This window comes from Carcharhinus amblyrhynchos, chromosome 30 (genome assembly GCF_965287045.1).
Source record: "Carcharhinus amblyrhynchos chromosome 30, sCarAmb.v2.hapA, whole genome shotgun sequence".
In the NCBI taxonomy this organism is placed as follows: domain Eukaryota; kingdom Metazoa; phylum Chordata; class Chondrichthyes; order Carcharhiniformes; family Carcharhinidae; genus Carcharhinus; species Carcharhinus amblyrhynchos.
The window spans coordinates 4,414,907-4,703,264 of NC_137353.1; positions in this window are offsets into that span (position 1 = coordinate 4,414,907).

Below are 288,358 nucleotides of genomic sequence, written 5' to 3' on the forward strand. Positions count from 1 at the left end.
GTGACTGATGCACAAGGCCACCAAGGTCTCGCTGAGTATCCCCCTCTCTCAATTTACACCCATTCAAGAAATAACCTGTCTTTCTATTATTGCTATCAAAGTGGATAATCTCACATTTATCTCAAAGGACCAGAATTCACTGTGTTAAACATATGACCAGATTCTCCAATCAAACTCTTTACCAAATTCTATCAATGATCAATATGCTTTTTATTTAAAACATTTGTTGAAGGTGCATCATATTCTAAAAGGAAATTTTGAAATCAAGTTAAATTCCACATAAATAGAAGATGACTCAGTGAGCGGGCAAGAACATGGCAGATGGAATGTCGTGTGGAAACATGTGAAGTTATCTGCATTGGAGGATCAGATGTGTAGAGTATTTCTTAAATGGTAAAAGATTAGAAAGTGTAGATTTACAAAGGGACCTGGGTGTCCTTGTTCAGAAGTCATTGAAAGCTAACATGCAGATACAGAAAGCAATCAGGAAGGTAAATGGTATGTTGGTCTTTATTATTGCAAGAGGATTTGAGTACAGGAGTGAAGATATCTTGCTGCAATTGGATAAAGCCTTGGTGAGATCACACCTGGAGTATTGTGTGTAGGTTTCGTCTCCTTCCTATTATTAAACTAGAAAGACAGCAGAAAAGATTTACTAGGATGCTACCGGGGCCAATGGTTTGAGTTATAAGAAGAGATTGGATAGACTGGGACTCTTTTCCTTGGAGCGTAGGAGGCTTAGGGGTGACCTTATAGAGGCCTGAAAAATAATAAGGGCCATAGATCAGATAGATAGTCAACATCTCTTCCCAAAAGTAGGGGAGTCTAAAACTAGAGAGCACAGGTTTAAGATGAGAGGAGAGAGATACAAAAGGGTCCAGAGGGGCACTTTTTCACAAGAGGGTAGTGAGTGTCTGCAACGAGCTGCCAAAGGCAATAATGGAAGTGGGTACAATTATATCTTTTAAAAAGCATTTAGACAGTTACATGGGTAAGAGTGGTATAGAGGGATGTGGGCCAAATGAGGGCAATTGGGACTAGCTTAGTGGTAAAACTGGACGGCATGAACAAGTTGGGCTGAAGTTTCCATACTGTAAGTCTCTGTGACCTCTATGACTCTCTGACCTAAAGATGTTCTAACCATAGAGGAAAGTTCCACCCAACTAATCCTGGATGACGGGATTGCCCTAGGAGGAGAGATTGAGGAGACTGAACCTGTATCCTCCAGAGTTTAGAAGAATGAGAGATGATCTCATTAAAGCATATAAATTCTTACAGAGCTTGATAAGGTGGATGCAGGAAGGATGGTTCTCCTGGCTGGAGGGACACATTCTCAGAATAAGAGGTAGGCAAATTGGTGAACCAGATGGGTTAAACGATGAAGACTAGATATTAGAGAATCTGACAGGTGATGCACAACAACAACTTATATTTATATAGAACCTTTAACACAATGAAATGTTTCCAAGGTGTTTCACAGGGACATTATAGACAAAATGTGACATTCAGCCACATCAGGACATATGTGGTCAGATGACAAAATGTTTGATCAATATGATAGGTTTGTTGAAGTGTTTTAAATTAGGAAAGTGAGGGATAAAGGTGTAAGGAAAGAATTCTTGAACTCGAGGCCTCAACAACTGAAAGCACGGCCACCGATGATGGAGATTGGGAATGCACAAGAGGCTAGAATTAGAGGAGCACAGATATCTTGGAGGGTTGTGGAGCTGGAGGAGATTACAGGGATAGGGAGAGTGAGGCCATGGGGGGATTTGAAAACAAAGCTAAGAATTTTAAAATCTGCTTGACCTGGATCAATGTAGGTCAATGAGCCGGGGGGGTGGGAGTGGGGAATGGGACTTCCTGTGAGGGTAAGGCACAGGCAACAGCTGTGGGTGACCTCAAGCTATGATGTGGAAGTTCTGGTGTTGGACTGGGATAAGCACAGTAAGAACTCTCACAACCAGGTTAAAGCCCAACAGGTTTATTTGATAGCAGAAGCTTTTGGAGTGTCGCTCCAAGCTGACTGATGTGGGACAGTAGCCAGGAGTATGTTGAATAGTCAGAATTGGAGGTGAGGGTTTCAATAACGAGTGAGCTGAAACAGGGCTGAAGCTGAGTGGTTTCACAGAGAACGTTGGTTTTAGAGAGGACATGAAGTTTAAAGCTCATCTTGGGATCAAATATCCAGGAAATGACCTTGAGCAATGGATATCAGAGAGTAGGGGCCTGGATATGTAGGCCCGGGCCTATATCATTGAGAGATATTGGTGGTAATAATATCCGAAAATGATTAGATTATGCAGATTTCCATTACTTAATATATATCCATGGATTACATGCCCATTAATATTAACTACCTTAAGATTACGATCTATAAAATGCCTCATAAATGGAGTCCAGTCTAACAGTTTCTGTAAAACACATTTTCAGGCAAAGTTTTTTTTTAATATATCGAGCTCTGGATTCGGAAAGAGAGAATTGATGTCTTTAAACATTGACTGATTGATCCAGACAGATACCAGGTAATTAATGACCTTATTGTATCTGATCCGGGTTTCCATTGCATCCGGCTTGAATATCGTTTAATGGAAATCAACTTTCCCTAATTGTCTTCATGATTTATGAAGAGAAAGGAGTCCAGTCGTAGCTGTTTGTACAGAATGGCCGCTGTCGATGTAATGCCAGTCCCTTGTCTCTGAGCCTCAAAGCTGTGGGTTCAAATCCCACTCCAGGACTTGAGAACAAAAATCGAGATTGACTCTCTAGTGCAGTGAGTGCTGCTTTATCAGAGGATAAACTGAGATCCTGTTTGTCTGCTCGCGTAGGTATCAAAGGTCTTGTGATACTATTTTGAAAAAGAGCAGGGAAGTCCCCCCTCAATGCCCCGGCCAATATTAATCCCTCAACCAACATCACAAAAAACAGGATTATCAGGACATAAGACCACGTGAAATAGGAACAGGAGGAGGCCATTCAGCCCCTCGATCCTGCTGCACCATTCAGTAGGATCCGACATTCCTGACAGCTACTTTCCTGTCCTTTCCCTGTAACCCTTGATTCCCTTATTGATCAAAAATCTACCTATTTCAGTGTTAAATATACACAAGGACTCTGACTCCGCAGCTCTCTGCAGCAAGGAGTTCCAAAGACGCATAACCCTCTGACAGAAGAAACTCCTCCTTCTGTCAGTCTTCAGTTGGCACCCCTTTATTCTGCAGCAATGCCCTCTGGTTCTACACTCTCCTGTGAGGGGGACACATTCTCTCAGCATTTACCCTGTCAGGCCCCTCAGGGATTCTATCTGTTTCAATGAGATCACCTCTCATTCTTCTAAATTCCAATGAGATTCAACCTGTTTAACCTTTCCCCCATAAGACAATCTCTCCACACATAGGAGCAGATGTAGGCCATTCAGCCCATCGAGCCTGTTCTGCCATTTAATGAGATCATGGCTTATCTGTGGTTTAACTCCATAAACCTGCCTTTGGCCTTTATCCCTGAATACCTTTGCTTAATAAAAAAATTATTTACCTCAGATTTAAAGATGGCGACTGATCTAACATCAGCTGCTCTTTGTGCAAGAGAGTTCCCAAACCTTTCTCACCCTTTGTGTGTAGAATTGCTTCCTAACGTCTCTCCTGAATGGTCTGGCCCTGAGGGATAAATATTGGCCAGGGCATTGAAAGAGCGCGATACAGAGCGCATCTGAGAGACCGGCGCAGGTCACTCCTCTTTTATAATGACATTTCTCCCCCCACCCCGACACAGGTCGCCCAATATCTTTACTTAAATAAGGGGAATAAATCTGCTCCCAGTGCTCCCAACGTGGTCTCACCAGGACCTTGTAAAGTTGCAGCAAGACTTCCCTACTCTTATACTCCAACCCCAGTCCATTCACTTTCCCTATTACCTGCTGCGTGCCAGCTTTCTGAATTCTGTGTACAAGTCCCCCCCCAAGTCCCTTTGTGTTGTGGCTTAAGAACATAAGAACTAGGAGCAGGAGTCGGCCCTCTGGCCCCTCGAGCCTGCTCCGCCATTCAATAAGATCACGGCTGATCTTTTTGTGGACTGAGCTCCACTTACCCACCCACTCACCATAACCCTTAATTCCTTTACTGTTCAAAACTATATCTATCCTTGCCTTAAAAACATGCAATGAGTTAGTCTCAACTGCTTCACTGGGCAGGGAATTCCACAACTTTCTGCAGTTTTTCTCGGTTTAAATAATGCTCTGTTGTTTTGACCTCCCTTCCCAAATGAACAACTTTAAAGTTTATTTATTAGTCACAAGTAAGGCTTACATTAACACTGAAAGAAGTTATTATGAAATTCCCCTTCACATTTACAAGTTCACATTTTCCCTCATTGTACTCCGTTTGCAACACTGCCCACTTACTGACCCTATCAATATCTCTTTGTGAGCTGTTTGTATCCCTCTCACAGCTTGCCTTTCTACTTATTTTTGTGTCATCTGCAAATCTGGTTCGAGTACATTCGCTTCCTTCCTCCAAATCGTTAATCTATATTGCAAACAGTTGTAATCCCAGCACTGATCCCTGTGGAATCCCACTGGTTACAGGTCGCCAACCTGAAAAAGAACCCTGTATCCACACTTGCTATTTCTTGCCCATTAGATAGTCCATATCCGTGCCAATAGACCACCTCCAACACCATGGGCTCTTATGACTTATGACTTAACCTTTTGTGAGGTATCTTGTTGAACGTCTTCTGGAAGTCCAAATACAACATCTACTGGTTGCCCTCGATCCACTCTGGTTGAGGCTTCCTTGAAAAACTCCAATAAATTAGTCAGACACGATTTCCCTTTCATGCTGACTCTGCTTGGTATTATCACATTATCGTTTGTGGGAGATTGCTGTGCATAAATTGGTGACTGCGCACTATAAATTATAACAAAGTTTGTATGTTATTGGCTGTAAAACATTTTGAGATCCAGTGGTGGTGAAAAGTGCTACAAAAATGCAAGTCTTTTTTAATTTTAGACCTTTACTGCCTATCGCAAAAACGTGTCCAAAGAAGTACAGGTTAGGTGGATTGACTATGCTAAATTACTCCCTCATGTCCCAAGATGTGTAGGTTAGATGGATTAGCCATGGTAAATATGTAGGGTTATGGGGATAGGATGGGGAAGAGTTCCTGGGTAAGATGCCCTGTCAGAGTCATTGCAGACTCAATGGATGGAATGGCCTCCTTCTGTATTGTAGGGATTCTAATATTCTATTTAATAGATCAATTGTGAACCCTTATGATTCTCTGATCTTCCTCCCAGTGGGTCTGTGGGGCGAAGGGAGGATGGTTGGTGAAGGAGGTGCTTCTGATGGGAAATCTGTTTGAAAGTTGGTGATTCTAGAGAGATCTGTCCTCTTACTCAGACTGTGTCAGATAGAAGAGGTTTGCTTTGAGGAAGCGAAACCTTTTTCTGTGGGGAATGTGGTGAAATCTGTACTCGTTTTGTTTGCTCTTTCACTTATGATAAATACACATTGTTCAGCAGGGACTAAAAGTGCAGCATTTGCTTATTCTTGTTAAAGCCAAACTGGCAACAGAAATGGTTCCATGAGGCATTGTACCCAGGCATCTAGCCAAGAACTGACAAAAGACATGGTGCTTATGGCAGAGGGATTTGTGTGTCACCCTTTGCTGGGACCTCACGTCCCACCACAATCGCATCTTATTTTATTCATTTTTATCCTTGTTCAGAAGCGGATTTTATGTTTTTCCACATGCGAGATGACACTCCTGGGACAGGAACACTTTTCATGTTTCGTCCTGTTGAAGAAGTCATGTATTCCCAGCTCAATTGTCACGCTGTTCACATTCTTACAGCAAATCGGCACAGAATCTTGTCGCTCGGAAGGAGGCTATTCAGTCCATCGTGCCCTTGCCAGCCCTTTGAACAAGCTTTCCAATTGGTCCCATTCCCCTTCTCTAAATAACGGGGATGTTTATCATTCACGTGCCGATGGCGGGTTTGTTTGGGTGAAGTTCCATTTCACTGGAGACTGGGAATTTACAGAGTGAAACAGCACGAAGGAGGTGACTGTGAGCAGTCATTATTTCTGGGTGTTTCTGAATTCTAGCCTTTATCTATTAATACTTTTGAATGAACTTACCTCGCATTAAGTTGATCTTTCTCTGCAGCCCAGCGATGACTGTAACACTACATTCTGCATTCTCTTGTTTCCTTTTCTATGAACGGTATGCGTGTATAGTGTGCAAGAAACAATACTTTTTAGTGTCTACTAATACATGTGACAATAATAAATCAAATCAAATCAAATAATTATTCACTCTGGAACTGCCAGGTTTATTATAAGGAAAGGGATCAGCTACCATTCGGGGTGAGATATTATCTTTCACCACGAGGGTGTTTGGTGATGGCTGAGATGACGTTCTCTTCACTTTATTATCCGTAACGGTCCTCTGTATTAATCAGGATTGGATATAATGCTTACAGCATCTTTCAAATCCGTGACCGCTGCCATCTAGAAGGACAAGAGCAGCAGACTCATGAGGACGCCATCACCTGCAAGTTCTCCTCCGAGCCACACACCAGCTTGACTTGGAAATATATCGCCATTCCTTTACTGTCAAAAACCTGCAAAAGATGTGTGGGTTAGGTGGATTGGCCATACTAAATTGCCCCTTACTAGCTAGGGTAAATGCATGGGGTTAAGGGAATAGGGCCTGGGTGATCTTGCTAATTTTCTTTCCATATATGTTAACTATATTCTTAATTAAACTTTGTTTGATAAAAGCTCCGAGTGGGTCTTTTGAATCATACTTGATATGAAACTTATCATGCTTATGCTAGCCAAATTCAAGGTGCAAAATTTATGATCCAGGTGGGTTTTATAAAACAGTTTGGAGTTTTTAACCTCAACCATAACACAATGGATAGAGTCTAACAGGTTTATTTGGTAGCACGAGCTTTCGGTGTGCCGCTCTTTCATCAGGTGAGTGCAGGATTTGATTCACAAACAGGGCAGATATAGACACAAACTCAATTACAAGATAATGGTTGAAATGCGAGTCTTAACAGGTAATCAAGTCTTTACAGGTGCAGGCAATGCGAGTGGAGAGAGGGTTAAGCACAGGTTAAAGAGATGTGTATTGTCTCTAGCCAGGACAGTTAGTGAGATTTTGCACGTGCAGGTAAGTCATGGGGGTTACAGATACTGTGACATGAACCCAAGATCCAGTTGAGGCCGTCCTCATGTGTGCGGAACTTGGCTATCAGTTTTTGCTCAGCGACTCTGCATTGTTGTGCGTCTTGAAAGCCACCGAGGAGAACTTTCAAGACAATGGCCTCAACGAGTTAGGCCGAAGAGCCTGTTTCCATGCTGTAAGCCTCAATGAGTCTTTTGTCATGAATGATGATGATTGCTTTGTTAATTGTCTTTCAAGTATAAACAACTTTATTTTACGGTGTTTCTGTGTTAACATGCTGGTATTGAGGGTTTTACAGGTGAATAATTGGAGTGTAGGCGTTCAATTTAGTGAGCAGCAGATGCCACTCATTCCGCCTCAGACGTGCTTCACCCACCTTTTGGTGGACGTTCCTCAATTGGCATCTAAGACAATGTCTGAAACATTGTGCAATCATTCGTGAACATCCCACTTAAGGTGGAAGGAAAGTCAGTGATGAAGCAACTGAAGATAGTTAGGCCCAGGAACTCTTGTATTGATGACCTGGAGATGACTGATCTCCAACAACAACAACCTTTGTGCTGGGTATCAAAGGGTATGGGGGACAGGGGCGAAATTAGAATATTGAATTCAGTGATCAGCCATGATCAAAATGACTGGTAGAGCAGGCTCGAAGGGCCGAATGGCCTACTCCTGATTCTAGTTTCTGTGTATGACTTCAACCAGCAGAGAGTTTCCCCTGATTCCCATTGACTCTGGATTTGCGAGGGTTTCTTGATATCAGATGTGCTGAGTCTTTCTGGCATTTTCTGTTTTTATTTCAGATCTCCAGCACCCACAGTATCTCGTTTCTGTGATCTGTCGAGACTGGACTGGAAGGAATGAGAATATTCTCACAGGAGCTGGAGAGTGAAATGGATGGAGATGTGTCAGATCAACCAGAGATTTCATTGCACCAGAACGAAAGGCAATTCTGTCATCTCGATAAACTCTGTACATGAGCCCAAACACCTGTACTGAGCCTTTAGCTCAGTCACCTGGTAACGATACAACTGGAATGTAACCCCAGTGAACAGTTGAACCCAGTGGAAGGGGTGTTACTCCCAAATTGCAATTCAATTTGCATGTAGTAAACTCTGATATATTTCTATAGGAAACGTGGGTCTATTGGGATTGTGAATCTGGCTCTGTATCTCCAGTTGCACTTTGGCATTTATCCCACACTGCCTCAGGTCAACCACATCGTCAAGAAAGGAACTATTAGGTTTCAAAGTTTGTTGGTTGGCTTGATTGTGCTGTTTTGTGTTTAACGTTTAGTCTTCATGATGTGGTGAGTATGAAAGACCTGGATCAGATAGGGCTGTAACTTTTTATTTGTTCCAAGCTGAACTTCGCCCTGAACTATTTCACCTGAACCACACAGTCAATGGAAATGGTTCCAGAGCAGCGAAACATATTTTCTATGTAAGCTACCTCTTGGTGCCACATCGGAGATGAGCTTCTGTCCACTTCATGCCATGAATGTGACCGCCTATTTCCACCCCGTTAACATTTCCTGACCTTCCCCTGTCCCACCTCAGCCACTGCTAATATCATCATCCATGTCTCCATTATCTCTGGACAGGACTAATTCAACACATTCTTGGCTTATCTCCCACCTTTGATAAATATAACTTGTACTGTGTAGGGCCAGGTTCCTGACTTTGGTGACTGTCCGTGTGGAGTTTGCACATTCTCCTCGTGTCTGCCTGGGTTTCCTCTGGGGTGCTCCGGTTTCCTCCCACAGTCTGAAGATGTGTGGACCAGGTTGATTGGCCGTGCTAAACTGCCACTTAGTGTCAGGGGGACAAGCAGGGTAAATACTCGGGGTTCCGGGAATAGGGCCTGGGTGGGATTGTGGTCGATGCTGACTCAATGAGGTGAATATTGTAGGGAATTCTAAACAAAAAGGGTGAGCGTGTGTCACTGAGAGTCAGATTTTTGTCCTTAAACTTCTCTGCTTCTCTCTCTGTCTCTCTCTCTCCACCACATCAAACCGACCTCTTGATGCAGTTTCTGGCTGTCCATCCACATATCTCTTTCTGCGGTTTAACGTTGGGTTCCGCTTGATTACGCTCCTGTGAAATGCTTCGGGATGTTTTACCACGTCAATGGCTACATAAATGCAAGTTGTTGTTGTAAATGCTCTGCAGAAATCGATTCTTTGTTCTGCGGGCTTCATTTACTTTTGCTGGGACATGGAGCAGGGAGCAACGAGATAGCCAGCGTGCCTTTGAATACAAATAGCAACAGGAAATTCGAAACATTTGCGCCTCTGATTCCCACCCCTTCTTTCCCGAAAGCGATGATTCATTTTCCCCCAAATTACACTTTATTCGTAAAATCTGTGAAATTACAGAGTTGTTCAAATTTGATATGACATCAACGCAGATCAATTTCTTTAACTGTAATAGAGGTCATTCAGTGTCCTTGCCATTGTAGGTTACATTCACAATGTTTATATTTCATATCAAACATGTTCATGTTGGAACATGATTCCACACACACCCATATTAAAGGAAATACCTGGAGCTCGTTTAGACAACACCTACAGGACAAAGTGAGAGAGAAAATTCACTCCGGAAAATAAAGATATTTCAGAATCAGCTTTTATTGTTGGCAAATAAGTTTGTACATTCTAATTTCGGTTCACCAACAGGAGCCAGGTAATAAAAACTCTTGTCCATCTAAAGCCTGGATATGGGATCCCCTGTAGAAATGTTTCCTCCCTGGGTGATGGTAGACTTATTCTGAATACCCAATGAAGTTTGTGTTTTGAATTCTTAAACTGGGTGAAATTAAATCATGTTTAAGATCAACAATTTTCCATTTGCCAAGGCACGTTTATCCATCAAAAATGGGGGCAGCATGGTGGCGTAGTGGTTAGCACTGCTGCTTCACAGGGTCAGGGATCTGGGTTCGATTCCCAGCTTCAGGTCACCGTCTGTGTGGAGTTTGCATGTTCTCCCCGTGTCTGTATGGGTTTCCTCCGGGTGCTCTGGTTTCCTCCCACAGTCTGAAAGACGTGCTGGTTAGGTGGACTGGCCATGCTAAATTCTCCCTTTGAGTGTGGCGACTAGGGGATTTTCACAGTAACAGCTGCAGTGTTAGTGTAAGCCTACTTGTGACATGATTAAATAAACTTTAAACCAATTGCACACCTGAACTACAGCGGTTCAAGAAGGTAGCTCGCCACCATCTTCTCAAGGGCAGTTAGGGATGGACAATAAATGCTTGTATAGCCAGCAATGCCCATATCCCATGAATAAATAAAATTATGTATCAATTTTCAATAATTAGACCAGAGTTTATGTCCAACAGATGTTTTCTCTTTTCTATTCACATAACCCTTTAACGTCCAAACTTCCTGTTGTTGTTGCACATCTAATACCCACACCAATACTTGGCAAATAATTGCTCCAATCTTTCTATATCTGTGATGGGCAACCTGCAGCCTGGGTCCCACCAGGTGGGTGAGTGTGGCCCATGAGACATTTTGTTGACAATTGCCCATGCGCAGAGTTGCCACATTCCGCTGGTTTCCATCCATGTAGCTGTTTTCCTACCAGTAAATGTCTCTGCCTTAAAGAAATGTATTTGTGTCATGTTTCTTCTGAAGGCACTGTTTTATATTTCAACTCTGATTACAGTACCGAATTGTCTATAACCGGCAGCTCACATGTTGAGTGTACAGGAGGTTAATTGCTCCAACATATTGGAATGTTTGTTTAAATCTGGGCTAATACAGTTTTGTTGTGTTAGGGTTATCCCCGGGGAATTTTCAGAGTAGGGTTTGATTGGCGAGAAGAAAATTGTGAGCGGGTGGAGCCAGGCTTAGAGGGAGAAAAAACAAGCAGGCAGTTTCAGTTTGAATTTGAAAAGGAACAGTAGCTCTTTCCTTCCCTCTCTGTCTATTTCTGGAAATTATAGTCTGGAACCTGCTAGAAATTACATATCTCTCTTCAGAGGTCTGTAAACATCAAGAGATGTTTTCTCCCTCTCTCGCTCATTGGAGTTCTGCTGTGTGAAGACAGGTTTTCCTTTGGAGGTTGTTGTCTTGGAGTCAAAAGACAAATGTCTCTCTAAATTTGTGTTCAAAGGGGCAAAAAGATTGGAGAACTGGGAACTCATGTAACCCTATGTGTTTTTGCTAATTCTAAACAGGAGTTTATGTCTATGGAGATATTGCTTAAATTGAAACTATAGAGATAGTGAGCAATGAAGAATTATATGTTATTGTGTAAAAGTTATGCCAATTATTTTTGTTATATTTTAACCATGTTGTGAAATAAAGTTTGTTTTAATAACAGCTTCCTTGTGGGTCAATCAAATCACACCCAGAGTGAAACACCTTATGCTCACACTAATGTCAAAATCAAAAATAGTTGGGGTCTAGTCTAATTTCACAATATACCTTGGAGTTTCTGATCTGGTCCCTAACATGTCACACGTGTAAAGCAAAAGTGAGTGAAATGAGGTGCGTGCTGATTTCTCACAACACTGACTGTGAGAGCTGTACGCTCCCCCTGTGTCCAAAGTGTCAATATTTCTTTTGTTTTTACCATTTGAAGTTGATGACAATGTCAACAATATATAAATAATTAAGCATTTTCTATAACTCGCTATTAAATATTTGGCTTATTTTTTGTCTAGTTAATCTTAATCATGGAGTCATGGTTAGTGAACAAGTTGGGTTTCAACCTTGCAGTCCACAGTGATGAAGGAGGGTCACTAATGCAGCCCACTCACTCACCCAGGCTGCCCATCGCTGGGCTAAATGGTACTTTTCAACGATTGAAGTTTGATGGTGAATTCATATCTTCACTCTTTGTTCTCACCGTGTCATTATTTTCTGATGAGATTTACATACCCCTCATAAAAAAGGATGGGGTTGGTCGATTGAAGTTTGCCATATAAATTCTAACACTGAAGTTAATCAGTGTAACGCAGGTGAATATATAAACATTGATGGATAATAGTTTATACTGATCCGTCTCCCCAAAGTGGTTGCGCAAGAAACACAGATGGTATTTGAAATGTATAAGGAGGATTCATAGACGGTCTCTTCAGTGCGATTCCTACATGGTTAATACGAATCAGATAGTGGCTGTAACCGAGTCTCATAGAATCATAGAATCCCTATCTCATAGATTCCCTAAGGTCAGAAGGAAACCATTTGGCCCATTGAGCCTGCACCAACAATTGCACCCCAGACTCTAACCCCATAACTCCGCCTATTTACCCCGCTTATCCCCCTGATGCTAAGGGTCAATTTACTCTGGCCAATCAACATAATCCACACATATTTGGAGTGTGGGAGGAAACAGAACACCCGGAGGAAACCCACGCAGACACGGGGAGTTGTACAAACTCCGTGAATGTCTGTATAAGCTGTGTATGTTTATTGATGTCTTTTTGTTTTACATCCACAGGTGATTTGGTCTGCCTTGTTGGCCAACAAGGGGCGTACACGCGGTGGGTCGTGCGAGGGCTGCTCTTGGATGTTGCTTGGAGAGTTGCCTAGTGCTTCACGTCGTTAGTGTACGCTTAAACTGGACCAACTGACGGGCAACACGACAGCTCAGTGACTATCACTGTTTGCTGCGCAGATCCAGGAACCCGGGTCGGATCTCCGACTTGGGTCGGTGTCAGTGGGAGGTTGCACATTCTCCCCGTGCTTGCGTGGGTTTTCTCCGGGTGCTCCGGTTTCCTCCCACACCCCAAAAACGTGCTTTTAGGCTGATTGGTGTTAACAAATTGTCCCTAAATTAGACCTCCCTCAATCTGGCACACATATAATTCTCTAAATTTGCACCCCTTTATTGTGGAGTCCAAGTCGTAGGTAGAAGGAGGATTGGAGTGAGGCACTCACTGAGTGTTAAAATGGGCAGCACGGGCTTGTAGGGCTGAGGGGCCTGTTTCCTGGGCTGTGTTGTTCTTTGTCCAAACAGACAGTCACCCGAGGGCGAGCCCCTGGCACTATGAGGCAGCAGTGCTAAACACTGTGCCACCGTGACTGCTTGAAGGCCCATTACTTCTGTCTCAGACAGTTGTGTTTTAAGCAGGAAAAATTTGAGCTTGCATTCCAGTTCAATACTGAGTTGCGCATTGTTGGAAGTACCAGCAATTGTATGGACTGTTTAACCTAGTTCTGTTCAAGCCATTTATCCAGATTTTAAAAACCCCCTTGTACTGATTGAAAAAGAGCGAGGCAGTTCTTCTGGAACTCAGAAAAGGGATGAGATTGTAAATGTGGGGAGCTGAGGAGGAGAGGGCTTCTGAGACAAACCTGAACAATAATAACAGGAAGAGTAGCCCCAAACCTGGACCCTTACCTCACAGACACAGGCTGAAATCTTACCACTGTTCACAACAGGGGGATTTTTGCAGTGAAAGAAGATTTGGTTGGCTGCCAAATTCTCCAATCTCACTGCAGCAGGAATGTGATGTGAACAGCCGGTAAGATTGCACTCACAGAGACACACACTTGGATCCGTGAAGAGATGAGGAGAAAGAAAACTCTTTGGAAGAAGCAGTCTTGAGAGTTGCTGCTCTCTGTGTCACAAGGTTCCATTAAAGCATCCCGATCGATAATGGGGATTTGGGCTAACATGATTTCTGTGCGTTAATCAAATCACGAGAGTAATGAAGATATGTGATTCATACAGAGCAACCTGATTTCAAAAAGTGAATATAGATACAACGAGTTATTCAAATGACCAGAAGAAAAACCAAAATCAATGTTATTAAAATTCTTGTGTCATTTTGCACATGGGAGGCCAGAGGGATAACGGGGGAGGGGGGGACTAATGTTTGGGACAGAACATGCAGATAACATTAAGTTTCCATTTTGAAAACAGACATTTTCTGCTTATTATTATCCAATATTTTATAGCGTTGGGCATAGTTAAATGACAAAATGGACAGCAAGTTGAAAAGTATAAAGCTTTACTTTGGTGGGCAAAAAAATGTGGCCTAACAAACACGGGAGTGAGAAGGCCTGAGTGTCGTGTCTGGTGAGTATTTGGGAGTTTGTCTGCAATCTCGGAGCAGGGAGACTCCAAACTATGGCGTGGGAATGCCACCATTTATGAGGGAGTTTGTAATTACAGCTTGACAACAGGGCAGTTGTCATTAGAAACGTAAAAAGTCTCAGGTACATTACCACTGCAATGAAGTTACTGTGAAATTCCCCTCATCGCCACTCTCCGGTCCCTGTTCGGGTACACTGAGGGAGAATTTAGCATGGCCAGTGCACCCTAACCAGCACTTCTTTCCAAAAGATTGTGGGAGGAAACTGCAGCACACGGAGGAAACCCACGTAGATAGGGGGAGAACGTGCAGACTCCGCGCAGGCAGTGAGCCAAGCTGGGAGTTGAACCTGGGTCCCTGGCACTGTGAGGCAACAGTGCTAACCACTGTGCCACCATGCCACTCCTGCAGCACAGGGCACCAGAAGAACACCTGTAGGCACAAGAATCTACAATGGGAAAAGTTGACAACCAGAAGCATGTTTTTTGCAGACAAGAAATTTGAGAGATTTTTAAAATTGCCGAAATCTGGAAGTCTTGTTATTGTCAGTAATGTTATTTTATTTAAACCCCATACACTTGGCAGGGTGCTTTTTTGAAGGGTCAGTGCAGGTTTGATGGGCTGAATGGCCTCCTTCTGCACTGCAGGGATTTTGTGGATTTTATTATTGATCAAATCAATCAGCTAAAATTTACAGAGAATTTAATACAATGAAAAAGTAGCTTGAAATAGTTCCCTGGGAACAATTGTCTTAATTCTTGGTTTTGGAATGAGATAAGTCTTGTCTTATTTGATGGCCTGCTTAAAGTGATATCAACTTTGATGCATTTACAAAAATAAGTTGAGGAAATAAATATAAAAGGATCCCAATAAAAATAACACGTCTGTCCGCACCATCGTTCAATGAAGGGAGAAGAACCAGGAATGTTCCAGGTTCCATCCCGGGTCTATGTTGAGTTGGTGACAGTAGAAATGTTCAGCTATGACTTTTGCAGCATTAATTAGGGGCAGCGAGGCTTGGGCACATGTTCCTGATTGGCATCTGATGCCCTGCGTTACAGGGATGTGTGTGTGGTGGTCATTCATTGAGGACAGGATTGGGATTATCAGTGATACCAGGGCTATCCGTAGTTCAAAGACTTGTGGTGGAGAATGATAGCTTGGTGAGGGAACAGGCTGTTTGGCTTCTAGAATCCCGACAGTGCACGAGGAGGCCGTTCGGCCCATCACACCTGCACTGACAACAATCCCATCCAGCTCCTATCCCCGTAACCCCTATGTAGTTATCCTGCTACAATCCGCTAACACTAAGGGGGCAATTTAGCATAGCCAATCAATCCCTGCCACTGTGCCACCGTGCTGCCCTGGGTCCCTGGCACTGTGAGGCAGCAGTGCTAACCCACTGTGCCACCCTGGGTCCCTGGCGCTGCGAGGCCACAGTGCTAACCCACTGTGCCACCCTGGGTCCCTGGTGCTGCGAGGCCGCAGTGCTAACCCACTGTGCCACCGCGCTGTCTTGTGCCACCCTTGCTATTGTTGTTCTATTGAATTGTGCAGCAAAAAAGATGCCAACACCTTTAGGTGAAGATTGGTGGAGAACAAAGACATTAAATTCAGTGTGAAACAGCCCAGCAGGTCCAGAACCAAAACGGAAAACCAACTACCTTAAAGAGGCTATCAGAGTTAAAGAATTTCCTTCCCACTGTTCAACCTTGCATTGGTATCTTACAGTAAGAAGTCTCACAACACCAGGTTAAAGTCCGACAGGTTTATTTGGTGACACAGGTGATGAGGGAGCGGCGCTCCGAAAGCTTGTGGCTTGTGATTCCAAATAAACCTGTTGGACTTTAACCTGGTGTTGTGAGATTTCTTACTGTGCCCCCCCAGTCCAATGCTGGCGTCTCCACCTCACTGATATCTCACAGTGTTTTCCTTCACTAGATGGCAGTGTTGGGCTATCCTGGTTTCTGCAGCATTAATGAGTTGTCGAAGATGAATATTTTGTCCTTGGCATGTTCAGACCTCAGAGGTCACACCTACTCTCCATGAGCTATCTCAGTGCTTCTCCCACTTGGAGCGGTTATGTAATAACTCCAGGCGATGAGATGTGGCAAACAGATAACTAAAAGGTTTATTGATAATAAGAACTTTGTGCATCAAGGATTCAACAGCACAACTAATAAAATTGACTCTAACAACACCCTGTTCCAACTGAAGCCCTCCACAGCCCCAGCACTGCTTGCCCTCGCTTCCGACTGGCCCAGGTTCGTGCTCCATTGGCTCAGGTCTTTGACGGATTGTCCCTTAAAGGGGCCACATGTCAGAACACCGACACCAAGAATACACTCCAATAACAAGATTTGCCAAGTGGAGAGGCACTTGTCTGCTGATTAGTTGTGAAACTCTCATTTCTCTGAGTATTGGGCAGGATGGTTTATTAACCACCCAACTAAGAATTGTAATCGAACTGTACAATTGTACCAATAAAGTCCTGATTAATCCTTGCAACTTCTATTACGGAGTGTGGGACAATATTTGAGCAATAAACCTTCAAAAGAAGAACCTTCAAAAGGGCCAGCACGATAGCACAGTGATTAGCATTGCTGCTTCACAGTGCCAGGGACCTGGGTTCGGCTCCCAGCTTTGCTCACTGTCTGTGTGGGGTCTGCATGTTCTCCCAGTGTCTGCATGGGTTTCCTCCGGTTTCCTCCCACAGTCTAAAAAAACGTGCTGTTCAGTTGCATTGCCCCAAACAGATGCTGGAGTGTGATGACTCAGGGAATTTCACAGTAACTGCATTGCAATGTTAATGTAAGCCTTACTTGTGACTAATAAGTAAACTTGAACTTTAAGTAAAATTAAAATGCTTGCATCGTGTGGCAAAGTCCTTATGTTAGGTCAACCCTAAAGTCTTGTTTCAAGCACACTCTGTTGCTTTTGCGTGATGTGTAGGCAATAGCCTTGCGCAGGTTCCCAGCGATACTGTGTGCAGTGGTAAGGAGATTGGTGAGTGCAGTGAAGAGTGAATCTTACTCATTGACTAATCGATGCCTTGTTTATACTGAGTTAAGCAGCTTTTCAGGTTTGTCTGGAGTCGATCAGAACTATGGATCTGCAGCCTTTCATTAAAACAAACGTGAAAGTGACAGTCAAAGGAATGGTTAATGAAGCTCATTGGAATTTGAACAATTATTTCGATTGCAAGTGTAAGGAATTTGATGTCATTTAAAAATTATCTGGATAATTATTTAACAGACTGTTTAAATCGATAAATTAGTCTTATTAAATAAATAGTAAAGACATCAGTACCAGTGATTTTTTTTCTGATGGAATAATTATAATTGATTGTTTGATGTAGAAATCTACAGAATATTTGTGTATGCACAGCTTTCTTGATAGATTGCCTGGATAAAAGTTATCGGAAATTCAAAACAGAATGTGTGTTTTCAGATACTGACAAACTGCAATGTTTAGGTCTGAGTACATTGGGATAGGTTCACTTATTACTTAAAATTTGTTTGCAGCATCACCATTTGCCAGAAACAAGTTTATTTATTTATTAGTCTCACAAATAGGCTTACATTAACACTGCAGTGAAGTTACTGTGAAAATCCCCTAGTTGCTACACTCCGGTGCCTGTTTGGATACACTGAGGGACAATTTAGCATGGCCAATCCACCTAACCAGCACATCTTAGTGTGCTTAAACTGGGCCATCTCGAGGGCAACATGACAGCTCAGAGACTATCTCTGTTGCTGTGCGGACACATGGATTTGGGCCTGTGTCTGTGGGAGTTTGCACGTTCTCCCCGTGGTTGCGTGGGTTTCCTCCGGGTGCTCCGGTTTCCTCCCACATCCCCAAAGATGTGCTTTTAGGCTGATTGATTGGGTACTAAATTGTCCCTAAATTGGACCTCCCTGATCCTCGCACATTAGGCGTAGACTAAAATCATGAATAGGACAGTGGGACGGCGGCGCGGGCTCGTTGGGCCGAGGGGCCTGTTTCCCGTGCTGTGTTGTTCTTTGTTCTTTGATCTTTTGGACTGTGGGAGGAAACCCACACAGACATGGGGAGAACATGCAAACTCCACACAAACAGTGAACCCCAGCCGGGAATTGAACCCTAGTCCCTGGCACTGTGAGACAGCAGTGCTGACCACCGTGCCACCAAGGGACTTCACACAGTGAATCAGAGTCGGGGTTAAGTACAAAGCCAACTCCTAAAATATCATCTAACACAAAATCCTCCAGATGCTACATAAGAAAGATCCACATTTGCAATAGCCACGTTTTCAGAGGCAGAATCTGTGCATCGGTGACTGGTGAGAACATTTCTGTTTCAGCATTAAATACCAAAACTGAAACAGCGATGGTGCAACATGAGGGAGAATGGCACCTAAATACTTTAGTGGTATCATTTACAGAGGTCACAATAAATCACACTGACAGGTTAACTCCAAAAACTAGATCAACTTTAATACCCTTTGAATCATCAGCTTCAATGGCATCAGAATCAGCATCGAAAATTCCAATTACCTCAAGTTTTCTCTAATATGTCAACGTCTGTCATGTTTTACAGAACTGAATGAGACAACGGCTCCCGCTGCAGCAACCTATCCCACAAATTCCAAACTAAAAGAGAAAATGTTTCCCACCGTTCTTTCAAGATTACTTTCGACGATGATAGCTTTGCAAACCGCACAGGCATCTGTCACACAATCTGAAGCCGGTCTATGGAGTGGGGTGGCCTCTGCAGGAGGTACACGCGATGGACGAGTAGGTTTGGCGTCGGTGGCAATAATGCACCAATGCCCATTTCCCTGTCACAAAGATTAACCTAATTGGCCAGAAAGCCTTCTCGCTCGCCGCAAATGTCACCCAAAGAATTAAACAAAATGACAATTGCAAAGCAGGCAATAAAGTCAGTGAAAATGTCAGCACATCAGACAAATTCTGAACTTTACACTGGTTCATCAAATCTAGTTCCTAAAACGGTGTCTTATCCATCACATAAATATCCAATGATAAAATCCCCATACGGTGGCTTTAACAACAGAACTTCCATTTGCCAGCATTAGCTAAAAGCATGAGGATAGGGAACAGCTTGATGGAAGGTTACTAATAAAAAAGGTGTCAACATCTATTGTGTGATCAACCTCATTGATTTTAGAAATGGCAAAAATGTTCTGAATTAACATGAACCAAACCACAAGTTCAATTAAAACTACAACCATGGAACTGAGTGGAATAATATCAATGAACAGATATCTAGTGATGTTACAATGACTAGAATCTGTATGACTTTTGGAGATAATGTAATGGCTCTATCATGGGGAATAACAATTAAAACAGGTATTTTTCTCAATGAGAAAGGTACAATGTATAACCGTCCTCTGAGAGTGGCATTTTCAAATGGTTTAAAAAAATTGGAAAGAAAATAAAGTTGATTTTAATGATGAAGAAACCCATTTTATCATCAATATCACTCGACATTCTGGTACCAATGATGTCTCAGTCTGTTTCGGTGTGGGGGGTAATTCCAGAAAATCATGCAATAAAGCTCCCATGAATTCCAGCAACACCTTCCAAGGTCAGAAATAAATGGTATTATTTCTCAATATCAAGATTGACAAAGAAATTAAAATAACGCATTTCGCAATCATCGCATATCCCAAAGGACTTTACAGCCAATGATGTAACCTTAATAAGTGTGGCCATTGTTGAAATGAAGGAAACTGGCAGCTAATTTGTGTCATCAGAAGTCTCACAACACCAGGTTAAAGTCCAACAGCTTTATTTGTAGCAAATGCCATGAGCTTTCGGAACTGGCTGTCCCTTCATCAGGTGGGTGGGAGCTCTGATCACCTGACGAAGGAACAGCCAGTTCCAAAAGCTAGTGGCATTTGCTACAAATAAACCTGTTGGACTTTAACTGGTGTTGTGAGACTTCTTACTGTGTTTATCCCAGTCCAATACCGGCATCTCCACATCATAGCTAATTTGAGCACAGAGAAATCCCACAAAGGGCATTGTGATCATGGCCAGGAAAAGGTCAGAATTACCTGCTCTCGTCGGCCCTGCTACTGCTGCCAGTGAGAATTTGGCGCTCGGCCAAATCTTCATTCACTGCAGCGGGAATGGATAATCCCAGCCAATCCCGTTTTAGTGACAACCGTTGAGAAAGGAATAGATATTGACAGGGACAAAGAGGATAACTTCCCTATTCGGAACAGTGCCGTGGATTTTTCTGTCAGAGGGATCTTTAGTCTAACATCCTATCCAAAAGATGGAACATCCTCTCCAAATCAACAGCAACAAAGCACGTGACGCAATTCATGGCGAGAGTGGAGTGAGTGCCTCCGTCACTGACTCATACAGTTCCACTGCTGTAAACGGTGACGGAGAGAGAAAGAGGATGGGCAGATGGAGAGAGAGAACGGTAAAATGGAGAGAGAGAATGGTGAAATGGAGAGAGAGAACGGTGAAATGGAGAGAGAGTGAACGGTGAAATGGAGAGAGAGTGAACGGTGAAATGGAGAGAGAGTGAACGGTGAAATGGAGAGAGAGTGAACGGTGAAATGGAGAGAGAGTGAACGGTGAAATGGAGAGAGAGTGAACGGTGAAATGGAGAGAGAGTGAATGGTGAAATGGAGAGAGAGTGAATGGTGAAATGGAGAGAGTGAATGGTGAAATGGAGAGAGAGTGAATGGTGAAATGGAGAGAGAGTGAATGGTGAAATGGAGAGAGAGTGAATGGTGAAATGGAGAGAGAGTGAATGGTGAAATGGAGAGAGTGAATGGTGAAATGGAGAGAGAGTGAATGGTGAAATGGAGAGAGAGTGAATGGTGAAATGGAGAGAGAGTGAATGGTGAAATGGAGAGAGAATGCTGTAAGTCACTGGAACACCATTTCCATTCCATCCATATTACGAATAACAAGCAAACTTTTTAACCGACACAAGGTTGGGCACATTTATAGGTTTCACTGAGTACTCACGGAAAAGGTTCCAAAACAAATAATCTAAAAGTAGTTGGATGAACAAGTTTAAACAACACAATGGAGTTTATAGATCAATAAGATAACAATTTTTTGATTTTGCTGTTTGAAAGAATATCCGACACTGAGTAAATTCTCATGGCGACAGTAATATAACAGCTGGATATAAACATCATCAGAAATACAGAGAACGATCAAACTAGACATTCAAGTTCCCAAGTCAGGAATCAGTGGGTGGGATTCCCTGCACCCCCCCAACCCCACCCCCCCCTCACCCCCACCCTGCCTCCCATGGTGTGTTTCTCAGTGCCAGGAGGCGGTTCACCTTTGGCCAGTAGTGGGATCCCCCAGTCCCACTGCCATCAAAGGGATTTCCCATTGAATCCATCCTTGGCCAATGGGAAACCTGCGGTGGGGGTGTACTGTCGGCGGGACTGGATGATCCCGCTAGCAGGAAGGGCAGGAAAATCCCGGCCAGTATCAGCGTCAAACCCACTCAGTCCCATTATCACAGGAAAACCATTTCCAATTATAAAGAGTTCATTTTATTAAATATATCGAAGTATAAGTTGATTGCCAAACTATGTACACTGGGACCAACAAATGTACCTTTAAACCAATGACTACAACATTACATTAACACTGCAATGGAATTACAGGACCTTGGTGAGACCACATTTGGAATATTGTGTGCAGTTCTGGTCACCTCACAAGAAGAAGGATGTGGAAGCATTGGAGAGAGTGCAGAGGAGATTTACCAGGATGCTGCCTGGTTTGGAGGGTAGGTCTTATGAGGAAAGGTTGAGGGAGCTGGGGCTTTTCCCTTTAGAGTGGAGGAGGATGAGAGGTGACCTAATAGAGGTTTATACGATGATGAGGAGGATAGATAGAGTGGACATTCAGACACTATTTCCTTGGGTGGATGCAGCTGTTACTCGGGGGCATAACTATAAGGTTCATGGTGGGAGAAATAGAAGGGATATCCAAGGTAGGTTCTTTACTCAGAGAGTGATTGGGGTGTGGAATGCACTGCCTGCTGTGATAGCGGAGTCGGACACTTTAGGAACTTTCAAGCAGTTATTGGATAGGCACATAGAGCGCACCAGAATGATAGGGAGTGGGATAGCTTGATCTTGGGTTCGGACACAGTTCGGCACAACATTGAGGGCCGAAGGGGCTGTACTGTGCTGTACTGTTCTATGTTCTATGACTCACACCAGCCGCTCATGTCCTGATGGCTCCATCTTGAGATTGTTTTCCATGGGATTCACAAATCTGCAATCCTGCTTCTCATTACTGACACATTTTCAACTCTTTCACAGATTGCTAACATCCCTAAACTCACACTGCTCCATGGGGTATTCATAGCTCTAGCCTGCCGGCTGCACCAAGCTATAAGTGGCTCCCAAGACTTCTTCTGAGCCCTGATCCTCACCAGCATGGAACCAATGATTCTCTACCACCATCTCAGCTCCTCAGGACTTTGCTGAGTTCCAAATGCCTACAGTCTGCTAACAGTTCTCAGGGATTTTTTGTGAACTGCAAACCATACAAGGTCCAAACTGCACCCAACTCCCTCCCTTAGCAAACACATTGATACACTGAAACCAGAGAACCTTTTTAAGTTCCACCCAGCTTCATGGGCGACATAGCCTTTCAGACTTCACTGAACTAATTTAGCTCTAATGCCCAAAACAAAATCTCTCTCTGGACTGCACTTTTTTGCAAGCAGTGTAGACATCCCAGGCGGGATTTTCCTCCCCCTTTGTGATGTGTTCCGTGATACGGGAGGTGGAACACTGCTTGCTAGCCACGGGATTTTATGTTCCTGCCATTGTCAAGAGGGTTTCATGTTGAACGTATGCCTCACTGCTGGGGAACCCACCGTAGGGGAATGCCATCGCGGGGACCGTAAGATCCTACTGGCATGAATGGCATCAAGATTCCGGTGTACGTCTGTCTCCCCTTCTCCAGCTAAGTAAGCCCACCTGCTGTTTAATGGCTTCATCTTTCTATTCTTGCTCTATTAAACGCACACGGACAACATTCTGAACTGCCATTGTCTTTTAGGTGCTCTGGTAATCTCTAAAGCTCAACATTTAATGACCTTACCCTCACAGCAATAACCTTCCCAGAGCAAAATATTAACTCTAAAATATTTACCTGGACTCGATATTTCTCACTGCCACCAAATAATGGAATCTACATTAGCAATCAGGACAAATTATTAATGGAATTTGGAAATATTATTAGTTGTCCTTTCTAAATCAAATTTAAAATGTTATCAAACTATTTTACAAGTTATGAAGTGCAGAAAACAACATTCCCAATGACAAATGTCATCACAACAGCAGAGTATGAAGAAAGACCATAAAATATTGACGTGGGAACAGGAAAAGGCCATTCAGCCTCTCCAGTACGTTACTTGAGCCTCACATCAAGAGTTTGACATCTTGCAACCCTGTGGCATCATTCACACTATTCTTGTTGCACGAGACACATTCAGAAATTGAAAGGCCTCTGCAATCCTTTCCAACAAACTGTTCCTTTTAAAGTATCAAGTCCAAGTGTTCAGTTAGACGGAGAGATGAGGAAAATGAAAAGATGCTATGCACTGGAAAAGAGTCTGAGCAGTGAACTCCGGAACTGCCCGCAGAGACAGATGGAAGCCTTGTAAAATTTACAACACATCAACAGCATCTGAAACTTTTCATTGAAGCTTACGACAGCAATAATTCGCCAAGACACCACATAGCTAAATATTAAATGTCGCAGCAAACACTTTGGTCTTGAAATTATGTTATGTGATGTTTCAGAGAGGAATTGTTAAAATAAGCGGGCTAACATTTTCTTTAAAATAGAGGAGTGTCGTCTGAAAAACAAAGAATTTGCATTCCAGACAGCAGAACCTCAAGGTCTTTGATGTTACCTCAGTAAATATTGGATTACATTTAAAAATATTCTGCAAACCTCCTGGAATGCGCAGCACTGTGACATGGTATTTATTGAGAAGATATTAATGATAAAAAGAACAGACAAAAGGTTGACATCACCTGAACAACTGAACATAATTAAACAAATCTATTTGTGCATTTCAGTGTGATTTTGGGTGTTATTGCTGGTGAGTGAAACTCTTCCCTTTGCTACCAATATTGGAATCAATTATTTAGAGGTACTCAGCACAGACAAAGGCCATTCAGCCCATCGAGCCTGTGCTACCATTCCATCTGATCAGGGCTGATCACCCACTCCAAGGCTTTTCCCTCCACACTCTCAGGGTGACACGGTGGCCCAGTGGTTAGCACTGCTGCTTCACAGCTCCGGGGACCTGGGTTCGGATCCCCGGCTCGGGTCACTGTCTGTGTGGAGTCTGCACATTCTCCTCGTGTCTGTGTGGGTTTCCTCCCAAAGATGTGTGGATTAGGTTGATTGGCCATGCTAAAATTGAGATCGTAGGTTAGCGGGTAAATATGTAGGGATATGGGGGTAGGGCCTGGGTGGGATTGTGGTCAGTACAGACTTGATGGGCCAAATGGCCTCTTTCTGCACTGTATGGTTTCTATGACTCTCCCCTGTATCTCACTGGCATTTAGAAATCTGTCGATCTCCACATTAAACACACCCAATGACTGAGATTCTACAGCCTCCTGAGCTTGAGAATTCCTCAACCCTCTGAGTAAAAAAGATTCTCTCTGTCTCAGTCCAAAGTAGCTTCCCCCTCATTTTGAAAATGTGCCCAGAATTTGTTGAATTCTCAGCTGTTTTGCACCAATTGTCGTCAGTTCGATTCACTAGTTTTTTTTACATAAATCACTGATGAACAGGAAGAGACAAAAGACAGGTAACAGCAGCAGCAGCAATGATGATTTTACCCATTACAAGACAGTTATTAAATTAAACATAGAAAAACTTTGAGGCTGATTAACCAGGAATGTCCATTCCATTCTGAATTACGGGGTTTAAATATAAAACAGAATATAGGAAGTGTAAAAATGTACCCATCACAAATAACTTACAAACAGAGATGGGGAAAGGCAGGTTGTCATGTGTTAATTAAATTATTAGCTCCACCTTTTATACAGAATAAAGGAAGGAGTCTGGTTTCATTGGTTCATGTGTGGAATGTATATTAGACCGATGTACAACTACTGAATCCATCTGGGATTCGAAGCAAACATTTTCCACATTCATATTCAAAAGTTGACCTGTTATCTCCCTCCCCAGCGGGGCAAATACGCCCCCCAGTGTACTGAAGTCAGGATTCTGAGCCTGCGTTGAGTGAGTTTGCCTCAGGCTAGTTGGTAAAAGAGGTGCTACAGTCAGTCTTCTTCGCGAGGTTATCCTCTCTGTACAGCTGCAGTATTAACTGACGTTTACTGGGAGGGAACTAAAAGTCATTTTGCCTAAATCCATTTATATTTGGATCAAGAGTTTTGTTTTGGATTGTGCAACGTTACAGCTTAGAAAACAGAACATTCACAAATGAAAATTCTTCCTTTCTCCACATCAGCCACATAGTTTAATCCCACGCAATGGCTTGTCCCCTGATAAGAACAGCTATCCAATTCACTTCCTATTTTGAAAGGCGCTGGGTTCCAGTTCAGTGATAATTCGGGGCAGAGGGATCCCACATGGATCCCACAACCTCAATGGAAAGAAACTAATTCCGAGTTTTCTCTCCATTCTTCATCTGATCATCCGGAATTTCCACCGGTCTTCAGCTTGCCAATCAGAGGGAATAAACTTTATTTTAACCCTACCCGAACTCGAAGACTTTGAGCAAATTGTTCAGAAGGTGGAGAGGGTTGCCAATGAAGATTGAAGAATGATGAGGCGGCATTTAATTCTGGAGGTGCAAAAGAGGCACAGACGGCATGGTGGCACAGTGGTTAGTGCTGCTGCCTCACAGCACCAGGGACCCGGGTTCAATTCCCGGCTTGGGTCACTGTCAGTGTGGAGTTTGCACATTCTCCCTGTGTCTGTGCGGGTTTCCTCCGGGTGCTCCGGTTTCCTCGCATAGTCCCAAAGACATTTAGATCAGGTGGATTGGCCTTGGTTGATTGCCCCTTAGAGTAGGGGGAATATTAGGCTAAATATGTGGAGTTACAGGAATAGGGTCTGGGAGGGATTGTTGTTGGTGTAGGCTCGATGGGCTGAATGGTCTCTTTCTGCCCTGTAGGGATTCTATTCTAAGACTGGCTCCCAATCATAGCCCCAGCTGACTGATTTTAATGAACAGGAGAATTGGGCAGGTTCCTTGCTGATTTGCTGAGATGTGTTTTGACTTTTTTAGTTTCACTCCCAATGTTTCCAAGTTTAAAAGCAGGCAAATAATTCTACATGGGAAAAATGGACAACCTTTTTACCAAGCCCAGCCAAGTAGTTTCTTCACATTCCCACATTTTACACCGCGCTGTATTCCCTCTTTTTTTGGTGGTGTACACGGAGTGAAGGAAGTTGCAGTGGTTTGGGCATGTGACCAGAATAGAGCTGGACTTAGTTCCTTGAAATTTCGAGTTTGGGGAATGGGTGCTGGATGGAGTAAAGATGCTGGTGTCATTATCAGGATCAACATCAGGCAGAACAATGTGAGGAGAAACATCAAAACCAGCGGAAAATCATTTCCGGAGGCTTCTTTCTTTTTCTCTGCAGGGTCTGTTATTCATTTTGTTACCACACACTTTCCTGCCAGCTTTTCCACATTGGAGTGACATGTGGCGCTTTACACAACCTGGCCACATGGTGTCAGTAAATCACCTCTCTCTCCAACTCCTTGTGTTGAGTTCCATTTGTTAAGTCAAGGGGAGTCTCTACTTCCCAAAATAATACGCCAGTCCGTGATTTCCCAGTATCCTCACTATATCCACATAATGGGAACTGGAATCATTCTAAACTGTCTCAAAGGTTGTCTTAAAAGTAACATCTCCATTTTATCTAACTATGTCCTGTGAATAAACATTATATTTTGAGATATTGCTGTGGAAGTTTAGTGTGTCTCAAACCATCAATGAGAATTCTATAGTTCTGCCTGTGGACCTTCCCCAGATGTAACGAGACAACCAGAGGCAGGTCGAGAAGATGAGCTAACTGGCAGAGTGTTGTAAACCTGTCTTTGCTGATCTGCATTTGCACTCAATAACAATTTGCATTGATTTAGTGATTTTTAATCCATCATTTCCCAGGAGTTTATCAAACCAAGATTTGAAATTGAGACACACGGCGAGATATTGGGACAGGTGACCAAGGAATTGGTCAAAGAGGTAGGTTTTAAGGAATGTTTTAAAGGAGGGGAGGTTTAGGGAGGGAATTCCAGAACCCAAGCAGCTGAAGCCATGGAAATCGTAAGAGCTCAGAATTGGAGGAGCGCAGATATTAAACATAAGAACATAAGAAATAGGAGCAGGAGTAGGCCATCTAGCCCTTCGAGCCTGCCCCGCCGTTCAATAAGATCATGGCTGATCTGAAGTGGATCAGTTCCACTTTCCCGCTTTCTCCCCATAACCCTTAATTCCCCTGTCTATCAGAAATTTATCTACCCGTGACTTAAATACATTCAACGAGGCAGCCTCCACCACTTCAACGGGCAGAGAATTCCAGAGATTCACCACCCTTTGAGTTCTAAACTGCCCCCTCCTTATTTTGAGGCTGTGCCCTCTAGTTCTGTTAATTGTGAGACTGGAGGAGGTTGTAGAGGCCATGGAGGGATTTGAAAACAAAGATGAGAATTTTGAGACTTTTTTTATTCATTCATTGGATGTGGGCGTTGCTGGCTGGGCCAGAATTTATTGTCCATCCCTGGACAATCCCATGAGGGCATTTAAGAGTCAACCTGTGGATTTGGTGTCACCTGGAGGCCAGACCAGGGAAGGACGGCAGATTTCCTTCTGCTAAAGGACATTAGTGAACCAGGTGGGCTTTTCTGACAATTGACTCATCATTAGGTGGCACGGTAGCACAGAGATTGGCACTGCAGCCTCACAGCACCCGGGACTGGGTTCAATTCCCAGCTTTGGTCATTGTCTGTGTGGAGTTTGCACATTTCCCCTGTATCTGCGTGGGTTCCCTCCGGGTGCTCCGATTTCCCCCCACAGTCCAAAAGATGTGCGGGTTAGGTTCATTGGCCATGCTAAATTGCCCCTGGTGTCAGGGGGATTAGCAGGGCAAATGTATGGGGATAGAGCCTGAGTGGGATTGTGGTCAGTACAGACTTGATGGGCCAAATGGCCTACTTTAATACCTCTAGAATTCTATGATTACATTTTTAATTCCTGATTTTTATTGCAGTCAAATTTCACCATCTGCTGTGGTGGGATTCGATCCAGCGTCCCCAGAACATTACCCTGGGTCTTGGGATTGTTAGTCCTGTGACAATACGACTACCCCACTGCTTCCCCCATTGTAGTGATGACATGGAGATGAAATATAATTTTCTCTTTTGTACGCGACTATTGGGAACTTTACGGATAATTATTGCAGTAAAATGCTCAACATCAAAACCCAGGAAGTTTCTGTCCATTGTGACTGGGATGTGGGGAATGGATGGGATTACGGAGTCGAAACTCATTGTACAGCATGGTGGGACAGGCTGGATGAGCCGTGTGATCGACTCCAGCTCCTCTGCCTTTCTTCTTATTTCACAAAGGAGCTGGGGAGTTGTCCCTGATATCCTGTCCAATAATTATCCCTCAATCAGCGTCACAAAAACAGATTATCTGATCATTTGTCACATTGCTGTCTGTGGGAGCTTGCTGTGCACAAAATGGCTGCCACATTTCCTACATTGCAACGGTGACTACACTTCAGGAAATACTTCATTGGCTGTAAAGTGCTTGGAGACAGTGGGTGGTTATGAAAAACGATATAAATGGCAGCCCTTTTCTTTTATGTTCTTTGAATATTCCAACAGAAGAATGCGGAAGAGAGAATGTCCGGCGTGCGTGGGGTCCTTGATTATGCTGGCTGCTTTGCCGAGATAGCGGAAAGTGTAGACAGAATCAATGGATGGGAGGCTGGTTTGTGTGATGGATTTGGTTACTTCACAACCTTTTATAGTTCATTGCGGTCTTGGGCAGAGCAGGAGCCCATACCAAGCTGTGATACAATCAGAAAGAATGCTTTCCATGGTGCATCTGTAAAAATTGGTGAGAGTCGTAGCTGACATGCCAAATTTCCTTTGTCTTCTGAGAAAGTAGAGATGTTGGTGAGCTTTCTAAACTATAGCATCAGCATGGGGGGACCAGGACAGGTTTTTGATGATCTGGACAACTAAAAACATGAAGTTCTCAACACTTTCTACTCTGTCCCCATTGATGTAGACAGGGGCATGTTCTCCTTTACGCTTTCTGTATTTGATGACAATCTCCTTCATTTTGTTGATATTGAGGGAGAGATTATTGTTGCCATTCCAGTTCACCCAGTTCTCTATCTCATTCCTGTACTCTGTCTCATCATTGTTTGAGGTCCGACCCACTACGGTGGTGCCGTCAACAAACTTGAAAATCAAATTGGAGAGGAATTTGGCCGCACAGTCGCAGGTGTATGAGGAGTATAGTAGGGGGCTGAGAGCCGGTAGCACCGGTGTTGAGGACGATCGTGGAGGGGGTGCTGTTGCCCATCCTTACTGATTGCGGTCTGTAAGTTAGGAAGTTCAGGATCATGTTCAGTTGCTACAATAAATCTACTGTTGTTACTTTGAATCTACATGTGCAAACCACAACTTTTTCATTTTTGTTTAAAACCCACAACCTCAAACGTAGTTATAACAAAAAGAAAATTGGCAACGAGTCAGGATTTTGTTTTATCAAGAACATTGGAAAAGAGCCTAAATAAAATGGGAATATTGGAAAGCTGGGGAAAATCAACAACATGATTAAAGATCGAGGTGCCAGTGATAGGAAACCAAGTCAGGAAAACAAAAGGAAAAAAAGTAATGTGTTTATTACCGGAAAGATAATTGGATAGATTTCTCTAAGCTACAGGGACTGCGCACGTGTTGCACTGTGTAGGGGCAGAGCAGGACACTCACTACACATTTGAAAAAGGGTGGACGCTCCCTGAGTGTATTTATAAGAGGGAGATTTTCCAATCAGACAAGAGTGAGATTCCAGGCAATATCCGGCATATTTGAAAAGAAGGGATACTTTGCTGTAAGGCAGGGGCCATTTGAAAGAAGAATACATCAACAGTCTCCAGGGTAACAATGGGGCATACTGGAAGGACGATAATATATATACACTGAGTTGCGAGTGCCTGCAAGAGGAATGGTGGGTCAATTAGGTGCCATGGGGACTTTCAATGAAGAAAATGAATCTTGGAGTTCCTATGCAGGGTGTTTTCAGTACTTTGTACAGGTGAGTGAAATTGCCAATGAGTTGTTCATACCAGCTTTTCTCAGTACAATAGGAAGTAAAATGTTTAGTTTGCTCCAGGTTCATTCAGCAAAACTAGCAACCAAAACTTGCGATGATTTGACAAAGATCCTTAAAGAGCTTTGTTCTCCAAAGCCTCTGATCATCACGGAACGGTTCCCATTCCACCAAAGGAATCAACTGGAAGGCAAAAGCATCGCTCAGTTTGTGACAACCTTAAAAAGGTTGGCACAGCATTGTGAGTTTGGTGAGTCGTGAGAAGATACTATTTGAGATCGTCTAGTTTGTGGACTTCAAAATGAGGCTATCCAGAAAGATTATTTACTGAACATACTTTGACGTTAAAGACAGCGATAGATATCATTGTGATGTAACTGGCTTTTAAAGAGGTTCCACAGGTTGGTGCAGGAATGAAGATTCACAAGTTGGGAACTGCCCAAAAGAATTCCAAATAGCAGAAAGCATGTTACAGATATTCCAAAATGGACCATTCAGTGAGTCAACACGGGAACAAGGATAGTCAATGCAAGAATCATGGCAAAATGGGTCAGATTATTTCATCAATGATCATTCCTCCATCAGAAGGTCAGAAGTGGGGATCAGTTCAAGGGGAGAACTGATAAATTAAATTTGTTGCAAAGATATCGTGTTTAGTCTGTTTGGTTTCCTCCTGGATAACTGACATGAAAACATAGCGGGCTGTGGAATATGTTAAGTAGTTTTATTTCTGTTACATTCTATCTGATAAATGTGTTGTTGTGTTTTGCTGTTGCTTTCCACTGGTGACCTTTATGTGTTGGTTCTTTGTAAACACAGAATTCTGAGTAACCAATAAAGGGTGAACCTTTCTCTCTCTCAGTAACCAAAAGAATTGAAATGGGCAGCACGGTGGCACAGTGATTAGCACTGCTGTCTCGCAGCACCAGGGACTGGGGATCGATTCCCAGCTTGGGTCACTGTCTGTCTGGCTTCTGCATACTCTCCCCGTGTCTGCGTGGGTTTCCTCCAGGTGCTCCGGTTTCCTCCCACACTCCAACAATGTATGGGTTAGGTGGATTGGCCGTGCTAAATTCTCCCTCCGTGTACCCGAACAGGCGCTGGAGTGTGGTGACTAGGGGATTTTCACAGTACAATCCCTACAATGCAGAAGGAAACCATTCGGCCCATCGGGTCTACAGTGACCACAATCCCTCCTAGGCCCTATCCCCATAATCCTACATATTTACCCTGCTAATCCCCCTGACACCAAGGTCAATTTAACATGGCCAATCAACCTAACCCACACATCTTTGGACTGTGGGAGGAAGCCAGAGCATCTGGAGGTAACTTCATTGCAGTGTTAATGTAAGCCTATTTGTGACACTAATAATAAATAAATCGAAATACTGTCCATTGAAACATGGAGCCCAAAATCTTCACGGCAGGAATGTAAACGTTATTAAAGGGAATGCTCACATTCTGGGGATAACTTTGTTGATGCCAGGTGCTGTCAGGTTGGAAGAGAGATAAGAGTTCTCCCAAACCATTGTCACCGACTTCCATCTGTATGAGGGGTGTACGAATGCTTCATAGAGAAATGGGGGCAACTTTAACTCCCTGTGTCTGGCACAAACAGATCGGTGGCTGGGTTTGGAACTTACATCGGTGACTGACCCTTCCATCTCAATCAGACAGGAGTCATTTTAACCCATGCACCTTGGGCCTTATGACAAGAATCAGATCCTCAGACAGGTTCGATGTGCTGTAGGACAGGGTGTGGATCTCACTGACTCGATGGAGAGATCTCGGAAAAGTAAATCTGAAGGTATTTATTGTGTGGGTGGGGAGGATAACAGGGCTAAGTCGGCCCTGGAATCAGAGCCCTCCCTAGCTATACCTTCAGTTTATTGGATCAGCCTTCAGTTTGTTTGATATTGAGCAGGTCCTGAAGCCAGTGAGTTGCAGTAAGAGGCTCGTATGGGGCCTCCAGCACAATGTCAGCAGCTTAATGAGACGCAGACCTTGAATTGTCAATGCCTCGTGCTAGAGAGATTGAGCAGCTGTTCCATTGTACCGTCTGTACTCACCGCACCGTCTGTACTCACCGCACCGTCTGTACTCACCGCACCATCTGTACTCACCGCACCGCCTGTACTCACCGCACCGCCTGTACTCACCGCACCGTCTGTACTCACCGCACCGTCTGTACTCACCGCACCGCCTGTACTCACCGCACTGCCTGTACTCGCCGCACTGCCTGTACTCACTGTACTGTTTGTACTCACCGCACCGCCTGTGCTCACTGCACCGCCTGTACTCACCACACCATTTGTACTCACTGCACTGCCTGTACTCACCGCACTGCCTGTACTCACTGTACTGTTTGTACTCACCGCACCACCTGTACTCACCACACCGTCTGCACTGACCGCACCGCCTGTGCTCACTGTACCGTCTGTGCTCACCTCACCGTCTGCACTCACCGCACTGTCTGTGCTCACCGCACCGCCTGCACTCACCGCACCGCCTGTACTCACTGCACTGCCTGTACTCACCGCACCGCCTGTTTTTGCTCTTCTAACCAATTAAATCACTGGATAAAACTGTAGCATTTTAAAAACTGCAACAGAAATGGAAAAACGGAAATGGAGGGAATTGAAAAACAAATGATTAAAGGAAAGTGATTCAATTCCTGAGGGAGAAAGGGCCAGAGAGAGCGGTGAGATGAAGAGTGGCTGGAGGCACCTGTGAGATCCACCGTCCAGTGTTCGACCGAATGGCCTGTTTCTGTTTTGTCAGGTTTTGTGTATTTCTGATGTGGATGGATGTTTGAAGGGATTTTTAATTTCTTCGTGAAAGTCCTGCATTCGCTGGAAAGTTAAATTAATGACACGAGTTGGTTCCAAAACGCAGAAATGTGGCAATTTGTGGTTGAGCGACAGAAAATAGGTGAGGAAATATCGAATTGTTTTCAGAGCCGGACTGGTTTGATCTCCTGATGTCCCAGAAACCACATCAGCCGATCCTGACACATTTACCCAACGACAACAGCAAAATACTGCAGACACTGCATACCAGAAATAAAATCAGAGGTGCTGGAAATACTTACAAAGTTCGACAGCATCAGCAGAGAGAGAAACACAGTTAATGTTGTGATGAACGTGATGATTCATATTGGACTTTCTGTCCACAGATTCTGTCAGATCTGGCTGGTATTTCCAAAATGTTCTGTTTTTTATTACCTGTCAGTAAGCATGGAGAATCACGGAATCTCTAGAGTGTATCAGAGGCCATTCAGCCCATCGAGTCTACGCTGACTCTCTGACAGAGTATCTTACCCAGTCCCCCTCTCCCACCCTATCCCCGTAAACCTACACATATCCCACGGCTAATTCATCCAACTTACACATCAATGGAAAACTAAGGGGCAATTTAGCATGGTCAATCCACCTAAGCTGCACATCTTTGGACTATGGGAGGAAACTGGAGTACCTGGAGGAAACCCACGCAGACATGGAGAGAACATGCAGACTCCACACAGACAGTGACCTGAGACTGGAATTGAACCTGGGTCCCTGAAGCTGTGAGGCAACAGTGCTAACCACTGTGCCACCGTGCTGCCCTAGACTAGGGAAAACTGGATCCCTAGTCTGCAAATCAGTCTGCAGTTAATTCAGAGAATGTCCATGGAGATGTTGTGGTATCTGCTGGAAGGGTATTATAACATAAGAACATAAGAAATAGGAGCAGGAGTAGGCCATCTGGCCCTTCGAGCCTGCCCCGCCATTCAATAAGATCATGGCTGATCTGTCGTGGCTCAGTTCCACTTTCCCGCCCTCTCCCCATAACCCTTAATCCCCTCGCTTATCAAAAACCCATCAACCCGCGTCTTAAAAATATTTAGCGAGGTAGCCTCCACCACCTCAACGGGCAGAGAATTCCAGAGGTTCACCACCCTTTGAGTGAAGAAGTTCCTCCTCAACTCCGTTCTAAACCGCCCCCCTTTTATCTTGAGGCTGTGCCCCCTAGTCCTACTGTCCTTTCTGAGCGGGAAGAGTCTCTCCACCTCTATCCTATCCATCCCATTCATCATCTTATATGTCTCAATGAGATCTCCCCTCATTCTTCTAAACTCTAATGAGTACAAGCCTAGTTTATTCAGCCTCTCCTCATAGCTCAACCCCCTCAACTCTGGTATCCCACGGGACAGCAATGTCAGTGAGAGTCAGAGACCCGTTCCTCCCCCCCCACCGCCCTCAACTCCTATTGTCTCTCTCTCTCCTCAAATGTTCAATTGAGTCGAATTTGTGTTTGGCGTCAATGTATTTCCCACAATTGTCAGTGTGAACCATACTTTCCGCTGAATAATAACTACGGTATGAATTGGCTGCTCATTGTACTTCCCAGTGTGGAAGAATTAGATGTTGGCGAGATCAGGGAATGAATCTGATGACCAGCCATGATCAAGATGAAGGGCCAAATGGCCTCGTCCTGCTTCTAGTTTCTACGTTGCCTTGCCACATTAACACAGGACTGGAAAATGCACCATTTCATCCCAGGGCTGTTACGAGATATTACTTTCAAGTCAGGCTGATGAGGAATTATTAGAGGTGGAAGATAGCTGTAGAGTTGAATCAATGGCCAAACGCTGCTACTTTCCTGTGTGTAGGAATTGGCCAGACTCGGTGCAAGAAAATAACAGTTTACTGATTTATAATTATTAATAACTCATTTTAACACTCACAAAAATAACCTTAATTCTGGGAGTGTGTGAAAATATTGCGGTGGGATTAATAGAACTGAGGGATAAATATGCTCCATGGATCCTCAACTTGGAACTGGTAGGTGTGAGTTATGTCAATGTAGAGCTTCCAGGGAATGCACAGATGGTAAAAAGAGATTATTAGATCAGATGAATGCTGCAATCTGTAATTTAAATAAAAATGTTAACATGACAGCCACATATTTACTGCAAAATAAGCAGATATATCATAAGGTGCTGCCTTGTGTGATTTCAAGAAGACATTAGATATCTCTCTTGGGGTTAAAGGGGTCACGGGATATCGGCCGGGGGGTGGGTGGAGGGGATCAGGATATTGAATTTGATAATCAGCCGTGATCAAAAGGACTAGCAGAGTGGCCTCGAAGGGCTGAATGGCCTTCTCTGATTCTAGTTTCTATTCCATACGGAGGGTGGATTTTAATGTGGGGGGGAGGTTGATGGGGAGGGGGGGAAGGTTGTACCCACTGGCTGGAGAACTGTAGAGATGCCCCACGTCACCTCATTTCGGGAAGGTCTCTAAATTGGCAGTGGCGGATCTAAGTCCCACCCGCTGAGAACTGTCAGCCAATTAGAGCTCCTCATTGCTGGGCAACATTGCCAACAACAGCCAACCCTCCTTGGTAACGTACCCAGGATCACCGGGGGACCAAGGCAACTGCTTAATGTTGGCAGATTGGGGGGGTGTGGGGTGGAGGGTGGTGCGGAATCACAGGGTTCGGGTTGCAGGGGAGAGGGAGAGTGGTTCAGCGGCGAGGGTAAGTGGATCGTTCCCATTTGGGCTCCTCTTCCTGATGCTGGGTCCTTTGATCAGGCTCCAGGTGCATCTGAAGGAGGGACTCCGTCTGGGAGCCTATAAACAACACCCAGAGAGTTTGTCCGGGCCTCCTGCAAGGTGAGACCCTCGAGTGGGCATTAATGTCTCTCTTATGGGCCTCAGTTGGCAACAGGACTGGAAGGCCATGCATAGCCCTCCCTGCCGTGGAATCGGGGAACAGGCAGGAAGGCCCCTTAGTGTCCCGGGATGCCTAGGTTAGAGGGATTAGTGGGTAAATATATGGGGATAGGGCCAAGGTGGGATTGAGGATGGTGCAGACTCGATGGGCTGAATGGCCTCTTTCTGCACTGTAGCATTCTACTTGACCTGGTGTTGTGAGTCTTCTATTTAAGCCCACCCCAGTCCAACGCTGACATCTTCACATTTAAGCTGTAATGAAATGTAGGCTTTAGAGTGTTGTAAAACCTTGCTAGCTGCAGTGTACACAGTGTTAGACTCTCTCTCTGGTTCCCTGTAGCCCGTTGATATTTGAGTCTCTCAGTTGCAGTCCAGTAAAGGAAATTCAAGTCCTGCTTCTTTATAAACTTCCTCTATTTTCCAATTCAACTTCAGACACACATCCCCAACACCCAGTGCCACCTGTAACCCATTTATATATCCTGGTGAGTGCTTATTAAATAATTAACATCCAAATTGGGTCTGAAGTGGGGGGTCCAGTTAACACATTCCTAACAGCTAAAAAAATCAACTCCTTGTGTTGTTTATTACAGCTTTATTACTGAGGACCCTCGTCTCACGCATCTTGGTGTAAAATTACAATGAGGATCTGGGTTTTTATATAGGGACATGAGAACAGGAGGCGCCCATTTAGCTACTTGTCTCTGCTCTGATCTTGGCTGATCTGTGATCTAACTCCATATGCCATCAGACCTCCTCTCCCCTTTGCTCCGTATCTCTCAACAGCTTTACTCAACAAAAATCCATCACTCTCCAAGTTAAAATTTATCTGCCCATCAAATACTATTAGCGGAAGGGAGTGCCAAACTTCTACCATGTCTCTGTGTAAGTGTTTCTCAATTTCACTCTTGGAAGATCTGGGTTGAACCTTTAGACTTTTGCCCCATGTCCTCAATTCCCCAATCAGGAGAAAAGAAACACTTGTATTTATCCGGCACTTTTCACAGCCACCAGGTATCTCAAAACACTTTACGATTAGTGAGAGGGGAATCTCGTAGAAATTTATAAAAATTTAACAGGATTAGACAGGGTAGATTCGAAAAGAATCTTCTCAATGGAGGGGAGCCCAGAACTAGGGGTCATAGTTTGAGGATAAGGGGATAAACCTTTTAGAACCGAGGTGAGGAGAAATTTCTTCACCCAGAGGGTGGTGAATGTGTGGAATTCACTAACACAGGGTGTAGTTGAGGCCAAAACATTGTCTGATTTCAGGAAGAAATTAGATATCGCTCTTGGGGCGAAAGGGATCAAGAGATATGGGGAGGGAGGAGGATCAGGATATTGAATTCAATGATCAGCCATGATCAAAATGAATGGTGGAGCAGGCTCGAAAGACCTGCTTCTAGTTTCTATGATTGAGTGCTTTTGAAGTGTTGTAATGTAATGTAGGAAACACGGCAGCCAACTTGTGCACAGCAAGTTCCCATAAACAGCAATCACCAGATCATCTGCAAAGGATAAATATTGGCCAGGACACTAGGGTTAAGTCCCCTGCTCATCTTCGAAAAAGTGCCATGGGATCTTTTAGGTTGATCCAGGAGGTTCATGAGGGCAGACAGGCCCTTAGTTTCAAATCTCATCCAAATGGAAGTGCCCCTGACAGTGGCGCACATTCTCGGCACTACGCTTTGGTGAGGATGTTTTGGATTGTGTCTCAATCTCAGAACCTCCCTCTGGTTTCAATCTCAGAACTCCTCTGAGGCAATAACGCCACCAGTTGATCATGTCCAAATATGTGCGGGTTAGTTTGATTGGCCATGGTAAAGTTGCCCCTTCGTTACCTCAGATGAGTAGGTTAGAGGGATTAGCGGGTAAATGTGTAGGGATATGGGGGGTAGGGCCTGGGCGGGATTGTGGTCGGTACAGACTCGATGGGCCAAATGGCCTCTTTCCGCACTGTAGGGTTTCTATGATTCTTTCTACTCTATCTGTTCTCTCTAAAAGCTTACAAACTTTGATCATGTCCCAGAGAATACAGCTTGAGTATGTGTAATATCTGCTCACAGTTTAACCTTTGGAGTCCAGGTAAGTAAGTGATTAGCCCATAGTTCCGAAAGAACAAGAGGCATCTCTCTCCATTAGAGAGGGAGAATTGGTTATATGCACCTTGAGGGGCACCACTCTGTAAGCATGGGGTAAAGTGGAGAGACAGCTCCTCATGAACAATCACTGCCAACATAGGGATTGAATCCACACTCTTGGCGGGTTCTGTCTGTATCTCCCTCGCTCTAATACACACTCTGTATCTCCCTCGAGCCATCGAGGTAATTAAACGAACTGTGCAGGTATCATTCAGGTAAGTCCTGGGCTAAAGTACTCTTCCTATGCTCACCTGCACACAGTTCTCCAGCTGTTGTCCAGCTAGGAGTTTGTATAGCCGTAGCTTGACTCTTCTTGTGTTCTGGACCTCCACAGAAAATGAAAACTTCACCTCTTAAGTACCAGGAATCAGTTGACTTTGTCACAAGTCAGGCTTTATGGTAAATGTGCGTGCAAGTAAAAACAACAAATGCAAGGAACACATCACAGATCACTGCAAACCCAGTGGGTTTGAATGATAATAGTTAATACACTTCTCACATTATTAGGGATGCTGGGGAAATTATTAAAGACCTCAATTACTGTATCTCTAACAGAGACTAATGCAGTACACGACAAGGCATAACCAAGAATTCTTATACCCTAAACTTTGGATAGAGGGGTCTCTTTCAGGATGGCAGCCGGTAACTAGTGATGTGCCTCAGGGATCAGTGCTGGGATCACAACTTTTCACAATATACATTAACGATCTGGAAGAAGAAATTGAAGGCACTGTTGCTAAGTTTGCAGATGATACAAATATATGTGGAGGGACAGGGAATATTGAGGAAGCAGGAACAGAAGGACTTGGACAGGGTTAGGAGAGTGGGCAAAGAAGTGGAATACAATGTGGAAAGTGTGAGGTTATGCACTTTGGAGGAGTGGAGGCAGAGACTGTTTTCTAAATGGGAAAATGCTTAGGGAAATCAGAAACACAAAGGGACTTGGGAGTCATTGATCAAAACTCTCTGAAGATTAATGTGCAGGTTCAGTTGGCAGTTAGGAAGGCAAATGCAATGCTCACATTCATGTCGAGGGCTAGAATACAAGAACAGGGATGTACTTCTGAGGCTGTATAAGGCTCTGGTTAGACCCCATTTGGAATATTGTGAGCAGTTTTGGGCTCCGTATCTAAGGAAGGGTGTGCCGGCCTTGGAAAGGGTCCAGAGGAGGTTCATACAAATGATCCCTGGAATGAAGAGCTTGCCGTATGAGGAACAGTTGAGGACTCTGGGTCTGTACTCGTTGGAGTTTAGAAGGATGAGGGGAGATCTTATTGAAACTTACAGGATACTGTGAAACCTGGATAGAATGGACGTGGAGAGGATGTTTCCACTAGCAGGAAAAACTAGAACCAGAGGACACAACCTCAGGCTAAAGGGACAATCCTTTAAAACAGAGATGAGGAGAAATTTCTTCAGCCAGAGAGTGGGGAATCTGTGGAACTCTTTGCCGCAGAAGGCTGTGGAGGCCGGATCATTGAGTTTCTTTAATACAGAGATAGATAGGTTCTGATTAATAAGGGGGTCAGGGGTTATGGAGAAAAGGCAGGAGAACGGGGATGAGAAAAATATCAGCCATGATTGGATAGCAGAGCAGACTCAATGGGCTGAGTGGCCTAATTCTGCTCCTACGTCTTATGGTCTAAACCTTTATTGAAGATAGTTCTCTATCTTGTGTCACTGCACCGTTAACCATTCAGCTTTCAACATGTACAAGACTTGATATTGATGCTGATCATCGTGGAAAACCGGAATCAAGTAATGAGCACAGTATCTGAGGAAATCATTCGGACCTTTGAGTATGAGTTGATTCTTTTGAAGAATAATACAATCAGTTCCATGCACCACTTCCCTCATATCTCTGCGTACTTTTCTCTTTCAAGTACAGACTTCACTGAAATATATTATTTTTCTTGTAATTTTATTTATTCATTGTAATGATGCAGATGGGAAATAGTTCTCAGTAGAAAGCCATTCATTATGTTTTTCCAAATCATTAATCCTTCATTTAAAGATGAACATCTTCACAACACTTTTGCTTTGTATTGTATGGCATCATATGTCGAAATGGTGGCTTGGAAGTAATAATATTAGACTACTAATCCAGTGGCCCAGACTAATTCTCTGGGCACATGGGTTCAAATCCCACCATGGCGGAAGTTAAATTTGAATTTAATTAGTAAATCTGGAATTTTCAATAAAATGTCCCATGAAACTAACATTGATTTAAACATATCTGGGTCACAGATGCCCTGCAGGGAAGGTTAACCATTGTGCGGCTGTGTGGCCTAGAAAGTCACTCAGATCAAGGGTAATTAGAAATGGGCAAGAAATTTTTGGCCTTGCTGGTGATACCTGCATCCCATGAAAGATTACTAAGTAAATAAAAGCTCTGAAGAAAAGTCAGACAGATGCGAAAACATTGGACGGAATTTTCTGGCCGTTCACATCGGCGAGTTTTCCAGTCCCGCTGCAGTGAACAGAAATGTGGCTGAGCACCCAATTCTCCATCTCACTTGCAGCAACTGCGAGGCGTGAATGGACGGAAAATCCTGGCTGTTAACTCTGTTTCTCTGTCCACAGATACTGTCAGACTTACTTAACCTTTCTAGCATTTTCTGTTTTTATTAAAGATGTTTACCTCATTTGACTCTTGTATTGGTCAACATGTTAGTCACTTTGGCTATGATCAAAGCCCTGAGCCTCAGGCCTCACACTGGGAGGAGAAACCTAGTTTCTGTACAGCACGTGGGCTAAGGCTAAGACTGTGTTTTGTGAAAAGTAAGTTGATGAGAATGAAAAGTGAATCATCTTGAATAGGTGGAGGAAGTTATTAACATTACCAAGGAAGATGGTTGTGCTAGTTGGAGGTCACCTCCACCCTCACGGCAGGAGTCCTTCAGAGTAGTGTCCTGGGCCCAACTGTCTTCATCCATGGCTTTCTCTCCATCGTAAGGTCAGAAATGGGGATAATCGAGCAATGTCCAGCAAGCCCTCCGACACTGAAGTAGTCCATGCCCATATGCAGTTAGACTTAATTCAAGAAGGCAGCTCACCAACACCTTCTCACGGGCAATTAGTGATGGACAATAAAGGTAGTGAACGAATATAAAAGGACATGAATGGAGAGGTTGGAGACAGAAGTAAGCAAGAGCAGGGAGGGCCTTGGGGAGTTCGCAGTTAATGCAGAACATGTTTTAGTTTAAATTGAGAATAATCTCAACCCAGGATCAGGATACTTGAATTTTTGGAAGTGAAGCGTGACTATGTGCTATCACAACCCATTGATGCACAATAGATTAATTTTTATGACATTCAGATGGATTTTAAGTGATAGCAAATGGCTTTCTCGGTTCAGTCATGAGTAAGCTTCTATTAAAACACAACAATTACTTGAAAAAGTCACCATCAGATGACTCCAGACTGGACAGTGACTGATAGAAATACGATGGCCACATGTGAAAAGTTTATGAAAGAGACTGTCAGAAGCGACTAAAAATAATGCAAAGCGAATCGTCACATAAACAAGTTCATAAAATAACAATCTCAGATTAATATCTGTAATAAAAGAGAAAGGAAAAATAGAGAGATAAGAACGGGAGGTAGAGAACAGAGAAACATCCGGGAATAAACGGAAGCATACCAAAAGAGTGAAGGAAGGGGAAACGTCTGATAAATTGCAGAAAAAGAGAGGGAGAATGAAAACAAGACAGCAGCAAGAAATAAATGAATGGAAGAAAGAGACTGAGAAGGTAATCAGGATAAATGGAGGGAGAGCAGCATGAAACAAGACAAATGTGATGGGATAAAACAGTTTTGGAAAAACATCTTTGCACGTTTGCCTGTGTGAAAATCAGGTGGAGAGTTTGTGTTCCATTTGTATCCAAGAAATTAGTAAGGAGAAAAAGATTCCAGGAAAATTCCAGGAAGAATCAGATTCAAGGAGCTGATCTCTGAAAGCTGGGTTGAAAAATGTCTGGCAAGAAATGGAATTGAATTTTCTCTATACTATAGCAGCATGGTTATCAACACAGGGACTTATTTAGTGCTGGAGTTTTAATATTGGAAGTAACAATTTGTACAGCGGAGAAACTGTTTAATAACAAGTCACAAAGCAAACCAAATCTATCAGTCAGACATTGCCTACAGTGGCATCAATAAGTAGCTGGTGATGAGAACAATGTTCAACAAATTCCTCTGACTTTTCTATTTCCTTCCCATTTTTTAAGATACTTTTTTTTAAATACACTTAACGGGGGACCCACAAGCTGCGTTTGAACAACAGGTACACTTGGAAACATTTTTAACATGTTTACGATAATGAGACAGTTTGCGACGCCTTAAATGTGACATTTCCACTTGATACACTGCATTGTAGTTAGTGAATAATGAGCTGTTAAAATGACCTATTTTAGATGAACAATTAACAGATTAACATTTTCAAGGATGTGAATAGGGCACAAATGACATGCTAAATATACTAACAAAACAGGGCTTTGATAGAAATTAATAAAGGGAAATAGTTGCTTTAAACTGGGTGTTCAATCAGTGAATTAACTCAAACTAAATCATCTTGCGGAATACAAACAAAATAGGATTTAAAATTATTAAGAAGTAATATTGGATAAATTACTAAACTTCCATAAATAATTTTGAAACATATTTTAATGATTAAAAGATTACATCTTCCTATTTTTAAGTGGTACCAACATGCTTTTTATAGTTTTTTGAAGAGTTGATTCCCATATGTTCTATAAAAGTCACTATTGTGTACGAGAGCTGGATTTTCCTCTGTTTTCATGTGGTTTATTTTATCACTCAGCCTATCGTTTGACCACCAAACTTATTACAAAGTGAAAACTTTCCTTTTTATCTTTTTTTTTGCATTCAAAGCAGCGGGAAACATGTGTCCCACATCTGGCTAAACGCTCCATGTGTTTTAAAGTTGAGTTTATTAATCTGTCACAGTTTTCCCCCCAAGATGCGTACAATAAATTAGCTTTGATATCATAGAGCAGTTTTTGTTTTGTTGATGAAATTAACTAAGATAGTGGTGCCATTGCCATGTTGCTCAAAACCTTCTTCAGCAGTGGAACAGATGTGTAAATCAATGTAATCCGGAATAAAACTATCAAGGAGACACATTTCTAATGTCTTGATCTTCAGGGGTTATGCCACAAGCAGCATCCTGAAAGCACTTCATTTTAATTTGCTGCAATCTTCACGAAGAAAAGGACAGTTTTCTTTTATTAGACCAGTTTTCCTTCCTTTTCCCTTTCTTCAGACACTGCCGCTCATTTCATAAATCTTCTCCAGGGTTACGTAAATGAGATACAGACTCCTTGGAGGTGGAGGACACAGGACGAATGGGGAGACAGGGAGCGGGGGGGTGGGGTGGGAGGAGAGATGGGGGAAGGGGATGTTGTTGGGAGATTGTCATCACGCGATTGGCCGACAGCCAAGTCCCGGCCTCCGAATGGTAGGACTGTGCGGAGCTGAAGTGGCAAAAGTGGGGTGGCACGGTGGTTAGCACTGCTACCTCACGGTGCCTCGGACCCAGGCTCAATTCCGGCCTTGGGTGGCAGTCTAAGTGGAGCCCGCACGTTCTCCCTGTGTCTGCATGGGTTTCCTACGGGTGCTCTGGTTTCCTCCTACACTCCAAAGATATGCAGGTTAGGTGGATCAGCCATGCTAAATTGCCCCATAGTGTCCAAAGCTGTGTAAGTTAGATAAATATGTTAGGTAAATATGTGTGGTGACAGAGATATGGCTGGGGAGAGGGCTTGGATAAAATACCCTGTCAGAGAGTTGGTGCAGACTCAATGGGCCAAATCTCTTCTGCAATATAGAGATTCTATAAGTAGGCCATTTGGCCCATCGAGTCTGCTCCACCATTCAATGAGACCGTGATTTGCACTCAGTTGTTGAATACATTAAAAAAAATTTGTCCACTGGTTTCCTCTGAAGGAAGTTCTGTATCCTCCTCCCTCTCCATAAGCCTAGCTTCACCTGTGTGGAATCCTCAATGTTCTTCAGACACTCTGATTGTAAGATCATTCCTGTGTTACATTTCCAAGCTTTCCAGGACAAATCTGCTGCTTTGCTCTGAGCTGTATCCTTACTCCTTCCCTAAGTTCAAAATTCGACTCAAACTAATTGCACGTATGTAGCGAATGCCCTGGCTGACTGTGTAACCATGAGTGAATTGGATCTTTAATACTATAAATATTTGTCTACAGATCGTGTGAAAGTTAATGGTAAACGTTGGCCATTCCAGCTGCTTTTTTTATTGAACACATTTCTTTCATTCATCAATGTCGCAATATTTGAGCTGTTCTCATTTGTTCTTGAGCACAAGCGAAGGAAGAGTGAGTTTAATAATTGATTGAGGAAGACACATGTATTGGGTTCCCCCGTGCTATCTTTATCCAGTGAATGATTCTGTGAGATGCCAGTGAGGGAGATCACTGGCTCTTTCATCCTCTTCCAGCTGACAGATTTGCAGGATGCTTTCCCCAATGAATGTGACATTTCATTAACTATTAGAATCTTCTCATTTAAAAGAGTATTGTGTTAAGAATCAGTGGGAACGATTCCTAAATTTTATATTGTTCAATCGATTGTTTTGCTGAAGTTACCAGTAGATTGTAATGTCTTTTTGTTGTGTGTGACTGTTGTAAATGGTTTAATCCTTTTGCTGCAATATTTGCCACTTAGACAGTCCCTACAGTACAGAAGGAGGCCATTCGGCCCATCGAGTCTGCACAGACCACGATCCCAACCAGGTCATATTCCCCTAACCCCACATATTTACCCTGCTAATCCCCTTGATACTGGGGTCAATTTAGCACGGCCAATCAACCTTACCTGCACATCTTTGGATTGTAGGAGGAAACCAGAGCACCCGGCGGAAACCCATGCAGACATGGGGAGAATGTGCAAACTCCACATAGACAGTGACCCGAGGCCAGGATCGAACGTTTTAAAGGTGAAGTGTGCAATGCGTGTGTAGAAACAAATTAATAAGGGACAGACTATACTGAACAATTTGAACCTCTCCACAGATGTAAAATGGTCCAAATGATGTCCAATTTTCCATAAGGATTTGGAGGCTTTGGAAAAAACTTACCAGGATGTTGCCTGGTATGGAGGGCATTAGCTATGAGGAGAGGTTAGAGAAACTTGGTTTGTTCTCACTGGAATGACGCAGGTTGAGGGGAGACCTGATAGACGTCTACAAGATTGTCACGGGCAAGGACACACTGGATAGTCAGAAGCTTTTTCCCAGAGTGGAAGAGTCAATGACTAGAGGTTTAAGGCTTGAGGGGCAAGATTTAAATGAGATGTACGAGGCAAGATTTTTTACACAGTGGGTGGAGGGTTCCTGGAACTCATTGCTGGCAGAGGGAGTGGAAGCAGTGACTTTTAAGGGGCATCTTGACAAATACATGAATAGGATGGTCCCCGGAAGGGTAGGGGGTTTTAGATCAGTCGGGCAGCATGGTCGGTGCAGGCTTGGAGGGCCGAAGGGCCTGTTCCTGTGCTGTAATTTCCTTTCTCCTTTGAAAAGTGTACTGCTGTAGTTTTCTCCATAAGAATTAAGAATTTTGCAATTATTAAGCTGCTAACGCCTGTCTATTCAGCATAAATATCATATTTTAAACTCTTTAATCAGCCATAGCTAATCTTAGTTTTCACCATGAAGTGCAGAATCTCCCAGCACAGTTGGAACTGAAGAAGTTAGGCAAAATAAGTTAATTTTCCATAACATTTTTAATTGCTGAAGAAACATGCAAAATATCCAGGACAAGTACCTGGTGCACGACATCCCACAGACAACTCACGACTATCTCTTCTTTCAATAATGCGAATAAGTTTTGATCTTTAGGCCTTTCCCAGGAGTGAAAATGTCCAATATTCTGCTGTTGTCGGTGGAACAGATGATGTACACGTGAGGATTCAGTCAAATCCTGAAGCTCCCTTCCTAATGCGGTGTGGGTGTACCTACAGACTGTAGCACTTTGAGAAGGCAGCTCACCACCACCTTCTCCAGGGCAATGAGGGATGGGTAACAAACGCTGGTAAAGCAACATTCCACAAACAAATTTTAAAATTCCAACAAATTTTTTCTCTTTCTCTACACCCTAGCTACGACTGTAACACTCGTTTCCTTCTCTATGAACGGTATGTTTTGTCTGCGCAGTGTGCAAGAAACAACACTTTTCACTGTACGTTAATACATGTGACAATAATAAATCAAATCAATAACTGCTCAACCTCCTCCTTTCTTCGAGTCCCCGCAGTGCAGGGAGAGACCATTTGACCAATCGAGCCTGCACCGACAACAGTCCTATCCAAGTCCCATCCCCAAAACCCCAGCTATTTACCCCGCTAATCCCCCTAACCTGCACATCCATGGAGGAAACCCACGCAGACATGAGGAGAATGTGCAAACTTCACACAGACAGTGATCCAAGGCTGGAATTGAACCCAGGTCCCTGACGCTGTGAGACAGCAGTGCTAACCACTGTGCTACCGTGAGATTACAAATATAAGATTTTCTCTAGTTTGAGAAGCTGCTAGACTTCGAACTTTCCCCGCTGCATTCTTCTGCTGACAGCGCAGCTTAAAATGGAATGTGAAAAATCTGAATATTTGCACTAAAACGCTTTGCTGCATCTAAATCAAGATGGGACAATTTATATTTTTAAAATGATAAACAAAGATCATTAAAACACTATCTCTGTATAAAAATGAAGGATTTGAGCAAACCTTCAGAGCATGTTTATTCCATTTGCATATTGCGTTAATCAAATGTTATTTAATTTTTCATACAGTTTGTGTAGGTCACCTGAAAAGTGCTTCAGCCTCTTTAGAATTCAATTGTCTCATTCAAAAAATAATGAAGCCCCACTATCATTATCCTTTTATTAATAACCAGCAGTCAAATTAGTGATGCTTCACTGAGATACAGAGAGGGACTTTTTAATCACTTCAGTGGTGAAATACAATTCAGTACATTTCTGAAATGTATTACAGGGAAAAGCAAAGCCAGTATTGTTTAAGTTTATGCCCCAGTTTATTCAAATCATAACAGGGGTGTATGTCATGCTGAACGGTAAACTAGGAATGTCAATTGACAGCACAAGTAATTACAGCCGTTTTCTGGAACTTTCCACATCGGGTTCAAACAGACTGTCCCACACTCACTGGGGTAGAAATGAATCTCGGCCTATTTCCGAGCCCTGAATCACGCAGAGGGTTGGGTCTGAGGTCACCCCAATGTTGGGTCGTGATCTAAATATTCCAGCACCTGGCACACTCCACCAAGAGCTCTTCTTTCTTCAGGACTGAATTCTGGATTATCTCGCAGACAGCAGCCCTCAGTTCGGTCGTAGGTGGGAGATTGTGTCATATAGGGGGTTACGGTGGCACAATAATTAGCACTGCTACCTCACGGTGCCAGGGACCCGGGTTCAGTTCTGGCCTTGGGTGTTTGCATGTTCTCCCCGGGTCTGCGTGGGTTTCCTCCGGGTGTTCCGGTTTCCTCCCAGAGTCCAAAGATGTGCAGGTTAGGTGGATTGGCCGTGCTAAATTGCCTCTTAGTGTGTGCCTGTCACCCTTACCTGGTGTGGATTACATGTGATTCCAGGCTCACAGCAATATCATTGAATCTTATCTCTTTCACTTAGCTCAATGACATGTAGGGCAATAAATGTTGGCCTTGCGAGTGATGCCAACGTCCAAAGAATTCATACAGTGCAGAAGGAGGCCATTTGGCCCATTGAGTCTGCACTGACCCTCCAAAAGAGCACTCGCCACTCCCCCGCCCTATCCCAGTAACCCTGCGCATTGACCATGGCCAATCCATTTAACTTGCTCACCTTTGGACACCAAGAGGCAATTTAGCACAGCCAATTCACATAAACTGAACACCTCATTAAAAAAAGTGAAAAATACAAGCATTGTTCTAAAATCTAAATTTTTTAACAGAAACTAAAAGAATAGGAGACTTTTGTGAATATTGTAACGACTAGTATTACCACTTACACTGCCTTAACTTGTTCTGATAACCTTAACCTCTCTGATCTCATCATGACATGTGAGCAGTTCTATCAGAGATCTCACCAGATAGAGTTGAGTTGGAAAGAGCAGGGACTGGGAATGATTATACATGCTGTTTTAGACCTTTCAAATAACCATTAGCCACATGTGTGAAAGTTTGAATGGGTTTTGTTTGTACAGAAGTGAATAATGAAGCGATTTCTGATGAATCATGCTCTGGTTTGCACAATTACATTACAAGCGACAAACCTACAACTAAACACTGCTCAAAGAGGACAATAATGACATTAACATGTGTAGCAGATCAGCCGAACGATGCCAATATTCACTCTCAGCAATCAACCATTGCAGCTTGATATACAGAGAGATCCCAAAAACATGAGAGACTTACTAATTTCACTTGGCTGAATGCTTCATCTGATCGAGACGCTCAGTGAAGAATTCTAGAGCACAAAAGCACATTGTCAGCGGGACGTGAATCTGTGTGTCCATGTTACTCACTGGGCAGCCAGTACCTGTGGCTCTGAATGTTCCATCGATTACCAACAAAACTGTGCACGAAGGATGTACAAGTTGCCATTGTCTAAACGAAGCAAGACTTGAATGACTTGACAAAATAGAGAATGTACGGCTCCTGCTCTATCCAAGACTGCAAGAAACTACAAAGTGTCATGAATGAAGTCCAGTCCTCCACGCAAACCAGCCTCCCATCCACTGACTCCATCTACACTTCCCACTGCCTCGGAAAAGCAGCCAGTGTAATCGAGGACCCCACACACCCCGGACATTCTTTCTTTCACCTTCTTCCTTTGGGAAAAAGATACCAAGGTCTGAGGTCACGTACTAGAACAGCTGCTTCCCTGCTGCTGTCAGACTTTTGAATGGACCTATCTTGCACTAAGTTGATCTTTCTCTACACCCTAGCTATGACTTTAACATTACATTCTGCACCCTCTTCTTTCCTTCTCTACGAATGGTGAAGTGTGAGGTAATTCACTTTGGTAGGAATAACAGATGTGTCGAGTATAGAGCTAACGGGAGGACTTTGAATAGTGTGGATGAGCAGAGGGATCTAGGTGTATGTGTACATAGATCCCTGAAAGTTGGGAATCAAGTAGATAAGGTTGTTAAGAAGGCATACGGTGTCTTGGCATTTATTGGTAGGGGGATTGAATTTAGGAGTCGCAGCGTTATGTTGCAACTGTACACAACTCTGGTGCGGCCGCACTTGGAGTACTGTGTGCAGTTCTGGTCCCCACATTACAGGAAGGATGTGGAGGCTTTGGAGAGGGTGCAGAGGAGGTTTACCAGGATGTTGCCTGGTATGGAGGGGAGGTCCTATGAGGAAAGGCTGAGGGATTTGGGGTTGTTTTCGCTGGAAAGAAGGCGGCTAAGAGGGGATCTTATTGAAACATATAAGATGATTAGAGGTTTAGATAGGGTGGACAGTGATAGCCTTTTTCCTCTGATGGAGAAATCTAGCACGAGGGGGCATGGCTTTAAATTAAGGGGGGGTAGTTATAGGACGGATGTCAGGGGTAGTTTCTTTACCCAGAGGGTGGTGAGGGATTGGAATGCCCTGCCTGCTGCAGTTGTAAATGCGCCTAGTTTGGGGGCGTTTAAGAGATCCGTGGATAGGTTTATGGACGAAAAGGGATTGGTTTAGGTTAGTGGGTCATTGTTTTGTAACTGGTCGGCGCAACATCGTGGGCCAAAGGGCCTGTTCTGTGCTGTAATGTTCTATGTTCTATGGTATGCTTGTCGGTATAGTGCACAAGAAACAATATTTTTCATTGTATGCCAATACATGTGACAATAATAAATTAAGCCAAATCAAAATGTAAAAAGCTACAATGAGAAATTGGGGGTAGAATTTATTATTTGTGTCAGTCCATTGAATATAAATGTGTTAATGTCTTGCTAAAAAGGGAGGACAGAAGAAAGTCGATGAATAATGTTGAATGCTTTTCTGCTAATATCCTGAACACTAATTTTCTACCTTTATATGGTGCCAAAACAAAATGAAGCATTCAACATTTGATTACTAATGAAATATAACTGAGAAACAAGGAATAGGAACCAGTGAGTGAGTAACACTGTCCAAACTGGCACCTGCAGTGGGAATCTGACATCCGCTAAACAAGGGGTCTCAGAACATTATAGTCTACAATTTGATTTGATTTGATTTATTATTGTCCCATGTATTCGTATACAATGAAAAGTATTGTTTCTTGCATGCCATACAGACAAAGCATACCATACATAGAGAAGGAAAGGAAAGGATGCAGAATGTAGTGTTACAGTCATCGCTAGGGTATAGAGAAAGGTCAACTTAATGTGAGGTAGATCTGATGGCAGCAGGGAAGAAGCTGAGTCGGTTGGTATGTGACCTCAGTCTTTTGTATCTGTTTCCTGATGGAAGAAGGTGGAAGGAGGCTTGCCCGGAGTGCTTGGGGGTCCCTGATTATGCTGGCTGCTTTTCCGAGGCTTGAACCTTATCAGGATTCTCTTTTGTTAATGTGAGTTGAATACTGGGTAACTATAACACAAAATGACAATGTTAAATAATGCAGCAGTCTCTCATTTACCCATAATGGATTCTTTATACCTTTACAGTTTACACTCATGTCATTTACAGTTACTGTAGCTTATTTGTGGCACAAAGTTGCACTGCACCAATATTGCGATTTAATTCGAGCACACGATGAGAACCTTGGTTTCTGCTCCAATCTTCACTCCACAGGAATGTTATTGGCTGGCCCATAAACAAAGAATTTCCTAAGCATTTTCAATTCTGCTTTAACTTTTTAAATTATGCAGTGACGTTCATTGCTGCCTCAGATTGCAGCAGGGTGTCGCAGAGACAGCTCCGTTACTTCCCCCGTTTTGCCAAATCAATGGCCTGGATTTGGCAGTGATATGGACAGTGAGATTGTCAGTGTTTGGTGTTGTTATGGCACTGAGACTGACAGCAACTTTGGAAGTCTGCACGCACACAGTTAAGTGTGGAAACATGTTGATGGTGATTCCATGCTTCTCCAGAGGGGGCACTGTTGAAGATCCCCTGAGTACAGCCAATAAGACATCAATTGCATTGTCAAGCTCTTGCAGTCAATAAAAACTCCTAAAATCTCCTGAAACCTTCACACCTTGAGCAACGAGATGTTTTTAATAGTGTATTAACTTTACAATTACTGAGAAACACCCTCATTTTTGTTTTATTCATTCACGGGACATGGGCATCGCTGGCAGGCCAGCATTTATTGCCCATCCCTAGTTGCCCTTGTATTGAGTGGCTTGCCAGGCCATTTCAGAGGGCAGTTGATTGAGACTCAACCATATTGCTGTGAATCTGGAGACACATGTAGGCCAGACCAGGTAAGATTTCTTTCCCCAAAGACCATTAGTGAGTCAGATAGCTTTTCCGACAATTGAAAATGGTTTCATGGTCATCAGCAGATCCTTAATTCCAAATATTTTTTACAGAGTTTGAATTCCACCATCTGCCGTGGTGGGATTTGAAACCAGGTCCCCAGAACATTAGCTGAGTCTCTGGATTAATAGTCTAGAGATAATACCACAAGGCCACTGCCTCCCCTCCCTGGCCCTGAATAGCTAATTTTATATTTCTGAAATACAAATTTCTTTGTAAGAAATTTGTTTTTCTTTATTTTAGTTTCTATCTTAATTCAATCACAATAGTTTATTTTGCTAGATTAAGATCAAAGCGAGGGATATTAAATGTGACAGAGCTGTGTACAGAACTGTGTAGAGTTCTGGTCATCCTGTTATAGAAAGGATATTACTAAATTAGAAAGAATGCAGAAGAGATTTACTAGGATACTACCGGGACTTGATGGTTTGAGTTTTAAGACGAGACTGGATAGACTGGGACATTTTTCTCTGGAATGTAGAAGTCTGAGGTTTGACCTTATAGAGATCTATAAAATAATGAGGGGCATAGATCTGCTAGATAGTCAAATCTTTTCCCAAAGATAGGGAGTCTAAAAGTAGAGGGCGTAGGTTTAAGGTGAGAGGGGAAGAGATGCAAAGGGGTCCAGAGGGGCAACTTTTTCACACAGAGAGTGGTGAGTGTGGGGAACAAGTTGCCAGAGGTAGTAGCAGAGACAGGTACAATTTTTCCTTTTAAAAAGCATTTAGACAGTTACATGGGTAAGATGGGTATAAAGGAATATGGACCAAATGCAGGCAGTTGGGACTAGCTTAGGGTTTAAAAAAAGGGGCAGCATGGAGAATTTGGGCTGAAGGGCCTGTTTCCATTCTGTAAACCTCTATGGCTCTATGAAATGCTTTTGAATTCCTGGTTTGCTGCCAGTGGGAATACATCCATGTGATTGGCTGCCTGTTTGCTTGTTGTTGTTACTACTGCTGAATGCCCAGACATCCCCTTGGACTCAGCACCATTCTGAAAGTGCCATTGAGAAAGTAGGAAACCGCAGCACTGAGAGTGTGAGGTCTATACAGGCAACTCTCTTTGAGGTCAACCGCTACTGACCGCAGAACTTGGGCCAATAAATTCAAGATGTTAAAGCTGGTAGATCAAAGAAAAGCATCGTGCCAAGGACTGTAAAATAATTGTAATAAAATCCAGCTTATGTTACATGAACTGTGAAATTGTGGAAACAGTACTTGCCAGTGTAGCTTTTGTTGAGTATCACTATTAAGTATTTAAATGGATGGATGCCTTCACAAATGACTATTGTTCAACTATTCATTAGACTTTCTTGATCTGTAAATTGTCACATTGCAGAGAATCGAATGACAGGAGCTTCAAGCTTCTGTTACGTACATAAAAACATTTCAAGTGGCATATTGCACTACTGCTGGTTTTGTTTCTTACAGTGGGACTCTTCTTAATGTCTACATGACACTAAGATGGTAACTCTGGGAGAAGAGACTCCATGACAACTCCACGTCAACGATGCACAATCAGATGGACACTAAAGTCATCAGAGGTATATGTTCAGTAAGTACACATCTGTCACGGGTTCAGGGGAAATATTGAATCGAATACTGCCAGAAATCAGTCACGTTCAGCCCTTGCATGTAAAGGTCAGGCTAACGTTAACCTGTTCTGTCGCTGCCTCATCTGAGATGCCAGAAGCAACTTAGCTGCCATTATCAAGATGCCTTTGTCATACTTTGTGTCTCAGGTGAGCAATGCTCTCATCGGCTGAGCCAGTCCTGATTCACAGATCAGTAGAGCAGCAACAAAAGATCAAATAAGTTTTGCATTAAACAGCAGGATGTCCGAATGCCAGAACTCCAGTATTTGCACCAATTTACGCAGAACAGAGAAAACAGGAAATATTTGAGGTTTTGATGCCGTTTGCAATTTTTGTTTTCTAATTCCATCTAATCCCATGGGTCCTGCTTCATCTCTGATGCCTGACAAGTGCAGGAATTAAGACATTTTGGGCTGTATTTTTGGATCTAATGGGTAGGTGCGGAGGTGGATATTGTGGAACGTCACACCGCTGGCTGGTGTGACAATTCCCCAGCTGGAATCTTACCACCATTTACACCGGCAGGATTTTCCCATCCCACCGCAGTGAATGGAGATTTGCCTGGCTGCCAAATTCTCCGACTTCACCGCAACGGGTGCGTGGTGTGAATGGCAGGTAAAATCCGACTCCAGCCTGCCCGAGGCTGGTGGGATTGAGGTGGGCAGGGCAGGGAATTTTCCAATTAGGTCCTGAGGTCAACTCCAGAAGGAAGCTTTCCAGGATTAGATCATTCTACCTCTTGACCCCAATACACCTGGGATTACTTTTGGACTGGTGAGACCGGCAACATTGACAATTTTAACAAATATCATTATCTACTATCAATGACTTTAAAGATGCCTCATTAGTGTCCAAGCAGAGGAAATAGAAAGGGAGGAATTTAGAGCAATCATCATCATGTGATAAGACGGCACAGTGGTTAGCACTACTGCCTCATAGCACCATGGACCCGGGTTCGATTCCCAGCTTGGATCGCTGTCTCTGTGGAGTTTGCACGTTCGCCTGCATCTGGGTGGGTTTTCTCCGGATGCTCAGGTTTCCTCGTACAGTCTGAAAGATGTGCTGGTTAGGTACATTGGCCATGCTAAATTCTTCCTCAGTGTACCTGAATGTGGCAACCAGTGGATTTTCACAGTAGCTTCAATACAGTGTTAATGTAAGCTGACTTGTGATCAATAAATAAGCTTTTACATTATAAGGGAGTTTGAGTCTTTTTGTTGAATTTTGCAGTCAAGTCCTCTTGAGACTCAGAGCAGTCTCAAGACAGCTTCCCCAAGCACCAGAGAGACTCTGATCCAGCCCCCAACAACGGCAGGTTTTTACCTTCAGATAAACAAGATCTTATCCTCAGCTAACCAACAGAATTTTCAAAGCACCAGGGAGAGAGGGAAAACAGTTCTTTTTAGCGTGCTGTCCCTTCTAAAACGCCAACTCCCAGAACTGAAACTGAAAATGAATTCCTGTCACCTGACCTTGCCACAGTTTTTTCTCCTCCCAACAATGACATCACCTCAGGGTGTGAGCATAAATTAAAGAAACACTCTTAAAGGGACACTGCCATCACAGAAGAATGAGAGCAGATCTAACTGAGTGTATAAAATGATAAGGGGGGAATTGACAAAGTAAATGTCAAGCTATCTCTTGTGGGGCAATCTAGAACAAACGGTCATAGTTCTAGGATAAGGGGATGGCGGATCTAAAATGGAGAAGAGGAGGAATGACCTCTCTCAAAGGGAGGTGAATCTGTGGAATTCCCTACCCCAGAGTGCAGTGGATGCTGGGACATTGACTAAGTTTGAGGAGGAGATAGACATGTTTTTAATTGGTAATGTGTTGAAGGGTTGTGGAAAATGGCAGGAAAATGGAGTTGAGGCCAAGACAAAGTCAGCCATGATTATATTGAATGGCGGAGCAGGCTCGAGAAACTGAATTGGCCACTCCTGCTCCCAGTTCTTATGTCCTTATGTTCAGGAAATTCCTGCCTATCCATTGGTCCTTCCTGTATGAAGCTATCACACCAATATCCAGAATTACATGTTAAATGTTATGCAGTAAATCAACCCTATAAGCTGCATTGCAATATATTTAATCCAATGCAGAAGCTGCCATCTCTTAAACAGGGCTGAGAAACCAGGGATTTAACATAAAATAGTATAAAAGACTATTGAAAAGTCTGCCCCATTTTCCTGCATTGTATAAATGATCAGTATGCATTCCATGGCAGCTAACTGACTTTGTTTCAATTCTGTAAAATAATATTCAGTCAGGATCGTGTATGACAAGATTGGGTACGGCTATGTCAATGTAAGCTATATGAAAAGTCCAACTTCTTTTGATAGGAAGTGGAAGTGATCTGTGACGGGGGCTGAAAATCAGCATTAAAACATGCAGTGACCATTTTGATCCCAAATTTATTTTACAATTTCCCAGTGTTTTTAGTAATGGACACTTTCACTATAATTATTAGAATTAATCAGGGCTGCTTCCAGCAAAAATAGTGGCACGGCAGCACTGCTGTCTCATAGCGACAGGGATCCAAGTTCTATTCCCGGCTTGGGTTACTGTCTGTGTGGAGTCTGCACGTTCTCCCTGTGTCTGCGTGGGTTTCCTCCGGGTGCTCTGGTTTCCTTCCATAGTCTGAAAGACGTGCTGGTTAGGGTGCATTGGCCGTGCTAAATTCTCCCTCCGTGTACCTGAACAGGCGCCAGAGTGTGGCGACAAGGGGATTTTCACAGTCACTTCATTGCAGTGTTAATGTAAGCCTATTTGTGATACTAATACATTATAAAAGGTTTGGACCGATTTTAATCCATGTACAGAATGTAAGCAAAAAACTGTGACATTTACGACCAAATGGCAAAAGAGGAAGAATTAATGCGAGTTGCGTTTTTATTTTAATCAAAAGTATTAACTTAGACAGGCAGTGAAATAAGAAACCCAAACAGGTCTCAAGAAAGAACTAAACTAATTCTCTTCAACAAGTGGGATTCAGGGCAAATAGCAATGCTTTGAGGATTGTCATGGATATGGGGTTTGAAAGTCAATATCCGACCTGAAGCTGTACCAACTTGCAGTTAACAAATTACTCCACAACCAGTTCTGGCCCAAAGTGGATTAGAATAAAGTATACTTGCGTGAATAACCTATAGTTTGTTCATATAAACATAGTTTACTGCATTTTCAGCCACGGAAGATTTGAAAGCCCTGTATAATCTATCAATCTATCCATTTTAACACATGGACAGCATCTTTCCCATGGCGCATGACTCTCCACAAAGTAAACACACGTGTGATCTGTATGATGCATCTTACAATGAGAGGGACGCATGTTGATGGTTTCATTGCATTTGACGATTTGCTGTACTGTATTTTTTTTTGCCTGTAAACGCAGAAACATACAGCTTTACAATTTCAGAAGAATTTTCCAGTCTCTATAGTCAGACCTGTATATAATATCGCACATTTAAATCAGTCCCTGGCTTTATACTGCCAACATTCAGAGTCAAATTCTTTCAATAACAGTTCACTGATAATAAGGCATGTCAAATGTTAACAATTAGATCTTAATCAAAGCCAGCTCACAAGTCAGCTCTTTCATCCTAGTACTTCATAGTCATGCAAACAATAAGGCACAAAACACTTCTCCACAGACACAAATGTGCAAGCCTGTCAGTTGAAAAAGAGAAATTATTCTCTAGACTGTTAATGCGACACTCCCTCTTGATTCTGTTAAAGCAGCAGCTCTCCCCTATTAGGGTTACAGTTGACAACCAAAGTGAAAAGCACCAAAGACTGATTCATTGTCCCAGGACCTGGGTCTTTTTAAACTTTATTCATTCATGGGGTGTGACTTATTGAGCCATGTCAGAGGGGACAGGTATGTGTCAACCACATTTGCTATGGGTCCAGAGTCACATGTAGGCCAGACCAGGTAAGGAAGGCAGATTTCCTTCCCTAGAGAACATTGGTGAACCAGATGGGCAATCCATTATAGCTTCAGGGTCACCCCTACTGAGGTTAGTTTTACTCCCAGGTTTTATTGACTGAATCTAAATTGCACTATCTGCCTCATCCACTGACATCGCTGTTCACACAGGTTTCTAAAGGAAGGGCTTGAGGATATTATAACTGCTATCAGCAACTTTAGATTGGAAAATTGCAAATATCACAGAACTATTTAAGAAAGGAGAAAGAGAGAAAGCTGGAAATTATAGACTTCTTTAGTTTAACAGCTATTGTGGAGGAATTATTGGAATTTATATTTAAGGACAGAGTTTCTGGGCACTGATTTTTTTGAGCCAGTAACTATAGTAGCGGACAGGGAAATGTCTGTACTTAATAATGACTTCCAGAGGGTATTCAATAAAGGGCCACCCACAAGACTGTCAGCTAAAATTAAAGCTCATGGAACTGAAATCAAATTATTGATTAGGTTAGCAGATTGGCCAAATGGTAAAAGAAACAACAGTGGGGTAAAGGGCGTGCACTCAAACAGTTCCTGTACCACTAAATGACCTGAACTAGTCGCTATGTTTATTAATGAGTTAGATAACACAATAAAGAGTCACGTACCAAGCTTGCTGAAAACACAAAGGTTAATAACACAAAACGTGGTGTGAATGTACACATATGTTGGAATTTTATCGCCTCGCCCACCTGAGGCTCATAAGATCCTGCCCGAGTCCAATGGAGAACACCACTCTGTGCCCCTCGCCTGCCCCGATTTTGGGGCGAACGTGCCGGTAAAATTCCAGTCGTAAAGTTACAAAGAGATTTAAAGTGTGTTTGAAAAACTATAAAAACCCATTGGCCGTGTTTTCCCAGCCCTGTCGCTGTTTAGGTTGGGGGTTGGGGTTGTGGGGGGTGGGGGTGGTGGGGGGGTGAGGGGAATTCTGCTGAAGGAAAGGTCTGGAAAATCCCGCCCATAGAATATAGGAACAGGAGTAGGCCATTTGCAGCGTCGAGCTTAGTCTGCCATTCAGTATGATCACGGCTGATCCTGTACCTCAATGCTCTGGCTCTCTCCCCATGACCCTTGACACCTTTCGAGTCTAGAAATCTTCCTATTTCCTCCTTAAATATATTCAGTGACTTGGCCGTCATATCCACAGGTTCACCACCCTCTGAGTGGAGAATTTTTTCTCCCTCTCTCTGACCTAAATCCTTCTCCTGAGACCTGACCATTTGGTCTTGTCCTCCAACGTGCACCAGCTAGAGGAAACCTCAGCTCTGCGTCCAATCTCTCCAGTCCTGACAGAATTGCATGTGTCAATGAGATCCCCCGTCATTCTTCTAAACTCCTGTGAATATGGGCCCAGTTGACCCAATCTCTCCTCATATGACAATCCCGTCATCCCAGGAATCAGTCTGTGAACATTCCCTCAGTAGCAGGTAAATGTGAGGTGAACCATTTTGGACCAAATATTGCTAAATGGTGAATAACTAGGAGCAATGGAAATCTAAAGAGATTTAGGAGTCCATGAATACAGATTACTAAAATGTAGCGGTCAGCTACAAAGAAAATCAAAAAGACTAATATGTTAACGTTTTTGTCTAGACAGCAAAAATATAAAGGGAAGAAAGTTTAGCTTCAGTGATTCAAAGCCATGGTCACACCACAAAAAAGCAGCAGATACTAGCTCAATAAATAAATCAAACCTGAGATAGGTAGATTTTTCTAGACATGGGTGTGAAATGATTGGGAGCCAAGGATCAAGTTAGGATGTGGATCAGCCATAGTCTCGCTGAGTGGGATCACAAGCTTGATCGGTTGATGGTTTCCATAGAATCTACAGTGCAGAAGGAGGCCACTTGGCCCATCGAGCCTGCGGCCACTTGGCCCATCGAGCCTGCGCCATCAACAACCCCAACTAGCTCCCATCCTCGTAACCCCACATATTTACAACCTGATAAAGATAAATTATCCCCCTGATACTAAGGGGGAATTTATCACGAACAATCCATCTAACCCGCACATCTTTGGACTGTCGGAGGAAACTGGAGCACCCGGAGGAAATCCATGCAGACATGGGGAGAATGTGCAAACTCCACACAGACACGTGAGACCGGAATTGAACCTGGGTTCCTGATGCTGTAAAGCAGCAGAGCTAACCACTGTGCCACCTTGCTGTTTATGCCTTTTCCCTGATCTTATCTATATATACAAAAGCAAAATGTCTGTCTGTTGGCAAACTCTTGGGCCAATCTCAAGCAAATTTGATGGGATGATACCTTGGACCAAAGGGACGTGTCATAGGGGACTTGACTTCTGACAACTGGGGTTCTTTGGATTCCAAGCAGGGGGTCCCGCAGTCCTGCCTTCACAATGTCACCACTGATAATGTAACTCAGGCAAATTTCAATCAACCTTAGCCACACTTTCCAAGAAATAATGTGACGAATTTACATCAAAGATCCCTGACTTCCCTTCATTTGTATTTTTGTGTCTTACCTCTCGGCTGGAATCCTCCACTTTGCCCGTGACCGGGATTCTCCAGTCCCGCTGCTATGAACGGAGCACCAAATTCTCCGTTTTCCTGCCAGTGATGGCAGGATGCACGAGACTGGAGAATTCCAGATCTTATTTGTTCAATGCAAGTTATAATTTGCGGTACTAGGAATTTCTTCAGCCAGAGAGTGGTAAACCTGTGGAAATCTTTGCCGCAGAAGGCTGTGGAGGCCAGGTCATTGAGTGTCTTGAAGACAGAGATAGGTTCTTGATCAATAAGAGGTACAAGGGTTATGTGGAGAAGGCAGGAAAATGGGAATAAGAATCATAGCAGCCATGAATGACTGGTGGAGCAGGCATGATGGGCCGAATGGCCTAATTCTGCTCCTATATCTTATGGTCTTATGGTCTATTACACTTGGTAAAACGGCAGGTAGAACTCAGGGCCAGGAAAGATAGAGAGCAAAAAGACAACAAAGCTGACAGAGAACATCTGAATGCAAGAAGAAGAAATCGAGAATGTTTAAGGAACCTTTCACCGATGAATGCCAACCTAATTTTGGGTCAGGCTTAGAATATGATTTTGCTGCAGATTTGAAGTTTGTTAATATTGTGGTTCAAAAAGGCAAGGAAAGAAAGAGCCACCTATAACATGTCACACAAATGGTGAGGTCCATTTGTCACCCTTATTTAAGAAATTAATATGGACCAGGATAAACAAAAGCTCGGCTAATCCAAAACAAAATTGGGAACAGGTTGTGTTTATAGAGGCTGGGACAAGGACCTAAGTTGAAATTTATCAGAATTTTACATAACATAGACTGCTTGGAAATCTTTCCACTCATAAATCTCACTCAGTAAAACATTAGTCCCAAGTGGTCGATTAGAGAGAAGCCCCAAGGCATGTGAAGACATGTACAAAGATGGAGTGTTTTATGTAGTAAAATATTTTAATTTAGAAGATTAGAATGGGATAGTAATAAATCAATTTATTAATTGTAAGCAATCTCTGAAAGAAAATGGTATGGCTCGAAAGTGATTTTTTTTTGAACCTTGCAGTAATTGAAGATGACTTAAAGATCACAGACACCGGGAGGTACAATGGCTCACCATTTAACATGGTGTGACCAAACTGGCTGCAATTGTGAGTGTGATGGCCTCATTAAAATCCAATGCCTAACTCACATCGTGATATCATAGAATCCCTACAGTACAGAAGGAGGCCATTCGGTCCATCAAGTCTGTGCCAACCACAATCCCACCTGGGCTCTATACCTCCATAACCTCACACATTTACTCTGCCAATGCCCCTGACACTAAGGATTTGGTTTAGATTTTGATTTGATTTGATTTAACATGCATTAACGTACAGTGAAAAGTATTGTTTCTTGCGCGCTATACAGGCAAAGCATACCGTACATAGAGAAGGAAATGAGAGAGTGCAGATTGTAGTGTTACAGTCAGGGTGTAGAGAAAGATCAACTTAATGCAAGGTAAGTCCATTCAAAAGTCTGACAGCAGCAGGGAAGATGCTGTTCTTGAGTCAACTGGTACATGACCTCAGCCTTTTGCAGCTTTTTCCTGATGGAAGAAGGTGGAAGGGAGAATGTCTGGGGTGCATGGGGTCCTTAATAATGCTGGCTGCTTTTTCGAGGCAGCGGGAAGCATAGATGGAATCAATGGATGGGAGGCTGGCTTGCTCAATGGATTGGGCTACATTCACGACTTTTTGTAGTTCCTTGCAATCTTGGGCAGGGCAGGAGCCCATACTAAGCTGTGATACAACCAGAGCGAATCTTTCAACGGGTCAATTTAGCATGGCCAATCAACCTAACCCGCACATATTTGGACTGTGGGAGGAAACCAGAGAACCTGGAAGAATTCCACACAGACACGGGGAGAAAGTACAAGCTCCACACAGACATTGACCCGAGGATGGAATTGAACCTGGGACCCTGGCGCTGTGAGGCAGCAGTGCTAACCACTGTGCCACCATGCTGCCCATAATACAGTTCCAGATTGAAGGGGCAGTAATCAGTGCAGTAGATCACAGGAGATCGAGGCGGGAGGCTGTAGTTCGGAGTCTGATCGAGGAGGTCCCCTAGCAGCATTCCTGCACCTCTATCACCCACAAGATTAACTCCACACACACCTCTCCTGGGCCGTTTCAGCATCCTTGTGTGATTTATCCCGACCTTAAAATAGCAGCTGGGGTCCGAGTTACATCATTAACAGGCAGAAAGAAAGACAAAACGCACCTGTTTTTTATACAGTGCTTTTCATGACCTCGGAACGTTCCAGAATGTTTAACAGATACTTAATTACAGTAAGTGTAGGCATTGTTGTAATGTAGGAAGTGCAGTCGGATAGCACACGCCAAGTGCTGGGAAAGATCAGAGGGGGCTGAGAATCTGGCTTTGTGGGGCCCACTGCCACTTTTCATATGTCAGCAAGTTAAACGATCAGCTGTAGCTCAGTGCATATTGTCACATATCAGATAGTCTAGACCTACAATAATTACTGATAAGCTGGTTCAAACAATGATTGATTTATTTCATACAACTAAACTATGTCCGGCTATCCATGACGAGGTGTTACACTGCTGAAGCCATGTATATTCTTCACTTCCTCTCCTTATCTTATCATTATGACTCACACACATTAACCCTTAAAACCCTAATACTACATCTCCCCCACCCCCCCACAAGTCTTCTGCAGCAACCCTACTGTTCCCGTTCCCTCCCCCCAGCCTAACTGTGTTCTTGTCATCCTCAGGGGATCAATCATAGAATCCTACAGTGCAGAAAGAGGCCATTCAGCCCATCAAGTCTACACCAACCACAATCCCACCAAGGCCCTATCCCCATACCATCACATATTTTACCCACTAATCCCGCTAACCTATGCATCCTGGGACGCTAAGGGCAATTTAGAATGGCCAATCAACCTAGCCCGCACATCTTTGGACTGTGGGAGGAAACCGGAGTACCCGGAGAAAACCCACACAGACACGAGGAGAATGTGCAAACTCCACATAGACAGTGACCCAAGCCAGGATTCGAACCCAGGTCCCTGGAGCTGTGAAGCAGCAGTGCTAACCACTGTGCCACCATGCCACCCACTCTCTTCAAACTCCTTTGAACTAACTGTAATCGTTTCTTTTGGTGTGCAGAGACAAAAAGATTGAGAAAATGAATGTAGGCCCCTTACAGTCAGAAACGGGGGAATTCATAATGGGGAATAAAGAAATGGCCAAGGAACTGAATTCATACTTTGCTTCAGTTTTCACAAAGGACAATATAAATAGTGTATCAGAAGTTCTGAGAAACACAAGTTTTAGTGAGAAGCTGAAGGAAATCATCATTAGTAGAGAAATGGTTTTGGAGAAATTGATGGGATTGAAGGTGGATAAATCTCCAGGTCCTGATAATCTTCATCCCAGGAAATTTAGGGAAGTGGCCCTGGAAATAGTAGATCCATTGGCAGCCATTTTCCAAAATTCCCTGGACTCTGGATTGGTTCCTACAGATTGGAGGGTAACTAATGTAAGTCCACTATTCAAAAAGGGAGGTAGAAAACGGGGAACTATAGGCCAGTGAACGTAACATCAGCGCTGGAGAAATTGCTGGAGTCTCTTAACAAGGATTTCACAACTCGGCATTTGAAAGGCAGTGGTACAATCAGACAAAGTCAGCACGGATTTACAGAAGAGAAATCAAGCTTGGTGAATCTATTGGAATTCTTTGAGGATGCAACTAGTAGGTTGACTAAGGAGAACCAGTGACTTTCTCTGTGGAACTTGCATGTTCTCCCTGTGTCTGTGTGGGTTTCCTCCGGTTGCTCTGGTTTCCTCCCACACTTCCTGTTAGGTGGATTAGCCTTGTTAAATGTACAGGGTTATGGGGATAGGGTGGGGGGTGTGAGGGGCAAGCGGATGGTGGTGGGGCCTGGGTTAGATCCTCTTTCGGAGAGTTGGTGCAGACTCAATGGGCTGAATGGCCTCCTATGGTTCTGTGACCAACCACCTGTTCAGAATGGCAGGAGGAAACCTTGGAAGAGAAGAAGCGCTTTCTATTTAATGTACTTTACACCATGACAAACATCCCCTTTAAAAAAACCGAATATTACCTTCGATTAAAGCTTTCCCTTGAACTGTCCATCAGGGCTGTGCAGGTGAATGTGGAACTGCAGTGTGGAACACTGGGATTTTCAAAATAATCTTTCTCAGGGCAATTACAGGAGATCAAAGTTCTTGTAATCCAATTCTCGGCTTTGCATCTCAGCAGCTTTCAGTAAGTGACACTCGGACATCACTTTCCATGTCTGTAGCTTAACTTCAACACTTAATACTGATATTCAGCAAAGTGGGGAAGATTCACATTTCCAATTGAATCTGAAATGTCTTCGAAAATAATGAAACTCAGCAGGAGAATTCCACATCAGCAATGTCAAGATTCAGGTTGTACCTGCAATGACTCATCATCTTTCAATGGTTTCTTTGGTTCCCTACCTCCCTCTCTTCCTCCTCCACAACATGTCTAATAATGCTACTTAGATAATTCTTATGTACTTGTTCATTGCTCTCCTGCCACTCACAACCCTTCCTCTTTATTAGTGTCAATAATACTGGGCCCGATACAATTTAAAGTGTTCCCCTTTCAATCTGCCCCCACATCGATACCTCAGTGAGAAGGACACATGCTTAGCAACTCCAACACAGTGAAGAAACTTCACACAAGCAAATATCAGCCTGGTGAGCAAGGATTGAGAGAATGTGTGAGAGGCTTTTGGAGATGTGGGGAGATGTAGAGGTGTTTAGTAAGAACAGGTTGTGATGGTTCCTGACTGTTTGAGAGAAGCACAGTAAGAAGTCTCACAACACCAGGTTAAAGTCCAATAGGACTATTGAGGTAGAGAGATTCTTCCCGCTTAGAAAGGATAGCAGGACTAGAGGGCACAGCCTCAAAATAAGGGGGGGTGGCAGTTTAGATCAGAGTTGAGGAGGAACTTCTTCACTCAAAGGGTGGTGAATCGCTGGAATTCTCTGCCCATTGAAGTGGTGGAGGCTACCTCGTTGAATATATTTAAGTCACGGGTAGATAGGTTTCTGATAGACAGGGGAATTAAGGGTTATGGGGAGAAAGCGGGAAAGTGGAACTGATCCACTTCAGATCAGCCATGATCTTATTGAATGGCGGGGCAGGCTCGAAGGGCTAGGTGGCCGACTCCTGCTCCTATTTCTTATGTTCTTATGTTCAGTAGGTTTACTTGGTAGCAAAAGTTTTTGATAAGCGAGGGGATTAAGGGTTATGGGGAGAGGGCAGGAATGTGGAACTGAGCCATGACAGATCAGCCATGATCTTATTGAATGGTGGGGCAGGCTCGAAGGGCTAGATGGCCTACTCCTGCTCCTATTTCTTATGTTCTTATGTAAAAGCCACTAGCTTTCCGAGCGCTCACTGCTCCTTCGTCAGGTAAGTGGGAGTTCTGTTCACAAACTGGGCATATAAAGACACAAACTCAATTTACAAAGTAATGGTTCGAATGCAAATCTTTACAGGTAATCAAGTCTTAAAGGCACAGACAATGTGAGTTGAGAGAGCGTTAAATACAGGTTAAAGAGATGTGTATTGTCCCCAGACAGGACAAGGAGGGCCAGAGGTACACACGAGCTCATATACAGAAGAGAAGGACAAGTTGAGACACTGTGCTGAGGTAAACGGAGATCAAAAAAGTCGGAGATGATAGGCAGAGCACAAGGCAAGATGTAGCATTCAGGATGAGCTGGAGTTTGGTCAGGTGGAACTCAGGAGCTCAGCAAGGAGGGGACGGGCGAAAGTGGGCTTGGATGTGAGAAAGGTGTGAGTGGGAGTTTCAAGAAAATGTGGAGGGAAGCAGGAAGTGAATGATATTTCAGAAAGGTGGGGGAAGTCATGGCGGTGCATTGAGTGAGGTTCAAAAGCGGATTTAGGGTCCAGATGGATCTGAAGACTGTGCAGCATTGAACTCAACCTGAACAAAAATGTGGCACGAAGCTGATTGGCTCATTATTGAGACCAGCCAAAGGACACCCTTGGCCTGTGGGTTCCTTTAGGTGGTATTACACAGCCTGGACTGACAATCAATGTTCCACACGAGCCTGGAGGCCATCGCTACCAGCCTGGGTGCAGGATCAGCCACCGGACACCTTCATTATAAAGGGCTCTCTCTCCCCCAATCCCAGTGGTTGCTGAATTTATTTCTTACCTGAGGCTTTGAAATGAATTGGGCAGAAGGTGCCTTCATCTTGAAGTGGAAGAGCTCTGAGTAAAGCCCACCCACCACCCTCAGGTCAAAGGTGAACCCCATGCCCCTTGTTATTAATTGGCCTTCCCGGGGAAAATCACGGGTGAGAGTTTCTCCCGGGGGCTGGGTGGGTTCGGTGCCTGGAAACCACCCCGGCCTCTGCTCCTTACTCCCAGTGGGGAAATGAAGCTGTTATAGTCAGTTTTATTGCTGTTATAAACAGGATTTTTGGGGTATTCCGATCTGGCATCAAGATCAGGTTCAGGAACAGAATATGAAAAACTGTAACAAATTCAGGGAGAATCAGTGAAAATTAATTTTTATTCAGAACATCGCTGAGCTGCAAGAAAACAAGCAAACGACTGATAACGTGCAGTTAAGGTAAATGACAACCTACAATTATCTACACAATTCAAACACATTACTTCTCTAGGCCTCAATCATAACCTTTTCTACCTCTGTGCGAACAATACTGACCTACAAAAGATCATATCTTCATAGAGACGGTCAGTTTAAGGTATTGTAAAGACTCCTGATAATCTATCTCCTCCGAAGTGAAACCCATTCTTTCAGTTTCAACCCCTTTCCCTCAGTCGAGATTGTTAGCTGCGCCCCTCCGATCGGCAATTCTGCCCGAATTTCAACGAGTGATGTTCAGAGAACACATTTGGCATCTTTACAGTGGCTAATGCGTTGGGGGAAAGATTGAATATGAAGTGGATGATGTTAAACTACTGTCAACTCATTAAGGGATTGACAGGAACATACGACCATAGGAGCAGGAGTAGGCCATTCGGCCCCTCAATCCTGCCATTCAATAAGATTGTGCCTTGTTTGTGTTCCAAATTCCCAACTCCCCCCATCAACCTCTGATTCCCTTGCCTAGCAGATTTCACCAGGAGTGGCACCATTTTCAGGAATGTGGGTGCCTCAGGACTTTATTCTGAGCTTGACAGCTGATTAACCAAATCAGAAATCAGTAGATTTCAGGTGGGAAATGGCGACAATTTCCAGAAATGAGCAAACCTGGATATCAGAAAAGATTCAGCCGTGTCAGTGAGTTAATCATTTGTGCTCACTTGTCATGACTAACAAATGCCAGGGTGGCACAGTGGTTAGCATTGCCGCCTCGCAGCGCTAGGGACCTGGGTTCGATTCCAGCCTCGAGTCGCTGTCTGTGCGGAGTTTGCATGTTCTCCCCATGTCTGCGTGGGTTTCCTCCGGGTGCTCCGATTTCCTCCCACAATTCTAAGGGTGCGGGTTAGGTTGATTGGCCATGTTAAATTGACCCTAGTGTCACGGGGATTAGCAGGGTAAATGTGTGGGGTTACTGGAATAGGGCCTGGTGGGATTGTGGTCAGTGCAGGCTCGATGGGCTCAATGGCCTCCTTCTGCACTGTAGAGATTCTATAATTCTATTCTATGACTAATCACCCCTACTGAAATAACATGGCCAGAAGCATCGAGAAATGAACTTATCGAAACTGATACGCCTCCAGAATGTGCTGCCCCAAACCACTTCCCACATGTGCTGTGCTGTGTCAGTTATGGTTCAGTTGTGAGTGCACTTATCTCTAAATCAGGAGGTTGTGTGTTCAAGTCCCACTCAGGAATTGAGCTAAAAATTCTCGGCTGAGACTGCGCTGCAGCGCTGAAGGTGTACTACACTCTCAGAGGTGTCCTCTCACAGGTGAGACTTTAACTGAGGTCCTGCCTCAGATGGATGTTAAAGAGAGGCACCAAAGAGAGCATGGAAATACCTCAGTGCCCTGAGCAATATTTCTCCCTCAATCAACATCACAGAAGCAGATGATCTGCTCATTTTGACATTGCTGTTTATGGGAGCTTGCTGTGTTTTCTAAGTCACAGCACTTCATTGACTGTAATACACTTTAGAGTAATGACTCAAAGGCTGAATTAGGGGGATGCAATGGCTTAGTCGTGTTATTGATACACTATTAATCCAGAACCACAGCAAATGCTGTGGGTCCTGGGTTCGAATCCTGCCACGGCACATGGCGAAATTTGAATTCAATAAAAATATCTGGAATTAAAAGTTTACTAATGACCATGAATCTATAATTGATTTGGTTCACTAATGCCCTTTAGGGAAGGAAATCTGCTGTCCTTACCTGGTCTCACCTACATGTCAGCAGTGGCATGGTGGTGTAGTAGTTAGCACTGCTGCCCCACAGCGCCAGGGACCTGGGTTTGATTCCTGGCTTGGGTCACTGTCTGTGTGGAGTGTGCACATTCTCCCCATGTCTGCGTGGGTTTCCTTCAGGTGCTCTGGTTTCCTCCCACATCCGAAAGACATGCTCGTTAGGTGGATTGGCCACGCTAAATTGCCCCTTAGTGTCAGGGGGACTAGCTAGGGAAATGCATGGGGATAGGGCCTGGGTGGGATTGTGGTTGGTGCAGACTCGATGGGCCAAATGACCTCCTGCTGCACTGTAGGATACGATGATTCTATGTGACTCCAGACCCACAACAATGTGGTTGAGTCTTAAATGCCCTCAAGGTTGGGCAATAAATACAGACACAGCCAACGATGCCCACACCCCATGAATGAATAAGAAAGTTGCTTATTGCATTTCCGAACTACCTGGACACAAACCTCTTGTGTTGATTTCGGTCTTGTTGAGATGTGGTTCAATATCTCTGAGTAAATGACCTTTCTTCCAGGAAGCAGATCTGCAGAAATTGACCCAAATCTCTGTGACGTAATGAATCTCAGGTTAACTTAAATAAACTTGTTTCAAAAAGGCAAAAAGAAACCACAAACAGGGTTTGTGTTTAATACAGAATGTGATGCCTGATCAGCACACTCTTGGTGATAAAAGCTTTCATTTACAGTAATAGAAATGTTTGCCTGGGGGTAACTACCTGGGCAGTGCGTACTGCAGGATACAAACTACGATGTATTTAATCCTTTTCTGTGAGAAATATTTTGAATCGAGCCTACTCAGAAGCAAGTCCATGTGTTCCCCAACCAGAAACTGTGGATGAACAGGAATACCCAGGTCTGAGGTGTTCAAGCCAGGAGATCCTGACCTACACAAGAAAGCCAGGTATGATCTAAGGAGATCCATCAAAGATGCCAAAAGACAGGAACCAGACCAAGCTAGAGTCCCAGGCTAGCCACACTGACTCCCACCGACTGTGGTAAGGTCTGAAAGACATAACAGACTGAAGGTATGTAAAATGGCCAGCTCCAATGCACCCCACCCTGATGAGCTCAATGCATTCTATGCCCGTTTTGAGCAAGAGGTCAGAGAGAGCATGCCCTCCACCCTGGAAATCTCGGATAAATCTGTAGGTTAAAAGGTCAACCCACAGTAAGTGACTGGCCAGGATGGGGTACCCGGACAAGCACTCAGATCCTGTGCGGATCAGCTGATGGGGGTATTCAGAGATACCTTCATCCTCTCTTTACAACAATCTGAGGTCCCCATCTGCTTCAAGATGATGACCATCATCCCAGTGTCTAAGAAAAACCAAGCAACATGCCTTAATGATTATCGGCCAGTGGCTCTGATATCCATCATTATGAAGTGCTTCGAAAGGTTAGTCATGGCACGAATCAATTCCAGCCTCTCGGATACCTGGATCCACTAAAGTTTGTCTACCACCGCAACAGGTCCACAGCAAATGCCACCTCCCTGGCCCTATACAGAACCCTGGAATATCTGAATAACAGAGACACCCATGTCAGACTCCTATTTATTGACTATAGCTCAGTCTTCAACACTATTATTCCAACGAAACTCATCTCCAAACTCCATGACCTGGGCATCGGCACCTCCCTCTGTGACTGGATCCTGAACTTCCTAACTCACAGACCACAATCAGTAAGAATAGGGAACAACACCACCTCCACGATCATTCTCAACACCGGTGCCCCACAAGGCTGTGTTCTCAGCCCCTACTATACTCCTTACACACCTATGACTGTGCGGCCAAATTCCCCTCCAACTCAATTTTCAAGTTTGCTGATGACACCACTGTAGTGGGTCAGATCTCAAACAATGATGAGACAGAGTACAGGAATGAGATAGAGAATCTGGTGAACTGGTGCGGCAACAACAATCTCTCCCTCAAAGTCAACAAAATGAAGGAGATTGTTATCGACTTCAGGAAACAAAGTTGGGGACATGCACCTGTCTACATCAATGGGGACGAAGTAGAAATGGTTGAGAGCTTCAACCTGTCTTGGTCCCTCCGTGCCGACACTATAGTTAAGAAAGCCCACTAATGCCTTTACTTTCTCAGAAGACTAAGGGAATTTGGCATGTCCACTACGACTCTCAAAAACTTTACAGAGGCATCATAGAAAGCATTCTTTCTGGTTGTATCACAGCTTGGCCTGCCTCCTGCTCTGCCCAAGACCACAAGAAACTACAAAAGGTGGTGAACAAAGCATAGTCCATCATTCAAACCAGCCTCCCACCATTGACACAGTTTACACTTCCAGCTGCCTCGGAAAAGCAGCTAGCATAATCAAGAACCCCAAACACTCCAGACATTCTCTCTTCCACCTTCTTCAGTTGGGGAAAAGATACAAAAGTCTGAGGTCAAGTACCAACTGACTGAGAACAGCTTCTTCCCTGCTGCCATCGGACTTTTGAATGGACCTACCTCACATTAAATTGATCTTTCTCTACACCCCCGCTATGACTGTAACACTGCATTCTGAACTCTCTCTTTTCCTTCTCTATGAACGGTATGCTTTGTCTGTATAGTGCGCAAGGGACAATATTTTTCACTGTATACTAATACATGTGACAATAATAAATCAAATCAAATTTATTTTCTTGCACTGTAGAAGTATCAGACCAAAGCACGGAGGAAATATTCTTCCCAAAACTAATAGATTAAATTGCATTTATGGCAAATCTTTAAGTCTCAGACTGGCAATTAAGTGCAAACACTTAACACCACATATATCTTTCTGATGCACTTTTAAAGGAAGTTTAAAATGAACCAGTTAATGCACATGTTAAAATAAACAGGCAGTAAGTTATTATGTGTAAATGTTAAGTATTTGTCGACTACTCCAATCATTTTTGGGCCAAATTTCCATATTTACAGACAATCATATATCATGTGCTCTTTTCCCAGTCACAACATCAGTCCATACATACTGACTGACCACAGCTGACCGAGGCAGACAACATTTATGGGTGGCACAGTGGTTAGCACTGCTGCCTCACAGCACCAGGGACCTGGTTCGATTCCCAGCTTGGGTCACTGTCTGTGTGGAGTCTGCATGCTCTCCCCGTGTCTGCGTGGGTTTCCTCTGGGTTCTCCTGTTTCCTCCCACAGCCCAAAGATGTGCGGGTTAGGTGGATTGGCCATGCTAAATCGCCCCTTCGTGTCAGAGAGATTAGCAGGGTAAATATGTGGGGTTACAGGGATAGGGCTTGGGTGGGATTGCGATTGTGCAGATCTGATGGGCTGAATGGCCTCCTTCTGCACTGTCGGGATTCTATGATTCCTACGGCAGTATCTAAAACACGGATTGAAAATCCACATTGGTTCCGGGTTTCTTCCCTGTGATCCTGTGTTTCCACTTGCTGCTGTTACCAGAGGCTATTGAACAGTATGTCACACTGTGGGCATTGTGAACTTGTTACAGCATTCCATGTATTTTTGATCTATTTTCCCTCAAGTGAATGAAGGAGTGTTGAGTGGATCTGCAACTCACTACCCTGAGCCCTGCCGCACTTTCAGTATTATCTGATTTTACAAGTCAAAGACTTGTATCCGGTTTTTGAGTGCCCAGCTGTATCAGCTCTTTGTTGGTTAGTTGGTTCTCTCGTTCAGGGGCAGTACAGTGGCACTGCTGCCTCACAGCACCGCGGACCTGGGTTCGATTCCCGGCTTGGGTCACTGTCTGTGTGGAGTCTGCACATTCTCCCCATATCTGCATGGGTTTCCTCCAGGTGCTATGGTTTCCTCCTACAATCTGAAAGGCGTGCTGGTTGAGTGCATTAGCCGTGCCAAATTCTCCCTCAGTGTACCTGACCAGGTGCCAGAGTGTGGCGACTAGGGGATTTTCACAGTAACTTCATTGCAGTGTTAATGTAAGCCTTACTTGTGACTAATAAATAAACTGTGTAAACTTTAACTTTAGTTCGCTGTGAATCAAAGTGGTTCAGGGAATTGTAGCCTTTATAGCTGGAAATCACCTTAGCAAAGGAATTAGCGCAATGGTGGAGATGTGGTCTCATAAATTGGCCAAATGTTCTAAAAATTTGGCAGAGTGTCGGTTCTGGAACTCTCCCGCTCCACTGGCCAACTTTCCCTTCTGATCTTCTCACTAAAATTGCCAAAAGAGAAGAGTAGTTGTGATCTGCGCTGTCACTCTGGCGAGGTGGGGACTCTTAGAGCCAGGAACCAGGGTGACCCTGATAACTAAAATTAATCTACCCCCTCCCCGTCCACCACAGAGGCATCTGTTGTCCTCTGCTACCCTCCATCCTCCACCGCCTATCATCACCAGCATTACCCCTCCTGCTCATCACTGGCATCTCCATCACTCGCAATGTCCGTTTCCCCCCTCACCACCACCCCCATCACAAACAAATGAATCCCCATCCGAGGTGTTCTATAGGGTCCACCTCTGCACTACCTCTTGGCACTGCCTGCCTGCCAATGCAACCCTGTACTGGGGCAGTGCCAGGGTGTATTGCTAGGATACTGCCTGACAATGTCCCACTGCCCTGGAGGCTATAGTGACCTTTGTGCCCCCTGGCAAAATCCGCATAACAGGTCACATTGGCGAGGTGTGAGAATCTAGTGATGGGTGGGGGAGAGGGGGTCATTAATGAGATTAAAATTTATTTAAATGAATACAAATTAGTTTCTCTCATCATGGGCAGGAACCTAATTACATGGCTGGAGAGCAGTGGTACAAATCAGAGATTGCAAACGTGCTGGTGGATCTTGAGCCCCCGATGGCGATCTCGTGGATGGAGCGTGTGGGTTCGAGATCCCACCCATTGGGCAGGATTCTCCGGCCCGCGTGCCCCAGGACCAAACATTCCCAGCCCAAGCTCAACAGACCTTTGATTGGTCTGCCGAATTTGCTGTCTCGCCCGCTACGATTCCCAGGAAATCTACTGCCATTGTCTTCCGAATTCCTCAGCGAGTTTACAAATTGCCACCTCACTTAAAGACCGAGCAGTTTGTGGCGAGGGTGAGTTCAGAGCAACTTTCTTTACTTCCGCTCTGCCAGGAGAGAATGCACGAAGAGCAGGATCCTGTTGAATGTACCCCTCGCTGGCAAACACATTTATCCGGAGAGAGCTCCCACTGAAGATCAGAATAATTCAATTTCAATGCAGCTGAAAACCCTTCAGAAAACTAGATCAGACGACAGGAGCCCGGAATGTCAAAGTGTTTCACGCAGAAAGCCAACAGCCATGTTGTATTATTGCTCATCAAAGGGGGAACAAGGTCACCCTCGCATAATAACTGCTTGAGGCAAGTCACAAAAGTAAGCCATTGCAAACATCTCTCAGTAAATCTCCACCTCTATAGCCTCATTTATAAAAGAGCAAGGTAGCAAGGTTACACTTTCTTCAATGAAGTCCAGCCAGTCACTGTTGGCTTGAGCCTCTCATTAGGATAACACTCTTTGATGATGAATATTAATTCCTCTCAATGGGGTGTAATTCATTATGTTGTGGCTTGGCTATGATATGACGGAGAACACTATATTGGATAAGGAATTAGAAAAGTAAGCATATCCCACCACATCGATTATCAGCTCATCAAGCTGTGATTAATTGCGGAACACTATTGATAAATGATAAAAGACCAAACTGACTTGTACAGTTCCTGTCTTATCCGCAATACGTCCCAAAGCACTTCATAACCAATTTGTTAATTTAAAGTTTATTTATTAGTGTTGGCTTACATTCACACTGCAATGAAGTTACTGTGAAAAGCCCCTAGTTGCCACACTCCGGCGCCTGTACGGGTTACGCTGAGGGAGAATTTAGCACGGCCAATGCACCAAACAAGCACGTCTTTCGGACTGTAGGAGGAAACTGGAGCACCCGGAGGAAACTCGTGCAGACATGGGGAGAATGTGCAAACTCCATACAGACAGTTGCCCAAGCTGGGAATTGAACCCAGGTCCCTGGCGCTGTGAAGCTGCAGTGCTAACGGTGCCACTGTGCCACTAATGGTGTTTTTGCAATTAATCACTATTGGTGGGGGTGGGGAGGGTGAGGGAAACACACAAACATATGATTTAGGAGCAGGAATAGGCCACTCAGTTTCTCGTGCCTGTTCCGCTATTCATGATCTGATTGTAACCTCAATCTCACATCCCCGCCTACCCCGGTAACCTTTCACCCTCTGGTTAATCGAGAATCTATCTAGCTCTGCCTTAAAAATCGTCTAAGACTTCGCTTCCACTGCCTTTTGAGAAAAAGAATTCCAGACACTCACCATTCTCTGAGAGGAATAAACACTCAAAAGTAAAGTTTATTTATTAGTGTCACAAGTAAGGCTTTCATTAACACTGCAATGAAGTTACTGTGAAAATCCCCTAGTCACCACACACTGGCGCCTGTTCCAGTCAATGCACCTCACCTCTGTCTTAGATTAGTGACGCCTCAGTTTAAAAACTGACCCCTCATTCTAGATTCTAGACAAGAGGAAGCATCCTCTCCACATCCAACCTGTCAAGACCCCTTAGGATCTTAAAAAGTTTTGATCAGAATGCCTCTTATTCTTCTCAACTTGAGTGGATACAAACCTAACCTCTCCAATCTTTCCCCATTAGACAACCCACCCGTTCCTGGGATTAGTCTAGTAAACCTTCTCTGAATTGTTTCTAAGGCATTTACATCTTTCTTTAAATAAGGAGACCAACACACTACTCAATACTCAGTATATAGTCTCACCAATGATCTGTACAACTGACGCATAACCTCCCTACTTTTGTTACCAATTCCCCTCACAATAAACAACAACATTCTATTAGCTTTTCTAATTGTTTGCCGTACCTGTACACTAGCCTTCTGTGATTCATGCACTAGGACACCCAGATCCTTCTATGCCTCAGAATTCTGCAATCTCTCACCATTTACATAATAAGCTTCTTTTTCACCATGCCAGACAAAATGAACAGTTTCAGGTTTGCCCACTCACCTAACCTATTATCTCTTTCTGCCCTCCCTACACCCTCTTCACAAGTTGCTTTCCTGTCCATCTTTGCGCTGTCAGCAAATTTAGCAACCATACTCTCAGTCTCTTCACCAAGTCATTTATATAAATGGTAAAACATTGAGGCCCCAGCACTGATCCCTAAGGCACATTCTGCCAACCAGAAAAAGACCCATTTATGCCAACTCTGTTTCCTGTTAGCTGCCAATCATTAATCCTTGCCAATACATTACCCCTACAGCATAAGCTTTTACTTTCCATGATAACCTTTGATGTGGCACCATGTCAAATGCCTTCTGGAAATCTAAGTACAATACATCCACTGGTTCCCCTTTATCCACAGCACATGTGACTCTATCAAAGAACTTCAATAAATTGATTAAACATGATTTCCCTTTCACAAAACCATGTTGACTCTGCCTGATTACCTTGAATTTTTCCAAGTGCCCTTCTGTGACATCTTTAACAATGGCTTCTAATTTTCCCTATTTCAGATGTGAGGCTCACTGGCCTTTAGTTTCCTGCTTTCAGTCACCCTTCCTTTTTGAATCAAGGAGTTACATTTACTATCTTCCAATCCTGGGAATTTTGGGAAATTAAAACCAATGCATCAACAACCTCATTATCCACTTCTTTCAAGACCTTAAGGTGAATACCATCCGGACCCGGGGATCTGTCAGCCCACAGCCCCAACAATTTGCTCAGTGCCCCTTCCCCCTGGTGATTGTAATTTTCCTGAGTTTCTCCCTCCCTTCCATTTCCTGATTTACAGCTATTTCCAGGATGTTACTTGTGTCTTCTACAACGAAGACCGATGAAAAATACCTATTCGATTCATTTGCAAAGGTGGTTAATTTGGACACAGCAAAGTTCCCCACACAGCAATAAGCAAAGCAACCTGTTTGAGTGATTTTTCTGGGTTAATGAGAACACATTGGGAAAAAACCCTTTGAAATTCTCAGATGGTTACCACCTCCAAGTTGATTGAGTTACCAAAATATAATTTTTTTTCATTCATTTGCGGGACATGGGCATCACTGGTTGGCTAGCATTTATTGCCCACCCCTGGTTTTTTTTGAAACTGGGTGGATTGTTAGGCCATTTCAGAGGGCAGTTGAGAGTCAAACACATTGCTGTGGTTCTGGAGTCACAAGTAGGCCAGCCCAGGGGAGAATGGCAGTTTTCCTTCCCTAAAGGACATTAGTGAACCAGATGGGTTCTTTCCGACAATCGACAATGGTTTCATGGTCATCAGTAGATTCTTAATTCCGGATGTTATTTATTGAATTCAAATTTCACCACCTGCTGTGGTGGGATTCGAACCCTGGTGCCCAGAACATTTGCTGAGTTTCTGTATTAATAGTCTAGCGATAATACCACTAGGCCATCGCCTCCCCATATACAGATTGCCTCCCCATAATATGGATAACACCAATTTAAAACCAAGAGGTTGCATGTACCTGGGGTGGACTGTGAAATTATGATATATTTCTATCCATGGAGATATTCTTTGGATAGAAATCTGTCTCTCCTGAAAGAATAAACAGATTGATAAAAGAAACTCTGGCAGAAACTCCCAGAACTAAAAATCTGAGGATTAGACGATGTCATGTTGTCCTGTGATTTGGGAAAAGAGAGTCAAGAAAAATTGAGGAAAAAGCCACAGTTTTGTGGAACATTTTCTTTATTCATTCGTGGGACATGGGCATTGCTGGCTGGGCCAGCATTTCTTGCCCATCCCTAGTTGCCCTTGTTCAGAGGGCAGTTAAGAGTCAACCACATTGCTGTGGCTCTAGAGTCACATATAGGCTGGACCGGGTAAGGATGGCAGATTTCCTTCCCTAAAGGAACCAGATAGGTTTTCCCAACATTGACAATTGTTTCATGGTCGTCATTAGATTCCTAATTCCTGATTTTTTTTCACTGAATTTGAATTTCACCATCTGCCGTGGCAGGATTCGAACCCAAAATATTAACTGAGTTCCTGGGTTAAATAGTTCAGGAATAATATTGCTGCTCTATTGCCTACATAATAACATAATCGATTAAGCACAAAATACCTAATTCTTGATAAAGTGAAGTTCATTTATTAGTCACAGGTAGGCTTACATTAACACTGCAATGAAGTTGCTATGAAAATCCCCTTGTCACCACACTCTGGCGCCTGTTCAGTTACACTGAGGGAGAATTTAGCATGGCCAATGCACCCTAACCTGCACATCTTTGGACTGTGGGAAGAAACCAGAGCACCTGGAGGAAACCCACGCAGACATGGGGAGAACATGCAAACTCCACACATACATTGACCCAAGCTGGGAATCAAACCCGGTCTCTTGTGCTGTGAGGCAGCAGTGCTAACCACTGTGCCACCGTGCCATCCTCGCAATCGACCTCTCTGAGATTTAGCCAATCTACGTAACCGTAGTTATCGCGACGCCTGCTGGATCAGACAGCAATGAATGAGAGAGTGTGCATTCAGGATGGGTTTCGATGCATGAGGAATCACTTTAAAACAAGGCAAAGCTGTTTCAAAACTCTGCAACATTAATGTTGTACAATCCTGTTAACCACACACCTTTGAGATCATAATTGTTTTTAGATTATAGTTATTGAAAAACATACAAACATGTAAGCTCAGCTGATAGCTGTCATTTCTCTTAGTTCAACAATGAAAGGATCTGAAAAGCCAAAGTGAAATGATGTTTAATTGCATGTTAACACTCTCAGGCAAAGCTTTTTCCATGGCCCAATACGAGAAAAACATTCTTCAACCTGGTCCAAAGTTGTAGAGATCAAATTTGATTCCTTGCTGCTACTGAGTTAACTGATCAGAGCTAAATTTAATTATTATTGTCACAAATAGGCTTACATTAACAATGCAATGAAGTTACTACAAAAATCCCTTAGTCGCCACACTCGGGTGCCTGTTCGGGTACACGGAGGGAGAATTTAGCACGGTCAATGCACCTGCCCAGCGTGTCTTTTAGACTGTGGAAGGAAACTGGAGCACAAGAAACCCACACAGACACAGGGAGAATGTGTAAACTCCACACAGACAGTGACCCAAGCTGGGAATTAAACTTGGATCCCTGGTGTTGTGAGGCAGCAGTGTTATCCACTGTGCCACCGCACTGCCTGGTTAATGAGACCATGATCACTTTAGAGATGTAAGTGTGATATCAGTAGTCTGATGACTCAGAGGCTCCAAGACAGCAAGTGCAGCAGAACAGCCTGACTCCACATACCATACGGTTACAATCACCAAAACCATCTGACCTCGCCCACGGCTGGGATTCTCCAGGGCCGCTGCAATGAGTGGAGTTTCAGCTGAGGCTTTACTGCCAATGATAAGTACGTACAGCGAAAGGTCAGGCTGAGCCAAGCGAGTAACTGAACAGCTCACCCCCTGGTTCCAGCTGCGACCTCCTCCATCAGGAAAGAACAAAGCACAAAGAAAATTACAGCACAGGAACAGGCCCTTCGGCCCTCCAAGCCTGCACCAACCATGCTGCCCGACTAAACTAAAACCCCCTACCCCTCCAGGGACCATATCCCTCTATTCCCATCCTGTTCATGTACTTGTCCAGATGCCCCTTAAAAGTCACTATTGTACCCGCTTCCACTACCTCCCCCGGCAGCAAGTTCCAGGCACCCACCACCCTCTGTGGAAAAAACTTGTCTCGTACATCTCCTTTTAATCTTGCCCTCGCATCTTAAACCTATTAATTGACTCTCCCACTCTGGGAAAAAGCTTCTGACTATCCACTCTATCCATGCCTCTCATAATCTTGTAGACTTCTCTCAGGTCTCCCCTCAACCTCCATAGTTCCAGTAAGAACAAACCAAGTTTGTCCAACTTCTCCTCATAGCTAATGCCGTCCATACCAGGGCAACATCCTGGTAAATCTCTTCTACACCCTCCCCAAAGCCTTCACATCCTTCTGGTAGTGTGGTGACCAGAATTGAACACTATATTCCAAGTACGGCCTAACTAAGGTTGTATAAATCCGCAACATGACTTGCCAATTTTTAAACTCAATGCCCTGGTCGATGAAGGCAAGCATTGCCGTATGCCTTCTTGACTACCTTCTCCACCTGCGTTGCCCCTTTCAGTGACCTGCGTGCCTGTACACCCAGATCCCTCTGCCTATCAATACTCTTCAGGGTTCTGGCGTTTACTGTATATTTCCTGCCTTTATTAGACCTCTTGAGTCCTGGGGTGAAGAGAAAAATCAGTTCAATGTAGGGTTGGTCCATTCAAAAGTCTGACGGTAGCAGGGAAGAAGCTGTTCTTGAGTCAGTTGATATGTGATCTGAGGCTTTCGTATCTTTTTCCTGATGGAAGAAGGTGGAAGAGAGAATGTCAGGGGTGCGTGGGGTCCTTAATTATGCTGGCTGCTTTGTCGAGGCAGCGGGAAGTGCAGACAGAGTCAACGGATGGGAGGCTGGTCTGCGTAAGGGCCTAGGTTATACTCACAACACTTTATAGTTTTTTGCGATGTTGGGCAGAGCAGGAGCCATGCCAAGCTGTGATACAACCAGAAATAAAGTAATGTAGCAACTTTGCACCTGGACATATTTCTAAAAGAAAATCTTCAAACCGAAATTGTTCCATAAAATTCAGTACAGCTTTTAAAATAAATACATCAATGCAAAATCGAGCTGCCGCTCAGAGATATAGTGCCTAAAATCAGCAGCAAACTGTACATCCTAAACCCAACCGTCATGACAATCATTGAAAATAATAATCCAAGCGCTTTTTAAGCATTTTAATCTTGGAGAATATTGTAAAAAAAAAACTCAATTTCAGTTAAATTCCAGTGTCCTCAGCAACACACTGAAGCAAATTATTTTCAGCTTCCAGAGTGAAAATTGCCAAAAATTTGCTCTTTTGTTTCCATTTATTATTTTCACTCCTGCCTCTGTCACATTGCCCATCGCTCCCTGTCATCTCCACCCTGGCCTCCCTCAGTAAGGAGAGAAGGATATTCCTCCTCAAAGCTGCTTTCAAAGATCCTTCTTGGGTTCATGGTACAGACACAGACCATTCTGCCCATTTATGTTACGCACAAGGCTTCATCCACCCTTTGTACAATCCTATCAGCATTTGCTTTTGTTTGTTTCTCCCTTGTGTGTTTGCCTAGTTTCTCCTTAACTGCTCTTATTTGCCTCAAATTCCTCTATATGGTAATGAGCTCTGTATTTTTACCACTCTTTGGGTAAAGATATCCACCTTAACTTCCTTGTTGGAGTTATTAGTCACCATCTTGTATTATTTGCCTCTCAGCGCCAGGTTCCTGGGTTCGATTCCGATTGGGGTCTGTTTGTGTGGGGTTTGCACATTCTCCCCATGTCTGTGTGGGGTTTCACTGGGTGTTCCACTCCCCTCCTACAGTTCAAGAGTGTGTGCGCGCACGCGCGTGCGTATGTGTATGTGCGTGCACGTGTGTGTGTGTGTGTGTGTGCACGTGTGTGTGTATGTGTGTGTGCGTGTGCATGTGTGCGTGAGTGCGTGTGTCTGCATGTGTGTGTGTGCGTGTGTATGTGCGCGCATGTGCATGTGAGTGTGTGCATGTGCGTGTATGCGTGTGTGTGTGTGCATGTGTGTGTATGTGCATGTGCGTGTGTGTGAGAGACACAGAGAGTGAATGTGTACTTGGTGTGGTGTGATGCCCCTCAAGCTATAAGCCCCTGGCAACAGACTGGCAACCTGTTCCAGGAATAGTAGCTACAGAAACAGATGAAAGACTGACCTACTCACCAGGTAAGGAAAGTTGAGAGAGAGAGAGATTATAGTCGGGATTATCCGACCGCACCCACCCCAAAGCTGGAAAATCCCGCCCAAGGTTAATGAACCTTCCCATAGTCTGCCCCTCGCCCGCTCTGATTCCCGTGGCGGAATGGGAAAATTCTCCCCCTTTGGGTTTGGGCGTCCACACAGACAGAAACAAACATCTCCCTACAACACCCTTATCATCTTAAAAACCAGCATCAGGGCAGTTTTCTCCTCCCAGAGGACGGCTGACAGGATGTAATCTGTTTTTGAAGAGGTGCGGCTTGTTCTCCTTTTCCTCCAAACCCAGGAGCGAACGTGGTGTTGCAATGAGCAACTCCCATTTTCAGACCCTAGCGGAGATATTTACACTGGCCGTGAAGATTGTGTGGATTGGGAATGCAGGTCAAACCTAGATCCAACCGCACTTCACTCAGCGAATACAAATTGAACATTTATTCCATTACTGCAGCCCAGAACCTGTGCTCTGAATGACATGGATCTTTGACAGTTTTGATTCTTGTCAAAGGTGAGCAGGAACTATACCTAATATAGCTGCTTCATGGAATGGGCCAGAGAAAGATTTACAGCTGATTAACTCAGAGTTGAGCTGCTGCTGCTACTGCCTGCCTTCTAAACTCTGCCCTCTAATCACTTAAATTGATTCTATCCTTGGGTCTTGACACCCTTCTGAATATCATAGTGTCAAGGCTGTATGTAATTATGCAAATCCGTGTATTATAAGACCCTGATGTGCAGTTTTTAGAAAGATAAAAAGCGTCTAAAAGCAGTTATAGCAGGAGAGGAAGCAAACGACACTTACCATTGTCATTATGTTACTGGATTAGTGATCTTCAACCCTACACTGTTACCCAGAAGAACATGAGTTCAAATCCCCGCCCGCCCCAAGATAGGTTAAGAATTCAGTTAACTAAAATCTGAAAATAAAACCTGTGAATGGTAAAAGTTGTAAACAAAGCCCCAGTTGGTTTATTAATATCCTGAATGTAGCTCCACATTGACTTACTTGGCTCTGAAGTGATGTAGAAATAGGTGCAGGAATAGGCCATTTGGCCCATCAAGCCTACTCCATCACTCAGAAACATGGCTGATCTCCAACATCATTTTCTTGCCATTTCTCCATTTCCCTTGATTCACTTAGCGTCCAAAATCTATCGATCTCGGACTTGAATAAACCAATAACTGATCTTCAACAATCCCCTGAGGTAAGGAATTCCACAAATCCTTTGGAGTAAACAAGCCAGTCAGTTGCATAAAACTATGGCCTCTGGACAATGAGGGAATGGACAGTAAATGCCAGACATGCCAATAACACCACATCCTGAGAATAAATTTTAAAAATAGCTGGGAATTGAGTGTGTCGATTCAATGATTTTGAAGAAATCTTGTCCCCTTCTCCTGAAGTTAGTAAATGGAACAAGGATATGCAGCTCTTGGGCTCAGAAGTTGAATATTACAGCGTTAGACCATTTCATTGCTGACCATTCCCTACCTGACCGTCCTATCTCTGACCAGCCTGATCAGAGTTCTAGTCTAAATTACTTACAGTTGACTTCAAGATTTTAGAAACATGACTGGCTGATCGTGAGTTTCCAAATAAACTGTCAAATATCACAGAATCCCTACAGTGCAGAAAGAGGCCATTCAGCCCATCGAGTCTGCACCCACCACAATCTCATCCAGGTCCTATTCCATAATCCCATGCACTTAACCTGCTAATCCCTCTGATACTTGGGTCAGTTTAGCATGGCCAATTAACCTAACCCACACATTTTTGGACTGTGGGAGGAAACTGGAGCACCCAGAGGAAATCCACACTGACACAGGGAGAATGTGTAAACTTCACACAGACAGTGACTTAAGCCGGGAATTGAACCAGGCTCCCTGGCATTGTGAGGCAGCAGTGCAAACCATTGTGCCACCGTGCTGCCCTGTGTAAGTTGTCTTGTTAAATATGCTTGTTTGAAAATCAGCATCTCAGAAATATTAATAGATTTTTTACTTCGTAAAAATGACTTTTTTTTTCAGGATTACCCATCTGGTTCACTAACGTCCTTTAGGGAAGGAAATCTGCCATCCTTACCTGGTCTGGTCCACATGTGACTCCAGAGTCACAGAAATGTGGTTGACTCTCAACTGCCCTCCAAGGGCAATAGGGATGGGCAATAAATGCTGACCCAGCCAGAGATGCCCATGTCCCACTAATTAATTAAAAAGAATGCAAATTGTTTTTAATTCAGCTAAAACATTCACATTTAATAAACTTACAGCTAAAACTCGAAGAAGAACAAAGAATGAAGACATTTTTAGCACAGGAAGAGGCCCTTTGGCCTTTTAAGCCTTCACCGACCCTACTGCCTGCCTGAACTAAAACCCCCTACCCTTCTGGGAACGCCTGCCAGAATAAGTGAAAACAATCAGAGTGTCAACTGGTTTTGAACCTTTATTGTCTCTCACAAAAAAACACCTTCTATTGAATTAAAATAAGAGTTAAAGTCTAAAGAAAATTTGAAATTGTTTGGACATATTATTAAGTGTCAGGAACAGTTGTTAATCACAAACTGTGTTTAAGTCTATAATATTTTTAATTATTAGTGTCAGCTGTAAAAGCTGTAAAAATCCAACTGGTTCATTAATGCCCTCTGTGCCCGATAATCATAGAATTCCTACAGTGCTGAATGAGGCCATTCAGCCCATGAACCTGTACTAACAACAGTCCCATCCAGGTCTTATCTCCTCATTTGTACCTGCTCAGCCCTCTTACACTAAGGGACAATTTATCCTGTGCAATCCACGAACCTGCATATTATTGGAGTCCATATTAATGCCCCCTGTGCCATATAATGTCAAAGAACAAAAAGCAAATAATAGTACAGCATCGGAACAGGCCCTTCGGCCCACCAAGCCTGTGCTGATCACGTTATCCTATCTAGAACAACCGCCTGTATCCCTCTATTCCCCGCCCATTCATGTGTCTATCCAGATAAGTCTTAAATGTTGCTAATCACCTCACTTGGCAGTGCATTCCAGGCGCCCATCACCCTCTGTGTAAAAAACTTCCCCCGCACATCTCAACTGAAACTTTTCCCCCCTTACCTTGAACTTCTTTGCCCTTGTAATTGTCATTTCTACCCTGGGAAAAAGCTTCCAACTGTTAACCTTATCTGTGCCTGTCATAAATTTCCACCAGGTCACCCTTCAGCCAATGTCTTTCCAGGGAGAACAATTCCAGTTTATTCACTCTCTCCTCATAGCTAATACCCTCCATACCAGGTAACATTCTGGTTAACCTTTTCTGTACTCTCTCCAAAGACTCCACATCCTTCTGGTAGTGTGGTGACCAGAACTGGACACAGTATTCCAATTGTGGCCTAACCAACATTTTATTTAACTGCAACGCAATTTGCCAACTTTTATACTCAATGCCCTTTCCGATGAAGGCAAGAATGCCATATGCCTTTTTCACCACCTTTCCCACTTTTAAGGATCTGTAGGTTTGTACTCGCAGATCTCTCTGTGTGTCTATGCTCTTGATGGTTCTGCCATTTATTTTACAGCTCCCACTTGAACTGGATCTACCAAAATGCATCACCTCACATTTGTCCGGATTAAATTCCATCCGCCCAATTTTCCAGTCTCTCTATATCCTGCTGTACTCTCTGACAATCTGCAACTCCAGCAATCTTAGTATCATCGGCAAACTTGCTAATCAGACCAACAATGTTTTCTTCCAAGTCATTTATATATAATCTTTTTTTTATTCATTCGAGGCGCATGTCCATTGCTGGCTGGCCAGCATTTATTTCCCATCCTGGGTTATCCTTCAAGTGCAGTTGAGAGTCAACCACATTGCTGTGGCTCTGGAGTCGCATGTATGAGATGGTAGATAGAGATGGTAGATTTCCTTCCCTAAAGGACATTAGTATATATTACAAACAGCAGAGGTCCCAGCACTGATCTTTGCAGAACACCACTCGTTACAGACCTCCATTTAGAAAAACACCCTTCCTTCTCTACCCTCTGTCTTTTATGGCCAAGCAGTTCTGAATCTATCTATCTAGTTTACACTATGCCCCATATTAATGCCTTCGCTACTTTATAAAGGCTGATATTAATGTCCTCTATGCCCTATAATGTCTTATATTAATGCCCTAAATGTGACTCCAACATCCTTGATGTGGAAGTGGCTGAGTATGAACAAGAAATAGGAGCAGGGATTGGCCATTGTGAAAGGTTAATCATTTTATGAGCTTAATTCCTGAGCGCTTTTTTCTTCTATTTTGTGATAAGCTTTTCTGTCCAATCATTAGGGTGAAACATGAGGAGTAACATCTTTTTAAGGTTTGTCCTCGGTTTAAATATTTGAAGGTCATATATAGCACAACACATGGGCTGGAAGTAAATCTCTCACCAAAAATGCTCCTTAGCTCACTCAAAAATGTTTCCCTGCTGTTTATATGCCATTTTATTCCATTTCCCGGCTACCTTTGTGGCCTTTCTGGCTTGGCTCACAATTTAATGCAAATTATTGTCAAATTATAGGCAATGTTGTGCAGGAGAATCACATCCAGAGGGAGCTGGGTTGGGAGGAACCACACTCATCCATCCAGGATTCTCGCAGCAATTGGAGAGGAACGGCTCTCGTTCCCATCTTTCACAGTTTGAGTCAAGCCAGGCCCCTGAAGTGAACACCCTACAATTTACAATCCAAACACAAGTGCGATTTGCAGCACCACTTTGTAATTTTGCATGTTGCACTTGTTTCTTTCCGACCCAGTTTCAGTTTTACTAACTTGCTCAGTTGGTGTGAACAGAAATATTAAACTGACGGCAAAAAAAATCATAAACAAACACAAGCGTAAAGCAAAGTCTGTTCTGCAGAGTTCTATCTCTCACACTGAAATCTTGGGCACTGCTTTAATCAAAATTCATTAAAGAAAAGTATTGACACATTGAGAAGTGACCTCTCATATTTCATGCTATTCAGTTGATTCTGTGTCCGAGTCACACATGGGCAATATGTAGCATCTCGATGCATAATGAAGTTATGCAGAAGCAATCAAGATGAACCTTGCTTTCTTCATGAAGGAATTAACAATTCAACTTAAATCAATATAGATGTGAAATTTTTTTTATAACATGCTTGGGTAATGTAATAATGTTTATGTCCCCATCTTCTGCTTGAAATTAAACTTGGGAAAGTTGAAGTTAAAGGTTGCAGAATGGAGATCAATTCTCGTGCTTGCTTTACTAATGACATTTTCACGTTGACATCGGAACCAAGACAGGAGCCGAAGGAAGACGCCAGGTCTTTCTACACACTCCAGCATTTTGCTATCCATGCTCAATCTTTATAATGTTTCCTGTCTATATTCCTTCATAGCAAAGAGGCCACCTCCCTTTTCGAACAACTCAACACATTTTGGTTCTTTCATCTCCTGGACGATGCAAGCCCTTAATTGTGTGATAAACCCTCAATTTCTTTTTAATCAGTTTAATTGCAATTTTAAACTTATGTTTCCCCTTGTGGATCATTCTGCGATTAGGAAGGTTTTCCCTCATCCACCTTTTCAATGCCCATTGTTAGACTAAACATCTCATCACAGTTGACTCGAGGTCCAAGAACAGCGTTCTAACCCGTAACCTGGGTCCCTGGAACCTACCAGTGAAGGATCTAAATTGGTATCCGGATCAGCAAACCCTGGATTTTAAAGTTCCCATCCTTTATCCCTCCATAGCCTTGCTGCTTCCTATCTCTGTAATCCCCTCCAGCCTCATAGTGCTTCAAGATATATTCTCCTCCAAATCTGGCCTTTTGTGACACCTTTGATGTTTCATTGCTCCAACACTGAGGGCAATGGTTTCCACCGCTAAGATCCTAATCTCTGGAATTCCTTCTCTAAACTGCTTTGCCTCTTTCTTCTACCTTAAGATGAACCTCCAAACCGATCACCTTGACCACCTTTTGGTAATCTCTCTTATGTCGCTCAGTGTCAAATTTGGATTATAATGTGAAGGTGCCGGTGTTGGACTGGGGTGGGCACAGTCTCACAACAGCAGGTTAAAGTCCAACAGGTTTATCTGGGGGTGCTGCTCCTTCATCAGGTGAGTGGATTTGGATTAAGTTGCTGTGACACACCTTGGACGTGTTACTATGTCAAAGGCGCTACATAAATACAAGTTAAGTTGATGCCCCTCAATTATTCTGTTTGATGCTCCTTGCCACGCTGCCAACCATTGAAAAATTTAGACCAAGAGTAGCAGTGCGTGTGAAATCAAATCACTTTTGTGTCAAATACTAGTTTTTTTGTGCGTCTTTTGTTTGTATCAAATTGCTATAAAAATGGTGAAAAATGCTGGCTACAGAGATTTGTAATTTGCTATTTTTAAGAAACCCTGTACACAGTAGAACATCTCTTGGCAAACATCTGTGGTTTGGAAGCATTCAGCAGTGCTATTTTCCTATTAGAACAGATGATTAACTCGGGCTATCTGTCATTTTACAGCAATTTCAGGAATACTAAAACACAATATAGAGAACCCAAATGCTCCAGTATTCAAGAGGTTAATTACTCTTTTTCAATATTCATACTTATAACTGTAGAAATAGTCAAGCAAAGAGAAAAAGGGGATTCTTTTTCTCTAGCTGCTTTTTAATTTTGACGTTTCGTGCAAAAAATTTTCAGGATTTTTAACATCAGACTGATAGCACGTATAATTATTAACTTTAAACCAAAATTATTCTTGACATGATTCACGCAGTAAATTAGAGCATTTCAGGGATTGAGAAATCACCCAGGAAAGGTCATTCGGGTAAAGGCCACACAACAGAGTGTAATTAATTTGAATATTACATATGATAACTAAAAACACGACAAATTACTTGGTTTAGCATGAAAGATATTCACTCACTTAAACAGACAGGAACGCCCACGTTCCTCACTAGCCTCTTTGTGATATTCTTTGGCAAATGCAAATTATGAGGGTCATTAAATAGCATCAAGATACATTCCCCTTTCACCTCTGAAATCTGGGGTCAAAGATGAATACCCTAGAAAACCTCTCCTCTCCTTTTCTCTGACGTCTGCAAGGGATTTATTTATCCTGTTTCAGAGCTCAGGATCCACAATCAGTGAAGCCTTACTCTTTTCTTACTTTAATTCTCCTTACTTTCTCTCTCTTAATAAACTTATACAATTCTAACAGAGTTAGACAGGGTAGATTCGGAAGGAATGTCCTCAAGGGTGGTAGACAGGGTAGGTTCTGTCCTCAAAAGGTGGGGGAGCCCAGAACCAGGGTCAGAGCTGGAGGATAAGGGGTAAATCTTTTCGAACAGAGGTGAGGAGAAATTTCTTCACCCAGAGGGTGGTGAGAATGTGTTAAATTCACTACCACAAAGTAGTTGAGGCCAAAACATTGGCTGATTTCAAAAAGAAATTAGCTCTTGTAACTAAAGGGATTAAGGGATATGGGGGGAAAAGGGGGAATCAGGATATTGAATTTGATGATCAGCCATGATCAAAATGGACAGCGGAGCAGGCTCGAAGGGCCGAATGGCCTACACCTGCCTCTAATTGCTATGTTTGTGGGGCGTGGGCAGGGTGGATGGGGAGCAGTTATTCCCCTCAGTTCAAGGGTCCGGTACGAGGGGACACGAGTTAAAAATGAGGGGTGGGAGGTTTCGGGGGTATTTGAGGAAAAACCTTTTTACCCAGAGGGTGGTGACAGTCTGGAATGCACTGCCTGGGAGCGGGGTGGAGGCGGGAGGGGGGTGGAGGCGGGAGGGGGGTGGGGGCGGGAGGGGGGTGGAGGCGGGAGGGGGGCGGGGGCGGGAGGGCGGTGGGGGCGGGAGGGGGGTGGAGGCCGGAGGGGGGCAGGGGCGGGAGGGGGGCGGGGGCGGGAGGGCGGGAGGGGGGTGGGGGCGGGAGGGGGCGGGGGGCGGGAGGGCGGGAGGGGGGTGGAGGCCAGAGGGGGGTGGGGGCGGGAGGGGGGTGGAGGCCGGAGGGGGGTGGGGGCGGGGGCGGGAGGGGGGTGGAGGAGGGAGGGGGGTGGGGGCGGGGGGGTGGGGGTGGGAGGGAGGTGGAGGCGGGAGGGGGGTGGAGGAGGGAGGGGGGTGGGGGCGGGGGGGTGGGGGTGGGAGGGGGGTGGGGGCGGGAGGGGGTGGAGGCGGGAGGGGGGTGGGGGCGGGAGGGGGGTGGGGGCGGGAGGGGGGTGGAGATGGGATGCCTCACATCCTTTAAGAAGTACCTGGATGAGTACTCGGCAGGCCGTAACATTCAAGGCTAGGGGCCAAGTGCTGACAAGTGGGATTAGGTGGGCAGGTCAGGGCATTTCTATGGGCTAAAGGGTCTCTTCTGCACTGTAGTATTCTGTGATCCTATTTCTATGTTAATCCTTTAATCTTTGAAATCTTGAGCATTTCAAATATTCCTTACATGCCTCTACAGGCATTTAGCAGCGCAAAGACTGATTAGGGACAGTCAGCATGGTTTTGTAAGTGGAAAATCATGTCTCATAAATTTGATTGAGTTTTTTGAAGGGGTAACCAAGAAGGTAGATGAGGGCAGTGCAGTTGATGTTGTCTACATGGACTTCAGTAAGGCCTTTGACAAGGTACTGCATGGTAGGTTGTTGCATGAGGTTAAATCTCACAGGATCCAGGGTGAGGGATCTAAATGGATACAAAATTGGCTTCTTGACAGAAGCCAGAGGGTGGTTGTAGAGAGTTGTTTTTCAAACTGAACGCCTGTGACCAGCGGTGTGCCTCAGGGATCAGTGCCGGGTCCACTGTAATTTGTCATTTATATTAATAATTTGGATGAGAATATCGGAGGCATGAGTAGTAAGTTTGCAGATGAGACCAAGATTGGTAGTGTAGTGGACAGTGAAGAAAGTTATCTCCAATTGCAATGGGAACTTGATCAATTGGGCCAGTGGGCTGACGAATGGCAGATGGAGTTAAATTTAGATAAATGCAAGATGATGTATTTTGGTAGATTGACTTACTCAGGACTTACTCAGTTAATGGTAGGGTGTTGGGGAGAGTTACAGAATAAAGAGATCTAGGGGTACATGTTCATAGCTCCTTGAAAGTGAGTCAGAGGTGGACAGAGTGATGAAGAAGGCATTCAACATGCTTGGTTTCATTGGTCAGAACATCAAATACAGGAGTTGGGACGTCTTGTTGAAGTTGTACAAGATATTGGTAAGGCCACACTTGGAATACTGTGTACAGTTCTGGTCACCCTATAATAGAAAGGATATTATTAAATAGAAACAATGCAGAAGGAATTTACTAGGGTGCTATTTGGACTTGATGGCTTGAGTTATAAGGAGAGGTTGGATAGACTAGGACGTTTTTTTTCTGGAGCGTAGGAGGCTGAGGGGTGATCTTACAGAGGTCTATAAAATAATGAGGGGCACACATCAGCTAGATAGTCAATATCTTGTCCCAAAGGTAGGGGAGTCTAAAACTAGAAGGTATAGGTTTAAGGTGAGAGGGGAGAGATACAAAAATGTCCAGAGGGGCAATTCTTTCATCTAGAGGGTGGTGAGTTTCTGGGACAAGCTGCCAGAGGCAGTAGTAGAGGCGGGTACAATTTTGTCTTTTAAAAAGCATTTAGACAGTTACGTAAGATGGGTGTTGAGGGACTTTGGCCAAATTTGGGCAATTAGGATTAGTTTTGGGCTTTAAAAAAAAGGCAGCATGGACAAGTTGGGCTGAAGGGCCTATTTCCATGCTGTAAACCTCTATGACTCCATGACTGAATTGTAAAAATCCATTTTCCACCACCCTACTCTGAACTCTTGATAGTTCCAAGTTATGTAGAATGCAGTTAAACTTATAACCATAGTTCATCTTCCTCAACAGCCCCGTGTATTTTGTCAACACAATTTGCAGAAATTCTCAGTGTGCATTCTGATCTTTTGGTTAGCTGATGAAATATTTATTTCAAATAAAGCCTGCCTCAGCCTCGATATCTCAGTGCTAAATATCAAAACACCAGCTGGAAATCAAAGCTTGTGGCAATAATATCTGACAGCGTTGAGTTTTCTCAGTTCTCAGCGAAGACAGCGGGTGAAATCGTCCCAGTATTTGCCAGCTGCAGGCTGAAAACTGGTATCTCTCCAGCTGTGAAGCTGGGTTTTCATTCCAGTTTGTCTGGCACTCGGTGCACAGGGAGTCTGGAGGGAGGTGGGGTGGAGTGGAGTGGGGGTAGGGTTTATGGTATCACTTTGGCAGGGCGGGGCTGATAGAGCCAGCGAGGCCAGCTCCACAGAAGCTGATAATCCAGCCCTTTCTCAGGAAGATGCCCTGGACATGGAGAGTAAACTTATTCTTGCTGAGGAGGTAATGGACCAGTTGGTTGAATGTATCCCTGAGTACCTGATCATTCATCACTTTGTGAGCTTGCTGAGAAGATGGACATTAAGAGTTAGGCAGTGGAATACGCAGGTACAAACCACTATCATCCAGTAACAGTGACCCCTTTTGTAAATGCATCCATTCAGTAACAGTAGTGATCAAAGATACAGTCAGATTAATCCAGAACTAGATTTAGAACCAAATCAGGCAGTGCCCACTCTGCCAGATCTTAGTGCCATACAAAACTGTCCAAAAGATCAGGCAAGAATAGGGAAGAAATGAAACAGGAAGACAGGAATAACCACACAAAATCCAATCACGAGATAGAAACATAGGCCAGGACTTGCTGGTCATCCACACTGGCGAGATGTTGTGGTTCTGCCAAGGGCACAGCTCCCCCCGCAGCCCCACAGGTTTCACAGCAGTAGGGGGTGCATTCGACGGGAAGCCCCACTGACAACGGTGGGACCAGAAGATGACACGAAGATGAGTGGAAAAGCGAATTGCGTGGAGGGTGTGGAAAGTCTGCAGAGGGATCTGGATAGGTTGAGCGAGTGGGCGAAGACCTGGCAGATGGAGTACAATGTTGGCAAGTGTGAAGTTATCCACTTTGGTAGAAATAATAGTAGGAGGGATTACTATTTAAAGGGTGAAAAGCTGCAGCATGCTACGGTGCAGAGGGACCTGGGGGTCCTTGTGCACGAAACGCAAAAACCCAGTCTGCAGGTGCAGCAGGTGATCAAGAAGGCGAATGGGATGCTGGCCTTTATAGCGAGGGGGATAGAATATAAAAGGAGGGAGGTCTTGCTGCAACTGTGCAGGGTGCTGGTGAGGCCGCAGCTGGAGTACTGTGTGCAGTTCTGCACTTGCGGAAGGATATATTGGCCTTGGAGGGAGTGCAGAGGAGGTTCACTAGGCTGATACCGGAGATGAGGGGGTTGGACTATGAAGAGAGACTAAATAGATTGGGTCTGTACTCCTTGGAGTTTAGAAGGGTGAGGGGGGATTTTATAGAGACGTATAAGATAATGAGGGGGATGGATAGGGTAGAGGTTGAGAGATTTTTCCCACTTAGAAAGGATAGCAGGACTAGAGGGCACAACCTCAAGATAAGGGGGGCAGTTTAGATCAGAGTTGAGGAGGAACTTCTTCACTCAAAGGGTGGTGAATCTCTGGAATTCTCTGCCCGTTGAAGTGGGGGAGGCTGCCTCGCTAAATATATTTAAGTCACGGGTAGATAGGTTTTTGATAGACGAGGGAATTAAGGGTTATGGGGAGAAAGCGGGAAAGTGGAACTGATCCACTTCAGATCAGCCATGATCTTATTGAATGGTGGGGCAGGCTCGAAGGGCTAGATGGCCGACTCCTGCTCCTATTTCTTATGTTCTTATGATCCCGCTGCCAACACAGTGGGTGAGCCACCTCTGCCACTGGGAATCCCACAGCGGGTTACGTGGAAAATCCTACCTGGAGAATCGAGAAAGGTACAAGGAAGGAGAAACGAAAATCTGCATTCAGACCAAGAATCAGAAATTGCAACTCTTACCAAAGACTGACCAAGTCAAAGCAAAGATGTCCAAAGGGAGGTACCAATCTTCCAAACCTGACAAAAACACAGTCAGGGAGTGGTGAAACCTCCAGGCCAATTGAATCTGTGGAATCAGAGACACGGGAGCAATGGGATAGTAGGTAAATGTAAATATAAAATGTAGCTGGACAAAGACTTGTGGTGAGATATATTTAAGGCTTCAACTTTTAAGAAGAAGAAGAATCCCTACAGTGCAGAAGGAGGCCATTCGGCCCATTGAGTTTGCATCAACAACAATCCCACCAGGCCCAATCCGTTAACCCTACATATTTACCCCACTAATCCTTCTAACCTATGCACCCCGTGACACTAAGGGGCAATTGATCATTGCAAATCAAACTAACACGGACATCTTTGGTGTCTTAATGTGATTAAAAGTCCTAACGTGAAACAGGAAGGCAGAAACATAGGCCAGGATTTACTGGCTAATCTCGCTGGTGGGACGTTCTGGTCCTGCCAAGGGCACTCGCCACCCCCTCCCCCACAGATTGCATTCAACAGGAAACCCCATTGACAACAGCAGGTCCAAAGGATCCTTAATGTTAATTAAAAATCTTAAATGTGGAAATGGAGAAACAGTACCGTCCAGATGAAAAGTCTGAAAAGACTTTAAAGTTTATTTATTATTCACAATTAAGGCTGACATTAACACTGCAATGAAGTTACTGTGAAAATCCCTGAGTCGCCACACTCTGGTGCCTGTTTAGGTCAATGCACCTAACCAGCACATCTTTCAGACTGTGGGAGGAAACCAGAGCATCTGGAGGAAACCCACGCAGACACAGAGAGAACGTGCAGACCCCACACAGGCAGTGACCCAAGCCGAGAACCCGGGTCCCTGGCGCTGTGAAGCAGCAGTGCTGCCCTATATAAGAGTCACATGAGCAAGAGTTAAGAGACAGAATGCTTGTGGTTTAGCTTGAGTAACACAGCCCTGTATATAGTTAAATTCACCCAATAAACCAATGATAGTTCAGATGGTTTTATTGAAGCATGTTTTATGTTGGGCTGTGACTGAATGTTTTACATATTTGAAAATGTGATACTAAAAATACAAGTTACACAATGGGGAGGAGTGCCAAACAGAATCGAAAGCTTTGGCTAGATTATAACAAGCTAAAGGTGTGTGTCATGATCTGTCTTTTCTCTTTCGAGATGCTGACTGATGTTTGTGTGTACTGCCAACATTTCCAGTTTTTATTTCAAAGGCCGATGGTTGTTGACAAGCTCGAAACAGATCAATAAACCTATCATTATAATGGTTAATTACAACCGAGACAATTCTTTACAAGCAGGAATTTCCTGCAGTTATCAAAGCGCAGATTTGCTTTGCTGAAACTTGTCCACAAAAGCATCTTTTGATAGTCATTTGCTAATGAAGCCACATTGTGATACTTGGAGAAAGTTTTATATTGTAAGGGTTAAGCAGTGGGTTCAACCTTCGCATTAGTCAAATTAGACGCTGTCGTTATTTTATAATAGAAACATAGAAAATGCGTAGGAATGCATAGGTTAGAGGGATTAGCGGGTGTAATATATGGGGGTGGGGCCTAGGTGGGTTTGTGGTCAGTGCAGACTCGATGGGCCAAAGGGCCTCTTTCTGCACTGTAGGATTCTATGATTCTATGAAAATACATGCAGGAGTAGACCATTTGGCCCTTCGAGACTGCAACACATTCAACTTGATCATGGCTGATCATGCACTTTCAGTACTCGCTTTCACTCCATACCCCTTGATCTCTTTAGCCTCAAGGGCCTGGTCCAGCTCCCTCTTGAACATATCTAACGAACCGGCCCCAACAGCTTTCTGTGGTAGAGAATTCCACGGATTCACAACTCTCTGAGTGAAGAAGTTCTTCCTCATCTCAGTCCTGAATGCACCTTCTTCTTAGACTGTGACCCCTAGTTCTGCACTTCTCCAACATCAGGAACATTCTTCCCACATCTGCTCTGGCCAGTCCCATCAGGGTTTTAGATGTTTCCATGAGATCCCCTTGCATTCTTCTAAACTCCAGTGAGCACAAGCCCAGTCTCTCTTCATATGTCAGTCCTGCCATTCTGGGAATCAGTCTGGTGAACCTTCACTGGACTCCCTCAACAGTAAGAATGTCCTTTGTCAGACTAGGACACCAAATCTGCACACTGCACTCATGGTGTGGCCTCAACAAGGTCCTGTATAACTGCAGCAAGATATCCCTTCTCCTCATAATCATCTTACCACTTATCCTTTCTCCCAAGATATCTCAAGCCTCAAGAAGATAGGTTAGTCTTTAACTCACGTGCCGACTGGGCCCCACACTAGAGGATGCTGGATGGTTTTATAAAGTGAGTCTCTACTCAGGGGCCTGGCAGAGATTGGCTACTTTGCTATTAGGGATGAATATTTGATGAGATCAAGTTTCAGATTTGGACCTTTCACAGATTTGGAGCTTAGTGGTTTTGTCCTCTTGTGTTGTAATCACGGAACCATTCATCAAAGTAGCTTCCAGTGTAGGTCTCCAGTCCCAGCTGAAAAGGTACGTTGGCTAAAATATCAATCTTAAACTGGGGTTAAAGTTCAGCACTGGTGGATGATGGTTCAGCGTCAATGAGAGAGGGCTGCATGGTCCTCAACGAAATGAGTTTGGGACAACCTAAACCCAGTCTACACGTGACACCAATGTGTCAGCAATTAGCATTAATCAGTCAGTCTCGCTCCAAGGAACTACAAGGATGGCCAATGTGGAAAGTGGAAGGATCTACCTGGTGCATTTGGGGTTGTTGTGAAGCTAGAACTCATTCTTTTTTTATTCATTCGTGGGACATGGTGATCGCTGACATTTATTGTCCATATGTAGTTGCCCTCGAACCGAATGGTTTGCTAGGCCATTTTATCGGGCAGTTAAGAGTCAACCACATCGCTGTGGCTCTGGAGTCACATGTAGGCCAGACCGGGTAAGGATGGCAGATTTCCTTCTTTAAAGGACATTAGTGAACCAGACGGGTTTTTCCGACAATCGACAATGATTTCATGGTCAATAGTATGTTCATAATTCCAGATATTTTTTATTGAATTCAAATTCCGCCATCTGCTGTGGCAGGATTCGAACCCGGGTCCCCAGAACACTAGCTGAGTTTCTGGATTACTGGGCTAGCCCATAATACCACAAGGCTATCGCCTCCCCTACTGTCCGCTGACTCAGGCTACAACAGAGCTCAGGCTTGCTTGAAAATGACCTTTGGTGCTGAAAGTGGGAATGTCTTTATTTGGCTTTATTAACATCATCCACCTTTGATGGAACAGATTTTACCAGAAAAGAAAAGAGAGACTATAACACCTAGTCGGACAGATGACCATGTCATCACCTCTTCAAAATACAGGCTGAAAACAATGCAAACTCAAACCAGACTGTTCAGGGAAATACTTATATTATTCCATCAAATTTCCTGAGTAAATCCCAAAAGTATTAACTGAGAAATCGGGGATAACTGCATTTGTTGCCTCAGTACTTGGTATGTATTATCTATCAGCCTATTTAATTAATACCAGATGATTCTTCCCTTTATCCACCCAGATTAAGAGTCTTTATTAATGCTCATTGGGTCTGTGTGTGTGTGTATTGTAATTTTGTTTCTAAAATGTTTTTCCAAAACGTCCATTTGAGGAGATTTCAAAAACCTGGGCAGTTAAATATGAATAAATATAAAAACACAATTCAACATGAGAACCAGATAATAGTGCAGGCAGAAGGAGGCCATTTGGGCCACTGAGTCTGTACTAGCTCTTTTGCAGAGCTATACGGTTAGTTGCTTGAACATTTTTCTCCTTCAAGTGTTTATCTAACTCCGTACCGAACGCAACTATTGATCCAGTATCCATTGCCCTATCGGGTTGTGAATTCCAAATCCCAACCATTTGTTGCATAAAAGGCTTTTCCTCATAGAGTCAAAGAGGTTTACAGCATGGAAACAGGCCCTTCAGCCCAACTTGTCCATGTCGCCCTTTTTTAATCACTAAACTAATCCCAATTGGCTGCATTTGGCCCATATCCTTCTATACCCATCTTACCCATGTAACTGTCTAAATGCTTTTTAAAAGACAAAATTGTACCCACTTCTATTACTACCTCTGGCAGCTTGTTCCAGACATTCACCACCTCTGAGTGAAAACATTGCCCCTCTAGACCCTTCTGAATCTCTCCCCTCTCACCTTAAACCTAGAACATAAGAACATAAGAAATAGGAGCAGGAATAGGCCATCTAGCCCTTCGAGCCTGCCCTGCCATTCAATAAGATCATGGCTGATCTGAAGTGGATCAGTTCCACTTTCCTGCTTTCTCCCCATAACCCTTAATTCCCCTATCAGAAATTGTGACTTAAATATATTCAGCGAGGTAGCCTCCACCACTTCAACGGGCAGAGAACCTGTGCCCTCTAGTTTTAGACTTCCCCACCTGTGGGAAAAAGTGTTGACTATCTAGCTGATCTATGGCTCTCATTATTTTATAGACTCTATCAGATCATCCCTAAGTCTCCTAATCTCCAGGGAAAATAGTCCCAGTCTATCCAGCCTTTTCTCATAACTCAAACCATCAGGTCTTGGTAGCGTCCAAGTAAATCTTTTCTGCATTCTTTCTAGATTAATAATATCCTTTCTATAATAGGTAACCAGAACTTTACACAGTATTCCAAGTGTGGCCTTACCAATGTCTTGTACAACTCCAACAAGACGTCCATACTCCTGTATTCAATGTTCTGACCAATGAAAGCAACATTGCCAAATGCCTTCGTCACCATTCTGTCCACCTGTGACTCCACTTTCAAGGAGCTATGAACCTGTATCCAGAAATCCCTTTGTTCTATAACCCTTCCCAGTGCCTTACCATTAACTGAGTAAGTCCTGCCCTGGTTTGATCTACAAAAATGCATCACCTCGCATTTGTCTAAATTAAACTCCATCTGCCATTCATCAGCCCACTGGCCCAATTGATCAAGATCAGGGAGGGGCTAAGGAGATATTGGCCTGATTCTTTTACCAATCACCTTACATCTGTGCCCTCTCATTGTCAGTCCATAAGCCAATAGGAACAGTTTCTCTTTGTGATTTTAAGCCCTCCTCAGTCCAATATCCCCTTAGCCCCTCCCTGACCTGCTGATGATATTTGAAACCCAAGTAGATAGTGCATGTGTTTAAGCAAACCACGCTTATGAAAGAATATTTTCATTGCTGTTAATGCTAAATTAAACATGGATAGAAACTATTATTCCGTTCCCCCCCCCACTCTACCCCCCCACTCTTTTTCAGCAGCAGCCAATCAGGGGTACATTGTTAAAAGTATCTTTTAAGAAGAAGAAATCCTTCATGTGGAATTGGAAGAGTGGGATTACTCCAGTGACCCCAGGAGTCACCCTCACTCCAGCCTCATGCCCCTCCAGCGCACTCTGACCCCTCCATTCTGGTGCCTCGGAAGGGCAGTCACTTGCGAGGCAGGAGGGCTGAAATTGAAGTCCACACTCATACAAGTTCCCTGTGAGTGCTGACGAGGGCCAGGCATCCATTCTCATCGATCCTTTGATCCCTCGCTCTGAGCGAATCTGTAAATTGCGTCCGGGCTAATTTCTAACCTTGCGCATTCAGTAAATGATGGTGATAACATTAAGAAATTATGCATGTTGGATATCCTTCACAGCTAACTGCATGCTCTGCAATTAACCAACACTTAGTCTTCAATTCCTTCTATTTGAGGAAGCCACCAAGAGGAGAAAGTTGGGTCAAACAATCTCAGCTCTTTCCAGAGTACGGGCATTCTTGAGCACTTTTCATCTACTTGGTTAATTATTCATTCACTATTTCCTGCCCATCGTAGTTCTATTCCATTCTCACATGGCGGAGATATTTATTTCTTTTGTGTCCAGTTGCCCAGCAGAAAATAGACTTTGGACGGACTAATTGAGGGGAGGATAGGATGCCAATCCTCTTGCCCCCTCCAAGAACTTAACTATGCCCAACCAGTGACCTGTATCGAGGCACATGATTGCGACTCATCCGTGTCTTGCATTGAGCTTGCATTTCCAGCAATCCTTGGGTCTTCATTTCTTGGGGACATAGCGTTGGCCCAGTTTTCAGCATGAGACCCATTCGATGACTGCAATGACGCCTTCCAAAGCTTTAACGAGAGTTTCAATCAAGAGGATTTAAAGTTCCGGGGACGGGGCATGGAGAGTTGCAGTTTTCCCTTTACATCTATCTTTAAATAAAGTGAAAACCGTAAAATTATTTCACAGCTAAATAAAAACCTCAATGGATGGAGTGGTTAAGAGTGGATTTGAATTAGTGTGGATGTGAGTTTGCTCTGTGTACTCCAGGGGTCTGATTGTAATCAGTGCAGAGTGAATGGAGTTGCTGTATCTTTAATAGGATACACAAAGGTAAAGCAGCCGCCTGCTGATTGGAATAAGGCCTCGGAATGACAGCCCTGCAATGTAATTATATTTAAAGCTACAAATAAAGACTCTAATTTGTTGCAGTAAAACAGGCATCGAATTGAGATAAAATATACTCATTATACCTCACATACGGGAATTGATAAGAATGCTTCAGAATACAACTTTTTCTGATGTAAAAAATAGTACCTTCATGATATGAATTGCATTTAGCACCCCTCTGTGATGCAAAGACTGTGTTGCTACTTGTAAAAGTACTTTTTCCCAATTTCTTTCATTCTTCAGGGGTGGCACGGTGGCACAGTGGTTAGCACTATGGTCTCACAGCACCAGGGGGCCCAGATTCAATTCTGACTTGAGCTCACTGTCTGGAAGGAGTTTGCACATTCTCCTCATGTCTGCGTGGGTTTCCTGCGGGTGCCCCAGTTTCCTCCTACAGTCCAAAGATGTGCGGGTTAGATTGATTGGCCATGCTTAGTTGCCCCTTAGCGTCAGGGGAAGTAATGGGGTAAATACGTGGGGTTACGGGAATAGGGCCTGGCTGGGATTGTCAGTGCAGGCTCGATGGGCCAAATGGCCTCCTTCCGCACTGTAGGAATTCTATGATTTTTAGCACAAAAATAAACAATTATTTACCAACTAATTCAGGGAGTTTGGCATTGCTGGTAACCATGTTTTAGTATCTGTCGGTGAAAGTGACTGCAACCAGGGAGTTTGATCCCTAGATGCGAGCAAGTGAGCGGTGAGACGCAAATCTTTGTCTTAAGATCTAAGTAACTTAAGAATTGGAGCAGGGGCAGACCATTCAGCCCCATAAGCCTGCAACGCCCCTTGTTCAGACTGTACCTAACCTGATTGTAGCCTCTTCCGCCTGTTCCCTGCAATGGTGCCAAGCATCCAGATATATTTCACAGCAACAAACCAGGGAGGGGGATAGTAGGAATAAATTTCACATGAATTCCTCACCCAGTAGCAAAATTCACAATTACCTCCCTAACTCACAAATTCCTCGCCTTGCAGCAACGCAGAAAGAAATGTAATGACCTCACCAGAACTGGAAAGGGAAGGTTCCTCTTTGGACAGCAGTCCTTCCCTCTCTGCCTCTTCTCCACTCACAATCCCTTCACTCTGTCTCCGTCAGCCTGCCCTCGCATACCCCCAGGACCCACTCCTGATCTCAAATCAACTCCTGCCTCTTTGCCACAATTTCTGATTCTGCCTCTTTGTGCACACTTAATGATGAACTGTCTCAAATCTTCAAAATCCTCCTCTGATGGGGCAGGCACCTTTCTTCCTGGTGGTGTTCTCCTCCTGTCCCACCCTGCTAGCTCCTATCCTAGAACATGCCTCGCTATCAGCACTGTGGGTGTGCCTACACCTCATGGAGTGCAGTGGCTCAAGAAGGCGTCTTGTCCCTGCCATCTCGAGGGTAATTATAGAACATTACAGTGCAGTACAGGCCCTTTGGCCCTCGATGTTGCGCCGACCAGTGGAACCAATCTAATGACCCTCGAACCGAAACTATTCCAATGTTATCCATATGCCTATCCACTGACCATTTGAACGCCCTTAAAGTTGGCGAGTCCACAACTGCTGCAGGCAGGGCATTCCACACCCTTACTACCCTCTGAGTAAAGAACCTACCTCTGACATCCGTCCTATAATTACCACCCCTTAATTTAGAGCTATGTCCCCATTGCTTCTGGGTAAGCAAGAGATGTGGACACTCAGAGACACAGAGACTCAGGGGCACCGAGACACAGAGACTCAGAGACATGGAGAAACATCGACACAGAGAATCAGAGACACAGAGATTCAGAGACTTGCCTGGGTTGCAAAATCTCACTAACTGTCCTGGCTGGAGACAATACACATCTCTTTAACCTGTGCTTAACCCTCTCTCCACTCACATTTAAGACTTGATTACCTGTAAAGACTCGCAGTCCAACCATTATTTTGTAAATTGAGTTTGTGTCTTTATATGCCCTGTTCGTGAACAGAATTCCCACTTACCTGTTGAAGGAGCAGTGCTCTGAAAGCTAGTGGCTTGTGCTACCAAATAAACCTGTTGGACTTTAACCTGGTGTTCTGAGACTTGTTACTGAGCAATAGATGGCAGGCTAGCTAGTGATGCCCACATCCTTTGAGAGAATGGAAAAACAATTACCATGCCAACTCCAGATGCCCCCATTTCAATGGCCTCCCCCTCTGCATTAGTGGGCAGCTCAGCCAGGTGAAATACCAGGATCCTGGTGTCTGTGATCCGGCATTCTGGCTGTGTGCGACGTTGAGTGTTCAGGCACAAATGAATTTAATTTCCAAGAATAATTTGGGCAAAGAAACAGTTTTATAAAATGGTGAGTGAACAATATTAAACCAGCTCCACCAGTATCAATAAAGTGTGCAATGCTCTTTATCATTAGTCAATTGCACACTGTGAGGCATAAATAACTTCGGATTGTTACAGTCATGGCTTAACTTCTGTCATAGTTCAGCAACATTCTGTTAAACATCAAAAATAACACCACACTTCCAGTTGCAAGTGTCTGTGAGGAACACCATGGGAGACTTTAATATAATTATAACTACACAATGCGCAGGAACATTGCCTCACGAAATTTGATGTTGAATGCGATGTTAAAAACCTCATTGCTTCCAGTCTGGAGGCAAAGCTGAGAAAAGGAAGTCTGAAATTTCTTTCATTAAATCAAAGTGACATTGTGCTGGCATTAAGTCCAATTGTATCAATTAATATTTTGAACAAGAAATTCTCCTCGTAATAATTGAGAGTCCAGCTGTTTCCGATATGAACAGAAATATTGCCCCCAGTTGCCCATTCAGAATTCTGGTGCTAACTGTAGCGACAGGGAGATAATAAAGCAATTGCCGTGAAATGTATGGAGTGGAAAGCCACTAAGTGTACAAAGGGTCATATGAAGTGGATATCAGCTCTCGCAGCAACACTTGTAAAGGGTCTATTAAAAAAAATCAATATACATTTTTAAACTATATGAGATCAGAAGTGAATGGAAACCTCTCAGTAGCAACAAGCTCTTTCAGTGGAGCAGTAATGAAATACAGAAACTGGGCAGCTTTGGAGTGGTAAGAGTGAAATGCTTTAGGATCCAGGGACATGGTTCAAGTCCCAAGGTTACCCGTCTGTCCAATCTTCAATTCTGAAAGCTTGATTATACTCTCGTCACACTGAATGATGTGCTTCGAGTGAGATGCATTAAACAATACCTCTCTCGGTTGTACCAGTCTGTATGCAGTGGTGGCTCCCTCTAGCTAAGAGCACTACCACACAGACACAGGCGCAATATAGAACTGCAACATGTTCCGTGCACGCTAGTGCTGGCACAGTGCTGCTCCAAAGAATTCAGCACCTTGGGACATTTCACTACCTTTTCGAGGTGCTACATGAATGCAAGTTGTCCTTGTTTCCAAAACCCAAAAGCGACTGTGAACTGTTCCAATTAGGGTGGTACATGTGGAATAAACAGGATTGGAACATTGCCACCACAGATTATGGACTGCTGCAGAAAGCCAAGTATTTTTCCGCTTTACGAGTGCCTTTCCAGCCATTTGAGCACCAAATACACTCTCAGTCTTTGTGCAATGTGTTATTGGCATCAGCAAAGTGTTAGTTTAAATTACACGTGGTGGATATTTTTATGCCATGAGCTAATTTTTGATGTTAAAAAAAAAAGCCTTTCGAGTCTGAGGACTTGGCGGAGGTGGTGCCAAATAGCTCTGGTGATGCGTGTGGTGTGTATTGAAGCTCGCTGTGTTGTGTGTGTGTGTGTGTCACAGCCACAGAGACTGGTCTGTGGTTTCATGGTAAAATGGATGAAATTGCAGAGTGCAGTCTCCAAGACAAACACTGGAGGTGATCTGAACCCTACCCACGTGGGAGAAATTGGACAAGTGGGCAGTTAAGATGCACCAGGTGATGTACCTGCCAATTTCGCACTTGCTGCATTGCCAACCCTAATTTAAACTTGCTGCCGTATGGCTTTATGATCTTATCTTACGATAGCAGGTTAAAATTAGGATTGGCACGGAGCAGGTGAGAAGCAGGTATGTTACCTAGTGCATCTTAACTGCTGATGATCTTATAGTCAGCAGCAATTAGAAAGAGAGGTAAAATTCTCATTGTGAAAAATCGTTTCCGTTTAGGATAATTTTGAGAGAAAAAGGTTATTCTAGTTCCTGTTAAACTGCCCCTACAGTTGAACAGTGCATTGTTCAACGAAGGGGCCTGATTGTGCTTTCAATCAAGTTAGTGTGACTTTGAGATTTTAAGGCTTTTTGAGAAATTTACTTTGTAGCGATCAAATGTTCCATGTGTGTTTGATTGCTTCAACTGAGTGTGGACTCAGGGAAAAGTGAAAGAAAACTGTGGAAGGAGCTGGAAGCCAGAGCTCGAAGCATGGAGTTGACATTTAGAATCAAAGAATCCCTACAGTGCAGAAGGAGGCCATTTGGCCCATCGAGCCTGCACTGGCAGAGCATCCCATCCAGGTCCTATCCCCAGTAGTCTCCCTAACCTAGATATCTTTGGACAATAAGGGGCAATTTAGCATGGCCAATCCACCCAAACTGCACGTCTTTGAGGAAATCGGAGCATCTGGAAGAAACCCACGCAGGCATGGGGAGAATGTGCAGACTCCACACAGACAGTGACCCAAGCTGGGAATTGAACCCAGGTCCCTGGAGCTGTGAAGCAGCAGTGCTAACCACTGTGCTACCACCCCGAAAATGTTAAAGTATTGTAAGCAGGTAAGAGCAAATATGCAAAGTAGTGTCTGATTACATCATCAGGGCCTGACTGCAATTTTAACTCGGATCGAAATGGAGGAAGACACTGTCATTTTCTGGCCAGTTTATAAAAGGAAAGGATGAGGAGGGGGAATTTAAGTGGAGCACCCATTCTAACGCACTCCATTCCAAATTTAATATGTCTGGCTTTTTTTAGGCTTATGAAATGCTTGCCTCAATCAAGTGACTCAATCAGGTTCCGATTAAGTCAGCAGGACTGCCAGTGCCATCTCAGCTCAGACAAACTCGAAGTGGTACAGTAGTTAGCACTGTTGCCTCACAGCGCTAGGGACCTGAGTTCAATTCCCGGCTTGGATCACTGTATGTGTGGAGTTTGCACGTGCACTGTGTGGGCTTCCTCTGGGTGCTCCTGTTTCCTCCCACAGTCCAAAGATGTGGGGGCTAGGTGCATTGGCTGTGCAAAACTGACCCTAATGTCAGGGGGACTAGCAGAGGACATGGGGATAGAGTCTGGGTGGGATTGTTGTCAGTGCAGGCTCAATGGGCTAAATTAAAATTTTTTAAAATATAGAAGTAATTTTATTTACCAATATTGGAGTTTAGCATTGTAAAATGTCATGGAATTTGTTATTTTGTCCCTGTGTGCTTTGTAAGCTGGCATCTTTGGAGATTGTAACAGGGTCTTCCAATACTCGTTACATTTGATTCCTCCTAGTAACGAGGGAGGGATCCTTTTGGAATGTCTGGATGTTACTGGGTCAGTGGAGAGCACTTCAAGGGTCAGCCAGTTGTCATTGCTGAGAGAGGGTCAGGAGAAGAAGTTTTATGCAGCTATAATTCTGCTCTTAACTCTGAGGAAGGCTGTTCCAGGTGGTGAGGGCTTTGGAGAAATTCTGGAGAGCTGTGAAAACAGCGGAAGTTCAGAGACTCCATGCTGCGGGCCGTTTGGAGCAGTGATGCTCTGTTTCCCGTGGCAGAAGAGCTGGAGTTGTGTCCACTGCTGGACTCGCTGAGTGTAGTTTCAGGAGATGAGACTGGAACCACAGGAAGTGAGCATTTGTTGAAGCAGATTGGGTCTCAGCGATGAAATCCAACGCCAGATCTTTGAAAGGGAAGAATGAAATTTTGTAATCGCTTATAAAGGAGACAGAGTTTTAACAAGATTGTACAACTTGCAGTGCCACTGGGTGCATTGCAGAGAAATCCATGGCATCTGTCTTGGTCGCATCTGCCATTAATTATGCAGAGTTTGACCACAGTTTGCCTGTTAATTCATATTTAACTCATGTTAATTCTTAATATTAGTGTATAAGCTAGGTGCTATAGATCGCTTTACTTTCTTGGATAGTGAAGTTTATTTTGTTTGCTCAAAAACTGTGGAATCTTTTGGAATTAGCAAATTCCTGCGATTTCAAACATTGCATACCTTCAACAAAAAAATTACTGGTCCTTTAAACATATTGTAACGTACATTTGGGGCCTGGTTCAGAATCACAACACAAATTGGGATGAGCAGTTGTTGAGACAATCTGAGTCAGAGGAAACTCAGAGGCTAGATCTCAAAGGTGAAGGTTGGAAACCCTTCATTAGGGAGACAGTTTGAGTGAGACTGGGGGACTCACAGTGAACACTAACATCTGCGTGAAGTACTAAGAAGTTAATTTTTTTTAAAATGTGTTCGTGAGACATGGGCATCGCTGGCTGGCCAGGATTTATTACCAATCCCTAGTTGCTTGTGGAGGGCAGTTGGAGGACAACCACATTGCTGTGGCTCTGGAGTCACTTGTAGGCCAGACCAGGTAAGGACGGCAGATTTCCTTCCTTAAAGGACATTAGTGAATCAGATGGGTTTTTCTGACAATCAACGATGGTTTCATGGTCATCAAGTAGATTCTTAATTCCAGATATTTTTGTTGAATTCAAATTCCACCATCTACCATGGTGGGATTCGAACCTGGGTCCCCAGAACATTTCGCTGAGTTTCCTCGATTAATAGCAATAATACCATAAGCCATTGCCTCCCCATAATGTATTTAAAATAATGTAAAATAATTCAATTCACAGGGTATAATGATTTAATTTTTGTTCTGATGAGAAAGGCCTTGCGGACTTTAACTATAGCGTTTGAATTGGTTTTGATGGGGAAAATCTGCTTTGCTGAAAGCCATTCCACTTGAAGTTGCACTTTGCAGAAACGCAGCAACAACTTTGAGTGAGGATTTACTGTATTTGTGGTGACATTGAGTGACAGGTTTACCTCCAAGTTCCATCAATGTGTCAGGTCAATAATTAAGTTGCCTTAGAGCATAGTGTGTGTCCACCTGGAGAAGTTTGACAAACGCTGGAATGACTGAAACTGCCAGACTCTTCCGTCATCTTGGAACAACCCAACCCCAAAAGGGACTTCCAGAGTCCTGCAGCAACTGTTGCTTGTCAACTCGTCACGGTGAAGTAGATACCAAACCCATGGAGAGAAAGGCATACTTTCCCACATCCAGCCTCTACTTAATGCCTTCCAGTTAATGTCATTGGCATGCAGTAATTGTGAGGCCGTGATTGACAAGCTAATACTGGGAGCTACATGGATAGCAAAGCGATTACTTTTGATTCAGTTCAGAAAACTTTCCGTTTTATTAACACAGTAACAAAATGGACTTGAATCATGGTTTTTGCAGAAGCTATTTATTTTGGTGAGCACTATTGATTTCAGGAAAAATAATTGCAAGGAAAAACAGCTTTAAATAATCTGAGATGGCAAAAAAAAACTCCAACAGTGCTAATTAACCAAGAAACAATGGAAAAAGAAAGAATGTGAGGGTTAGGAATGGGAGGGATCAGGGTTGAAATTACCTTCAGTTTGGATCCCACCCCCCACCCCCCTCAACCAAAAGAAAATTGTCCATGCACTTAGGGAAATGAGGTAAAATTGTACTATACAGACCTGACCCCTGTCAAATCAAAGGCAATCCATTTATCCAGTGGTCTGTAGTTGCCACTGGGTTTGTTCTGCAATAATTTCCATTGATTTTTTTTTTCACAGAACCTTTTACAAATATTGCTTTACATATTGATTAATTTATCAGGCTGGAACAGCTATTGTTCACGGTCTTTGTAACAACTGTTATAGATAGCAGTGTAGACAACTGACCACTTGATCACTTGGATTCATATATTAAGTGGTCATATATTTGGCTGGAGTCCTCACTCAAAATGGAGCAATTGTATCAGTCACACGGTCACGGTGAACGAAAAGAATTGTTCTCACAAAGAGTCCAAAGTTAGAATTATAATTTATGCAATTATCATGAAAGGTGGAAGAGATTGTTCGATCAAAGGAGCTTTCAAAGTCTGTTGGTCCTCAAAATTGAAAAATTAGTTTTCCGAGGAGATGGGAGGGCCTCACTGGATTTGGACAACTCATGGTGACATTAATTGCAGATGTTGCCTTCTGCATAACTGGTTCCTTTTACTAACAATTGTGAATGTCCAGGACATTTCACTTTGTTTTGTTGGGCGGTTATGCGTAGAGTTGTTGGAGACAGAATTGGGGTTGTTTTAATGGGGATTCTGTGTAATAGAATCAGGGAACTATAGAACATTACAACACAGGCCTTTTGGGCCCTCTTGGCTGTGCCGAACCATTTTCCTGCCTCGTCCCACTGTCCCTGCTGACCTGAACATGTTCATTATTGTTAAAGTGACAAAAATAAATGCAAATTTTCAAATGCACCGTGGTTAGCACTGCTGCCCCATAGCGCCAAGGACCTGGGGTTCAATTCTGGCCTCATAAGAACATAAGAACATAAGAAATAGGAGCAGGAGTAGGCCATCTAGCCCTTCGAGCCTGCCCCGCCATTCAATAAGATCATAGCTGATCTGTCGTGGCTCAGTTCCACTTTCCCGCCCTCTCCCCATAACCCTTAATCCCCTCGCTTATCAAAAACCCATCAACCCGCGTCTTAAAAATATTTAGCGAGGCAGCCTCCACCACTTCAACGGGCAGAGAATTCCAGAGATTCACCACCCTTTGAGTGAAGAAGTTCCTCCTCAACTCCGTTCTAAACCGCCCCCCCTTTATCTTGAGGCTGTGCCCCCTAGTCCTACTGTCTTTTTTGAGCGGGAAGAGTCTCTCCACCTCTATCCTATCCATCCCATTCATCATCTTATACGTCTCAATGAGATCTCCCCTCATTCTTCTAAACTCTAACGAGTACAAGCCTAGTTTATTCAGCCTCTCCTCATAGCTCAACCCCCTCAACTCCGGTATCAGCCTAGTAAACCTCCTCTGCACTCCCTCCAAGGCCAAAATATCTTTGTGCAGGTGCGGCGCCCAAAACTGCACACAGTACTCCAGCTGCGGCCTCACCAATGCCCTATACAGCTGCAGCAAGACCTCCCTACTTTTATATTCAATCCCCCTCGCTATGAAGGCCAGCATCCCATTCGCCTTCCTGACCACCTGCTGTACCTGCAAGCTGGGTTTTTGCGACTCATGCACAAGGACCCCGAGGTCCCTCTGCACCGTCGCCTGCTGCAGTTTTTCGCCCCGTAAGTAATAGTCCTTCCTACCATTATTCCTACCAAAGTGGACCACCTCACATTAAATTCCATTTGCCATTTCCTGGCCCATTCGCCCAGCCTATCTAGATCCTTCTGCAGACTCTCCACACCCTCCGCACAATTTGCCGTTCCCCCAATCACCAGGTCACTGCTGGTGTGAAGTTATTCACATCTTCCCCGTGTCGGGGTGGATTTCCTCCGGGTGCTCCGGTTTCCTCCTATAGTCCAAAGATGTGCGGGTTAGGTTGATTGGCCATGCTATATAACCCTAGTGACAGGGGGATTAGCAGATTAACTATGTAGGGTAACAGGAATAGGGCCTAGGTGGGACTCTGGTCAGTGCAGACCTGATGGGCCAAATGGCTTCCTTCTGCACTGCCGGAATTCTACACTCTATGAATTTTCATCTCACTTGGAGAAATTGTCCCTTTCCACCTGCTATGGGAATTGTGGTGGGTGAGGGGTGGGCCATGGAGAGGTCCGTTGACCTCGGGTGGAATTTTTCGGTTTTGGGGTGAGTGCGGCCAGAAAATCTCAACCACCAAGTTTTGTTGGAAACGTAAAAGCTAAAGGAAATTATTCAAGTCTACATGGTCATCACAATCAAGTGAGAGTGGGCTATCAAAGATATCAGCATCTATCTATCGAAAGAGTTGGTGAATTTACAAAGGCTGTGCTCAAAGAGTCATTCACCCATCAGAGTTTCTTCATTTTATTCTTCTTCTATGTTTCGTGATTAAAGACAGCAGAGCTTCTCAGTGCTTTTAATTGTAGGATGTCTTTATTGACCTTATCAAAGATGGCAGCTTGCAGAGATTACATCCTGACTGTTGCATTTCAAAACCCAAATATCCCTCTTTTCATGATAAGCCAAAGATAAATTTGCCTGCACGATGTGTACCTGAGTTACCCAAGTTACCCTCTATACACCCAAAGTTCTCATTGCATTAACACTATTTGTTTGACCAGTCAGTTTCTGCATCCACATTTCATTCATAGTCATTAAATTGTGCAGGTCTCTTGTTGTAAGTGTACGCATTGTCATTGGCTAGTCATCTGCATGATGGTCCCTTGTAAAGTTGTATCTGGTTGAGTGATGTGAGCACTTGATGTGAGCAAGGTGCTTGGTTCTCAGATTCAATGGGGTGAATTTTTCCATTCCGCCTGCCATAGGAATTGTAGCGAGCAAGGGGCAGACCGTGGAAAGGTCGGCTGACCCTGGGTGGGATTTTCCGACCTTGGGGTGAATGCAGCCGGAAAATCCCACCCAACGATTCTCTCGAACTGATGACATGTTGAACTGCGACTTATTGAATCTCCGTGGGTAATTTACAGTTACCAGCCCAAGCTTTAGACTTACTTCAGCTGACATGAGGCTATCACATCCCATCTCAGATCTAGAGCTCTAACTCTTCCTTCTTGCCATTTCAATTGGCTCTGAGACATACTTATCCTCTTGGAATGGGTATCGAGGCATCATTTGTCCTCACTCTCACTTTCCAGTGCTTTAGTTAGACATTGCAGTTTTGACATTGGTCTATCAAAGTCATGATGTTGCATGATGCACCAGTGTCCCTCTGACACTTCTGTTGCCGATAGACTTGAAGGAACCAACCCGTTGTATCTTGTCTAGTTCTTCATCAGACTCTTTAGCTGATATCTCTCCAGTGGCCCTCTGTATGGGTTTGGTATGCTTCTTTCTAGTTAAACACTTCTGTGCAAAACACTGCTATCCCCCTGCTGGACAATCCTTCTTTTCCTCCGCCGGATTTCACTCTGCTCTTTGTGATTACTCTGCTCTTTTGGCCTGGATTGTCACTCAGCACAATGTGGTTTCTTCGGGTGTGCTCTGCCATACACGTACTCTGGCTCTTATTTACAAGCTCCACATTTCTGTACAAAATCCATCACTTTCCTGAGCATACACTTTCTTCTTTTTAATTAGACCTGCTCTCACTGATGGTCTTCATACACCTAAAACTATTCGATCTTTAATCAGATCAACTCTTAGTTGCCCGAATTGAAATGATTCTGCAAGCTGGTGTTACTGCAGTCACAGACTGTTCAATGAGCTTGCCTGCATCTTAAGCTTAAGTGTTAAATACACAGTGCCGTGCATATTGTTCATTCGGGGTTCTAAATGTTACAAGGCTTTCAATATCTCTGCCATCTGTTTTATTTGTTTGTCAGTTAGATGGAGGGTAGTATTAAGTTGATCTTTCTCTATTCCCTAGCTATGACTGTAACACTACATTCTGCACTCTCTCCTTTCCTTCTCTATGAGCGGTATGTTTTGTCTGCGCAAGAAACAATACTTTACACTGTATGTTAATACATGTGATAATAATAAATCAAATCAAATTGCGATGGCTAAGGTTCACTTAGTGGGATTTGTGTGGGGTGGGATTTTAATTGCAACTATTTACCATGCTGCCCGCCATGGAAATCAGAGTGGGCAAGATGGAAGATTTGGTGGACCATTTAAAAGTCTGTTGAGCTTGAACAGAAATTTTTGATCTTGGGACACGTATAGTTGGAAAATCCCACCCAAGGTCATGATGCATTGGATTCTGCGACAAGGGACTGCAATGTGCTATGCAAATGCTTATATACAAAAACAGATACAGGCGCATCAACTGTTAGCTAGAGGTGATAAAAGGTGGCAAACTAGTTTTGTTTATCAGGATGCTGTGTTATTATTTACTAGATATCATCAGCTTCGTATTTCATTGCCATTGATTATCATTCTAATTGTATAGCTCTTTTCTGCTCATTGTCCATATGAGAAGGTACTATTACACACCACAGGCCATCCCAGCTAAGCAATATGATATTACCCTCACTGAGATGTTCTGCTGCACTCTTCTCCAGAGTCAGACTGGACTCTGATTTTAAACCGTAACTTTAGCATCTCTTCAAAATGGAAACGGCTAATGTCATAGACAAAAGGAGGCCCCAAGGAATCTTTATTCTAGTGCTGATGTTTCACAGGATGAAGCTGCCAGGTTTCTGTCTTGTATCCAGTACCGGCAGGGAGGACACATGGGATCATCCAGATATTCTTGTGACAGTGTTCCAGTTAATAGATGCCTTTGTGGCACAGAACAAGCCTGATATTAGGTTTCTCCGCAGCTCTAACTCCACAAGGTGAACATCCTCAACATGAAGGATCTGAAACACCTTCTGAAGTGTGACTTTGACTGATGGGGAGATCACCTTTTTTGGAAAATCTGTAGCAGGACCTGGGTGAGCAGGTGTGCCTTATCCGCATTAGCAACCTGAACAAATTTAATGCTCCGCGTGGCTTCTACTCATCCACACGTCATCACTGTCAGTTGTTCTGTACCACTCCACCATCAGCAGCACTGTGGAGCTGCTATTAATTTTAACTAAATTGGTGATAAGCTACAATCCAGCAAACCTTCTGTGACAAATTCCATTTGCTGAAAACCATCCTGAGAATGGCGGACTGATTAGATTATTCTGCTGGTTATTCTCCAGTCTGCTCCTGGAGTTACAGCCTCATTTCCACTCAGCTGGGGGTTGCAAACTCCCACCTGAGGTCTGCAAACCTTTGCAAATTCCACCTGTGGTGTGGGCAGGAATTGATCGGAGTGGCCCGGTGGCACAGTGGTTAGCACTGCTGCCTCACAGCGCCAGGGATCCAGGTTCGATTCCTGGCTTGGGCGACTGTCTGTTTGGAGTTTGCATGTCCTCCCCGTGTCTGCGTGGGTTTCCTCTGGGTGCTCCGGTTTCCTCCCACAGTCCAAAAATGTGTGTGTTAGGTTGATTGGCCATTCTAAATTGCTTCTTAGTGTCAAGGGGATTAGTAGGGTAGATATGTGGGATTATGTGGATTGTTGTCAGTGTAGGCTTGATGGGCCGAATGGCCTCCTTTGGCACTGCAGGGATTCTAAGATTCTGTTCTGTAATCAGAGCACGCTCTTCATTTTCTTCCAGCTCAGTGACTCACTCTGATGACGCAATGTGACTGGAAGGTGGTAAAACAAGTAATTCATTGAAGTCACTTTTTCTTAAATTTCCTTAAACCAACTGATTGAAGAGCGAGGGGATAAGGAACCAGCTATACTGACACTAGATTCCACAGGAATTTATACATTTAACCATCACCTTGCAGAGGTAGGAATGACAAACAATAATGATCATGGAAGTACTATTGTTACCTTTCTCTGTAATCTCCAACTCTGCAACCCTCTGAGATATCAGCACTCGCTCACCTCACACATTCCCAATCAGAATCGCTCTACCAATGGTGGCCACGTTGACAGCTGCCTCGATCCCAAGCTCTGGAATTCCCTCACTGCCTTTGTAACTCGGTTTCCTTCTCGGAACGCTCCTTAACATCTACCGCTTTGACCAAGCTTTGGCGGGATTTTACAGCCTCGCTCGGGCAAGACCGGAAACTCCCACCCGAGGTCAGCGGAGATTTCTGTCGGAGCCTCGCCTGTGCCGCGATTCCATGACAGATGAGGTGGTAGGGTTCCGGCCAATATTTCCTTATGCAGCTTGATGCCATTCTGTTTTATAATACTCCTGTGAAGTGTCCTGGAACATTTCATTACATCAAGAAGCTATGTAAATGTATGTTGTTAATGTAGTTACACGATCATTCTTTTTTCCCTCTGCTCTTCACTGAAGATCTGTAGCCTGACTGTCCCTCTCTTTACAGCATGGGAACAGCCCAACTTGTCCATTCCGCCCTTATTTTAGAACCCTACAGTGCAGAAAGAGACCCTTCAACCCATCGAGTCTGCACCGAACAGAATCCCACCCAGGCCCCACCCCCATATCCTTACATATTATACCCACTAATCCCTCTAACCTACACATCCCTAGACACTAAGGGGCAATTTCTTAGCATGGCCAATAACCCACACATCTTTGGACTGTGGGAGGAAACCGGAGTACCTGGAGGAAAGCCACGCAGACACGAGGAGAATGTGCAAACTCCACACAGACAGTGACCCAAGCCGGGAATCGAACCCAGGATCCTGGAGCTGTGAAGCAGCAGTGCTAACCACTGTGTTACCGTACCGCCCATATTTTTAAGTCATAAGTTTTAAAAAAACTTAGGAGTTTTTTTAAAACTACTAAGCTAAACCCAATTGCCCGCATTTGGCCCAGATCCCTCTATACCCATTGTAACCCTGTAACTGTCTAAGTGCTTTTTAAAAGATAAAATTGTACCTGCCTCTACTACTACCTCTGGCAGCTTGTTCCAGACACTCACTACCCTCTGTGTGAAAAAATTGCCCCTCTGGACACTTTTGTATCTCTCCCCTCTCACTTTAAACCTATGCCTTCTAGTTTTTGACTCCCCAGCCTTTGGGAAAAGATGTTGACTATCCATCTTGTCTATGCCCCTCATTATTTTATAGACCTCTATAAGGTCATCTCTCAGCCTCCTACGCTCCAGAGAAAAAAAGTTTCAGAGTTTTGAACCAGGTTGGCAGAAATACTTTCCAAAAAGCAATCAGGGCCAAGTAAATTTAAATAACTGTCTGTTACACTCCTGAAGAGCAGTTAATCAAGTATTTATCTGAACCAGGGCTTTAAGATGTTTAAAGTTGAATTGCATTGTTTGGCTCCTCTTCGAGACACCTGGCTCAGATATTTAAAAATATTGAATACAATTGTTGGATCAAAGTACAGAGACATTTGCTTCTCTTTGAGTGAAAGTGGTTACAGAGCACGGTTAAAGAAGCCAAGCGTATGCCAAATCTTAGAGGAGGAAGTTTTATTTCTGTCATGGTTTTTGCTAGTTTGTTACACCACATCAGGCAGTGCGTCTGCCAATGGACATTCTCGACGTGTGACAATTTATTTATAGATCGTTCTGCGGTGGCCAAGGTCGAGTCCCTATTTTCCTTTCCTTCCAATTGGAGAAACCCCCTCCTTGCATTTCCACACAGGCCTGGACAATATGGTTCAAATTAAGGGGGAAAGAAAAGATCTTTGCTTAAACGTTTGAGAATATTTAGCATTTTTACGAATACGCGGCAGAAAAAAAAGTCAACAAGGCCTTAGTCTGCAAAATTTCTCCCTCTAACTTTGGGAGTCAAGCAGGAAGAATTCTCCAGTGTGGAATAAGGAGCGTCTGACGTGAATCAATTTGACACTTCCATATGTAAATCCATAAATATGCGAATTATAATTTCATTACCAGTGACTTTAGCTGGTGCGAATTTTGCTTTTCCCTCCTTTCCTTGTTTACAGCTGCGTTTGTCTGAAAATTTAATAAAGATATCAGCCATAAAAGGCCTATCTCTTGTGCCATTATTTCCCAAAGACCCTCTCTCCATGGTCAGGAAACGCATGCAGAGCAATTCATAAAAAATTACTAATAATAAAATATCTCCAAGGTGCCGTTTTTTTTTGTCCTGTAAGCACTTTTGCAAGGAACATACAATTCCAGCCGGATTGAAGCTCATAGCCTCCAAGTCTAATGAAAGTCGACACATCGTTGTGATATCATTACGACATGATATTCCCAATTTTACGCAAAAAAAATATAGTACTTAGAAAGTCGAAATTCATAAATAAATTTATGTCAAACTGCACTTAATATTGATTTTGTTAGTGTTCAGATTCAATAATACGGCACTGGATGCATGAATATTTAAATATAATCTTCATTTCTGCATCTGCTAATGGCTCCTGCTCCTCTACACTCAATTTAAACACAATTTAAAAACTATAATGTATTGAAAAATACTGGGATTTAGCAATAAATCATTTGTACAATACTTGAAGCCTTTTATAAGATAGCTCAATACTGGGGCCCAAGAGACTTTAACAATTAGATTCATGTCTTTTTGAACCTCTCAATTATCCATACACTACAATTTTGCTTTCAAGTTTTTGGACTTTAATTTTTCTACTAGGACTGTGGGAAATTCTCAGTGTTGGATATATGCAGCAAAGGTCAACATTTCCAAACTCCTCTTTCACTAGCTGGACCCGTCAATGAGATAACCCCCAATCATGTTTTTGATATCTGCGTTTTGTTCCATTCGCAATGTTGTGTTGAAGATGTCCTGGGCAGTTTGCACATCATTCTTTCGGCTCGCGCTGACGAAGTCTGTCTTTCGTTGAGCCTCGGGGTTTGGAGGATCGACTTGCCTGAGTTTCGATGCGTGAACGAGTTTACATTTTCCCACCTTGAAAGCTTGAGTTCTCACATCCAACCCAACCACAGAACAAATAATAGATATCGGGGAGTGACTGCAAGTCTGGAATTGTGCACAATGAGAGCAAAATGGGAGCTAATTAAAACTGTCAGTTGTATCCCACATTGAAGTTACAACTCGGAACTGCTGCCATTCTTTCCTTGAATACATGTTGTAAATTGATTAATCTGAATCCAATTTCAGGCTAGTTGCATTTTGTAATGGTAGCCGTTTGGGTAGATCACGGTTATCCATCTCATAGTGTGATGCATCAACGATTGTGACTTAATTACTGCAAGTCTTTAAGGATCATAAGTCCATAAGACACAGAAGCAGAATTAGGCCATTCAGCCCACCGAGTCTGATCCGCCATTCAATCATGGCTGATTTTTTCTCATCCCCAATCTCTTGCCTTTTCCCCATAACCCCTGATCCTCTTATCAATCTATTTATCTCTGTCTTAAAGACACTCAATGACCTGGCCTTCACAGCCTTCTACAGAAAAGAGTTCTACAGATTCCCCACTCTCTGGCTGAAGAATTTCTTCCTCATCTCTGTTTTAAAGGATCGTCTCTTTAGCCTGAGGTTTAACGTTTTAACGTTTATTTATCAGTCACATGTCAGGCTTACATTAACACTGCAATGAAGTTACTGTGAAATTCCCCTAGTCACCACACTCTGGTGCCTGGTCAGGTCAATGCAACCAGCAAGTCTTGGAGAATGCGGGAGGAAACTGGAGCACTCGGAGGAAACGCACGCAGACATGGAGCACTCAGAGGAAACACACTCAGACATGGGGGGGACGTGCAAACTCCACACAGACAGTGACCTGAGCTGGGAATCAAACCCAAGTCCCTGGCGCTGTGAGGCAGCAGTGCTAGCTAGTTGTACCCTCTGGTTTTTCCTACGAGGGGAACCATCCTCTCCATGTCCATTCTATCCAGGTTTCACAGTATCCTGTAAGTTTCAATAAGATTCCCTCCTCATCCTTCTAAACTCCAACGAGTACAGACCCAGAGCGCTCAACCATTCCTCATACGACAAGCTCTTCATTCCAGGGATCATTCTTGTGAACCTCCTCTGGACCCTTTCCAAGGCTGGCACGTCCTTCCATAGATACGGGGCCCAAAACTGCTCACAATATTCCAAATGGGATGAGTGAATATTGATCATTGGGAAATAACTGTGTTCAAATGCACTGTGGTTATAGATACAATGTATATCATACATTGGTTCTGCTGCTACCCGATAATCAATTGTTGATTGCTTTGTGATTAATCTTTTCAGTGACTGTGCTGTTATAACTATTCTGGTCATCACATCTTAGGAAGGAAACGTTGGCTTTGGTGAATGCGTAGCATTGCCAGAACGATGCTCGGATTCCAGCTGTGGAACTTTACCGATTCTGGGGTGGACGAGGCTCGTAGAACGGCATTCCCTGCTGGCCTCGGGTGGGATCTCACGAGCCTTGGATGGGCAGGCGGTAAAATTCAGGCATCAACCACCTGGAGATGTTGACAAACTTGGGTTGGTGCACCCTACAATTCAGATGTTATGGGTTGATTTAATCAAAGTTTTCAAGTCGTTAAATGGAACAGAAAGGAGAGATACTGATGTTTCGGGAAGTCCAGGACTAAGAAACACAAGGTGGAATTCTCCAATGTTGGTGGGTTTAATGGTGGGGGCATTCAGCAGGAGGTTTCACACTGGCGTGATGTGATGGCGAGGTTTTCTGCTGCTGCCTGCCTGGGGGGTAGATTGCATCCCACTAATGCAGATATAGACCCCCAACCCCCCCCACCCCCCGCCACCCCACCTATACACACCCCCCACGCTCGATTGTCCACAGTGCCAGTGGGAAATCATGCCAATCCAGAATATATCTGCACCAACATAAAGTGCCAATGTCAGGACTTACCTTAAGAAAGTCTTGGGCAGTTCATAGAAATCTGAATAGAAGATGGGGATCTCCAGCGACTAGTTCCTGGAACACCGCATACAGCACTGGGTGGACAGAGCTTCAACCATATGGATCTCCTTGGCAAAGCAACATCCTTGAGGGTAGGGGTGAAGGGTGGGGTGGTGGTGGGGGGATGGGGTTAGGGGAGGTGGTTGGGGAGGTGGGGTTATTGTCAGTGCAGCAACTTTATCGGGGATCAGACCTTCGCCCGGCGACTTTGCCAATGGACTGGATCATCCAGCTGCGGATATTGGGCAGCGAGTGTCTATTGGGACGGGGAGTGTTGAAGGAAGGGCAGGACAATAATGAAGAGATGGTGTGGGATTCAGGCCTGGGGTGGAGGGGTGTGTGTGGGCAGCTGGTGGTGGTGTAGCCTCTGGAAAAGCTCACCCATGGCGATGGAGTACAGGCCTGTGCTCACCTGCAGCAGAATCTGCTGGATTAGGATCTCCATGGACTCCATCAGCCTCATCAGCGAGGCCGTGATGCACAGGTTGGAATGATTGCATTAGCCATCCAGCAAATGGACTCTTCTGCCTTGTGTTCCATCATGTTGACCCTCTGCCTGATGTTCCCCTACCTCTTGCTGAATGGATAAGGTCACTCTTCCTCTTCTGGCTTTGGAGAATTGACCCAAGCTAGATAGTCTGGGCAGTGACAGTGGATAACCAGGGTGGAGACAATGGTGGTGACTTGCCCCAGTGCTGAGTTGGTTCCCCTGCTTGGGCTCCTCCTCCCCTCAATTGGGTACAGGATGCCCCTCCTGGCCTCCTCCCAGTTGGCGAAGGTGCCCAGCGATGGGTCACTGAACTTTGGCGCTGGTGAGCCTGGTCTCCTTCCTGCCGTCTCTCTGGGCCTTGTTAGTAGCTGGGCGTCTGGGTGCCTGGATGTGAAGGTAGGGTACATTGCATACAGCCCGCCTTGCTGCATTATACATCAGGAAACCCCTGACCGCATAAATCCCATCAGCCTCCACAGCGGGAAACATTCCCCGATTCCATCCCTAGCCCTTGGTGGGAAAACTCCGCTAGTGTCTAAAAATGAATGTCAAACTTTTCTGGAGTGGAACTGGGAAACACTTCTCCGTACAGAGGGGGCTGGAGTTCGGAACTCTCTTTCCCACAAACACAACTGAGACTGCATCAGTGGAAAATTTCATAAAGCCTTTTCTTGTCAACCAGTGGTGAAGGTGGGTATGTGGGGGTAAATTACAGATCAGCTACAATCACATTGAATCTATCACTCAGGAGCTAAGTGGCCTCCTCTGTTACTTTCTCATTACAGACATCATTAGATACCCTCATGATATCACACAATCTACAATTTATTGCCTCCCACACATGGACAACACTTACAAACAAATATTAGCCCAAAGTTCCTAAGACTTTACCACACCTGCTGGAGAACAGGTTATGCAAGGAGTGACTCTAAAGCTGGGATCTTTTGATGTTCTCCTGTTCTTCAATGGGCAGCATGGTGGCACAGTGGTGGCACTGTTGCCTCACAGTACCAGGGACCCGGGTTCAATTCTGGCCTTGGGTCAGAGCAGAGTTTGCAAATTCTCCCCGTGTCTGCATGGATTTCCTCTGGTGTAGGTTAGCTGGATTAGCGGGGTAAATATGTGAGATTATGGGGATAGGGTAAAATGCCCTGTCGGAGAGTCAGTGCAGGCTCGATGGGCCGAATGGTTTCCTTCTGCACTGTAGGGAATCTATGATTCTATGCCGGTGACCACAAACTGCTCTAGATTTGCTGTAATATTTTATTGCCGAGTTTCTGACCTGAATTTTTACCAAGTATTGCCCACCAGTATTGACTATTCTTTATTTCAGGGGAGGTGACACTAAAGAGCGCAAATTCCTTTCTGTAAGAATGATCCTTTGTTTAATTAGTAGAAATCGAGTGGTTATATTTTTAGAAAGGTCTGATAGGACTTACCTTGATAATGCCATTCTCATTGTCTGCATACAGAGTGCTGTAAGCTGTAAGTGAAACTAATGATGGCCATTATATCTCACCCACACATTACGAGATAAATCTGCTGAACAATTCAATTCATTGGAAAAGTGAACTTCAACAGAATCGAATTTCAGCAACAACCAACATTCTTTCTCAAATTATATTTATTTTCTCGTGATGTCACCGGTGTTCTAATAGAAACAAATCCAAACACCATTAAAACAGTGTTATAGGTGCTGATGAATAGTTCTGACATTAAAGAAATTAGCTCTCCTTCAGTGTAGAGAGGGTTACTGAGGCACGTGACAACTGCGGTTCAAGGTTAAATTTCAGATCTCTGTTGAACAAGTTGATAGAAGTATAGAAACTAGAAGCAGGAGGAGGCCAATCAGCCCTTCGAGCCTGCTCTGCTGTTCCTTATGATCATGGTTGATCATCAAATTCAATATCCTGATCTCACCTTCTCCCCCATATCCCTTGATCCCTTTAGCCTCAAAAACTATGTCTGATTTGAATAGTACGATGACACAGTGGTTAGCACTGCTGTCTCATAGCACCAGGGACCCGGGCTCAATTCCCAGCTTGGGTCACTGTCTATGTGGAGTCTGCATGTTCTCCCTGTGTCTGCGTGGGTTTCCTCCAGATGCTCTGGTTTCCTCCCACAGTCTGAAAAACGTGCTGGTTAGGTGCGTTGACCCAAACAGGTGCCGATTGTGTTGACTAGGGGAATTTCACGGTAACTTCATTGCACTGTTAATGTAAGCCTTACCTGTGACAAAATAAATAAACTTTAACTAATTTCTTCTTGAAAACAGACAATGGTTTGGCCTCAACTACATTCTGTGGAAGTGAATGCCACACATTCACCAACTTCTGGGTGAAGACATTTCTCCTCATCTCAGTTCTAAAAGGTTTACCCCTTACCCTCAAATTGTGACCCCCTAGTTCTGGGCAGAATTTGAGATGTCTCAAGTGGCCTTGGCATTTGGGCTGTGGAAAGGGGATGGGGCTTCCAGGTATTGGTGGGAAGGGGGATGATCCCAGTTGCAAAATGTGCAGATGTGGATGCTAACTGAAGACAAGATGAACACAATGGTCTTGGTAACTCAAATAGTCAGCTAAAGCTTTCTGCCTCAGTCAAGCTTTGATGACAGGTGGTTGGGTGAAGTGTGTTGGTGCCTGTACATCTCTGAACCAGTGTTAGTCAACGCCTATAGGCGAGGGGGGTTTCAGAAATGGAGTTTATTTCAAAGAATAAGAACAGAGAAAATTACAGCACAGGAACAGGTCCTTCAACCCTCCAAGCCTGCACCAACCACGCTGCCCAACTGAATTAAAAACCCCCTCCCCTCCTGGGGACCGTATCTCTCTATTTCCATCCTATTCATGCACTTGTCAAGACGCCCCTTAAAAGTCACTACCGTATCCGCTTCCACTACCTCCCTCAGCAACGAGTTCCAGGCACCCACTACTCTCTGTGTAAAAAATCTACCCAGCCTTCAGGAGAACAGTGACCACAATACCACACAACCCTGCCACAGCAACCTCTGCAAGACATGCCAGATCATCGACATGGATACCATCATCACACGTGAGAATACCATCCACCAGGTACATGGTAAATACTCTTGCAACTCGGCCAACATTGTCTACCTGATACGTTGCAAGAAAGGATGTCCCGAAGCATGGTACATTGGGGAGACCATGCAGACGCTACGACAACGGATGAATGAACATCGCTCGACAGTCACCAGGCAAGACTGTTCCCTTCCTGTTGGCGAACACTTCAGTGGTCACGGGCATTCAGCCTCTGACCTTCGGGTAAGCATTCTCCAAGGCGGCCTTCACGACACACGACAGCGCAGAGTCGCTGAACAGAGACTGATAGCCAAGTTCCGCACACACGAGGACGGTCTCAACAGGGATCTTGGGTTCATGTCGCACTATCTGTAACCCCCGTGACTTGCCTGGGTTTGCAAAACCTCACTTACTGTACTGTCTGGAGACAATACACATCTCTTTAAACTGTGATCAGTGCTCCTTCCACTCACATTATCAGCCACTTCAGGTCTTGAACAGCAGGTTAGGTGTAAGGATTCGCATTCTAATCAGTAATCTCTAAACTGTCTGTGCTTTATATGCTCTGTCTGAGGCCAGAACTCTCCATTCACCTGACGAAGGGACTAACCCCGAAAGCTTGTGAGTCTATTATCAAATAAATCGGTTGGACTAAAACCTGATGTTGTCAGACTTTTTACTGTAAAAAATCTGCCTCATAGATTTCCTTTAAACCTTGCCCCTCACACTTTAAACCTGTGCCCCCTAGTAATTGACTCTTCCACCCTGGGAAAAAGCTTCTGACTATCCACTCTGTCCGTGCCTCTCATAATCTTGTAGACTTCTATCAGGTCACCCCTCAACCTCCCTCACTCCAGTGAGAACAAACCAAGTTTCTCCAATCTCTCCTGATAGCCAATGCCCTCCATACCAGGGCAACATCCTGGTAAATCTTTTCTGTACCCTCTCCAAAGCCTCCGCATCCTTCTGGTAGTGTGGCGACCAGAATTGAACACTATATTCCAAATGCGGCCTAACTAAGATTCTAAGAAAATTTCCATAGCTCTGAGAATGGCTGACTGCGTTATAGAAACATAGAAAATAGGAGCAGGAGGAGGCCATTCAGCCCTTTGAGCTGATCATCAACTTTGTGACACATGGCTGAGTATAAATAGTCATCTGGTTGTATGGAACTGGAAGAAAAGGGACCTTTCTTTTGTTGAAGCTTTTTGTTCTGCACTCATCAGGACATTTCGCAAGAATACCGATGTCAGGGGAAATGACAAATTTATATGATAGAACCCTAGAGTGCAGAAAGAGGCCCTTCGGCCCATCAAGTCTGTACGGAACACAATCCCACCCAGGCCCTTCCCCCATATCCCTACATATTATACCCACTAATCCCTCTAACCTACACATCCCTGGACACTAAGGGGCAATTTCTCAGCATGGCCAATCAACCCAACCCGCACATCTTTTGGACATATTGTGTGAGGAGGGAGTGCCGATTGGTTGGCAAGTGGATTCTATCTAGTTTTGCCGCAGTATCCTGTTACAACATCACAGACACGCCCAGCGTGTGTGCCTGACTGTTAAAAGATGCTAAAGCAACACAGTGAGAGGAATGTGCGGCGATACAAGTGCACAGACTCTCCAGTGTTATATCATGTACTGGTGACACTACTCAGGACTGAAACTACCGTCCCAGCTCGTGACCTGAGTTCAGAGCTTAGCCGGACACCCAGAGCTGCTGCTGTGGTTGGCGGAAGCTACAGAGTTACATCTGTCAGCAGATTAAATAAAACGGCACAAAATGATAGCCGAGCTCTCAAACTGCATCAGCAGCAATAAAGGGTCTCTGGGGAAAGGAGGAGCGAGGGTTATGTGACATTTATTCGGGTTTCATAAGCTCACTTACTCGTTCGCAATTGCCTGTCTCTTTCTCTGAAACAGCCCTGGGGGAAAAAAACTTCACTGATTCTTTTTAAAGTAAACATTTCAGCCAGGACATGGTTTGCCTTGTCTGCCTAATCTAAACCACCTCACTCACTGAGGCTATCTTTAATCAGATAGTTAGCTGAGGCCAAAACGCTGCGTGATTTCGAGAAGAAATTAGATTTAGTTATTCAGGCGAAAGGAATCAAGGAAATGGGGGGAAGGGGGGTTCAGGACACTGAATTTGATGATCAGCCATGATCATAATGAATGGCAGAGCAGGCTTAAGGGGCTGAATGGCCTACCTGTGTTTATATTTTAAAATTTAATTGTTAGTATCGCAAATAAGCTTATATTGACACAGCAATGAAGTTACTGTGAAAATCCCCGAGTCGCCACACTCCGGCATCTGTTCGGGTACACTGAGGGAGAGTTTAGCACAGCCAATGCACCCTAATCAGCACGTCTTTTGGACTGTGGGAGGAAACCGGAGCATCCAAAGGAAACCCACGCAGACACAGGGAGAATGTGCAAACTCCACACAGTGACCCAAACGGGGAATCAAACCCGGCTTCCTGGCACTGTGAGTCAGCAGTGCTAACCATTGTAAGAACATAACAAATAGGAGCAGGAGTCGGCCATCTCACCCTTCGAGCCTGCCCCGCCATTCAATAAGATCATGGCTGATCTGAAGTGGATCAGTTCCACTTTCCCGCTTTCTCCCCATAACCTTTAATTCCCCTGTCTATCAAAAACCATCTACCCATGTCTTAAATATATTCAACGAGGTAGCCTCCACTGTGCCGCTCATCAATGTATCAATGTTGATTTTCAGTGGTTCTCCCTTTGCCTCTATTTGTTGAACACTAATCTGTTCTTTTGAGTTTATTTATTAGTGTCACAAATAGGCCTACATTCCATTGTTTGCCGTAAGCTTCAGTGTTCTAGAATAAAGGAGTCGTTAAAAGCAAGTATTGCTTGCGGTGAACTCCGCACCATCTGTAGCATTTACTTAACTCTAAATGTTCGACACGAAAGAATGTAGTGATTCTGGAACCAGTGTGTGCAGATTTGACCAAATTTATTAAAATACGATAAGCCCTCCATCCTGTAAAATACCACCCCGACAAAACACAAAAAATCATAAACCTGTGACCACCAGTGACAATTGTCCTTGTCACACTGTCGGAGCTGACAGCAACGTTCCGTTCTAATCAATCACAGCACTAATGGATACACTGAAGGTACTCAATAAAGAATATTCCTATTTCCACAGTGAGGCAGCTTTGGTTTACAAGTGAAAATAAAGGTCATATTTCACCAGCATATTGGTGTTGCGTCTTGTCACACGTATGTCGCTGGGTTTCAATAATACGTCATTAGAAACGTATCATTAGACTTGTTTGGCAAACCTCCCTCCCCTGACTCAGAGGATTTTGGTTTGGAGTAGGTTGTTTTGGCTGACATCCCTGTACTGAGGGAACACAGACGTCACAACAATGAGAATGACTACTGAGTGGTGCTGAGCAGAGCTGTCTGGGTGTGCCGGTAAATGAAACAGGAAATGCTAGGATGTAGAAAGACAAATGGACTGTCATCGTTTACTGCAAGGGGAATGGGATATAAAAGTAGGGGAGTTTTGTTTCAGTTGCACGGGGTGTTGTGAGACCATGGCTGGATCTTTACCTTGCCTGCCACAGAATTGGAGTAGACAAGGGTCTGACACTGGAAATCTCCAATAACCTTGGGATGGAATTTCTGATCTCGCCTACCCCACATCCGGAGCACTGTGTGCAGTTTGGGTCTCCCAAAAGTGATCATAGAATCTCTACAGTGCAAGAGAAGGCCATTCAGCCCATCGAACCTGCATTGACCACAATCCCACCCAGGCCCCCTCCCTGTAACCCCACGCACTTACCCTGCTAATCCCACTTAACACTGAGGGAGAATTTAAGCAATCTACCTAACCTGCACATCTTTGGACTGTGGGAGGGAACCGGAGCACCCAGACGAAACTCACGCAGACACAGGGAGAACGTGCAAAATAGATAAGATAGAAGCAGGGAAGTTGTTTCCACTGGTGGGTGAAACTAGAACTAGGGGGCATAGCCTCAAAATAAGGGGAAGCAGGTTTAGGACTGAGTTGAGGAGGAACTTCTTCACACAAAGGGTTGTGAGTCTGTGGAGTTCCCTGCCCAGTGAAGCAGTTGAGGCTTGAATGTTTTTAAGGATAGATAAATATTTGAACAGTAAAGGAATTCAGATTATGGTGAGCTGGTGGGTAAGTGGAGCTGAGTCCACGAAAAGATCAGCCGTGATCTTATTGAATGGCGGAGCAGGCTCGAGGGGCCAGGTGGCCTACTCCTGCTCCTAATTCTTATGTTCTTATTAAACTCTGCACAGACAGTGACACAAGGCTGGAATCGAGCCTGAGTCCCTGTGAGGCAGCAGTGTTAACCACTGTGCCACTGTGCTGTGCTAAGAGCCAGCATCTTGACAGGCTGGATGTTGAAAGGGCGTTTCCCCTTGTAGGAGAGATTATAACTATGGGGATACATTTTAAAAATAAGAGGTCTCCCCTATAAGACAGACATCAAAAGAAAATTCTTCTCTGATGTTCATTAGTCTATCAAACTCTCTTTCCCGGACAGCAATGGAGACTGGGTCTGAGTGTGATAAGTTCTTGATTGACAAGGGAGTCAAAGGTAACAGAGACAGATGGGAAAGTAGAGGCCACAATCAGATCCGCCGTGTTTTTATCAAACGGCAGAGAAGGCTCGAGGGGCCGAATGGCCTACTCCTGCTCCTGTTTATAATTGCAGGTCTCTTTTTTTTTGCTGTACTTTTGGATGTGTTGATAAAATGTTAATCTTAGTCGATCTTCCCTCTCGCCTGTTTTTTTTTTCAAAGGCGTTGCATATTTTGTGTCTCGGAGCTAAGCACAGATGACAAGTTTCTGTGTGTAGAAACTTCATTGATAAGGATTCTGTACAATGCTTTAACATGTCTGCCCCATGCTGCTAGCTCTGGCTCCCACCTCTTTCTACAGTTGGTTTAATTTTCCATGAATCCGCACTCAGATTTAGTTGGTTCTGGAGAAAAGAAACAATCCAACACATTGTGAGCATCAACAGTAAACAGACGGACAGAGTCAAACACCAAACACTTCAACACTATAACCAGGGTTTCTAAAAATCTCAAAGCAAGAACTCCTCCCATTGGAAGGACACGAAGTTAAACATTGACCTGCTCTCACTGAAAGTTCAGCTTAATGGGAAGAAGCAGAATTCTTTTTTCCTCAAAATTAGCTTTAGCTGAAATGATCTTTCCTTCTGAGAGTTTTGTCTCCCAATTGCTCCTTGTTAAAACTTCAGCTGGCGTCAACAGCACTCATAATTTCATAAGATATAGGAGCAGAGTTAGGCCATTCGGCCCATCAGGTCCGCTCCGCCATTCGATCATGGCTGATATGCTCCTCATCCCCATTTTCCCGTCTTCTCTCCATAATCCTTCAACCCATTCCCAATTAAAAATCTATCTAACTCCTTCTTAAATTTACTCATTGTCCCAGCATCCACCGAATTCTATAGATTCACAACCCTTTGGGAGAAATAGTTTCTCCTTAACTCTGTTTTAAATTTGTTACCTTTTATCCTAAGATAAAAGATTTCGTCCTAGAATGCCTCACAAGAGAAAGCATCCACTCCATGTCCAATTTATCCGGACCTTTTATCATCTTGTATACCTCAATTTGATCTCCCCTCTAAATTCCAGACAGTATCGGCCTAAACTGTTCAATCTCTCTTTGAGTGACAAACCCTTCATCTATGGAATCAATCTAGTGACCAATCCACTGCCTCTCCTCAATGCATGCTCTTCATTGCTGAGTTACATTGTGATTGTCAGTGGATTATTTGGATCCCTAGGCCAGGTTAAACAAGGCTGGCTCCATAAGGCCACTGCCCCAGCCTATCTCATCTCCTCCCATTCTAGTGGGTCAGGAGGTATAAGAGATTCCTCCAGCCCAACCAGTTAACCTGTTTCCCTCCCCAGTATTGGTCATCCCACACCTTCATGTACGCTGACCCCACCCTCTCCGGCCAACCCTCCATGATCCCCTTCCAGTGATCTCCCCCCCACAAAAATCTCCCCTTCCCTGCCCTCACTTCCCTCCACATGTCCAACTCCTTTCCAGTAATCTCCCTATCTCCACACACTTCCCCCTGCAACCCCCGCAATCTCCATCCCTTCCTCCCCACCGCCATAAACCCCTCCTCCTCACAATCTCTCTCTCTCTCCCCACCCTAACCGATTTGTTTTTGCAGCCCAGGTTTTTGCGGCCTGCAGCCCGGCTACCTGTCGATCTGGGGCAGGAAAACCCAGTGAAAATGCTTCCAGGGCTTCCTGGAGTTAACTCCTGCAGGATATCTGGGAAAGCTGTAATTCCGGGTTCCCCATCCGGAACTCCATCTCCTTCTCCTTCAGTGCTGAGGCTAACCTGTAGGGTGGGATTTTCCAGCCACGCTCACCCCCTAGGCTGGAAAATCCCGCTCGAGGTCAAACGGACCTTTGCAGGCTCTCCATCCCCGCCCGCTGTGATTCCCATGGCGGGTGGGACAGGAAATTCTCCCAAACTGTCCCAGCGGCTACCTGACCTTAAAATCAGTAACTCAGCCTGGAATAAGAAACAAAACCATTGCCTTCCCGTGTGCGCTACACTGACAGTGCTTCTGTATAGCTTAGTCCTAAACTTTGACAAAGCTGGACTCGAAACATCAGCTCTTTTCTCTCCTTCCAGACGCTGCCCAGACCTGCTGAGACTTTCCAGCACTTTCTCATTTAGCTTAGTCCGACACTGGGTGGTTAATTAGTGTAAGGGAGTAACAATAAGCCCGGTGGCACAGTGGTTAACCAGCGACCCAGGTTAACCAATTCCCGGCTTGGGTCACTGCCTGTGCGGAGTTTGCACATTCCCCCCGTGTCTGCACGGGTTTCCTCGGGGTGCTCCGGTTTCCTCCCACACCCCAAAGGTGTGCAGGTTACATGGATCGGCCATGGTAAATTGACTCTTAGTGTCAGAGGGACTAGCTTGGGTAAATGCACGGGTGGGATTGTGGTTGGTGAAGACTCGATGGGCTGAATGGCCTCTTTTTGCACTGTAGGATTCTATCTATGAACTTATGTAAGCTAGAGAACCATAGGGCAGAAATTGAAGATGAAATAGGTTTTGTTACTCGGGGAGGAGAGAGAGCGTTTCAGAAATCCTGCATTCTGGTAATGTTTGGAACAATAAAACTAAAAGTGGCTGGGCAATATATTTTCAGTTTCTAAACCGCAAAATACTTTGGATTTTATTTAATGTTTGTGATGTTTTAACAATCCTGTTCATATTCAGCGCACAGAATGAATTGCATTTCTTTAAGTGATACTCACTGCAAATCTTCCACTGTTTAGTGTATCACCATATCTGTAATGGGTTCAAATGGGCCGTGTGTTAAATAAAACATTGGATTGAAAACTGACTTAAATGCCAATAAGAGAAAACAAAATCTTGGCATTGCTTTTTGTTTGACAGCTCTCAGTCACTCCCACAACAGTTTATATGAGGAATATAGTTAGAATGCAAGTGAAATAAAGCAGAGATAAGTGTCTGAGCATCACAGTTGTGGCTGTAACAAACATTTACCTGTTCTGTTTGTGGGATAAGCTCAAACAGTAACATAACTCCAGGACGGAAATAGTCAAGAACTTCAAGTTTTTAGGTGTCCTGATCACTAACAACCTGCCCTGGTCCCCCCATGCCGACACTATAGTTAAGAAAACCCACTAACACCTCTACTTTCTCAGAAGACTAAGGAAATTTGGTATGTTCACTCTGACTCTCACCAACTTTTACAGATGCATCATAGAAAGTATTCTTTCTAGTTGTATCACAGCTTGGTATGGCTCCTGCTCTGCCCAAGACTGCAAGTAACTACAAAAGGTCATGAATGTAGCCCAATCCATCACACAAACCTGTCTCCCATCCATTGACTCTGTCTACACTTCCTGTTGCCTTGGAAAAGCAGCCAGCATAATTAAGGACCCCACGCCTCCCGGACATTCTCTCTTCCACCTTCTTCCATTGGGAAAGAGATACAAAAGTCTGAGGTTATATAACAACTGACACAAGAACAGCTTCTTCCCTGCTGCTGTTAGACTTTTGAATGGACCTACCTCGCATTAAGTTGATTTTTCTCAACACCCTAGCTATGACTGTACATTCTGCACTCTCTCGTTTCCTTCTTTATGAACGGTATGCTTTGTCTGTATAGTGCGCAACAAACAATACTTTTCACTGTACACCAATACACGTTGGCTTGTCCATAAGATCATAAAAACATAGGAGCAGAATTAGGCCAGTTGGCCCATCAAGTCTGTTCCGCATTCAATCATGACTGATATTTTTCTCATCCTATCCTCCTGCCTTTTCCCCATAACTCTTGATCACCTTATTAATCAAGTAACTACCTACCTCTGTCTTAAGACACTCAATGACCTGGCCTCCACAGTCTTCTGCAACAAAGAGTTCCACAGATTCCCCACTCTCTGGCTGAAGAAATTCCTCCTCATCTCTGTTTCAAAGGATCTTTCCTTGAGCTTGAAGCTGTGCCCTCTGGTTCTAGCTTTTCCCACAAGTGGTGGGTTAGTAAATTTGCTGATGACACTAAGATTGGTGGAGTAGTGGATGAGGTGGAGGGCTCTTGCAGGCTGCAAAGAGACATTGATAGAATGCAAAAAGTGGCAGATGGAGTTTAACCCTGATAAGTACGAGGTGATTGATTTTGGTAGGACAAATTTTGGCAGATTATAGGGTCAACGGCAGGGTTCTGAGGAATGTGGAGGAACAGAGAGATCTTGGGGTTCATATCCACAGATCTCTGAAGGTTGCCACTCAAGTGGATAGAGCCGTGAAGAAGGCTTATAATGTGTTAGTGTTTATTAACAGGGGGTTTGAGTTTAAGAGCCGTGGGGTTATGCTGCAACTATACTGGACCTTGGTGAGACCACATTTGGAATATTGTGTGCGGTTCTGGTCACCTCACTATAAGAAGGATGTGGAAGCGTTGGAAAAGTGCAGAGGAAACTTATCAAGATGCTGCCTGGTTTGGAGGATAGGTCTTATGAGGAAAGCTTGAGGGAGCTGGGGCTTTTCTCTTTAGAGTGGAGGAGGATGAGAGGCGACTCAATAGAAGTTTATAAGGTGATAAGGGGGATAGATAGAGTGGGCGTTCAGAGACCATTTCCTCGGGTGGATGTAGCTGTTACTCGGGGCTTAGCTACAGAATTCATGGTGGGAGATATAGGAGGGATATCCGAGTTAGGTTCTTTACTCAGAGAGTGGTTGGGGTGTGGAATGCACTACCTGCTGTGATAGCGGAGTCGGAAACTTTAGGAACTTTCAAGCGGTAGTTGGATAGGCACATGGAGCACACCAGAATGATAGGGAGTGGGATAGCTTGATCTTGGGTTTGCACATAGTTTGGCACAACATTGAGGGCCTGTACTGTGCTGTACTGTTCTATGTTCTATGGGTATAGAGGGATATGGGCTAAATGCAGGTGATTGGAACTAGCTTAGGTGTTTAAAAAAACAGGAAGGCATGGATGAACAAGTTGGGCCAAAGGGCCTGTTTCCATGCTGTAAACCTTTATGACTCAGTAGCCAGGACAGCACTGACAGTAAACTTTTCAGATCATTACGCTCTCCAAGTTCCAGGGAATGAATCTGCCTGATTTAATCCCAAAAGTGTGCCCCTCCCATTAGCGAATTCGGATGATTCACCAACTGGGCGTTGTCTAATTCTGATGCACTTACCGAAACATCTGCGCGGTGCATCGCAACTTTTCTATTAAAAAGCAAGTGACACTTTTTGGTAAAAGATAAATAATTCAGAATTTATTGACAGACTTAATTGATATTGCAACAAGCATGTTGACATTAAGAATATTGGAATTGGTTAGATGTGATGTGAATGCACAATGTCACATCCTCTAATGCCTTGGCAAAGTCTAAACATTCACAAACACAGTGACAGGTGTCCAAAAAAGAGGAAGCAATGGAAACAAGAGGTTAATTCCCAATTTGGAGATTCCAGTGAGAAAAACCCACACTTCCCGACACTCTGTCCCTGTAAAGGAATGGCCAGAAAATCACAGGCCGTTGGCGTTCAACTTCCCAGCAATGATCCTCACTGGGAACTCAATGTCTGAGAAATTATCCTTCAATGAATTTAATCAACAGGATAAAACACAGAAAACGTTCCTGAAATATTACTTTCCAATACATCAGCACTGAAATTCTGCAGGCTGCTTCTTGTTTCATTCATCCCTGGGACATGGGAATCGCTGGCTGGACCAGCATTTATTGCCCATCCCTAGTTGCCCTTGGAGGGCAACTGAGAGTCAACCACATTGCTGTGGCTCTGGAATCACATGTAGGCCAGACTGGTTAAGGATGGCATGTTTCTTTTCCTAAAGGACATTAGTGAACCAGATGGGTTTTTTCATGGTCATCAGTAGATTCTTAACTCGAGGTGTTTTTTATTGAATTTAAATTGCACCATCTGTGAGATTCAAACCCGGGTCCCCAAAACATTAGCTGAGTTTCTGGATTAACAGCCTTGCAATAATACCAGTCAGTCATTGCCTCCTGCTATTGGTCTCTGTCAGTAACTCCATGATTGACAATTCCCCTTAATGATGATTAGGTTTGGCTGATTTTGTTATAAGTAACCAAGGAACTCAAAACATAAAGTATAGATTCCCAAATAATAAGCACTGGTTAGCCAGACCTGAGGGTCTGTAATAAGTTGGTAGGACTGTGAGCTATATCTTGTAGAGGTTACTGTGCTGTACAGAGTCATCTCTTATCCTATGAAAAAGTTGACATGAGCCTAGTTACTTGTGATAAGACATCAATCTATTACCTGTATACTCAATGATCAATGAGGAGAGTTTAGCCAGTACTAAGTGTATGGTACAGTGTGATCTGTATTACTATAATTGATCACTGGTGGGACTCAACCAAACAGCTTGTTTGAAGTTCTTACAGTGTGTTGCATAGTAATTCATTAACCACAACATTAGGCCCTCACTTCCACGACTGTGAGATCTTCACACGCCATTTCATTGGGGTGGTACGGTAGAACTGTCATTAGCACTGCTGCCTTACAGCGCCAGAGACCTGGGTTCAATCCCCAGCTTGGGTCACTGTCTGTGTGAAGTTTGCACATTCTCCCAGTGTCTGAGTGGGTTCCCTCCAGGTGCTCCAGTTCCTCCCAGAGTCTGAAAGAAGTGCTGGTTAGGTACATTGACCCGAACAGGTGCTGGACTGCGGTGACTAGGGGAATTTCACAGTAACTTCATTGCAGCGTTAATGTAAGCCTTACTTGCGACTAATAAATAAGTTGTGAAGGTGGGGAGGGGTGATAAGGGTAAGTGCAGAACAGCGCTGATACAACTTACCGTCACCTTTATTGCAACTGCCAAAGGAATCGGCACTCCATGGGCAGCACGGTAGCACAGTGGTTAGCACTGCTGCTTTACAGCTTTAGGGTCCTGGGTTCGATTCCCAGCTCAAGTCACTGTCTGTGTGGAGTTTGCACATTCTCCCCGTGGCTGTGTGGGTTTCCTCTGGGTGCTCCTGTTTCCTCCCACAGCCCAAAGATGTGTGGGTTAGGTTGATTGACCATGCTAAGAAATTGACCCATAGTGTCCAGGAATGCAGAGGTTAGATGGGATTAGTGGATATAATATGTAGGGATGTGGGGGTAGGGCCTGGGTGGGATTGTGTTCGGTGCAGACTCAATGGGCTGAACTGTAGAGTTCTATGATTCTATAATCCAGCCTGTCCCAGATCAAAAAATGAACAAAGTGGTTGGGACTAACTAAAGGGAGAAGATTTTGACAAAACATTATGGAAATAATTGTTTTAATGCTGTTGTAGTTTGCCATTCCAGTTCTTTGGCTGCCTGAGATCGATAGTTTATGTGCGTTATTCTTCAAAAGGAAAATAAAGGATTATTACTTTAAAGAAAAGACAGCGGCGATTTTTAGAATTATATTTTCAATGGCCCCTGTTTGAAACCCCAACCATTGTGCTGGTAAATTGAGATGCCAATCTACAGCATAACAGATGGCAATGAGTAAATGAACCGGCATTAAGAAAAGCAACATTTTTGAAGCATTTTCAAAACACAATCTTCACATCAAAGGATTTTTGAAGATCAGTAACTCACTGTCATAAGTGAGGTACTCTATTTATCCTGTGGGAGTGAGCAGTCACTGCAATCTTTGCCAGCTTTTAAATTAATAATAGAATGTTGTGCTCAGCCCAACTGCTAAGTGATAACTCATATTTATACATTGTTGTTCGGTTTTACTCCTGTAAATTATCCTTCATACTAGGCACGTTTCACTCCAACAGGATAAGGAATGCTCGTGACCTGACTGTGGGCTTTGGGATGTGTTCTTGTGGAGAAGCCCTGGAAACAAAGGAGCCAAGGCTATTGCCCTAAAGACCAACCCTTTTCATGTTTTTTAATAGCAAATTCTCTAATGGGATCGCACTGATAGTTTCTGAGATTTTTTTTCTTCAATTCCGTTGAAAGGACCTTTTAATTTTCTCTCGTTCCCCTGTGGTGTGGTTTCTCTCCTGCTGGCAACTTTCCAGTTTCTCAGCCAAGTGTTCGTTCTTCACGTTTGAGCCTAAAGCACTCGTGGGCTGTTGGACCACGGGAACGTCACAGCCAAACCAAGCCTTGTGCTTACTTCCTTCTGGCATTGTAAATGCGTTCGCAGCGACAACACTTGGATGATTTTGCGGTCTCTAGGAATTAGATCATGGTGGCACGATGGTTAGCATTGCTGCCTCGTGGCCCCAGATTCCTGGCTTGGGTCACTGTCTGCGCGGGGTCTGCATGTTCTCCCCGTGTCTGCGTGGGTTTCCTCCAGTTTCTTCACACAGTCCCTAGATGTGCAGGTTAGGTGCGATGGCCAGGAAAAATTGTCCCTTAGTGTCAGGGGTATTATCAGGATAAAAACAAAGAACAAAGAATAAAGAACAAGGAAAATTACAGCACAGGAACAAGCCCTTTGGCCTTCCAAGTCTGTACCGACCATGTCACCTGTCTGAACTAAAACCCCCTTCCGGGGACTATAGCCCTCTTGTCCAAATGTCCCTTAAAAGTCACTACCGTACCTGCTTCCACCACTTTCCCAGCAAATTTCAGGCACCCACCACCCTCTATGTAAAAATACATGGGTTTTATGAGGATAGGGGCTAGGTGGGATTGTTACTGGCACAGTCTAAATGGGCCAAATGGCCTCCTTATGTACTGTAGAGATTCTATGATTCTAAGACCAATTCTTTTCCCCTTCCCTCGCCAATGAACTCAGAGGCTTCTGAACACACACCTAGGATTTCTCTGCCACCCTCTCCCACGTTGGGAAATTTGTGGGGACAATTGGGACAAGAACAGAGAGTGCTGGAAAATCTCAGCAGGTCCGGCAGTATCTCCCGAAGGAAATAAACAGTTCGGACCGGTATTCCTATTTCCCCATGTTACTGTTTTTCCCTCCTGGGTCTGTAAGGAGCAGAGTTATCATTTCCCTTGGCTCTTCATCAGAGTTAGAGAGCGAGAGAATGTGTTGGACATTAAACTGAGGCTGTGAGAGATTGCAACAAGATGTAGCAAACTTCAGAACAAAGGACAGATGGCCTGGTGTGGGAGGGGGTGACTAATTGAGGATCAGGGACTACTGCCATTTCCCTCACCCCAAACCTTGATATCTCTCTCCCTGGACTATTGCTGACTTCTGCTTTCTCTCAGTAGCAGAATCTTAGATCCTTCAGTTGGAGCCAAGTAAAACTTGCTTGCTGTCCCTGAAGGGAGATCTGGAAGTGTCTCGCTTGCTGCTTTCCTTCCATTCTCAGCTGGGCCACTAGGTGGGATATTGCACCATGGGAATATCTCAGCCGCTTCCTATCCCGAAATCCCATTGGCATCCTTGATGGGTTTTGAAAAGATCGTGAACTGAATGAAATGACCAGGGAGAAAGAATTCTTATGGAACGCAGAAAGTTAACAGATAAGTGGTGAGTTTGATTTCTAAAGATCTGTGGCACAGAATTTCATAATCTTATTCTTGTTGATTTTGACTCTTCTTCAACCCATGTGCTGTAAACTCTTGCATAAATCTAACTGTCTCCCCGACCCTAATATCATGTTTTCTGCATGAGTTTAGAAGCAGGTTTCTAAACTCCTTTAATGTCCAAAGGTGCGCCGATTAGATTCATTGGGCATGCTAAATTGACCCTAGTGTGTGGGAGGTTAGCAGGATAAATGTGTGCTGTTTCAGGAATAGAGCCTGGGTGGGATTGTGGATAGTACAGACTCGATGGGCTGAATGGCTTCCTTCTGTAGTGTAGGGGATTTTATGAATGTAAAACTATTTTCTCCTTTGCAATGACACTGTTAATTGAAACAACCTGAACTTCACAAACTGAGTGAATCTGTCGTCATGCCAGTTTCTCTCTCAATCAGCTCTGGACTCCCACTGTGGGTGATCTTAAAGATGCTGAAATAGCAACAGCTGGGGCCGATCCAGATGTTGAATACTACCTAGGATGGCAAAGCTGGCACGCTGATACAGGCTGTGATTGACCCTGAGTGTGGGCAATGGAATGGAAAGCCCCTCTCCGGTTTTTTCCCCAGACAGGAGGTTTCAGATCTCATTTCCCTCAGCTGGAGATGTGTGAAGTAAGAGGAGAGAATTTTCCAGGGAGACAAAGTCAGTTACTTGAAGCTTCTCCTTAAAGTAGGTTTCACATTGCAATGAAGTAACCCTGAACATACAGAGGTCGCCACACTTTGGTGCCTGTTCGAATACACTGAGGAAGAATTTAGCATGGCCAACGCACCCTAACGAGCCCATCTTTTGGACTGTGGGAGGAAACCAGAGTCCGTTCGGCCCATCGAGTCTGCACTGGCAACAATCCCACCCAGGCCCTATCCACATAACCACATACATTTACCCTCGCTAGCCCCCTGACACTCAGGGGCAATTTAGCACAGCCCATCCACCTAACCCACACATCTTTGGACTGTGGGAGGAAACCAGAGCACCCTGAGCAAACCCATGCAGACATGGGGAGAATGTGCAAACTCCACGTAGACAGTGACCTGAGGCTGGAATTGAACCCAGGCCCCTGGTGCTGTGAGGCAGCAGAGCTAACCACTGTGCCACCGTGCCGCCTCTTAAAGTGCCCTGCAGCAGTCCACCCTTCAACAGCAACAGTTTGCATTTATATAGCGCCTTTAACATTGCAAAACCATCCCAAGGTGCATTTTCTTCCTGGTGCCTAATTATTTAGTTGTGACCCTTTTTCAGGGTCATTACCAGCACCCCAACTTGTCAATCTCCTGCTCCAGACTGTGAGGAAAATCACCCCAGACTCTCTGATATTGCACAATTGGAACCAATTGACATGTTTAAATTTAAGTTTATTTATTAGTGTCACATGTATTCCAATCATGCTGTTAACTCCAAAGTTGACTTTTTTTTGGGCCAGCTCACACGAACCACCCGTCACGTCAGTGTGGAAGTTGTAACAGTAAACGCCTTTTGTAATTTTCCTTCCAAAATTTCCCTTCCACCACCTTCCTGAAGCAAATAAAATTACAGTTGTATAAAACGTTTGTTAGACCACATTTGGAATACGGTGTCCAGTTCTGGTTGCCACACTGTCAGTAGGATGTGGAGGCTTTGGAGAGAGGGCAGAGAAGGTTTACCAGGATGTTACCTGGTATGGAGGGTATTAGCTACGACGAGAGATTGAATAAACTGGGATTGTTCTCCCTGGAAAGACAGAGGCTGAGTTTATATAGAAGTTTATAAACTCCTATAAACTTGATAGAATTTTATAAAATTATGAGGGGCATAGATAAGGGGAACAGTTGGAAGATTTTTCCCAGGGCAGAAATGACAATCACAAGGGGGCACAAGTTCAAAGTAGGGGAGGAAAGGTTCTGTGGAGATGTGCGGGGGACATCTTTTACACAGAGGGTGCTGGGACCTGGAATGCACTGCCAAGTCAGGTGGTTCAGGCAAAAGAGAAAATGCTGGAAAATCTCAGCAGGTCTGGCAGCATCTTAAGGAGAGAAAAGAGTTGACGTTTCCAGCCCAGTTGAGCCTTTATCAAAGCTGCTTTGTCAAAGGGTCGTCTGGACTGGAAACACCAGTTCTTTTCTCTCCTTACAGATGCTGCCCAGACCTGCTGAGATTTTCCAGCGTTTTCTCCTTTAGTCTCAGATTCCAGCATCTGCAGTAATTTCCTTTTATTCAAGGCGGTTGAGGCAGATACGTTAGCAACATTTAAGACTTATCTGGATAGGAACATGAACAGGTGAGAATAGAGGGATATAGACGGTTGGTGTAGTTGGACAACGCGATCAGTGCAGGCTTGGTTGGGCTGAAGGGCCTGTTCTTGTGCGGTACTGTTCTTTGTTCAAATGAGCGTCTTGGTTCCATGGTGCAAACTGGCCTGAGCTGAGTTATTCTGCGATTGGGAAGTTAGATGGCCTATTTGATTATGGCAGGATTGTTTACCCTCAGCCTGTCCTTATGTAAACCCCTGGATAGGAACTCTATCCAGTTCCTAGCCTCCCTGGAGGAATGGGCGCAGTGACTGATTCCCAGCTTCTCAAGAGCAGAGACCGGACATACACTAGCACCTATCCCAGTGCAGTCCGGGATGGCTATACGGAGCAGGCCGGTGCTTTGAGACCTCATCCATTCCCAATCCTGTGTCCCCTGTTTCGTGTCCACTCTCGGGTTGGTGACTTTGGTCTCATTTGCTCCAATTTTTAATCATATTCACTCCACCCCCAACCATTAGCTGCAGAAACGTTCTCCCCACTTGCCCGATCGATCTGATTTCAATACTGTCAGCGCAACCAAGGTCGCCATCAATCAGCCTTCTGTATTATTTGGAACCTGCATAAAAATTGTATTTGCAAATGCTGAAGATGCGTTTTTTTGTCAGGAAAATTAACAGCTTGTTGGAATGTTTAATTACAGTTTGTTAGAGACCTGAGCTCTGTTGTAATTCATAAAAATAATGCTCACCATTGTCTCTGGATCCTGTGTAACGTTACCTACCCCCCTCTTCTGTAAATCCTCAACCCATCATTTTCATTTGCACAGTTTGAGGCTGCTGTTATTTGGCCACTCTGTAACACAAAATGAAACAGGTTTTTCTTCAAATGTGACCATAATTCTAATCCACTGGATATTAAAATGTCAAGGTTTGAAATTAAAGGCCCCTTTTTGTTTAGCTTGCCAGTTCCTGATGGCACCGTACATGATTTACCCGTCACCCCTCCCTCGCTCCCTGGGTTTCGCTGCTCTAGCTTTTGCTCCCACTGCCCTTCGCTCTCCGGCTGTTCGCATCGCAGCTCGACAACTCCTTACGCACCTCGCTTCAACGCTAAAATCATCTCGATTCACCACAATGATTTTGATTCCTTCAGCTGTTCCCCCACCTCTGCCTTCGATGCATGGATCACCAGTGAAGACCTTATTATCCCCCCCACTTGGCTTGTTTCTCTTGGTGTTCTCCCCTCGCCGCCACCTCCACACCTTCACGTCTCTACCGTCCCCATCAGCCTTCCTCCAGTTCAATTGGCACAGATTTCAGCTTTAGCTATCCATCGCCACAACTGGATTGGCCATTTTAAGGTCTCTGTCTCCTCCTCCAAAATGACCAACGAACAAGAACAAAGAACAAAGAACAACACAGCACGGGAAACAGGCCCTTCGGCCCAACGAGCCCGCGCCGCCGTCTCACTGTCTCAGTGACCTATTCATGATTTTAGTCTACGCCTAATGTGCGAGGATCAGGGAGGTCCAATATAGGGACAATTTGTTACCCCAACAACCCCAAGATCATCCTAAAAAGTGAAGATAAGCCTAGGTTTTTTTCTGCACTCACCTTTAATCTCTCTCCCTGAGCCCCTCCTCCTCATCTACAATGATAAGTATGTCGTTTAATGGAACCACAGTGCCCCTACAGTCTATTTGGCTCATTATGTCTGCATTGAGTTTCTGAAATAACATCTTACCCAGGCCCACACCCGCGCCCATCCCTGTAACCCCTTTAGCAAGGCTAATCACCCAATTGGCACATTCCCAAGGGGCTGTATAGCACAGCCAATCCATCCAACCTGCATCTTTGGACTGTGGAAGGAAACCGGAATACCCAGAGGAAGCCCACGCAAACAGGGGGAGAATGTGCAAACTCCGCACAGGCAGTCACTCAAGGCTGGTATCAAAGCTGGGTCCCTGGCACTTCGGGGCAGCAGTGTTAATCACAGTGCCATCATGCCACCCATATAATCTATTTTGCCACCAAGGCTCTATGGCTTTGTCTGTGTAGCGTACAAGAAACAAAACCTTTCTCTGTATAACAATACAACTGAGAATAATAAATCAAATCAAAAAGATTGAGACTACTTGTTCAGCCGTCTCTGCAGGTTCCCCCTTTTCCCTCTCCATGTCTTTGCTCGTGGCTTTCCTGATCTCTCTCCCTCTTTCTCATTTCTCTTCCCTCTCACTCCCATTTACAGTCTTGCCTTCAGCCACCCAGGTCCTACACTCTGGAATCCTCTCCCTAAAGCACTCCATGTCTCCCTCTTCCTTGCTTCCTTTAATATGCTGCTTAGAAGCCACCTCAATGATCAGGAGGAGAATCCTCCAGCCTCCCGGCAGCGAGTTTCCCAGCGGTGGGAAGTGGTGTGCTGTTTGCTGGCAACGGGACTCTCCGGTGCCGCTGTGGTAATGGGATTTCCCATTGCTGTCACTCCACATCACCGCGAAACCTGCAGGAGGGAGTCCTCTGCCAACAGGGCCAGAGAATTCCCAAGTTTAGTTCATCCTTCCCCTATGTTTCCTTCTTTGGTGTGACATCTGTGTTTGGATTGTGCTTCAGTGAAAAGCTTTGGAATGATTATTTATGTTAAAGCTGCAATAGAAATGCAAGTTAATGTGAGAATTTTGATTTATTATTGTCACATGTATTAACATATAGTGAAAAGTATCATTTCTTGCGCACTATACAAAGCATACCGTTCATAGAGAAGGAAAGGAGAGGGTAGCATTACAGTCATAGCAGGGTGTAGAGAAAGATCAACTTAATGCGAGGTAGGTCCATTCAAAAGTCTGACAGCAGCAGGGAAGAAGCTGCTCTTGAGTCGGTTGGTACGTGACCTCAGACTTTTGTATCTTTTTCCTGATGGAAGAAGGTGGAAGGAGCATGTCCGGAGTGCGTGGGGTCTTTAATGATGCTGGCTGCTTTTCCTGAGGCAGCAGGAAGTGTAGACAGAGTCAACGGATGGGGGGCTGGTTTGCGTGATGGACTGAGCTTCGTTCATGACCATTTGTAGTTTTTTGCAAACTTGGACAGAACAGACAGGAGGCATACCAAGCTGTGATACATCTGGAAAAGATGCTTTCTATGGTGCACCAATAAAAGCTGGTGAAAGTTGTAGTGGATTTGCCAAATTTCCTTAGCCTCCGAAGAAAGTAGAAACATTGGTGGGCTTTTTTAACTATAGCATTGGCACTGGTGGACCAGGACAGGTTGTTGGTGATCTCGACACCTAGAAACCTGAAGTTTTTGACTATTTCTACTTCATCCCCATTAAGATTGGCAGGCACATATTTTCCACTATGCTTCCTGAAATCGATGACAATCTCTTTTGTTTTACTGACATTCAGGGAGAGATTATTGTTGCCGCACCAGTTCACCAGATTCTCTATCTCATTCCTGTACTCTGTCTCGTCATTGTTTGAGGTCAGATCCTCTACAGTGGTGTCATCAGCAAACCTGAAGATCAAGTTGGAGGGGAATTTGGCCGCACAGTCACAATGTATAAGGAGTATTGTAGGAGGCTGTTGTGGGACACCGGTGTTGAGAATGATTGTAAGGAGGAGGTGTTGTTCCCTATTCTTACTGATTGTGGTCTGTGAGTTAGGAAGTTCAGGATCCTGTCACAGAGGGAGGTGCCAAGGCCCAGGCCACGGAGTTTGGAGATGAGTTTCGTAGGAATAATGATGTTGAAGGCTGAGCTGTAGTCAATAAATAGGAGCCTGACATGGGTGTCCTTGGTATCCAGATGCTCCAGGGTTGAGTACAGGGAGAAGGGGTCTGCTGGTGATCTGTTGTGGTGATATGCAAACTGTAGTGGATCCAGGCAGTCTGGGAGGCTGGAATTGATTCGTGCCAATATTAACCTTTCGAAGCACTTCATAATGATGGATATCAGAGCCACCGGATGATGCTCCTTACAACGATGGGATTTTCCAGCCATTTCAACTGGTGGGATTGTCCAGTCCTGCCGACAGCGAGCCCTCACCAGATTCCCCGGTGGGAAGAGGGTTCAAACAACGGGAAAGCCCATTGACAGTGGTGGGACTGGAAGATTCCACCATTGGCCAATGGTGGGGCTGCGTCTGCGTCACAAAACCCCCCGCATGGGGGTGGGATTGAAGATTCTGCCCAATAACTCTGCCTTGTGCAGGAATAGGGCAATCCCACCGCTGCTTTGTACAGATGGTGCAATATGAACAAAAAAAGGGCAGCACGGTGGCACAGTGGTTAGCACTGCTGCCTCACTGTGCCAGATATCTGGGTTCAATTCCCAGCTTGGGTCACTGTGCGGAGTCTGCATGTTCTCCCCGTGTCTGCGTGAGTTTCCTCCAGATGCTCTGGTTTCCTTCTGAAAGATGTGCTGGTTAGGTGCATTGGCCATGCTAAATTCTCCCTCAGTGTACCCGATAGGCGCCAGAGTGTGGCAACTAAGGAATTTCACAGTAACTTCATTGCAGTGTTAATATAAGCCTACTTGTGACTAATAAATTTAGTTTACTTTTGAACAGTCTGAGCATTTTCCTGAACTGAGCAGGTGTAATCTTTGCTCTGTGCAATGTCAATAAATCCCCGCACGTGGGGAATTTAATCCAATTGCTTTAACCAGCAGGTTAACAGTATGAAGTATAATCAGCCTGCGTTAGAGGGGTGACAGGGTGATTCTTTGACTTTGTGCCACAGGGAGAGGACAAACTGGTTGGAAGTAAATTTCACCATTGCACAGTTTCTGAAATGTCTCCTGTTGGGTGAGATTCGCTGTCAGTTCTGAAGAGTTGGAAATTAAATCTTAATCATATTTGGCTGAACGTGTGATGGGTTAACAGATGGATGGAAAGCTATGGTATAAATCTCCTTCCACTTGTACATTTCTAACTGAACTGGAGAGATATAAAATCATCGTGTTAGTGAGCAGTAATGTAATTTTTATTGTAAGTGTATGACATTAATGGCTTCCACTTGTCTTTTTTATTGTTACTTTTCTAAACTTCCAATCTTTTTCCATAGATCTTTGTTCTCTGTGTGATGATGATCTGTGTCGGACTTTTAACACCGCCACGCCCGAGGCTCGTAAGATCCCGCCCAAGGCCCAGCAGAGGATACCGTTCTGTGAGCCTCCCCCAACTCCGATCCTGGGGCGGGCGGGATGGTAAAACTCCAGTGCTGATCTCAGCTCTTTTGGACCTGACACACCTGCTTCAGGTGTAACCACGGAGTTAAATGAAACCATTGCCCACTCAAGGCCGCTGAGCTGAATACACGGTGAATTTACTGAGAGCTGCCCTTGAATATTTGAAAATGATTTGTTCCACTGAGAGTTATTACTGATCTGGTATGTTACTCCAATCCACAAGCCAATCAAAAAAAATCACCATGTATATTATAATATGGAAGTAATCAAAAGAATGGGAGTCTGTTAAGGATAATTAAGGATAATTGGTAAGAGCTCGATAGATAATTAATAGCAGGAGAGGTTCAAACAGAATCTGTTTGTCATATTACAGAATCGCAGAATTGTTGCGGTACTGAAGGAGGCCATTCAGCCCCTCACATCTGCACTAGCTCTCCAGATGATGCCATTCCCCCGTACCCCAGCACACTGTTTCTGTCCAAGAAATCACAATGCCCTCATGAAAGTCTTGATTGTACCTGCCTTCCCCCCTCTCCTCCCCCCCTCTCCTCCCCCCTACTCCCCACAGCACATTCCAGACCCCAATCACACCACGTCGCCTTTGCTTCCTTTGCAAATCACTTTAGGTCTGTGCCTTCTGGTTCCTTGATCCTTTTCCGAGTGGGAGCAGTTTCTCCTGATCCACTCTATCCAGCCCTTTGTCCATGGGATGTGGACATTTGTCACCCATCCCTGATTTCTCTTGAGGGCATTTAAGAGTCAAACCCATTGCTGTAAAGTTACAGGCAAGGGTGGCTAATTTCCTTCCCTGAAGGGCATTAGTAAACCAGTCGAACAACAATCCATGATAGTTCCATAGTCATCATTACTCACAATAGCTTTCAATCCCGGAAAATTTACTGGTTGAATTTAAATTCCGCCGGCTGCGGTTTTGAACCCGTGTCCCTGGAGCATTAAACTGGGCCTCTGGATTACTGATCCAGTCACGTTTCCACTTGTAATGATCTTAATTGAGGTGGGCCTGTTAGAACGTGAACTCCCTGATTAAGGGCCAAATTGGTGGGCCAATCAGAGATCCTCTTGCTTTGTATTTAACCAGGCGTGTCGGTTCCTCTGGGACTCCGAGTGTAGAAGACTAACGGAAAGAGCTCCGTACACTGTCATCAGACTTGTACATAAAGGCGTTTTGGTGAAGGGACTTCTGGCTCGAGGGTTTATTACACACTATACCACCATCTCCCCTGATAATTGCATGAGCATTAAATGGAATCTAATTTAGTCATGGGTAGATGTAGAATGGATGGCAGGCATTGTGATTGCACCATGCACACAAGATCCCAAAGCCATGGAAATTCATGTTCACCATGCATTTATCGTTGATGGATTTGAATCTCCAACATTTTCCACTTTGCCAGCATGTTTGATTCTACATTACTCTAATTCCTTTAAAACTTACAACTTCCTACCTCGCAAACCCGCTCTCAGTTTCCTTTCTTTTTGTTCCATCTTCAATGTCTTGGTCCCACATTTTGAATTTCCCCCTTTTCTCATTTATCTCTTTCTCTCACACTATCCCCCCTCCATTGGGGAAGCACGGTGGCACAGTGGTTAGCACTGCTGCCTCACAGCTCCAGGGACCTGGGTTCGATTCCGGGCTTGGGTCACTGTCTGTGTGGAGTTTGCACGTTCTCCTTGTGTCTGGATTGGTTTCCTCCGGGTGCTCCAGTTTCCTCCCACAATCCAAAGGTGTGCGGGTTAGGTGGATTGGACATGCTAAATTAACTCTTATCCCGGGAAGTGATAGATTGGAGGGATTAGCAGGGTAACTAAGTGGGGATAGGGACCGGGAGGGATTGGCGTCGGTGCAGACTCGATGGGCCAAATGGCCTCCTTCTGCACTGTAGGATCCAGGATTTTCAAAACTCCATAAAGCCTACCCCTTTGGTTATGCTTTGAGTCATCTCCATTAGTGCAGCGCCTGCTCATCCTCCATTTTGCCACTACGTAGCTTCGTGAGATGTTTTGTTAGATAAACGGAGTTTTATGAATATGAGTTGCTGTAATTGTAGAGTTGTCAGGAAAATGGGGGAAGAATTAGGAGTGGTTCCAACAATTGTCTTTCAGACCTTCACGAACGTAACACTTGTTCCTGAATACTGGGCTGTTGCATTTGCTATTTGGATAATCAGTGAAACAGAGACAAGGGGCTGGAGTGCAGTTAGCCTAATGTTTATAATTCAAAAGCTACTTGACAGTATAATTTAGAATAATTTTATGGAAAATGCGGGTGTCGTAAGGAGCAGTCGGCGTGGATTTTAAATGCAGTGGATCGATCTTTACTAGATCTCTGGGATTCTTTGACAAGGTAACTGAAATTGTGGCAAGGTACCACTCCAACCATTTAATCAATGATTCACAACACTTACTCTCATTCTTTCAACCTTCCTTTTATTGAACAATGGCTGATCGGACTTTAGAACAAAGGCAGAATACTGCGGAGGCTGGAATCTGAAACAAAAACACAAAATGCTGGAAAATCTCAGCAGGTTTGACAGTGGAGAGAGAAAAGAGCCAATGTTTCCAGCCTAGATGATCCTTTGTCAGAGTTCAAGTAAAGAAGGATAACTTTTAATGGAGAACCATGAATGGATGAGTTTGGAGATACACAGAAATTGGAAGACAAGTTCTAATTCTGAATGAAACACATGTTGGTAGAGGTAGAAGTGATCTCAGAAATAAAGCAGGGATTGTGTTAACTCAAGGGATTGAATATTGTTCTAAATTTTGAGGGAAATGTCCAATAGTTCACTGAAAATAGTGACATTATTTTATACTGTATATAGATTTAATTGTTTACTTTTAGATGTTTTTTCTTTGACAGGATCGATACTGAGAGATGATTTTCCCTGGTTGAGGAATCTACAACAGGTGGGTGCAGTCTCAGGATAAGGGACCGATCATTTAGAACTGAACTGAGGAGAAATTTCAAAGGAATTGATTATTGGTGATTATTTTCCAAACGTCGCTGGATTCCGGGGAAGTGCTGAAAGATTGGAAAATGGCTAATGTTACGCCGTTGTTTAAGAAGGGTACCAAGCAAAAGGCGGGGAATTATAGGCCGGTTAGTTTAACGTCTGTTGTAGGAAAAATGTTAGAATCCGTGATCAAGGAGGAAATAGTGAGGCATCTTGAGGGGAATTGCTTGATAGAGCAGACGCAGCACGGTTTCGTTAAGGGGAAGTCGTGTCTGACAAATTTATTGGAGTTCTATGAGGATGTGTCTAGGGCGGTGGATAGAGGAGAGCCGGTGGATGTGGTCTTTCTTGATTTTCAGAAGGCGTTTGACAAGGTGCCTCACAAGAGGTTATTGCAGAAGGTCAGGGGGCATGGAGCTGGGGGTAGGGTGTTAGCGTGGATAGAGGACTGGTTGTCAAATAGGAGGCAGAGAGTGGGGGTCAATGGGTGCTATTCGGATTGGCGGTTGGTGACTAGTGGAGTGCCCCAGGGGTCGGTGCTGGGGCCTCAGCTATTCACCATTTATATAGATGATCTGGAGGAGGGAACCGAGTGTATGGTGTCAAAATTTGATGATGACACCAAGATTGGTGGAACGGCAAATTACGCGGAGGGTGTGGAGAGTCTGCAGAAGGATCTAGATAGGCTGGGCGAATGGGCCAGAAACTGGCAAATGGAATTTAATGTTGGCAAATGTGAGGTTGTCCACTTTGGTAGGAATAATGGTAGGAAGGACTATTACTTACGTAGTGAAAACTGCAGCATGCGACGGTGCAGAGGGACCTCGGAGTCCTTGTGCATGAGTCGCAAAAACCCAGCCTGCAGGTGCAGCAGGTGGTCAGGAAGGCTAATGGGATGCTGGCCTTCATAGCGAGGGGGATTGAATATAAAAGTAGGGAGGTCTTGCTACAGTTGTATAGGGCACTGGTGAGGCCGCAGCTGGAGTAGTGTGTGCAGTTTTGGTCGCCGCACTTACGCAAGGATATTTTGGCCTTGGAGGAAGTGCAGAGGAGGTTTACCAGGCTGATTCCGGAGTTGAGGGGGTTGAACTATGAGGAGAGGCTGAATAAACTAGGCTTGTACTCATTAGAGTTTAGAAGAATGAGGGGAGATCTCATTGAGACATATAAGATGTTGAATGGGATGGATAGGATAGAGGTGGAGAGGCTCTTCCCGCTCAGAAAGGACAGTAGGACTAGAGGGCACAGCCTCAGGATAAAGGGGGGGCGGTTTAGAACGGAGTTGAGGAGGAACTTCTTCACTCAAAGGGTGGTGAATCTCTGGAATTCTCTGCCTGTTGAAGTGGTGGAGGCTGCCTTGCTAAATATTTTTAAGACGCAGGTTGATAGGTTTTTGATAGGCGAGGGGATTAAGGGTTATGGGGAGAGGGCGGGAATGTGGAACTGAGCCACGACAGATCAGCCATGATCTTACTGAATGGCAGGGCAGGCTCGAAGGGCTAGATGGCCTACTCCTGCTCCTATTTCTTATGCTCTTATCTTTGGAATTATTTACCCCATAGAGTTCCATCCTCGAGTATATTTAAGTCTGAAGTAGACAGGTTTTTGGTCTCTCAGGGAATCAAGGGATAAGGGGAGCAGGTGAGACAATGCACTTGAGGTGGATGAGCTATGTTTGTGTTCAATGGCAGAACAGGCACAAGGGGCCGAATGGCCTGCTCCAGCTCCTGTTTATTACCTTCTTCTCTTTACCAATTTACTGTCTCTTCATATAATCCAGAACAGGCAATGGATAATCTTACAACTAACTTGTTTTTACTTGTGACGTTATGTGTGATCTTCTTGGAGATCACCTGGTGAAGGAGCAGTGCTCCAAAAGTTCACGCTTCCAAATAAACCTGTTGGACTTTAACCTGGTGTTGTGAGACTTCTTACTGTGTCCAACGCCGGCATCTCCACATCTTGTTTTTTCTCCACACGTGTGTGTGTGTGTGTGTGCGCCTGTGTGTCTGTGTGCGTCAGACAAGAACATGGTGCATCTGAAGTTATGATGCAAGTCCACAATTCTAATAGGACGAGTTGCTGGCCAAAGGTGGTTTTATTGAAAGACAGTGTCTCCTTTGAAGAGTTATAGCACTGTGTAAGTCACAGTTCCTCTGACTTGGAGCTATATAAAAAAAAATTCTTTTTTAAATTCAATAAGGGGATGAACTCCAGAGGTGAGGTGAGAATGACAGCTCTTAGCGTCAAAGCAGCATTTGACCGAGTGTGGCATCAAGGAGCCCTAGTGAAACTGGAGTCAATATCAACTGGGGAGAAAACTCACCAATGATTAGACTTGTACCTAACACAAAGAGAGACAATAGCCACCTTCCTTTGTGCCAGGTATGATTCTGACCAGCGGAGAGTTTTCGCCCTGATTCCCACTGAGTCCAGTTTTGCTAACGTTCCTTGATGCCACTCTCGGTCAAATGCAGCCTTAATGTCAAGGGCTGTCACTCTCACCTCACCTCTGGAACTCAGCTCTTTTGTCCATGTTTGAACCAAGGCTGTAATGCAGTCAGGAGCTGGTGATCCTGGCAGAACCCAAACCAGGTGTCAGGTTATTGCTGAGAAAGTGCCACTTGATATTATTATTGATGACCCCTTCCATCACCTTACTAATGATTGAGAGTAGACTGATGGGGTGGCAATTGGGCAGGTTGGATTTGTGTATAAGACATACCTGGTCAATTTTCCACGCTGCTGTGTAGATGTCAGTGTTGTACCTGTATTGAAACAGCTTGGCTAGGGGAGCGGCAACTTCTGGAGTACAAATCTTCAGGGCTATGGTTTGAATATTATCAGGGCCTGTTGTCTTTGCAGCATCCATTGTAATCAGTCATTGCTTGATATCACGTAGAGTGAATCGAACTGGCTAAAATTTGACAGCTGTGAAGCTGGGGATCTCTGGATGGGACATTTATCTAACACCCTTCACAACATGTGGATATCTAAAGCACTTTCTAACTAATTAAGTATTTTTGAAATGTAGTGACTGTTGTAATGTGGCAGCCAATTTATGCACTGCAAGTTCCCACAAAAGGCAATATGGTAATGACCAGATAATCTGGTTTTGTGATGTCGATTGCAGAAGATATATTGGCCAGAACACCAAGAAGAATTTCCCCACAATTTCTCTGAAATGATACCTTTTAAACCCTCAGGAGCTGACACACTTGATTTAATGTCTTATCTGAAAGATAAGACATTAAATTCCTGTCCCACCCGCCACGGACATCATAGGAGGCGGGACATGGAAGGTCCATTGACCTCCTGCAGGATCTTCCAGTCTCGGGGCAAGCGCAGCTGGAAAACCCCGCCCAGCATCTCTGCCAGAGTCGCACTCCCTCAGCGCCGCACTCGGGTGATAGCTTTGACTTTTGCGTTCAAGTCCTGGAACGGTATTTGTACTCGTGGCCTTCTGACTCAAAGGAGGAAGTGCTAGTCAGCGAGCGATAACTGAGCCACACACTTCCTTCACTGTCTCTGGGTCTAAATCCTGGGACAGCCTCCCCTGCAGTACCGCAGGTATACCTGCGCCAGATGGATGGCAGTGGTTCAAGTTGATGACTCACCACCATCTTCTCAGGGGACAATGCAGATGGGCAATAAATGTTGGCCATGTCGGTGATGCTCATATCCCGTAAACGAGGAAAAACGGTTTATTTTTATCACCTTTTCAACTGCATTACTCTGGACTCGGCACACCTGCTGGTATTTTTACACAAAGATTCAAAAATGCACTAAAACAATCTGACCTGATTGCCAACTGCATTTTGTCATGGAAATAGATTGTTGACATCCATAAACTGCATGAACTTTGCTCTGATGGTTTATGACTTGCTTGATTGAGTTACTGCCTTGTAACTCTCTGCCAGCTATCTGCTGTATTCATCAGAGTAAGCAGAACAGGCCTTAAAGGAGCCTTGTTGCCCCTTGGAGAGATTGTGTGGATAAATACCCCTGGAGCATTTCCAACCATTACCCCCCACTGCAGCAATTTCACTCTGTGCCCAACATGCCAAACAACATCTTTTCCCCATTAGTTTTTCAAATATTCCTGTAACTCTTGCTTACAATTCCGATTGCCACACCACCAGAAGGATGTGGATGCTTTGGAGAGGGTAGAGAAGAGATTTACCAGGAAGTTGCCTGGTCTGGAGGGTATTACCTACGAGGAGAGGTCGGATAAGCTGGGATTGTTCTCACTGAAATGACAGAGGTTGAGGGGGGTGACCACATAGAAGTTTACAAGATTATGAGTGACGTGGACAGAGTGGATAGTCAGATAGGGTAGAAAAGTCAATTACTAGGGGACATAGGTTTAAGGTGCATGGGGAAAAGTTTAGAGGGGAAGTTTTTTTACACAGAGGGTGGTGAGTGTCTGGAACTCGCTGTCCGGGGAGGGGGTGAGAGCGGGTATGACAAATACATGAATAGGAAGGGAATGGAAGGAAAGGGACTCTGTAAGCTCATACAGTTTTAGGTTAGGCAGATATCATGATCAGCGCAGTTTTGGAGGGCCGAGGGGTCTGTTCCTGTACTGTACTGTATTTTTTCTTGTTCTTTTGTTCCCCCCCCACCCCCATGTGATCTCTCTGTGTTACTGTAACATGACAGTGATGTTTTGCCAGGATCATTTTTCCAATTAGTCCTGAACTTCATGTAACAGGAGCAGCTATAGAAAATGGGAGCCTGAAGTTTTGCAAGCCAGAATCACCTGAGTTCACTCTGTTTGTTTAGATGGTGTTAACTCACACAGGCAGTCAGCAAGTTTCCAGACACGCTGATGGAGCTGTGGTTTCCAGAGATGGCTGGATGGGGTAAGTACCTTATTTGGCACAGGAGGCCATTCTCCCCATTGGGAGATGGCTATACTTGGCAGGAGATGGTCGCAGCACCATCTTCTCAGGGGACAATGCAGATGGGTAATAAATGTTGGCCATGTCAGTGATGCTCATATCCCATGAATGAGAAAAAGCAGTTTATTTTTATCGCCTTTTCAGCTACATTACACTGGACTCAGCATACCTGCTGGTATTTTTACAGAAAGATTCAAAAAAGCACTAAAACAATCTGTCCTGATTGCCAACTGCATTTTGTCACCCTGGCTATCGCTGTAACATTACACTCTGCACTCTCTCCTTTCCTTCTCTATGAACAGTATGTTTTACCTGTATAGAGCACAAGAAACGATACTTTTCATTGCATGTTAGTACATGTGACAATAATAAATCAAATCAAAAATCAAATCAAAAGGTTGGGATTGTGAACCAATGCAAAGCTGCCAACAGTGGAATCGCCAGTAGCTCCCAGGAGAAATCAATCCTGGATTCCGAGTCATTGAGCTCCAGATATTGATAAGGTTGGATCACAGCACAAACAAACTGTGGTCTGAGATGAGGAGACAAAAGGAGGATAACTGATAGGAGAATAGAATAAAATAGTTAACAATAGCAATTATGGAAATTAATTGATTAGGAATTTGACATACATAAGAACATAAGACATAACTTCTTGTCTCTCTGTCTATATCAATCTGGTGTTGGGAGACTTCTTACTGTGTATCGATCAGTACAGTTGTGTGATTACACTGCTCATGCAAATGGACTTTATCAATCCTGGTTTCATTGAAATCATTACTTTTCAATTCAAGGAAGCTTTTGGAAGAAAATTCAATGATTGTCAGATATTTGCTACAACGACTAACAATTTCAGTAACTGGTTAAATCTTTCACAGTTGTGCTAATGTCCATTTTCTTGGTTGAATGGGACGTGGGTGTTGTCAGCGAGGTGGGAAACCCTAAGTTACTCTGAGACGTGCTAGTGGTGGACAACCTACTTGAACTGGTCCAGCTTTGTATAACCAAGGGAGCTCTCTCAGTGTCTTCAGAAGAGTATTGTGTAGAGTTTCGGAAGGATATGAACACATTGGAGAGAGTGCAGAAGAGGTTTACAAGAATGGTTCCAGGAATGAGTTTCTTCAGTTATGAGTGTAGATTGGAGAGGTTGGGACTGTTCTTTTGGAGAGAAGAAGGCTGAGAGGAGATTTGATAGAGATGGTCAAAATTGTGAGGGGGCTGGACAGAGTCGATAGGGAGAAACTGCTCCCCCTTGTAAAAGAGTCAAAAACGAAATTTAAAGTGATTTGCAAAAGGAGCAAATGTGATGTGAGCAAAAGCTTTTTCTCACAGCGAGTTGTTGGGGTCTGGAATGCGCTACCTGGAAATATGGTGGAGAAAGCTTCAATCGAGGCATTCAAGAGGGCATTAGATGATTATTTGAATAGAAACAACGTGCCGGAGTATGGGGAAAAGGCAGATGAATAGCATAAGGTCATGATGCTCATCTGGAGGGTTGGTGCAGACATGATGGGGTCAAATGGCCTCCTTCTGCACTGTAACAATTCTGTGATTCTGTTAAGCGTCAAAGTGGGGCTTGAGTCATGTGTAGGTCGGACTGAGACTTACTCGGACTGAGCAGGAAGAGTGGTTGAATTTGGGGTAGATTGCTGTAGATTGGGAGCTGCCTGTAAATCCCCAGCTCATAATGAAGGAGCAATGCCTTTCCACACTTCCATTTAACTAGTATGTGTGGCACACACAGTACTGGCAGACCAGCACTATCTTGTCATGGACAAATAGGGATGGGCAAAAAAATGTTGGTCTAGCTGGAGTTTAAGTTGGGTAAATGTGAGGTGATGCGTTTTGGTAGATCGAACCAGGGCAGGACTTATTCAGTTAATAGTAGGGTACTGGGGAGAGTTACAGAACAAAGAGATCTAGGAGTACAGGTTCACAGCTCCTTGAAAGTGGAGTCACAGATAGACAGAGTGGTAAAGAAGGCATTCGGCATGCTTGGTTTCATTGGTCAGAACATTGAATACAGGAGTTGGGACGTCTTGTTGAAGTTGTACAAGACATTGGTAAGGCCACACTTGGAATGCTGTGTACAGTTCTGGTCACCCTATTATAGAAAGGATATTATTAAACTAGAAAGAGTGCAGAAAAGATTTACTAGAATGCTACCGGGACTTGATGGTTTGAGTTATAAGGAGAGGCTGGATAGACTGGGACTTTTTTCTTTAGAGTGCAGGAGGCTGAGGGGTGACCTTATAGAGGTCTACAAAATAAGGAGGGACACAGGTAAGATAGATAGTCAACATCTTTTCCCAAAGGTTGGGGAATCTAAAACTAGAGGACATAGGTTTAAGATGAGAGATACAAAAGAGTCCAGAGGGGAATTTTTCACACACACGATAGTGAGTGTCTGGAACAAGCTGCCAGAGGTAGTAGTTGAGGGTTTAGACAGTTACATGGGCAAGATGGATCTGGAGGGATATGGGCCAAACGCAGCAATTGGGAAAAGCTTAGTGGTTTAAAAAAAAGGGCAGCATGGACAAGTTGGGCCGAAGGGCCTGTTTCCATGCTGTAAACCTCGCTGATTCTATGATGCTAGCCAGTGATGCCCAAATCTCATAAAAGGAATATATAAGGGAAAGAATAAAGGCTATATTATTCAGTTTGTTTCAAAAACAGCTCTTTGTCTGAACTTGTGGACTTAGTGTTCCAATAAAAACCTCTACTGAGTTGGGTCAGGTAGTGACAAGCCTATCAGGAAATTGGTAACAGGCTAACACTCTGGGCCTGACCTTCCCTTTGATAATGTTTGATGACTTGTGCAAAAGTTAAATTTATACAAATAGGCAAAGGAAGAGGAAAGGGTACAGGTTCGGAGGCCTTTGATGATGTACCGCTTGTAATCTAAGAGTGTCCTCTTGCCAACATGTGATTGGCTAAACTTGCTGCCATAGTGTAAATTAATCTAGAGATGAGTGGCCAATAAAGCCACCAATTAAAAAATTAACCTGGTGGTTATCGTAAGTAATTTTTTGCGAGGTAAACATGAAACTATCCAATAAAAGCTGATAAGAAAAGTAGACCCCTAGGGGCTGGGAGGCATTCAGTGAGATCCTCACTGATCTGTGACCCAAATCCACAAACCTGCTTTTAGGGTGGCACCGTGGTTAGCACTTGTGCCTCACAGCGCCAGGGACCCGAGTTCAATTCCAGTTTTGGGGGACTGTGCAGAGTTCTCCCCGGGACTGCGTGGGTTTCCTCTGGGTGCTCCGGTTTCCTCCCAAAGCCCAAAGATGAGTGCATTAGGTGCACTGGCCATGATAAATTGCCTCTAAGTGTCCCAAGGTATATAGATTTGGGGGGGGGGGGGGGGGCGCGGAGTTAGCAGGGTAAATACATGGTGTTACTGGATAAGCCTGGGTATGAGTGCAGCTCCCATGGACTGAATGGTCTCCTTTGGCCCTGTAGAGATTCTGTGATTTGATTTGATTTATTATTGTCACATGTACTAACATACAGTGAAAAGTACTGTTTCTTGTGCACTATACAGACCAAGCATACCATTCATAGAGAAGGAAATGATAGAGTGCAGAATGCAGTGTTACAGTCATAGCTAGGGTGCAGAGAAAGATCAACTTAATGCAAGGTAGGTCCATTCAAAAGTCTGATGGCAGCAGGGAAGAAGCTGTTCTTGAGTCGGCTGGTATGTGACTTCAGACTTTTGTATCATTTTCCCAACGGAAGAAGGTGGAAAAGAGAATGTCCGGGGTGCATGGGTTCCTTAATTATGCTGGCTGCTTTGCCAAGGCAGCGGGAAGTGTAGACAGAGTCAATGGATGGGAGGCTGGGTTTGTGCTACTTTGATGACCTTTTGTAGTTTCTTGCGGTGTTGGGCAGGTTAGGAGCCATACCAAGCTGAGATACAACCAGAAAGAATGTTTTCTATGGTGCATCTGTAAAGGTTCATGTAGCTGACAAGCCAAATTTCCTTAGTCTTCTGAGAAAGTAGAGGCATTGGTGGGCTTTCTTAACTATAATGTTGGCATGGGGGAAACCAGGACAGGTTGTTGATGATCTGGACACCTAAGAACTTGAGGCTGTCAAACCTTTCTACTTCATCCCCGTTGATGTAGACAGGCATGTTCTCCTTAATGCTTCCTGAAGTCAATGCCCATCTCTTTCGTTTTGTTGACATTGAGGGAGAGATTATTGTTGCCGCACCAGATTCTCTATCTCATTCCTGTACTCTGTCTCGTCATCGTTTGAGATCTGACCCACTACGGTGGTGTCATCAGCAAACTTGAAAATCGAATTGAAGGCGAATTTGCCCACACAGTCATAAGTGTATAAGGAGTATAGTAGGGGGCTGAGAACAGCCTTGTGGGGCACCGGTGTTGAGGATAATCGTGGAAGAGGTGTTGTTGTCTATCCTTACTGATTGTGGTCTGTGAGTTAGGACATTCAGTCACAGAGGGAACTCCAGGCCACGGAGTTTGGAGATGAGTTTTGTGGGAATAATGGTGTTGAAAGCTGAGCTGTAGTCAATAAATAGAAGTCTGACATAGGTGTTCTTGTTATCTAGGTGTTGAGTGCAAGGCCAGGAACTGCTGTGGACCTGTTGCAGTGGTAGGCAAACTATAGTGAATCCAGGTATCCCAGGAGGCTGGAATTGATTTGTGCCATGACTAACCTTTCAAAGCACTTCATAATGATGGATATCAGAGCCACTGGCCGATAGTCACTAAAGCACAAAGCTTGGATCTCTTAGGTACCGAGATGATGGTTGTCTTCTTGACGCAGATAGGGACCTCAGATTGTTGTAGAGAGAGATTCTGTGATACCCCATACTTCTTAAGGTTCTCTGGAACTTGAATTGGGAAGAAGCACTGACTTCCCCTCATATCTTGGGTTTGGAATATCGCCAACAATTGGCATGTCTTCAGACTGACTGCAGCAAATTAAAAATATTGGACGGATTTCCTTCCCTCCACTCCCCCGGCCTTCATGCACCCTCCTCCCTCCCCAACGCAATCACTCACTACCACATTGAAGAGTGGAGGCAAATACTAACACCGGAATTCTATTGCCCTGCCCGCCACAGAATTGGAGCAGACGAGGGACGGACATTTGGAAATGTCCCTTATCCTCAGGCAGGGTTTTCCGGTTTCGCTGGAGCGAGACTGTAAAATCCTGCCCTATATTTCAAAATCGTTTAAAGAGAAGCTGTGTTAAGGCCACGAGGAAGATAGGAATGGAATGCTAATAGAAAGAGATGAAAAGAGTTGGGAAGAGGCTTGTGTGGAACAGGAGAACAGGGTTCAGCCAGTTGGGCTGAATGGCCTGTTTCTGTTGCTGTAAATTTTATCTATTTCTATTGGAATGTACCACAACCTTCAAATGATAAAGAAAAATATCAGTATTGTGACTGCAGTGGATTTGCTCCCTGTTGTCCCGCACATTCCCTCGACTGTGTTACTTCCCAGGAGATAATGCAGCGAGAAGAACATTCCCCCATACAAAACTGAACCAATAACCTCACAGTATTGGAAGGAATTGCAGGATTCACTGGGTTAAGGAACTAGCACCATTAACGAGGTGGGAGTCTTCAGAAACAGCCCAAGATTTGAAGTGAAAGTCCGGCTACTTTGAGCACTCTGCCTTTGCATCAGGTACTCAGAATCTCAGGGGATCTCTCTGAGGAAACAATGCAGGGTTATATGCAGAATGCATCTTTTCCTTTAGTTCCAGGGGATGGATCATGTGCAAGGCTGTGGTATTTTAAAGTTTACTTATTAATGTCACAAGCAGGCTTACATTAACACTGTAATGAAGTTAGTGTGAAAATCCCATAGTTGCCACACTCTGACACCTGTTTGGCTACACTGAAGGAGAATTTAGCGTGGCCAATGAACCTAAACAACATGTTTTTCAGATTGTGGGAGGAAACCGGAGCACCCGGAGGAAACTCACACAGACATGGGGAGTGAATTGAGAAATCTGAGCACAAATGGATTTAATGAATGGCTTTAAAATACTTGGGACAGTGATCCAAGCGGTATTGAACCCAGGTCCTGGTGCTGTGAGGAACAGTGTTAACTACTGTGCCACCCTGTTTGAAGAAGCATTTAGACAGTTACATGGGTATATGTGGCTGTTGAAGGATATGGGCCAAACGCGGGCAATTGGGGCTGGCTTATTTGTTTAAAGAAAAGGGACAGCATGGACAGGTTGGGCCGAAGGGTATGTTTCCAAGCTGCAAACCTCAATGGCTCTAAGAGGAAAGAGCCTATAGCTGGGGGAATATAACTGAAGAATATTTCTCCAACTGGGGGTGTAACAGTTAGCACATTTTCTAACAAGGTCTGTAGGTTACAGCCAATCAAAAGTGAAACTTAAAGAAACCCATATAATCATCTTCACCCATTTTATGCTGTTATCTAAACTGTTTCCATAGCAATACCACAGAGAACAATAGAGAAAGCCACCCAATTCTTAGCTGATATATAGGTTTGTGACTATTGTGAAAGCGCAGGTACAAATACCAAAGGTACCAAGGCCCTCCCATAGTTTGTCTGAACAAACATACCTTCAATTTACAGAAAATAGAATCCGTGTTTGAGATAAGCGATTTGTGGAGTTTGATCTGTTCATTTTATTATTGTTCTTTAACGGCAGATCTGCTTTCGTGTGATAAGATGTCAGATGACAGCCTTTCCCTGATGGATAAACTCCAAGACAAGGTTTGACTTTCCTGAATATCGAAACCTGGAAAGAATGTGTTGTCTCTTTCAGGTTTCTTAATCCATTTCATTCTTGGTGGTGAAACCTTCTTCCCATGTTTAAGGTTCAATTAAAATAATGTATTTTCATAGAAACTCATTAATTCTTTCAGTCATTCATTAAACAATTACTTATTCATGCTGGTTTACCACAGGAACTCTATAAAGTATGAATTTAATTGGGATAAGTCTTGAATCTTGTACGCCTATCTTGCTCATTCAAGGTATTGTGTGACTCTCAAAGTGAATTGAGAAATCTGAGCACAAATGGATTTAATGAATGACTTTAAAATATTCACAGTGTATTTATTTCAGAATTTGTTCCTCGTGGTCTATTCCTTCCGTAGGGATTTTGCTCAATTCTACCCAGTGTCCCCTAATCCACAATGTGCCTCCCTTTCTCTCTCTACAGCCAATGAGAGTAGAGCTTCCCCCACCCCGAACCTCTCCAGAGTTCTCTCCTCCATCTCTGTACCCCGTTGCATCCTTTCAAAACCGGCTTCTTCTGCCTGTCAAAGTTTATTATTTTGTGTGTGTCCAGCGCGAATCAAATTGCAATTTTCCCACAATAGTGAGTCTTGTGAAAATCCTGAGCGGGGTGGGACCTAAAGATTCCAGGCTTGACATGATTGGCCACGTCAAATTGACCCTTAGTGTCAGGGGGATTATCAGAATAAATACATTAGGTTACGGGGATGGGTGTTGGGCCTGGGTGGGATTGTTGTTGGTGCAGGCTTGATGGGCCAAACAGCCTCCTTCTATACTATACAGATTCAATGATTGTCTGATTCTATTTGGGTGCCATTTTTAAAGGTGCCCCGATCTCAAATTGAAATTGAGGGCCTCCTCCCTTCTCCCGCAGATATCAGGGACAATCCCCACCCTCACCTCATTGAACAGATGTTCCCCTACCCATCTCTCGAACAACGATTGCCGGCTTTGGGGCATTGGGGCCCTCCCAATGGGTCTTCCTTCATGCCCCTCCACTTCATGATCTCCCTGATGCCCAAACCCCATTGGCACCGCCCCAGCACCCTGGCAGTGGGAGGCAGCCCACTATTGTCCAGTGGCTGGATCTACTGGTCCCACCATTGAACAAAGAGCAAAGAAAGTTACAACACAGGAATGGGCCCTTCAGCCCTCCAAGTCTGCACCAACCATGCTGCCCAACTGAACTAAAATCCCCTGCCCTTCCGTGAACCATATACCTCTACTCCCATCCTATTCATGCACTTGTCAAGATGCGCCTTAAAAGTCACTACCGTATCCGCTTCCACTAACTTCCCCAGCAGTGAGTTCCAGCACCCACTACTCTCTGTGTAAAAAATCTGTCTCGTACATCCCTTTTAAACCTTGCACCTCACACCTTTAACCTGTGCCTCCTAGTAATTGACTCTTCCATCCTGAGAAAAAGTTTCTGACTATCCATTCATAACCTTGTAGGCTTCTATCAGGTCTCCCCTCAACCTCCGCATTTCCAGTGAGAACAAACCAAGTTTCTCCAACCTCTCCTCATAGCTGATGCCCTTCATAGCAGGCAGCATCCTGGTAAATCTTTTCTGCACCTTCTCCAAAGCCTCCACATCCTTCTGGTAGTGTGGCAACTAGAATTGAACATTATAGCGAGGGGGATTGAATATAAAAGTAGGGAGGTCTTGCTGCGGCTGTATAGGGCATTGGTGAGACCGCAGCTGGAGTACTGTGTGCAGTTTTGGGCGCCGTACTTATGCAAGGATATTTTGGCCTTGGAGGGAGTGCAGAGGAGGTTTACTAGGCTGATGCCGGAGTTGAGGGGGTTGAGCTATGAGGAGAGGCTGAATAAACTAGGCTTGTACTCATTAGAGTTTAGAAGAATGAGGGGAGATCTCATTGAGACGTATAAGATGATGAATAGGATGAATAGGATAGAGGTGGAGAGACTCTTCCCGCTCAGAAAGGACAGTAGGACTAGGGGGCACAGCCTCAAGATAAAGGGGGGGCGGTTTAGAACGGAGTTGAGGAGGAACTTCTTCACTCAAAGGGTGGTGAATCTCTGGAATTCTCTGCCCGTTGAGGTGGTGGAGGCTGCCTCACTAAATATTTTTAAGACGCGGGTTGATGGGTTTTTGATAGGCGAGGGGATTAAGGGTTATGGGGAGAGGGTGGGAATGTGGAACTGAGACATGACAGATCAGCCATGATCTTATTGAATGGCGGGGCAGGCTCGAAGGGCTGGATGGCCTACTCCTGCTCCTATTTCTTATGTTCTTATGTTCTTATATTCCAAGTGCGGCCTAACTAAGGTTCTATTGCCAATGGGGTTTCCCATTGAATGTGCTTTGCCACTGGGAAATCCACGGCAGTAGTGTGCTGTCAGAGGGATTGGAGAGAATGCCCGGAATGTTGTGATCTTTGGTTTTAAACAGAAACAAGGGTAACGGTGAGGGCAGGAAAGCAGAACTGGCTGAGGGGAATCCGTTAAGGGATGGGTCAGGAGAGATACAGCAGCAAACATTTCTGGGGATATGTCAGAATGTACAGAATAGAACCATTCCGGCAAGTTAAAAAAAAGTCCGTGCAGTGGACCCATCATCCCTGGTTAACTGGAGAGGTTAAAGATGGGATCAATCTTACAGAAAGAGCGTATACTTGTGCTAAGAGGTCAGTTTGGACAGAATATGAGGAACAACAAAGGAATGACTAAAAGATTAATAAGGAGGGAAATGGACAGGAAGAAGGAACTCAGGAAAACTACCAGGGGAATGGTACTGAGTAAATTGTTGGGGCTGTGGGCTGACAGGCGCCAGGGATCTGGTGGAATTCATCCCAGGATCTTCAAAGAAGTAACTTGTGAAATATATGGGGCATTGGTTTTAATTTTCCAAATCCCCCTCTGGGTTCAGGAAAGGTCCCATTAGACTGGAACATAGCAAATATAACTTCATTATTCAAAGAGGAAGGAGGACAGAAAACAGGAAACGACAGGGCAGTCAGTCTAACATCGGGTAAATGTTAGAAACTGTTATTGCAGAAGTTACAGCAGGGCACTTGGTAATCACGCAGAGTAATCTTGTGAAATGGAAATCTTGGGTGAAAGGTTATTGGGGATAGGCAGGATGCAGATTACTATCAGACCAGCCATTATCTTACTAAATTATGGAGCAGGGCTGAATGACTGCCTCCTTCTCCTTGTTTATATGTTTGTAACAGAGGATAGATAGAAAATTACAACATGGATGGAGACCATTTGACACATCATTCCTGTGCTTGTTCTTTGAAAGGTCAGTTGGGCATGGTCCACCTTGCCATTATTTGTCCATAACTCTACAACATTGTCAGTCTCAATTAACCAGCCAATTCTTTTAATTCTTACTTGAAGGGGAGGATTTTCCACACAACCCATTGCGTGTTTCGTGATGGCAGAGACAGCTAGTTGGCCAGCAGCAGGATTTTCTAGTCTTGCCATTGCGGTCTCCTATTGCATGGATCCCTCCTGCTGCTGGAAAACCTGCGGCTGGGATGGGCTGTTGGCGGGACTGGAAATTCCCGGAAAATTCCAACAATAAAAACACTTTGCCACCGCCTTTTGTTCCAGATCTCAACGAATCCCTTGAGTGAAAAGCAATTCTCCTCATCTCCCCTCAAGCTAGTTTCTCACTGACCCAATTTACTCAGAGTCTGCACAGCAGGGTGAAGGTGCTGAGTGGCCTCCTCCTGTCTGATGGTTTGAGTTATAAGGAGAGGCTGGTTGACTGGGACATTTTTCCCTGGAACGCAGGAGGCTTAGGGGTAATCTTATAGAGATCTGTACAATAATGAGAAGTATAGATCAGCGAGATAGTCAATATTTTTTCCCAAAGGTAGGGGAGTCTAAAACTAAAGGGCACAGGTTCAGATGAGAAGGGAGAGACACAAAAGGGTCCAGAGGGGCAATCTTTTCACACAGAGGGTGGTGAGTGCCTGGAACAAGCTGCCAGAGGTAGTAGTAGAGGCAGGTACAATTTTGTCTTTTGAGAAGAATTTAGACAGTTAATGGGTTAGATGAATATAGAGGAACATGGGCCAAACATGGACAATTGGGACTAGCTTAGCAGTAAAGAAAGGGCGGCATGGACAAGTTGGGCCGAAGGGCCTGTTTCCATGCTGTAAACCTCTATAACTCTATGATTCTATGATTCCAAATCTGTATGCATATCAAAACATCTTCTCATCTTGAAAGCCACAATTAGGTTATTTCTTAACTTTCTCTTGGCTCGAGAGTGAGAAAAGTACAAATGTTGTCACGTCTCCTCATTGGATTTTCCGACCTTTACCACCGATGGGATCTTTCAATCCGACCAACAGCCACGTCCTACCCCGGGTTCCAGAGGGTGCGGGCAACTGGAAATCCCATCGACAGCGAGGTGACCGGAAGATCTCACTTCAGCCAATAGTGGATGACCTCCACCACTGCACAGCATGCTGCGTGGTTGGGATCGGAGGTGTGGGGGGTGGGGGGGTGGAATCCCCACCATTGATATTTAAAAGGTGTTGCAGATTCTGAAGTGTGCCTATAACCCAGCCTCCAGACCTGTCTCACCAGAAGACTATATTTGGCTAGAGTTCTCTGTGTGTAATGTTATTGGAGATTGGGCAGGACTATGAAACCCTGCTAAGCCTCTGTCTCTGTCATCCATTCCGATAAGGAACAAGCAACTTGCTCAGTATTCAGACAAAGGAAGAATTTCAATCCTCTATTCAGGGGATTTCTGCTCTGAATTGTATCGAGCAACATTGTGAAGGCGTCGATATGTTGCAATGGGGATACTGGCATCCTCTTCCTGTTTCAAGTTTCATCAGGCCGTATTTATTTACATGCTTAAAAGTCAAAGGGAATGAATAATCTGCATGACATGGAAATTGTTTTATCATCATTTCTCAGTTAAAAGTTGTCATCATTTGGGTCAGGCTAAGGCAGTAGATTGCTCAATTGTTCACTGTGTGTCATCCTTTCTGTCCACCTCTGTTTCCAAAGATGTGCAGTTAGATTGATTGGTCATAGTATCATAGAAAATCCCTACAGTGCAGAAGGAGGCCATTCAGCCCATCGAGTCTGTACCAACCACAATCCCACCCAGAATCCCATATATTTACCCTGCTAATTCCCTAACACTAACAGGAAATTTAGCACGGCCAATCAATGTAACCCGCACATCTTTGGACTGTGGGAGGAAACCGGAGCACCCGAAGGAAACCCATGCAGACACAGGGAGAATGTGCAAACTCCACACAGGCAGTGACCCGAGGCCGGAATCAAACCCGGATCCCTGGCACTGTGAGGCAGCAGGGCTAACCACTGTACCATTGTGATAAATTGTCCCTTAGTGTTGGGGGATAGGGAGGTAAAAATGTAGGGTTATGAGGATAGGATCTTGGTGATTTTGATTTGATTTGATTTATTATTGTCACATGTATTTGTATACAGTAAAAAGTATTATTCCTTGCATGCTATACAGACAAAGCATACCGTATATAGAGAAGGAAAGGAGAGTGTGCAGAATGTAGTGTTACAGTCATAGCCAGGGGACAGAGAAAGATCAACTTGATGTAAGGTAGATCAATTCAAAAATCTGATTGGAGCTGATAAGAAGCTATTTTTGAATTGGTCAGTACGTGTCCTCAGACTTTTGTATCTTTTTCCCAATGAAAGAAGGCGGAAGAGAGAATGTCTGGGTACGTGGGGTCCTTAATGATGCTGGCTGTTTTGTCTAGTCAGCGAGAATTGTAGACAGAGTCATGGATGGGAGGCTGGTTTGAATAATGGAATGGGTGGACTCCTTGCTGGTGCAGGTTCGATGGGCCAAATGGCCTCCTTCTGCCCTGTAGTTTCTATAATTTATGATCCTTTCTCTGTCACTCTCTTCCCAAATTTCTTTGCTCTTTTCTCTAGCTGTCTCTCTTTGCCCCTGCATCTGCGGAGACAACAAGTTAATGGCAAACCATTAGATACCCCATCCCCAAGAGGGTATGTATGCAAAGTTGGCTGACGAGAATGATCCCAAGGACGAAAGGCTTGATGTATGAGGATTGTTTGAGGATTCTGGGTCTGTACTTGATGGAGTTTAGAAGGATGAAGGGGGATCTCATTGAAACTTACAGAATACTGAAAGGCCTAGATAGAGTGGACTTGGAGAAGATGTTTCCTTTAGTTGGGGAGACGAGGATCCAAGGACACACCTGCAGAGTAAAGGGATGACCCTTTGGAACCATGATGAGGAGGGATTTTTTCAGCGAGAGGGTGGTGGATCTATGGAATTCATTGCCACAGAAGATTGTGGAAGTCAGGTCATTGAGTGTCTTTAACACAGAGATAGATAGGTTTTTGACTGGTAAGGGGTTCAAAGGCTACAGGGCAAAGGTGGGAAAATGACGCTGCTGCCTCACAGTGCCAGAAACCCGGGCTTGATTCCCGGCTTGGGTCACTGTCTGTGTAGAGTTTGCATGTTCTCCCCGTGTCTGCATGGGTTTCCTTCGGGTGCTCTGGTTTCCTCCCACAGTCCAAAGATGTGCAGGTTAGGTGGGTTGGCCATGCTAAATTGCCCCTTTGTGTCATGGGGTTAGCTTGGGCTATGGGGTTAGGGCCTGGGTGGGATTGTGGTCAGTGCAGACTCGGTGGGCCAAATGGCCTCCTTCTGCACTGTAGGATTCTATGATTCTATGAATGGGGCTGAGAAGTTTACCAGCCATGATTGAATGGTGGAGTAGATGTGATGGGCTGAATGGCCTAGCTCTGCTCCTTTCTGTTATGGTCATCTGGTCTTATGGCTGGGGAACTAACGTACACCAAGTTAGACATAAGTCATGCGTACCAACAACTGGAACTAGATGATGCTCCCAGAGAATTTGTCATCATTAGTACACAGAAAGGCCAGTGTCGGTACATGTGGCTACCATTTGGGATCTTGTTGGCCTGTGCCATTTCTCAATGCACCATGAAGAGTTTGCTGCAATATTTACCAAAAATAATCATTTACTTGGATGATGTGTTGATAATGGGAGACACAGAGGAGCATTTATCCAACCTGGAAGAAGTTTTTAAAATACCAAAATGCTGGGGAGAGATTAAAGAAAGAGAGGTGCACCTTTCAAGTGAAGGAGGTGGCTTATTTAGGTTAAAGTGTGGACACACAGGGGTTACATCAAGGGAAGATAAAGTTAGGGCTATTAAGGAAGCTGCAACCCAAGGAATACATCATTTCTCGGAATGGTAGACCACTACAGACGGTTCATTCACACCTTGTCAACTGTGCTCGCACCCCCGACATACACTATCAACAAAACACCAGCAGAGTATTTGAGGACACAGCAGATCGAAGCATTCAGGCAAGTGAAACAAGCCCTCCAATGCTAGTCCATTTTGAAATAATACTCACTTGCAATGTGTCTCCATATGGAGTTGCTGCTGTTTTGTCACATACAATGAAAAATAGGACAGAAAGACACATTGGACATGTTTCCAGGACCCTGGCTGTTGCAGAGAAGGGATATTCACAAGTTGAGGAGGGTCTAGATGTCATCTTTGATATCAGAATGTTTCAGCAGTATGTTTGTGAGGAGGCACTTCACACCCGTCACCAATCATAAACCTTGACTTGTACTCTTCAGAGAAGACAAGAGAATTCCCCCCCTGTGAGGATTGGGCTTTATTACTGGCAGTGTACAAATATTCTTTCCAACACTGACCAGGGATGTATATCGCCAATGCTGATGCCATGAGTTATCTGCCATTGTATCCAACCCTCACTGGTGGCTCAGCGTAATCTTTCAACCCTAAATGTTTTGATACGTTACCTGTATCTGCACAACAGATAAAGTACTGGACCCAGAGAGATTGCTTATTGTCAATAGCCAAGCCTATGATTCTACACCATTGGCTTCATGACAGGACATTAGGGCAACGGAAGGTTTATCAAACAAGGAAGGCTGAATTAAGCTGTGAGGATGGAGTTGGGGAGCGAGAGTGGTCATCCCACTTCCTGGAAGAAAGCGATGGTTGACGACTTGCACAGGGTGCCCAGGAATGTGAAAGATTGTTGGCTCACAGATATGTTTGGTGGCTCAGGATGGTCACAGATACCGAAGGAACTGTTAAACAATGCATCCAATGCCAATTACAACAGAAATGACCAACTGCAGCCCCAGCGCACCTCGGGGAATGTCTGTGCCAGCCTTAAGTGTGAGTCCATTTATGGATTATGTGGGTCCATTTATGGATACCATGTTCCTGCTGTTGGACCAGTAAGTAGCCTCACAGCAGCAGGTTTTAACAGGTTTATTTGGTAGCATGAACTTTTGGAGTGCCGCTCCTTCATCAGGTGAGTGCAGGATTTGGTTCACAAACAGAGCATATATAGACACAAACTCAATTACAAGATAATGGTTGGAAGGCGAGTCTTAACAGGTAATCAAGTCTTTACAGGTACAGACAACGTGAGTGGAGAGAGTTAAGCACAGGTTAAAGAGATGTGAATTGTCTCCAGCCAGGCCAGTTAGTGAGATTTTGCAAGCCTGGGCAAGTCGTGGGGGTTACAGATAGTGTGACATGAACCCAAGATCCCGGTTGAGGCCATCCTCATGTGTGCAGAACTTGGCTATCAGTTTCTGCTCAGCGACTCTGCGCTGTCTTGTGTCTTGAAGGCCGCCTTGGAGAACGCTTACCCAAAGATCAGAGGTTGAATGCCCGTGACCGCTGAATTGTTCCCCAACAGGAAGGGATTGTCGAGCAGTGTTCGGCCTTGCCAATGTACTTTGGATGTTTACAGGATGAAATCCAATGCTACAGTAGAGAAGCTATGCCACTGCTTTATCGTCTATGGTTGCCAGACATACAAGGTTGAGACAATGGAACAGTATTTATCAATACTAAGTTCCAGCACTTCATGTTGTCGAACATGTGAGATTAAACACCTACATACCACACCTTGCCACCCCTCCTCAAATGGACTCATCTGGTGTGCCACACACATGAAAAATCAACTACCAGCATCTCTGCAGACAAAACCAGCCTGTTTCCTCACTACTTACAGAACCATGCCACAAACGATCGCTGGAGTAACTCCCACCAAGTTAATAATGGGTCATCAGTGAAGAACCAGGTTGGATCTGGTGTTTCCAAATTTGGTGGGGAGAGTGACAGTTAGGTAAAGAGTTCAGGAGAAGAATCACAAAGCATCAAGAGGTGAGAGGACATTCAAAATAGATGGTATAATATTCATCAAAAATTTTGCAAGTAGAGTTAGGTCCCAGCTGGGGTGGTGATCAAAACAGGACTGTGTAAAATAAAGTGGAGCCACGGGATAAAATCCTTAAAAACCATGTGGATTCTCTGAGAAGATGGGAGTAACTTTGGGAACCAGAAGGGCAGTCCATTCTAATTGTACCTCCCAGTTATGTAGCCGTTATTTAAGGATATGAAGGGGTGAGTCAGCCACAAGAAGGGCCAAGTCCTGTTTCGGTGGGAACTGAAGATGTAATGAACGCTGATGCAACCTTGCGAGAAGGAAATCAAGTTTCTCAGAATCCAATCGAGACTATCTCTACTGTGGAGACAAAACTTAAGGTGGGGAGGGATGTAGTAGTGGGCCCCCTTTAAGAAGCAAGGTCTTGGAGGGTCATGTGACCTCTTCGGCCAACCGGGTCAGACAGCGCAAATCCCTGGGCTGAGTGTGGGATTTTCCAAATGGAGCAGATCCGCAAGTTGGAGAAGACGGGAGCATATCCCAACAGTCTACACAGTTAATGTTACAATGGGAAAAAGTCCTTGTTGTCCCTCAACCATCGGGAAAATGATACAAAAGTCTGAGGTCACGTACCAACCAACTCAAGAACAGCTTGTTCCCTGCTGCTGTCAAACTTTTGAATGGACCTACCTTGTATTAAGTTGATCTTTCTCTACACCCTAGCTATGACAGTAACACTACATTCTGCACTCTCTTGTTTCCTTCTCTATGAATGGTATGCTTTGTCTGTATAGCGCGCAGGAAACAATACTTTTCACTGTATGTTAACACGTGACAATAATAAATCAAATCAAATCAAAAACCTGGTGGTCGCCAATCACTCAAGATACTTCCAGGACCTATTGAGCACATACTGCTGATTGGCTTTATGCAATCCAGACTCAGAAGGAGCTCAAGCTGTGGTATTCCGCCTGCATTGATTTCCTTGTCAATCTCAGGTCAATTTTGTGTATTCACAATCAACCAACCAGGAATCCCCGAGCACTCAAATTGATTTTGAAGAGTGACCACCAGTAAATAATTCACAACAATAAAATTTAACAGGAAGATGATTGGGATGAAATGATTTCAGAAAGTTCAAATAGCGGACAAAGTGTCCTTTTTTTTGCATAGACACAAATATATATATCCATAAAATGGCAAGAGAAGAAATTGGAGCTTAACTGTGAAAATGTAAAGAAAAAAATGTTCAAACTCTACAACATAAAAACGGTAAGGGAATGTGACAAGTACGCTGGGTGTAGATGCAGTCAGGATGAGACACTGCCCTCTGCAAGGCAATGGGGTGGTGCAGTGGTTAGCACTGCTGCCTCACAGTGCCAGGGATCTGGGTTCGATTCCTGGTTTGGGTCACTGTCTGTGCAGAGTTTGCACATTCTCCCCGTGTCTACATGGGTTTCCTCCATGTGCTCCAGTTTCCTCTCACAGTCCAAAGGTGTGCGGGTTAAGTGGATTAGCCGTGCTGAACACCCAGGTTACAGGGTCTGGGTAAGACTTAAAAAAAAAATGGGTCAGTGCAAACTCAGTGGACTGAATGGCCTCCTTCTGCACTGTTCTGATTGTATGAACCTTACAGGGATTGAGTTTAGCCCAGTTGCTGCTGGCTCCCAGCACAAAGTTCTCCGATTTGGCAAATTTTGATGATAGACTAGCAATATTGGCAATTGGCAGAGAAACCACAGGGTTGGTTTTCGAAGCTTACCGAGGGATTTGGACCAGCTAGAAAAATGGGCTGAAAAATGGCAGATGGAGTTTAATGAAGACAATTGTGAGGTATGGAATTTGGAAGAACAAACCAAGGTAGAACATACAAGGTAAATGGTGGGACACTGAAGAGTGCAGAAGAGCAGCGGGACCTGGGAGTACAGATACATAATTCCCTAAAAGTGGCATCACAGGTTAACAGTCGTAAAGAGTGCTTTTGGTGCATTGGCCTTTATAAATCAAAGTTTTGAGTATGAGAGTTGGGATGTTATGGTGAGCTTGTATAAGACATTGGTGAGGCCAAATTTAGAGTATTGTGTGCAGTTTTGGTCACCTAATTACAGGAAGGATATTAATAAGGTTGAAAGAGTGCAGAGAAGGTTTACAAGGATGTTGCCGGGACTTGAGAAACTGAGTTACAGAGAAAGGTTGAATAGGTTAGGACTTTATTCCCTGGAGCAGAGAAGAATGAGGGGAGATTTGATAGAGGTGTATAAAATTATAATGGGCATAGAGTGAATGCAAGCAGGCTTTTTCCACTGAGGCTAGGGAAAAAAGAAGCTAGAGGACATGGGTTAAGGGTGAAGGGGGAAAGTTTAAAGGGAATATTACAGAGAGTGGTGGGAGTGTGGAATGTGCTGCCAGATGAATGGTGAATGTGGGCTCACTTTTAACATTTAAGAAAAACTTGGACAGGTTAATGGATGAGAGGGGTGTGGGGGGATATGGTCCAGGTTCAGGTCAGTGGGACTAGGCAGAAAAATGGTTCAGCACAGCCAAGAAGGGCCAAAAGGCCTGTTTGTGTGCTGTAATGTTCTATGATTCTATGGTTCTGCGGTGGCTGAAGGAGATGGAAGGCTTACTGGGAGGTCTCATGCCAGTTAAATGTGGCCAGTGCAGAGGTCATCTGGGCAACGCTTTACACTGGCAGGTACAGGAAATGTTCATAGAATCCCTACCATGCAGAAAGAGGCCATTCAGCCCATTGAGTCTGCACCAACTCTACGACAGAGATCTTACTCAGGCCCTCCCCCTGCCCTATCTCTTTAAACCCACTCATTTACCCCACTAATTTCCCTAACCTACACATCTTTGGCCACTAAGGGGAAATTCAGCACGGCCAATCCACCTAACCTGCACATCTTTGGAGTGTGGGACAAAACCAGAGGTCCTGGAGGAAACCCACGCAGACACGGGGAGAATGTGCAGACTCCACACAGATAGTGACCCAAGGCCAGAATTGAACCCAAGTCCCTGATGCCGGGAGGCAGCAATGCTAACCACTGCACCATCGTTCTCCCTTTTGCTAAGTTTCTAGAACAGTAGACGTTGATACAGTATTGGAATGTGAGGATAACACTGATGGACTAATCGTTCAAAGATTGTACCCTTGGAGTTTGTGATGAGGCAAGTGTAAAGGTCAGGTAATTTCTAAACATTATTTGAGCTCTAAGGCTGAAGTAGTTTGATATTCATTTCATCAATACTTCAAAATACTTGTGACTTTAAAGTTTGATTTTTTAACAAAGGAAAAGGTCATCTACATTAATATTCATCTGTGCATATTGTGTGGGCAGTTGTTCATTTAAGTAAAGCATTCATGGGATCATGCAACAGGAGTAAGGTGCAATTACATATTCGATGTAATATTAGATAATGCGTCCAGGGTGGGTTTTTCAATAATTGGTATAATTGTAATAGGTTTAGGCTATAGAAGGAAATCTCCCAGGGTTTTTTGCAGTGAGTTGGATAATATAAGGACAGGAGTTTTAGACCAAGTGATGTACAATTTGTTATTTTCCTAAGGAAGAACAACACTTGCTAAGGGAACAATATTTAATTATTGCTAAGTAAACACAAGTTTAGTCCACTCAGAATTTCTTTGTTGTTTGGCCAAGGAATCTTTACAATTTGTAAAGTGCCCGTCAAGATTCCAACTCAAATCGCACGCACTCAGTAACCTGGCTTTCCCTGGCTTTTAAACAGTGTTTTCACTGTAACGGCCTAATGTCCACAATCTAACATCCGTGTGCACCAACATACTGATTTCATTATGACTAATAGGTGCATGTGGCATTGCCTATTCTGAGTCACTGGATATATTGTCCTATTCCAGGTAAAGTACAATATGTTATTAAATTCTGTTTTTAATTACACTGCTGTGGGAGAGTGTGTTGCAATATTTTTGTGCTCAGGATCAATGTTATGTGCATATAGAGTCATAGAGTAATAGAGGTTTACAACATGGAAATAGGCCCTTCGGCCCAACTTGTCCATGCTGCCCTTTTTTTTTAAAACCCTAAACTAATCCCAAATTTGGCCCATGTCCCTCTACACCCATCGTACCCATGTAACTATCTAAATGCTTTTTAAAAGATAAAATTGTACCCGCCTCTGCCACTACCTCTGGCAGCTTGTTCCAGACACTTACCACCCTTATGTGAAAAAATTGCCCCTCTGGACACTTTTGTATCTCTCCCCTCTCACCTTAAACCTATGCCCTCTAGTTTTAGACTCCCCTACTTTTGGGAAAAGATATTGACTATCTACATTGTCTATGCCCTGCATTATTTTATAGACCTCGATAAGGTCACCCCTCAGCCTCCTACGCTCCAGAGAAAAAAGTCCTAGTCAATTCAGCCTCTCCTTATAACAGAATTAGGGAGAACTTTGGGGAAATGGAACAAGAGCCTGACAACAGGGAGCTTGAGAAAGACACCATGGAGAGGATCCTTTCAGGACATATCACAACTTGGTATGGCTCCTGCTCTGACCAAGACTTCAAGAAACTAGAAACGGTTGTGAATGTAGCCCAATCCATCATGCAAACCAGCCTCCCATCCACTAACTCTGTCTACATTTCCCATTGCCTCGAAAAAGCAGCCAGCATAATTAAGGACCCCATGCACCCGGACATTCTTTTTTCCACCTTCTTCCTTTGGGAAAAAGATACAAAAGTCTGAGGTCACGTACCAACCGACTCAAGAACAGCTTCTTCCCTGCTGCTGTCAGACTTTTGAATGGACCTACCTCATGTGAAGTTGAGCTTTCTCTACACCCTAGCTATGACTGTAACTCTACATTCTGCACTCTGTCCTTTCCTTCTCCTCTATATAGTCTATGAATTTTGTTTGCATAGCACACAAGAAATAATACTTTTTATTGCATCCCAATACATGTGACAATAATAAACCAAATCAAAGAAAGAGGTCCTGGATATGGTGATGGTCAGAGAAAGGTCTTTGGTATGATCGCTGCAGTGTGGTGTCAACATGTCAGAACATTGGGGAGGGAGAGTTAGTAATCGACCACAGTAAGAGTAGGAGATAGGTATCGACGCTTATGGTGGGCAAGATTGTGGGTGGGGGGGGGGTGAAAGTTAATTAATTCTCTACATTGTCCAGAAGTGTAGCAGTGTACTGCCCCAGTGGTGTACTGAACACCCCCGTCATTGCCACACCCCCACTCTGACTGAACCACTCCATACTGTAGATGGATCTCCCACCATTTCTGGAGTCCAACCCAACCTGGTGCTTGAATCCCAAGGCCTGAGCTCTCCTTAGAAGCTGTGTTCCCTGCCATTACTAGGAACCACCTGGAGGAGACATGCTTTCAGAACCAAGCAGCAGGGAATGGGGAAGATAATAAGGATTTTAATGTGGTTATGCTCTGACATGCTGCAATGATAGGGAAGTCTCACTTGTAAATGTGCAACAGCACCACCTACCTTGGAGGACAGGCTTGGAGGACTCAGATAAATGATGAAGTTATCTTTAACGATCAAGGATATACACATACACACACACACACACACAAAATGGAAAGGGGATGACAGCAGGAAGTTAAACACAACAGAAAACTGCTACAGGATGGAGGATGTAGGAAGTGAATGCAAATGGAAGTCTTCTAATATTTTATAGATATACAGAATTGTTTCAGAGAAGGCATCCAGCTGTAGGTGAACAGAAAAGTTTAGACAAGGTAATGGACCATTAGAGTAACCCTTGAACATGTTATAGATGTCATCAGACCCTAACTAATTCCCAGTCAAATCTCCCTCCATGACATCTACTTTTTAGCATGAACACATAAATAATAAGTAGGTGTAGCGTGACTTAGTGTGGGACATTTTGATAGTTGGTCTTATCCTTGAAAAAAAAATCGACTTCACTGTCACTTTGAATTACAAAATGTTCCAGTTAATTATAGCTTTGGGTGCTGCTAATTCAGATAAACAGCTCAATATCTTGGCTGCACTTAGTTTTGGTTATTTATACAGCAAAAAAACTGGAAAATCCTCATTCCAATATTGGTACATGTGACTGACTGGATCGGTCTTGCCAAGTATTCAATAAAACTTGTTTTGTTCAAGTTTTAAGTGTAAACTTGGTACCTCTCTAGTAGAAAGCCCAGAATGATACAATTTTGATTTCCAATGTTTTTCATTTTGGCTGGAAGTCAAGAAGTGACCCAAGTAATGAGTGTCTTGATGGGGTTAGTTTGAGCAACTTGTAGTTGAGAAATTCTGGAAAGAAGCCCTCCCCTCATAAACTTACAGCCCATCGCTGGACATGATTCTATGCAAAAGACTGGAAAAAGTCAGGTTGGGACTTGGCACCAAAGGCAACAAGTCCAGACTGACGCCCTAGTGAGACTTGCAGGGAATTGAACAAGTCTAGCTTAAAACTCTACATTGTGAGCTTGTACTTCTTTACTTCCCTTCATATATTTTACAGGCTTCCAGATAAAGAGTGGACCTGAACCACGAGACCAAAGGGACAAAGAGGTTTCGTGTAAAGGGAACCAGGAAGGAAAAGTATGGGGAAGGAGAAAGGTCCAAAGGTGACTCTGGCAAATAGGGGGAGAGAGGTCCAGAGGGCAGCCGAATGGTGACTGAATGACAAGTGCCAATAGTAGGAGAGAAATGGTAGAAAATAAGGAACAGGCCAGTGTTGGAGAAAGAGATATGGAGATATAAAAGAGGGTTTTGGAGGGACAAACACTAACCAGGAAAGAATGGGAGAAATTGAGTGTTGGGGAAATAGAAGTCTGCTAGCAAAAGGTAGCAATGGCAACAGAGACATCATACTTTGAAAGAAAACAGTTCACATACTGGGGAGAAATTCGAGTGTGGGAGATCCCTAAAGTTTTGTAACCTTACATGTGGCAGCCAATTTCCATACAGCAAGATCCCACAAACAGGTATGTATCTGAACGGATGTTTTTTGAGGTGATGTTGACTGAGTGATTATTATTGATCGGATGGCCGTTTACGAGCAAGGGTTGAACAGGTGAAGGGAGTGGATTGTGGGTTTTATGGAAAAGGTGTCCAATGAGGATTGGGGTAGAGAAGGAGAAAATAACTAATAAGAAAAGGACGAAAGGGGAAGGGGAACAGTCAGACGCGGGGGTGAGTTTAGGAGATGACTTTGATTCCAGGCATAATGAAGTCCAGGATCTCCTTTCCATTCAACAGAAAGATTGTTTAAAACCAGGTTTCAATGATATTCTGGTGGAATTCTGTCTTTAACTCTTCTAATGTGTCATAAAGTGGAGGTGTCAGCGTTGGACAGGGGTGAGGTTCACCTGATGAAGGAGCAGTGCTCTGAAAGCTTGTGATACCAAATAAAACCTATTGGACTTTAACCTGGTGTTGAGAGACTTCTTACTGTGCCATAAAAATGATATATATTTTGGAGAGGACAAGACTAATTGCAGGTATAGAGGAAATGAGCAATGAGAGGGAATTAAGAAACTCAAATTCCACACTCAGGTACCAATGGTGCAGAGAAAATGAACTCAAATTATTTGCAAAGTAATCCAGGGAGGCAGGTCTATCTCAATCTGATCCACATCAAACTCAGTCTTCTCCTTTATGCATTACAGCTACATCATACTTCTGAGCATCAACCTTCCAGAAGTAACGCAATGTGAAAAATATCACCAAATTAGTAAATGTGCTTCAATACTGATCCCAGCTTTTCTCCTCACAGAGTGTGGAAAAAAGGTTGCAGTAAGCAGTAGGACACTCAACAAGCTGCTTACTTCACTAGGGGACCTTGCACCATAACCTACACTGACCTGAAATAATAGCTCAGAAGAAACCATCCCATGACAATTATTTAGGTGTAAGGATTCGCATTTTAATCAGTAATCTCTAAACTGTCTGTGCTTTATATGCTCTGTCTGAGGCCAGAACTCTCCATTCACCTGACAAAGGGGGTAACCCCGAAAGCTAGTGAGTATATTATCAAATAAATAGGTTGGACTAAAACCTGGTGTTGTCAGACTTTTTACTGTGTTTACGCCAGTCCAACGCCGGCATACCCACATCATAATTATTTAGCAACACAGAGAAGGCAGTATACCCCACAGCACTTACTAAGTGGCTAAGATGCAGCAAAGTTTGTGTCGAGGGGCCAGCAAATAGTGAGTTCTGGATGTCCCTGGTGATGTGCCTCAGAATTTTCCCCTCAGTGGGCCTTCTTCCCAACAAAGAACAAAGAAATATCAGTGAATTGGTTGCGTCAGGGAATAGGAGTTTGGGATGGTGTACAGCCAAGTCAGGAATTCGGGTTTGAGATAATGGAACATGGAAGAGGACCAGATTGTCATAAACCCTCACTAAGAGAAGGAAATCTGTCCTTACCTGGTCTGACCTACATGTGACTCCAGATCCACAGCAATGTGATTGAGTCTCAACTGCCCTCTGGAATGGCTGAGTGATCCACTCAGTTTCAGGTGGCTAGGAATGGGCAATAAACACTGGTCCTGCCGGTAACATTCACACTCCACAAATAAACGTTGAAATAAGCTTCTGGAAAGTGTGAAGAGGGCTCTTGATTTCACATCATGGCAATAGAAGAACTGTAGGCACCTTGATGTGTAAAACCCAGGAAGGAGTCAAGGCCAAATTCAACTTCTTCTGGACAACTTGTTCAGCTCACCCTTTAGGAAAAGATGTAAAAATCTTATGGAGAGCACTGGCTGTGTACAGCTGGTTCCCAGAAGCGACATGTGCTAAGAGACACAACAGCAATGTGGTGGCAGCTACTCATTGTCTCACTCTACCTTGCAGCAGCTCCTAGTGTTGTAACAATGACTGGCAGTGATGTCCATCCAGCACCGAGTTCCAGAGTCAGATTCATAGACGTCAATCTTTGGAATCTCAGTTGAACAACTGATGCAGCCTTGCCATGTAGCTGGGGGAGTGATTTGGAATAAGATTAACCTGGAGAACCAAGGCGTGGACATTCACGAGGGCAACTTTGAAGGACAGTAGCAAAAGTATAAGAACACTTGCTGTATGAGTACTGTAACACTACACTTACTACAATGTCACTTCAACACACATTCAGAGAAGCTCTGTATAATTCACTAGACATCATTTGGGTTCGATCCTGTTTTGCATTCTCTAATATAATGGAAAGGAAGTTACTTTCATCCAAAACGATACCACATTGGCTCAGGGATTTTGTTTTTAGTTCAGCTAATCTGGTAAAGGAACTAATGAAGGAGCTAGCAGTTGTAGAAGTGTAAATATGTACCAGGTGTGCAGCTGTAGATTGGTTTAGACCAGGGGCTGTGTGCGATAAACCCAATCCATTGCTGCAGAGGTTAGTGCCATGCTGGTACTTGCTGAAGAACCCATGCTGTATCATTAATGCTGTGGTACTCTATTCACTTCCAGCTCCGCTCTGCTAAAAACATTTAAATGTTATCCAAACTGCTGTGAGAAATTTGCCAAACTCCTTTTATTGGCTCCTCTGCTTCTGTGCTGATTGACAAGCAGGCTTTTTCATTCGATATTGCAAGCTTGGGAAAGAAATATACACTGGGTTATAATGTAGGGTCCATTAGCACTAACTCAGGTTTCCGACCCATATCTATGTTTCAGCGAGTAACGCAGAGAGGCAAATAATGATGTTTAATTGTACAATACCTATCGACCACAGTGTAAAAAGTCTCTTTACTGGTTATTAGTTCTACTGGATTGTGCAGACCCAGAGAAATCTGTCGACAGGTTTACAGATGTTAATTATGAGTAGGAGAACTTTCTAGAATTGAGAGCTAGCCAATAACCAATGCAGAATAATACTGAGAAGATGTCTGTTTGAAGATCTGATTCAAATAGGACTCACAGCTGTCTCGATTTTGATGGTGAAGCTATTCCGGCAAGTTATTATTGAAACCCATACATTAAATCCACATCGAGGAATTGAAGTTTTTTTGTGAAATAATGCAGTTAACGCACCATTAATGGTACGGTATCTTACCAGGAAGTGGTTGCATTTACATCTGCTGTGCACACTTCAGGCCTTATTTTCATTGCTAATGTCCTACTTCCTCTGTTGGCTTCTCGTTTATAGTGGAGCGATTCCTTTTAAGAGTTTGCTAATGCTTTGTGAGTGGGCTTTCTCACGAGCTTACCTGAATGAACTTAAAACTCTTGCCAAAAGTATAAACAAGTCTTCTCTAATGGGGACTAAAATACACCCTAGGTACAGGTGAGAAGTTAATAGATGAAGTCAGAGTATCAGCCACAACACAAAATGTGCTGAAGTATAAAGAGAAGGAGAAATGGACCAATATTAATTGTTAATTTTCTGAGTTACTCCATGGTACAACACACCAAGACTGGGGAGACATTCACCTCATGAAAGGTAAAATTCTGCCTTAGCGGACATATAACTGATCTACTTACGGCACATCTTTCTGGATAAAATGTCTTTAGGGTAATGTACATCCGTCACACTTCAGACATCATTCTTCAAAGTGCCAAGAGACACTTATTTCATGGCTTTTTTTTGTCCTCCCCTGTGATGTACAAATGAGAATTTGCATTCAGCTGCCAATCTGTAAACCTCCCTTGCTTCCAGCCTGTAAATTTTTAGTTTTAATTGTTTCAGAATTACCTATTGGACCTTAAAGGGACAGATCAAACTAAACTCTGCTGCACTTTGGTAACGCAATATTTCTGTTGTTCCAGCTGAGAGCCACACAGTTTGCAACGAACAATTACATACTAGTATCTATCACAGTGTAGGCTTTGACTGCAGTGTGGCACGGTAGCACTGCTGCCTTACAGTGCCAGGGACCCAGGTTCGATTCCCAGCTTGGATCACTGTCTGTGTGGAGTCTGCACATCCTCCCCGTGGCTGCATGGGTTCTCTCCAGGTGCTCTGGTTTTCTCCCACAGTCCAAAAGATGTGCTGGTTAGGTGTGTTGGCGATACTAAATTCTCCCTCAGTGTACGCCAGAGTGTGGTGACTAGGGGATTTTCACAGTAACTTCATTACAGTGTTAATGTAAGCCTACTTGTGACTAATAAATACACTTTAACAGAGCTCTGTCCACATATGCTACACAGACAGCTGTACTGTAACAATCATTGACAAAGTGTATTGTTACAGTCTGCATGATGCATGCTGCAAAAAGGCACTTCTATTGATTCCTCCTGCAGCGGGGAGTGGGTTATTCCCTGAAGATCATTGAGTGTACAGTATGTTCTCTGGATTAACTTTTTTTGTGGTTAATGTCGGGGTCAAGGCAAAAAGTGATTTTAAACAGAATGTTGCTCAAATCAGCTCATACTTGGGGATTATCTGGGAGCATTGTCACCACAAGAAATGCAAAAATCAAGGGCAACCAGGGATGGGCAATGTATGTCAGCTGTGCCTGTGGTGCCCATGTCCAAAAAAGCAAGTTTCCTTTTGCCACCACACTGGATTTATATTCCGACATTCAACAAACCCATTTCCAGAGGACTCAGCACGCAAGAATTACATCATATTGCCAGCACGGCAGATTTAAAGGGTTATTTCTTCCCCAGACACAAGTCAATTGAAAGAAATCAATTATTATTTTCTTCCTAGTGAGTTTCTGTGACAAAGGTCACCCATATTGTTAGGGATGCCTGTCCAAAATTGGTACTTGGCTTACATGCCACTAAACAGTGTTAGCCTTGCGTTAACGCCACTCAGCAGCACAAGGGTAATAGACTTTGTTCACATGATGAACACGTTAGTTTAATGAAAGTTATCAAAGGCTTGATGTGTACATCGGGTGCAGCGAGTGCCCTCCCTGCCCATTGTCATTGGCAGGTGGCAAGCTCTAGGGGACAGGGAACTGGGAATCTAGTGGCACATCCACACAGCCTGAGAGACCTTGAATGGAGGGAGGGGGGGGCGGGTGGTAGTCAGGCATAAGTGGACGGGGGTGTCAGGTGAGAGCGGGGTGAGTGAGGCAGTTCTAAATACAAGAGACTCCAAGTGGCAGTTTGGCATCAAGATCGAGGCCAGTGTGAAAATCGCAGTGGGTGAACCTCAGGCAGATACTTGCTATTAAAATGTATTTCTTCATGACTGCACCATTGGTCTCAATGCTTACTTATTTGTCAGAAAAATTCCCAGGCAGATTTTCCTATGCTGTAATTTTGGTGAAAGAGACAAGGGAAAACTTAGGAATGAGATAAAGTTACACCAAATGAGCAGGAGGTGGCTCACATTTACTTCTTAGTATTTCTTCAGTGGAATTAGTCACTGGAACAATAGTGCTGTCATTAACATTCCTCCCTCATTCTCTGTAAAATACTGCAAAGACTGCAGGCTTTATGTGTTTAGAAGATCAAAGTAAGAGCGCTGACGAAGGGCCATTCATCAAAACGTTGGCTGTTTTCTCTCTCCACAGACGCTGTCAGACTTGCTGAGTTTTCTGGCATTTTCTGGTTTGTTTCAGATTCTAGCATCTGCAGTATTTTGCTTTTAAGTCCAATTCAACTCTGAGCTGAGCCTTTGAGTCCACATCCCCTCACCTGTCTCCATCCTTGTTTCAGTCCGTCAGCTACAACCCCCATCCATGACTCTATTATTTCTAAATATGATTGTTCCAATGCCCTCCTCCTAACCTTCCATTTTCCACCCTCTACAAACATTAAGTCATCCAAAACTGTTGACTACAGCCTCGCACCAAGTTCCAATCACCCAGCAACTCTTTGGGTGCTGATCTACTTTGGTTCCCGGTCTAGCAATCTTTCCATTAAGGCATTCTCGTTCTCTCGTAATGAAATCTCATCTCACTGTGTTTCTGTTATCTCCTCCAGCCCTACAACTGGTGGAATCGTAGACGGGTCTTGTACAGAGGGAGGACATTCGCACCATTGTGCCTGTTCCGGTTCTTTGGTAGGACGATCCAATTAGTCCCTCTCCTCTGCTCTTTCCCAAGTGAAATATTAATTTCAGGATTTATTCAATTCTCTTTTGAATGTTACTATTGAATCTGCTTCCACTACCCTTCCAAGCAGTGCATTCCAGATTATATCATTTGCTGTATAATATATAAGTTTAGTCATGTTGTCCACTCTCCTATAACTCTGTGTTCCTGTGACTCTCACCATTCCCTTTACTGCATCAAAAGTTCAACTATCTAAAGCTCTGGAATCCCCTCTCTAAACCTCTTTGTCTCCCTCTACTTCTTTAGGATGCCGCTTAAAACCCATATCTTTGGCCAGGCTTTTAGTCATGGCTGGTAGTTATTTTTTATTCTTTCACAGGGTGCGGATAAGTCAGCATTTGTTGTCTATTGCTAATTACCATCGAGAAGGCGGTGTTGAGTTGCCTTCTTGAACCGCTGCAATCTGTGAGGTGTAGGTACACCGACAGTGCTGTTAGGGAGGGAGTTCCAGAATTTTGGCCAGCGTTAATAAAGAAATGGTGATATATATTCCAAGTCAGGATGGTGTTTGGCTTGCAGAGAGTTTGCAGGTGTTCCCATGTATCTGCTGCCCTAAACTTCTGGGTCATGGGTTTGGAAGGTGCTGTTGAAGGAGCCTTAGTGAGCTCCTACAGTGCATCTTGTAGTTGTGTGTCTGTGGTAGATGGGGTGCCAATCAAATGGGCAGCTTTGTCAGATGGTGTCGAGCTTCCTGAGTGTTGTTGGAGCTCACACAAGTGGAGATTATTCCATCCCACTCCTGACTTGTACTTTGTTAATGGTGGACAGGCTTTGGGGAGTCAGGAGGTGAGTTACTCATCACAGGATTCCCAGTCTCTGACCTTCTCGGTAGCCATAATGTTTATATGGCTGGTTCTTGATCAATGGTAACCCCCAGATGTTGATAGTGGGGAATTCAGTGACAGTAATGTTATTGGATATCAAGAGAACATGGTTCTTGTTGGAGATTGTCATTGTCTGGCACTTGTGTGGCGCAGATGGTACTTGTCACATCTTTTCCTTTGGCTCGGTTCCAGTTTTAGTCTGATAACGCAAAGTGCTTTGGAACGTTTTGTTCATTCAAGGTGCTTTGTAAATGTAAGTTGTTGTTGCAGTGTGAGGTATTGTTCAGCTTATGTGAGCAGTTCCACACTAAAGAGTTAACAGAAACACTGGTTTTGATAACTGTGGGACAGTTTCCACCGCATGTTAGTTATAACGTGCACAGAGAATATGTTTATGATTTCTCGATGAATGACATATGCAAAAAGATCCCCCCGAGGTCATTAACTGCTTAAGACTGAGACACAACCAAAATTCTCCCAAAGCCTGGTTCTTGATGTGCAGCGCTGTCAGAAGGAACGGTTTAAATTCAGTTTAGAAAGAAAATTTGAGCCGTTTAAGAGGCTTATTCTGAACCCATTGGCATCCTTTAAAAGGCAAATAACTCATTATGAATTTGCTTATTACTCTTTTTTATTCATACATGGGACGTGGGCGTTGCTGCCTAGGTCAACATTAATTGCCCAACCCTGAGGGCATTTAAGAGTCAACCGCGTTGCTGTGGGTCTAGAGTCACATGTAGGCCAGACCTGGTAAGGATGGCAGTTTCCCTTCCCCAAAGGACATTAGTGAACTCGATGAGTTTTTCTGACAATCGACAGTGGTTTCACGGTCATCAGTAGATTCTTAATTCCAGATTCTTTATTAAATTCAAATTGCAGCATCTGCTGCAATGGGATTAGAACCCAGGATAAAAACGAATGACTGCGGATGTTAGAATCTGAAACCAAAAGAGAAAATGCTGGAAAATCTCAGATCTGGCAGCATTTCTAAGGAGAGAAAAGAGCTGACATTTTGAGTCCAGTTGACCCTTGGACAAATGGTCATCTGGGCTCGAAACATCAGCTCTTTTCTCCTCTTACAGATGCTACCAGACCTACTGAGATTTTCCAGAGTTTTCTCTTTTGGGATTTAAACCCAGATCCCTAGAGCAGAACTCTGGGTCTCTAGATTTCTAGTCCAGTGACAATACCATTGCGCCACTGCCTCCCCCTGACATGACTGCTAAGGTATAGCTGTGTGGTAATATCTACTGTTCAAAGAAAGGTTGGTAAATCAGGTCAACAATTTACTGCAATGGGCAAAGTGGTAACACCCTGAGTGGACACCTCTGTGATTACGTACTACGGAGAAAGTTCATTACCACAGCAACAAGAAACACTTACAGGAGCTGCTGTTGATTCTTGAGAGAGAAGGCAAACCAAGTACAACTCCATTCACACAGGTTCATCAGTCACCAGATTTCACTGTCCACCCCAAGCACATCCACACATTCTCTGACTGTTTGCGAACTGGATTCCAAGATCCTTTTTGGAGCCAATTAAAACAGAGGACATTAAAGATGTACTTGATCACATGAACAAAGCAATTAGGACAACACCCTATTTCATAGAATTCCTACAGTGCAGAAAAACCCCTTTGATCCATCAAGTCTGCATTGACTCACTGATAGAGAATCTTACCCAGACCCGTTTCCCCTGTCCTACCCCCCGTTACTCTACACATTTCCCATGGCCAATCCACCTGACCTGCACATCTTTGGACTGTGGGAGGAAACCGGAGCACCTGGAGGAAAATCACACAGACACGGGGAGAATGTGCAAACTCCACACAGACAACGACCCAAGCCGGGAATCAAACCCGGGTCCCTGGCGCTGAGAGGCAGCCATGCTAACCATTGTGCCACCGTGCCACCCATATTTGTTTTATTGCCCAGAACTTTGCGCGCTCTATCACTGACCAAAAGATCTCAGAGTAACCCATGGACACAGAAGCTACTCTCATCCCTGGGATCTTCAGGCAACTCTTCTCCAGTTCAGAGTGAATGTCACCAAGACACAACCCTGGAAAGGTGGCACACTTTGGCACATCTGTTACTTGTCTCTGATTGGCTCAAACACCAAGAAAGTTTACAGTAGAAAACAGAAAATTGACGAACAGTGATGCAGTATCAAAAAAAGCGATTCTTTTCAAAAACAGGATTGAATAAGATTAAGGAAATTTCTCATTTCTAATTGAGATTTAAAGAATAGAATGAGTGACGAGCATTCAAGATTTAGCTTTACACATACAATGCCAGTTAACCTAACGTACACACACCTGCGATACATTGTTCAAACTGTGCCACAGGGAAGGATCCAGCGACAATGTGAAATTTGGTGTGGGGCCTGTAAATGCCACAGAAGAGGTGCAGTATCAGCAGCAATAGTGATTCACTAATGTCCTTTAGGGTAGGGAATCTGCCACCCTGACCTGGTCTGGCCTACATGTGACTCCAGAGCCACAGCAATGTGGTTGACTCTCAACTGCACTCAGGCAACTAGGGATGGGCAATAAATGTTGCCATGATGTGGAGATGCTGGCGTTGGACTGGGGTAAATACTCTAAGAAGTCTCACAACACCAGGTTAAAGTCCAACAGATTAATTTGGTAGCAAAAGCCACTAGCTTTCGGAGCGCTCGCGTAGATTGAAAGATGGCAGGTAATAATCACATCAAGTAAGTGCCAAGTATCAACTATTTCCAATCAAAGACAATTCCAGTCATCTCCAGATTCTCCTTCAGCAACACCATTGATATTGAGTCTCCCATTAACAACCTGGGACCAGAATTCCCTGGCTAACACCGCTGTGGGCGCAGCATCAATGCAAGGACTGCAACACTCCAAGGAAGCCCAACATCACGTCCCAGGACAACTGAGATGGACAATAAATGCTGTCTTCCCAGTGCGTCCCATAAATATAAAATTTTAATGTGGCTTCCATTCCCAAACCTGCCTGCTTTCTGTATCACAAATGGATCTTTACACCTGATCTCATGATGTGTGTTCACCACTTATGGGGCTGGTACGTTTAATAGATCCCTATAAAATTGTGGGTTTTGCAGTTTGCAGAATTAACTCTGCCATCATCACCAGTCTCTGTTCATTACATAAGGAGCATCTCTGCTCCTAATCTCCACTCCTTATTCACTTGTGGGACATGGGTGTCTCTGGCTGGCCAGCATTTATTGTCCATCCCTAGTTGCCCTTGAAGTGCAGTTGAGGGTCCATCACATTACTATGGCTTTGGAATCACATGTAGGTCAGACCAGATAAGGACAGCAGATTTCCTTCCCTAAAGGACATTAGTGATAATCGACAATGGTTTCATGGTCATCAGTAGATTCTTAATGCCAGATATTTTTTATTGAATTCAAGCAGGATTCGAACCTGGATCCCCAGAACGTTAGCTGAGTTTTCTGGATTAATAGCCCAGAGATAATTGCTGTAGGCCATCGCTTCCCCTGGCCCCAGCCCCAGGAATATCCTCACTCCCTCATTTGGGAACTAATTTATGCGGGATCCACAGGTACTGGTATATACAAACCTTCCTGTAATATGGACAATTATGGGAATTTGTTAACATTGATGAGGATGGAATCATGAAGGACATGATTTTTGAGAAATGTTTGAGTTCTTTGAACGATGGTCATCTTGTGATATACACAACTTACCGGAAAAGTAACCAATATTCATGAAGAAAATTGTTTTATATCCATTCCCCTAAGCAATGGCCGTATCACAGAGTAAACCTTATTCATGTACGATAAGAGAATGCAGAATTAAGGTCAGAACGAGGCTAATTTGACAGACGTCTCCAGAAAGTAAACATTTTCCAGTGCCCCTCACCACCTAGTTGCTTGCCAACTTATGTTGGATTTAGACTGATGGTAACTTTGACCACATTTTAAAATTATCTCAACCAATAAAAGAGCAATGCCATGACCTGCTTTGGTGGAAATGAAGTAATGTATTACACAATGTGAGTTAATGCAGGCTAATGCCTCTCCACTAATAGGGAGCAGAGATTCAAATCTATTCGGTGATTGAGAGGTGGAGAGTTTTCAAGGTATGAGGTGCATATAGATCCTCTTTATATGGAAACTTTCAGTCACATAGATATTCGTGCTTTAACGTTCTGTTTAATTAGCAGTGCAAGTGCTGCCATATAATAAAATTCAAACCCATTAAGTTTTCATATATTGCTATTAATATTTAATCTGGTTTTATTATATGTAATGCAACATACATGGTGGTATTGCCTCAGGCTATCACTGAGTGTTTCACTCAAGGCCTTCTCCCGATGTGTCAGTTGTAATTCGGATCAAAATCAAGTATTATAAATATTACACGCGGGTCAGTAAGGTTTTACAGACTTTGATTTGTTGTGGTTTAACCTCTTAACTGCCACAGGGCAGATCTGAAGAACACAATGAGCTGCCAGATGACACTGACCAAGGGAAGAGGCCAATGCCACTTCTGACCAGCTCCACGACTATATTAGGCTTGTGAATGTAGCCCAGCCCACCACGCAAACTGGCTTCCCATCCATTGACTCAATCTACATTTCCCGCTGTCTGGGGAAGGCAGCCAGCATAATCAAGGACCCCATGTACCCTGGACGTTCTCTCTTCCACCTTCTTCCGTCGAGAAAAAGATACAACAGCCTGAAGCCAAGACCAACCGACTCGAGAACACCTTCTTCCCTGCTGCTGTCATCAGACTTTTGAATGGACCTACCTCGCATTAAGCTGATCTTTCTCTACACCCTAGCTCTGACTGTAACACTACATTCTGCACTCTCTCCTTTCCTTCTCCCCTACGTACCTTATGTATGGTATTATTTGTCTGTATAGCGCGCAAGAAACAATACTTTTCACTGTATCAATACATGTGACAATAATAAAACAAATCAAATGAACTTCCAGCATCTGCAGTATTTCCAGGGTGTCTTCATTCACTGCAGGGAAAAACACTGAAGATCACATTGGTACTTTTCCCATTTCTGCTGGGAAGTAAAGTGCAAATAAAAAGATGTAAAATCATCACAATTAAAATCAAATTCCTAATTGACCTTGACTACGCTTAGAATCATAGAATCCCTACAGTGCAGAAGGAGGCCATTCAGCCCATCAGGTCTGCACTGACCACAATCTCACCCAGGCCCTATTCACGTAACCCCACATATTTGCTCTGCTAATCCCCCTGACACTAGGGTGAATTTAGATCGGCCAACCAACCTAACCCACACATCTTTGGACTGGAAGGAAACCGGAGCACCCGGAGGAAATCCGCACAGACACAGAGAAAAAGTGCAGACTCCACACAGACAGTGACTCGAGGCTGGAATTGAGCTTGGGTCCCTGGTGCTGTGAGGCAGCAGTGCTAACCACTGTGCCAACGTGCCACCCACACTCTTTCAGAAATGTTTATGGGGAATCTTTTACAATAGGAATAATTGTCACCACCAATATCAAACGGTGAAGAGAGATACACACAATCTAATATCAATCTCTCTAATCAGTCTGTTTGCAGTTAATAATTAATACAATCAGCAAACAGGAATCGAGCTTGTAAAGTATCGAGAACCACTGGAGGCTACAGTGAGTTTAAGTGGGAGACCGCAGACTCACTAACCATCGGACTGTGCACTGTGCTAACACACGACAGCACACAGTGTTTGATATCCTGATCCTCTGCACAGTGTGGTTACAATCTCAGCTGGGAGGATGCAGAATCCTAAATCAATACGTGTTTATCTCAGGGCTCCCGATCGGTCCTTAAACGACATTCTCCCTTGTTCATTGTAACATTTTAATCTGTGCTTTTGCTTCGCTCTGGGAGAAACCCCAGCAGCAGGGAAGCATGGTAATTTCAAAGGCATTTTAAGAAGTAATAAATAAGATCCAACTCATTGTGATTGGTAATTAATGAAGAAAATGAAGAAAACTTTGCTCCCGCATTGTCATGTAACAGGAGAAGGTTTGCCTGGGCCAGTGGGTAGGGGTAGTTAACCCTGTGCTGAGTTAACTTTAAGTAAAAATCAACTTGTTTGCGAAGGAATTCTGGTTTTACTGGGGAGCTCTGAAGTCTGTATCTAGTGGAGGTTGGATTTAAAATCAGGGAATCAAGCCAATTGGCACATGTTTGTTTAATCTTCAAATGGTTACTTTGAGATTAGTATTGGGAGTGGTATAAACTGTGGTCTACTGCTCCAGGTGGGGGAAGGGCTTTGCAAGACTTAAAACATTGACAATATGGAATTTGCTCCGAATGTGATCTTGTCTAACTTACTCTGGGGTATTTTGAATAAACTAGTTCTTTTTTCTTTAAGAAAACAACACTGGTTCTTGGTTTGAGGCAACGGCACAGTGGTTAGCACTGCTGCCTCACATTATTTTGTGAATTGAGTTTGTGTTTTTATATGCCCTATTTATGAACTGGAATCCCACTAACCTGACGAAAACCTAACCTCTCCAAAAGCGAGTGGCTTTTGCTACTAAATAAACCTGTTGGACTTTAACCTGGTGTTGTGAGACTTCTTACTGGATTTACCCCAGTCCAACGCCGGCATCTCCACATCATGGCCTCACAGCGCCAGGGACCCGGGTTCAATTCCAGCCTTGGGTTACTGTCTGTGTGGAGTTTGCACATTCTCCCCATGTCTGTGTGGGTTTCCTCCAGATGCTCTGATTTCCTCTCACAATCCAAAGGTGTTGCCAATATGGAACTTTATGCTGCAACTTTATAAGACCCTTGTCAGACCCCACTTGGAGTACTGTGTGCCGTTCTGGTTGCCTCACTACAGGAAGGATGTGGAAGCTATTGAGAGGGTGCAGAGGAGATTTACAAGGATGTTGCCTGGATTGGGAGGCATGCCTTATGAAGATAGGTTGAGGGAGCTCGGTCTCTTCTCCCTGGAGAGACGAAGGTTGAGAGGCGACCTGATAGAGGTTTATAAAATGTTGAGAGGAATAGTTAGGGTGGATTCTCGGAGGCTACCTCCCAGGGCTGAAATGTTCGCTACGAGAGGACACAGGTTTAAGGTGCTGGGAAGCAAGTATAGGGGAGATGTTAGGGATAAGTTTTTCGCTCAGAGAGTGGTGAGTGAGTGGAATCGGCTGCCATCGGTGGTGGTAGAGGCGAACTCGCTGGGGTCTTTTACAAGATTCCTGGATGAGTACATGGGATTTAATGGGATTGGGAGTTACAATAATTCTATGACCTGGTAGGTAGGATATGATCGGCGCAACTTGTGGGCCGAAGGGCCTGTTTGTGCTGTAGTGTTCTGTGTTCTATGTGCAGCTTAGGTGGATTGGCCATGCTAAATTGCCCCCTAGTGTCAGGGGGATGAGTAGGAGGTTATGGGGAAAGGGGTTGGGTGGGATTGTGGTTGATGCAGGTTCGATGGTCTGAATGGTCTCCCTCTGGACTGTAGGGATTCCATGTTTGGAAATATCAAGAACTCACCAACAATAACTTCACTTGATAAAGCTAAAATTTCCTCTCAACATTGTGGCGGTTTCATGATTGGTTAAGCTCAGCGGATTATTCCATTGGATGGCAATGCCTAGTCTGATTCTCGTTCTGATCTGGGTCAGTGTGTTTCAGATCGGAAACATCCTGATCCCTTTAACCAGTTCCTCAAAAACTCAGAACTGGTCTCAGAAGTATGAAGCAGCTCAGGGTGTGGCTGGTTATTGTTTTAATATCAACATGTAAACATGATAGCAAATCAAAAACAGAAAGTGCTAGAAATATGCAGCAGGTCTGGCAACATCTGTGGAGAGAGAAACAGAGTTAATGGGCTGGATTTCCCCGGGGAAAATAGGAGAAGTTGCATAGCATTCCTGTTGTCTGGGAACATTCTTGGGCGGGCAGGGAACTGCGTGGGATTCTCCCTGCACAGAGGCAGACTGTAAGTGAGGGTGATTAAAGCCCCAATTAGGGGTGATTGTGCCAATGTTTTGCCGACACCAGGCAGTCCCTCTTGCTCTGCATGGTGAATATTAGGCAGCATCCTTACAGGAAGCTGAGATGCCAATCCAACAGGAGGTGCCGTGCCCCAGTGGCAGGGCTGCGAGTAGAAACAGCTCACCCACTGCCCAAACGATCTCTCCCGAGGGCTCTCTCCTCCCCTCCAAGGGGTCGATCTGGTTCAGCCCTCACCACTTCCAAATGCTGCCATGTTGAGGGACTCTGACAGTTTTCTGACCTGCCTCAGCAGTGCCCACCTTTCCCACTGCTGCTGCCAGCTGGACTGCCAATGTCAAGGGCCCACCTCTCATCTTTAATAACGCAATGAGCGTGGAGGCAACCAATAAGGAGGTTGCCTCCAGGAAGATTGCTGCTGGCAATGCGGTCTGGGAAACCCCCATTTGTTCCAATATTGAGATCCCCAACCCCAAAGAAAATCCAACCCAATGTTTCAATGGCCTTTCAGGAGGTCCTGTGATATCCCTGGGCATCTCAGGTTTTGCTAGCCAAAGTAAGAGCATTCATGAAGGATTCAATAAGAGGCTGTGAATCCCATCGACTTTCCCACTCTTCCCCAAAAGGAAAAGAAATGTGTGTGTGTGCGTGAGATACAAAACTAACACAACAGCAATCATTCATCAGAACATGGTGGCTTCCCCGCTGTCATATTTCACTAAGATATTTATTCTCAATAACTCTATCCTGTGATGTGTACAATTTGTGGAGCGGTTATCAATATAGATTTAACCTTGGAAAATGAACAGAGTTTCTAAACTGAAGCGAGGCACGAAAGAGAAGGATCCACTTCAGGAGAAGTTTTAAAGTTGAAAGTTTATTTATTAGTGTCCCAAGTAGACTTAATTAACAGTGCAGTGAAGTTACTGTGAAAGTCAACTACATTCGATCGGTGGATCCCAGTTTCAAACAAATCCAAAGTGTGATTCCATCACGAGTTTCACACTTCAATGCTACAGAATAAATAAGAATGGAAATGAGGATGATATTCCTGAAGTTCAAGTAGGCCATGATGGTTATAGAATCATAGAAATCCGACAGTGCAGAAGGAGGCCATTCAGCCCATCAAGTCTGCACCGACCACAATCCCACCCAGGCCCATATCCCTACATATTTTACCCACTAATCCCTCTAACCTACACCTCTCAGGACACTAAGGGGCAATTTAGAATGACCAATTAATGTAACCCGCACATCTTTGGACTGGGGGAGGAAACCGGAGCACCCGGAGGAAACCCACACAGACACGAGGAGAATGTGCAAACTCCACACAGACAGTGACCCAAGCCGGGAATCGAACCCAGGTCCCTGGGCTTGTGAAGCAGCAGTGCTAACCACTGTGCTACCATGCTGCCTGAGTGGGAGTGGGAGTGGGAGTGGGAGTGGGAGTGGGAGTGGGAGTGGGAGTGGGAGTGGGAGTGGGAGTGGGAGTGGGAGTGGGAGTGGGAGTGGGAGTGGGAGTGGGAGTGGGAGTGGGAGTGGGAGTGGAGCCTCCGTCACGATCTAGAGTGCAGTTTTATTCAACTGAGGTCTCTGGGCAAAACCTTGGTGTTTAAAGTCTTGAATCTGTTAGTTTGCTTCCTACCAACAGAAATAAATGGTGTGGTTGGTTTTGGAAAGCATAAACCTTTCTAAAGCATCAAGATTCAACAACTGTTTTTCTTTGAAGTTAAGCCGAGAGGCAGAGAGTTGTATTTCACACATAATTGGACAGTTTTTACCCGACATTTCAGCCCAGACTTGGATGTATATATTTCTTTAAGATCCTCCCCAACCTCATTTGTATGGGCAGCACGGTGGCACAGTGGTTAGCACTGCTACCTCACAGTGCCAGAGACATGGGTTCGATTCTGGTCTCGGGTCACTGTCTGTGTGGAGTTTGCACAATCTCCCCATGTCTGCGTGGGTTTCCTCCAGGTATTCTGGTTTCCTCCCACAACCCAAAGATGTGTGGGTTAGGTTGACTGGCCATTCTAAGTTGCCCCTTAGTGTCAGGGTGACTAGGAGGTTAAATATAGAGGGTTGAGGGGATAGGATTGTGGTCGGTGCAAGCTCGATGGGCTAAATGGACTCCTTCTGCCCCGTAGATTCTATGATTTTATATATACCTTCGCTACTAGTAAATCTCAGGCAAAGACTATCCAATTGGTCTGGCAGTGATCGTGAATATTTAATGAATAAATGATACCAGCTGGGGTTAAATATACCCTGAGAGTTTGCAGGTCTACTTGGCATTGCATTGGGCAAACCCAAACTCCAGAACACAATCATTTGGAAGAGGTTTTATTCTTTAAGGTAGAGTTTGGAGGTGACAGATGGCCTGATTCATTTACAAATAATTCTGCAGGAAACAACAGAACAGCGGGAAAGTTATCAACATTTCCACTCGGAGGTTAAAATTAGGCTTCAGATAGGACAACAAAATGAAATCACATTTGTCGTTGGGATCTGGAATGCGTTGCCCTAATGGAGGAGGCAGGCTGATTCAATCGTAACTTTCAGAAGGATTTTGAATAAATATTTGAATATTTGGTGGGCTGTGAGTATAGAAGGGGAGAGGGCCAATTTGTATTTTTCTATTAAAGGACCAGAATAGACAGGATAGGGGAGTTTTCCCATCCCACCTGCTGCAGGAATCACAGCGGGTGGACCATAAAAGATCCTTTGACCTTTGGGCGGGATTTTCCAGCTGGAAAGTCCTGCTCGATGGATTGAATGGCCTCCATTGGTGCTGTGATGTTCTCTGATTCTATGGTTTGAGACATGTCTTCTATTAGAAAGATGACTTCAACTATTCTTCCGAGGAAAAAGAGGAAGATTTTTAACTGATCACCTGGTTGTGAAGCAGGCGTTGCAGGTCAGTGAGAATGCTCTCCAGTTGCCTGGATGGGTGCGGCTCCAATAACACTCAAGAAGCTTGACACCGTCCAGGACAAAGTAGCCCCGCTTGATTGGCACCCCATCCACAAACATTCACCCCCTCCATCATCAACAAACTGTGGCAGCAGTGTGTACCATCTACAAGATATGCTGCAAGAACTCACCAAAGCACCTTCGACAGCACCTTCCAAACCCACAATCTTTACCGTCTAGAAGGGCAAGGGCAATAGACACATGGGAACACCACCTGCAAGTTCCCCTCCAAGCCACTCACCAGCCTGACTTGGAAATATATCACCATTCCTTCACTGTCGTTGGGTCAAAGTCCTGGAACTCCTTCGCTAACAGCGCTGTGGGTATACCTACACATAGACTGCAATGGTTTGATAAGGCAGCTCATCACCACCTTTTAAAGGGCAATTAGAGGTGGGCAGTAAAGGTTGGCCCAGCCATTAAAGTCTACATTCTTTAAATGAATAAAAATCCATTAGAGGAGCTAGATGAGTTTTATTTCCATTGAAATTAATATTCCACGATTTTTGTTTTACGCTTGGGTTTCAGTGAAGAGTTGGCTGCCTTGTGGTTACCACCAGCTCTGTTTACCTGGACAGAGTCTCTATCAAGTGTGAAATTTAACCTCAGCATGGAGCACAAATTGGGCAATAGCCAATAAGGTGACAGAGATGAGAAGAGTTGCCTTGAAGTTCATTCTATTTTACTGAGAGTCTCTCTTTCACTCCAGCCCTCTCCAAATGGTGCTTTCTCACGTTGGGATACAGCCCCAGGGCTCGACCTCAGATCCTTTTTAAAATATATTTATTCATTAACAGGATATTGATGCATTTATTGCCCATCCCTAGCTGTCCTTGAGAAGGTGGTGGTGAGCTGCTTTCTTGAGCCACTGCAGTCCATGCGTTAGTACATCCACGGTGCTGTTAAGGAGGGAGTTACAGGGTTTTGACCCAGCACCGGTGAAGGAATGGGGATATATTTTCAGGTTTGGATGGTGAGTGAGTTGGAAGGGAACCTCCAGGTGTTCCCAAGTATCCGCCGACCACATCCTTCTAGATGGTGCAAGTTGTGAGTTTGGAAGAATCTGTTGAAGGAGCCATGGAGAGTTGCTGCAGTGTATCTCAGAGATGATAAACATTGCAAACAATATGCATTTATGCTTGTCCAAGTGATGATTGTTTCTGTGTGACGGACGTGTAATGGACAAGCTATCAGCCTCTGCTGATTGTTCCTAACTCAATTGACCTCATCTCAAAGCAAAAAAGTTAATTTATTAATCACAAATAGGCTTACTGGAATGAAGTTACTGTGAAAATCCCCTTGTCACCACACTCCAGCACCTATTAGGGTACACTGAGGCAAAATTTAGCATGGCCAATGCACCTAACCAGGACGTCTTTGGATCGTGGGAGGAAACCTGAGCACCTGGAGGAAACCCACACAGACACAGGGAGAATGTCCAAACTTCACACAGACAGTGACCCAAGCTGGGAACTGAACCTGGGTCCCTGGCGCTGTGAGGTAGCAGTGCTAACCATGATGCCATCATGCCACACTGGCCTTTGCAATAATGAGCGAAGGTTATCTAGTGAAGACACCCCACCAAAATAGTTTGCTGCAAGCCCATCATCACTTGTAGATGGAAGGATACCAACAGCAATGGTCCAATTGCTGCCTTCTTTACTCTGATCCCAATCAATCCCAGCCCCAGGTCTTGCTGAGATTGATATATGTCAATCAGATGTGGAAATGGACAGAGTGTGTGACTCAGAGAGAACGTTGGCTGCCAGGACTGATCGCTATCTAACTTGTTCCCTCAGTGCCAAAACCAGAATCCAAAGTAAAAGTCAGGGATGTGAAGAACGCACACTTTTACAATTGACATCTGAAAACCTCAATGTTATCACAACAGGAAGAGCAATTTTACTGGCAGGGGTTTGAGCTCCAACCTGAATATTGGTGAGGGGGGAACGAGAGGAGGAAATCATTACTTGACAGGTATGAAGTGTTGCAGCTTTTCAGACCTTATTGAAAGGAACTGCAGTGTACTCACACAGCTTGCCAGTGTGTTTATGGCTGCAGATAATGAGAAGCAGAGACACTGATTAACTGTGACTGAATAAGTCAAATTCTGTCTTTATTAATAAGGTTCTGAGATTCCTCGTAGTGTTTGCAACCTTGACATTCTAACTGACTCTGAACTAAATTTCCAACCTCATATCCTCCGCATTCTCCTCCACTTGTGTAGTATGGCCAGACACTGCCCACTAACCTGGTCCATCCCTGTTTTTGTTATTCCTACATTCACCTCCCCCCTTCCATCCTCTGGGATGGCACGGTGGCACAGTGATTAGCACTGCTGCCTCACAGAGCCAGGAGCTTGGGTTCGATTTGCGGTTTGTGTTACGTGCGGGAGTTTGCACGTTCTCCCTGTGCCTGCGTGGGTTTCCTCCGGATGCTCTGGTTTCCTCCCACAGTCCGAAAACCATTCTGGGTAGGTGCATCGGCCGTGCTAAATTCTCCCTCAGTATACCCAAACAGGGGCCGGAGTTTGGCGACGAGGGGATTTTTGCAGTGGCAGTGTTAAGGTAAGCCTACTTGTGACACTAATAAATAACCTCTAAACATTAACATAGGCTTCTCCAAAATTCTGCTGCTCACATCCTAATGCACCAAGCTCCATTGTCCCTTTGCTCACTGGCCTATATTGACTTCCGCACCTGTTCCTCAGTTATAAAATTCTTATCCTCAGGTTCAGGTCCCTCTCTCGCCTATCTCCACTCTGTTATCATAACCTCCTCCAGCCCTACAACCTTCCAGGACCTCCGTGTCCCATCAAATCTGCACTCTGTTACTTCCCCCATTTCATTGGAGCCACCATTGGCCTCACAGTCTCTGCCAGCTGTCACCAGGAGGGAATTTCAAATCTTAGAACCTTCCAGGAGTGAAGGACGCTGCTGAAAAGTGGAAAAGTACAAGTTAAAATACTGCTACCAGCACTAATGGCTTTTAAATTCTTTGTATAGGGAGCTTTCTACAAATACTGACACACTCCCCAGGGACTTCCTGTCCTCACTTCTGACAGTCAGTCTCAGCTACTCAAAGTGATGCTATTATAGAAGAGAAAGGTTTGTATTAAAAGACAGCAATGGGATTTAAATGCAATGAGGTTGATAATTTTAGAAAATTGTCCGTGAATCTGTAAATTTCACCTTGAGCTGGATTTTATCTCTGTGACCTTGTTGTCAGGATCAAATAATGGACCCGGAGGTCCCGGGTTCAATTCCAGCCTCCGGTCACTGCCTGTATGGAGTTTGCATGTTCTCCCCGTGTCTGCATGGGTTTCCTCCGGGTTCCTCCCACACTCCAAAGTGTGCGGGTAGGTGGATTGGCCATGCTAAATTGCCCCAGTGTCAGGCAGACTAGCTAGGGTAAACCATATGGAGGTTATGGGGATAGGGCCTGGGTGGGATTGTGGTTTGTGCAGGCTTGATGGGCTGAATGGCCTCCTTCTGCACTGTAGGGATTCTATAATTCTCTGACTTGTCAGGAGTGTGAGCAGCAAAGGCATCTTCTGGAGGTGACCTCTGAACTGGATACCACCCTTGCTGCCATCCTATTGGTGCTGCCAGTCTAAGGATTGGCAGCTCAGGAACCTTGGCAGTCACCTGCCACCAACCCCCTCCCCAGCCCTCCTCAGAAGTGGGCGGCTCACTGCCTACGTGAGTACCTCAACATGGAGGCCCACATATTAGCCTGAACTCCATGGAATAAAAAAACCAGGACCTCAATCAGTAAGATGAGCTGGGTACGGGGAAATCCCTCTGCTGGATTGACCCTGACTGAGTCTGCAATAAGCCAAACTCCCTCATTGCACTATGCGGCCTCCAGCTCCGATGACACCTCAGCTCCCCTGAGGTAGGGCACCTCTACTGAGCCAGTGACTTCTGAGGGGTAAGGATAGAGTGAACGGTTGGAAGCTGTTTCCCAGGGCAAAAATGACAATCGCAAGGGGACACAAGTTCGAGGTAAGCGGGGACGGTGCAGTGGAAATGCGTGAGGAAAGTTTTTTTTACACAGAGGGTGGTGGGGGCCTGGAATGCACTGCCAAGTGAGATAGTTCCGGCAATATGTTAGCCACATTTAAGACTTACCTGGATAGATACATGAACAGACAAGGAATAGAGGGATACAGGCAGTTGGTCTAGACAGGATAGCATGATTGGCTCAGGCTTAGAGGGCTGAAGGGCCTGTTCCTGTGCTGTGCTGTTCATTATTCTTTGTTAGTCATTGGCAAAATGGTAGAAAGGCTGCAAAACCTCCCCAAGTTGGAGCCCTAAGTACACAAACTGGCTGCCCATCTCCATGGCGCAGGAGGCTGCTCCTCTTCCCCAGCCTGGCCCTGGGAAAGCTTCTTAGTGGCAGCAATATGTTCGGGAGCTATTGATGCGGCTCCCCACACTATCCGGGCCTCCGCGATTCCAAACCTACCATCACGGGAATGCTGAGCCCTTTGGGAATCAGGAACCTTCACCTCGGAAACCAACCCGCGATTTGTACTTACTCATTTCAGAGCCGTAAGACTGCTCAAAATTACAACCCCAGCGTTCAACGTACAAAATAATAGCGGCTTTTATTTAAATTGGATGACGACATTGGGAAGAAAATGAGCAGGTGTGGATAGACACAGCTGTAAACACCTGCTCCCGAGTTAACTAAAGCAGAGCCAGTATCCTGAAGGATTTTTGTGTAATAGCCATCTGCTCGTCTCCAACACATGTTGACGGATAGATCAAACTAATTTCTTGCTTCTCTTAGGCAAACACGGTTGACATGAGTTTTGGGCAAGGATTGTGATCAGTCTTGGTGCAAGTTGGCATAGTGTTACATTTCTGTTCAAATTTTGCCCCTTTTTGTTTGGGGGGGATGGTGTGCGATGGCCTTGTGATATCATCACTGGAATATTAATCCAGAAACTCAACTAATGTTCTGGGAACCCAGGTTCAAATCCTGGCACGGTAGACAGTGGAATTTTAATTTAATAAAAAAAATTGGAATTAAGAATCTACTGAAGACCATGAAACCATTGTCAGCTTTGACAAAGGCTCATCTGGACTTGAAACATCACCTCTTTTCTCTCCTTACAGATGCTGCCAGACCTGCTGAGATCTTCCAGCATTTTCTCTTTTGGTTTCAGGTTCCAGCATCCGCTGTAATTTACTATTATCCAGGATGAAACCATTATCAATTGTCAGAAAAACCCATCTCGTTCACTAATGTTCTTTAGGGAAGGAAATCTGTTGTCCTTACCTGGCTTGGCCAATACATGACTCCAGAGACACAGCAATGTGGTTGACTCTGAACTGCCTCAGGCAACTAGGGATGGGCAATAAATGTTGGCCAGCCAGTGACACCCATGTCCCATGAATGAATGAAAATAAAATATGGATCAGGAACATGCTGTATTATAAAGCCAAACAGAGTGGCCTACTGAAAAGTACCTGCAAGAACGCTGCTTAACGGATTAAACTTTTAGTACAACTCGTGTCCTGTGGCTCAGTTAACCAGTGAAGTGCACAATTTCAGTAAGAAGTATAAAAAAAACACAATATGATGTGTGCATATGTTAGGATCTGGAGGTGGCGAGGGCTTTCTGGCGAATGCAGTGAGCCACCAATCCCAGAGTGTGAAGACAACGCCTAAAACATGAGGTCGTCAAAGGCACAGAGGGGGAAAGGCACTGGGAGGACATTCAGGTGGGAATCAGAATGAATAAACTTAGATAGTTATGTGTGTCAGTAGCCATTATGAACCATGTTGAAGCCTCAGTGAAATCAATAGATGGAGCTCAGGTACTCCAGCAGTGAACACAATTAGGAGTGTCTCTTCTTCGGAGCGCTCTGACTGATGATGACCAGGTTGTGAGATCTTCATCCCAGTACTGAGAGTATTGCGTTCAATTCTGGTCACCACATTACAGGAAGGAGGTGGAGGCTTTGGAGAATGTGCAGAAGGGGTTTGCCAGGATTAGAGGGTCTGAGCTATATGGAGAACCTGGATAAACTAGAGACGTTTTCTCTGGAGCGGCAGAGGCTGAGGGGAGACCTAATAGAAGTCTATAAAATTATGAGAGGCAGAGATGGGGGTGACTGTCAGAATCTTTTTCCCAGAGTTGGAATGTTAATACTGGGGCTGTGTGCTTAAGGTGAAAGGGGGAAAGTTTAAAGGAGATGTGAGGGACAAGTTTCCCTTTGTGTAGGTGTCTGGAACGCCCCTGCCAGGGCTGGTGGTGCAGGCTGATACAATAGGGGTATTTAGGAGCTTTTAGATAAGCACATGAATATGCGAGGAATGGAGAGAAATGGACCAAAGGCAGGCAGAAGGAATTTGTTTAATTTGGTGTCATGTTTGGCACAATATCATGGGCCAAAGGGCCTGTTCCTGTCCTGTACTGTTCTATATTTGATATTCACAATAAGTGTGGCCTTCAGCTTCTTGACAAAGGGACTCCAGAACCCTATTAATTAAGTGACTATGAAATGTGGCTACAGCACTGCCCCTGATCTGAGCAATATCCACTGTGATGACTCAGTCCCGAGAGAGACAGGTGCCTGGGAACTCAGGATGGCTGGCTATAGGTTCCTGCCATCTCTCTGCTTGTGCCGACCTTACAGACATCTCCGGAATTGTGACAGGCAGCGGTGGGATAAGTCTGGAGAATCCTGGTGTGTGGATTGACCCTTTCTGAAATAACTGGGTTACACTCGTGATAAAGCAGCAACACATTCCCTAAACACATCAGCCGGAATGTTACACCCCCTCGCTTAACAGGGAAATCGGGGCAGGCGAGGGGTGGACAATGGAAAGATGCATTAACCTCGGGCAGGATTTTAGTCTTGGGATGAGCGAGGCTGTAAACTCCACCCGATTATCACATTCTTCTGCTAATATTGCAGACTCCTATCTGAATACGTACATGTATCTCCTCTCTTCCATCACCCACCCTCCCCCACTCCCGCTCTCTGTTCTCTTTCTTATATTGCCTGGACTGATACTCAGTTCTCTAATTTAATCCTGTTTCTCTTTGTTCAAAGCAGCAACACATTGAATATGTCACAAAGCTCGGCCTCAAGATATGGCTAGGCCTGATGCGCTTTAGTATCACATCGAGCCAGGAATGGATTTGTCCAGCAAATTAACCGCTCCATGTGTGTTTTCTACTTGTAAAAGAAATAATCACTCGGCAAAATTGGCCTGATTTTATTTGTGAGCTATGTGATTGGTGCAGAGCCTCGTACTTGACATGAATTTGGTTGTGACTCAAGTCAAAAGATTCCCGTGTGATGTAAACCCCCCTGAGAAAGCAATCTAAAAGAGGAAAATTCTACAAATGGGCCAAATGTAAATTTATTGTTCAGCAGGAGCCATAAAGTCTGTTAAAGGTAGAAAGCCATGCTTGAAGCAGTGCTGGAACAGGTCTACAATCTCCCCTTGATTTCTAGTTGATTGGTGTGAATGGCTGGGTCAAAATGGAGAAGGTTGCATTAAATAAGGATGGATAGACCTCGACAGAAAGTTGTACAAGGTCGAGAAATACAGAGAGAGAGAGAGAAACAGTACAAACTATCAGCGGGTCAAACAGTGAGACATAGCGAAATGGAAAGAGAGATGGTGAGGGATTGCAAAAAAGGGAAGAGTAATAAGTCTTCAGGGGCCCTTCACCAGAATCCCTTTATTTACAATTCCGCTAACACTACACAGAGTCAGGAGTGCTAGAGGAACTCCCGGTTAAATACAAGGAAAAGACTCACTGATTGGCCCATCAATTGAGGCTTTAATCAGGGGTTGCTTATTGTAAAAGGCCCACCTCAATGGTCTGATTGAAGTCATTGCAATAGGAAAGTGAGGAACCTGTTTGATTTAGTCTGTCTCTCATTCAACACTCCTTCACTTAAATCTAAGTGACTAACAATCACTCTGGGAAATCCAGAAGTGGAATCCAGTTAACACCCACTAAATTATTTCCTAGAGTATTAATTTAAACTTTTGATGCTTTGATAGTTGAGGAACTGCAGCAGCTGTTGTATCAGTCTCGTAGACAACATGCCAAAGACACAAATTAATCTAAGTTATGAAAATATTTTTCAACGGTTAAAAACATGTTAACTTTTTAGCATTTTCTGCATACTCTCAGAGTGAAACTGCAGCTTAGAGGTGTCTGGGTTGAATGTCTCTGTATTCTCCCCGCACCATTACTGATTGTGAGCAGGGTAGTGACCCAAATTCCTAAAGTGGGCTAATCCCCATTAATTCAGGCACTGACTGGCCAACATATCCCTCTGCCTGTACAAACTGTCACTGTTGGCTTTTTTCTAAGCATTGACACAATTTGGCAGCATCCTATAGCTGGAGCTTAAAGGTTTCTTCCTAGTAGCTGCCATAATCTGGTCAGCTGGAAGTACCGAGGGTGCACCGAGAACCAGGTAACTCCAGCAAGATCACCTCAGCAGTCTTTTCCAAAGGAAACTTTGAAACATTTTCCAGATCCGTATTTATTTAGAGGTAGGTCTCTTCAGGTGATCATACACAACATCGGAGGGAGAATTGGAGACGGCCGCATGTTCTTAGAAACATAGAAAAACTACAGTACCATCAGGCCCTTCGGCTCACAAATTGCGCCGAACATGTCCCTACCTACTAGGCTTATCTATAACCCTCAATCTTACAAAGTCACATGTACTTATCCAAAAGTCTCTTAAAAGACCCTATCGAATCCACCTCCACCACCACCGCCAGCAGCCGATTCCACGCACCCACCACCCTCTGAGTGAAAAACTTACCCCTGACATCTCCTCTGTACCTATTCCCCAGCACCTTAAAGAACATAAGAAATAGGAGCAGGAGTAGGCCATCTAGCCCTTCGAGCCTGCCCCGCCATTCAATAAGATCATGGCTGATCTGTCGTGTCTCAGTTCCACATTCCCGCCCTCTCCCCATAACCCTTAATCCCCTCGCCTATCAAAAACCCATCAACCCGCGTCTTAAAAATATTTAGCGAGGCAGCCTCCACCACCTCAACGGGCAGAGAATTCCAGAGATTCACCACCCTTTGAGTGAAGAAGTTCCTCCTCAACTCCGTTCTAAACCGCCCCCCCTTTATCTTGAGGCTGTGCCCCCTAGTCCTACTATCCTTTCTGAGCGAGAAGAGTCTCTCCACCTCTATCCTATCCATCCCATTCATCATCTTAACGTCTCAATGAGATCTCCCCTCATTCTTCTAAACTCTAACGAGTACAAGCCTAGTTTATTCAGCCTCTCCTCATAGCTCAATCCCCTCAACTCCGGCATCAGCCTAGTAAACCTCCTCTGCACTCCCTCCAAGGCCAAAATATCCTTGCGTAAGTACGGCGCCCAAAACTGCACACAGTACTCCAGCTGCGGCCTCACCAATGCCCTATACAGCTGCAGCAAGACCTCCCTACTTTTATATTCAATCCCCCTCGCTATGAAGGCCAGCATCCCATTCGCCTTCCTGACCACCTGCTGCACCTGCAAGCTGGGTTTTTGCGATTCATGCACAAGGACCCCGAGGTCCCTCTGCACCGTCGCCTGCTGCAGTTTTTCGCCACGTAAGTAATAGTCCTTCCTACCATTCTTCCTACCAAAGTGGACCACCTCACACTTGCCAACATTAAATTCCATTTGCCATTTCCTGGCCCATTCGCCCAGCCTATCTAGATTCTTCTGTAGACTCTCCACACCCTCCGCACAATTTGCCTTTCCACCAATCTTGGTGTCATCAGCAAATTTCGATACCCTACACTCGGTTCCCTCCTCCAGCTCATCTATATAAATGGTAAATAGCTGACCTGGGTCCTCTTGTGGCAGCCATTTCAGCCCTGGGAAAAGCCTCTGAGAATCCACTTGATCTATACCTCTCATCATCTTATACACCTCTGTTAGGTCACCCCTCATCCTTCGTCTCTCCAAGGAGAAAAGACCGAGCTCTTTCAACCTATCCGCATAAGGCATGCCACCCAATCCAGGCAACATCCTTGTAAATCTCCTCTGCACCCTTTCTATGGCTTCCACATCCTTTCTGTAATGAGGCGACCAGGACTGAGCACAGTACTCCAATTTTTGTGCCTTGCCCCACTTTCTGTGAGGTAAGAACCCCTTCTGTAGATATGTCCAGTTGACAACATGGTGGCACAGTGGTTAGCACTGCTGCCTCACAGCAGCAGGGAACCAGGTTCGATTCCCAGCCTTGAGTGATTGTCTGTGTGAAGTTTGCACATTCTCCCCATGTCTGTGTGGGTTTCCTCCGGGTACTCTGGTTTCCTCTCACACTCCAAAGATGTGAAAGCAAGGTTAATTGGCCGTACTAAATTATCCCTTCGTGTCCAAAGATGTGTGGATTAGCAGGATTAGAGGGGTAAATACATAGGGTTACTGGGATAGGGCCTGGGTGGGATTGTTGTCAGAGAGCCAGTGCAAGCTCGATGGGCTGAATGGCCTCCATTCAGAGCAACTGGACAATGCCACACTAGTACCTGAGCAACGCCCACCAAGCAATGCTGGGGGTGGGGGGGTCTAATGGGGGAGGGGACGGTGGGAGTGGAGCTAATGGGGGGCCCACTGCCACTCTGTATTGATCAGTGGAGGAAGGGCACAATCAGTGAGGGAGGGAGGGGGTCTGTGATCAGTCTGAGCGTTGGGGGTATCAGCAGGGGCTTTAGCTTGGTCCGTGGGCCTCACGATTGCTGTGGATGAGCTGCTCCAGGCTGCCTGTACTAGCAGGGTCCTGACAGCTCTGTCTTTGTCTGTCAGACCCCTGCTGCTGCTAATGCGCATGTGCAGCATCAGAGGCCTGAACATGCGCACTAGCTCCCTCTGCAAGCTTTCTGGCATGTTAAACCCCACCCACAGGCTACTGCAGCGAATAACAGCCTGGCTCAGAATTTTGCAGACAGAGTGTGTATGGGCAAGGGCCTAAAAACACGCCTAAAAAGCAGATCTGAAACTCTCCCAGTTTCAAGTCGCCCAGCACTTAGACAAAAAAAAGTAGAATTGTCCTGAAAGAAAGAGACCATTTGGTCCATTGAGTCAGTGCTGGCCCATTCAAGCTGCAACTCCCCAACTTAATCTTTCTCCTTCTAGTATTTATCCAATTCCTTTTTGAAGGCTTTTGTTAATCTTCAGGATCAAGATTTGAGCATTTCTCAATGTAAATAATGTCTGAAATACCAAATTTTTCATGTTGCTCTTTATTCCTCTTACAGTTTCTAGACATCCATGCCATAATCCCTGTCCGCGCAACTCAAAAGTCACATTATTTCTTTCTTAAAAGTGCCAATTCCAACCAACATCATTCAGGCGACACGGTGGCACAGAGTTAGCATTGCTGCCTCACATTGCCAAGGAGCCGGGTTCAATTCCAGCTTGGGTCACTGTCAGTGTGGAGTTAGCACGTTCTCCCTGTGCCTGCGTGGGTTTCCTCAGGATGCTCCGGCTTCCTTCCAAAGTCCAAAACATGTGCTGCCTAGGTGCATTGGTCGTGCTAAATGCCACCTTAGCATTACCAAACAGGCGCCGGAGTGTGGCGACTAGGGGATTTTCATAGTAACTTCATTGCAGTGTTATTGTAGGCCTAATGTGACACTAATAAATAAAGTTGGACAGCTCAATGGTTTTGGCAGCTTATTTGGAAACCTTGTATTGTTGGTCCTTTTGTTCAGGGCACAGGGAGTAATGAAGGAGTGAATTTGATGAATGTAGAGAATTTTGACGTCCTTGCTGATCGTACAGTTTTATGTCCCGGCTTTTCCTAAGTTGTTGCTGCCTGATGGAGGCAGCCTACCTACTGTTAGGGGCCTCAGAACTAACATAATGTATTAGCATTGCATAGAATCATAGAAATTATAGCAAAGTAGGTTAATCAATACAATACATCAACGCCAATATTAGCACTTCAAATGGAGTTATCTACTTCAGTTCCATTTCCCTGCTCTTTATTGTTTTATATTTGTCCTTTTCAAATATTTATCCAGCTCCCTTTAAATGATGTTATTGTCTCTACCTAAGTAATCACTTGAGATACAACAGCTCACACTATAATAAGCTCCGTGGGAAGAATATTCTTGTAACTTTTTACTCATTCTTCCACTGTTAATCCTGAATTTATGATTTCCTGTTGCAAATTTGCCAACAATCTTCCACTATTTACCCTCTCAAAACCTCTCCGAATTTTGAAAACTCCTGTAGTTTTTTTTCCCCTTTTTCTGTTTCGGTGACAAATGTTTTAGTTCTTTGAACCTTTCTTCATTTGTTAAACACTGCTCATTTCTGGGGTAACTCCAGTGAATGAAGATCTTCCCTGTCCAACATTCAAATATTCTTCCAATACCAGAAGCTGCAACTATACAAGGTAATCTAACTGTGGCCTAACAGTACGTCTTGGACAAATTTAACACACTTCCTGACTTTTATAGTCAGCCTATAAAATTCAGTAACCTGTTAGTCTTTTTTTCTGTGTGTATGTGTGACCTTTCCCATGTGTGTTTCCACCTTTTAAGATCTATCTCTCTGTCCACTTACACCTCCTTCTTCCTTTATTTGGCTAAAAATCTAAAAGGGACATTGTCCCAGTCTATGTGAATAACCTCCATATAAGTGTGAGGTTATTCACTTTGGAAGCAAAAAACAGGAAGGCAGATAATGATGAAAGGCTGTAAATTGGGAGAGGGGAGTGTGCAGCGGGACCTGGATGTCCTTGTGCACCAGTCGCTGAAGGTAAGCACGCAGGTGCAGTAGGCAATAAAGAAGGCAAATGGCATGTTGGCCTTCATTGCGAGAGGTTTTGAGTACAGGAGCAGGGATGTATTGTTGCAATTATACAGGGCCTTGTTGAGGCCACACCTAAAATATTGTGTGCCGTTTTGGTCTCCTCTTCCAAGGAAGGACGTTCTTGCTTTCGAGGGAGTGCAGCGAAGGTTTACCAGGCTGATTCTGGGGATGGCGAGATTGATGTATGAGGAGAGAGTGACTAGGTTAGGATTGTCTATGCTGGAGTTCAGATGGATAGGCGGGGGGACAGTATCTCATAGAGACTTATAAAATTCTAACAGGACTAGACAGGGTAGATGCAGGGAGGATATTCCCGATGGTGGGGGTCACAGTCTGAGGATTCAGAGTAGATCATTTAGGACAGAGATGAGGAGACATTTCTTCACCCAAAGAGTGGTGAGCCTGCGGAATTCATTACCACAGGAAGTAGTTGATGCCAAAACATTGAATGTATTCAAGAGGCGACTGGATATAGCACGTGGGGCAAATGGGGTCAAAGGTTATGGGGAGAAAGCAGGATTATGCGATTGAGTTGGATGATCAGCCATGATCGTGATAAATGGCAGAGCAGGCTTGGAGGGCCAAATGGGCCCCTCTTGCTATGTTTCTATGTTTCCATGCCCCCATTTCCCCCAGTTCGGAGGTCAGGAGAAGGGCATGAAGGCCCATTTCGCCAGGTCTCCCCGCATTTTTTGTTGCTTCAGATTTTTGGATTTTTCCCATTGCCTGAAGTAGGTGGAAGCCGAGAGTTTGGATGTGTGGGGGAGGGGAATGGGGATTTTGGCATTTCCCAGACCTTCCTTACCTCTTGTCATCACGTGATACAGGTTGGAGTTGGTACTTTTAAGAAAGAAATAGTGTGGCTTTGAAGTGCATGGCACAGATACCTAGAAACTGTAAGAGGAGTGAAGAGCTAGATGGAAGATTTAGTTTTTCCATTCATTATTCACACTGAGGAATGTTCAAAGGTTTCCCAGAAAGAATAGATTCTGTTTCCAAGTGAATTTTGATTTTATTATTGTCACGTGTATTAACATACAGTGAAAAATATTGTTTCTCGTGTGCTATACAGATTAAACATACAATTAATAGAGAAGGAAATGAGATGGTGCAGAATGTGGTGTTACAGTCATAGCTAGGGTGTAGAGAAAGATCAACTTAATGCAAGTTAGGTCCATTCAAAAGTCTGACAGCAGCAGGAAAGAAGCTGTTCTTGAGTCAGTTGGTACGTGTCCCTGGACATTTGTATCTTTTTCCTGACGGAAGAAGGTGGAAGAGAGAATGTCCGGGGTGCGTGGGGTCCTTAATTATGCTGGCTGCTTTGCCGAGGCAGCGGGAAGTGTAGACAGAGTCAATGGGTGGGAGGCTGGTCACTCCTGCCAGGGAAGTGTCCTCTGGTCATTACCTCTGGTGACCTCAGCTATTGCAGACACATTTACAATTTTTCTGAGAACAATGAACCAGGAAATGGTGCTGCTGTGTTTACAATGTTGCTGACACATAAAGACTGAATCAATTCTTCTCTCTTTGTGACCTGAGACCTGCCGAGTGTTATTCATCAGAGAGCGCCAATCCCTCATCTTAAAGTGTCATCTATTTTGATTATAGCCACTCTATAAAAATAAATCCAGCCACCCCCATCCAGAAAACGAACCTGCAATCTGTGTCGCCCTGGTCATTTATAAGAGTCATTCCCACCATTACCCCAGTGTGATTCAACTCCTGAAAAGTATATTGGGAAAAAAAATACACCAGCGCACCTTCACATCTAATAGGTCACGGTGAATAAAAGTGGCACCTAATCAGAGTTATATTTAAGAGGGCTGAATACAAATTCTTGCAGAGGAAATAAGGAATAGAAAAAAACATGCATAAGGGGGGATTTGCAGAGCTGTGCACACATAAACTGAACTGTAATTGCTTTTGGCAGAATAAAAAGCAACATTTACAGTTCCCAAGAAACCAACAGATAAGGGGCCTCCTGTTATCCTGCAAAGTGAAGTTTGTCTTCCTTCCAAAGCTTCTCTTGTTCCTTTACATCACACGCAAGCTCACCTCCTCTCGTTTCCCTGCAAACCCTGTCAGCTGAAGATGAGACACAACAGCAGCAATAAGGGGTGCAAGGTGGGACTAAGATAGGCAACAGGGCAGGCAGAACACGAGGAATACCTTGTTAACATACAGGTACATGCATACAGTCTGCACAATGTACCAAAATCATCGTTGCTTCACATATGAAAATCCAATCTCATTCATTATCGCTCTCCCAGGGGCACCTAATGCTTAACCCTGTGAGGCTACAGCAGCAATCTTTGCTTCAAGATCAAAACTACAAGACTGAAACATTTAGAGTACTCAAATAGAATGACAAATTAATACAATCTTTTGCCTCTTTAGAATATTCCACAGAAACAGAATGTAATTTCCTCAATGTTATCTGATGTAAGAATTACCAATTCGCACTTCAATTAGTAAGATTTCAGCGTCCAATCTTCCCACGTATGTAACACTCATCACATGTGCCATACCAAAAAATGATCAACATTCCAATGATTACTGCTTTGTAACTACAGCTTGAATGAAATTCTTCGATCGGAAATTGTTCTGGTACATTCACGGCTTCCTATTTGGATACATGCATTACCAGATTTCTCTCACACTGCTTAATTAACAATGCTGACAACACAATGGGCAGGAACTCATGCATTCTGACAAAACATGCTTCCAATTTTTCTTTTAAATCCAGCAAGGCTTCGATCCATTAATGTGCTTAAAAGAGCTAAAAATTCACATTTTTAAAGTGATGTTCTATTCGCTTGTGAGCTGCGATAGATTAAATAAGGAGAAACAAGAGATTCTGATGGCTGTAAACAGCACAAAATTCAGGCACAATTTTATTGGGTAGTTAGAACATGCTCGATTAGCTCTTTAATCCTACCCAAGTTCCTATTTTTTATGATCTTGGAACCAATTTCAATCATTTCTTCTTCTAACAGCACTTGAAATGCTGTAAATAATGGGCTGTGTTCTCCAACCTTGCTCACGGCTGGGATTCTCCAGTCTGGCTGCAGAAAATGGAGTTTTGACTGGGTGTCAAACTCTCCGTTCTCATTGGTAGCAAGGCGTGAATAGCTGGAGGCTTCCAGCCAATATGCTTCGCCAATGGACTTCCCTTTTGTGGCTGCAGATGGGGATTATAACCTACTGACTAACCCAGTGTTACAGGCAGAGGGATCTGGGTGTACAGATACACGGGTCACTGAAAGTAGCAACACAGGTGGAGAAGGTAGTCAGGAAGGTATACGGCATGCTTGCCTTCATCAGCTGGGGCAATAAGTTCAAAAATTGACAAATCATATTACAGCTTTATAGAGCCTTAGTTAGGCTGTACTTGAAATATAGTGTTCAATTCTGGTTGCTACACTACCAGAAGGATGCGGAGGCTTTGGAGAGGGTACAGAAAAGATTTACCAGGATGTTGCCTAATATGGAGGGTGTTAGCTATGAGGAGAGGTTGGAGAAACTTGGTTTGTTCTCACTGGAAGTTGATAGAAGCCTACAAGATTATGAGGGGAATGGACAGAATGGATAGTCAGAAGCTCTTTCCCAGGGTGGAAGAGTCAATTACTCAGGGGTATAGCTTTAAGATGAGAGGGACAAGGTTTAAAGGAGATGTATGAGGCAAGTTTTTTACACAGAGGGTGGTGGGTGCCTGGAACTCACTGCCAAGGGAGGTAGTGGAATCAGATATGATAGTGACTTTTAAGGGACATCTTGACAAATACATGAATAGAATGGGAATAGAAGTTTCCCCTGGTGCTCTGGGGGTTTCTTCCCACAGTCTGAAATTCATGCTGGTTAGGCTACATTGACCCAAACAGGCGTCGGAGTGTGGTGACTAGGAGAATTTCACAGCAACTTCAATGCAATGTAAGCTTTACCTGTGACTAATAAACTTTAATTTGACCCTGCTTCCAAAGCTCTCTGGGGAAGAGAATTCACATCCTTTTGAAAGAAAAAAATCTTATCGCCATCTTAAGTTGGATGTCTACACTGTGTCTCTCAGTTCTAGTCGCTCCCACATGGGGAAAATCTTTCTCAGCATCCACCCTGACACATTCCCTCGGAATCTGATATATTTCCATAAGTTCACCTCTCATTCGTGTAAACTCCACAGGATACAGATCCAATCGTTTCTCATAATACAACTCAAGGATCAACCAATTGAACCTCCTATGCACTGCTTCTAATACAGTAACGGCTTTTCTTGAATAAGGAGACCAAAACTGTAAACCAGATTCCAGGTCCATTCTCACTAATACACTGTATAAATGTAGCAAAACTGTCCTAGTTTTAGTTGCTATCTCCTTGCAATAAAGGAGAATATTCCATTTCCCTTCCTGATCACTTGCTGTACCTGCATACTAACTCTTTTTCATTCATCTATTCGGACAACCAGATCCCTCTGTGCCACCAAGTTTTGCAATCGTCTTCCACGTAAATAAAATGTCACTTTTCTCTTCTTTCTGTTTCACATTTTCCCACATTATACTCCAAATGTGAATTTTTTTGCCCACTTGTTTATCTATCACCCGAAGCAGACTCCAGGGGAGTGATCTTATCTTCCCGCACCGCCGGTCGATGGGTGGGGCGAGCTGGTAAGATCGCGCAAGAGGCAAAACATCAGGTTCGCGCCCGATTTCTCCCCTCTCTCAATCTTACCAGGCCTGGATATTTGACAAGGTCAGCCTTGTGCCTTTTACAGGATTTAAATATTTAAATCTATTTTAAATAGAATCTAAATATAATTACTGAACCCAGGATGCAACCGTCACTTGCCTTAGCGACCTCTCCGGTGAAGGTCCTCACTGGCGAGGATCACTATGATCCCCATCAATGGGGATTTGACATGATGGACTTGCTGATAGGATGGGGCATGGGGGCAGTGTCCCTTGGGCAGTCCCATCCTGGCACCTACTCCCTTAGACTCCTTGGTATGGACCTAAGGGGATAGGTGAGGCCATATTGGGCATGGGGCCTAAGGGGATGTGGTGGGGAGGGAGTTGCACACTCTGCAACAGTGATCAGCCAGACCGGGGTAGATTTTGGCAATGGAGTTACGATCTCATTGAATGGCAAAGACTCTAAGGGGCTGAATGGCCTCCTTCTCTCCCTGTTCCTACATTTCCGCTTTTCCTAAATGACCTTCTCACCTGCGCTTCACGAGGACATTTCTTTCAACAATAAAATTCCGGTGTATTATGCGCTGACAATAATTGGAAATGTTTTCACACATTTTTACCGAGTGACATGGCTTAGCATTTTTGCGCTGCAGAATGAAATAGTGCGCTGTGGTACAGGTGCCTCATGGCACTGAGACTTAAAAAAAAGGTCCCTGTTTCTGCTGGATTTCTGGGAGAATGAAAATGAATGAAGCTCCCAGTCTGTGCTGATATCTTGTAGCAATGCTGTGGCTTCAACTTAATGAGTGCTAAAAGCTCCAGGCACCTTTCATTTTGCTTGGTTCAAAGTCACTGAAGTTGACTGACTTGATATTTCGAAGAGTATAATTTAACCGCGCTATAAACACACGGTGTTACGAAATTACATCAATTTTGTTTGCTCACTGTTTCTGTGGTAATATTTCAGTCCTGGTGTCCAGCATGGCTAAGCTTCTCGAAGGAAAGGAGTAAGTTATAAATTACACATTTCCCTACAAATTTCTGGTGCCAATGCCAACAGTTGCTGGAGACTTATAGAAGCAGAAAACATGTTAGGTTGCTGCTAAAGACAAACCATACATGGTGAGGTACTGGATGTCATGTTGCTGTGGTATATTTATTGTCTGTGTGTTAGTGAGAGAGAAAATAGGGGGAAGGGGAGAACTACAGAAACATTGGTGTTCACTCGATGCTCGGAGAGACTTTGTTCACTCATCAGTCTCCATTCCTTTAGAGTTAAAGAATGGGATCTTCCTGCTGCACTCGTCCCTAAACCAGAAAATCCTACCCGAGGTCAGTGGACCTTTCCATGGTCCGTCCCTCACCCACTACGATTCCCGTGGCAGATGGAATAGGAGAATTAGTCCAATAGAATTCCTGCAGTGCAGAAGGGGCCATTTGGTCCATCATGTCTGTACCCGCTCTCTGACACAACATCTCATCTAGGCCCTCTACCCCGCTCTGACCCCATAATCCCACACATTTCCCATGGCTAATCTGCCTAACTTATACATCTAGGGACACTAAGGAGCAATTTTGCATGACCAATTCACCCAATCTGCACATCTTTGGAGTGTGGGAGGAAACCGATGCACCCAGAGGAAACCCACGCAGACATGGGGAGAACATGCAAACTCCACACACTCACCCGGGGCTGGAATTGAACCCAGGACCCTGGAGTTGTGAGGCAGTAATGCTAACCACTGGGCCACTGTACTGCCCATGGCTTTGATGGCCTCCCCTCAACACTGTCTGTGACTTTTTTCAAATTCCTTCATTAATGTGTGTCACTGGCAAGGCCAGCATTTGTTACCCATCCCTAACTGCCCTTGAACTTACACCATTTCATACTCAACCGCATTGCTGTGGCTCTGGAGTCACATGTAGGCCAGAGCGGGTAAGGATGGCAGATTTCCTTCCCTAAAGGACATTAATGAGCCAGACGGGTTTTTCCGACAATCCTGAGGTCGCCAACAATGAGAATAGTTTTTCAATTCCAGATTATTAACTGAGTTTAAATTCTGCCAACTGCCAGGGTGGGATTTGAACCCATGGCAGTTCAAAGAAGATTCACCAGGTTGATTCCAGGGATGAAAGGGCTGTCGTATGAGGAGTGTTTGGGTGTGCACCTTCTGGAGTTCGGGAGGATCTGATTGAGGTACATAAATTGCCAAAGGGGATCGAGAAGGTGGATATTGAGCAGAAGTTCCCCCTTGTGGGGCAGTCTAGAATAAGATGTTGCAGATTCAGGGCAGGATTTTCCTGCAGCCCTCACCCGAATATCGGAAAATCCTGTCCGAGGTCAACAGACCTTTGCATGGTCTGTGTCTCACCTGCTACGATCGCCGTGTGATGGGATGGGAAAACTCCTCACATTGAGTGAAAGGAGGTAGATTCAAACTAAGATGAGGAAAAACTCTTGGAGGATTGTGAATCTGTGGAACTCACTGCACCAAAGCGCAGTGGAGGCAGAATCAACCAACTCATTCAAGAAAAGGATGCATTTGTTTCTGATGAAAAAGTAAAGGGTGTTGGGAAACAACAGGAAAGTGGAACTGAGACCAGGATAAGAATAACCATGATCATATTGATTGGCAGGGCAAGCTTGAATTGCCTGCTCCTGCTCCTAATTTCTATGTTCCTATGCCATCAGAGCATTAGCCTGGGATTCTGGAACTATAAAAGGTCGTGAATGTAGCCCAATCCATCACGCAAACCAACCTCCCATCCATTGACTCTGTCTACACTTCCCGCTGCCTTGGCAAAGCAGCCAGCATAATTAAGGACCCCACGCACCCCAGACATTCTCTCTTCCACCTTCTTCCATCAGGGAAAAGATACAAAAGTTTGAGGTCACATACCAACCGACTGAAGAATAGCTTCTTCCCTGCTGCTGTCAGACTTTTGAATGGGCTTACCTCGAATTAAGTTGATCTTTCTCTACAACCTAGCTATGACTGTAACAGTACATTCTGCACACTCGTTTCCTTCTCTATGAATGGTATGTTTTGTCCGTATAGCATGCAAGAAACAATAACTTTCACTGTAAGCTAACTCATGTGACAATAATAAATCAAGTCAAATCAAATGGATTGCTAGTACAGTAATATTGCCACACAACATCACTGTCTCTCCCTGACTGTGGAGAAAATCACCATGCCCAGCTGTGCAGTGATGTATAACACTTAATATTCAGGCAGTCCAGCAGGGTTCCCATGGCAATGTCAGGGTCATCTGCAACAAACCCTTCCCATTGGTGAAGGTAAACTGAAGTACATCACCTCTCCGAATGCTGGGCTTTGGTTTAGCGAGGGGCCTGGGGTACATTAGATCAAAATGCTGGGGGAATCAGTTTGATGAAGACTCAGGGACATCAGGGACCCTATACTGGCAGCGTAATGACAGGACACAGTGAAGGGATGCCCAGCACATGGCATTGCAGGAGATGGCACAGGTGAGGGTGCTGCTTATCAGGGTCACCTTGCAATCGTTTTACCCAGTACCCTACCTAAGTGACTCCAAACCTGTGCAGTATTTTAGGATCTGCCAGCATCAGGTGTGACACCAGCAGATCCAGGGATGTTTTACATGCAACGCAAGGAGATAAATAATTACCTCCAACCTGAAAGAGTGTAATAGGTAGCTGCACATAGTGTGAGCAGCTTGATCAAGTTCTCAATTAATCTGCCCCCTGTTTGGCATTAATTCACACTAAATTAGAACATTACAGCGCAGTACAGGCCCTTTGGCCCTCGATGTTGCGCTAACCTGTGAAAACCAATCTAAAGCCCATCTAACCTACACTATTCCAATATCATCAAGTTAGCACCATTAGTACAATGCCTTTAATGTTAAAAAGTCTCCAAGGTACCGGACTGGGAAGTTCCTGGTGTGATAAACAGGAGCATCCTCAGGGATTGATGTGAAGGATGCTTTTCTGAAGTTGATAGTTTTTTAAAAAAGTTCAGAGGGAGCTTAACTCCGCATCCAGTGATGCTTCAGCTGAACTGAGAGTCTTCAGTGTTCGATAGCGAGCGATAAAAGGTGAAGTGTTTTGTTTAAAATCCACAATATCCCTCGTTGTCATTAATAGGACAATCGGCAAAAAGGAAAAAGAAATGCATCTGAGCCGTTCTGCCCAATAATGAGAGGAAGAGAGTTTGAGTAACTCAGAACACATTGCATTGCGATATTTGTGTTTTATTCTTGAAATTATGAGGGCTTCAACTTTTGAAGGAAATTGCATTATGTTAAGTAAATCATTTTGATATCAAAGCCTAAGTAGGTCAACAAATATCTCCCTCCAGGAAATACTGCAAATGCATCTAACATTAATTTTTAAACAAAATATATAGCTGAACACTTAGATACAAACACAAATCTTTGCTGATGACCTTGTGTTTTCAGGAGGTGAAGGTTTCAGTGAGAATCTTCTCCACATTTACAGAGCACATCTAATTTGCTGATGTCACTTAAAGCATTAGGTTAAAATGGCAGATAAATGGATTTGCCTGATTATTTTCAGCATCAGTGAAATGGACTACAAAAACCACACAGAGAGGACAAGCTCTATCATGATTGATAGGTGTCTAAAAGCTAACAGCAACAAGGTCACTATATCCAACACTATCTATCTGACTAACAGGACCGCGCACTTGGAAACTTGTTAGAGAAGTGCGCAGACCTAGATAGCTTTCCATAATAAAAACCTGATGAAACAAGGTTAAAAAATGATTTGGGGAACGTGGGCCTAACAGGAAAACATTGGGCTTAACTCAGAATCGATCCTCATAGAATCCCTACAGCGCCGACCACAATCCCACCCAGGCCCTATCCCCAAAACCCTTCACATTTACCCTGCTAATTCTCCTGATACTAAGCATGGTCAATGCATCTAACCTGCACATCTTTGGACTGTGGGAGGAAACCAGAGCACCCAGAGGAAACCCACGCAGACACGGGGAGAACGTGCAAACTCCACACAGGCAATGACTCAAATCCGGAATTGGGCTGCATGGTAGCACAGTGGTTAGCACTGCTGCTTCACAGCTCCAGGGACCTGGGTTCGATTCCCAGCTCGGGTCACTGTCTGTGTGGAGTTTGCACGTTCTCCTTGTGTCTGCATGGGTTTCCCCCGGGTGCTCCGGTTTCCCCCCGCAGTCCAAAGATGTGTGGGTTAGGTTGATTGGCCATGCTAAAAATTGTCCCTTGTTGTCCTGAGATGTGTAGGTTAGAGGGATTAGTGAGTAAAATATGTAGGGATATGGGGGGGGTAGGGCCTGGTGGGATTGTGGTCATTGCAGACTCGATGGGCTGAATGGCCTCTTTCTGTACTGTAGGGTTTCTACCAGCCCGGGTGCCCGGTGCTGTGAGGCAGCAGTGCTAACCACTGTGCTGCCACTGTGCCAATTCTAATCCTCTTCATCCTGCATTCTTTGGGGAAGGGACAGGAAATGGGAAATTCTGGAGGGAACTTTTGGATTTTGGATTTAAGTTTTAAGGTTAAAGTTTAGAAAGTCAGGAATTAGGAATGAGAGTAGGCCTTTCAGTCCTTCGAGTCTGCTCCACCATTCTATATGATCACGGCTGATCTCCATTTCATTCCAATTCCACTCCCTTACCTGTTCTCCATATCCTTTATCCTGCTTTTGGTCAAATATTTATCTATTTCTTTCATGAATCTATTGATTGATTTTGTATCCACTGCACTCTGGGGCAGTGAGTTCCAGAGATTCATAACCCTCTGTGAGAAGTAGCTTTTCCTTATCTCTGTCTCGAACCTCTCCCCCTTACTTTATTTATTTGCGTCACAAATAGGCTTGCATTAACACTGCAATGAAGTTACAGTGAAAATCCCTTAGTTTTCACGCTCCAGAGCCTGTTTGGGTACACTGAGGGAGAATTTAGCATGGCCGACGCACCTAACCAGCACGTCTTTCGGACTGTGGGAGGAAACTGGAGCACCCGGAGGAAACCCATGCAGACATGGGGAGAATGTGCAAACTCCACACAGATAGTGACCCAAGCCGGGAACCAACCCCAGGTCCCTGGCGCTGTGAGGCAGCAGTGCTAACCACTGTGTCACCACGCCACAAACTTCAAACTCATTGTTATGTTTTAAAATTTGACCCAAAAGGACAAAAAGATGGCCACACAAGTTTTCTTCCCCACTCTTTCCTGCCATTTTATCCCCCCTTCCTTACCTTTTCTCCTCTTTTACTCAGTATTACCTCCCCCTCCCCCCCCACCTCCCCCCAGTCTCCACCTGTCACGGTTTACCGTCTGATTTCAGCTTCTCTGCCATTTGGCCGTTCACACCTTCTATTCTCCCTACGGGCTGCCATTAGCAGCCTTTCACCTTGTTTCTGTGGCTATGACCCATTTTTCATTCCCTCACCCTGCAGTATAAATATCTCCCGCTTTCTGTGCCTCTTAGCTTTGACAAAGGGTCATCTGGACTCGAAACATCAGCTCTTTTCTCTCCTTACAGATGCTGCCCAGACCTGCTGAGATTTTCCAGCGTTTTCTCTTTTGGTTTCAGATTCCAGCATCTGCAGTAATTTGCTTTTGTTTTGGCCACCCAACTGCCTTTTGTGGATTGGAACCACTCCCCTGTTCTGTCTCAAGAGGAAACTTTAACTTCCGGAACATTTCCAGACTGATGTGAATCAATGTCCTTTCCTGAAACCAATCGGAAAGGAAATGGAATGGGTCATTCAAAAACAGCGACACTGACTGTCTCAAACACCCGAGGCGCTGAAACAACACAGGATGTTGGAACAACACCCTTATTTGGAAGAGGACTTGGATTTGTAGAAAATCGCATGTAGGGAATTTTCACAGTAACTTCATTGCAATGTTGATGTAAGCCTTGTGATTAATAAATAAACCTTTACCTTTAACCTTTTTAATTCTTTGAGACTTTAAGTGAAAATGTGGGCTCATTAAAAATGTCCACCACTCACAGGCTGAGGTTAAGAGGCACTACTACACTTAACCCGATAAAAACCACACAATTAGTTGGACAGCCTTCAGAAACTGGAGAAATGTGAATATAACTGGGGGTAACTCACAGAATGATGCCAAAATGTTCTCAAGATCGTCTCTCTTTGTTGTACCTTGTGCAAATTGGGGTTAACGGGAGAGTTTTGTTAGGTGGTTTGACAATGACCTTAATGTCAGGGGACTAGCTAGGGTAAATGTGTTGGGTTATAGGGATAGAGCCTGTGTGGGATTGTAATCGGTGCAGAGTCGATGGGCCAAATGGCCTTCTTCTGCCCTGTAGGATTCTATGATCTATGAACTCGATGAGGAGAAACTACACGCAGTACATTGTGGAGAGAGTCAGGGTGGTGGGAAACATGAAATTCTGTTGTATTGAGAATTACTCCATTTACAGCATGTACACCATCCAATCAAATGACAAACACTGCTTCTATTCCTCATTAATGTTCCATTATATTTTTGTCTTAATGCTGGTCCATGGTTCATAATGCATTTAATATTGAGTTGCCTGGAACAAATATGAAGTTTCACTATCACCAAAATATTAACATAGTTTGCAAATATCAATACAAATCAAAAAATACTTTCATGCATTTTATTTGGGATGTACATTCTCAATATTAAGATCTTAGAAATCAATGAAGCAAGAACATCAATTGTATTTTCTCACAAAATTCGGTGCTGAATGTTTCTACCTCTGTTTTTCACTCTCAGTAATCCTTGCATAGTCTTCCTGCTCATCCTGTAAGAGAGGAAAGAAACCAATGGCAAGGTGGCATAATGGTTGGCACTGCTGCCTCAAGCACCAGGCACCCAGGTGATTGGCTGCGTGGAGTTTGCACGTTCACCCTGTGTCTGCCTGGGTTTCCTCCGGGTGCTCTGATTTCCTCCCACGGTCCAAAGATGTGTAAGTTGGGTGGACTGGCTGTGGGAAATTATTCCTTCATGTCCTAAAATGTGTAAGTTAGGTGGATTGGCCATGGTAGGTGTATATCGTGTTACAGGAAAAGGGTAAGGGAGAGAACCTGGATGAGGTACTCTATCAGTGAGTCAATGCAGGCTCGATGGGCTGAATGGCCTCTCTCTGCACTGTAGGGATTCTATGATTTAACAAGGAACCTCGAGAATGTCTCTATAGACAGTTACATGGATAAGATGGATATAGAGGGATATGGGCCAAATGCGGGCAATTGGGATTAGCTGAGGGTTTAAAAAAAAGGCGGCATGAACAAGTTGGGACAAATTCCATGCTGTAAACCTCTATGACTCTATGACAGCTTCTTCAACACTCACTGGGTGAGAAGAATGGAATCACGTCTCCTCCTTAGAAATATTGGGTCCTACAGAGCCAACGTTCTGGCAGGAAAACACAATTTTTGCTTGGTCACCAGTAACACAGAGATACAAAGTCTATCTCATGCCTTAGATACGAGATGTTAGTGAATACTGGCAGAGTCACATTATCCAGCAGAGAGATCTTGGCAATGGCTTTGACCTGATCAAGGGAACCTTTCACGAAGAAGCCACTTTCGTGAATCTGGCAGGATTTATGGGTCTCAAGTTTGATTTTTCACTTAATTGTAGATACAAAACTGTGGGTCATGTTTTATGCACAGATCCTTGCTCAGTGCACACGCCAACTGTGCACTGAGTGGTGCCAACTTGATTTGCACCTAGAGACTGTGTTTGTCACCAATGGGCATTATAAACACAGCCAGCACTAGCGCTGTGCAGAACTCTGCGGATCCCATGGCACCCAGGCTATAGAATATTCCGAGCTTTGGTCTTAAGGACAGCACGGTGACACAGTGGTTAGCACTACTGCCTCACAGTGCCAGGGACCCAGGTTCGGTTCCCAGCTTGGGGTCACTGTCTGTGTGGAGTCTGCACATTCTCCCCATGTCTGCATGGGTTTCCTCCAGGTGCTCCAGTTTCCTCCAACAGTCCAGAGATGTGTGAGTTAGGTCAATTGGCTGTGCTAAATTTCCCCTTAGTGTCAGGCAGACTAGCTAGGGTAAATATATGGGGTTACAGGGATAGGGCCTAGGTGGGATTGTGGTTGGTGCAGACTTGATGGACCGATTAGTCTCCTTCTGCACTGTAGGGATTCTATAATTCTTAAGTTCTTCACAAGAACTTTCAGTCAATTTACAAAATGAAGGAACAAAGAGAAAAACTTGCAATGATGTAGCCTTTTCATTTGCTCCAAATAAGAGCATAAGAAATAGGAGCAGGAGTAGGCCATCTAGCCCTTCGAGCCTGCCCCGCCATTCAATAAGATCATGGCTGATCTGAAGTGGATCAGTTCCACTTTCCCGCTTTCTCCCCATAACCCTTAATTCCCTCGTCTATCAAAAACCTATCTACCCGTGACTTAAATATATTTAGCGAGGCAGCCTCCACCACTTCAATGGGCAGAGAATTCCAGAGATTCACCACCCTTTGAGTGAAGAAGTTCCTCCTCAACTCTGATCTAAACTGCCAACCCCCCTTATCTTGAGGCTATGTCCTCTAGTCCTGCTGTCCTTTCTGAGCGGGAAGTATCTCTCTACCTCTACCCTATCCATCCCCTTCATTATCTTATACGTCTCTATAAGATCCCCCCTCATCCTTCTAAACTCCAACAAGTACAGACCCAGTCTATTTAGTCTCTCTTCATAGTCCAACCCCCTCATCTCCGGTATCAGCCTAGTGGACCTCCTCTGCACTCCCTCCAAGGCCAATATATCCTTCCGCAAGTGTGGCAACCAAAACTGCACACAGTACTCCAGCTGCGGCCTCACCAGTACCCTGTACAGTTGCAGCAAGGCCTCCCTACTTTTATATTCTATCCCCCTCGCTATAAAGGCCAGCATCCCATTCGCCTTCTTGATCACCTGCTGCACCTGCAAGCTGGGTTTTTGCGACTCATGCACAAGGACCCCCAGGTCCCTCTGCACTGTAGCATGCTGCAGCTTTTCGCCTTTTAAATAATAAATATTATTAAATAATAATTGAATTAAAAATAAGCGCCAAAGCACTTTACAGGCAATTCATTACTTTTGAAAAGCATTGGTTGCTGTAGTGTGGGAAAACACAGCAACCAGTTTGCACAAAGCAAGGTCCCAGAACACCAATGAGTTAAACGATTGGTTAATTAGTTCTGGTTTTGTTGGTTGAGAAATAAATGTCAATCGGATACTTGGAGGACGGCCTGGCATTTCCAACATTAACATTGGATCTTTCATAGTAGCCTAAATAGTGCCTCATTTTAACACCTCATTCAAAAAGCCACATCTCCAACAATGTAGTATTCACACAGCAACAAATTGCATTCATATAGCACCTCTAACATAATAAGCTGTGCCTCAGTGCTGCATTGTAATGTCAACCTCTAATGGCGTTTTGGAACATGGATTCAAACCGACAGGGTGTGATCTGACTGATGGTACATGCCACACTCATGCTACAGTGAGGTCAGAGAATCTGGAGGCCAGCCAACTCTCCGTTCAGTGTAACAGGATGGGAGAATCCCGCCAGCCTGAACAACAGTAACACTCCAACCACAATATTGGTACTCGAGGCACGATTACTACAGGTGAACTGAGGGTCTCTCAATCTTTTATTTGCTAAGAGCTTCTCCATCCAGTTTTCACACAATTCAGCTCAGCCCTCTTCTACCCCAGTTAAGTAAGAGGTCTCCCAACACCAGGTTAACCACTGTGCCACCGTTCTCCTTGTGTGTTTCCCAGGAGAAAGTAAAATCTTGCAGCTGCTGGAATTCTGAAATATAAACAAAAAAAAACTGCTGGAATTACTCAGCAGATCCATCAGCATCTGTGGGGAGAGAAGTAGACTGTGTTTCAGGTCTTTTTGCGAAAAGGTTTATGCCATAAAGATAGAGTGGTACTTACAGTCCATCCCACCAACAGGATTTTCCTACCCCGCTGCAGTGAACGGAGATCTGGCGGCAATTCTCCGACCTTGCTGTTGCGGGAACGTGGTGGGCACGGCTGGTAAGATCTTGCCCTGTGTTTCAGATCGTTAATGACTGTGCTGTGAAAAGATTCGTGTCCTGAAACGTAGGGCGGAATATTACAGCCCTTCCCACCAGTGGGATTTTCCAGTCCTGCCGAGGTCAATGAACCTTTGGATGGCAGCACCCCCCCATGTGACGGGTCTGTAAAATTCTGCCCGTTGACTCTATTTTTCTCTCCACAAATGACACCCGGCTTACTGAGTATATCCAGAACTTTCTGTTTTTATTTATTTCAGACTTTAATTTACCTATTGTCAACTGACAAATCTACTAATGTTACATTAATAATGTTTCTGGAGCATTGCGAGTCACTCTATCATAATAATATCCTACATAGTAGAGCTTGAGTCTGTATTCTGCAATATTCTGTAAATATTTAATGTGGAAATTAAACTTTTAAAACTTTCCTTATGTTCTGTCTTTTATCTGCTTTCTGCTTAGTTGGCTTAGTTGGCATACTTGGACTTTCCTCTACAGGATTTATACTCTCAAAGGTTAAAATACTTTGATTTTAAATGCTATAAATATATTTTTTTAATTAATATTCTTTCCTAAGCATTTACAAAAATGTGCAACAACACTGACATTTTGTACCTGGAAAGTTGCAAGCCTTATTATTATTTATTAGTCACAAGTCAGGTGAGAGATGGACAATGGGAAGGTTCATCGACAGGATTTTACGGTTTTGCAATAACACTGCAATGAAGTTACTGTGAAATTCCCTTAGTTGCCACAGTCCGGCGCCTGTTCAGGTCAATGCAACCTAACTAGCACATTTTTCAGAATGTGGGAAGAAACTGGAGCACCTGGAGGAAACCCACGTAGATACAGGGAGAATGTGCAGACTCTGCACAGACAGTGACCCAAGCTGGGAGTTGAATCCAGATCCCTGGAGCTATGAGACAACAGTGCTAACCACTGTGCCACCGTGCAAGACCATTTGAAAGATGAGTTAAATTGTATTTTGGAGCATTGGGCATTGATGGAGATGTTTTAGTTCCATGAAATCATTCAAAAGGCAGAGCTGGAGATTCATAAGTCACAGACTTAAAGGTGCCTGAAATAACTAACCTTTTTTTTTACAATTGTCGCTGCCTAGGCCGGCATTTATTGCCCATCCCTAATTGCCCTTGAGAAGATGGCGGTGAGCTTGATTGATTTGATTGATGCAAAAAGACATACTATGGGATTCCATGGCCTTGTCCATCCCGAAACAATTAAATCCCGCCGGAGGTCAGATCTTCCCATTGTCTGCCCCATGCCCGCTCCACTTGCTGTGGCAGGTGGGGTGGTAAAATTCCGGCCATGAATACAAATAGCGAAAGTAAAGAGGAGGCAGTAACCATGGCAATTGTTATCTTAGTAAAGGGTGAAGTGAGAGTGAGATGGAACAAACAGACAGGTTAATGACAATGGGTTTAAGTCCAACAGGTTTATTTGGTATCACGAGCTTTCGGAGTGCTACTCCTTCATCAGGTGAGTGGAGCGGTAGGATTCACAAACATGACATATATAGACAGAGATATGTAGATTTCCTCTGGGTGCTCCGGTTTCCTCCCACAGTCCAAAGATGTATGGGTTAGGTGGATTGGCAATGCTAAATCACTCCTTAGTATCAGGGGACTAGCTAGGGTAAATGCAAGGGATTGTGGGGATAGGGCCTGGGTAGGATTGTGAGACTCGATGGGCCAAATGGCCTCATTTTGCATTGTAAGATTCTAATCCTTTGTCTTTCATATCCTCAATCTGCTTGTGGTAAATTAAGACTGTGATCTCAGGTGAAGTTTAGCACTTAACAGTTCTTGATGTCCAGCAGGCTGGAAGTATAACCCGAATTACACCATGAGGTAGTTATATCATTGCCCACTTACAGCCTCCTTTCCAAATCGGTGTAGACTGGTGCTCAACACTGACACATCTGGTCAGTTATGAAACTGCAGCAGGAATGAAGATCAGCAACTTGTCGAGGTGTTGAAACCAAGAAGACTGTTTTTCTTACAAAACAAAGTTCCAATCCATAGAATCATAGCATCCCTACAATGCAGAAGGAGGCCATTCAGCCCACTGAGTCTGCAATGACAACAATCCCACCCAAGCCCTGTACCTCTAACTCTATGCATTTACCCTGCTAGTCCCCAATACCAAGGGGCAATTTAACATGGCCAACCCACTCAACCCGCACATCTTTCTACTGTGGAAGGAAACTGGAGCACCCAAAGGAAACCCACGCAGACACCAGAAGAATGTGCAAACTCCACACAGGCAGTGACCCAAGGTTGGAATTGAACCTGGGTCCATGAGGCAGCAGTGCTAACCACTGTGCCACCGTACAACCTCACTATTGCGTTAATACTAAACACAGTGGTGATACTTTTCAACATTTAAAAGTATGTCAAGTTGTTGAGCGATTAAACTTTAAAAAAAACCCATTATCTGTCCTGTTTTCCTCCCTTCAACTCTCCATCTGACCCCCATTCTTTATATGGTCTAAAATCACCTCTGCTCCTCTACTTGCCCTCTATTCTATCACAGCACAGTGGCACAGTGATTAGGACTGCTGCCTCACAGTGCCAGGGATCCAGGTTCAATTCCCAACTTGGGTCACTGTCCGTGTGGACACTGCCCGTGTCTGCGTGGGTTTCCTCTGGGTGCTCCGGTTTCCTCCCACACTCCAAAGATGTGTGGGTTAGGAGGATTGGCCATGCTAAATTGCCCCTTAGTGTCAGGGGGACCAGCTAGGGTAAATGCATGGGATTATGGAGATAGGGCCTGGATGGGATTGTGGTCGGTACAACTCAATAGGCCGAATGGCCTCCTTCTGCACTGTAGGGACTCTATGATCTTCCCTTCTAATGCCTTTTTCAATGCCCAATTCCCTCTCTGTAATTGTCCAATCCATTTGCTATTATTTTCTCATTATGCTCCTCGTATATCCACCATACTTTCTACCCCATTGCTCCCTATAAGCCAAACTTTCTCTTTGCTTAGTTGCTATGTTTCTAATATCATACCGCTTTGAAATCCATCAACACACATCAATGATCTACCCGGAATAGAACAGATGGTCTCTCCCATTGCATCTTCCATTGTATCTTGGCATTACCAGGAAGAGGGATAATCCCTGCCCGTCTAAAAGGGGGAAGCCAGACACTGACCCCAGTGCCAGGGATTGGATGTCCCTCACTGGATTCTTTGATAACAATATTACAGTGCCAAACTCTGACTGATTAATTTAATGGGACAATCTCAGTGGGGTCAAAGAGTGAGTGGATACAGGTTTAAGCCAGGGTGACCTCCCAGAAAAACCAACTTCAAGCCACGTTTGGAAAAAACTCTCCTTGGTAAAGATTGAAAGTGAACCAAATGCTCATGGGAATTGGCTAAAATCAACACAGGTAAGTAAGCATTTGTTAATATCATAATACCTCCTATTCCATTGGAATCTCTCCATGATTCACTGGATAGAAATACCTCTCTGGTTATATAATGTTATGATGTGGGTATGCCGGCGTTGGACTGGCGTAAACACAGTAAAAAGTCTGACAACAGCAGGTTTTAGTCCAACCGATTTATTTGATAATAGACTCACAAGCTTTCGAGGTTTCCCTCTTCGTCAGGTGAATGGAGAGTTCTGGCCTCAGACAGAGCATATAAAGCACAGACAGTTTACAGATTACTGATTAGAGTGCGAATCCTTACACCTAACCTGCTGTTCAAGACCTGAAGTGGCTGACAATGTGAGTGGAAGGAGCACTTGATCACAGGTTACAGGGATGTGTATTGTCTCCAGACAGTACAGTAAGTGAGGTTTTGCAAACCCAGGCAAGTCACGGGGGTTACAGATAGTGCGACATGAACCCAAGATCCCTGTTGAGACCGTCCTCATGTGTGCGGAACTTGGCTATCAGTCTCTGTTCAGCGACTCTGCGCTGTCATGGGCATTCAGCCTCTGACCTTCGGATAAGCATTCTCCAAGGCGGCCTTCACGACACACGACAGCGCAGAGTCGCTGAACAGAGACTGATAGCCAAGTTCCGCACACATGAGGACGGTCTCAACAGGGATCTTGGATTCATGTCGCACTATCTGTAACCCCCGTGACTTGCCTGGGTTTGCAAAACCTCACTTACTGTACTGTCTGGAGACAATACACATCCCTGTAACCTGTGATCAAGTGCTCCTTCCACTCACATTGTCAGCCACTTCAGGTCTTGAACAGCAGGTTAGGTGTAAGGATTCGCATTCTAATCAGTAATCTGTAAACTGTCTGTGCTTTATATGCTCTGTCTGAGGCCAGAACTCTCCATTCACCTGACGAAGAGGGAAACCTCGAAAGCTTGTGAGTCTATTATCAAATAAATCGGTTGGACTAAAACCTGCTGTTGTCAGACTTTTTACTATATAATGTTATCCAGTTTATTCATTAAGACAGATTGCTGATTTGTAAAGCAAAGTATAGTTTGTACAGGGTAAAAAAAGGCCTAATTTCCTCACCTTGAACACTTTCAATACTGTGAGTGGTATTGTGACAGCAGAATTAGATCAGATCTCAATATACAACCCAGTCCAATGATACCCAGCAGGTGAGGGTTTCACACTGGAGATGGAGATCCCTTGATCTAATTTTGCAAAGTTTTGGGTATTGAGAAGAACATCTGGTGCTGGGATTTCAGGAAGGGGATTCCGAACATCACTCAGAGCTGTGGACTAATTATCATCAGAGACACCACAGGAACTTTAGAAATACTGGAAAATCTCAGCAGGTCTGGCAGCATCTGTAAGGAAAGAAAAGAGCTGATGTTTTCTTTGTCAAAGCAGCTTTGAGAAAGGGTCATCTGGACTTGAAACGTCAGCTCTTTTCTCTCCTTACAGATGCTGCCAGACCTGCTGAGAATTTTTAGCCTTTTCTCTTTTGGTTTCAGCTTCCAGCATTCACAGTAATTTGCTTTTAACTTTAGAAATAGCTTTAAGAATTGAAGGCAAGCTGATTAACCCTTGACGGAAATTGTGCAGTGCTCTGAGCTCAGCCACAGGAGGGGATCATTTCTCAAAAGTGAAATGATTTGATGTGGAATCATATGGAGGTCACCAGTCAAATCCCATCAATGTGCCCAGCTTAATAGAAATGTCCAGAGTCAAACACTATTAAACAGCGAGCGTTGTAACGGTAGTTGGGGATAACCCATTCCCCTGAGAAGGTGAGTCACCATCTTGAACATCCACATGGTGAAGGTACACTCAGAGAGGGAGGGCATTCCAGGGTCTGCTCCCAAACCACAGCGATATGGTTCCAAGTCAGGTTGGCATGTGTATTGGAGGGAACTTGCTGGTGGTAGCGTTCCCATGTGTCTGCTGCCATTGTCCTTCCAGGTGGTGAGATCATGGGTCATGGAGGTGCTGTCAGAGGAGTGAGTTGTTGCAGCCCACCTTATAGATGGTACACTCTACTGCCACCATGTGCTGGCAGTAGAGGCAATGAGTGTTGGATGGGGAGCCAGTCAAACCGGCTACTTTATCCTGGACGATGCTGAGCTTCTTGAACTTTGCGGGGGCAGAACTTGTCCGGGCAAGCGGAGAATTTCCTATTGCACTTTGAAGCAAGAAAAGGGAAGACTTGACTCGAGCGGACTCACAAAGGAAGTGGAGTTGTTTTTTCCCGCGTGGTGCCATTGCATCTAACACAAGCCAACTACGAACAAAAACCGTCAAGCGGAACACAGACAGGAATACATTGCAGTAAAATAAAACATTTTTTTAAAAATTAGAGGATGTTGCCTTGCATTATATCAAGATTTGATCCTCTACAACTTGAGAGAGCAACAAAATTGTTACCGCAAGATATGTTTTAGACTTTTAATGCCTTCTATAGCTGCACTAAAAATCTTAGCATAATCAATAGGAATGCATTCTGTAATGGGCCAAGGTCTGTACTTTTCTACATATGATAAGTCCCTGTAGGTGTGTATATGATCACTGACTAATTCCATTAAGCAGATAAAATTTCAAAAACCACAAACATTTCCACCCGTGGTCCATTATTTACTTTCCGTCCTTCTGAACAAACCAATGCCCCAAACGATGTTTGATAGCGGCAGGAGGGGGCCAAACAAACCATTAAACACAGATTTGATCCTCTTTCTGAATTTAGCTGGAGGTTGTATCACAGTTTGGTATGGGCTCCTGCTCTGCCCGAGACTGCAAAGAACTACAAAGGGTCGTGAATGTAGCCCAATCCATCACGCAAACCAGCCTCCCATCCATTGACTCTGTCTACACTTCCCACTGCCTCGGCAAAGCAGCCAGCATAATCAAGGACCCCACGCACCCCGGACATTCTCTCTTCCACCTTCTTCTGTCGGGAAAAGGAGACAAAAGTCTGAGGTCACGTACCAATTGATTCAAGAACAGCTTCTTCCCTGCTGCCATCAGATTTTTGAATGGACCCACCTCGCATAAGTTGATCTTTCTCTACACCCTAGCTATGACTGTAACACCACATTCTGCACTCTCTCGTTTCCTTCTCTATGAACAGTATGCTTTGCGTGTATAGTGCACAAGAAACAATACTTTTCACTGTATGCTAATACATGTGACAATAATACAACAAATCAAACCTGTAAATCCCGCACTCTGGGTTAAAGATGGGCAGCACAGTGGCACAATTGTTAGCATTGCTGCCTCACACCTCCAGTGGCCCGGGTTCGATTCTGACCTCAGACTGTCCATGTGGGGTCTGCACATTCTCCCCGTGTCTGCGTGGGTTTCCTTTGGGTGCTCTGGTTTCCTCCCACATTCGAAAGATGTGCGGATTAGGTTGATTGGCCATGCTAAATTGCCCCTTAGTGTTAGTGGAATTAGCAGGGTAAATACAAAGGCTAAATACAGGAAAAGGGCCTGGGTGGGATTGTGGTCGATGCAGACTTGATGGGCTGAATGGCCTCCCTCTGCATTGTAGGGATTCTATGAATCTGTGGAGAAAGTTTCTCTGCCCCGGATTGCTGTACAGTGACCCTTATGAGTAAGAACAGAGACATAAGTGGTTACAGTGTAACCCAAAAATGAACAAATATGAGCTTGCCAACACTGACTAGGCTGGCACTTAGATAAGGGATGGTACCTTTGGAATCATATATCAGAGTTAAAGTCATCAAGAAACCATTTGGTCTTTATTGAAAACCATGTACATTATCAGACACGCAACCAAGATGGTTCTTTGCAATATTCACATGGTGATAGTAACGGTGACCAGGAAACAATTAGGATTGTACCATATCTCATCTGGTTCACTCATGTTCTTTAGTGAAGGAAATCTGCTGTCCTTACCGGTCTGGTTTGAATTTAACTTCAAAACCCACGTCTGTTAAAACATTACGACAAAACGAAAGAAAAAAGAAATCCAGTAATTGGAAATGTGTTCCGGTGGCTTTGGGTTTAAAAAGAAAACAAGCTGTTGTTTTTAAGATGGGAAAAAGACAAATCGTCTGAGTTGATAGAACTTGGGCTTTTGATGTGCTGATCAGGATAACAACACTGCGGACAAGTGTTTACCTAAGACAAGTTTGGTAACAGTGGAAGATGGGGTTGGATTCTGCATTCACATGCTAAAAAATGAGCTTATGTAATAAAGATAATTACGGGCAACTTCTGGGAAGATTAGTTCAAATAAGGGAACTAACATATCAGAGGCAGATTAACCCTGCGCAGGGTGATGTTTTGAGATCACAGCCAGCACAGCAGAAAGCTGTGTTCACTTCCAACAAGTTCTGGACAGAAACATGCTTTGAGAAACCAGTTGTCTCTGTTCCAAATCGGAAGCAATTCCCAAAGGCATAGGTGCCTAGTGTGGTAGCCTCTGCTGGATTTTTCTGATAGCCATAAAACTTATGGAATGTTGTTTTGGGGAAGGTTTAGCTTTGAGGTTAGGACAATAGAGGGTTAGGAACTAGCTAAATTTAAAGATACTAAATTTAAAGATTCAGATCAGCCATGATCTTATTGGATGGCGGGGCAGGCTTGAAGGGCTAGATGGCCTACTCCTGCTCCTATTTCTTATGTTGTTACGTTCTGTGGATAGTCATGAACGTAGTTAGCTGTATTTTTGATTGACTTCCTTGTTGTGTGTTTTACTGCATAATAAACATTTATTTTGTTTAAAACCACCACAAAAGAGTCTAGGATATCCTTCACTGATCCTCACATAATACAATCTGCAAAATACAGTTCAGAGCACGCATCCCAAAGTTTCCTTCTGGGTTTTGGATTCCCCCAGCATTTAACATCAGCTGTGCTCTTAACACATTAATGCTCTTGGCTCTTAGCTGCCCTCTCAGATGACCCAGTAAGCCACTCAGTTGTCTCAAGGGCAATTAGAGAAGGGCAATATATGCTGGCCAATGCCAATGTTGCCAACATCGCATAAATGAATGTTTAAAAAATTAACCATACCTATTGAGAGTTGTTATAGATTGAGTTCAGGCCAATGGGCCCATATTAACAAACCAATGGTGCAAGGATCTGCACAGTTACATTTCATCTCCCTTTCCAGTTGACATTTAACACCTGGTGCATTCATTTCTGCCTGAATATTGTTCTCAGTACCTTTCATTCAGCAACTGGTGAAGCTAAACGACACATGGAGGCTACACTGAAACATCTCACTGGAAAACTTAAGCTACGTCAGTTAGAAAGGGGCAATGATGCTCAGAATTGTACAGAGCACCTTTCCTTCATATTATATAAAGTATCTCATTAGATAGGACCTCCCTTACTGAGTTTGGGTGAGCTTGGGTCACCTCTTGCATTACCGTACCATGTTGGTACTGCGCTGGTATATGTGAGGAATATATGTGGACTTGTCAAAGAGAACACAATCCCATACTTTGCAAAAGCAGGATTGGGCAGAAAACAAGGCAAATCAAAGACATCGGAAAGACAGTGGGGGCGATTTTGTGTCCACATTCGCTGTGAGCGCAAATGGCAATGTTAAATCTCATGAGAATCTGAAGGTCTGATTCTTACCGGCGGGATCACATTTTCCAATTTTTTTTAAAGTTTATTTATTTAAGTTAAATTATTAATGTCACAAGTAGGCTCATTGCAATGAAGTTACTGTGAAAATCCCCCAGTTGTCACACTCCAGCGCCTATTTGCAACTAACTCAGAGGGTAGTAAGGGCGTGGAATGCCCTGCCTGCCGCAGTTGTGGACTCGCCAACTTTAAGGGCGTTCAAATGGTCAGTGGATAGGCATATGGATAACATTGGAATAGATTAGGTTAGAGGGCCATTAGATTGGTTCCACTGGTCGGCGCAACATCGAGGGCCAAAGGGCCTGTACTGCGCTGTAATGTTCTATGTTCTAACCAGCACGTCTTTCATACTGTGGGAGGAAACTGGAGCAGCCGGAGGAAACCCACGCGGACACAGGGAGAATGTGCTGAGTCCACACAGTCAGTGGCCCAAGCTAGGAATCGAACCCAGGTCCCCAGCACTGTGAGGCAGCAGCGCTAACCACTGTGCCACCATGTCACCCCTGTCCCCTCAACAGAAAGGGTGGGGGATCTCATTTAAATATCCTTAAATGAATTTAAATACAATTAAAGGGCTTCCCCATCATGTGTTCCCCCACATAAAAAATTTACAAACATGAAACAATCAAGGGATTGCAAAGGTAGCTATAGCCCCTGGGGGGAGAAGGACATGCCTGTGGCACTGCCCCTAGAACACTGGCTTGGCCTTTAGCCATACCAGCTTGACTGTACTAGCCTGGCAGTGTCTTCCTGATACTCCAGAACCCACATCAATTGGCTCTGAAAGGATTGTGGCTTGCCCAATGTCAAACTCCCACACTGCTGCACATGGACTGCAAGAAAGAAGCTGACAACTGCTCAGGGCAATTAGGGACAGGCAACAAATGCTGGCCTAGCCAGCGATGCCCACACTCCATGAACAAGTATCTAAAAATTGAATCCAGGACCCCTGGGCATTAGCCTGGTGTCTGGAATACTCCTCCAGTGCTCTGAGGTTTGGTCAACGCTCAACAAAACACAGCCACATTATCTGACATCACAGGGATGCAGATTTAGAGTCAAGGGGAAGAGAAGGGAAGAATTTTTACTTTGCAGCAAATGCTTCTAGAACAAGTTCTGGGTCATGAGAGGAGGAACCACAAACCACAAAGAAATAAAACTTCAAAGGATATTTCCTTGAGATCAGGCTTTTGCAGACATTAAAAATTAAACCCATTCTTAGACATTCCCCTGCTCAAACTAAGTTCTTTTAAATGAATTTGTTTAAGAGACCATTTTTCATTCCTTACAAGTTTTTGTAAGGAATAAAATCTTCTCCTTATAATCACAATATTATCAGTCAGGACAGAGTCTTATTGAAGCTGATAATGTTAGATCTGGGCACACTGAGAAGCATAACAATGTGTCCTGGTAACCTTAATGTCACAATCAATACAAGGTAATCCGGAGTGAAGGTGCGGAATGTTAATAAGCAGGGAGCCAGCACTCACCCAGCTTCATACAATCCATTGATTTCACTTCAATTTGTTAAAACACCAAGTGAATGAATTGGACTTCCTCTGCTGATGGACACTCCCACTTTCCCACCAACGTTTTCTTATTTGTTGTGAATTTTGTGAGGGTCAAGTTGTAAAAGGCGAATGCACGAGAAGGGATTCTTTCCTAATTCTGGCACACAAAGGGTAAATTCCGACTCTGTGCTCCCAGCAAGGGCCATGACCAATGGACGCACAGATTAGAAATCTCGGTGTACAGGACTTGTGGTCAAAATCATGTGTCTCCATCAGGACAACACTGGAAAATGACCCTTCTATTGTCAGCATTCAGTGTTCCTGCATCAGCTAAAGCAAAGGAAACACAAAGCAAAACTCCCTACACTTTGTCCCAACTGTGTTTCCGTGTCCCTACCTCAGAGGAGAAATGATTGTGTCCTGTATCACACCATTGTCATATTTATGGATATAGTAAGAAATCTCACAACACCAGGTTAAAGTCCAACAGGACTTGGGTGGTACAGTGGCACATTGGTTAGCACTGCTGCCTCAAGGCACCGTGGACCCAGGTTCCCAGCTTGGCTCACTGTCTGTCTGGAGTTTGTACGTTCTCCCCGTGTCTGTGTGGATTTCCTCCCACAGTCTGAAAGACGTGCTGGTTAGGTGCATTGACCCGAACAGGCACCAAAGTTTGGCAACTAGGGGAATTTCACAGTAACTTCATTGCAGTGTTAATATAAGCCTTACTTGTGATTAATAAATAAATTGTAAAAAAGGTTTATTGGAATCACAAGCCTTCAGAGCGCTGGTCTTTCATTAGCTGAGCAGTGCTCCAAAAGTTTGTGATTTCAAATAAACCTGTGCTGTGAGATTTCTTATTGTGCCCACCCCCGTCCAATGCCAGCATCTCCATATCATACTTATGGATGAGAGAGCGAGCTGGTGAGTCACAGATGGGTCATGCTTTTATTTTATTTGAACGTGAGATGTGAACATCACTAACAAGATTGCATTTATTGCCCAGCCCTAATTGCCCTTGAGAAGGTGATGGTGAGCTGCCTTCTTGAACCACTGCAGTCCATGTGGTGTAGGTACACAGTGCTGTTAAGGGGAGGGTTCTAGGATATCGACTCAGTCACAATGAAGGAACGGTGCTATATTTCCAAGTCAGGATGGTGAGTGACTTGAAGGTGCTCTCACGGTGCTCTTGTCCTTCTAGTTGGTAGTGGTCCTGGGTTTAGAAGGTGCTGCCTAAGGAGCCTTGGTGAGTTGCTGCAGTGCATCTTGTAGATGGTACACACGACTGCCACTGTGCATCAATGCTGGAGGGAGTAAATATTTGTGAATGGGGTAGCTATTAATGGGCTACTTTGTCCTGGTTAGTTTTAAGCTTCTTGAATATTGTTGGAGCTGCACTCATCCAATTAAATGGAGAATATTCCATCACACTCCTGACTTGTGCCTTGTAGATGGTGGATAGGCTTTGGGGAGTCAGGAGGTGAGTTACTTGCTACAGAATTCCCAGCCTCTGACTTGCTCTTGTATATTTATGTTGTTGGGTCCAGTTCAGCTTCTGGTCAGTGGTAACGCCCAGGATTTTGATATTGGGGGATTCAGCAATGGTGATGCCATTGAATGTCAAGGGGTGATAGATATTTAGGCAATTTCTTGTGGAGATGGTCATTGCCTGGCACTTGAGGGGTGAATGTTATTTGCCACTTGTCATTGTAAGTGTAGATTTTGTCCAGGCCTTGCTGCATATGGACTTGGAGTACTTCAGTATCTGAGGAGTGGTGAATGGTGCTGAATATTGTAATATCATCAGTGAACATCCCCACTTCTGAATTTATGAAGTGTTGTTGGATTCTACCCTCTGGGAATTGGAATGATGGGTGTGACTAGAGCCATCCATACACAATGACAGAGCCTAGTGTGTCCCAGCACAACACAAATACCCTGAGGATTCTAGTATTGACACATCGTTAAATGTGAGTTACAATGGGATGGGCTTTTATTTAACAGGCTGGCAAAATCTGATATGGAAATATTTTCATTTGCAAGTAAGAAATTCTAAAGTGTACAAATTTCCAAATAACACAAAACTCTAACATGAAGCTACTTTTCATTCATACTTGCCTTCCTCATCAGGAATATATTTGTTGCAGGAACAGTAGTTTGTCGATATTGGAATTGTGCATTACTTGCATATTAGCAGATGAAGTACAGCAAGAATTAATAACTTTTGGGTGGAATTTTCCTGTCCCGCCTGTGGTGGGAATCGTGGTGGACGGGACTGGAAAATCTGGAGTGAGGTCAAAAGTCAAAATTCCGCCAATGCGAAAACAAGTTTCAGTCTTCCTCTCCGCACTTTCTTGGTGAGTTCCCTTTCTCACTGGTGAACATTGGGATCGTATTTTGCACGTCAGGAATGTTCATTAACAGGATTACAGACCAGAATCCTGCATCCCCGTGAAATCCTCTGCTCCGGGGCATCAGATGGCACCTGGACATAAGAGCTGCCCACTGGCCCACCAGGAGATTCGACATGAACCATGTGGCCTCATAATTAATTCACTGGGCATCGCGTCATTCAGTGGGTTGACTCACTATGGTCTGCATCACAAGTCTGCCCCTGCCCCTGCCGTGGGCTTTAGCCCAGCAATGGAAAAATCTGCCTTTTATTTCTGATATGTCAGCTCAGCACAGTGGTTAGCACTGCTGCCTCACAGCGCCAGGGACCTGAGTTCAATTCCTAGCTTGGGTCACTGTCTGTGTGGATTTTGCACATTCTCCCTGTGTCTGTGTGGGTTTCCTCCGGGTCCTCCGGTTTCCTCCCACAGTCCAAAAGCTGTACTGGTTAGAATGCATTGGCCGTGCTAAATTCTCCCTCAGTGTTACCCAAACAGGCACCAGAGTGTGGCAACAAGGGGATTTTCACAGTAACTTCATTGCAGTGTTAATGTAAGCCTACTTGTGACTAATAAATAATGAACTTAAATTTCACTCTCATGTAAAACTTTGCGAACTTGTGCAGTGTGGTGTTTATAGAATCCCTACAGTACAGAAGGAGGCCATTCGGCCTGTCGAGTCTTGTACTGACCACAATTCCATCCAGCCCCTATTACCACAACCCATGCATTTACCTTGCACTAGGGTCAATTTAACATGGCCAATCAACCTAAGCAGCACCTCTTTGGACTGTGGGAGGAAACTGGAGCACCCACTAATAGCTCTTGGGATACTGAGAAGCAATTTAGCATGGCTAATCCATCTAACCAGCACATCTTTGGAGTGTGGGAGGAAACCGTGTCGAACACAATATCGGGACAATTTACTAATAACTCTCATTACTTTTCTCAGTTTCTCTCCCTTGTGTCTTTCAGTATTTTTTGTTTGAAAGTAAGAAGTTAAACCTCAGATCACTGTCTGTGTGGAGTTTGTACATTCTCCTCATGTCTGCATGGGTTTCCTCCGGGTACTCCGGTTTCCTCCCACAGTCCAAAGATGTGTGGATTAGGTTGATTGGCCATGCTAAGAAATTGCCCCTTAGTGTCCAGGGTAGTGGAGGTTAGAGGGATTAATGGGCATAATATGTAGGGATATGGGAGTAGGGCCTGGGTAGGATTGTGTTCGGTGCAGACTCGATGGGCTGAAGGGCCTCTTTCTGCACTGTAGGGTTCTATGTTTATTTATTAGTCACAGGTAAGGCTTACATTAACACAGCAAGGAAACTCCCCTGGTCGCCATAGTCTGGACCTGTTCAGGTCCATGCATCGAACCAGCCCGTCTTTCGGACTGTGGGAGGAAACCGGAGCACCTGGAGGGAACCCACGCAGACATGGGGAGAACATGCAAACTCTACACAGTCAGTGACCCAAGCCGGGAATCGAACCCCGGTCCCTGGCTCTGTGAAGCAGTAATGCTAACCACTGTGTCACCGGGCCGCCCAGTTGTGCAGTTTTCAAAATTCTTCGTAAAATACCTCCTTAAATGTTATGATTTAATGCTATTATCAAAATGATTATGAGTCATGTGATGTCTAATCATCAGTTATAATGTCACATCACATTAGCAAACTGCAGACTAACAGTGCCTCATTCGTGCAATCAGTTCCTCAATGAAACCAACTTCCTGACCACTGTGACCTCAACAAGATGAAAAACTAACCATGCTTTGGGCAGCCATTGTGTAAAATAAGAAATGTTTATTCCGAAGAAGTTACAGCGTGAATTGTTACCTAATTTCTGTGGAAATTGCTAAATGATACTAAACTTCACCCGAGTAATTAATGGGATGATCTGAATTGCATAATGTGTTACCACCACCTGAACACATATTCCAGACATTGTATATGCCAAGAGTTGACACATCCAAGACACTGAGGTGATAAGTGCATCCCCAATCTAACAGTAAAACGATTCCTGCTGTGTGACACTCAGAAATTTTAAATCAAGAATCAGCTAATTTATCCTTTCCTCACCTATCCATAGTCAGTGGGTAAAAGCAATAATTGAATCATTGTACTCCCAAATTATGTTGCCATGTGATTACCATATTTAACTCCCTCCCACGTGGCTATTATCTTTCGATATTTTGCATTCTTTCCATCAATTAAATATTCTGGGGATGACAGTCAGCCCACCTCTTGTGGAATGTGTTGTAGCAATCCAAAGTTTGCTTCCTCCTTCTTGCCCAATCACCCCACTTTTCAGTCCCCAGTGAGGTGAGGACAGGGTCTAAAGGCTACAAGACCAGCTGGTTTTCCACTTCCGACTTCAGCCGCGTTCTCTAAGATTGTGTGTTAAGATATATTTAAGACGCGGGTTGATAGGTTTTTGATAAGCGAGGGGATTAAGGGTTGTGGGGAGAGGGCGGGAATGTGGAACTGAGACATGACAGATCAGCCATGATTTTATTGAATGGCGGGGCAGGCTCGAAGGGCTAGATGGCCTACTCCTGCTCCTATTTCTTATGTTCTTATGTGTGTCCCACGCCCCAACTGGGTTCATTAACAGCCTTGTTATGAGTAAGTAAACTTACCGGGAGAACTTGGTGCTCCCGAGGACACCTCAAGATTGGGGTGCCCTCTCAAGACTTGTACAGAGAACACCATATACAGTCGTCACTATTGCCAGACCACCATTATAGACATCTCACCTGCTTGCTCAGGAAAATATCCCACAGCACTAGCTGTGAGGGGTAAGTTTTTTACTCAGAGGGTGGTGAGTAAGTGGAATCGGCTGCCGTCGGTGGTGGTAGAGGCGAACTCGCTGGGGTCTTTTAAGAGACTTCTGGATGAGTACATGGGATTTAACGGGATTGAGAGTTATAGATAGGCCTGGTAGGTATGGATATGATCGGCGCAACTTGTGGGCCGAAGGGCCTGTTTGTGCTGTAGTGTTCTATGTTCTATCTAGAAGAGCTGGGAGTTTTCTCTAGTGTCCTGGCTAATCATTATCACAGAGTCATAGAGATATACAGCACAGAAACAGGCCCTTTGGCCCAACTCATCCACGCCAAACAGGTTTCCTAAACTGGACTGCTCCCATTTGCCTGTACTTGGCCCACATCCCTCTAAATCTTTCCAATCCATACCTGTTCAAATATATTTTAAATGTTGTCACAGTATGCGCCTCAACCCCTTCCTCTGGCAGCTTATTCCATATTCGCACTGCCCTTTGAGTGAAAAATTTGCCCCTCAGGTCCCTTTTAAATCTTTGCTCTCTCACCTTAAACCAACACCCTCTCATTTTGGACTCCCCAATCCTGGGGAAAAGACCTATTCACTTTACCTATGCCCCTCATGATTTTATAAACCTCGATAAGGTCAGTCCCTCATCCTCCTGCACCCCAGGGAAACATCACTGGACATCACACAGAGTAAATAGTCATGATCACTTTACAGTTTCCTGTGCACTGCCTAGTTTTCTACCAGTGACTACACTTCAAAAAGTACCTCACTGGCAATACAGTGCCTCTGGGAGACCCGGTGGTGGTAAAAGGTGCTATAGAAATGCAAGTCTTCTTGATTTTCTAACTTTTGGCTCTTTAGAAAAATATCAAACAGGCTTGCTGTCAGTAACTCTTTGGAGATCAATCGCTGGGATATTTTTGTAACAAATACTTTAAAATACATCCATTAGTTGCTGAGATTTCGGAGAGATGTTCTGGATTACTGAACGGAAGGGTTCACTTTCAGCTGAAATTAGCCGTTAATTGGCATTTAAGGGCCAATCTGAACATCTTAATTTATTTTGCACTGTAGTCAGGGGTTTGGGATACTGTTCGCTCTCAGTGTCCAGCTGAGTCGGGAAGTAGAAGCTAGATTCACAATCTGAGGGCTTTTTGGGCCTTACATATTTTGCCAACACATTCAGTTTTGCTATTGATTTCCTGCTATTGTTTTAATGGGCGCAATTAACAGAAACAGAAAGGGAGAGAGAAAATATCTGTCTCTCACTTCCTTCCCTTTCTATCCATTTAAACAACAGCACAGAAATCAATAAAATTGTTAATGAAATCATGATTGTTGATAATATTGTACCCCTGAGTACTAACCCATCATGTGTGGCAGTCAGTGACTGCAATAAGAGGTAGGTAAGCTCAAACTATTTTACACATGAAGCCCTTTGAATGTATGAGCGTGTGAAGGGTGTTGGATCCAAGTTAGGGTTTAAAATGTGCTGCCTTGAAGGTAATCCACTGCGGTAAGACTGCGGTAGGAGTCGGGAGATAATGTTGCAGTTTTATAAGACCCTTGTCAGACCCCACTTGGAATACTGTGCTCAGTTCTGGTCGCCCCATTACAGGAGGGATGTGGAAGCTATTGAAAGGGTGCGGAGGAGATTTACAAGGATGTTGCGTGGATTGGGAGGCATGCCTTATGAGGATAGGTTGAGGGAGCTCGGTCTTTTCCCCTTGGAGAGACGAAGGATGAGAGGTGACCTGATAGAGGTGTATAAGGTGTTAAGGGGTATAGATGGGGTGGATTCTCAGAGGCTTTTTCCCAGGGCTGAAATTGTTGCCACAAGAGGACCCAGGTTTAAGGTGCTGGGGACTAGGTACAGAGATGTCAGGGGTAACTTTTTCTCTCAGAGGGGGGTGGGTGAGTGGAATCAGCTGCCGTCGGTGGTGGTGGAGGCAAATTCGATAGGGTCATTTAAGAGACTTCTGGATGAGTACATGGGGCTTAATAGGATTGAGGGTTATAGGTAAGCCTAGTAGGTAGAGATATGATCGGCGCAACTTGTGGGCCGAAGGGCCTGTTTGTGCTGTAGTTTTTCTATGTTCTACGTTCTAAGACCGAGTAAAGGGATGGGTTAAGCTAGCGCTCGGTGTATAATCAGTTGACAGGCTTGGACCAACAGTTTTCAGCTGCTGGAGAATGTGGAGACCTGACCACAGGTGTTATTCTCCTGAGAGTCAGTGAGTGAAAAAGGAAACTAAAGTCAGCCTCAACTTGGAATAGATTTTATTGACAGAGTGCAACATTACAGATATATTTCTCTTGTCTTCACTCTGCTCCGATATCGGTCTCTCTTTATGTGTGCTCGAGTAACCATCCAATTAATGCCCTTCGCCGGTATGTACTTAACCTCAACTGATGCAATTAATAATAGACTCTGTTTCCTCTCGTCACATTTTGTTTGCTGTGTTTAGGGTTTTGCCAGCCCTTTGGCCTCGTACAAAGGATGGAATTTTCCCACAGTGGGACTTCCGTTCCTGCCAAAGTCAATGGAGTTTTGAATGGCCTGCCACATTTTCCAGCCCCGCTCCCTCCACAACGAGGCCAGAAAGTTCCGTCCAGATAGTGGAAAAGTTGAAAAGTATATTTAATATAATGCAGCATTTAGAAACCATCATCTTTAAGTGGCCACGTTACTTCAAATGTTGGCTGCTATCCTTACAGGACGACTCAGTCATGCATGTAACACTCCCATCTCCCCTCTTCGCAGAGGTTTCACCCCCAGCCCCACACTAGCCAGAAACAGGTAATTAGAGCCAGCCACAAGGACAGCAAGTGGTGTATTGTTCGGTGCTCTCTGTTATTTTAGGTATTACATCCACAGGTGATTCGGTCTGCCTTGTTGGCCAACGAGGGGCGTACACGCGGTGGGTCGTGCGAGGGCAGCTCTTGGATGTTGCTTCGAGAGTTGCCTAGTGCTTCACGTCGTTAGTGTACCCTTATACTGGACCAACTGACAGGCAACACGACAGCTCAGTGACTATCACTGTCTGCTGTGCAGATACAAGGACCTGGGTCGGATCTCCAACTTGGGTCGGTGTCTGTGGGAGTTTGCACATTCTCCCCGTGCTTGCGTGGGTTTTCTCCGGGTGCTCCGGTTTTCTCCCACACCCCAAAAACGTGCTTTTAGGCGGATTGGTGTTAACAAATTGTCCCTAAATTAGACCTCCCTTAATCTGGTGCACATCTTTATTGTGGAGTCCAAGGGGCGTAGAGAAATGTCGTAGGTAGAAGAAGGATGGGAATGAGGCATTCACTGAGTGTTAAAATGGGCAGCGCGGGCTTGCAGGGACAAAGGGCCTGTTTCTCGTGCTGTGTTGTTCTTTGTTCAAACACTGGGGTAGGCGATGGCCTATTGATTATTATCACTAGACTATTAATCCAGAATCTCAATTAATCTTCAGGGGGCCTGGGTTTGAATCCTGCCGCGGCAGATGGGTGGAATTTGAATTCAATAAAAAATATCTGGAATTAAGAATTTACTGATGATCATTGTCAATTATTGGAAAACCCCACCTGGTTCCCCTTTGGAGAAAGAAATCTGCTGCCCTTACTTGGTCTGGCCTACATTTGACTTCAGAACGAATGTGGTTGACCCTCTGAAATGACCTAGTAAGCCACTCGGTTCAAGGACAACTAGGGATGGGTAATAAATGCTGGCCCAGTCAGTGACACCCATGTTCTACAAATGAATTAAAAAAACACATGGGAATGGCAGATCACCTTATGGCTTTGGAAACTGGGATAGTGTTAATGTCACAAAATCCCACCACTTATTCCATTGCTAATATTTTGTGTGGTGATCACTCACATTTCCGTTCAAGTAGCAGTGCAGTGACACAGGTTATTCCAGGTAGCAGTGCTGTGGCATTGTCCAGGAACCACTGCAGGAATACACGGCAGTTGGTGCATCAGGGGAGTGGCACAATGATGTTGGCATCCATGTGTAATCAATGAAAAATACAAGTGGCAACGCTGTCGCAAGCACAAATATTTAACGTTCTTTTAATAGGGTGAGAATTATAAGGAATCAGGTTAGTTATGGTGAGGATTTTCAACATGCTTTACATCATAGCGTTAGCTCCTTGGGAAGAAAAGAAATAGACAAAGGAAGATTTTTCCATGAGGATGATACTTTCTCCAGCTCACTATTGAACAGAGTGCAGAATGAAGTATACTCATTGCACTTGTGGGGAAACTACAGAACTTACAAACTGTACAATTCTATAATAAGTTAATTCTGAAGAAAAATACTTGCATTTTTGTTGTGCCTCATGACATCTCAAACTTTTATTTTTTTTATTTATTCATGGGACATGGGTGTCACTGGCTGGGCCAGCATTTATTGCCCATCCCTAGTTACCCTTGGAGGACAGTTGAGAGTCAACCACATTGCTGAGGCTCTGGAGTCACATGTAGACCTGACCGGGTAAACTTGGCAGATTCCCTTCCCTAAAGGGACCCAGATGGGTTTTTCCAACAATCAACAATAGTTTCACGGTCATCAGTAGATTCTTAATTCCAGATATTTTTTATTGAATTCAAATTCCACCATCTGCCGTAGCGGGATTCGAACCCAAGTTCCCAGAACATTAGCTGCGTTTCTGGATTAATAGTCTGGTGGTAATACCTCCCCATTCTGGATCACTGCGATTGTTGTCCTACCTGCAGCAACCATTTTGCAGCGAGCAAAAAGGAGTTGACACGATCAAATTAAAATCTGTTTTTGTTGATGCATTTTGTCCAGTGGTGTCACAGCTCAAATGCTTAAACCTAAATATATTTCCTATAGTTCCCTATCGCCGCAAACATCTTCCTTCATTGTGGAATTCTGTTAATAGCTTACAGAGCTGCTCTCACTGGACATCTAATAACCCAGTCAGGTTATTAAAAGAGTATTTCTGCTCAGCAATTATTCAAGAATTTGACATGCAGTTACCAAAGTTGTGGACTCATATTTAACACTGATCTAGGAAGCGTTGTTTGCACTGTCCTGGGAAATGGGCTGTGGCTGTTTCTGTGAAGTCGCAGGCACGTGTGGCACGGATCCTCTCCAATCCCGGAGACAGATTCCTCCCGGATTTTGGCAGCGTGGAGCATCATCCTCAGGTGTGGTGGCTCGATTGCATTACACGTCAAGAATGTTGCATCAATAGGCTAATTACAAATAAAATGCCATGATCCTTTTAATTGAAATTTGCGTGAAGAATTACATTTTGCCGGTAATTTTCTCCCACGACAGAAGCTATTTCCAGGCATGTAATTTATACCTTACCCATTTACCTACAAACGTAGAATGTATCCAGCCTCAGACAACAATATAGGGCACGATGCCACAAAGCATTTCAGAATGTTTGGCAGGAGTGTCTTAGGTACAACCATTAATGGTAATAAATGGACAATCTGAATGACGTGCAGTTATATAGCATCACCTCATTGAATCTTACAGCGCAGAAGGAGACTATTCAGCCCACTGAACTGATACTAGCTCTTTGAAAGAGTTAGCCAATAAATCCCATTCCCCTCCTGTTACCTCATAGTCCTGTAGATTTTCTCCTTCAAGTGTTTACAAATCATCAGTGATTTACAAACTTGTATTTCCTCACTTCTCTCAAACCATTTTCACATACATTAAATTGCTATGTGGCAGTCATTTTTTTCACATAACAATAGATGACTCACCAATTAATCCAATTTTGCAAGCATTGGTTGAGGGAGGAATGCTGGTTCTGATTCTGAGAAACTCCCTGTTCTTTTTTAAGGATTGCAATGGAATCTTTAACTTCCACCTTCACCTTCTCGAACATTTCATCTCAGGTCAGGATCTCGGCCAGTCCGGGCCTTTATCAGTACGATTGATTCTCAGCTTAGATTAAAGGCACCTGTCCTGCAGGGACAGCACCTCTCAACTGGGATGTGGAAATCTTACTAAAGCTAACAGTTACATCACCACCAATCACTGACTCTTCATTCCCTGTTTTTACTGTATCATTTATTAAAAGGAAAGATTGGCTGTAGAATTCCATGGGCGACAATCGTGCCCACCTGTACCACATCACTCTAACCAGTGCCCTTGACATGTTAACCTTGTAGAAGTGTTTAAGTGGATAGCATCAAATTAGGGGCGGGTGGTGGGTGCGTATGTGTGTGGCCTGTGTGTGTGGGCTTGCATGTGTGTGTATGTATGTGGTGTGTGTGTGTCCGTGTGAGCGTGTGTATGTGTGTGGCCTGTGTGTGTGTGCTTGCATGTGTGTGTATGTATGTGGTGTGTGTGTGTCCGTGTGAGCGTGTGTATGTGTGTGGCCTGTGTGTGTGTGCTTGCATGTGTGTGTATGTATGTGGTGTGTGTGTGTCCGTGTGCGCGTGTGTATGTGTGTGGCCTGTGTGTGTGTTCTTGCATGTGTGTGTATGTATGTGGTGTGTGTGTGTCCGTGTGAGCGTGTGTATGTGTGTGGCCTGTGTGTGTGTGCTTGCATGTGTGTGTATGTATGTGGTGTGTGTGTGTCCGTGTGCGCGTGTGTATGTGTGTGGCCTGTGTGTGTGTGTGCTTGCGTGTGTGTATGTGTGTGGAGTGCATGTGTGTGTGTGTGCATATATGTGTGGAGTGCATGTGTGTGTGTGCGTATGTATGTGGTATGTGCTTGTGTGTGCGTGTGTGAGTGGATGTGAGTGGATGTGTATATGTGCATATGTGTGCAAGCGCGCGTGCATGCATGTGTGTGTGTGTGTGTGCATGCGTGTGTGTGTGTATGTGTGCATAAGTGTTGGGTTCCCTAACCCCTTCCCCCCTCAGAAACACAATGTCATTGATGGTCCAAGTTGTAATGGGGCCAGATTAACAAAAAGGTAAATGATCCATACTGTGCTTCTGGGTGTCTAGTTAGATTCCCCGTGTTAGGATCAATATGTGAAGGTCATTAATTAATTACTTTGAGCACTTGTAAAGGGGGACTGCTGGGACACTGGGTTGGCAGGTTGGAAACAGACATGTAATGCTTCGTTCTGTGAATAAACCTATTATCAAGGATAATGTTAGTGTCTAGTTTCATCCATCAACTGGCCCGCACCTCCTTCCCTCCTCTCCCTTCCCCTCCCTCCCCCACGCTGCTACTTGAAGAAGCCAATAATGACTCTCCCACTTGGCACACTGGCCTCAGTTTTGCTGGTTCCTCTGGAGGGAGATCCTGCCTCTAGCCACCGGTTCATTCTACCTTAGGAAGGGACAGAGGAAGTTCCAGTCTTCCAAGGCGCTCCCGAGGCACTGGCAGCAAAGCCCAGGAACTGGAGCCTTCATGTCTTGGCCCTCGGCCACATTCTCAGCAGAATTGTGGTGTGAGTGCATCAGAAAGGCTGTGTCATTTCAGCCCTTGAAAGATGTAAGTATAAAATAAATCTCAGATACATAATTAATAACGATAAGAATTTGGTGCAGCTTTATAGCACTCGCATATGTAGATAAACTGTCGGATAAAAGGCAGAAAAATGGGGAAAGATCAGGGTAATGGAACCAATTGGATAACTCTTTTAGACAGCTGGCACAGACACTGTGGGCCCAATGACTTTTCCATGACTCTTCCCCATTATACATCCTGTAATATTATGATTCAGTCTTTATTTCCACTGGCGTTGGCAGTAGGAGGAGAATGGTTTGCAACATACTGTTCATGCCACCTTGCTCATGGCTGTACTGACTTCAGGGGCACTAACATCAAGTGACTGGAATGGAGTCATGGCTGTGGCAGTCTTGATACTCGTTTTCTGTGGTGGGTTTAGAACCCCCATCCTTCCTCTGTTGATGATATCTTGGGGTTGTTTCAAAAAAGCAGAAATGGGCCTGGACAATAGGCACAGGTACCTTCCGCACAAGTACTTGATACAGAGTAGGGTTATCCGGGATTCCTGCCTCTGTTTCCACCAGTCTTGTCCATGTTGGACACAGACACAGAGGGCTTTAACCAGCATTCTCTCTCACCCTCACAGGTCTCACCAAGAGCTGAAGAAGACGAAAGGCAAATCATAGAATCCCCACAGTGCATCCAGTCAGCAGTGACTCTCCGACACAGCATCCTCATCACCCCACACATATATAAGAACATAACATAAGAACATAAGAAATAGGAGCAGGAGTAGGCCATCTAGCCCTTCGAGCCTGCCCCGCCATTCAATAAGATCATGGCTGATCTGTCACTGCTCAGTTCCACTTTCCCGCCCTCTCCCCATAACCCTTAATCCCCTCTCTTATCAAAAACCCATCAACCCGCGTCTTAAAAATATTTAGCAAGGCAGCCTCCACCACTTCAACGGGCAGAGAATTCCAGAGATTCACCACCCTTTGAGTGAAGAAGTTCCTCCTCAACTCCGTTCTAAACCGCCCCCCTTTTATCTTGAGGCTGTGCCCCCTAGTCCTACTGTCTTTTTTGAGCGGGAAGAGTCTTTCCACCTCTATCCTATCCATCCCATTCATCATCTTATACGTCTCAATGAGATCTCCCCTCATTCTTCTAAACTATAACGAGTACAAGCCCAGCTTATTCAGCCTCTCCTCATAGCTCAACCCCCTCAACTCCGGTATCAGCCTAGTAAACCTCCTCTGCACCCCCTCCAAGGCCAAAATATCTTTGCGCAGGTGCGGCACCCAAAACTGCACACAGTACTCCAGCTGCGGCCTCACCAATGCCCTATACAGCTGCAGCAAGACCTCCTTACTTTTATATTCAATCCCCCTCGCTATGAAGGCCAGCATCCCATTTGCCTTCCTGACCACCTGCTGCACCTGCAAGCTGGGTTTCCATAAATCCCCCTAACCTGCACACCTTGGGACACTAAGGGGCAACGTAGCATGGCCAATCCACCTAACTTGCACATCTTTGGATTGTGGGGGGAAACCGGAGCACCTGAAGGAGACCCACACAGACATGGGGGAAATGTGCAAACTCCACACAGTCACCCAAGGCCACAACTGAACCTGGGTTTCTGGCACTGAGACAGCAGTGCTACACTGTGCCACCACATTGCCCTTTAGACTCTGTTGGTCATCACTTTCCAAAATGGTTAAACTGTTCATTCAACCTGTGGTTGTACAGTGCTGACCACCCCCCCCTCCCCCACTAGTCGACTGGTCAGATATGCGCTAACATTGGGATTGTTGATGGAAGCTGATATCATAAAGAATTTTAAAAGATTGTGGGTGTGGAACTTATAGGATTACAGAGTCATTGAGTCACACAGTACAGAAACAGGCCCTTTGGTCCATCATGTCAATGCTGACCATCAAATACGAATCTATACTAAACCCATTTACCAACACTTAGTCCATAGCCTGCCATGCGTTGGCAATTGAAGTGCTCGTTCAGATGTTCCTTAACTGTTGTAAGATTACTCGCCTCCACCATCCTCGCAGGTAGCGCGCTCCATATTTCCACACCCTCTGGGTAAAAAAGTCTCTCCTCAGAACTCCTCTAAACCACTTACTCCTCACCTTAAACCTATGTCCTGTGGTCTTAGACACTGCTGCCATGGGGGTAAAGATTCTTGTGATCTTCCCTATCAATGCCTCTAATAATTTTATAATTGTCATTGTGGCAAAGTATAATTTAATGAACAACTTTTTTGTAAAAACTTTTTGAAAAGTTTTTGAAATGTGTCTCTATCTTAATTTTCATTCTTATTTCAATAACAACATTGTGGCTCTTGAGAAATTGCATTCGCAACAAAATATTTAGAGGATGACTCTTCTTGTTATTCAGGTTTCTGACTGCTCTTCTGGGTGATAGAGTTTGTGGGTTTGGAAGGTGCTATTGAAGGAGCATCTTTGAGTTGCTGCAGTGCATCTTGTAGACACTGATGCATGCCTGCCTGTTCTTTATCCCATGGGTGATCATTTTCTTTAAGCATGTATGTAAAAAGAACATAGAACATAAGGTTTAGGGGCTGACGTTGGTCACTCAGTCCTTCGAACCTGCTCAGCTTTTCAATGAGATCATGGCTGATCCATTCTACATTATTGTCCACTCCCCATAACCCTCGACTCCCTTTCGTATCAAAGATCTTCCGAATGCAGCCTTGGGATAAGTTCAGTGCATCAATCGCTACTGCTTTCTGTTGAAGAGAATTCTACAGACTAATGACCCCCTTTGAGAGAGAAATGTTTCCTCATCTCTGTCTCAAAAGGGTAACTTCATATTTTTAAATGGTCCCCCCCACGGCAACATTATAGTTAAGAAAGCCCACCAATGCCTCTACTTTCTCAGAAGACTAAGGAAATTTGGCATGTCCACTATGATTCCCACCAACTTTTAGATGCATCATAGAAAGCATTCTTTCCAGATGTATCACGGCTTGGTATGGCTCCTGCTCTGTCCAAGACTGTAAGGAACTACAAGAGGTCATGAATGTAGCCCAATCCATCACTCAAACCAGCCTCCCATCCATTGACACTCTCTACACTTCCCTCTGCCTGGCAAAGTAGCCAGCCTAATTAAGGACACCACATACCCCGGACATCCTCTCTTCCACCTTCTTCTGTCGGGAAAAAGATACAAAAGTCTGAGGACTTTGAGTATTGACCGACTCAAGAACAGCTTCTTCCCTGCTGCTGTCAGACTTTTGAATGGACCCACCTTGCATTAAGTTGATCTTTCTCTACACCCTAGCTATGACTATAACACTACATTCTGCACTCTCTCATTTTCTTCTCTATGAATGTTATGCTCTGTCTGTATACTGCGCAAGGAACAATACTTTTCACGGTGACAATAATAAATCAATAATAAATCAAATCAAATCTAAATCTAGTCTCCCCCACAAGAGGAAATATCTGCCCAGTATCCATCTTATCAAGTTCCCTCTGTTCCAAAGAGATCATCTGTCATTCTTCTAAACTCCAATGGGTACAGGCACAATCTTTTCAACCTTTCGGTGTAAGATAATCCCCTCATCCCAGAAGTTTGCTTCAAACCAAGTCATTCATTGAAATCCAAATTCTATCATTGTCCCTTGAAAGACATTACATTTGGACAAGTTGTGCAAATATTCACCCTCAATGAGGAATCTGACCCACTAACCAGGTGTAACAGGAAACCACCTGTGGATTTTCCACATGTGGCCAGAATAGGGTAGGCGACGGGTCCTCAATTTCACTCCACCAGCCAGTCAAAACCCCTCAATAATCTCAGCTCAGCAGTGGGTGAAGGTGCTGTCCATTCGAGCATAAAGCCACAGGCAGCAGGAGGCGCCGGTTTCAATTTCCATTTCGATGCCCAGGTAGATGAAATAAGGAGAAGCTGACCTAACCTCGGTAGCAAGTCGTATCACCGGGAGTAGAATAGAGAAAGGGAAGGAAATTGAGAGAAACTGTGATATACAAATCACAGTAGCGACTTGAAAATAAAATCAAGGATGCTTTAGAAATCTTAAAAACACAACGGCAACCCAGACAATGCTAATGAAATTCCAATATTTCTATAAATTTCAGCAAAAGTATTTGGCAGAATTTCTGGTAGTGTGGACAGGAATTTGAGCTCAGTTGAAATGACCCTAACAGCACTCACTTCAGCCCAAGAGAGTCACACAAAATAGCGACTTAGCTTTTTATAATTTTCTCCCCCTCCCAACTTCAATTCTTGATTTAATTGTCAGCGATCCACTTCTCTGGCTGGTAAGACTTCAAGTTTGTAATTGAGATGCGAGGTCAGTTGGGAATCAGCAATAAAAGTTCTCAAAGCGGATAATACACGCTTTCGACAATTTCAATCGTAAGAGAGAATGAATGCTGAATCATTGCTCCTTTACTCTGAGTAAGGTTATGCTGCTGGAATTTAGCCAATGTGTCCATATGTTTCTTTAGTTATGAGTGAACCAGCCTCATTCAATTCAAATCATTCCAAATAAGAAGATAAACAGAACCATAGAATAGAATTATAGAATCCCTGCAGTGCAGAACAAGGCCGTTTGGCCCATTAAGCCTGCAATGACAACAATTCCACTCAGGCCCTATTCCCATAATCCCACATATTTACCCTGTCAGTCCCCCTGACACTAAGGGGCAATCTAGCCTGGCCAATCAACTAACCCGCACATCTTTGGATTGTGGGAGGAAACCAGAACACTGGAGGAAACCCACGCAGACACGGGGAGAATGTGCAAACTCCACGCAGGCTCTGACCCAAGCCGGGGATCAAACCTGGGTCTCTGGCACTCTGAGGCAGCAGTACTAACCATTGTGCCACCGTAACCTTCTCTTCAGCTGATCACATTCCCCTCATAGCCAATGTTACGAAAAAGCTGTAAAACCCCAAATGGGACGGAGCCACCATCGTTATTACTGACTGTTATTACCAACTGCTCATCAAACATCCAACGATTCTCCTAATCTCCTGGACTCCCGGAGATACTCTCCACTAATTCTGTTCCCAATTAATTTTAGATACTCCCCCCCAATAGCACCACCATCCACTCACCATGTTTTGTACTCACCTTGTTGGTCACTCAAGTAAGGAGATTCTGGTTTAATCCCAGGAGGTTGCATCATTGTTCACAAAACAATTGGAATGTTTTGCTTTTTTAGTGCTTTTTTATTGGAAAGTCGAAGGGTAATTAGTCAGGTGAAAAGCCCTCACTAATAATCTGTTACTCTCTCCTCCCAGCTGGTTACTTGGTTCCTTCTTTGCCGACCTGCTTTGAATGTTAAAGTCTATCATAGATTCGGGGAAGCAATAGCCTAGTGGTATGATCACTAGGCTATTAATCCAGAAACTCAGCTGATGTTCTGGGGGACCTGGGTTCGAATCCCACCACGGCAGATGGTGGAATTTGAATTCAATGAAAATAATATCTGGAATTAAGAATCTACTGATGACCATGAAACTGATTGTTGGAAACACCCATCTGGTTCACTAATGTCCTTTAGGGAGGGAAATCTAGCCAGTCTGGCCTACATGTGACTCCAAAGCCACAGCAATGCGGTTAACTCTCAACTGCCCTTGGACAACTAGGACTGGGCAATAGATGCTGGCCAACTAGCGACACCCATGCCCCACGAACGAATAATAAAAAAGTGGTAGAATCTTAAAATCCATACAATGTAAAAAGAAGCCATTTGGCCCATCTAGGCTGCACTGACTCTTTGACAGAGTGTTCATGCCTCCCCAGTGTAGGGTTATGAGCCGCATTCTACCTGGTTCCCCTCGTAACATCTTCCAAATAGATCTCTTATTTGCTCATACGTTTTGAGAGAAATTTGTGAAATTAACTATTATTGCATTGAAAAGTAGTTTTTTTTAAAGAAAGGTTGGGTGAACTACCAAAGCCAGGAAGCAGGCTGCAGGTTCATTCTCACATTTATCAGAGAGGGAAACCGAAAGGGCAAAGTTTAGTAAACACAAACATTGCTGTAAAGGGACAAAAGCTCTTTGAAATGACATTATCTTAAATGTAACCCTCAAAGGTCAGAATTACTGCCTCAAAAGGGAGTGGAATAATTTTAATTGTAGCATCCTAATGGGAATTGGATAAAAAACTCGAAAAGGAAGCATTGACAGGGATGTATGGAAGGAACAGGGAGAGGGGAACTAAATGGATTGTGAAGAGATATGACTGAAAAAGACACATAGAATCCCTACAGTGCAGAAGGAGGCCATTCAGCCCATCGGGTCTGCACCAACTCTCCAACACAGCAGCCCACCCAGGCCCTATCCCTGTGACCCCACATATTTACCCCGCTAATCCCCCTAACCAACACATCCTGGGACACTAAGAAGTAATTTAACATGGCCAGTCCACCTAACCTGCACATCTTTGGACTGAGGGAGGAAACTGGAGCACCCAGGGGAAACCGACATGGGGAGAACATGCAAACTCCACACAGACAGTGACCCAAGGCTGGAATTGAACTGGGTCCCTGGCGCTCTGAGACAGCAGCGCTAACCACTGTGTCACCGTGCTACCCATAACACATTCACCGTGGCATTCATCAGGGCATTCACAAGAATACAAAATGTAAAGGGGGGTCTATAGCAAGTTTCCAAAATATTTTAAGGCAGGATCAATGAGCTCTCCCTAGTCACCATCACCATTTACTATTCACTTAATGCCTTCTGAAGCAGCGCTGAGAAAGAAGAAATAAAGCAAAAACTCCTAATCGGGGTTGATTGTGTTCTTCTTGATGCTACTTGGGGACATGTAGCTTGTCTCTGATTCACTACCTCTAAAACACGGGACAAGGTTTAAAAATATGGCACACTAAACCTGCTTGTTTCTCTCTGGGCAGCGTCCCAACTCCTGTCTATAAAACACGCCAGCTCGGGTAAGCAATCTACATTCAAACAACCTAATAAACAGTAACCTTCCCCAAACTGTGGCAAACATTATGACACTGTCAGCAAATATCCATATAATATATGGAGCAGATTCTGACTTCTCAAACACTCTTGTAAGTACCTTCAGCACGAGCTTACTCTGTACAAGGACAGTGACTGTACATCTATTGGACACTGTTACAGTGCCAAAGCGTCGCCTTTTCACTAGAGTGACAATAACAATATTACCATAATTGAAAATATTATTCATGTTTCCAATGCCTGGGAGATTTATAATATATCAGGGCGTCACCAGGAATAAAACAAAGATCACTAACATCACCACGGAAACCAATTATTTTCAACTCCGCTAATACTATATTTATATAAAATTAAAATAAGTGTTTGACTTTTGTGAGCCAACCTATTGGGCAGTAGTGTAGCAATCACATGATCAGTCCAAATGTTTGTACTCCTTTTGATTTCATTCACTCCACCGTTAGTGACTGTGCTTTCAATTTGTTTTAATCGTTCATGGAATATGGGTGCCTCATCCCTAATTGTCCCTGAAGGGTAATTAAGAGTCAGCCACATTGCTGTGGCTCTGGAGTCACATGTAGGCCAGACTGGATAAGGACGGCAGATTTCCTTCCCTAAAGAACATTAGTGAACCAGATGGGTTTTTCCGACAATCGACAATAGTGTCATGGTCATCAGTAGATTCTTAATTCCAGATATTATTAAATTCAAATTTCACCATCTGCAGTGGTGGGATTCGAAAGAATGCTTTCTATGGTGCAGCTGTAAAAGTTGGTGAGAGTTGTAGCTGACATGCCAGATTTCCTTAGTCTTCTTTCTGGTTGCATCACAGCTTGGTTCCTGCTCTGTCCAAGACCGCAAGAAACTACAAAGGGTTGTGAACAAAGCCCAGTCCATCACTCAAATCAGCCTCCCATCCATTGGCACTGTCAACACTTTTCACTGCCTTGGAAAAGCAGCCAGAATAATTAAGGACCCTACACAAAGAACAAAGAACAAGGAAAATTAGAGCACAGGAACAGGCCCTTCAGCCCTCCAAGCCTGCACTGACCATGCTGCCCGGATACGCTCTCTTCCACTTCTTCCATCAGAAAAAAGATGCAAAGTCTGAGGACACGTGCCAACCGACTCAAGAACGGCTTCTTTCCTGCTGCTGTCAGACTTTTGAACGGATCTACCTCACGTTAAATTGATCTTCCTCCACCCCCTCGCTATGACTGTGACACTACATTCTGCACTTTCTCTTTTCCTTCTCTATGAACGGTATGCTTTGTCTGTATAGCGCGCAAGAAACAATACTTTTCACTGTATACTAATACAAGTGACAACAATAAATCAAATCAAATCAAGAGTCTAGAACTGGAGGCATGTTCTCAGGATAAGGGATTTAGGACTAAGTTGAGGAGCAGTTTCTTCACTGAGAGGATTATGGATACTCAGTCATCTCAAGACTGAGATTCTTGGGTACCAATGGAATCAGGGATTCCAGCGATTGTATCAGAACATTAACATTTAAAGTTTGTTTATTAGTTGCAAGTAGGCTTGCATTAACATTTCAATGAAGTTATTGTGAAAATCCCTTAGTCACCACACTCCAGCACCTGTTTGGGTACACTAAGGGACAATTTAGCACGCCCAATGCGCCGAACCAGAATGTTTTCTGGACTGTAGGAGGAAACCGGAACCCCCAGATACACAAGAAGGACGCACAGATTCTGCACAGACAGTGACCCAAACTGGGAATCGAACCCAGGTCCTTGGTGCTGTGAGGCAGCCATGCTAACCACTGTGCCATCATGCCGCCCACGGATCTGTGAATGGTGGTGCAGGCTAACGAGGCTGAATGGCCTACTTCTGTCCTTATTTCTTAAGTGTTTTGCATTATGTAGAAGGGGTTTGTAGTCCGTGTTTCTGTTTTAATGAGGCAGCAGTATTAAAAGAAGACTTTATCAAAGCTTTAATATGATTTCATTCTGGTGTAAGATCAGGAATAATAATAAAAATAAGGGGTAAAGTTCTTAGAGGGGTGCAGGAACAGAGAATTTAATATGGTCAATCCACCAGACCAGCGTGTCTTTCAGATATCAAAGATGCTTTTATTCATTCATTCATGCAACATGGGTGTTGCTGGCTGGCCAGCATTTATTGCCCATCCCTTGTTACCATTGAGGAGATGGTGGTGAACTGCCTTCCTGAATTGCTGATACAACTGAATAAGTAGTTTGCTGGGCCACTTCAGAGGAGCGGTTGAAAGTCAACCACAATGTTGTGGCTCTGGAGTCACGTGGAGGCCAGACTAGGTGAGAATGGCAGATTTCCTTCTCTAAACGACATTAGTGAACCAGATGGGCTTTTCCAACAATCGACAATGGTTTCCTACAGTAGATTTCTAATTCCAGATACTTCTTATTGAATTCAAATTCCACCATCTGCCGTGACAGGATTCGATCCCCGGTCCCCAGAACATTAGTTGAGTTTCTGTATTGATAGTCCAGTGATAATACCACTATGCCATCACTGCCCCATATTGTCTCTGATTGTATGCTCATGGCAACTGGATAAAAAATTCCAAGGGGATAACTGTGGACTTTGCCTTGTTCTTGAAGGATATCAAGCAGAAATCCAATGACATCATCCTTATATTCCAGGCTATATTATTCAACTTTGACCAGTTTATTCTCAGACTGTAATGTCTAAGTTCCCAGAAGGACGAATACCATAATATTCTGAGTGTTTGATTGTCTCCGTTTATAGTTATCCTTTTAACATTCAATCCCATTAGTAGAACAAAGAATCCATTAAAAATTACAAAACATCAAAAAGGCCCACTTAAATAAATCGAGAGCACCGCCTGTCCTTGCTGACTTGTGCGATGGTGCTCCAGGTAAAAAAAAAATCAGTGATGAAAAGAAGGAAAGACCTGCATTTCTGTAGCACCTTTCATGACCACAGAATGCCCCAAAGTTCTTCACAGTAAAGTACTTTTGAAGTGTCATCACTGCTGTATTATGGGAATCATAGCAACCAGTTTGTGCACAGCAAGATCCCATAAACAGCAAAGTGATAATAACCAGATGACTTGTTCTTGGGAGATTGATTGAGTGGTAAATATTAACCCTCCACCCCACTATCTTCTACAAAATCCTGCCATGTGATTTTTTTTACATGTATGTGAGGGTGCAAAAACAGAAAATGCTGAAAAATCTCAGCACCTCTCAAGGTTTTCCAGCATTTTCTGTTTTTGTTTCAGATTCCAGTATCCTCAGTAATTCGCTTTTCCGTATGTCCGGTTGTTGATTTAACATCTCATCTGAAAGGTGTCACTCCCAGCAGCAGCACACTCCACAAGGAAGGTCAGCCTTGATTTTTGTGCTCACGATGTTTGGGTTGAGTAGAACCTTTCCAACTCAAAAGCCACTAAAGTTATTGAAGTTTTAAAATTTATTTATTAGTGTCACAAGTAGGCTTACATTAACACTGCCGTGAAGTTACTGCGAAAATCCCCTAGTCGCCACACTTTGACGCCTGTTCAGGTACACTGAGGGAGAATTTAGCACAACCAATGCACCCAACCAGCATGTCTGGTTAGGTGCATTGACGCAAAAAGATGCCAGAGTGTGGCAACCAGGGGAGTTTCACAATAACTTCACTGCAGTGTTAATGTAACCTTACTTGTGACTAATAAATAAACTTTTTTTGGACTATGGGAGGAAACAGAGCACCCAGAGGAAACCCACGCAGACGTGGGGAGAAGGTGTAGACTCTGCACAGACAGTAACCCTAAGCTATCACTGAATAATCCTTACAGTGCAAAAAAGGCCATTCAGCCCATCGATCTGCACCAACTCTCTGACAGAGTATCTTACACAGGCCCTCTCTCCCAAACCTATCTCTGCAGCCTCACACGTTTTTCCTGGCTAATCCACCTAATACACAAATTTTGGGACACTAAAGATCAATTTAGCATGGCCAAACCACCTAACCTGCACATCTTTGGACAAAGTACTGAGTTTGAACCTATATTTGATTCCAACTCAAAGCTCTCTCAAAGCTCAAAAGCTGACTTCTAAATTTTACTCTTTGTTTAAAGGAAGTGGAAGGGAATCGATTTGGGCTAATGATGTGTCGGACATTTTTTAAAAATCAGACACAGGTGGGATAACCCTACTAAAGCCCTACTAGGATGACACAGTGGTGAGCACTGCTGCCTCACAGCGTCAGGGACCTGGGTTCGATTCCCAGTTTGGGTCACTATCTGTGTGGAGTTTGCACATTCTCCCCGTGTCTGCCTGGGGCTCCTCCAGGTGCTCCGGTTTCCTCCCACAGTCCGAAAGACGTGCTGGTTAGGGTGCATCGGTTCATTGGCTCAATTCTCCCGAACAGGCGACGGAGTGTGGCAACAGGGGGATTTCCCACAGTAACTTCATTGCAGTGTTAATGCAAACCTACTTGTGACACTAATAAATAAGCTAAATGCGACCTGTCTTCCTGCAGTGAAAGGCCTTCAAAGCGAAGCTGATTCTCCCAGTCGAACCAATGCACAATGTCAAAGCCGGGGTCGCCCAGGACCCTGCGGAAACCAGCTCACCCTGAGCTGGGAGAAGTAATCACAGCCCCCGACAGCAGGGGGAGCTTGGAGAATGAGTTAATGACGGAGGCTGAATCCTATTCTCATACTCACATTGAACCTGTATCAAGCATGTTGCCAATATCGCAAGAGAAATTACATGAACAAATAACCAATTAATAGGTGCCCTACACAAGTATGTGTACATATTTTCTGTGAATCATGTGTGTGTGTTTTTCTTTTAACTTTTGGAACATTTTAACATATTTGCGGGTGGAATCTAATTAAAGTCATGTATTGCTTTCAAATAGTATACATGCAACTGCATTGAAATGATAAAACTGATTATATTAAGTGTAATCTAACCGGTTTTAAAAGCTTTGATCCACATTTAGTCAAACACACAGAGGTTTTAAGGTGACCTTTTTTGTCGATTTGCAAGTTAATTTGGCTTTTTTCCCCCCCTCCCGGATTGTCTGCAGTGTACATCAAACAAACTAGGTGTGGTTGGAAAAAAAAGCTTTGAATTCGATATATTTACTGTGTCACGTTTCCAACCCGGAATAAAAGCACCTGAAATTCACAGTACCCGGTACTTGGTGAGAAATATAAACCTGTGTCTGTATAAACCATGTTTTTAAAAAAAACTTTTTCCCCCCTTGTAGGCAGACGTTCTTTGATTCAGTTTTTTTTTACACAAAGTCTGCTATTCAGGGTCAGAATTTTGCTCGGATTACTCTCCTTGCATTCCTGCTAGGACAGTTGACGCCTCGGTTAACGAACATCAATATTGTTTTAATCACAAAGGATGGAATGTTTCAATGGGACGCCAGACAGTTACAATCCATACTCTCACTGTCACTGTCACTGCACTCAGCAGCAGATAAACAGGAGAGAGATGAGAAATAGCTGGGGCAAATATATAATCACCAGGCACAATGAGGAAGAGGGTAAAGGGTATAATCACATTCCTGGTGTTTTAATATCTTCAGCCAAAGGCTCCAGAAATTCGCCCCAATTTGTGATCTTTGTGAAGAAGGTATTCTGAGGGTGGAAGGGGGAATGATAAAATGCGGATTCTATTAACATCTCGCTGAGTTAAAATCAAACTCACTGGTCGCACACTTTCTCAGAGTAATAATTATTGTTTTGTTATGGGGGGGTGAATGTGGAGAGATAGCAAGACAGTGTTTATATTACAAACTGATCCCAATTAGTGATCCCAGGGCTGGACTTTGACTGGAAAATGATTTGATTTAATGCCGAGGGGTTGGGGGGGGGGTAAAAATACTCGAGGTTTAGCTTGAGAAGTGGAGTAAGGAAAAGCAGCAACTTTCCTGAGGGTGAACAGCTGAAAGCGGAGTTACCGTCTCCCCCTCCCACCCACCCCACCACCCACACCCCCATCCCACTTCCCCCCCCCCCACTCACTCATCCCTCCCCCAATCTCCCCGTCCCACAGAGCCTCCCAACCCCACCCACTTTCCTCCACCCCGACCCCACCCACTCTCTCCCACCTCTCCCCCACCTCCCTTTATCAACCCCCAACCCATATCCCACCCACACCCACATTCCACTTCACCCATTCCCCCCACACTCCCCCACCCAACGCCCCCCCCCCCTCAGCCTCCTGCCCACTCACTCATCCACCCCCAAAACCTCTCAACCCCACCGCCTCCAACCCTGGTTCCCTCCCCGCAGTCAAAAAGATACACCAGCAAAACCTTGTGTCCAATTAAACTCCATCTGGGGGTGTGAACAGATTCACATTCATCAGTCCCCATAGAAAAAAAAATACTGTTTGAAAATAGGGAAGGAAGTCAGGGTGTGCTGCAATGATAGCAATGTGGGGCACTGGGATTATTGTAACTGTGTGCGAACACTAGCTCAGTGTACTGGCAATGACAGTCAGTAACAGCACCCTGTCCAATAGCAACACTGCACAACATGAGGAGGCAGCCCCCCCCCCGCCCCCAACACAAAAACTAATTGAATATCCGATGCACAAATGGTTACCATAGCAATTAAAGGGTTAAGTTTGTCCAAGTGAACCTGGCAATGTTTGGCTGCCAGTTGTCTCCCACTTTCAAGAATTATTTTTCCTCCCAGGAGTCTAATAAATGCAATCAATATTGAGTATTGCACGCGAGACCTTGGAGAGTTATATTAATGTTCTGTGCAGTGACATTTCTTTAGCCAGAATTATGAACAAATTATAGGGAAAAGACTGAATTGGTATTTATCAGTTCTGCTTTTTTTTAACTAAACGAATTCATAAAGTTGATTTAATATCACGGAAGGGAATCACTTGGAATTGAAACATTTTAACACTAATATGTGGACTGAATACAACAACAGCAGTTGCAGGGAGATGATTCAGGTTAAAGCTTTATAAATGAAGGGCTGCAGAGTAATTAAAGGGTATTGGGCTGTTATTCTTCCTCTGTGTAGATACTAGTTTTGTTGTCATTTTTTTATGATTTCTTGCCTTTCCCCAGACGTTGCTCTGTGTGCATTAAAAAAAAACCCAACAGGAAACAAAAAAAAGAATCGATTTTTCGACCTGCACTTGAACTCTCCTGAAACAGAATTTTCAATAGTACAGCGACCTTTTTTTCTCCTGTGAACTCCTGGAAGAAGAGATATTTATATGACCAGAACCAACTAGAAATAGCATTCGGGGCAAGGCACTGCACAAACTGCACATCAAAGTTAAACTCCGGGAGCGAATGCAGGGCCGGGTCTGTAAAGTTAGAACCTGCGGATGCTGAAATCTATCCCCGAATGTCTACAGAATTAGAAAAAAAAACCTATAAAGTGCGACCCATCCTTCTCTCCTCCATCTATTTAAACAGCGGTGTGACTGGGCTGTGTGACTGCGCTGTTGATGCGGATAGGATGGACATTGCCAGCAGAGGGGCTGATCGGTGTACCCCCAGACTAATGGAAACAGTAATCTGACCCTGAATTCATCACCCAATTCACCAATGACTCCGCGATTAATTTGACAAACTAATTCCTTTGCTGCTTCACGTTTTGTTTTTAAACCCAAGAGCCTGATGGCTTCAAGGCAACCCTGCCAATAACATAAACTGTCCATTAATGAAGGGCACACCGCATGTTACTGAGTCACTCACTAGTCATCGGAGCCTTTCAAATGTTAAGTTTATGTTTTGAAACAAAGAACCTTCAAACTAACTCTTAATTCTGTCGGATTGTAATTAAATAAGGGCGACAGGGTAACTGCTGTACAGTGCTGCGAATTTCAACAAGCCACGCTTCTGGTGACAGGATAAGTCTTTACTGTCAAATGCATTATCCATTTTCTTTGTAAAAAAAATCGTTTCTCGGCCACTCAGCTAAGATCAAACCTCAGATCAAGCCCGGGACGGGCGGGGGGGCAATCCCTCATCTTGTCAGCTTGAATCTTGTTTTGTCTCTCTTGTGGGAATTGGGTTGAATTTGGTTTTGGGGGGACAAGTAATGAGATGGATTCGGGTTTGCCGGGTTCACTCTGAGCACTGGCTTTGGAACTTTAAGAATGGAGTAACAAAAAAAAACGTTTTTTTCAAATTGGATTTGGAGAGCACTGGATGCATCAGGGACTGGGTGAATTTGGGATTTTGTAAAGAAGTCGACATAACGCCCTGGGAATGGAGAATCCAGTTTTGGAGGGACATAGATAGAATTCTGCAGTGGTTTTAGTGACAATTAATCCCTCCTCTCTCACTTAACCAGAATGGAAAATGTATCTCCCCCCCACCCCCCTTCAATGACAGCAACCCCAGTTGAAAATCGGGCAACGGCTGAATAGAAAGCTTACAATCTCCCTGGTGTCAAATTGAGGCAACTTGCAAATCGCATGCAAACGAGGACAAGCCACTTGAACCGTGGCTGGCATTGTTAAAACAAAAGTGCAAATGATTAAAATCTGGAGCCTGCACCCTGAGAATGGCCGGTAAAACTTTCTCCAGTCCCGGGGGAAGTGGGGGGGGGGGTGGAGAAAGGAGTTTGACTGAGTTTAGTTTAACCCCCTTTGGCCACAATTTGGGGTCAGTTTTGATCACAGCTTCCCAACACAGTTGGAGAATTATGAAGATTTTTGTTTTGCAGACGACCTTATCAAGGTCATCCCAGTCCACCCCCCCCCCCCCCCAAGCAGAGATATATACTTCCAAAAAGAGGCAGCCGAAATGTTCTGTCAACTTGGGAAAGAAATGTTCGCAATTTAGAAATCTTACGTGTTTGGGTCACCAGATTGAAGTTTAACTGCGTGTTTGTCAGGTGCTCCGGGACGGTTCAAATGGACTGTCTAATTTTAACCACAGATTCATGTGTGGCTCAATAAGGCTGCCAACAAAGTGACTGACTGCAATATATATGTATTTTTTTTGCGAGAGATAGGGTATTATTTATTTACAGTTGAGGAGGAATTTGCTTGGGAGAAAACTGTCTGATCAGCGACTATCCGAGCCACAGATTGTCCACTTCAATAGGGGACACTCATCTCACATGGCGAGTTGCCCATTCACCACCTGCCCTGCCATCACTCAAAGCTTATAAACGGAGCTTAACAGCACGAATATGTGGCCCTTTCAAAAAAAATCCTCTTGTCCCAAAAACTGTGGATAAATTCCAAAAATAGGACCCCCCCCCGCACTTACAAAACAAAAATTGGGATCCAATCCGACTGGATGCCAAAATAACCCAGGCCATTTGGCGACCACCTCTCATTATGGGAGGGTTCAGATCATAACGCTGGTTTAATTATGAATTTTGTCCTTTTATGGATTTTTTCCCCGAGCCTGTTCTTTTTTAAAGAGACAGCCACCAGCTCACAACATCTGAAAAGTGCAGAGAGAAATTGCTGCCTTTAACTCCCACCCCGCCCCGCCCGGCACAAATTTCAGGAGATGACCGGTGGATGTGGGGAGAAATTTGTGGGGTTGGAATTTAGCATGTTTCTCAGCAGAGGAAACGTTGTGCGGCGTGTCAGTGTGTGTGTGTTTAGACTGACTGTCCTGAATGCCCTTGAACAGGCAGTTCGTGTTTTAAGCGGCATCTTGAGGAAGTGTGTCAGTTGATAGGTTTATGAAGCTATGCAGAAAGGGTTCAGAAATGACGAGTGCCTCTTTAAAAGCATTTCATAAACAGGCTTTTTTGGGCCCTGCTCTCCCTCGCTCAGGACGCCAGCATACTAAAGTTCAAAAAGAATCCCAAGCTGAAAGTTTATAAATAAGCCTTCTATCAAGTTCCGCAACAGGTGTGACCTGCACCCACCCCCCGTCCGAAAACTGGAGGGTTTAAAGCAGCTTCAGATGAAATCTCCACATTTGACACATGCTCTGATCATATTAACCAGTTACACTGAACTTGCAGAGTGTGATGGACAAACTGAGACAGATATTGCTGCTTCCCCTCGGCGCAGCGCTGACTTGCTGCTATTGCTAACTCGTTTTTAAAGATTTTCTTCCAAGCCTGGTGTCACCGGCACCACCAGAAATGGCGAGGGGAAAGATGAGGAAATTTCCCCGCAGCGAGGGAGTTAGAGGAACATTTTCTGAGTCAGTGGTTCGCACTGCTGCCTCACAGCGCCAGGGACCTGGGTTCGATTCCCGGCTTGGGTCACTGTCTGTGCAGAATTTGCACGTTCTCCCCGTGTCTGCGTGGGTTTCCTCGGTTTCTTCCCACAGTCTAAAAAAACATGCTGGTTAGGTACATTGGCCATGCTAAATTCTCCCTCGGTGTACCCGAACAGGTGCCGGATTGTGGCGACTAGGGGGTTTTCACATTGCAGTGTTAATGTAAGCGGACTTGTGACGCTGATAAATAAACTTAAAATCCTTAAAAGCTACAGAGTGAGAGATTTAGAGGAACACTCCCTGTGACAATGGCGCTAGCTATGAGAAGATTCGCCCCCTCAAACTCAGCCAACCCTTTCAAAAATAAGGTTTAGTTTAGAAATAAAAGCTGTGGATACTGGAATCTGAAACAAGAATAGAAAATGCTGAAAAATCTCAGCAGGTCTGACAGTATCTGTGTGAGAGAATAGAGCCAAAGTTTTTGGATGACCCAGTCAGAGCAGGTTTCTGTTTCGATGGGAACCATTCACCCCTCCTCTGTGTTACACCTGTGTAGAATCACACTTCCTTCTAAAACTATAACAGAGTTGAGTCAATTTTGTCCAAACTGGAATGTTGATGTGTTCTCCACCTCAATACTGCAAGGTGATCATTACCACAGTCTTTACAATCCACTGTCCCACGTCATTCGAAACAAGTGGTTTAAGAGGCAGTCACCTTCAATGCTGGCCCTCAGATCTGATCAGGAACCTCTCCCTCTCACTCTTCACAGACAATGGAGGCAGTGTGAGCTGGACTCATTTTCTTACTGATTCACCTGCTTATCAATGATATTTCCCACCAGATGGAGAGGCAGAAACCTGACCATAGAAACGTAGAAACCCTACAGTGCAGAAAGAGGCCATTTGGCTCATTGAGTCTGCACCGACCACAATCCCATCCAGGCCCTATCCCTCATATCCTTACATATTTACCCCTCAACACCTTTAACCTACACATCTCAGGACATTAAGCAGCAATTTAGCACGGCCAATCAATCTAACCTGCACATCTTTGTGGGAGGAAACCAGAGCACCCGGAGGAAACCCATGCAGACACAAGGAGAATGTGCAAACTCCGCACAGATATTGACCCAAGCCGGGAATCGACCCCTGGTCCCTGGAGCTGTGAAGCAGCAATGCTAACTGCTGTGCTACTGCGCCACCCCAGATTCCTCAGTTGTTTACGATGCCAAAGTCTCGGTTAGTCAATGTCTTGGTTAGTCAGACCAGTTAATTAGTATCTTGATTAGTCAGTGACTTGGTTAGTCAGACTAGACAGTGCCTCTGTGTTAGTCAGTATCTCAGTTAGTCAGAAGTATGGAACCAAAGAAATGTTTCAGCACAGAAAGAGGCCATTTAGCCAGAGAACTCCCAGGCGCTCTTTCCCACCTTCCTGCACCTGGCCCATAGCCCTGCAGTTTACAGCACTTAAAGTGCAGATCCAATACTTTAAAGGAGGGTTTAGGGTCTCTGCCTCCCCCACCAATTCAGGCAATGAATTCCAGATACCCACCACCCCTTGCATAGAGAAGTTCTTCCTCATGTCCCTTCTACTCCTTCTGCCACTTATGTTTAAACTGTATCCCTGGGTTACAGAATTCTCCACCAAGGGAAACAATTTTATCCCTCTATCTTGTCCCCTCATAATTTTGTGCACCTCAATCATGTCACCCCTCATCTTTCTTTGTTCCAAGGAAAATAACCCCAATCTATCCAGTATCTCAGTTAGTCAGTGTCTCAGTTTGTCAGGCTAGTTAATGCCTCAGCTAATCAGTGTCTTGGTTAGTCAGATTAGTCAGTCTACAAAATGTTAAACACTGATTTGTAAGATGGCGATTAATGGCACTGTGTTACCTCCGTGTAAATTTCTAGCCAGAGTGTTACAGAACCTTTACATGGCACCTTCCTTGGAAAGTCACCAGAGGAACCAATGCCCAATGAAGCTCTGTGAAACCATAGTCATGTGCAGTGCACTATCAACTATCATGCCTTCGTATCTGTGAGGATTTAGAGAATCTGGCTGCACGTAGTTTAGACCAAAATCACCACTGTTTGGAAACAAAGGGAAGATTTGGTTGAGTGTTCTTGACATCAAAGATACAATGAGGATGAGTATGGAGAATGGATTCCCCGAGTGTTATGGTTTTCAAGCACATTTGGTTGAAGGGCCACTTTTCAAATGATCAAATTATTTTTTGCAAGAGCTTTTCAAATTCAACTAAATTATAATACGATGTAATCCTCATAACATGAAAGGACTTCATGTAGAGTTTCTCAATAGTGTTTTGATGAAAACAAGTGTCAATGTATAGATATCAATGCCTGCTTCTTTGATTTGATTTGATTTATTATTGTCACATGTATTAGTATTCAGTGAAAATTTATTGTTTCTTGCACACATGCAGACAAAGCATACCATTTTATCATCTTATCATCTCACATCTTATCATCTATCTTTATGTATTTCTCTCCAAGGTGGAATGGTCAGGCCATCTAGTGCTGCAGGTACAGTTGGCTGTTCACTGCCCTCAACCCCTGACCTGCAATTCACGTTATTTCATAAATACCGTGGAAAGTCTCTGAAGATCCGTGGATCCCAGTTTGAGGAGCACTGCAACAGCCCACAACACCTGTCCTGCTGATCCCACTGGCTGCAGGACAGGATTCAGACTGGATTTAAAACTAGGTGATCTATGTGATGTCAGTGACCATAAAAAAATGAATTTTAAGTTCGAACGAAGCCTGTCACATTGTTCTGAAGAAAGGAGTTTAAAAGTTTAAAGTTTATTGATCAATGTCACAAGTAGCTTACATTAACACTGCAATGAAGTTATGGTGAAAATCCCCTAGTCGCCACGCTCCAGTACATGGAGGGAGAATTTAGATGAATAATGCACCTTATCAGCACGTCCTTCAGACTGTGGGAGGAAATTGGAGGAAATCCACGCAGACACGGGGAGAATGTGCAGACTCTGCACAGATAGTGACCCTAGTCGAGAATTGAACCCGGGTCCCTGGCACTGTGAGGTAGCAGTGCTAATGTGCCACCATGCTGCCTATCCTTCACTTTCTGCCTATTAACCCACCCTCCATGCTGTTGTATTCCGCCAACTCAGTGTGTCTTTATCTTGTCTATTACCCTTTTGTTTTGGCATCTGATTGAAAGTCTTTTGGAAATCCAGGTATACTACATCTACTGGTTCCCCTTTATCCACCCAACTAAACAGATTGAGTAAATCGGCTAAAAAATATAATGGGAAATGAACAGAGGGAAATATTTCAAGAAACAATTCCAAATGTTCAACACAAATACATCCCATTGAAAAATGAAAATTTGGCAAGAAAGATCCATCAGTGGCTCATTCAGGGAGTTAATTAAATTATTAGATTAAAAAAAGAGATGTACAATGTTGCAAAGAACAGCGGCAAGTCAGAGGACTAAAAGTGTTTTAGAAACAGCAAAAGGCCAACCTAAGATGGGAAAAAATTGAATATGAGACTAAACTAACCAGAAATATAAAAACAGATTGTAAGAGCTTTTGTAAGTATATAAAAAGGAAGAGAGTAGCTAAAGTAAATATTAGTCTATTAGAAGGAAAGTAAATTATTATGGAGAATAAGGGAATCGCAGAGACATTGAACAAATTGGCCAGAGCTTTCTAGCTGTTCATGCCGGTGGGATCATCCAGTTTCATCGACATCAACACCCGTTGTGGGCTTCACGGTGACGAGGGGTACATTCAATCCAAAATCCCATTGACAACAATGGGATCAGAAGTTCCTGCCACCAGCCAATGCGGGTCACCTCTTGCCATTGCAGAACACAAAGTGTGGAAAATTCTATCCAACATGTCTTCGAAATAGGAGACACAAGTTGTTTACCACTTCAGGTAATCTAAGGGCTAAAAGGAGTGAGGAAGTTAAGGAAATCAATACCAGCAGAAAACAAAGGTATTGGAGAAATTCAAGGGACTAAAATCTGACAAATCCCCAGGACTTGATGGCCTATACCCTTGGTTCTAAATAAGATAGCTGCTACCTATTGTTTTCCAGCATTCCTTAGATTTGAGATTGCTACCATTAGACTGGAAATTGGCAAAAACAACCCCACTTCTCAAGAAAGGAGGGAATGAGAGAACAGGGAACCAGAGGCCAGTTTGTCTAACATCAGTTGTTGGGAAAATGCTGAAATCGATTTTTAGAAAGTCTTAACAAAGCACTTTGAAAAGCACAGCATGACTAGAACCAGTCAACGTGGATTTACTAAAGGCAAATCCTGTTTGACAAATATATTAGATTTTTTGATGTGGAGATGCTGGGGTTGGACTAGGGTAGGCACAGTTAAAAAGTCTCACAACTTCAGGTTAAAGTCCAACAGATTTATTTGGAATCATGAGCTTTCAGAGCACTGCTCCTTCATCAAGTGAGATTCAACTGATAAAAGAGCAGTGCTCCAAAAGCTTGTGATTCCAAATAAAGCTGTTGGACTTTAACCTGGTGTTGTAAGACATTTTACTAGACTTTTTTAAGGATGTAACTAGTCGGGTTGATGAAGGGGTACCAGTAGATGTAGTGTATCAGGGTTTCCAAACAGCATTCGATAAGATGCCACACAAAAGGGTAATAGATAGGATATGGGCTCATTGAGTTGGGGTAATATTAGCATGGATAGAGGATTGGGTGACAGGAAGGAAGCAAGGAGTAGGCATAAATCGATCATTTTCAAGTTGACAAGCTCTGACTAGAGGAGTGCTGTAAGGATCAGTGCTGGGGCCTCAGCTATTTGCAATCTATATTAGTGACTTGGTTGAAGGGACAGAGCGAAATGCATCCAGATTTTCTGACAATACAAAGATAGGTGGAAAGGTAGGCTGTGGGGAAGACAAGGAGAGGCTGCAAAGAAGTAGAAACAGGTTAAGCGAGTGGGCAGCATATAATGTGGAGAAATGTGAAGTTATTCACATTGGGCATAAGAATGGGAGAGCAGAATATTTTTTAGAAGGTGAGAAACTGGCAAACATTGATGTTCAGACAGACATGGACATGCTTGTGCAATGGATACAGAATATTAGCATGCAACAAGCAATTAGGAAGGCAAATGTTTTGTTGGCCTTTATTACAAAGGGTTGGAGTGCAGGGATAAGGATGTCTTGCTATCATTGTAGAGGGTTTTAGTGAAATAACCTCTGGAATACTGTGTGCAGTTTTAGTCTCTGCATTTAACAAATGATATATTTGTATTGGAGTTGGTTCATTAGATTAGTCCCCAGAATGATGGGGTTGTCCTATGGCCAGAGGCTGAGTAAATTGGGCCTTTATTCTCGAAGAATGAAAAGCCTCCTCATTGCAAAATCCAGGATTCTGGGAGGATTTGATATGGTTAACACTGAGAGATTGTTTTTGCTGGAGGAGTGTTTAAAACACGGGGGCACAGTTTCAGGATAAAGGGTGATCACTTAGGACTGAGGTGTGAGAAATGTCTTTGCTGGAAAGCTTGTGAATTGTTGAAATCCCCTTCCCCAGAGATTTATGGGTGCTCCATCATTGAATATATTTAAGGCTGGGATAGACAGGATTTTTGAAGAATGGGCAGGAAAGTGGAGTTGAAGCCCAAGATAAACCAGGAAGGTATTAAATGGTGTAAGGGGTTGTATCTTGTTCCCAATCCTTGGGAGAGAATTCATGTCCCTTGCTATGTGGGGCAATGTCAGAAATTTAAAAAAGAATATATTTAAGATATTTTAAACACAAAACAATCCAATCATTCTCCCCTGGGATACAGAATTCCAAGGATTCACTATCCCTCCAGTGAAGACATTTCTCACATTTCACTCCTAAACTGAATAAACGAGGCTTGTACTCGTTAGAGTTTAGAAGGATGAGGGGAGATCTCATTGAGACGTACAAGATGATGAAAGGGATGGATAGGGTAGAGGTGGAGAGGTTCTTCCCGCTCAGAAAGGACAGTAGGACTAGAGGGCACAGCCTCAAGATAAAGGGGGGGACAGTTTAGAACGGAGTTGAGGAGGAACTTCTTCACTCAAAGGGTGGTGAATCTCTGGAATTCTCTGCCCGTTGAAGTGATGGAGGCTGCCTCACTAAATATATTTAAGACGTGGGTAGATAGGCAAGGGGATTAAGGGTTATGGGGAGAAGGCGGGAAAGTGGAACTGAGCCACTTCAGATCAGCCATGATCTTATTGAATGGCGGGGCAGGCTCGAAGGGCTAGATGGCCTACTCCTGCTCCTATTTCTTATGTTCTTATGTTCTAAACGATTGGCCCCCTATCCTGAGACTGGGTTTTAGATTCCCCGATCACTAGGAACAATCACTCAGTGACCACCCTGTCAAACCCCTCAAGAAACTCGAACAGAGAATGCTAGAAAATCTCAGCAGTTCTGGAGAGAGAATAGAGCCAACGGTTCTGGTCTAGATGACCCTTCATCAGAGGTAGGACGCTGGGGTGAAGGGTTAAGAAAAATAATCTATAAGCTGAAAGAAGATTGAAGGAAAATGAACCAATTTGGATAAAGAAAAATGAGAGATTGGATGAAATTAGGTGTTCCGCCTATAGAGGATGGATTTTGTTATTATAGATCATAGAATCCTACAATGCAGAATGAATCCATCTGGCCCACTGAGTCTGCACTAACCACAATCCCATCCAGGCCCTATCCCCGTAATTATCTGGTATATCTTTTTGAAACTTCCAGCAATAGAGTACATGGGCATGGATCTTGAATGTTGCAATGAGATGGTCTCCCATTCTTCTAAACTCCAAAGGATAAAGACCTGAAAGGTCCAGCTGCAGTATGGTATCATCCATTAAGGGTGGCACAATAGCACAGTGGTTAGCACTGCTGCCTCACAGCTCCAGAGGCCCAGGTTCAACTCCCGCCTTGGGTCACTGTCTGTGTGGAGTTTGCACATCATCCCCATGTCTGCGTGAGTTTCCTCTGGGGGCTCCCGTTTCCTCCCACAGTCCAAAATATGCAGGTTGTGTAGATTAGCCATGTTGAATTGTCCATTAGTGTTGGGGGGATTAGTGGGATAAAGTCATGGTGTTAGGGCTTGGGTGGGATTGTTGTCGGTGATGGGCCAAATGACCTTCTTCTGTACTGTAGACATTCTATGATTAGCAAAGAGCTGCCATGGGGAGGGAGAATAGGAGGAGGTGTGGACAATCAAGAGGCGACTTGCTTGACCTGATGTGACTCCCTCTCTCAGAGGAAGCCTGTCCTCTCCATCATGGTATTAAGATGAAATGGAACATCATTAAGAAAAGAACAGCAGCCCCCCCCCCCCCCCCCCCCACCAAACCCAACCCCAAGTCATTCTCAGTTGTACACATATGTCAGCATAAGCACTTTAAGCTGTAAATTACAATTGTGGTATCTAGATCTCTTTACCAAAGAGAGGCAGCTACAGTTCTCACAGTCTATCTGCTTTGTACTCCAGATTGTCTCTTCCCCTCTGCTGCAAGATACAGTAATTGAATCTAATAACCGTATTTTACAAAGCTTTTCACTGGAGGTAAAAGGACACCAACGAATCTTTAGCAGAATGCTCATTGTAATATCTCAGTATCAATTCCTGTTCAGGCAATTTCCTGAAAAGGGACTAAAATTGATGGCAAGGAGGTTACTCAGACACATAAAGAGTGCACACACAGCCTTTGACAAGCGCCTATGTACAATATAGGTTAAAGGAAAAACAAGCTCCTGGAAGCGGGACAGCACACACCACAGAAAGAAATGTACTCGGGAAAGTCTGTGTTTGTAAAATGTAGACAGGTGAAACAAAAGCGACGTTGCCTCTCCGCGATTACTCAGATTCCCTATTCAACAGTGTCAGAGGCTAATAAATATTTCAAACTAATGTGTATCAATACAGCTTCTGTCCTACTCGCCGTCTGTTCTCTCCGCTTTCAGACAAGGACAGGTGCAGAGGATGAAAAGCGAATTCATTGCAAACCAATTTTTTTTGGGAGGGGAACAGGAAAAAAGTCTGAGACCCTTAAACCACCCAATTCCAACTCTACCCCCCCTCCCCTTTATGGGGCAATGATTAGTAACATGACATGAGTTTTTTCACCCACAAACCAGCCTGGGCAAAGTCAGCTGGCATCTTTCAGGGTCTGTCCTTCCTCTGACGCCAAAGAAATACAAGCAAATTATATCCCAGCGTTATTTATTTTTTTTAAAAGTATGAATGATGAAGCAGGAACCAGTTGTGGCCCCAGCTCCACACACCCGATGCTTACACACTCAAACTCAATCCGCCTCCCTTCTGTGCAGATGTCCCTTATTTTTCTGTATCCCTTTTTTCGTATTGTTGCAAAGACAGCGCCCAGATTAACTGCCATTCCTAATGCTACTATAATGTAATACCGCACAAAGCTTATTAATCAGGAAAAAATAGCCCCGCTGAATCAACAGGATGCGTTTAATACACTGAATGTCATTGAGAAGGGGCGAGTTGGTTTAAAAATGTAAAGAGCTATTGATGAAGGGCGGGTGCTGAATACAAGGTGGGTGTATTGAAATAAAGCTCTAACCTGGAAGGCGGTTTAGTGAGAGATCTCTTGTGCTTTCTAAGTTTAATTCGTGTTTCAAACTGTAATTTTGGCTCCAGCAGTGTGCTAAATCAGATGACATGTTGACTTAATCCTTTCAACAGCTCATATTATTGTGACATTCAGAGCGGTTCTTTGCCCAGTAGCTTCCCAATTCTGGCTTATTATCTGACACATCTTTTTAAAACTTCCAGCACACTGGGAATGGCAAAAGGGAAGGTCTAATTGGCCAGTTGCTGCTGTGCAGATTTTACATCGGGATTACTCTGCAGGGCTCTCGTGGAATGCTTGCGATAAGGAGGGCATTTGGCTAAGTGAAATTTCCTGATAGGCAAGGAATCTCTGCCTCCAAGTGTTGGAGTTAACAGGAACCTGTGAAGAAAGCACAATGATATTGGCAACATAAAACAATATAGGATTGACTAGTGTACTACAAGGTCAAGCTGATGAGGAAGGCCATTTGGTCCATCACATCTCATTCACCCAGAGAGGATCTGCAATCCCCTCAGCTCCAACCACACTCAAGATGCCTGTCACCCGCTTGATTGGCACCACATCTACAAACATCCATCCCTCCACCACTGACGCTTAGTAGCAGTGGTGTGTACTATCTACAAGATGCACTAAAGTTTTTAAAGTTTATTTGTTTGTCACAAGTAAGACTTACATTAACACTACAATGAAGATACCGTGAAATTTCCCTATTCGCCACCTCCAGTGCCTGTTCGGGTCAATGCACCTTACCAGCACATCTTTCAGACTGTGGGAGGAAACCAGAGCACACGGAAGAAACCCATGCAGACATGGGAAGAATGTGCAAACTCCACACAGTGATCCAAGTCAGGAATCGAACCCACGTCCCTGGCGCGTTGTGAGGCAGAGCGCTAACAACTGTGCCATTGTGCCGCCCAATGCAGCAATTCACCAAAGATCCTCAGACAGCATCTTCCAAACTCATGATCACTTCCAGGACAAGGGCAGCAGGTCTATGGGAATGCCACTTCTCCGCAAGTTCCCCTCCAAGTCACTCATCATCCAGACTTGGAAATATATCGACCATTCCTTCGCAGTTGCTGCGTTAACATCCTGGAATTCCTTCCCTAACAGCATTGTGGGTCAACCCACAGCATGTGGACTGCAACATGTCAAGAAGGCAGCTCACCACCACCTTCTCAAGGGCAACTAGAGATGGGCAATAAATGCTGGCCAGCCAGCAACACCCATGTCTTATGAATGAATAAAAAAAATTCTTTGACTGTTGGCTCAATGTGGATCAGCTGGAGAAGCTGGGGGTTGCTCTTCTCAGAGAAGAGACAGCTGAGAGGAGATTTGATAGAGGTGCTCAAAATCATGAGGGCTCTGGATAGGGCAGATAGAGAGAAAATGTTCCCATGGGTGGAAGGATTGAGAATTGTGGGGAGGGGAGGGGGCACCAATTTAGGGTTAATCACAAAAGAACCAAGGGTGAGATAGGTGGATAGGGTTTGGAATGCACTGCTTGAGAATGTAGTGGTTGAAAAGGATTGGATCATTATTTGAAAAGGATTAACTCACAGGACTGTGGACAAAAATGTGGGTAAGTGTGAGTAACATGAGTTGCTTTTGCAAGGAACTGGCATGGAAATGACACCCAAATGGTTTCCTTCTCCCCCGCCTTTCTCCCATAGTTTTTTTCTTTTGTCCATTCGGGGGATGTAGGTGTCACTGGCTGGGTCAGGCCGGAATCCATTACCAATCCCTAACAACCCTCAAAGTGAGTGACCCTTTCAGAGGGCAGTTAAGAGTCAACCACATTGCTGTGGGTCAGATCATGTAAGGATGGCAGATTTCCTTCCCTATAGGACGTGGGTAAACCAGGTATGTTTTTACAACAATCGACAATGGTTTCATGGCTACCTTTTAATTCCAGATCTTCATCGAATTAAAGTTTCAACATCTGCTGTGGTGGGATTTGAACCCAAGTCTCCAGAGCATTACCCTGGGTTGCTAGATTACTTGTCCAATGACAATACCACTACACCACTGCCTCCCCTTAGGTAGCTCACCCCAGACCCTAGCCACTTGATAAAACCATTCTCTGATCCTAACAATCTCCCTTGATATTTGTTTATTTTCCTCTATGTCTGAAGAAGTTTCTGACATCAAACCTAAAGTTTGGCTTTTGGCAATGTGAACAATATCCCTCATTCACCTCCTGTAGGAACCAAAGAGCTCAAATTGTTGCAGTTTTCTCTTGTAACTGTTCTCTAATGCACAGTCCCCCTTCTAAAGTTCTTAAGTCCATCCAGTACTTCTCCTAGAACTAAAGTGGGCATTCCCCTAGGAAGAGAAGGAGAACCAAATCTTGTAGGCAACTTACACTGCTAGATAATAAAGGTAGTCTTAAAAATAATATTTATGTTGCACCGAATGTGTGAATGATTTTGTCCATGACTTTGCTTAATGGGAATTTGATGTGAAGTGTGCTTCACACTGGCACTCACAAGCAAGGCACACAGGGCAGAGCCCCCAGTCTGCACTGTCCACTGTCCAGCTGAGTTGGTCAAAACCCTAGTTTGGTTTGATTTAAATGTTCTGGGAAGTGACTAACTGATTCTGCTGAAAGACACCAGTCTCATTAATGTTAATAGCTCCTTGAAATCACTGCTTTGTGATTGTAAAATACCTAATCCCCATTGGAAAGAGATATTAACTACATTATCCACGAAAGAGTCCATAAAGTGAAAGTGGGAAGCTACTAATGAAAAATATTGTAATATTGTAATATTACAATGCTCTCAACATGAGGGAGCTCTCTTTCACTTACCTCAGATATCCATTAACTTTCTACATCAACCCAGCAATAATGCTGAGGGCTCAATGATATGAGAATGCAGTTGCTTTTAATATACATACATACACATTTATATATATTTAATGTAAAATAAATATAAAGAAGAATTCTACAAAGGCTATAATTCCATTTATAAAATCATTTGAAACTATATTGAGATGAGAGATTTGCAACTCATTATAAACTGCTTGCTATTCTCTATAAATCTGGGTGAAAGCTGGTACTTTTTAATAAAGTTGATCAAAGTTTTGCTCGTGCTTACTTGGTTAAATGCAGTTAATCTGATATTTAGTCCTTGATCGTGAATATTTTTTATAGGAAGCACCCGTTAGTGTAGCTTATTAATTGTACAATGTGCTCGAGTCAAAAGTGGTAAGCATGCAAGTTTCCATTCTGTAAAGTAGGCTGCTTCAGTCAGAGCTCGGCTGGGACTTACTCAGCCGAGTAGAGTGAAAGAAACACATGCCTGCATTTATATAGTGCCTTTCACAAGCACCAGACTTCTCAAACCAAAAGAGAAAGCACTGGAAAATCTCAGCAGGTCCGGCAGCACCCGTAATGAGAGAAAAGAGCTGATGTTTCGAGTCCAGGTGACCCTTTGTCAAAGCTGAAAGACAGAGAAAGAGGGAGATATTGATACTGTGGGGTGAGGGAGTGAAAGATTAGTCAGAGCCGAGGTGGGGTAGAGTTAATCATCTGAAGCTGTTGAACTCGATGTTGAGACTGGAAAGCTGTAAAGTGCCGAGCTGGAAGATGAGATACTCTTCCTCCAGTTTGCGTTGAGCTTCACTGGAACATTGCAGCAAGCCAGGGACAGACAGGTGGGCACGGGAGCAGGATGGTGTGTTAAAATGGCAAGAAACCCGAAGGTCAGGGTCCTGATTGTGCACAGACCGAATGTGCTCAGCTAAGCAATCACCCAGTCACATTTCCTTTCTCACCAGACTTCACGATGTGCTTTATACGCAATGAAATCTATTTGAATTGTGGTTACTGTTGTAAAAGTCAGAAACATGGCTGTCAATCTGTGCACAGTAAGATCCCATAAGCAGCGATATGACAATGACTAGATCAGCCTTTTTTATGACATTGTTCAAAGGATAAATATAGGCCAGCATGGTGGGGAGGACACCCTGGCTCTTCTTCCAAATAGTGCTGCAGGATCCCTTACATCCACCCAAGGAGTCAAGTAGGGCCTTGGTTTATAATCTCAACCGATAAACAGCACCGCCGACAGTGCTGCTCTCCCTCGGTACTGCCCTGGAATATCAGCATTTTTTTTTGGTGTCCCAATCTGAGGATGGGGCTTGGACTGGGAATCTTGTGACTCAGAGGCGAGCCACAACTGATACAATGAAGGAAAATTAATGTCTAATGCTCTCACACACATTGATTTCAACTGATGATGGTCATTTCCAACGTGTACAGAGCTCTGGCTACGGACAACACTTGTATGAAGAAAATGCAAAGTGGTAAATCTCAAGAGGGTCCCAGGACAATGACAGCTGATCCCAGCCACTGCACTGCTGGTGTGTTCATACAATTAAAACCAGAACCCCTTGGTTAAGGCAGAGGAAGATCATCCAGGGCTCTTGCTCTTGACTGCTATTCTATGACTCCTGCTGGATAATACGTTTAAGTGAATGCTGGATGAGGACGGATCAAGCTGAGCTGCCAAAATGCCTTGTCCGCTAGCACATGAAGGATGGCTCGTTAGGCTAAGTTACTGGCAAAGCTACAATGATTCAATAGAAGGGAGGAAGGAATTAAAAATATAATGGCATTTACACTTGATGTTTAGCCCAAGTTAAAGATGCTTTGTTCCATAAAAAAAAAATTTGATTTAAAAATGTGACATTGGAACATTTCTGTCGTCAAATCAGTAAATCTCACATGTGTGACTCACAGCTCCAAAATCAGAATCTGAAGAAAGGACATTGACCTGAAACGTTGACTTTGCTCCTCACTCCACAGATGCTGCCAGACCTGCTGAGTACTTCCAGCGTTTCCTATTTTTAGTACAGGTTTCATCTCCAGATATTCCACTTGAAACATTGTGACAAGTTTCCTCTCAAAAACTAAGTCAGAAATTTGTTCAGTACAACTGAGCTATAACTATTACACAGAGAAACCCTTCCCCAGTAATAGCTACTTTTTTGTACTGCTCATTTTATCATTAGGTTTACTTCATCTATGTAGCTTTTTAATTTATTTTTAGTGTCACAAGTAGGCTTACATTAATACTGCAATTAATACTGTGAAAATCCCCTAGTTGCCAACATTCTGGTGCCTGTTTGGGTACACAGAGGGAGAATTCAGCATGGCCAATGCACCTAACCAACACGTCTTTCTGAGTGTGGGAGGAAACTGGAGCACCCAGAGGAAACCCATGCAGACATGGGGAGAATGTGCAGGCTCAGCACAGACAGTGACCCAAACTGGAAACCTAACAAAGGTCCCTGGTGCTGTGAAGCAGCAGTGCTAACCATTGCGCCACCCAAGCTCGCTTGATGGTAGGATTTCCAATGAATGTGTAATTCAGGAAGGGGTAATGTTTTTCTTTAACATTTTCAAGTAGCCACTTTCCTGATAAAATTAATACAAGATTTGCTTTCAACAACTAGACAACTGCTGGCAATAGATTAATGCCTTCATTCATAGACTCCCACCAAGAAACATCAGAGTTAGTTGTGTACACTTCACCAGATCTGAATTGATGCCAGCTCCGTGAGTGTCTTTTTCATCCTCTTTGCAAACAGTTTATATAGATAGTATTGGAGTGAATCAGATAGGGACTTCATCCTTAACTAATTTGCCAAAGTTAATCTCCACCAAACGTCCTTATACCTGAAATAGAAACGTATTTGTCCAATGGCTTTGCCAGTGAATTTGTGCGTAATCCCTCTGCAGGTGATTAAATTCCTCTGAAAATGGGCTAGTTACTTTTCTCGATAAAATTCTTTTTTGCGGTCTCAATGCAGTTATCTGAAATGGGTTAAAATTATGCACCAAGGAATTTTCTGGGAAGCTGTTAAGTAGCATGCCATCAGAAAAAGTGCCACCCCACTAAAAGCTCTTGATTTCAGCTGGCCATATTTGGAATGTTTTAAGACTAAGGTCTGGGAAGCATTTGTGTCTATGTGAAACCAGGGGAAGACTACAGAGAATGGGGAAATTTTAAAAAATGTGTTTTAAAAAGTAGAAAAACTCTTTTCTCTGTTGGAGCTCCAATCCAAGGGTGGATAGAAGGAGAAATCCTTTCTAATCTTTCAGGAAATCTTTGACACAAAACATGTTTCCAACACATTTCTACAGAAGGTTAGATACTATAAGGTGACCTTATTCTGCACCTGTGCAATGCATTAAGAATATCAGGATATGGAGCCAATAAAAATTAATGTAAGTCATCCACTTACATCTTGACTGAAATAACAGGAATTACAGTGGCGCAGTGATTAGCACTGTTGCCTCACGGTGCCAGGGACCTGGGTTCAATCCCAGCCTTGGGCCACTATGTGGAGTTTGTACATTCTCCCTGTGTCCGTTCCCTACAGATGCTCTGGTTTCCTCCCACAAGGTGCACATTAGGTGTATAGGCCATGCTAGAATACCCCTTTTTGATCCAATATGTGTAGGTTAGGGGGATTAGTCATGGTAAGTGTGCAGGGTTATGTGGATAGAGAGGAGTAGAGGGCCTTGGTAAGATACTCTGTCAGAAAGTTGGTGCAGACATGATGGACCGAATGGTCTCATCTGTACTGTAGTGATTCTATACTGGATACCCAGAATAAGAGTGTGGGGAACTGACAAGATTTGATATTAGTCACTAATGTTTAACTGCCAATAAAAACCTTAACTCTAGACACATATCTGGATTGTATTCCATTGAGTTTGAGAGATGATCTAATTTAATATGATAGATATTGAAGTGGCGGAATCCAGAACAAGGGAAATTAGTGCTCAACCATTCAGGAGTGATGTCAGGAAGCATTTCTTCCCACAAAGAGCAGTGAAAATCTGGAACCTCACTCCCCAAAAGAAAAACGTGAAGCAAAGCTGGATAAATGGATTGAAGATACAGACTTAATGGAATGGCATAACAGATTAGAGGGACTGAATGGCCTTGTTCTGTTCCTATGCAGGGTGATACCTTTATGTCTGAAGTCATTATTATTAACTCAATTACACTTTACACAAGCAAACCTGCCATCTCTGTTGTACATAACACATAAACATTTCACTGTCAATCCAAAAGTTTATTCCTAAATAATAGCGAACAAAACTTCCGAGAGCATAATTTAATATTCAAAGTTTGTTCAAAAAATGTCCATCAAAAGTATTCAATTGAATCAGATCCTTGCAATTCATGGTTAGCCACCTACTGTGTACTCAATTTGTCTCAATTACTGGATCTCAGACCTAATTATTTTATATTATTCATTTGCAACATGGAGACAAATATTAATATTTGCATCATTGGTGAATCTACCAACTGCCATTTGCTGCTTTGGGGAGGTCATTAACAAACCCTTTTTGTTAACAGATGATGACCAGTTCCATTCTGATATATCAATTTTCCTCAAGCTCCTCACTCCAAATACACAAACCTCTCACAGTGCAAACAGGAGAAATGTTTTCACCTTCATCCTCTTTGATGCTGCAACGGTTTCTCTTTCGCTTCATTTGGAGACGGATTCTTCATGTCTCTCCTCTGTTCATTGAGCAGATCTTGCATTTTGGTCGCAAAAATGGGAAAGCGACTTATCTAAATTGGGGGGGCGGATATTGGAGTGCTCTAATGCAGAAGGATCTGGGTGTCCTTGCTCATGAGCTACAGAAAGCTGGCATGCAGGCACAGCAGATAATAAAGAAAGCAAATGGAATGTTGTATTTATAGCTAAAGGAATAGAATACAAAGGTAAGGAAGTATTGCTGCAACTATACAAGGTATTGGTGAGGCCACACCTGGAGTATTGTGCACAGTTTTGGTCCCTGTATTTGAGGAAAGATGTAATGGCATTGGAGGCAGTTCAGAGGAGGTTCACTAGATTGATTCCAGAGATGAGGGGTTTGTTGTATGAACAGTTTAGGCCGAGGGGAGATCAAATTGACGTGTACAAGGTGATAAAAGGTATGGATAAAGTAGACATGGAGCAGATGCTTCCGCTTGTGGGCATTCTAGGATGAGAGTCTTAGGATAAGGGGTAGCAAATTTAAAACAGGGTTGAGGAGAAACTACTTCTCCCAAAGGGTTGTGAATCTGTGGAATTCGCTCCCCCAAAGCGCAGTGGATGCTGGGACAGTGAGTACATTTAAGGAAGAGTTAGACAGATTTTTAATTGGGAATGGGTTGAAGGGAGGAAAATGGGGAAGAGGAGCGTATCAGCCATGATTGAATGGTGGTGCAGACTCGATGGGCCGAATGGCCTAATTCTGCTCCTATATCTTATGCATTAATCATCTCAAATCTTTGACGGACTCACCCGTACCCTTTATCTTGACATTCTTGGTCTTGTTTTTTCCCTTTGATTTAAAATGGAACTCTCACAATGGCTAAAGCAGTTTTGAAAGACTTTATTTTCAAACGAAATGTGTTCTGTTCAGGACGACTTAGTTCTCTACATAGCACAAATCCAGGTTTTATGGTGCAGTGGTTAGTGTCTCTGCCTCTGGGCCAGAAACTCTGCGTTCTGAGTCCCACCAGGACTTGTTGGCCAAGAAAGGTGCATTCATAATGCAGTTGAAAAGGTTGAGAGCTTCAATAATAAATCAAATCAAATCAAGAGTCTCAAACTGGAGGCATGTTCAAGAGTAAGGGATTAAGTTAAGGAGCAATTAAGGAGAGGATTGTGGATACTCAGTCATTCAGTAAGCTCAAGATTGAGATTCTTGGGATCAGAGATTACAGCGATTGTGTAAGAACCTGGACCTGTGACTTTATTGGAGCTTTAATATAATTTCATTCAGATCTAAGGTCAGGGATAAAGTTAAAAATAAGGGGTAAAATTCTTAAAGGGGTGCAGAAACAGCATGGCCAATCCACCTAATATAGCATGCCTTTGAATTGTGGGAGGAAACCTGAGCATCTGGGAGGAAACCTGCGTAGGGAGAATGTGCAGACTCCGCACGGACAGTGACCCAAGCTGGGAGGTACCCAGTTGTAGATATTCATAGATCATTGAAAGTGGCAGGACAGGTAAAGTATGCCATATTCTGGATTTTGTTAAAAGGGGCACAGAGTACCAGAACAAGGAGGTTACATTGAACTTATACAAGGTATTAGTTAAACCTCAGCTGGGATATTGTGCACAGTTCTGGGCAGCACACTATAGGGAGGATGTGAACACATTGGACAAAGTAGAAGAGGTTTACAAGAACGGTTCCAGGGATGAGAAATCTCAGTAATGAGGATAGATTGGAGAGTTTGGGTCTGTTCTCCTTAGAGACAAGAAGGCTAAAAGGAGATTTGAAGGAGGTGTCCAAAATCATAAGGGGGAGTGAGTGGATCGGGAGAAATGCTCCCACTCGTAAAAGGATCGAGAATGAGAGGACACAGGTTTAAAGTGATTTACAAAAGGAGCAAATGCAATGTGAGTGGTTGGGGTCTGGAATGCATTGCGTGGAAGTGTGGTAGAGGCAGGTTCAATGGAGCGTTCAAGAGGCCATTCGATGATTATTTGAATAGAAACAATGTGCAGGGATATGGAGAAAAGGCAGTGGAAAGTGATGATTTGGAGAGCTGGTGGAGACACGATGGGCTGAATGGTCTCCTTCTGCACCGTAACAATTCTGTGATTAAGGCAACAGTTAGATTAATACTTCGTTATATAAATATTTTTCTACAGTTAAGCATTAGTTTTACGACTGAGGTTTGTACAAGTGTTAGGATTCTCAATGGGCTTCATAACAGCTACATTTACAACATAAGGCATTTTATGATAAATGCTATACGTCTACACACCAGCACTGCAATGTAAAGTACAAGTGAATGATTTTATCTAAAACCACTGATGGGCAAACGTGTTAATGAAAGCATGTACTCCAGGTTACAATGCGTAGGTGCAATTAAGCTGCAAATAGGCTATATTCACTCAGTATCAAAAATCTTTAATCGTTGATGCATTTGTAAAGTAACTGATAAAAGGTAGAATGACATTTGAACAGTAAAACAAAAATTGTTAACAGGTACAAACAAATTCTGCTTTCTTTTAATTTACTTGGAAGTTTTCAAGGTCACAATACATAAGGTTATCTCGCATAACTTTTCTTTGCTTGATGCTAAATGCATTGGCATCTACATTCCTCACTTTTGAAGTGCTTCTTTTTATAGCTCTTAAAAAGATGTCAAATATTGCCTGTTTGTAACCTTTTAAAGACACAAGTTCTCATTATCTGGAGACCATTTTTGGGCACATGTGGTGACTTAAAAGGCGAGTTTCCTTAATCTTTCTAAACCTCTTGCCCGGGAGTTGGCAAACTGTGACGTGTACTCTGCCAGCACTGGATTCTGTTGGGGAGGAATGTCCTTTCCTGACATGTTCCAGGCTGCCTGCTGATTTGTGGCTATTGATGCCGAGCCTCAGTGGAACATAAATTAACAAGGACGTTTTTTCTTGTTAAAAATTAAATGTGAGATGAAGAAGAATTAACACTGACCTCCTGGAGGGAATGTGAAGTGGCGGGTGGGGGGGGAGGCGTCATGATACAAAGGATAACATTGGACCATCAATATTCCCCAAGAAGAAGCAAAGAAAACAGGGTTATTTTTAAAAATTGGAGCATCGAAAGCAGCCCTCATGTTGGAGTCTATCTGGCACAAAACTCGAGACAGATTGATCAGGTTTAAGATGCCGTTTCCCAGTTGTTTTGTTTGAGGTGCTGCCTCTTCATCTGTTATTGTGCGAGAACCCGCCCTTTAATATTTATATTTATTCTGATTTAATCATTTCCATTGCACGCTTAATATTCAGAACACTGTCAATCCTTCAGCCTTTTAATTCTCGCTGGGATTGAATTATTCAGAAAAAGATCAGTTTTCCAGCGGTGGTGGCTTCTGTCTGAACTGCAACCAAATAAGTCCCTCAGATTAGGAGACAGAGGTGGGATGTTTTGTTCTGTTTGTAAAATTAAGGGAAAAGCTCTTCGCTGATCAGTAATTATAAACCTCCCCCAGTTTATTCAAAGAGATTCCCTGTGCACACACAACCAAATATATCCCACAGGCTTTGGGTTTTTTTATGGAGTAGTTGGCTGTTTTGTCAGATTTCAACCCGTTTTCTATTCGTTCTGTCAGTCTGGGGTGTCCTGTTACATCTGGGATCTATCACGAGAAAATAACAAATAGGAGCAGAAGGAGACCATTCGGCCCTTTGAGACTGTTCTGCTATTCAGTAAGATCATGGCTGATCTACTGCCTTAACTTCACCTTGCTGCACTACCTCATATCACTGAATTAGCATAATTTGATAAAAGGTCATTAACCTGAAACATTACTTCCACAGATCCCTCTGAGTATTTCCAGCATTTTCTGTTTTATTGGTGTTTGATTTGATTTGATTTATTATTGTCACATGTTTTAACATACAGTGAAAAGTATTGTTTCTTGCGCACTATATAGACAAAGCATACCATTCATAGAGAAGGAAATGAGAGACTGCGGAATGTAGTGTTACAGTCATAGCTAGGGTGTAGAGAAAGGTCAACTTAATGCAAGGTAAGTCCATTCAGAAGTCTGATGGCAGCAGGGAAGAAGCTCCTCTTGAGTCAGTTGGTACGTGACCTCAGACTTTTGTATCTTTTTCCTGAAGGAAGAAGGTGGAAGAGAGAATGTCCGGGGTGCGTGGGGTCCTTAATTATGCTGGCTGTTTTGCCAAGGAAGTGGGAAGTGGAGACAGAGTCAATGGATGGGAGGCTGGTTTGTGTGATGGATTGGGCTACATTCATGATTTTTTGTCGTCACTTGCGGTCTTGGGCAGAGCAGGAGCTATACCAAACTACTGTGAAAATCCCCCAGTCACCACCTGTTCAGGTACACAGAGGGAGAATTTAGCATTGCCAATGCACCTAACTGGCGCATAGGTGAATTGGCCATGGTAAATTGCCCTTAGTGTCCCAAGATGTGTGGCTAAGATGGATTAGCTATGTTAAATGTATGGGATTTTAGGGGGAGAGTGCCTGGGTAAGAAACTCTGAGAGTTGGTTTAGATTTGATGGGCCGAATGGCCTCCTTCTGCATTGTAGGGATTCTATGATTCTATGAATCTATTATTCGAAGTCCATTTCAGAGACTTAAACATGAGACACTAGGCTGATGTTCCATTGAGAAGGTGCAGAGCCGTGGATGGTGCTGTGTCTTGCTGAGATATTAAGCTGTGGCCCCATCATGTCCTCTGAAGAGCTTGTAAAAGATCCCACTGTGAAGAATACTGGAGGAGTTATCCCATGTCCTGCTCAATATTTGTCCCTTAATCAATATCATTAAAACGGATGATTGGTCATTATCACATTGATATTTGTGGGAGCTTGCTGTGCACAAACTGGTTGCTGCGTTTCCTGGATTATAACAGTGGCCATGAGGCCTGTGACACAAGGGAAACAGTGGCAGCAGGAAATGGTGCATGTAAAATATGTGAGGAGAGTATCCAAGGACTGAGTTATGAGCAAACGTCAGGAAAAAGCAGAAAAGGTTGAAAGAAAACAAGTGGAACTAAATAAAATCAAAATAAATATTCCTGGGCACTGGTTTAAAATAACTAATGAATGACAGAAATCTGTGAAGGATGTCCAGAAAGCTTTCATCAGACACCCAGTAATTATTATCGGTAATATTCCAATGGAGTAGCGGAAAGTTAAAACATCAGAAACATTCAGGGACATGCAGGTACGGTGATGATGCACAGTCCATAGGTCAGGTTAGATGGGCTGAGTGGCCCCCTTCCTCTGTTCCTGACCTGTCTGATAGGATAGATCAATCCTCTTGATTAATAAATCAATATTTTTCTTTCAATGCTGTGTAAGGATTCTCAGTTTGGTTAGTTTCAAGTCCAGTGGGAGTGAATTTTAACATTGGGTGTTGAATTGGTGGGGAGTACTGGGGGTGCAGTGGGCGAGAGGGGCAGCATGGGGGTGCTTGGAGGTGGTGGGGGGTAACAGAGGGGCTTAGAAGGTGCCGAGAGAGTGAGGGCCATTCATTTGGAAAAAGGTGCACATTCCTGAAATAATCCTCAGAAGCTGGATTTCACCAGATTCCCTTTAAAGTTTAAAATAAAGTTTATTTATTAGTTACAAGTAAGGCTTACATTAACACTGCAATGAAGTTACTGTGAAAATTCTCTTTACTTACAATCTTGGCTCCATCCCTCAGAGTGTTTCAGGCACAAAGTCAGAATCCAGAGCGTCAATAGTCCTGACATTTCTCTTGGTACACACAAGTGAGACCCCATAATTGGGCAGACAATCATTACCTCAATCAGGGAGCTCATACTTCAAGAGGCCCATCTCATGGGCCTCATTGAGGTCATTGCAATTGCCTGCACCATTTTGATAGTTGGTCCTCATTATTTCATGACAAGCGAGATATCCATGGATCTTTGAAGATTGAGTGAGTTGTGGTGGCTTGAGGCATCTTCCCTGCAGAGATCACTGGCTGATTTATCCTCTCACTGATCTGGTGAAGAACCTTGTGATATTTCCACTATTATCCCAGCTTCCTCAGCACAGGCTGGATATTGGGAGATCCTTGCTATTTGATCAGCTGATGGAAGCAGCCCGTGCTATATCTGACCTCTCAGTGAGTCATGCAAGCACTGGACACAAAGGGTAAGTTAGATGAGTTGAATGCCCTCCCTCCTCCTGGACTTTGACCCAGCGACAGTGAAGGAATGACAGTATTGTTGTAAGGCAGAATGGTGTTTTTGACCTGAAGGGGAACTTGCAGGCGATGGTGTTTCCACGCACTTGTCCCCCTAAGTGGCAGAGGCTGTGGATCTGAAAGGTGTTGTTGATGGGAAGGAACCTTGGTGAATTGCTTGAGTATGTTTTGTAAATAGCATGTGGCAACTGCTGTGCGTTGATGGTGGATGTAGTGAATGTTTAAAGTTTATTGATTAATTATAATTTAATTGGGTTTTCAGAAGACACTAGATAAGGTTCAGATGCGAAGCTTTTAAAGAAAATTAATAGTCATTGGAACAATGGAAAATGAGTAAAGGTTGTTGAAAATTGTCATGGTAACAGGGAACTGAACATAATAACAAATGAGGAAACCTCTGTCTTGAGTGTAATTACTCCTAGAATTCTATTGGATATTTTGCTGTTTGCAACATTCAAAACAGATATGGAGGAAAGTACTTGGTAACATATTGGATAACGTTATATGTACTACTGATACTAAGCTTTGTTACCATATTGCAAGCTTCTTGAGATGATGAGACCACTGGAATGTGTGAAGATACTGTGCCTTTAATAAATGTATTTTAGTCATGTGTAGGATGTTTCTAATAGTCCCTTCCATTTTATCATTCTGTCTGCAACTGGCATCCTGTATTGATGCTGCAGCAGCATAATTGCTTAACCTGAACTAATGCTGCTCTGATGTTCTTGGTTTTCCCTTGGGGTTTTGCAGAGTGGGGCTTGATTGGGATGATTGACAAGTGTAGTTATGTGATGGGGTGAAACTGAGCTTACACAGAATATTCAAAGTTAGATGTTGTTTTTGAGTTGAGCAAGAGGAGTGCCTCTCTTTTCTGAAGTTGGAGACTGGAATTTGCCAAGAGATAAGTCTCTTTCTTAGAGATTCTTCTATATGAGTATAAATCTTTCTCTGAGAGTTTGGGAGCTGTAGAGAGAGCTATCCCTTTCTGTCTCTGAAATCTGGAGACTGAGAGCTGTCAGAGACTAGGGTTACTTCTCTGAAGTTTTGCTGTTTTGTGGATATATCCTTCTCCAGAAACTCTGTCTCGAAATGTTCAAAAGCTGGAAATCTAGCATCTTTGATTTCTGAGCTAACTGGATATACAGAAGGAATGTATATCTTTGTGGTATACTGCTGAATTGGAACAATAGAGATAGCTAGCTGTTAAGAATTATGTTTTGTAATGTTTAAGTTTTAATTGGTAAAAGTTAAGCTAATTCTTTTTGTTATATTCTAACTGCCTTCTTAAATAAAGTTTGTTTTGATAGAAGCTTCCTAGTGGGTCGCTGGAATCATACTTGGAGTGAAATATCTTATGATCACCCTAATGCCAACATCATGGGCAGCATGGTGGCACAGTGGTTAGCACTGCTGCCTCAAATCGCAAAAGACCCAGGTTCAATTCAGGCCTCAGGTCATTGTCAGTGTGGAGTTTGCACATTCTCCCCATGTCTGTATGGGTTCCCTCTGGGTGCTCTGGTTTCCTCCCACTGTCAAAAAATGTGCAGGTTAGGTGGATTAGCCATGCTAAATTGACTCTTGGTGTCAGGGAGATTAAGAAGGTAAATGCGTGGGATTGTGGGGATGGGGCCTGAGTGGGATTGTTGTCATGCAGACTCGATGGGCTGAATGGCCTCCTTCTGCACTATACAAATAACAAAGAACAAAGAAAATTACAGCACAAGAATAAGCCCTCCAAGCCTGCACCAACCATATTGCCTGACTTAACTAAAACCCCCTCCCCTTCTGGGGACCATATCCCTCTATTCCCATCCTTTTCATGTATTTGTCAAGATGTTCCTTAAAAGTCACTATCATATCCACTTCCACTACCTCCCCCAGCAACGAGTTCTAGGCACCCACCACCCTCTGTGTAAAAAATCTGCCTCGTACATCTCCTTTAAACCTTGCCCCTCGCACCTTAAACCTGTGCCCCCTAGTAATTGACTCTTCCACCCTGGAAAAAAGCTTCTGACTATCCACTCTGTCCATGCCCCTCATAATCTTGTAGATTTCTATCAGGTCGCCCCTCAACCTCAGTCGTTCCATTGAGAACAAATTTCTCCAACCTCTCCACATAGTTGTAGGATTCTATGATTCTCTGAAGTTAGGATCTAGGCCAGCTGTGTAATATACCTTGGATTTACTGGTTTGGTCCCTAACAAATGGATAAGATGATAGAATTCCACATGGAATTTTGTATAGATGATGATTAGGTATCACATGTTAAGTAAGAAAAGTTGTGTTCAGTGTAGATTGAGCCTCTATAGGATGAGCTGGAAAAAGGGTTTGGTTGTAATTTACTGAAATTATCCAGTATGTATTAATTATTTTTTACTTATTGATGGGATATGGGCTTCACTGACTAGTTCAACATTTATTGTCCAGCCCTAATTGTCATTGAGGAGATGGTGGTGAGCTGCCTTCTTGAACCACTGTAGTCCCTGTACAGTAGGTACATCCACAATGTAACAAGGGAATGTTCCAGGATTCTGAGCCAATATATGTGTGAGCTATCAGCAACCTGAGTTAAGTACCTAGACCTTCCTCAATAATATTCAATCATACATTCGCATTCTATTCTTGTCTGGGCACTGGCTTAAAAGAGGTTTGTTCTGGGTCATTGTTCTTCGTGGCACTTAGACATCAGGTGGGAAGTTCGCAGGTTGGAGTGGAAATACGTCAAATATTGGAATTGAAATTTTGAAAACCCACCTTTAAAAAAGGGAGGAATGATTTAGTGACAAGCAACATACTGGAATCACGTTAAAAATATTCCCATCTAGTCAAAATAGCAAGACGTTACTTTCTTGGAAGTTTTACCTTCAATTAGTCATCTTAGCTGCAAGTTGGAAAGATGACAATGGAAATTTCCTGTGAGTATTTTGACGTAATAGCACAGATAGCAACAAAGGAAGGTAGCAACAAACATTTAGACCATTGAGTTTAATCTGCAATAGGTTGTTCTCATTTGATATCTTCTTACCTTCTTATTGTCCATGTTGATTGAGTATTTTGAGTCAGTCAGTTCTGAATATCCCTTGTGATTACTTAAACCGTGTGTGATTCTTTCAAAAAAACTATCCCTACAGTGCACAAGGAGGCCATTCAGCCCATTGAGTCAGCACCAACTTCCTGACAGAGCATCTTAGTCAGACCCTTAATCTTGCCCTAGCCCCATAACCCTGCATATTTATCCCAGTAATCCCCACACTAACCCCGTGTCTGTGTGGGATTCCTCCACGTGCTCCACTTTCTCCCACAGTCTGAAAGTTGGATGCATTGCCCATGCTACATTCTCCCTCAGTGAACCCGAACAGGTGCCAGAGTGTGGCAACTAGGGGATTTTCACAGTAACTTCATTATAATGTAAATGTTAGCCTACTTATCAGCCTAATAAATAAAGTAATCTACACATTTTTGGACACCAAGGGGGCAATTTAGCATTGTCAATCCTCCTAACCTGCACATCTTTGGAGTGTGGGAAGGAACTGGAGCACTTGGAGGAAACTCCACACAGCCACCCGAGGCCAGAATCAAACCCAGGTCTCGGATGCTGTGAGGTTAAATCGGAAAGTTTCAGTGAATAAGGCAACAAAAATAATTTTATTCGATAAGTCTAAAGGAGAAGGAAGAGGCAAGCGCTCTGAGTGTAATAGCTAATAAAACACGTGCTCGATATTGGAAGTGGTGTACATTTTGTGGCCTGGTTATTATCAATAGAATCCCTACAGTGCAGAAGGAGGCCATTCAGCCCATCGAGTCTGCACTGACCACAATCCTACCCAAGCCCTATCCCCATAACCCCATGCATTTACCCTAGCTAGATCCCCTGCCAATCCACCTAACCCTCATGTGGAAAGCTGCAATATGGGCAGTGGGGGCACTTCAAGCAATGTTTATACACCACTTTGCAGGTTCCAAGGTTGTTTTAGCAACAGTGGCATTTTTTTTAACCAGTAGTGAACAAAAAACACTCATTAAAAGCTAACCAGCAGGAAGCAGATCCAATTAACTTAAGTAATTCTGTACATTCCTATCTTTTAAACAGTGAATGACCTCATGACTATAAGTCACAGTTGGAAAAGGTATTAATACTGTGGACAACTCACCTTGTACCAGTTCACTCTCCAATCCTCCCGTCAGCGACCAGATTGTCATTTTGATTAAATATTGCCAGTGAATGAAGCAAATGTGGAGAATTAAGTTCCCAAACCTGCCCTGGTCGAATTATTCACTGTGTGTGCCTCCGTGTTGTGCTATTTTGTGTTTTCTCCCATGAGATTGGTGATTTCTCCGAGATTGTTTATGATTATGAGCTGTGCAGTGAGTATGTGTAGCTGCATAACTGGAGAGAGGAAGGCATGTGGTCCATGGCGGCAGTGCCAAGGGGTAGGGATGGTGGCGACAGGGCAATCAGAATCTCATACTGCCACGTCAGTCTTGGGAATCAGTGCAGGAGTTTTAAACCTCCTCCTCAGAAATAGCCAGTGTGCGCTGGGGGAGCCCAATGTGTGGCCAATGGATGCTGCTTGCTTTGAGCCCCTTCCACAACCCATGGAGCACTGGTGTTACACACTGGGATCCCAGCAGAGAGATACTGAGAGGAGTTCAGGCACCAACTCCAGCAGGAAAGTGACTCCAGTCAGTAAGGGACGAGAATTGACCACAATGTTCTTTCAAAGCCATGATGTGGAGTTGCTGGCGTTGGACCGGGATAGATACAGTAAGTAGTCCCACAACACCAGGTTAAAATCCAACAGGTTTATTCAGTAGCATGAGCTTTCGGAGCACTGCTCCTTCATCAGGTGAGTGCCTAATGAAGGGGCAGTGCTCCAAAACATTGTGCTACCAAACAGATCTGTTGGACCTGGTGTTGTGAGACTACTTACTGTTCTTTCAAAGCTGCAGTGTGTGTGAAAACTAGGATAGAAATATCAAATGGGTACAAAAATGAGGTGGCATGGTGGCACAGCGGTTAGCACTGTGCCCAGGTCCTGGGTTCAATTCCCGGCTTGGGTCACTGCTGTGGGGAGTCTGCACGTTCTCCCCGCATCTGCGTGGGTTTTCTCTGGGTGCTCCGGTTTCCTCCCACAGTCCAAAGATGTGCAGGTTAAGTGAATCGGCTATGCTAAATTATCCCTCTGTGCACCCGAACAGGCACCGGAGTGTGGCGACGAGAGGATTTTCACAGTAAGTTCATTGCAGTGTGAATGCAAGCCTAGTTGTGACTTATAAATAAATTTTATTGTTGTGCCACAATCTGCTATTCCAAGGCGGCCTTCAAGACACACGACAACGCAGAATCGCTGAGCAGAAACTGATAGCCAAGTTCCACACACATGAGGACGGCCTCAACCGGGATCTTGGGTTCATGTCACAC